The 242573-nt window shown below is 45.6% G+C and overlaps 10 protein-coding genes across 22 annotated transcripts; 5 read left to right on the top strand and 5 right to left on the bottom strand.

The window, feature by feature from the left end:
* Nucleotides 1-1358: 1358 nt before the first annotated feature.
* Nucleotides 1359-49740, bottom strand: LOC110537447 (atrophin-1). Of its 3 annotated transcripts, none has more exons than XM_036969205.1 (10): nucleotides 49328-49740; nucleotides 45083-45226; nucleotides 44158-44262; nucleotides 41800-41919; nucleotides 38899-41693; nucleotides 37538-37754; nucleotides 35962-37429; nucleotides 35629-35772; nucleotides 2251-2431; nucleotides 1359-2106 (listed from the first exon to the last, which is right to left on the bottom strand). In XM_036969205.1, exons 2-10 carry the CDS (start codon nucleotides 45107-45109, stop codon nucleotides 2073-2075), a joined length of 5091 nt encoding a protein of 1696 aa, XP_036825100.1. In that variant the 5' UTR covers nucleotides 45110-45226; nucleotides 49328-49740; the 3' UTR covers nucleotides 1359-2072. The 3 variants fall into 3 exon arrangements, with proteins under 3 accessions (XP_036825100.1, XP_036825098.1, XP_036825103.1); XM_036969203.1 differs by lacking the exon at nucleotides 49328-49740 and adding an exon at nucleotides 48714-49320; XM_036969208.1 differs by lacking the exons at nucleotides 1359-2106; nucleotides 49328-49740 and adding an exon at nucleotides 48714-49321 and having other exon boundaries at nucleotides 2300-2431; nucleotides 35629-35785.
* Nucleotides 49741-50285: 545 nt separating this feature from the next.
* Nucleotides 50286-67756, bottom strand: LOC110509600 (gamma-enolase). Its single transcript, XM_036969197.1, has 11 exons — nucleotides 67671-67756; nucleotides 65014-65099; nucleotides 64690-64785; nucleotides 64205-64263; nucleotides 64000-64069; nucleotides 63716-63849; nucleotides 60496-60718; nucleotides 58584-58781; nucleotides 51576-51777; nucleotides 50939-51106; nucleotides 50286-50814 (listed from the first exon to the last, which is right to left on the bottom strand). Exons 2-11 carry the CDS (start codon nucleotides 65096-65098, stop codon nucleotides 50745-50747), a joined length of 1305 nt encoding a protein of 434 aa, XP_036825092.1. The 5' UTR covers nucleotide 65099; nucleotides 67671-67756; the 3' UTR covers nucleotides 50286-50744.
* A 2139-nt stretch (nucleotides 67757-69895) lies between these two features.
* Nucleotides 69896-74702, bottom strand: LOC110509582 (myeloid leukemia factor 2). Of its 2 annotated transcripts, none has more exons than XM_021590558.2 (8): nucleotides 74018-74702; nucleotides 73509-73620; nucleotides 73137-73172; nucleotides 72939-72992; nucleotides 72571-72699; nucleotides 72277-72436; nucleotides 71838-72045; nucleotides 69896-71344 (listed from the first exon to the last, which is right to left on the bottom strand). In XM_021590558.2, the coding sequence occupies exons 1-8, from the start codon at nucleotides 74059-74061 to the stop codon at nucleotides 71332-71334; spliced, it is 756 nt and encodes a 251-aa protein (XP_021446233.1). In that variant the 5' UTR covers nucleotides 74062-74702; the 3' UTR covers nucleotides 69896-71331. The 2 variants fall into 2 exon arrangements, with proteins under 2 accessions (XP_021446233.1, XP_021446243.1); XM_021590568.2 differs by having other exon boundaries at nucleotides 70859-71344; nucleotides 71831-72045; nucleotides 74018-74665.
* A 2320-nt stretch (nucleotides 74703-77022) lies between these two features.
* LOC110509608 (cell division control protein 42 homolog) lies at nucleotides 77023-88811 on the top strand. 2 transcript variants are annotated; one of them, XM_021590602.2, is made up of 6 exons: nucleotides 77023-77121; nucleotides 85610-85714; nucleotides 85987-86059; nucleotides 86268-86377; nucleotides 87501-87698; nucleotides 87863-88811. In XM_021590602.2, the coding sequence occupies exons 2-6, from the start codon at nucleotides 85610-85612 to the stop codon at nucleotides 87950-87952; spliced, it is 576 nt and encodes a 191-aa protein (XP_021446277.1). In that variant the 5' UTR covers nucleotides 77023-77121; the 3' UTR covers nucleotides 87953-88811. The 2 variants fall into 2 exon arrangements, with proteins under 2 accessions (XP_021446277.1, XP_036825080.1); XM_036969185.1 differs by lacking the exon at nucleotides 77023-77121 and adding an exon at nucleotides 77204-77228.
* A 69-nt stretch (nucleotides 88812-88880) lies between these two features.
* Nucleotides 88881-97237, bottom strand: LOC110509543 (protein Wnt-4). The gene is made up of 9 exons (XM_021590471.2): nucleotides 96683-97237; nucleotides 96237-96471; nucleotides 94720-94873; nucleotides 92135-92219; nucleotides 91844-91975; nucleotides 91532-91674; nucleotides 91280-91420; nucleotides 90984-91146; nucleotides 88881-90858 (listed from the first exon to the last, which is right to left on the bottom strand). The coding sequence occupies exons 2-9, from the start codon at nucleotides 96323-96325 to the stop codon at nucleotides 90689-90691; spliced, it is 1077 nt and encodes a 358-aa protein (XP_021446146.1). The 5' UTR covers nucleotides 96326-96471; nucleotides 96683-97237; the 3' UTR covers nucleotides 88881-90688.
* Nucleotides 97238-104434: 7197 nt separating this feature from the next.
* LOC110509399 (chromodomain-helicase-DNA-binding protein 4) lies at nucleotides 104435-159366 on the top strand. 4 transcript variants are annotated; one of them, XM_036969174.1, is made up of 41 exons: nucleotides 104435-104628; nucleotides 104961-105152; nucleotides 105663-105784; nucleotides 106007-106291; nucleotides 106456-106574; nucleotides 106944-107043; nucleotides 107293-107497; nucleotides 107605-107726; nucleotides 107844-107970; nucleotides 108373-108542; nucleotides 108950-109198; nucleotides 109558-109761; nucleotides 126154-126365; nucleotides 128773-128904; nucleotides 129079-129178; nucleotides 129294-129485; nucleotides 129961-130161; nucleotides 130304-130441; nucleotides 135607-135728; nucleotides 135893-136066; nucleotides 136353-136494; nucleotides 136736-136867; nucleotides 136951-137068; nucleotides 137319-137443; nucleotides 137532-137624; nucleotides 137713-137854; nucleotides 138050-138225; nucleotides 145715-145889; nucleotides 146463-146549; nucleotides 149823-149914; nucleotides 150142-150275; nucleotides 150386-150530; nucleotides 150656-150812; nucleotides 151347-151450; nucleotides 151547-151793; nucleotides 151885-151941; nucleotides 152012-152185; nucleotides 152322-152430; nucleotides 153233-153365; nucleotides 153601-153796; nucleotides 158095-159366. In XM_036969174.1, the coding sequence occupies exons 2-41, from the start codon at nucleotides 105098-105100 to the stop codon at nucleotides 158295-158297; spliced, it is 5970 nt and encodes a 1989-aa protein (XP_036825069.1). In that variant the 5' UTR covers nucleotides 104435-104628; nucleotides 104961-105097; the 3' UTR covers nucleotides 158298-159366. The 4 variants fall into 4 exon arrangements, with proteins under 4 accessions (XP_036825069.1, XP_036825062.1, XP_036825064.1 ...); XM_036969167.1 differs by having other exon boundaries at nucleotides 104436-104628; nucleotides 145715-145901; XM_036969169.1 differs by having other exon boundaries at nucleotides 104437-104628; nucleotides 145712-145889.
* Nucleotides 159367-159906: 540 nt separating this feature from the next.
* On the top strand, nucleotides 159907-192020 carry LOC110509511 (tyrosine-protein phosphatase non-receptor type 6). 3 transcript variants are annotated; one of them, XM_036969153.1, is made up of 17 exons: nucleotides 165415-165530; nucleotides 165909-165988; nucleotides 166461-166491; nucleotides 167535-167657; nucleotides 169450-169644; nucleotides 170915-171104; nucleotides 176290-176406; nucleotides 176618-176743; nucleotides 185202-185298; nucleotides 185460-185539; nucleotides 185751-185897; nucleotides 186024-186155; nucleotides 186543-186697; nucleotides 187402-187469; nucleotides 187639-187781; nucleotides 188179-188243; nucleotides 191671-192020. In XM_036969153.1, exons 3-17 carry the CDS (start codon nucleotides 166484-166486, stop codon nucleotides 191771-191773), a joined length of 1749 nt encoding a protein of 582 aa, XP_036825048.1. In that variant the 5' UTR covers nucleotides 165415-165530; nucleotides 165909-165988; nucleotides 166461-166483; the 3' UTR covers nucleotides 191774-192020. The 3 variants fall into 3 exon arrangements, with proteins under 3 accessions (XP_021446100.1, XP_036825048.1, XP_021446094.1); XM_021590425.2 differs by lacking the exons at nucleotides 165415-165530; nucleotides 165909-165988 and adding an exon at nucleotides 159907-160286; XM_021590419.2 differs by lacking the exon at nucleotides 165415-165530 and having other exon boundaries at nucleotides 165925-166049.
* A 581-nt stretch (nucleotides 192021-192601) lies between these two features.
* LOC110509614 (retinol-binding protein 1) lies at nucleotides 192602-196291 on the top strand. 2 transcript variants are annotated; one of them, XM_036969159.1, is made up of 4 exons: nucleotides 192602-193066; nucleotides 193586-193770; nucleotides 194211-194341; nucleotides 195851-196291. In XM_036969159.1, the coding sequence occupies exons 1-4, from the start codon at nucleotides 192991-192993 to the stop codon at nucleotides 195855-195857; spliced, it is 399 nt and encodes a 132-aa protein (XP_036825054.1). In that variant the 5' UTR covers nucleotides 192602-192990; the 3' UTR covers nucleotides 195858-196291. The 2 variants fall into 2 exon arrangements, with proteins under 2 accessions (XP_036825054.1, XP_036825050.1); XM_036969155.1 differs by having other exon boundaries at nucleotides 192606-193066; nucleotides 194240-194341; nucleotides 195851-196272.
* On the bottom strand, nucleotides 196042-217126 carry tnfr (tumour necrosis factor receptor). 3 transcript variants are annotated; one of them, NM_001124378.1, is given in 8 exon segments: nucleotides 196989-197406; nucleotides 198217-198354; nucleotides 200678-200788; nucleotides 201064-201140; nucleotides 201311-201404; nucleotides 201839-201985; nucleotides 203344-203469; nucleotides 216492-216897. In NM_001124378.1, coding segments are annotated over 8 exon segments (957 nt in total). In that variant the 5' UTR covers nucleotides 216574-216897; the 3' UTR covers nucleotides 196989-197224.
* Nucleotides 217127-229907: 12781 nt separating this feature from the next.
* On the top strand, nucleotides 229908-235396 carry c1r (complement C1r). The gene is given in 13 exon segments (NM_001124380.1): nucleotides 229908-230086; nucleotides 230550-230763; nucleotides 230879-231062; nucleotides 231525-231665; nucleotides 231756-231961; nucleotides 232425-232572; nucleotides 232817-232935; nucleotides 233142-233220; nucleotides 233369-233503; nucleotides 233702-233776; nucleotides 233874-234079; nucleotides 234332-234549; nucleotides 234922-235396. Coding segments are annotated over 13 exon segments (2124 nt in total). The 5' UTR covers nucleotides 229908-230060; the 3' UTR covers nucleotides 235295-235396.
* Nucleotides 235397-242573: the final 7177 nt, after the last annotated feature.

The following is a 242573-nucleotide window of genomic DNA, read 5'->3' as shown; positions in this document are numbered from 1 at the left end:
GAGATCAAAGTAAAACAGTTTTATGTGAACAGTCAGACCGTAGCATGTTAACACACTGTCCAGCTGCATATGCAATTACCATGTAAATACTGGATGGTTTTAACTTCACTTGGTATAAAGAGGGAATCGTAAGTCACACCATCACATGTACTGTATGAAGAGGATGAAGTTGCCTCTGTGATTGAAACATTATTAAAACAAAGTATAGGAGCATGTAATCTAAACAGCAGAGGCATTTGTCACATTTAGCCTACAAAAAAATTCAGCCCTAAGCTTCTAACTGCATCGATAAATCATACGCTTCCAGCTCCTCCTATTAGTTACCTTCTTTCTTTTACAGTGGGGTCTGGAATGTTGGCTGTACAGGGATGGTGCTCACTGGTGCTACACAACTTTCATGTTTCACACTCATCCCATACATGTCTCCTATTAGCTACACTCGCCCAGAGAGAGAGAGGGAGGAAAGGGAAGGAGAGAGGGTGGGGGAGAGGAGAGGGGGAGAGTGTAGGAGAGATGAGAAGGAAGGAGACAGGGAGGGATAGACGAGAGGAGAGGGGAAGAGAGAGGGAGGGGAGATGGGAGAGAGGAGAGGGAAAGATGAGAGGAGAGAGATGAGGAGAGGAGAAGAGAGAGGGAGAAAGGGAAAGGTGGGGTGAGAGGGAAGGAGAGAGAGGAAGAGGGCAGGAGGAGAGAAGGAGGGAGGGAGAGAGGAAGGGAAAGATGAGAAGGGAGAGTGAAGGAGGGAGAGAAGAGGGAAGGAGAGAGAGAGGGAGGGAGGGAAAGGTGGGGTGAGGGAGAAGAGAGGAATTTGATATAAAGTAACAGTCAAAAGTTTGAACACACCTAGTCATTCAAGAGTTTTTATCTTTATTTTAAAAATATTTTCTACATTGTAGAAAAATAGTGAAGACATCAAAACTATGAAATAAAACATGAAATCATGTAGTAACCAAAAAAGTGTTAAACAAATCAAAATATATTTTAGATTTCTACAAAGTAGCCACCCTTTTCCTTGATGACTGCTTTGTACACTTGGCATTCTCTCAACCAGCTTAATCTGGAATGCTTTGCCTTAAAGGAGTTCACCACATATGCTGAGCACTTATTGGCTGCTGTTGGTTACTACATGATTCCATATGTGTTATTTCATAGTTTTGATGTCTTCACTATTATTCTACAATGTAGAAAATAGTACAAATAAAGAAAAACCCTTGAATGATTAGGTGAGTCCAAACTTTTGACTAGTACTGTATGTTTTATGTGTGTTTTATTTAAACACCAAGACAGAGATGCACGTGTTTGTGTAGAGAGAGAGAGGAGAGAACATACTGTACACAACCACGTCAGAGACCCACATATTTCCCCCCAAAAGTGATGTAGTTTATCTTCTGTCTTTTTCCTTCATTTGCATCTCGTTTCACAATAAAAAAAACTAAAGAAACCGCCATACCATGAAAATGTAATAAAATAACAATACAAATAATATGTATATAGAATTATACAATTATCAACAAACAGACATGAATAATAATAACAATACAACTAATCGTTAACATAATATGACACTTCTTAATCGCTGGTCTCATGCATACTCATACACCACCCGTTCGTTAGGAAAGAGAGGGCGATCTCTAAAAATACAACCAGGAGTTCAACCAGTTCAGAATAAGCGCCTAGCTACATGCAATGACATAAAAGAGAGCCTCATGTACACATTCTTCCTGGCATAAGGTCATTTACACCAGACTGTACTGCATTATATTGCTGCTCCCACCTAGTATACTGTACAGGGCACAATACAAAAGTGGAGTTGAAACACATACGCTGTGATGCGCCCAGAGTCTGGGGCTATGGTATAGTACAGACAACACAGACTGTGAGCAACGTTTTCACTCCTCTCATCCCTCTCTCCCTTTTGTCATCTGGTTTCCCAATCAGTTCATTTCTCCTCAGGTTCCTATGGTTTGATGCTTCCTTCAATGTTCTTAGTGCTTCTGTTTTGGTGTTTTCTTCTTCCTTTGCAGATATTTCTTTGTCTTCCGTGGGCTTGTTCCCCCTCTCTGTTTCCTCCCTTACAGGGTCTTGTCGCTTTCCTTCTTTAAGTGGCTGAGGAAGAGAGAAGATACTGTATGAGACAGGGTCAGGGATGATACACACACACACTCTCTCTCTCTCGCTCTCTCCCTCACCTCTACCAGACACAGTCTCCCCACACCCCACCCAGCTCCCCTGGTCCCATTAGTAGGCTACCTGTAGTACTCGTCCTGGGTGAGGGAGTGATGGTGGTGGTGGTGGATCCACTGCTGTTCCAGGGCCAGTCTCTGGATCTGCAGCTCTGCGCTCTGGGCCTGCTGCATGGCCTGGAGCTGGTGGGCCGCTGACATGGAACCTGTCAGAGAGGAGGGCTGGGGCAGCTCACGGAACGGAGCTCCTGGAGGGGGAAAGAAAAGGGAAGAGGAAAGGGAGAAGAGCAGAGCCAGGTGAGAAGAGGAGACAGGTAAGAGGAGGTGTGGAGAAGAGGAGACAGGTGAGAGGAGGAGTGGAGAAGAGAGAGACAGGTGAGAGGAGGAGTGGAAAAGGGAGAGAGACAAGTGAGAGGAGTGGAGAAGGGGAGAGACAGGTGAGAGGAGGATTGGAGAAGGAGGTAGACAGGTGAGAGGAGGAGTGGAGAAGGAGATTGACAGGTGAGAAGAGGAGTGGAGAAGACAAGAGACAGGTGAGAGGAGGAGTGGAGAAGGAGGTAGACAGGTGAGAGGAGGAGTGGAGAAGGAGATTGACAAGTGAGAAGAGGAGTGGAGAAGACAAGAGACAGGTGAGAGGAGGAGTGGAGAAGGAGATAGACAAGTGAGAGGAGGAGTGGAGAAGAGAGAGACAGGTGAGAGGAGGAGTGGAGAAGGGAGAGATAGGTGAGGGGAGGAGTGGAGAAGGGAGAGACAGATGAGAGAAGGAGTGGAGAAGAGAGATACAGGTGAGAGGAGGAGTGGAGAAGGAGGTAGACAAGTGAGAGGAGGAGTGGAGAAGAGAGAGACATGTGAGAGGAAGAGTGGAGAAAGGGAGAGACAGGTGAGAGGAGGAGTGTAGTAGAGAAAGACAGGTGAGAGGAGGAGTGGAGGAGAGACAGGTGAGAGGAGGAGTGGAGAAGGGAGAGACAGGTAAGAGGAAGAGTGAAGAAGGGGATAGACAGGTGAGAGGAGGAGTGGAGAAGGAGATAGACAAGTGAGAGGAGAAGGGAGAGACAGGTGAGGGGAGGAGTGGAGAAGGAGATAGACAAGTGAGAAGAGGAGTGGAGAAGGAGATAGACAAGTGAGAAGAGGAGTGGAAAAGAGAAGAGACAGGTGAGAGGAGGAGTGGAGAAGACAAGAGACAGGTGAGAGGAGTGGAGAAGGAGGTAGACAGGTGAGAGGAGGAGTGGAGAAGGAGATTGACAGGTGAGAAGAGGAGTGGAGAAGACAAGAGACAGGTGAGAGGAGTGGAGAAGGAGGTAGACAGGTGAGAGGAGGAGTGGAGAAGGAGATTGACAGGTGAGAAGAGGAGTGGAGAAGACAAGAGACAGGTGAGAGGAGGAGTGGAGAAGACAAGAGACAGGTGAGAGGAGTGGAGAAGGAGGTAGACAGGTGAGAGGAGGAGTGGAGAAGGAGATTGACAGGTGAGAAGAGGAGTGGAGAAGACAAGAGACAGGTGAGAGGAGGAGTGGAGAAGACAAGAGACAGGTGAGAGGAGGAGTGGAGAAGGAGGTAGACAGGTGAGAGGAGGAGTGGAGAAGGAGACTGACAGGTGAGAAGAGGAGTGAAGACAAGAGACAGGTGAGAGGAGGAGTGGAGAAGGAGGTAGACAGGTGAGAGGAGGAGTGGAGAAGGAGATTGACAAGTGAGAAGTGGAGTGGAGAAGACAAGAGACAGGTGAGAGGAGGAGTGGAGAAGGAGATAGACAAGTGAGAGGAGGAGTGGAGAAGAGAGAGACAGGTGAGAGGAGGAGTGGAGAAGGGAGAGATAGGTGAGGGGAGGAGTGGAGAAGGGAGAGACAGATGAGAGGAGGAGTGGAGAAGAGAGAGACAGGTGAGAGGAGGAGTGGTGAAGGAGGTAGACAAGTGAGAGGAGGAGTGGAGAAGAGAGAGACATGTGAGAGGAAGAGTGGAGAAAGGGAGAGACAGGTGAGGGGAGGAGTGTAGTAGAGAAAGACAGGTGAGAGGAGGAGTGGAGGAGAGACAGGTGAGAGGAGGAGTGGAGAAGGGAGAGGCAAGTGAGAGGAGTTGAGAAGGGGAGAGACAGGTGAGAGGAGGAGTGGAGAATAGAGAGACAGGTAAGAGGAAGAGTGGAGAAGGAGATAGAAAAGTGAGAGGAGGAGTGGAGAAGGGAGAGACAGGTGAGTTGAGGAGTGGAGAAGGAGATAGACAAGTGAGAAGAGGAGTGGAGAAGGAGATAGACAAGTGAGAAGAGGAGTGAAAAAGAGAAGAGACAGGTGAGAGGAGGAGTGGAGAAGACAAGAGACAGGTGAGAGGAGTGGAGAAGGAGGTAGACAGGTGAGAGGAGGAGTGGAGAAGGAGATTGACAGGTGAGAAGAGGAGTGGAGAAGACAAGAGACAGGTGAGAGGAGTGGAGAAGGAGGTAGACAGGTGAGAGGAGGAGTGGAGAAGGAGATTGACAGGTGAGAAGAGGAGTGGAGAAGACAAGAGACAGGTGAGAGGAGGAGTGGAGAAGACAAGAGACAGGTGAGAGGAGTGGAGAAGGAGGTAGACGGGTGAGAGGAGGAGTGGAGAAGGAGATTGACAGGTGAGAAGAGGAGTGGAGAAAGGGAGAGACAGGTGAGAGGAGGAGTGTAGTAGAGAAAGACAGGTGAGAGGAGGAGTGGAGGAGAGACAGGTGAGAGGAGGAGTGGAGAAGGGGAGAGACAGGTAAGAGGAAGAGTGAAGAAGGGGATGGACAGGTGAGAGGAGGAGTGGAGAAGGAGATAGACAAGTGAGAGGAGAAGGGAGAGACAGGAGAGGGGAGGAGTGGAGAAGGAGATAGACAAGTGAGAAGAGGAGTGGAAAAGAGAAGAGACAGGTGAGAGGAGGAGTGGAGAAGACAAGAGACAGGTGAGAGGAGTGGAGAAGGAGGTAGACAGGTGAGAGGAGGAGTGGAGCAGGAGATTGACAGGTGAGAAGAGGAGTGGAGAAGACAAGAGACAGGTGAGAGGAGGAGTGGAGAAGACAAGAGACAGGTGAGAGGAGTGGAGAAGGAGGTAGACAGGTGAGAGGAGGAGTGGAGAAGGAGATTGACAGGTGAGAAGAGGAGTGGAGAAGACAAGAGACAGGTGAGAGGAGGAGTGGAGAAGACAAGAGACAGGTGAGAGGAGGAGTGGAGAAGGAGGTAGACAGGTGAGAGGAGGAGTGGAGAAGGAGATTGACAGGTGAGAAGAGGAGTGGAGAAGACAAGAGACAGGTGAGAGGAGGAGTGGAGAAGGAGGTAGACAGGTGAGATGAGGAATGGAGAAGGAGATTGACAAGTGAGAAGTGGAGTGGAGAAGACAAGAGACAGGTGAGAGGAGGAGTGGAGAAGAGAGAGACAGGTGAGAGGAGGAGTGGAGAAGGAGGTAGACAAGTGAGAGGAGGAGTGGAGAAGAGAGAGACATGTGAGAGGAAGAGTGGAGAAAGGGAGAGACAGGTGAGGGGAGGAGTGTAGTAGAGAAAGACAGGTGAGAGGAGGAGTGGAGGAGAGACAGGTGAGAGGAGGAGTGGAGAAGGGAGAGGCAAGTGAGAGGAGTTGAGAAGGGGAGAGACAGGTGAGAGGAGGAGTGGAGAATAGAGAGACAGGTAAGAGGAAGAGTGGAGAAGGAGATAGAAAAGTGAGAGGAGGAGTGGAGAAGGGAGAGACAGGTGAGTTGAGGAGTGGAGAAGGAGATAGACAAGTGAGAGGAGTGGAGAAGGGAGAGACACGAGAGGGGAGGAGTGGAGAAGGGAGAGGCAGGTGAGAGGAGGAGTGGAGAAGAGAGAGACAGGTGAGGGGAGGAGTGTAGTAGAGAAAGACAGGTGAGAGGAGGAGTGGAGGAGAGACAGGTGAGAGGAGGAGTGGAGAAGGGAGAGGCAAGTGAGAGGAGTTGAGAAGGGGAGAGACAGGTGAGAGGAGGAGTGGAGAATAGAGAGACAGGTAAGAGGAAGAGTGGAGAAGGAGATAGAAAAGTGAGAGGAGGAGTGGAGAAGGGAGAGACAGGTGAGTTGAGGAGTGGAGAAGGAGATAGACAAGTGAGAAGAGGAGTGGAAAAGAGAAGAGACAGGTGAGAGGAGGAGTGGAGAAGACAAGAGACAGGTGAGAGGAGTGGAGAAGGAGGTAGACAGGTGAGAGGAGGAGTGGAGAAGGAGATTGACAGGTGAGAAGAGGAGTGGAGAAGACAAGAGACAGGTGAGAGGAGTGGAGAAGGAGGTAGACAGGTGAGAGGAGGAGTGGAGAAGGAGATAGACAAGTGAGAAGAGGAGTGGAAAAGAGAAGAGACAGGTGAGAGGAGGAGTGGAGAAGACAAGAGACAGGTGAGAGGAGTGGAGAAGGAGGTAGACAGGTGAGAGGAGGAGTGGAGAAGGAGATTGACAGGTGAGAAGAGGAGTGGAGAAGACAAGAGACAGGTGAGAGGAGTGGAGAAGGAGGTAGACAGGTGAGAGGAGGAGTGGAGAAGGAGATTGACAGGTGAGAAGAGGAGTGGAGAAGACAAGAGACAGGTGAGAGGAGGAGTGGAGAAGACAAGAGACAGGTGAGAGGAGTGGAGAAGGAGGTAGACGGGTGAGAGGAGGAGTGGAGAAGGAGATTGACAGGTGAGAAGAGGAGTGGAGAAAGGGAGAGACAGGTGAGAGGAGGAGTGTAGTAGAGAAAGACAGGTGAGAGGAGGAGTGGAGGAGAGACAGGTGAGAGGAGGAGTGGAGAAGGGGAGAGACAGGTAAGAGGAAGAGTGAAGAAGGGGATGGACAGGTGAGAGGAGGAGTGGAGAAGGAGATAGACAAGTGAGAGGAGAAGGGAGAGACAGGAGAGGGGAGGAGTGGAGAAGGAGATAGACAAGTGAGAAGAGGAGTGGAGAAGGAGATAGACAAGTGAGAGGAGGAGTGGAGCAGGAGATTGACAGGTGAGAAGAGGAGTGGAGAAGACAAGAGACAGGTGAGAGGAGGAGTGGAGAAGGAGGTAGACAGGTGAGAGGAGGAGTGGAGAAGGAGATTGACAGGTGAGAAGAGGAGTGGAGAAGACAAGAGACAGGTGAGAGGAGGAGTGGAGAAGACAAGAGACAGGTGAGAGGAGGAGTGGAGAAGGAGGTAGACAGGTGAGAGGAGGAGTGGAGAAGGAGATTGACAGGTGAGAAGAGGAGTGGAGAAGACAAGAGACAGGTGAGAGGAGGAGTGGAGAAGGAGGTAGACAGGTGAGAGGAGGAGTGGAGAAGGAGATTGACAAGTGAGAAGTGGAGTGGAGAAGACAAGAGACAGGTGAGAGGAGGAGTGGAGAAGGAGATAGACAAGTGAGAGGAGGAGTGGAGAAGAGAGAGACAGGTGAGAGGAGGAGTGGAGAAGGAGGTAGACAAGTGAGAGGAGGAGTGGAGAAGAGAGAGACATGTGAGAGGAAGAGTGGAGAAAGGGAGAGACAGGTGAGGGGAGGAGTGTAGTAGAGAAAGACAGGTGAGAGGAGGAGTGGAGGAGAGACAGGTGAGAGGAGGAGTGGAGAAGGGAGAGGCAAGTGAGAGGAGTTGAGAAGGGGAGAGACAGGTGAGAGGAGGAGTGGAGAATAGAGAGACAGGTAAGAGGAAGAGTGGAGAAGGAGATAGAAAAGTGAGAGGAGGAGTGGAGAAGGGAGAGACAGGTGAGTTGAGGAGTGGAGAAGGAGATAGACAAGTGAGAGGAGGAGTGGAGAAGGGAGAGACACGTGAGGGGAGGAGTGGAGAAGGGAGAGGCAGGTGAGAGGAGGAGTGGAGAAGAGAGAGACAGGTGAGAGGAGGAGTGGAGAAGAGAGAGACAGGTGAGAGGAGTGGAGAACGGAAGAGACAGGTGAGAGAAGGAGTGGAGAAAAGGAGACAGGTGAGAGAAGGAGTGGAGGAGAGACAGGTGAGAGGAGGAGTGGAGAAGGGGAGAGAGGTGAGAGGAGGAGTGGAGAATAGAGAGACAGGTAAGAGGAAGAGTGGAGAAGGAGAGACAAGTGAGAGGAGGAGTGGAGAAGGGAGAGACAGGTGAGAGGAGGAGTGGAGAAGGAGATAGACAAGTGAGAGGAGGTGGAGAAGGGAGAGACAGGTGATGGGAGGAGTGGAGAAGGAGATAGACAGGTGAGAGGAGGAGTGGAGAAGGAGATAGACAAGTGAGAGGAGGAGTGGAGAAGGGAGAGAGGTGAGGGGAGGAGTGGAGAAGGGAGAGACAGGTGAGAGGAGAAGTGGAGAAGAGAGAGACAGGTGAGAGGAGGAGTGGAGAAGAGAGAGACAGGTGAGAGGAGGAGTGGAGAACAGAGAGACAGGTAAGAGGAAGAGTGGAGAAGGAGATAGACAAGTGAGAGGAGGAGTGGAGAAGGGAGAGACAGGTGATGGGAGGAGTGGAGAAGGAGATAGACAGGTGAGAGGAGGAGTGGAGAAGGAGATAGACAAGTGAGAGGAGGAGTGGAGAAGGGAGAGAGGTGAGGGGAGGAGTGGAGAAGGGAGAGACAGGTGAGAGGAGAAGTGGAGAAAAGAGAGACAGGTGAGAGGAGGAGTGGAGAAGGAGGTAGACAGGTGAGAGGAGGAGTGGAGAAGGACATTGACAGGTGAGAAGAGGAGTGGAGAAGGGAGAGACAGGTGAGGGGAGGAGTGGAGAAGGGAGAGATAGGTGAGGGGATGAGTGGAGAAGAGAGAGACATGTGAGAGGAAGAGTGGAGAAAGGGAGAGACAGGTGAGAGGAGGAGTGTAGTAGAGAGAGACAGGTAAGAGGAAGAGTGGAGGAGATAGACAAGTGAGAGGAGTAGAGAACGGAAGAGACAGGTGAGAGAAGGAGTGGAGAAGAGGAGACAGGTGAGAGGAGGAGTGGAGGAGAGACAGGTGAGAGGAGGAGTGGAGAAGGGAGAAGCAAGTGAGAGGAGTTGAGAAGGGAGAGACAGGTGAGAGGAGGAGTGGAGAAGGAGATAGACAAGTGAGAGGAGGAGTGGAGAAGGGAGAGACGTGAGGGGAGGAGTGGAGAAGGAGATAGACAAGTGAGAGGAGGAGTGGAGAAGGAGATAGACAGGTGAGAAGAGGAGTGTAGAAGAGAGACACAGGTAAGAGGAAGAGTGGAGAAGAGCGAGACAGGTGAGAGGAGGAGTGGGGAAGAGGAGAGAGGTGAGAGGAGTGAAGAAGAGAGAGACAGTTAAGAGGAAGAGTGGAGAAAGGAGAGACAGGTGAGGGGAGGAGTGGAGCAGGAGAGAGACAGGTAAGAGGAGGAGTGGAGAAGGGAGAGACAGGTGAGAGGAGGAGTGGAGAAGGAGGTAACCAAGTGAGAGGAGGAGTGGAGAAGAGAGAGACAGGTAAGAGGAAGAGTGGAGGAGATAGACAAGTGAGAGGAGTGTAGAATGGAAGAGACAGGTGAGAGAAGGAGTGGAGAAGAGGAGACATGTAAGAGGAGGAGTGGAGGAGAGACAGGTGAGAGGAGGAGTGGAGAAGGGAGAGGAAAGTGAGAGGAGTTGAGAAGAGGAGAGACAGGTGAGAGGAGGAGTGGAGAATAGAGAGACAGGTAAGAGGAAGAGTGGAGAAGGAGATAGACAAGTGAGAGGAGGAGTGGAGAAGGAGATAGACAAGTGAGAGGAGGAGTGGAGAAGGAGATAGACAAGTGAGAGGAGGAGTGGAGAAGGGAGAGACAGGTGAGGGGAGGAGTGGAGAAGGAGATAGATAAGTGAGAGGAGGAGTGGAGAAGGAGATAGACAAGTGAGAGGAGGAGTGGAGAAGGAGATAGACAAGTGAGAGGAGGAGTGGAGAAGGAGATAGACAAGTGAGAGGAGGAGTGGAGAAGGGAGAGACGTGAGGGGAGGAGTGGAGAAGGAGATAGACAAGTGAGAGGAGGAGTGGAGAAGGAGATAGACAGGTGAGAAGAGGAGTGTAGAAGAGAGACACAGGTAAGAGGAAGAGTGGAGAAGAGCGAGACAGGTGAGAGGAGGAGTGGGGAAGAGGAGAGAGGTGAGAGGAGTGAAGAAGAGAGAGACAGTTAAGAGGAAGAGTGGAGAAAGGAGAGACAGGTGAGGGGAGGAGTGGAGCAGGAGAGAGACAGGTAAGAGGAGGAGTGGAGAAGGGAGAGACAGGTGAGAGGAGGAGTGGAGAAGGAGGTAACCAAGTGAGAGGAGGAGTGGAGAAGAGAGAGACAGGTAAGAGGAAGAGTGGAGGAGATAGACAAGTGAGAGGAGTGTAGAATGGAAGAGACAGGTGAGAGAAGGAGTGGAGAAGAGGAGACATGTAAGAGGAGGAGTGGAGGAGAGACAGGTGAGAGGAGGAGTGGAGAAGGGAGAGGAAAGTGAGAGGAGTTGAGAAGAGGAGAGACAGGTGAGAGGAGGAGTGGAGAATAGAGAGACAGGTAAGAGGAAGAGTGGAGAAGGAGATAGACAAGTGAGAGGAGGAGTGGAGAAGGAGATAGACAAGTGAGAGGAGGAGTGGAGAAGGAGATAGACAAGTGAGAGGAGGAGTGGAGAAGGGAGAGACAGGTGAGGGGAGGAGTGGAGAAGGAGATAGATAAGTGAGAGGAGGAGTGGAGAAGGAGATAGACAAGTGAGAGGAGGAGTGGAGAAGGAGATAGACAAGTGAGAGGAGGAGTGGAGAAGGAGATAGACAAGTGAGAGGAGGAGTGGACAAGGGAGAGACAGGTGAGGGGAGGAGTGGAGAAGGAGATAGACAGGTGAGAAGAGGAGTGGAGAAGGAGATAGACAAGTGAGAGGAGAAGTGGAGAAGGGAGAGACAGGTGAGGGGAGGAGTGGAGAAGGAGATAGACAGGTGAGAAGAGGAGTGTAGAAGAGAGACAGGTGAGAGGAGGAGTGGAGAAGGAGATAGACGGGTGAGAGGAGGAGTGGAGAAGGGAGAGACAGGTGAGAGGAGGAGTGGAGAAGGAGATAGACAGGTGAGAAGAGGAGTGGAGAAGGAGATAGACAGGTGAGAGGAGGAGTGGAGAAGACAAGAGACAGGTGAGAGGAGGAGTGGAGAAGGAGGTAGACAGGTGAGAGGAGGAGTGGAGAAGGAGATTGACAGGTGAGAGGAGGAGTGGAGAAGACAAGAGACAGGTGAGAGGAGGAGTGGAGAAGGAGGTAGACAGGTGAGAGGAGGAGTGGAGAAGGGAGAAATCGGTAAGAGGAGGAGTGGAGAAGGAGATTGACCGGTAGAGGAGGAGTGGAGAAGGAGATAGACAGGTGAGAGGAGGAGTGGAGAAGACAAGAGACAGGTGAGAGGAGGAGTGGAGAAGGAGGTAGACAGGTGAGAGGAGGAGTGGAGAAGGAGATTGACAGGTGAGAGGAGGAGTGGAGAAGACAAGAGACAGGTGAGAGGAGGAGTGGAGAAGGAGGTAGACAGGTGAGAGGAGGAGTGGAGAAGGAGATTGACAGGTGAGAGGAGGAGTGGAGAAGGAGATAGACAAGTGAGAAGAGGAGTGGAGAAGACAAGAGACAGGTGAGAGGAGGAGTGGAGAAGGAGATAGACAGGTGAGAGGAGGAGTGGAGAAGAGAGAGACAGGTGAGAGGAGGAGTGGAGAAGGAGATAGACAGGTGAGAGGAGGAGTGGAGAAGGAGGAAGACAGGTGAGAGGAGGAGTGGAGAAGGAGGTAGACAGGTGAGAGGAGGAGTGGAGAAGACAAGAGACAGGTGAGAGGAGGAGTAGAGAAGACAAGAGACAGGTGAGAGGAGGAGTGGAGAAGGAGGTAGACAGGTGAGAGGAGGAGTGGAGAAGTTGATTGACAGGTGAGAAGAGGAGTGGAGAAGACAAGAGACAGGTGAGAGGAGGAGTGGAGAAGGAGGTAGACAGGTGAGAGGAGGAGTGGAGAAGGAGATTGACAGGTGAGAGGAGGAGTGTAGAAGGAGATAGACAGGTGAGAGGAGGAGTGGAGAAGGGAGAGACAGATGAGAGGAGGAGTGGAGAAGAGAGAGACAGGTGAGAGGAGGAGTGGAGAAGGAGGTAGACAAGTGACAGGAGGAGTAGAGAAGAGAGAGACATGCGAGAGGAAGAGTGGAGAAAGGGAGAGACAGGTGAGAAGAGGAGTGGAGAAGGAGGTAGACAGGTGAGAGGTGGAGTGGAGAAAGAGGTAGACAAGTGAGAGGAGGAGTGGAGAAGGAGATAGACAAGTGAGAGGAGGAGTACAGAAGAGGAGACAGGTGAGAGGAAGAGTGGAGAAGAGAGAGACAGGTGAGAGGAGGAGTGGAGAAGGGAGAGGCAAGTGAGAGGAGGAGTGGAGAAGAGAGAGACATGTGAGAGGAGGAGTGGAGAAGAGAGAGACAGGTAAGAGGAAGAGTGGAGAAGGAGATAGACAGGTGAGAAGAGGAGGAGTGAAGACAAGAGACAGGTGAGAAGAGGAGTGGAGAAGGAGGTAGACAGGTGAGAGGAGGAGTGGAGAAGACAAGAGACAGGTGAGAGGAGGAGTGGAGAAGACAAGAGACAGGTGAGAGGAGGAGTGGAGAAGGAGGTAGACAGGTGAGAGGAGGAGTGGAGAAGGAGATTGACAGGTGAGAAGAGGAGTGGAGAAGACAAGAGACAGGTGAGAGGAGGAGTGGAGAAGGAGGTAGACAGGTGAGAGGAGGAGTGGAGAAGGAGATTGACAGGTGAGAGGAGGAGTGGAGAAGGAGATAGACAAGTGAGAAGAGGAGTGGAGAAGACAAGAGACAGGTGAGAGGAGGAGTGGAGAAGGAGATAAACAGGTGAGAGGAGGAGTGGAGAAGAGAGATAAAGGTGAGAGGAGGAGTGGAGAAGAGAGAGACAGGTGAGAGGAGGAGTGGAGGAGGAGGTAGACAATTGAGAGGAGGATTTGAGAAGGGAGAGACAGGTGAGAGGAGGAGTGGAGAAGGGAGAGATAGGTGAGGGGATGAGTGGAGAAGAGAGAGACATGTGAGAGGAAGAGTGGAGAAAGGGAGAGACAGGTGAGAGGAGGAGTGGAGAAGGGAGAGACAGATGAGAGGAGGAGTGGAGAAGAGAGAGACAGGTGAGAGGAGGAGTGGAGAAGGAGATAGACAAGTGAGAGGAGTGGAGAACGGAAGAGACAGATGAGAGAAGGAGTGGAGAAGAGGAGACATGTGAGAGGAGGAGTGGAGAAGAGAGAGACAGGTAAGAGGAAGAGTGGAGAAGGAGATAGACAGGTGAGAAGAGGAGGAGTGAAGACAAGAGACAGGTGAGAAGAGGAGGAGTGAAGACAAGAGACAGGTGAGAAGAGGAGTGGAGAAGGAGGTAGACAGGTGAGAGGAGGAGTGGAGAAGACAAGAGACAGGTGAGAGGAGGAGTGGAGAAGACAAGAGACAGGTGAGAGGAGGAGTGGAGAAGGAGGTAGACAGGTGAGAGGAGGAGTGGAGAAGGAGATTGACAGGTGAGAAGAGGAGTGGAGAAGACAAGAGACAGGTGAGAGGAGGAGTGGAGAAGGAGGTAGACAGGTGAGAGGAGGAGTGGAGAAGGAGATTGACAGGTGAGAGGAGGAGTGGAGAAGGAGATAGACAAGTGAGAAGAGGAGTGGAGAAGACAAGAGACAGGTGAGAGGAGGAGTGGAGAAGGAGATAGACAGGTGAGAGGAGGAGTGGAGAAGAGAGATACAGGTGAGAGGAGGAGTGGAGAAAAGAGAGACAGGTGAGAGGAGGAGTGGAGGAGGAGGTAGACAATTGAGAGGAGGATTTGAGAAGGGAGAGACAGGTGAGGGGAGGAGTGGAGAAGGGAGAGATAGGTGAGGGGATGAGTGGAGAAGAGAGAGACATGTGAGAGGAAGAGTGGAGAAGGGGAGAGACAGGTGAAAGGAGGAGTGGAGAAGGGAGAGACAGATGAGAGGAGGAGTGGAGAAGAGAGAGACAGGTGAGAGGAGTAGAGAAGGAGATAGACAGGTGAGAAGAGGAGGAGTGAAGACAAGAGACAGGTGAGAAGAGGAGGAGTGAAGACAAGAGACAGGTGAGAAGAGGAGTGGAGAAGGAGGTAGACAGGTGAGAGGAGGAGTGGAGAAGACAAGAGACAGGTGAGAGGAGGAGTGGAGAAGACAAGAGACAGGTGAGAGGAGGAGTGGAGAAGGAGGTAGACAGGTGAGAGGAGGAGTGGAGAAGGAGATTGACAGGTGAGAAGAGGAGTGGAGAAGACAAGAGACAGGTGAGAGGAGGAGTGGAGAAGGAGGTAGACAGGTGAGAGGAGGAGTGGAGAAGGAGATTGACAGGTGAGAGGAGGAGTGGAGAAGGAGATAGACAAGTGAGAAGAGGAGTGGAGAAGACAAGAGACAGGTGAGAGGAGGAGTGGAGAAGGAGATAGACAGGTGAGAGGAGGAGTGGAGAAGAGAGATACAGGTGAGAGGAGGAGTGGAGAAGAGAGAGACAGGTGAGAAGAGGAGGAGTGAAGACAAGAGACAGGTGAGAAGAGGAGGAGTGAAGACAAGAGACAGGTGAGAAGAGGAGTGGAGAAGGAGGTAGACAGGTGAGAGGAGGAGTGGAGAAGACAAGAGACAGGTGAGAGGAGGAGTGGAGAAGACAAGAGACAGGTGAGAGGAGGAGTGGAGAAGGAGGTAGACAGGTGAGAGGAGGAGTGGAGAAGGAGATTGACAGGTGAGAAGAGGAGTGGAGAAGACAAGAGACAGGTGAGAGGAGGAGTGGAGAAGGAGGTAGACAGGTGAGAGGAGGAGTGGAGAAGGAGATTGACAGGTGAGAGGAGGAGTGGAGAAGGAGATAGACAAGTGAGAAGAGGAGTGGAGAAGACAAGAGACATGTGAGAGGAAGAGTGGAGAAAGGGAGAGACAGGTGAGAGGAGGAGTGTAGTAGAGAGAGACAGGTAAGAGGAAGAGTGGAGAAGGAGATAGACAAGTGAGAGGAGTGGAGAACGGAAGAGACAGATGAGAGAAGGAGTGGAGAAGAGGAGACAGGTGAGAGGAGGAGTGGAGAAGAGAGAGACAGGTAAGAGGAAGAGTGGAGAAGGAGATAGACAGGTGAGAAGAGGAGTGGAGAAGGGAGAGGCAAGTGAGAGGAGTTGAGAAGGGGAGAGACAGGTGAGAGGAGGAGTGGAGAAGAGGAGACAGGTGAGAGGAGGAGTGGAGAAGGAGATTGACAGGTGAGAGGAGGAGTGGAGAAGGAGATAGACAAGTGAGAAGAGGAGTGGAGAAGACAAGAGACAGGTGAGAGGAGGAGTGTAGAAGGAGATAGACAGGTGAGAGGAGGAGTGGAGAAGGGAGAGACAGATGAGAGGAGGAGTGGAGAAGAGAGAGACAGGTGAGAGGAGGAGTGGAGAAGGAGGTAGACAAGTGACAGGAGGAGTAGAGAAGAGAGAGACAGGTAAGAGGAAGAGTGGAGAAGGAGATAGACAGGTGAGAAGAGGAGGAGTGAAGACAAGAGACAGGTGAGAAGAGGAGTGGAGAAGGAGGTAGACAAGTTAGAGGAGGAGTGGAGAAGACAAGAGACAGGTGAGAGGAGGAGTGGAGAAGACAAGAGACAGGTGAGAGGAGGAGTGGAGAAGGAGGTAGACAGGTGAGAGGAGGAGTGGAGAAGGAGATTGACAGGTGAGAAGAGGAGTGGAGAAGACAAGAGACAGGTGAGAGGAGGAGTGGAGAAGGAGGTAGACAGGTGAGAGGAGGAGTGGAGAAGGAGATTGACAGGTGAGAGGAGGAGTGGAGAAGGAGATAGACAAGTGAGAAGAGGAGTGGAGAAGACAAGAGACAGGTGAGAGGAGGAGTGGAGAAGGAGATAGACAGGTGAGAGGAGGAGTGGAGAAGAGAGATAAAGGTGAGAGGAGGAGTGGAGAAGAGAGAGACAGGTGAGAGGAGGAGTGGAGGAGGAGGTAGACAATTGAGAGGAGGATTTGAGAAGGGAGAGACAGGTGAGGGGAGGAGTGGAGAAGGGAGAGATAGGTGAGGGGATGAGTGGAGAAGAGAGAGACATGTGAGAGGAAGAGTGGAGAAAGGGAGAGACAGGTGAGAGGAGGAGTGGAGAAGGGAGAGACAGATGAGAGGAGGAGTGGAGAAGAGAGAGACAGGTGAGAGGAGGAGTGGAGAAGGAGATAGACAAGTGAGAGGAGTGGAGAACGGAAGAGACAGATGAGAGAAGGAGTGGAGAAGAGGAGACATGTGAGAGGAGGAGTGGAGAAGGAGATTGACAGGTGAGAGGAGGAGTGGAGAAGGAGATAGACAAGTGAGAAGAGGAGTGGAGAAGACAAGAGACAGGTGAGAGGAGGAGTGTAGAAGGAGATAGACAGGTGAGAGGAGGAGTGGAGAAGGGAGAGACAGATGAGAGGAGGAGTGGAGAAGAGAGAGACAGGTGAGAGGAGGAGTGGAGAAGGAGGTAGACAAGTGACAGGAGGAGTAGAGAAGAGAGAGACAGGTAAGAGGAAGAGTGGAGAAGGAGATAGACAGGTGAGAAGAGGAGGAGTGAAGACAAGAGACAGGTGAGAAGAGGAGTGGAGAAGGAGGTAGACAGGTGAGAGGAGGAGTGGAGAAGACAAGAGACAGGTGAGAGGAGGAGTGGAGAAGACAAGAGACAGGTGAGAGGAGGAGTGGAGAAGGAGGTAGACAGGTGAGAGGAGGAGTGGAGAAGGAGATTGACAGGTGAGAAGAGGAGTGGAGAAGACAAGAGACAGGTGAGAGGAGGAGTGGAGAAGGAGGTAGACAGGTGAGAGGAGGAGTGGAGAAGGAGATTGACAGGTGAGAGGAGGAGTGGAGAAGGAGATAGACAAGTGAGAAGAGGAGTGGAGAAGACAAGAGACAGGTGAGAGGAGGAGTGGAGAAGGAGATAGACAGGTGAGAGGAGGAGTGGAGAAGAGAGATAAAGGTGAGAGGAGGAGTGGAGAAGAGAGAGACAGGTGAGAGGAGGAGTGGAGGAGGAGGTAGACAATTGAGAGGAGGATTTGAGAAGGGAGAGACAGGTGAGGGGAGGAGTGGAGAAGGGAGAGATAGGTGAGGGGATGAGTGGAGAAGAGAGAGACATGTGAGAGGAAGAGTGGAGAAAGGGAGAGACAGGTGAGAGGAGGAGTGGAGAAGGGAGAGACAGATGAGAGGAGGAGTGGAGAAGAGAGAGACAGGTGAGAGGAGGAGTGGAGAAGGAGATAGACAAGTGAGAGGAGTGGAGAACGGAAGAGACAGATGAGAGAAGGAGTGGAGAAGAGGAGACATGTGAGAGGAGGAGTGGAGAAGAGAGAGACAGGTAAGAGGAAGAGTGGAGAAGGAGATAGACAGGTGAGAAGAGGAGGAGTGAAGACAAGAGACAGGTGAGAAGAGGAGGAGTGAAGACAAGAGACAGGTGAGAAGAGGAGTGGAGAAGGAGGTAGACAGGTGAGAGGAGGAGTGGAGAAGACAAGAGACAGGTGAGAGGAGGAGTGGAGAAGACAAGAGACAGGTGAGAGGAGGAGTGGAGAAGGAGGTAGACAGGTGAGAGGAGGAGTGGAGAAGGAGATTGACAGGTGAGAAGAGGAGTGGAGAAGACAAGAGACAGGTGAGAGGAGGAGTGGAGAAGGAGGTAGACAGGTGAGAGGAGGAGTGGAGAAGGAGATTGACAGGTGAGAGGAGGAGTGGAGAAGGAGATAGACAAGTGAGAAGAGGAATGGAGAAGACAAGAGACAGGTGAGAGGAGGAGTGGAGAAGGAGATAGACAGGTGAGAGGAGGAGTGGAGAAGAGAGATACAGGTGAGAGGAGGAGTGGAGAAGAGAGAGACAGGTGAGAGGAGGAGTGGAGGAGGAGGTAGACAATTGAGAGGAGGATTTGAGAAGGGAGAGACAGGTGAGGGGAGGAGTGGAGAAGGGAGAGATAGGTGAGGGGATGAGTGGAGAAGAGAGAGACATGTGAGAGGAAGAGTGGGGAAAGGGAGAGACAGGTGAGAGGAGGAGTGGAGAAGGGAGAGACAGATGAGAGGAGGAGTGGAGAAGAGAGAGACAGGTGAGAGGAGGAGTGGAGAAGGAGGTAGACAAGTGAGAGGAGGAGTAGAGAAGAGAGAGACATGTGAGAGGAAGAGTGGAGAAAGGGAGAGACAGGTGAGAGGAGGAGTGTAGTAGAGAGAGACAGGTAAGAGGAAGAGTGGAGAAGGAGATAGACAAGTGAGAGGAGTGGAGAACGGAAGAGACAGATGAGAGAAGGAGTGGAGAAGAGGAGACAGGTGAGAGGAGGAGTGGAGAAGAGAGAGACAGGTAAGAGGAAGAGTGGAGAAGGAGATAGACAGGTGAGAAGAGGAGTGGAGAAGGGAGAGGCAAGTGAGAGGAGTTGAGAAGGGGAGAGACAGGTGAGAGGAGGAGTGGAGAAGAGGAGACAGGTGAGAGGAGGAGTGGAGAAGGAGATTGACAGGTGAGAGGAGGAGTGGAGAAGGAGATAGACAAGTGAGAAGAGGAGTGGAGAAGACAAGAGACAGGTGAGAGGAGGAGTGTAGAAGGAGATAGACAGGTGAGAGGAGGAGTGGAGAAGGGAGAGACAGATGAGAGGAGGAGTGGAGAAGAGAGAGACAGGTGAGAGGAGGAGTGGAGAAGGAGGTAGACAAGTGACAGGAGGAGTAGAGAAGAGAGAGACAGGTGAGAGGAGGAGTGGAGAAGGAGATTGACAGGTGAGAAGAGGAGTGGAGAAGACAAGAGACAGGTGAGAGGAGGAGTGGAGAAGGAGGTAGACAGGTGAGAGGAGGAGTGTAGAAGGAGATTGACAGGTGAGAGGAGGAGTGGAGAAGGAGATAGACAAGTGAGAAGAGGAGTGGAGAAGACAAGAGACAGGTGAGAGGAGGAGTGGAGAAGGAGATAGACAGGTGAGAGGAGGAGTGGAGAAGAGAGATACAGGTGAGAGGAGGAGTGGAGAAGAGAGAGACAGGTGAGAGGAGGAGTGGAGGAGGAGGTAGACAATTGAGAGGAGGATTTGAGAAGGGAGAGACAGGTGAGGGGAGGAGTGGAGAAGGGAGAGATAGGTGAGGGGATGAGTGGAGAAGAGAGAGACATGTGAGAGGAAGAGTGGGGAAAGGGAGAGACAGGTGAGAGGAGGAGTGGAGAAGGGAGAGACAGATGAGAGGAGGAGTGGAGAAGAGAGAGACAGGTGAGAGGAGGAGTGGAGAAGGAGGTAGACAAGTGAGAGGAGGAGTAGAGAAGAGAGAGACATGTGAGAGGAAGAGTGGAGAAAGGGAGAGACAGGTGAGAGGAGGAGTGTAGTAGAGAGAGACAGGTAAGAGGAAGAGTGGAGAAGGAGATAGACAAGTGAGAGGAGTGGAGAACGGAAGAGACAGATGAGAGAAGGAGTGGAGAAGAGGAGACAGGTGAGAGGAGGAGTGGAGAAGAGAGAGACAGGTAAGAGGAAGAGTGGAGAAGGAGATAGACAGGTGAGAAGAGGAGTGGAGAAGGGAGAGGCAAGTGAGAGGAGTTGAGAAGGGGAGAGACAGGTGAGAGGAGGAGTGGAGAAGAGGAGACAGGTGAGAGGAGGAGTGGAGAAGGAGATTGACAGGTGAGAGGAGGAGTGGAGAAGGAGATAGACAAGTGAGAAGAGGAGTGGAGAAGACAAGAGACAGGTGAGAGGAGGAGTGTAGAAGGAGATAGACAGGTGAGAGGAGGAGTGGAGAAGGGAGAGACAGATGAGAGGAGGAGTGGAGAAGAGAGAGACAGGTGAGAGGAGGAGTGGAGAAGGAGGTAGACAAGTGACAGGAGGAGTAGAGAAGAGAGAGACAGGTAAGAGGAAGAGTGGAGAAGGAGATAGACAGGTGAGAAGAGGAGGAGTGAAGACAAGAGACAGGTGAGAAGAGGAGTGGAGAAGGAGGTAGACAGGTGAGAGGAGGAGTGGAGAAGACAAGAGACAGGTGAGAGGAGGAGTGGAGAAGACAAGAGACAGGTGAGAGGAGGAGTGGAGAAGGAGGTAGACAGGTGAGAGGAGGAGTGGAGAAGGAGATTGACAGGTGAGAAGAGGAGTGGAGAAGACAAGAGACAGGTGAGAGGAGGAGTGGAGAAGGAGGTAGACAGGTGAGAGGAGGAGTGGAGAAGGAGATTGACAGGTGAGAGGAGGAGTGGAGAAGGAGATAGACAAGTGAGAAGAGGAGTGGAGAAGACAAGAGACAGGTGAGAGGAGGAGTGGAGAAGGAGATAGACAGGTGAGAGGAGGAGTGGAGAAGAGAGATAAAGGTGAGAGGAGGAGTGGAGAAGAGAGAGACAGGTGAGAGGAGGAGTGGAGGAGGAGGTAGACAATTGAGAGGAGGATTTGAGAAGGGAGAGACAGGTGAGGGGAGGAGTGGAGAAGGGAGAGATAGGTGAGGGGATGAGTGGAGAAGAGAGAGACATGTGAGAGGAAGAGTGGAGAAAGGGAGAGACAGGTGAGAGGAGGAGTGGAGAAGGGAGAGACAGATGAGAGGAGGAGTGGAGAAGAGAGAGACAGGTGAGAGGAGGAGTGGAGAAGGAGATAGACAAGTGAGAGGAGTGGAGAACGGAAGAGACAGATGAGAGAAGGAGTGGAGAAGAGGAGACATGTGAGAGGAGGAGTGGAGAAGAGAGAGACAGGTAAGAGGAAGAGTGGAGAAGGAGATAGACAGGTGAGAAGAGGAGGAGTGAAGACAAGAGACAGGTGAGAAGAGGAGGAGTGAAGACAAGAGACAGGTGAGAAGAGGAGTGGAGAAGGAGGTAGACAGGTGAGAGGAGGAGTGGAGAAGACAAGAGACAGGTGAGAGGAGGAGTGGAGAAGACAAGAGACAGGTGAGAGGAGGAGTGGAGAAGGAGGTAGACAGGTGAGAGGAGGAGTGGAGAAGGAGATTGACAGGTGAGAAGAGGAGTGGAGAAGACAAGAGACAGGTGAGAGGAGGAGTGGAGAAGGAGGTAGACAGGTGAGAGGAGGAGTGGAGAAGGAGATTGACAGGTGAGAGGAGGAGTGGAGAAGGAGATAGACAAGTGAGAAGAGGAATGGAGAAGACAAGAGACAGGTGAGAGGAGGAGTGGAGAAGGAGATAGACAGGTGAGAGGAGGAGTGGAGAAGAGAGATACAGGTGAGAGGAGGAGTGGAGAAGAGAGAGACAGGTGAGAGGAGGAGTGGAGGAGGAGGTAGACAATTGAGAGGAGGATTTGAGAAGGGAGAGACAGGTGAGGGGAGGAGTGGAGAAGGGAGAGATAGGTGAGGGGATGAGTGGAGAAGAGAGAGACATGTGAGAGGAAGAGTGGGGAAAGGGAGAGACAGGTGAGAGGAGGAGTGGAGAAGGGAGAGACAGATGAGAGGAGGAGTGGAGAAGAGAGAGACAGGTGAGAGGAGGAGTGGAGAAGGAGGTAGACAAGTGAGAGGAGGAGTAGAGAAGAGAGAGACATGTGAGAGGAAGAGTGGAGAAAGGGAGAGACAGGTGAGAGGAGGAGTGTAGTAGAGAGAGACAGGTAAGAGGAAGAGTGGAGAAGGAGATAGACAAGTGAGAGGAGTGGAGAACGGAAGAGACAGATGAGAGAAGGAGTGGAGAAGAGGAGACAGGTGAGAGGAGGAGTGGAGAAGAGAGAGACAGGTAAGAGGAAGAGTGGAGAAGGAGATAGACAGGTGAGAAGAGGAGTGGAGAAGGGAGAGGCAAGTGAGAGGAGTTGAGAAGGGGAGAGACAGGTGAGAGGAGGAGTGGAGAAGAGGAGACAGGTGAGAGGAGGAGTGGAGAAGGAGATTGACAGGTGAGAGGAGGAGTGGAGAAGGAGATAGACAAGTGAGAAGAGGAGTGGAGAAGACAAGAGACAGGTGAGAGGAGGAGTGTAGAAGGAGATAGACAGGTGAGAGGAGGAGTGGAGAAGGGAGAGACAGATGAGAGGAGGAGTGGAGAAGAGAGAGACAGGTGAGAGGAGGAGTGGAGAAGGAGGTAGACAAGTGACAGGAGGAGTAGAGAAGAGAGAGACAGGTGAGAGGAGGAGTGGAGAAGGAGATTGACAGGTGAGAAGAGGAGTGGAGAAGACAAGAGACAGGTGAGAGGAGGAGTGGAGAAGGAGGTAGACAGGTGAGAGGAGGAGTGTAGAAGGAGATTGACAGGTGAGAGGAGGAGTGGAGAAGGAGATAGACAAGTGAGAAGAGGAGTGGAGAAGACAAGAGACAGGTGAGAGGAGGAGTGGAGAAGGAGATAGACAGGTGAGAGGAGGAGTGGAGAAGAGAGATACAGGTGAGAGGAGGAGTGGAGAAGAGAGAGACAGGTGAGAGGAGGAGTGGAGGAGGAGGTAGACAATTGAGAGGAGGATTTGAGAAGGGAGAGACAGGTGAGGGGAGGAGTGGAGAAGGGAGAGATAGGTGAGGGGATGAGTGGAGAAGAGAGAGACATGTGAGAGGAAGAGTGGGGAAAGGGAGAGACAGGTGAGAGGAGGAGTGGAGAAGGGAGAGACAGATGAGAGGAGGAGTGGAGAAGAGAGAGACAGGTGAGAGGAGGAGTGGAGAAGGAGGTAGACAAGTGAGAGGAGGAGTAGAGAAGAGAGAGACATGTGAGAGGAAGAGTGGAGAAAGGGAGAGACAGGTGAGAGGAGGAGTGTAGTAGAGAGAGACAGGTAAGAGGAAGAGTGGAGAAGGAGATAGACAAGTGAGAGGAGTGGAGAACGGAAGAGACAGATGAGAGAAGGAGTGGAGAAGAGGAGACAGGTGAGAGGAGGAGTGGAGAAGAGAGAGACAGGTAAGAGGAAGAGTGGAGAAGGAGATAGACAGGTGAGAAGAGGAGTGGAGAAGGGAGAGGCAAGTGAGAGGAGTTGAGAAGGGGAGAGACAGGTGAGAGGAGGAGTGGAGAAGAGGAGACAGGTGAGAGGAGGAGTGGAGAAGGAGATTGACAGGTGAGAGGAGGAGTGGAGAAGGAGATAGACAAGTGAGAAGAGGAGTGGAGAAGACAAGAGACAGGTGAGAGGAGGAGTGTAGAAGGAGATAGACAGGTGAGAGGAGGAGTGGAGAAGGGAGAGACAGATGAGAGGAGGAGTGGAGAAGAGAGAGACAGGTGAGAGGAGGAGTGGAGAAGGAGGTAGACAAGTGACAGGAGGAGTAGAGAAGAGAGAGACAGGTAAGAGGAAGAGTGGAGAAGGAGATAGACAGGTGAGAAGAGGAGGAGTGAAGACAAGAGACAGGTGAGAAGAGGAGTGGAGAAGGAGGTAGACAGGTTAGAGGAGGAGTGGAGAAGACAAGAGACAGGAGAGAGGAGGAGTGGAGAAGACAAGAGACAGGTGAGAGGAGGAGTGGAGAAGGAGGTAGACAGGTGAGAGGAGGAGTGGAGAAGGAGATTGACAGGTGAGAAGAGGAGTGGAGAAGACAAGAGACAGGTGAGAGGAGGAGTGGAGAAGGAGGTAGACAGGTGAGAGGAGGAGTGGAGAAGGAGATTGACAGGTGAGAGGAGGAGTGGAGAAGGAGATAGACAAGTGAGAAGAGGAGTGGAGAAGACAAGAGACAGGTGAGAGGAGGAGTGGAGAAGGAGATAGACAGGTGAGAGGAGGAGTGGAGAAGAGAGATAAAGGTGAGAGGAGGAGTGGAGAAGAGAGAGACAGGTGAGAGGAGGAGTGGAGGAGGAGGTAGACAATTGAGAGGAGGATTTGAGAAGGGAGAGACAGGTGAGGGGAGGAGTGGAGAAGGGAGAGATAGGTGAGGGGATGAGTGGAGAAGAGAGAGACATGTGAGAGGAAGAGTGGAGAAAGGGAGAGACAGGTGAGAGGAGGAGTGGAGAAGGGAGAGACAGATGAGAGGAGGAGTGGAGAAGAGAGAGACAGGTGAGAGGAGGAGTGGAGAAGGAGATAGACAAGTGAGAGGAGTGGAGAACGGAAGAGACAGATGAGAGAAGGAGTGGAGAAGAGGAGACATGTGAGAGGAGGAGTGGAGAAGGAGATTGACAGGTGAGAGGAGGAGTGGAGAAGGAGATAGACAAGTGAGAAGAGGAGTGGAGAAGACAAGAGACAGGTGAGAGGAGGAGTGTAGAAGGAGATAGACAGGTGAGAGGAGGAGTGGAGAAGGGAGAGACAGATGAGAGGAGGAGTGGAGAAGAGAGAGACAGGTGAGAGGAGGAGTGGAGAAGGAGGTAGACAAGTGACAGGAGGAGTAGAGAAGAGAGAGACAGGTAAGAGGAAGAGTGGAGAAGGAGATAGACAGGTGAGAAGAGGAGGAGTGAAGACAAGAGACAGGTGAGAAGAGGAGTGGAGAAGGAGGTAGACAGGTGAGAGGAGGAGTGGAGAAGACAAGAGACAGGTGAGAGGAGGAGTGGAGAAGACAAGAGACAGGTGAGAGGAGGAGTGGAGAAGGAGGTAGACAGGTGAGAGGAGGAGTGGAGAAGGAGATTGACAGGTGAGAAGAGGAGTGGAGAAGACAAGAGACAGGTGAGAGGAGGAGTGGAGAAGGAGGTAGACAGGTGAGAGGAGGAGTGGAGAAGGAGATTGACAGGTGAGAGGAGGAGTGGAGAAGGAGATAGACAAGTGAGAAGAGGAGTGGAGAAGACAAGAGACAGGTGAGAGGAGGAGTGGAGAAGGAGATAGACAGGTGAGAGGAGGAGTGGAGAAGAGAGATAAAGGTGAGAGGAGGAGTGGAGAAGAGAGAGACAGGTGAGAGGAGGAGTGGAGGAGGAGGTAGACAATTGAGAGGAGGATTTGAGAAGGGAGAGACAGGTGAGGGGAGGAGTGGAGAAGGGAGAGATAGGTGAGGGGATGAGTGGAGAAGAGAGAGACATGTGAGAGGAAGAGTGGAGAAAGGGAGAGACAGGTGAGAGGAGGAGTGGAGAAGGGAGAGACAGATGAGAGGAGGAGTGGAGAAGAGAGAGACAGGTGAGAGGAGGAGTGGAGAAGGAGATAGACAAGTGAGAGGAGTGGAGAACGGAAGAGACAGATGAGAGAAGGAGTGGAGAAGAGGAGACATGTGAGAGGAGGAGTGGAGAAGAGAGAGACAGGTAAGAGGAAGAGTGGAGAAGGAGATAGACAGGTGAGAAGAGGAGGAGTGAAGACAAGAGACAGGTGAGAAGAGGAGGAGTGAAGACAAGAGACAGGTGAGAAGAGGAGTGGAGAAGGAGGTAGACAGGTGAGAGGAGGAGTGGAGAAGACAAGAGACAGGTGAGAGGAGGAGTGGAGAAGACAAGAGACAGGTGAGAGGAGGAGTGGAGAAGGAGGTAGACAGGTGAGAGGAGGAGTGGAGAAGGAGATTGACAGGTGAGAAGAGGAGTGGAGAAGACAAGAGACAGGTGAGAGGAGGAGTGGAGAAGGAGGTAGACAGGTGAGAGGAGGAGTGGAGAAGGAGATTGACAGGTGAGAGGAGGAGTGGAGAAGGAGATAGACAAGTGAGAAGAGGAATGGAGAAGACAAGAGACAGGTGAGAGGAGGAGTGGAGAAGGAGATAGACAGGTGAGAGGAGGAGTGGAGAAGAGAGATACAGGTGAGAGGAGGAGTGGAGAAGAGAGAGACAGGTGAGAGGAGGAGTGGAGGAGGAGGTAGACAATTGAGAGGAGGATTTGAGAAGGGAGAGACAGGTGAGGGGAGGAGTGGAGAAGGGAGAGATAGGTGAGGGGATGAGTGGAGAAGAGAGAGACATGTGAGAGGAAGAGTGGGGAAAGGGAGAGACAGGTGAGAGGAGGAGTGGAGAAGGGAGAGACAGATGAGAGGAGGAGTGGAGAAGAGAGAGACAGGTGAGAGGAGGAGTGGAGAAGGAGGTAGACAAGTGAGAGGAGGAGTAGAGAAGAGAGAGACATGTGAGAGGAAGAGTGGAGAAAGGGAGAGACAGGTGAGAGGAGGAGTGTAGTAGAGAGAGACAGGTAAGAGGAAGAGTGGAGAAGGAGATAGACAAGTGAGAGGAGTGGAGAACGGAAGAGACAGATGAGAGAAGGAGTGGAGAAGAGGAGACAGGTGAGAGGAGGAGTGGAGAAGAGAGAGACAGGTAAGAGGAAGAGTGGAGAAGGAGATAGACAGGTGAGAGGAGGAGTGGAGAAGGAGATTGACAGGTGAGAAGAGGAGTGGAGAAGACAAGAGACAGGTGAGAGGAGGAGTGGAGAAGGAGGTAGACAGGTGAGAGGAGGAGTGGAGAAGGAGATTGACAGGTGAGAGGAGGAGTGGAGAAGGAGATAGACAAGTGAGAAGAGGAGTGGAGAAGACAAGAGACAGGTGAGAGGAGGAGTGGAGAAGGAGATAGACAGGTGAGAGGAGGAGTGGAGAAGAGAGATAAAGGTGAGAGGAGGAGTGGAGAAGAGAGAGACAGGTGAGAGGAGGAGTGGAGGAGGAGGTAGACAATTGAGAGGAGGATTTGAGAAGGGAGAGACAGGTGAGGGGAGGAGTGGAGAAGGGAGAGATAGGTGAGGGGATGAGTGGAGAAGAGAGAGACATGTGAGAGGAAGAGTGGAGAAAGGGAGAGACAGGTGAGAGGAGGAGTGGAGAAGGGAGAGACAGATGAGAGGAGGAGTGGAGAAGAGAGAGACAGGTGAGAGGAGGAGTGGAGAAGGAGATAGACAAGTGAGAGGAGTGGAGAACGGAAGAGACAGATGAGAGAAGGAGTGGAGAAGAGGAGACATGTGAGAGGAGGAGTGGAGAAGGAGATTGACAGGTGAGAGGAGGAGTGGAGAAGGAGATAGACAAGTGAGAAGAGGAGTGGAGAAGACAAGAGACAGGTGAGAGGAGGAGTGTAGAAGGAGATAGACAGGTGAGAGGAGGAGTGGAGAAGGGAGAGACAGATGAGAGGAGGAGTGGAGAAGAGAGAGACAGGTGAGAGGAGGAGTGGAGAAGGAGGTAGACAAGTGACAGGAGGAGTAGAGAAGAGAGAGACAGGTAAGAGGAAGAGTGGAGAAGGAGATAGACAGGTGAGAAGAGGAGGAGTGAAGACAAGAGACAGGTGAGAAGAGGAGTGGAGAAGGAGGTAGACAGGTGAGAGGAGGAGTGGAGAAGACAAGAGACAGGTGAGAGGAGGAGTGGAGAAGACAAGAGACAGGTGAGAGGAGGAGTGGAGAAGGAGGTAGACAGGTGAGAGGAGGAGTGGAGAAGGAGATTGACAGGTGAGAAGAGGAGTGGAGAAGACAAGAGACAGGTGAGAGGAGGAGTGGAGAAGGAGGTAGACAGGTGAGAGGAGGAGTGGAGAAGGAGATTGACAGGTGAGAGGAGGAGTGGAGAAGGAGATAGACAAGTGAGAAGAGGAGTGGAGAAGACAAGAGACAGGTGAGAGGAGGAGTGGAGAAGGAGATAGACAGGTGAGAGGAGGAGTGGAGAAGAGAGATAAAGGTGAGAGGAGGAGTGGAGAAGAGAGAGACAGGTGAGAGGAGGAGTGGAGGAGGAGGTAGACAATTGAGAGGAGGATTTGAGAAGGGAGAGACAGGTGAGGGGAGGAGTGGAGAAGGGAGAGATAGGTGAGGGGATGAGTGGAGAAGAGAGAGACATGTGAGAGGAAGAGTGGAGAAAGGGAGAGACAGGTGAGAGGAGGAGTGGAGAAGGGAGAGACAGATGAGAGGAGGAGTGGAGAAGAGAGAGACAGGTGAGAGGAGGAGTGGAGAAGGAGATAGACAAGTGAGAGGAGTGGAGAACGGAAGAGACAGATGAGAGAAGGAGTGGAGAAGAGGAGACATGTGAGAGGAGGAGTGGAGAAGAGAGAGACAGGTAAGAGGAAGAGTGGAGAAGGAGATAGACAGGTGAGAAGAGGAGGAGTGAAGACAAGAGACAGGTGAGAAGAGGAGGAGTGAAGACAAGAGACAGGTGAGAAGAGGAGTGGAGAAGGAGGTAGACAGGTGAGAGGAGGAGTGGAGAAGACAAGAGACAGGTGAGAGGAGGAGTGGAGAAGACAAGAGACAGGTGAGAGGAGGAGTGGAGAAGGAGGTAGACAGGTGAGAGGAGGAGTGGAGAAGGAGATTGACAGGTGAGAAGAGGAGTGGAGAAGACAAGAGACAGGTGAGAGGAGGAGTGGAGAAGGAGGTAGACAGGTGAGAGGAGGAGTGGAGAAGGAGATTGACAGGTGAGAGGAGGAGTGGAGAAGGAGATAGACAAGTGAGAAGAGGAATGGAGAAGACAAGAGACAGGTGAGAGGAGGAGTGGAGAAGGAGATAGACAGGTGAGAGGAGGAGTGGAGAAGAGAGATACAGGTGAGAGGAGGAGTGGAGAAGAGAGAGACAGGTGAGAGGAGGAGTGGAGGAGGAGGTAGACAATTGAGAGGAGGATTTGAGAAGGGAGAGACAGGTGAGGGGAGGAGTGGAGAAGGGAGAGATAGGTGAGGGGATGAGTGGAGAAGAGAGAGACATGTGAGAGGAAGAGTGGGGAAAGGGAGAGACAGGTGAGAGGAGGAGTGGAGAAGGGAGAGACAGATGAGAGGAGGAGTGGAGAAGAGAGAGACAGGTGAGAGGAGGAGTGGAGAAGGAGGTAGACAAGTGAGAGGAGGAGTAGAGAAGAGAGAGACATGTGAGAGGAAGAGTGGAGAAAGGGAGAGACAGGTGAGAGGAGGAGTGTAGTAGAGAGAGACAGGTAAGAGGAAGAGTGGAGAAGGAGATAGACAAGTGAGAGGAGTGGAGAACGGAAGAGACAGATGAGAGAAGGAGTGGAGAAGAGGAGACAGGTGAGAGGAGGAGTGGAGAAGAGAGAGACAGGTAAGAGGAAGAGTGGAGAAGGAGATAGACAGGTGAGAAGAGGAGTGGAGAAGGGAGAGGCAAGTGAGAGGAGTTGAGAAGGGGAGAGACAGGTGAGAGGAGGAGTGGAGAAGAGGAGACAGGTGAGAGGAGGAGTGGAGAAGGAGATTGACAGGTGAGAGGAGGAGTGGAGAAGGAGATAGACAAGTGAGAAGAGGAGTGGAGAAGACAAGAGACAGGTGAGAGGAGGAGTGTAGAAGGAGATAGACAGGTGAGAGGAGGAGTGGAGAAGGGAGAGACAGATGAGAGGAGGAGTGGAGAAGAGAGAGACAGGTGAGAGGAGGAGTGGAGAAGGAGGTAGACAAGTGACAGGAGGAGTAGAGAAGAGAGAGACAGGTGAGAGGAGGAGTGGAGAAGGAGATTGACAGGTGAGAAGAGGAGTGGAGAAGACAAGAGACAGGTGAGAGGAGGAGTGGAGAAGGAGGTAGACAGGTGAGAGGAGGAGTGTAGAAGGAGATTGACAGGTGAGAGGAGGAGTGGAGAAGGAGATAGACAAGTGAGAAGAGGAGTGGAGAAGACAAGAGACAGGTGAGAGGAGGAGTGGAGAAGGAGATAGACAGGTGAGAGGAGGAGTGGAGAAGAGAGATACAGGTGAGAGGAGGAGTGGAGAAGAGAGAGACAGGTGAGAGGAGGAGTGGAGGAGGAGGTAGACAATTGAGAGGAGGATTTGAGAAGGGAGAGACAGGTGAGGGGAGGAGTGGAGAAGGGAGAGATAGGTGAGGGGATGAGTGGAGAAGAGAGAGACATGTGAGAGGAAGAGTGGGGAAAGGGAGAGACAGGTGAGAGGAGGAGTGGAGAAGGGAGAGACAGATGAGAGGAGGAGTGGAGAAGAGAGAGACAGGTGAGAGGAGGAGTGGAGAAGGAGGTAGACAAGTGAGAGGAGGAGTAGAGAAGAGAGAGACATGTGAGAGGAAGAGTGGAGAAAGGGAGAGACAGGTGAGAGGAGGAGTGTAGTAGAGAGAGACAGGTAAGAGGAAGAGTGGAGAAGGAGATAGACAAGTGAGAGGAGTGGAGAACGGAAGAGACAGATGAGAGAAGGAGTGGAGAAGAGGAGACAGGTGAGAGGAGGAGTGGAGAAGAGAGAGACAGGTAAGAGGAAGAGTGGAGAAGGAGATAGACAGGTGAGAAGAGGAGTGGAGAAGGGAGAGGCAAGTGAGAGGAGTTGAGAAGGGGAGAGACAGGTGAGAGGAGGAGTGGAGAAGAGGAGACAGGTGAGAGGAGGAGTGGAGAAGGAGATTGACAGGTGAGAGGAGGAGTGGAGAAGGAGATAGACAAGTGAGAAGAGGAGTGGAGAAGACAAGAGACAGGTGAGAGGAGGAGTGTAGAAGGAGATAGACAGGTGAGAGGAGGAGTGGAGAAGGGAGAGACAGATGAGAGGAGGAGTGGAGAAGAGAGAGACAGGTGAGAGGAGGAGTGGAGAAGGAGGTAGACAAGTGACAGGAGGAGTAGAGAAGAGAGAGACAGGTAAGAGGAAGAGTGGAGAAGGAGATAGACAGGTGAGAAGAGGAGGAGTGAAGACAAGAGACAGGTGAGAAGAGGAGTGGAGAAGGAGGTAGACAGGTTAGAGGAGGAGTGGAGAAGACAAGAGACAGGAGAGAGGAGGAGTGGAGAAGACAAGAGACAGGTGAGAGGAGGAGTGGAGAAGGAGGTAGACAGGTGAGAGGAGGAGTGGAGAAGGAGATTGACAGGTGAGAAGAGGAGTGGAGAAGACAAGAGACAGGTGAGAGGAGGAGTGGAGAAGGAGGTAGACAGGTGAGAGGAGGAGTGGAGAAGGAGATTGACAGGTGAGAGGAGGAGTGGAGAAGGAGATAGACAAGTGAGAAGAGGAGTGGAGAAGACAAGAGACAGGTGAGAGGAGGAGTGGAGAAGGAGATAGACAGGTGAGAGGAGGAGTGGAGAAGAGAGATAAAGGTGAGAGGAGGAGTGGAGAAGAGAGAGACAGGTGAGAGGAGGAGTGGAGGAGGAGGTAGACAATTGAGAGGAGGATTTGAGAAGGGAGAGACAGGTGAGGGGAGGAGTGGAGAAGGGAGAGATAGGTGAGGGGATGAGTGGAGAAGAGAGAGACATGTGAGAGGAAGAGTGGAGAAAGGGAGAGACAGGTGAGAGGAGGAGTGGAGAAGGGAGAGACAGATGAGAGGAGGAGTGGAGAAGAGAGAGACAGGTGAGAGGAGGAGTGGAGAAGGAGATAGACAAGTGAGAGGAGTGGAGAACGGAAGAGACAGATGAGAGACGGAGTGGAGAAGAGGAGACATGTGAGAGGAGGAGTGGAGAAGGAGATTGACAGGTGAGAGGAGGAGTGGAGAAGGAGATAGACAAGTGAGAAGAGGAGTGGAGAAGACAAGAGACAGGTGAGAGGAGGAGTGTAGAAGGAGATAGACAGGTGAGAGGAGGAGTGGAGAAGGGAGAGACAGATGAGAGGAGGAGTGGAGAAGAGAGAGACAGGTGAGAGGAGGAGTGGAGAAGGAGGTAGACAAGTGACAGGAGGAGTAGAGAAGAGAGAGACAGGTAAGAGGAAGAGTGGAGAAGGAGATAGACAGGTGAGAAGAGGAGGAGTGAAGACAAGAGACAGGTGAGAAGAGGAGTGGAGAAGGAGGTGGACAGGTTAGAGGAGGAGTGGAGAAGACAAGAGACAGGTGAGAGGAGGAGTGGAGAAGACAAGAGACAGGTGAGAGGAGGAGTGGAGAAGGAGGTAGACAGGTGAGAGGAGGAGTGGAGAAGGAGATTGACAGGTGAGAAGAGGAGTGGAGAAGACAAGAGACAGGTGAGAGGAGGAGTGGAGAAGGAGGTAGACAGGTGAGAGGAGGAGTGGAGAAGGAGATTGACAGGTGAGAGGAGGAGTGGAGAAGGAGATAGACAAGTGAGAAGAGGAGTGGAGAAGACAAGAGACAGGTGAGAGGAGGAGAGGAGAAGGAGATAGACAGGTGAGAGGAGGAGTGGAGAAGAGAGATAAAGGTGAGAGGAGGAGTGGAGAAGAGAGAGACAGGTGAGAGGAGGAGTGGAGGAGGAGGTAGACAATTGAGAGGAGGATTTGAGAAGGGAGAGACAGGTGAGGGGAGGAGTGGAGAAGGGAGAGATAGGTGAGGGGATGAGTGGAGAAGAGAGAGACATGTGAGAGGAAGAGTGGAGAAAGGGAGAGACAGGTGAGAGGAGGAGTGGAGAAGGGAGAGACAGATGAGAGGAGGAGTGGAGAAGAGAGAGACAGGTGAGAGGAGGAGTGGAGAAGGAGATAGACAAGTGAGAGGAGTGGAGAACGGAAGAGACAGATGAGAGAAGGAGTGGAGAAGAGGAGACATGTGAGAGGAGGAGTGGAGAAGAGAGAGACAGGTAAGAGGAAGAGTGGAGAAGGAGATAGACAGGTGAGAAGAGGAGGAGTGATGACAAGAGACATGTGAGAAGAGGAGGAGTGAAGACAAGAGACAGGTGAGAAGAGGAGTGGAGAAGGAGGTAGACAGGTGAGAGGAGGAGTGGAGAAGACAAGAGACAGGTGAGAGGAGGAGTGGAGAAGACAAGAGACAGGTGAGAGGAGGAGTGGAGAAGGAGGTAGACAGGTGAGAGGAGGAGTGGAGAAGGAGATTGACAGGTGAGAAGAGGAGTGGAGAAGACAAGAGACAGGTGAGAGGAGGAGTGGAGAAGGAGGTAGACAGGTGAGAGGAGGAGTGGAGAAGGAGATTGACAGGTGAGAGGAGGAGTGGAGAAGGAGATAGACAAGTGAGAAGAGGAGTGGAGAAGACAAGAGACAGGTGAGAGGAGGAGTGGAGAAGGAGATAGACAGGTGAGAGGAGGAGTGGAGAAGAGAGATACAGGTGAGAGGAGGAGTGGAGAAGAGAGAGACAGGTGAGAGGAGGAGTGGAGGAGGAGGTAGACAATTGAGAGGAGGATTTGAGAAGGGAGAGACAGGTGAGGGGAGGAGTGGAGAAGGGAGAGATAGGTGAGGGGATGAGTGGAGAAGAGAGAGACATGTGAGAGGAGGAGTGGGGAAAGGGAGAGACAGGTGAGAGGAGGAGTGGAGAAGGGAGAGACAGATGAGAGGAGGAGTGGAGAAGAGAGAGACAGGTGAGAGGAGGAGTGGAGAAGGAGGTAGACAAGTGAGAGGAGGAGTAGAGAAGAGAGAGACATGTGAGAGGAAGAGTGGAGAAAGGGAGAGACAGGTGAGAGGAGGAGTGTAGTAGAGAGAGACAGGTAAGAGGAAGAGTGGAGAAGGAGATAGACAAGTGAGAGGAGTGGAGAACGGAAGAGACAGATGAGAGAAGGAGTGGAGAAGAGGAGACAGGTGAGAGGAGGAGTGGAGAAGAGAGAGACAGGTAAGAGGAAGAGTGGAGAAGGAGATTGACAGGTGAGAGGAGGAGTGGAGAAGGAGATAGACAAGTGAGAAGAGGAGTGGAGAAGACAAGAGACAGGTGAGAGGAGGAGTGTAGAAGGAGATAGACAGGTGAGAGGAGGAGTGGAGAAGGGAGAGACAGATGAGAGGAGGAGTGGAGAAGAGAGAGGCAAGTGAGAGGAGTTGAGAAGGGGAGAGACAGGTGAGAGGAGGAGTGGAGAAGAGGAGACAGGTGAGAGGAGGAGTGGAGAATAGAGAGACAGGTAAGAGGAAGAGTGGAGAAGGAGATTGACAGGTGAGAGGAGGAGTGGAGAAGGAGATAGACAAGTGAGAAGAGGAGTGGAGAAGACAAGAGACAGGTGAGAGGAGGAGTGTAGAAGGAGATAGACAGGTGAGAGGAGGAGTGGAGAAGGGAGAGACAGATGAGAGGAGGAGTGGAGAAGAGAGAGACAGGTGAGAGGAGGAGTGGAGAAGGAGGTAGACAAGTGACAGGAGGAGTAGAGAAGAGAGAGACATGTGAGAGGAAGAGTGGAGAAAGGGAGAGACAGGTGAGAAGAGGAGTGGAGAAGGAGGTAGACAGGTGAGAGGTGGAGTGGAGAAAGAGGTAGACAAGTGAGAGGAGGAGTGGAGAAGGAGATAGACAAGTGAGAGGAGGAGTAGAGAAGAGAGAGACATGTGAGAGGAAGAGTGGAGAAAGGGAGAGACAGGTGAGAGGAGGAGTGTAGTAGAGAGAGACAGGTAAGAGGAAGAGTGGAGAAGGAGATAGACAAGTGAGAGGAGTGGAGAACGGAAGAGACAGGTGAGAGAAGGAGTGGAGAAGAGGAGACAGGTGAGAGGAGGAGTGGAGGAGAGACAGGTGAGAGGAGGAGTGGAGAAGGGAGAGGCAAGTGAGAGCAGGAGTGGAGAAGAGAGAGACAGGTGAGAGGAGGAGTGGAGAAGGGAGAGGCAAGTGAGAGGAGGAGTGGAGAAGAGAGAGACATGTGAGAGGAGGAGTGAAGAAGAGAGAGACAGGTAAGAGGAAGAGTGGAGAAGGAGATAGACAGGTGAGAAGAGGAGGAGTGAAGACAAGAGACAGGTGAGAAGAGGAGTGGAGAAGGAGGTAGACAGGTGAGAGGAGGAGTGGAGAAGACAAGAGACAGGTGAGAGGAGGAGTGGAGAAGACAAGAGACAGGTGAGAGGAGGAGTGGAGAAGGAGGTAGACAGGTGAGAGGAGGAGTGGAGAAGGAGATTGACAGGTGAGAAGAGGAGTGGAGAAGACAAGAGACAGGTGAGAGGAGGAGTGGAGAAGGAGGTAGACAGGTGAGAGGAGGAGTGGAGAAGGAGATTGACAGGTGAGAGGAGGAGTGGAGAAGGAGATAGACAAGTGAGAAGAGGAGTGGAGAAGACAAGAGACAGGTGAGAGGAGGAGTGGAGAAGGAGATAGACAGGTGAGAGGAGGAGTGGAGAAGAGAGATACAGGTGAGAGGAGGAGTGGAGGAGGAGGTAGACAATTGAGAGGAGGATTTGAGAAGGGAGAGACAGGTGAGGGGAGGAGTGGAGAAGGAGATAGACAGGTGAGAGGAGGAGTGGAGAAGGGCAGAGAGAGGTGAGAGGAGGAGTGGAGAAGGAGATAGACAGGTGAGAGGAGGAGTGGAGAAGGGCAGAGAGAGGTGAGAGGAGGAGTGGAGAAGGAGATAGACAGGTGAGAGGAGGAGTGGAGAAGGAGATAGACAGGTGAGAGGAGGAGTGGAGAAGAGAGAGACAGGTGAGAGGAGGAGTGGAGAAGGAGAGAGACAGGTGAGAGGAGGAGTGGAGAAGGAGATAGACAGGTGAGAAGAGGAGTGTAGAAGAGAGACAGGTGAGAGGAGGAGTGGAGAAGGGAGAAATCGGTAAGAGGAGGAGTGGAGAAGGAGATTGACCGGTAGAGGAGGAGTGGAGAAGGAGATAGACAGGTGAGAGGAGGAGTGGAGAAGGAGATAGACAGGTGAGAGGAGGAGTGGAGAAGAGAGAGACAGGTGAGAGGAGGAGTGGAGAAGGAGAGAGACAGGTGAGAGGAGGAGTGGAGAAGGAGATAGACAGGTGAGAGGAGGAGTGGAGAAAAGGAGAGACAGGTGAGAGGAGGAGTGGAGAAGGAGATAGACAGGTGAGAGGAGGAGTAGAGAAGGGAGAGACAGGTGAGAGGAGGAGTGGAGAAGAGAGAGACAGGTGAGAGGAGGAGTGGAGAAGGAGAGCGACAGGTGAGAGGAGGAGTGGAGAAGGAGATAGACAGGTGAGAGGAGGAGTGGAGAAGGGAGAGACAGGTGAGAGGAGGAGTGGAGAAGGGATAGGCAGGTGAGAGGACGAGTGGAGAAGAGAGAGACAGGTGAGAGGAGGAGTGGAGAAGGATATAGACAGGTGAGAGGAGGAGTGGAGAAGGGAGAGACAGGTGAGAGGAGTGGAGAAGAGAGAGACAGGTGAGAGGAGGAGTGTAGAAGAGACAGACAGGTGAGAGGAGGAGTGTAGAAGAGATAGACAGGTGAGAGGAGGAGTGTAGAAGAGAGAGACAGGTGAGAGAAGGAGTGGAGAAGAGAGAGACAGGTGAGAGGAGGAGTGGAGAAGAGAGAGACAGGTGAGAGGAGGAGTGGAGAGACAGGTGAGGTAGATAGTGACAGAAAGATAGTTACAGTAGGTATCATATTCATGATAAAACACAGACAGACAGGCAGACAAACAGACTGAAAAAACAATGCTTTCCTCACCGAAGAGTTGTTGTCGTAGCACCTCGCTTTCAGTGAGGGGGTGTGCCAGGATGGGGGTGCCCAGCGCTGCCCCTGGGTAGGGCAGGCGGGCCAGGGGAGACCCCGACGCCAATGGGTCCATCAGGGGGTGCACCCCGCCCGCCGCTAGGGGCCAATGATGTAACAGGAAACACAAGGAGATATTTAATAAGAGTCACAGCATCAACAACCACGTTATCATCAACATCTGTATCAGACAGGAAGAGCTTTCTCAGGTCCAGCTCAAAAGAGCACTAAATAGTAGTGTGTAGATCATAGTACAAGATCACAACTGTGGTTAGCAGCAGTGGGTACCTGTGTCTTGCTGGTGCAGGTGCAGGTGGGAGTGGATGTGTGAGTGCTGGTGATGATGAGGCGTGACGTTCAACATCTGAAGACGCCCCGGAATCTCTCCTCCTGTTCCTCCTCCTCCACTTCCACCACTTCCTCCACTTCCATTGCTTCCCCCTCTTTCTCTTTCTCTCTCTCGCTCCCTCTCCCTCTCTCGTCCCCTCTCTCCACCGGCTGGCAGCCCCGCTCTGTCTCGCTCTCTTTCTCTCTCCCTCTCTCCACTCCTCTCTCTCTCAGATGTGGTGGGGGAGCGAGTGAGAGGGGGGTAGGTCTCGGGAGGGGCGGTCACCGGGGCCGGGGCAGGTGGGGGGTGAGATGGGGGGAGGGAGCTGGGAAAGGAGTGCGTTGCGGGGTGATGGAGGGATGAAACAGGGTTAGAGGAGGGTGGAGGAGGAGTGGGCAGAGGTGCAGCTACCGGGACTGGGGGTGGAGGGGCTGGTGCAGGTGCAGGGTGAGAGGGTAGCGAGGGAGGAAGCAGGGAGAAGGGGGGAGGGTTGGAGAGGGACTGAGGGGCGGGAGGAGGGTTAGGGAGGCGACTCACTGGGGCTAACGCTGGGTTCTGGAGGGGCGGTGGTGGGGGTGGAGGAGCCTGGGGAGGGGGGGTGCCATAAATGGCCACCTCACCTCCACCCCCTCCCCCCAGCAGTAGGGAGTGAGCATGTGCATGAGCGTGTGCGTGGGCATGCGAGTGGGAGTGGGCGAGGGCGAGAGCCGTAGGATCTCCCAAGGAGCCTGGCTGGTACACCCTGTCCTCACTCTTAAACTCAAACCCCGGCTTCATGCGCTCACGGTGGGCTGCCACTGCATGGGGAAACCCCATCCCCCCTAACCCTGCACCCCCCATCCCCCCATGTCCTCCTCCATGTCCCCCTGGCCCTCCCTCCATACTGCCCCCATAGAGGAAACCCAAGATGGCTGCCGCTGTGGCTGCATCAGCAGGCATGTGATGTGGGTGGGCCAGAGCATGGTTCTGGAACTGGGGGAGGAAGAAGGAGGGGTGGACATGGGGGTGGCCATGAGGGTGGCCATGATGGTGGACATGTGGGTGTTGGTGTTGGCGACTAGCCCCGAGGGGGGACATGGCGTGGGGCCGGGCGTACTCGCTCAGGGTCCGCAGTGCGGGGGTGTCAGGGCCCAGGTACGGCCCTCCTAACCCGATCCCCAGAGCCCCCTGTGGGCCAACCACCGTTGAACCCCCCATTGACTGCATGAGGAGGGAGTGTGGGATGTGTTGAGAGAGGGAGGGGTGGAGGTGGGAGTGGTGGAGGTGAGCGTGGGGGTGAGGGTGGGAGTGGTGCTGCTGGGGGTGAGGTTGAGGGTGAGACCCAGGGTTAGAAGAAGAGGAGTTAGGGTCGAGGAGGATGGAGGAGGAGGGGAAGAAGAGAGAGGATCCCTGGCGTTGTATATTTCCATTGTTATTGTCCTTCTGTTGCTGCAGGGAAAGAGGGAGCATTTAAAGAGACAAAATGGAGAAGGAAATTGAGCATTGTGTCCCTCTCCCTCGCTCATCGCCTCCCCCTCCCTGCCTCAATATACTCACTTGTAGATGCCTCTCCAGGTCCCGCTCCCTCTCTCTCTCCCTCTCTCGTTCCCGCTCTTTCTCCCTCAGGTCTCTGGCCCTCTGCTCCACCTCTCTCCGGGCTCTCTCGATCACCTCGTTCCTCTTCTTCCACAGTTTGGAGCCGTCCAGGGGGACAAAGAGAACGTCGCTGCGGGCGCAGGAGTTTCCACTGCCCCGATCTAGAACCCTGTGGAACCTACAACCACATCAGCAAAATATAACAAATTTATGCATCGGATTTTGTTCCCATATGATGATACTATCTTTATTATCTGGCAATGTCTTCTGTGATGGGTGGTGTTATCGTTGATATACTGTAGGACTATCTACAAAACATCTTCTGTGATGGGTGGTGTTATCGTTGATATACTGTAGGACTATCTACAAAACATCTTCTGTGACAGGTGTTGTTGTCTTTGATATACTGTAGGACTATCTACAAAACATCTTCTGTGACAGGTGTTGTTGTCTTTGATATACTGTAGGACTATCTACAAAACATCTTCTGTGACAGGTGTTGTTGTCTTTGATTATACTGTAGGACTATCTACAAAACATCTTCTGTGACAGGTGTTGTTGTCTTTGATATACTGTAGGACTATCTACAAAACATCTTCTGTGACAGGTGTTGTTGTCTTTGATTATACTGTAGGACTATCTACAAAACATCTTCTGTGATGGGTGTTGTTGTCTTTGATATACTGTAGGCCTGTCTACAAAACATCTTCTGTGATGGTGTTGTTGTCTTTGATTATACTGTAGGCCTGTCTACAAAACATCTTCTGTGATGGTGGTGTTGTCTTTGATTATACTGTAGGCCTGTCTACAAAACATCTTCTGTGATGGGTGTTGTTGTCTTTGATTATACTGTAGGCCTGTCTACAAAACATATTCTGTGACAGGTGTTGTTGTCGTTGATATACTGTAGGCCTATCTACAAAACATCTTCTGTGACAGGTGTTGTTGTCTTTGATTATACTGTAGGCCAGTCTACAAAACATCTTCTGTGATGGGTGGTGTTATCGTTGATATACTGTAGGCCAGTCTACAAAACATCTTCTGTGATGGTGTTGTTGTCTTTGATTATACTGTAGGCCAGTCTACAAAACATCTTCTGTGATGGGTGTTGTTGTCTTTGATTATACTGTAGGCCTGTCTACAAAACATCTTCTGTGACAGGAATACATTTCTCAGCCCCTTTATCTATAAATAATAGCTGACATATTATGATAAGTGCCAGTGACAAAACAGAGATAAAACCACATAAATCAGTTGTTAGAACTTGTTAGAGTGACATATGATGGAGCCCTTCTGTTGCTATGACGCCTGTCCCATCTCACCGTGCTGATTGGCTAGCGTGGATCGGAATGTCCACCGGCTTGGGCTCAGGGGAGGGGCTTCTCAAAACAGGAGGTGGGCTTTCACTCTCCTCCCTCTCCTCTATTGGTTCCTCCTTGATGACAGGTGGGGGAGGTGGACCTGTGGACGAATCAGAATGCCCATCTCTAGGAAGTGAGGCGCTACAGCCAGGGGCCGAAGTGCCATTGTTGTTGCCGGGGTTACTAAGAGGTGGGGGTCCTTTTGAGGCGTTTTGAGGTGAGAGGGACTGAGAGAGAGAGTTGGTATGGCTGCTGCCACTGCTACTGTTACTATTGCTGTTAGTCGGGACCAGGTTGTTCCCACTGTTCCCATTGGAGTGGTAGGGGCTGCTGAAGGGGGCGTGGCTGTTCAAAGTGCTGTGAAAAGGTGAGGGCCGACAGCCAGGTGACACACCTGAACCAGGAAGTGACATGTTGGCCCCGGAGGAGGAGCCTGGCGGGTAGGAAGGAAACCCTCCCATCTGATTGGTTGAGGGGCTTAGTAAAGGAGAGAGGGGTGTTGTAGGAGTCTGATTGGAGGAAGAATAATTTGCCGGACGAACGTGATTGGGTCCCAGGCCGGAGGGGGGTTGGGGCTGAGCGAGGGAGGTTTGGGGAGGGGGGAGAGGGGGAGGAGGTGGCGGAGGAGGGTAAGGAGCATTCGGAGGGTGTCCATGAGGAGTGGAGGAGGAAGAGGAGGGAGAAAGAGACGGGGGTTGGGGGGGACCGCCACGGTTTTGGTAGAGAGACGACTCTCGCTGGTTGGTGTCCCTCTCTCGGTCCCTGTCTCTGGGCTGCTGGGCTGGAAAGTGGGGGTGGGGCAAGTGGGGGATCTGAGGTCCACCTGGGTAGTCTCGGCCCAGGTTTGGAGTCATTCCGGGAGGACTGGGGTACTCACGGGCCGGGCCGGTGGAGGGTGGGCCACCAGGGGGATAGTCCTTGGCCCCAGGAGGGTACTCTCTGTGGAAGTGTTCTGGTCCAGGGGGGGGACTGTGCCTTGTCTGTCCCTGGTCCATCGATGGGGGGTAGTCTCGTTTGGAGGCGCTTTGAGGATGTGGGTGGGGGGGTAGGGTAGGGTGGCTGGGGTTGTTTTGGGGTGAGGAAGGGGGGTCGCGGTTTAGCATGGGGGCTGCAGGTAACCCACTGGTCGAGCTTGAGGGGTTTCCTAGGGGGAGGGGGTTATTATTGGGGTTACCATTGCCCCCCACCTCTCTCATCTGGCCTCCAAACTCGCCCCACCGCCCCCCCTCTTTGTCTCTCGGGTGCCCCCTTCCTCCCCCAGCACCGGTGGGTCCAAACTCTCTGTTCTGATTCTCATTACGTTTCTGTAAAGGAAACTCCCTTCCTCCTACATCCCTCTCTCCCTCCCTCTCCCTCTCTCTTTCTCTGAACACCCCCGGTCCAAATTCTCTTCCCCCAGGACCCATGGGGGGGTCTCTCACAGAGCCCTGAGGTCCCAGGCCTGGGTACTCCCGGTTCTGACCCACAAACTCCCTCCCTTGGACCCCATTAGGACCCCCCATCCCACCAGAAGTGCTGCTGTTACTACCACTACTAGCCGAGAAATCCCTACCTATCTCCCTCCCCCCATACTCCACCCTCACTCCCCCCCTCTCCCTCTCGCCGGCCGCCCCCCTCTCCCTTTCCCCTCCCCCAGAAGCGTACCTGGGGAGGTACTCCTTGTGGGGGTGGGGGAGGTAAGGGGGGTGGGAGGAGGACGAATGACGGGAGGAAGGGGGGTTGTAGACGGATGGCAGTTGCTGCTGCTGCACTGGGGGTTGGTGCTGCGGCTGGTGAGCGTGGTGGTTACCAGAGTAACGGGTGTAGCCCCAGCTCCCCTGGCAACCGGTTGCGGTGCCTCCCTGCCATCCGGTGGGGCTGTAGTGGTGGGGGTGGGGCGGGGGCTGGGAGGGGGGTAATGGGCTGGTTTGGGGTAACAGAGAGGGAGGAGCCGTCTTGTTGTCCATCAGTTTCTCACCTTTCTCCATTTTCTCTCTCTCTACCTTGACTTCTGAGGGCAGGTTCTGCCCCCCTAGTTCTAAGGGTTTCAGTGCTGGTGGAGGAGGAAGGGGTGGTGGAGGGGGGTGTGGAATGTTGGGGTTGCCGTGGGGATAGTCTCCCCCGGCGACAGTTGCCTTGGTCACGCACTGAGCTTTAGCTTTGGAGTTCATTCGATTGCCACTGTGCACAGTGTCAGCGCTGGCCGGTCCATACTCCATCTTGCTTACCAGCTTGGAGTCCTGTGAGAAATAGGACTTCCTGCAACTATTGCTGTCATTGGCTGAATCCCCTGCTCCGCGGAGAGAGGGAACAGGAGCAGAGGAAGATATGGAGGAGGATGGCAGCTTCAGAGAAGGGCTGTCCTCTATTCCTCCATCCTTCCTTTCTCCATCCCCGCAAGACTCATCCCCTCTCCCCTCTCTGGCTGCTCTCCTTTCCTCTCCTCCTGTCTTCCCCACTCCTCCCTCTTTCCTTTTCTCCCGTTCCCCCTCTCCTTGCTTTGGTGAGTCTGGACCATCAGAGTCAGAGTCTAAACTGGCTGGAGGCGAGGCAGAGAGACTCGGGGAGGAAGATCGATTGTCCTGGTCGATGTCCCGCCCACTGCTCAGACTATTGGCCAAGCTCCCTACAACTGAGCTCCTGCTGCCCTGGGATTGACCATCCTCGTTGTCACTGTCACGTGACTGTCTGGGAGCCGAGGGTGGGGGCGGTATAGTAGGTGGAGTACTGTCAGTTGAATGAGTTGAAGTCGGTGGGTTGGTGACAGAGGAAGAATCCTGATGACATAAGGTGAATATGAGGAAAGTATTTATTAATTAAATGTTGACATTAAAACATCCTAATTCCACCTAGTGGTGCAGTTCAACATCACATTACACTAACCTGGACTTTCTGCCTCTTTGGCGGAGGCACAAGTTCCTCCCCTTCACTCTCTGACGAATCATGGCCTTGCGATCTGTGATTGAAGCGACTGACAGCCAATTCCTCGCCAGCAGCTCTTTGCTAAGATACAGAATATGCATGCATATCATTTTTTTAAGTAAGAAAGACAAACTCAACGAGAGATGTCACTGCAGGTAAAGCAGTATAAAACACACCACTTTGGCACCACAATTGTATGTATAAGGCAACCATGGTGGTGATGACTCATACAGGCATACAGACACACGGCTTCATTAAGGCTTACATGTAGATCAATATCTAATGACTGACAGCCTCTTCTCTCACTCACACACACATGTACACACAGACACAGACACACAGACACACACACACTCTTGTACAGTCGTGGCCAAAAGTTTTGAGAATGACACAAATATTAATTTTCACAAAGTCTGCTGCCTCAGTTTGTATGATGGCAATTTGCATATACTCCAGAATGTTATGAAGAGTGATCAGACAAATAGCAATTAATTACAAAGTCCCTCTTTGCCATGCAAAAACATTTCCACTGCATTTCAGCCCTGCCACAAAAGGACCAGCAGACATCATGTCAGTGATTCTCTCGTTAACACAGGTGTGAGTATTGACAAGGCTGGAGATCACTCTGTCATGCTGATTGAGTTCGAATAACAGACTGGAAGCTTCAAAAGGAAGGTGGTGCTTGGAATCATTGTTCTTCCTCTTTCAACCATGGTTACCTGCAAGGAAACACATGCCGTCATCATTGCTTTGCACAAAAAGGGCTTCACAGGCAAGGATATTGCTGCCAGTAAGATTACACCTAAATCAACCATTTATCGGATCATCAAGAACTTCAAGGAGAGCAGTTCAATTGTTGTGAAGAAGGCTTCTCGGCACCCAAGAAAGTCCAGCAAGCGCCAGGACCGTCTCCTAAAGTTGATTCAGCTGCGGGATCGGGGCACCACCAGTACAGAGTTTGCTCAGGAATGGCATCAGGCAGGTGTGAGTGCATCTGCACGCACAGTGAGGCGAAGACTTTTGGAGGATGGCCTGGTGTCAAGAAGGGCAGCAAAGAAGCCACTTCTCTCCAGAAAAAAACAACAGGGACAGACTGATATTCTGCAAAAGGCACAGGGATTGGACTGCTGAGGACTGGGGGTACAGTTATTTTCTCTGATGAATCCCGTTTCCGATTGTTTGGGGCATCCGGAAAAAAGCTTGTCCGGAGAAGACGAGGTGAGAGCTACCATCAGTCCTGTGTCATGCCAACGGTAAAACATCTTGAGACCATTCATGTGTGGGGTTGCTTCTCAGCCAAGGGAGTGAGCTCACTCACAATTTTGCCTAAGAACGCAGCCATGAATAAGGAATGGTACCAACACATCCTCCGAGAGAAACTTCTCCCAACCATCCAGGAACAGTTTGGTGAAAAACAATGCCTTTTCCAGCATGATGGAGCACCTTGCCATAAGGCAAAAGTGATAACTAAGTGGCTCGGGGAATAAAACATCAATATTTTGGGTCCATGGCCAGGAAAATCCCCAGACCTTAATTCCATTGAGAACTTGTGGTCAATCCTCAAGAGGCGGGTGGACAAACAAAAATCCACAAATTCTGACAAACTCCAAGCATTGACTTTGCAAGAATGGGCTGCCATCAGTCAGGATGAGGCCCAGAAGTTAATTGACAGCATGCCAGGGCGGATTGCAGAGGTCTTGCAAAAGAAGGGTCAACACTGCAAATATTGACTCTTTGCATCAACTTGTAATGCAACTTGTAATTGTCAATAAATGCCTTTGACACTTATGAAATTTTTGTAATTATACTTCAGTATTCCATAGTAACATCAGACAAAAAAGATCTAAAGACACTAAGGCAGCAGACTTAATATGTGTGTCATTCTCAAAACTTTTGGCCAAGACTGTACAGCTAACCTTGTGGGGCCACACAATTCAGTCCCATTCAAAATCCTATTTTCCCTAAACCCTAGCCCTAACCCGTACTCTTACCCTAACCTTAACCCAAAAACCTAACCTTAACCCTAAACCTAACATTAGCTCCTAACCCTTAACGCAATTCTAACCCTAACAATAATTCCAACCTTAACCCTAAACCCCCTAGAAATAGCATTTGTCCCCAGTTGGTACCCACAAGAATAGTTAAACACGTCCACACACACACTTTACTATAGACAAATCTAGATGGAAAGACTACATGACAAACAAAGCCAAAAGGAGAAAGAGACTGCCATTACTAGAGACACAGAGGGACAACATTACAAGAGTTTCTTAGAGAGAACACGGGAAAGAACAGACATAAAACATGATAGGTTCTCACCGTCTGCCTGTCGTTTCGTTCTGCACGAGAAGGGCTGGGATGCGGGCGTCTACCCCTCCTCTCCTCGTTGCTTCCCCCCCGCCTCCGCCCACTGCGCATTGGCATCTGAACCGCCAGGGGTGGAAGGGGCAAGAAGAAGGAGGAGAAAAGGAGAGAGAAGGAACAAATGAAGAGAGAGAAGGGGAAATGGGTTATGAGGTAGGTAAAAGGGGGTAGAGGTGGGTAAAAGGGGGTAGAGGTGGGTAAAGGGGGGTAGAGGTGGGTAAAGGGGGGTTGAGGGGTGTAGAGGGAGGTAAATGGGGGTCGAGGGGGGTAGTGAGAGGTAAAGGGGTGTAGGTGGAGGTAAATGGGGGTCGGGGGGGGGTAGAGGGTGGTAAAGGGGTCAAAACAATAAGTAAAGAGAACAGTAGAGGACAAAACCAAGGAGTGAGAGAGGGGGAAAGGGGGAAAGAAAAAAGTGGGGGATAGAGGGGGCAGAAAGGAAGGGAGAGGGGATCAGGGAAGGGTAAGGTGGAACGAAGGATGATGAAATAGGGAGGGGGCAGGAATGAGGGAGAAAGGATAGAGCATCAGTGATGGGTGGGGGGGGGGGGGGGTAAGAGCATGAGGAGGGAAAGGAGAGAGAAGAGGAATTGGGAGGGTAGAAAACAGCAAGAACGACAAGGTGAGAAGAGAACAGAGAGAGAAATAATTATGACATCAATGTCCACAAAGAATATACACACAGAATACACACACAGAATATCTTAACTTCAAAAGTCTTATTCATCTTAAATGATGTAAAATATAACATCACAATCCATCTCCGTGCAATATAATACAACATATTAACAATAAACACATCTGCAATCTGACCCACACATGCACACTCAGCTACACAGGGGAACATGGTAGAGATGAAGGAAGCCATTGAAACAGTTCATACCGATTCTTTGTGAGTTCGAGTTTTCATCGTTACTCCTTTATGATGTCCATCCCTCCCCACAGGCCATAGCAGTGAATGAAGTGGTGTCCTTGTCTTTCTCTGTAGGACTGAAAATCACCTCACCACCATCTGAGCTTCTACAACCTGGAAAAAAACACCACAATGATGAATTGTCTACCTAACCAGGCCAGTCCCATTGAATTAGGTAGCATCAGAAAACCCCATACAAATCAAATACAGTGATACAACAACAATAAAACAACACGTTATTTTACAGGACACGTTACAGAGCACCATCAATCATAATAACAAATGCTGTACACATATCGAAGGATAAATATTGAACAATCAATATCGAACAATAACATTACAACTACAGTTATAGGCAATTCATTGCAATGGTGGACTGATTAACCTGGCATGGCTTTGAGTGCATATACAAGTCAAGGATCCTCAACACAACGATGCTACAGGAAAACTGATATCTGACTCATATCACACTTCAATACTGAATGGATGCATTGATGAGTAATACACCGCAGTTCAGTTCATTCAGAAGAATCACAGTTAAAGGAAAACTCCACCCGAAAACGATATTTTGGTATTTGTTTCATTAGTCCATTGTTTATATAGTCCCACAATTGATATAGTCCCATTTTGATTCATACCGCCAATTCAACAATGGACTACTGAAAAAAATACCAAAATATCGTTTTGGGTGGAGTTTTCCTTTAAGGACATGGAATCTGTTCACAGATGTATAGATACTGTTGTGTATGACAATAAACACATTTGGAAGAAAATAGTGTGCACAGATTATTCCCTTATGCTGATGAACATTGAATACTGCACAGCACCTTCCCAAAGCAATTGGATGCGTGTATGTGTTCTAGTCTTTATCAGCCTATCAGAACCCACTAAGGTGTTGTTTAAACCTGGGTCAGAAAGAGTTTAAGCTGTTATAGCCATCTCCAGGGCTATCCCAGAGCCACATTATCCCTTACCTACCCTACAGGAGCCCAGCCCAAAAGCAAACCTGCATGGGGTTAAAAAGAGCCCAGCCCCAAACCTGCATGGGGTTAAAAAGAGCCCAGACCCAGACCCAAACCTGCATGGGGTTAAAAAGAGCCCAGCCCCAAACCTGCATGGGGTTAAAAAGAGCCCAGCCCCAAACCTGCATGGGGTTAAAAAGAGCCCAGCCCCAAACCTGCATGGGGTTAAAAAGAGTCCAGCCCCAAACCTGCATGGGGTTAAAAAGAGCCCAGCCCCAAACCTGCATGGGGTTAAAAAGAGCCCAGCCCCAAACCTGCATGGAGTTAAAAAGAGCCCAGCCCCAGACCCAAACCTGCATGGGGTTACAAAGAGCCCAGACCCAGACCCAAACCTGCATGGGGTTAAAAAGAGCCCAGACCCAGACCCAAACCTGCATGGGGTTAAAAAGAGCCCAGCCCCAGACCCAAACCTGCATGGGGTTAAAAAGAGCCCAGCCCCAAACCTGCATGGGGTTAAAAAGAGCCCAGCCCCAGACCCAAACCTGCATGGGGTTAAAAAGAGCCCAGCCCCAGACCCAAACCTGCATGGGGTTAAAAAGAGCCCAGCCCCAGACCCAAACCTGCATGGGGTTAATAGTCTGATAATTCATTCATTCATAGATCTAGAGCTGGGAATTGCCAGGGACCTCACTATACAATATTATCATCATACTTAGGTGCCAATAAAATATGTATTGCGATTCTCACAATTCTATGTTTTGTGTATCGATACTGTGATTTTATTGCGATTTGATGTTCCAAAAATATTGCTCACCATATCTCTGCTGCAAAGAGACAACAGATCATGAGAAAGCGAGTTTTGATCAGTCATGGGAAAATAATATTGCAATATTGTCAAAACGATGCGATACGATATATCATCAAAAACAATATCCCAATATGTAACTGATCTTCCCCCCATCACTAATAGATACAGGTAATTGACCATGACATGCAACATATATGTCCAACTCATTCACCCCTTCATTCATTAGGGTAGTAGACTATGAAATATGACACGGGTTGTACAGGTCCAACTCATTCACCCATTCATTCATTAGGGTAGTAGACTATGAAATATGACACAGGTTGTACAGGTCCAACTCATTCACCCATTCACCCAGTCAAGCTCATGTATACTGAATGAGGATATAAATAGAACAGTGGCACAGTGGGTGAAATGAAGGGATATATTTAGCCAGGTAGTTAGCACTGACAATAGAGGTCCTTGTGTTCAACCCATCGAGCAGTAAACACACAGATTCAGTGTGTGGTGGCACCATTACTACATGTATGAATTATTAGTGCATACTGCATATGTTGACTTATTCATACACTCACACACTTTATACAAACAGTTACAGCTGTTAGTTACAGATTCACACACAGACACACACATTGAATAGTAGTGAATAGTCACTATGAATTCAACATCAGGGGAGTGTGTGTCACCAACTGGCTTTGAACCTGGACTAAGCTCCACAAGACTGTGTTATCCTGCTGAGCTAAAGCCTAGGCATTAGCCTGGAGAGCTAACACAAGTCCACGTCTCAGACTAGGCTACTGGTCAGTCGTCAAGCTATCTTGGTTCACAGAACCCCCTCCTTTACATGTCCAATGTGCATGGCGCTATAGTGACTTTTCCCATAGACATGTTGTCTACTATATTGCAGTAGTTAAAGAATTCACAATTCCACACAGTCAATGATGAGCCATCACTTGTGCTATGAAATCAATATGTGGGGAGTGTAGGCCTATGGGCCCAATGTAAAGCAGAGGAGGGAGGCTATGGATCCCAATGACACATAGATACTGTATACAGTCAGTGTATATCTTAGTCACAGGTGGCTGGCTGCTACTATTCATGGTTTAATTTGCTGGTCCCTGGCTGTGGTCCATCAACACTAAAAGCAAACACAGCATTTACCATAGCTTATAATAATCAAACAATGTATAGCAATGGTCAAACAGACACACACATATGTGCACATTAACTGTTTCTCGCTCTCACACACATGAATGCATTAAAATGAAATATGTGAAGCATCGCAGCATGTCTTTAGCCCGTGTAAGTATGCAGTTTACACAGCTCACAACACCGACAAGCAGGCACCGAGAAGCAGGCACCGCAACGGTTCTCTTTCTCCTTTCTTCTCCCGCTACTGTTATTGATACCCATGCAGATGCGACCGGCTCTGCTATCCTGTACAGCAAGCGAGCTACATCGGAATAGACTAGACCGATGATGTAGACGCTATGTGTAATAGCACATATTGGCTAACACTGATAATGCAGAATAGAATGGGTCCTGTGTCTGTCTATCTATGCCTGTTGTGTTTCTCCCATAGCGTACTGTTTTTTTTCATGTCTTGAAAAAATCATTCGGAATAGAATGGCGAATGCCATTCTTCACCGAGACGCCTTTTCTCGTTGGAATGTGAGTGCGTCTGTTGTGCGTTGTAACCTAACACACATTTTACCCGGGCATGAATTACACATAACGCATGATCGTTAACGCACAAAGAAAGGGGAGGGAAGACACAAACGTGGCCAACAAGAATAGCAAAAATATATAAGCATCCATTTTCCCTTCTCCTTACCTATGATATCCAGCGATGCGTGTCCCCTTTCACTCTCCCTTTCTTTAACCGTCTCTCTCGGTTTATACTGTACGTTGACATGCACACATAGGGGCAGCACGCGCACCTATAAACAGAGGCTGCTGGATCATATTGCAACGGTTCCGCAAATAATGCAGAATGTTCTCTCTCCTTCCCAAATCGTTGCAGGAAAAAACAGGGTGCCGCTGAAGACTGTACGAATTGATGCGTACGTTTGCCTCTTCCCCACCCCCTTCTCCCCCTTCTCTTTCTCCCCCTTCCTCCGTCAAGACGACTTGCACTTTTTGCTGTCGGTACAGTCACACAGTCTACTGAGGGCGAGCAAGGGATGCACTTCGAGGAAGAGAGAAAGAGAGGGCGAGGAGGGCGTGATTTGCATATTCTTAAGGAATGGGGGAGCGAGAAGAAAGGGAGGCAGGGAGAAGGAAGAGGCGCAGAGGGCCAACACTCAGAAGAGGGGAGGGAAGGAGAGAAGTCCCTTTTTCAGCTTTATCTTCCCCCACTCCTATGTAGGATCACTGTGCATTAGCCCACTATAAGCTAATTTGCATGGATCCTTTATACACACAATAACTCAGCTTACAGAATCGTACCTTTTCTCCCTTTGTTCTAAAACTTCTCCCCGTCATTGTATTGATAGGCAAATGGCTACAGCATGCAGCCCAACGTGTAGTCAAAGAGCATCGAACTGAATAATGCCATTATAGCCTAGATAATAGTGCATTCTCAAAGTTTCCGTGTCCATTCTATTCATGCCTAGAACGGAGTTCTTCTTTGAGTGTATAAACCTTTCCCCTAAAACCTAGGCCGAGACCTACCCCGTTTCTTCTCCTTCCACCTCTCTCTCCCTCTCCCGGTCTACCTCTCTCTTTTACTCTGCACAGAGTCGGGGGAGCAAGCTACAGTGTGATCAGTCAAGCGGTTCTGCAAACCACCTCCCTACTCTCTCCTTTCGTTTTTTCTTCCCCCTTTACACAGCCCCCTATCCCGTCCCCTATTGTGTAGTAACCATAGTAACCATGTGAAGGAGAGACCTACTGCGCTTGCGCGCCTTTTACCTTCACGTGAAAAGGCCACGTCTCGCGCTCCCTCTGCTGCTACATTTAGAACATGCAATGGATATACCTGCAACAATTTATATAACAGTGTAGGTACAGTTGATACATTGTTAATACGATGCAGCTTGTGACTGCATTACACGTGTCAGCCACGCCAGGGGCTTATTTAGGAGGATGCAATTTTACAGAGCTTTCAGATATTGAACAAAATGATATATTTAATTAAGAATGGGTAAATGTGGCAGCCCAATGCATTTCTACCTGCAAAGTTCTTAACGTTCCATCCCATTGAATGTGCCCCATGTGAAAGTAGTGACATAGAGAAGATACAGTAGCCAATATAGCCAGTCTAAAGTAGAGCTTTCATTTTAATTATTAAAACATATATATATATATATATATATATATATATATATATATATATATATATATATATATATATATATATATATATGTATATATATATATCCCATACAAAACACAGACACAATTGTGGCTGATGTTTACATCATAAGTGTTCATATCTTTATTGATTGGAGGGTTTCTGTGGTAAGCTTTTACATGTAGGTGGTAACAGACAATTATGTGGCAGGCTTTTAAATGAAGTGGTAACTGAAAGGTTGCCTAACCTGGAAGGGTGGGAGGAAAGGGGAAGGGTTGGGCAATTGAGGAAATTGAGATGAGAAAACTGAGGTAAAGGGAAGGAGAAAAGAGAGGGATGGAAAATAACGTCTTATTCAGTCTGTCTGTCTCTCTGTCCTTACAAACATATGTCTGTCTGACCGATCTGTCTGAAGGATTCATTGTAGGTAGTTATGTATATCTGTCTGAAGGATTCATTGTAGGTAGTTGTGTATATCTGTCTGTGGACATCTGTCAGTCCATCTGTGCCCTGCAGTGATGTGATGTGTGTCTGTGATTCTGTGTCCGTGTCCGTCAGCCCAGAGGAGTCTTAGAGGGCGGCGGGGTTCCGGAAGTTGTGCCCTGCGAAGCGAGCCTGATCCCCTAACTCCTCCTCAATCCTAAGAGAGGATAAAGACAAAAAGAGAAAGAGAACGACAGAGAAGAATTCAGAGAGGAACAGACAGAGAGACAGTTATACAGAGTCATACAGCAACAACCACACACAGTGAGTAGGGTACCAACCTCATGAGTTGATTGTATTTGGCCAGCCGCTCTGATCGACAGGGAGCTCCAGTCTTGATTTGTCCAGTGCAGAGGCCCACCACCAGATCAGCAATGAAGGTGTCTTCTGTCTCACCTGAGCGGTGGCTCACCATCACCCCCCAGCCATTCTCCTGAGCCAGCTTACACCTGGAGGACAGACAGAGAGACATACACAGAGAGACAGACAGAGGAAGACATACACAGAGAGACAGACAGAGGAAGAGATACACAGACAGACAGACAGACAGACAGACAGACAGACAGACAGACAGACAGACAGACAGACAGACAGACAGACAGACAGACAGACAGACAGACAGACAGACAGACAGACAGACAGACAGACAGACAGACAGACAGACAGACAGACAGACAGACAGACAGACAGACAGACAGACAGACAGACAGACAGACAGACAGACAGACAGAGAGAGAGAGAGAGAGAGAGAGAGAGAGAGAGAGAGAGAGAGAGAGAGAGCCTGGTGGATGAGGTGAGTTCTCACCTATAGTGCACTACTTTTGTCCAGGGCCCATATAGCACTATATCAGGAAAAGGGTGCCATTTTGGACACACTCTAAAATACGAATCCGCTACACACTCCCCTCCCTGACTCACGCCTGGATGGCTTCGGTGACGGACCCGATCTGGTTGACTTTGAGCAGCAGGCAGTTGCAGGCCCTCTCCTCCAGGGCGCGCTCTATCCTCTTGGGGTTGGTGACGGTCAGGTCGTCCCCCACCACCTGGATACCCACGGAGGCTGTCATCTGGGACCAGGCCGGCCAGTCATCCTGGTCAAACGGATCCTCAATGGACACCACTGGAGGAGAGAGGGCCAGGAGGAATGTTAGTGAGTGTTTGTGTGTGCTGCAGCCATAATGGAGAATAAGGACAGGGGGAGAATGAGGGTAGGCTAAGGATGACCTGGGGCCATGCCTCGAGACACTGATCTAAGGACAGTTTTTCATTTAAACGCCTAATGGTTAATGTTACCATTTCTGAGCAGTAGATATTCCTACATCTGTCCCTAAAGGAAATATCTACCTAGAGTGAAGGAAATTACTATACCATGTTAAGGAGTGTGTGTGTGTGTGTGTATATGTGTGTGCCTACTCTAGCGTATTAAGGGGTGTGTGATGGGATTAGCTCAAGACCCACTCATGGCCCACGGTGGACGGGCCCAGAGGTACAGCGTGTCAGTCTTAATGGGGATTTCAGAGACAGAGAGAGACTTTGACTTTTGGCCTTTCTTTAATGAAACATTCTCATTTCATTAAAACCTCACCCCCCCCCCCCTTAAAATAAAACACCAAAATATATCATGTACTGCATAAACGTACCATACTCGCCTTGCCCTCTACCCCACGATACAAAACAACACATCACAATAACCAAACCCTCACCACTTCTACAACCGTATATCCAAAATATCTTCCCCGGCTATACAGACAGCCCCCCCCCCCAACACACCATATCTCCTGAAACATCTCCACACTTTTCATTATTTTATAGAATTCAAATTCCACCCTAAGGTGGGCAGAGACCATCATATTAAGAAATAGTAAAGGGTCTGTTATCTCCCCACCTTTGACCCTTTTCCTCCTTGTTAGCCAAATAGCCAAGTTTGCTTGAGCAAACAGAAATTTAAACAAAACACATTTGGCCTTTTCCTTATTTGAATACCTGTACCCCATTATATACATCCCAACATTATATACATCCCAACCCGACTCCAGGTTCAACCCGAGCTAACCAGCTGTTAGTGGCCAGGGCTCCATGTAGAACCCTTTACTGTAGGTCCCCTGACCTCTTTGGTACTGGGGGTTTGTAGAGCCCCCTCCATCTAAAACCCACCATACTCTCCTCCCCACGTACCCCCTGCCACTGATGTGCCTTCACTCCTGTTAGGCTCCTAATGTTCCTTACCTTAATGAAGAGGTTGTAGCATCCTTTACCTCCCACCCCCTCAAACTCCACAAGGCTCAGAGTGTTCAAATCTAACAAGTCCTCCAGACCCCCTTTCCATTCCCCAGTCCACAGTCTCTGCCGTCACCTGCAGTGGTGGAAACATGGGTGGCCACTCCCCCTTTGGCTGCTCAAACACCCCCCCTTACCGGCTCAGACAGTGCCTCCTGGACCTCCTCCAGGAATCAGCCTAAGAGACATTATTCCTGTTTGTTGTACCAAGGCTTCTGCGGTTTTTCACCCCTCCTCTCCCAGCAGTCTCAGGTCACCCAGCCTTTGTAAACCCGCTGCCATCAGTTGCCTCTGCAGGGTGGCCGACTGTACCGATCTCAAAGGGATGGCTGGGTTGTGGAAGATAGGCTCCTCCCACAGCCCAGGCTCCCCACCCCCTTCTTGTGTGGGCCTTAGCAGCTTCCGGCCCTCAGCACTGCAGAGTAAATATCTGAGAGACCTGCTGTACTCAGCCCCTCCAGCTTCATGAGGAACAGCTACCGGTCCAACCCTAATCCGCCATCTCTCCTCAGCAACGTGCATGCTGGTTCCCTCCAGCCAACATCAGTATGGTACAGCAGTCTCTGCACCGCCTATAGTCGGAAGGCAGCCACCCTGCTCTCCAGTTCTACCAGGCTCTGTCCTCCTTGGTGGACAGTCATGTACAACACTGCCGCCCTCATCCAGTGATGGCCCGACCAGAAAAAGTCGACCAGCTTGCGAGGACAGCCAGTTTATGCCACAGGGAAGATGCCACCAGGTTGTTGATTATCAGCACCATCCCTATGACACTTGGGACAGGAGCCACCTCCCCCTGGCCAGTCTTGACATCACTGCCTGTGACAGCCCCTCCCAGTTCTTCCTGGCCTGGGTACACCCCCAACATTTTAAGCCCTTCACAACCCCACTGCAAACCCCCTGGAAGCAGAGGAGGGGCCACATCCCCCCATGGCCCACATAACAGAGCTTTGCTCTTGCCCCAGTTTACCTTAGCTGACAAAGCACCCTTGTACACCTTCAGACTAGTCTCTAGTGCCTGCATATCCTGACCATCAAAGAAACGTAATCTGCATACCCTGACACTGCTATGCCTGTCTCCACACCCATGTCTGTCCAGCACACTCCCTGCAGTCTCCTGCGTAGCAGGCCCAAAAAAGGCTCACTGGCTAGTGTATATAACTGCCCCGATAGAGTGCATCCTTGTCTAATGCCTCGTCTCACTCAGACTGTCCTACTGAGCCCCCCTCCCACCTTGACCATACATGATGCCCCAGCATACAACATCTTCACAAAGGTCAAAAACCTTTCCCCAAACATCACATTAAACAGATACTCATGGTCCACTCTATCAAAAGCCTTCTCTTGATGTAAAGAGACCCGTCCAAAGTTCACATTAGAACCTCTTGACAAGTCTTGTCCCTAATTAAGACAACACAATACACAATATGTTTGGTCCTTAAGTACTATCGAGTCCAGGTGGGACTTCAGTCTGTTAGAGAGGACCTTGGCAAATATCTTGAAGTCCGCACAGAGAAATGCCACAGGACTCCAGTTCTTATGTTCACACAAGTCCCCTTTTTTGGGATGGAGAGTCAGAGCCGCCTGACGACAGCTCATCGGCAACTCTCCTACCCCAACGCATTCACGCAACACGCAAAATAAGTCCAGTCCAATTATTCCCCAGAATTTTTTATAAAACTCCACTGGGAGTCCATCGACCCCCTGTGCATGACCGGGGTACACCTGGGTTACAGCCTCTGCCAGTTCATGGGACAACAGAGGAATGTCCATTTCATCCCTCTGTGCCAGAGAGAGCTTAGGGAGTTCTGCGAACAAGACCTGAGCACACATAGGATCACACATTTCTGCCCTATACAACTCAGTATTTAACTCCACAGTCCGCTTCCGCATCTCCCACACCACAGAGGTCACCTGCCCATCAGACAGCCATAGACAATGTATACTCTTGGCTTCACCGCTCTGTCTTTCCAAACCAAAGAAGGAGGAGCTGGGAGCATCCATCTCCTTGAGCATGGAGAATCTAGCTCTTACAAGTGCTCTCTTTGCTTTAACCTTGAAAAAACGGCCCAGGTCCCTACGTAATTCAGCTAAATTAGCCTGGAGGCCTACATTGCCTTGCCCCACCATCTCTACCTCCATCTCACTAATACTACGCTCGAGTTCCCCCAGTACTCTCCTAGCCTCTGAGGATGAGAGACCTGTATACTGTTGACAGAAAAGAAAAGCAGAATTTGGACTTTCCCCACATCCCACAATTGACTCAGAGACTCATATTTCTCTCTTTGCTGCCCCCACCTTTCCCAAAAAATCTTGAAACCTGAGCAAAAAGTGGCATCTTGAAAGAGCTTTACATTAAACTTCCTATAGGATGCCTGCTGAGGCCCTGGTGAAATAGACAGCCGAGCCATGGTTATGTGGTGATTCGAATATCCCACCGGGAGAATGGTAGCATCCAACTGTCACGCCCTGACCGTAGAGAGCTTTTTATGTCTCTATTTTGGTTTGGTCAGGGTGTGATTTGGGTGGGCATTCTATGTCCTTTTTCTATGTTTTGTATTTCTTTGTTTTGGCCGGGTATGGTTCTCAATCAGGGACAGCTGTCTATCGTTGTCTCTGATTGGGAACCATACCAGCTTTTTCCCACATGGGTTTTGTGGGTAGTTATTTTATGTTTTGTGTTTCTGCACCTGACAGGTTTCAGTTCTGCACTGTTTCGGTTTTCATTCATTCTCTTTGTTAATTTTGTTATTTAGTGTTCAGTTCACATAAAAGTATGAACACCTGCCACGCTGCACCTTGGTCCTCTCCTTTCATCAGCCGTGACACCAACAGCCTATTGCTCTGATTCCTAGACATGTAAAATCGATCAAGTTGGGCTGCATTCACCCTAGCCCCAAAAACCTTCACCCATGTATACTGCCTTGTGTTGGGATGTTTAGTTCTCCAAACATCCACTAAGTCGAACTGATCAATGATGTCCCTTAACACTCCCACTGACACTGAATGAGGCTCTTCTCCATTTCTGTCTTTCGTAAAAATCCATTGTATAGTTCCAGTCCCCGCCGACCACCAGCATCTCCTCAGGCGCTACCCGTGAGAGTTCCTGTCTAAGACACCCAAATAGTTAGTCTGTGTTAGTCACATACACATTTATGAAGACAAAACCCATGTTGTTAATTTCTGCTTTTACAACAAGCAGCCTACCCCTACACACCTCCCTTGAGGAGCAAATTTTTACAGAAAGACCCGGTACAGAAAGGACTGGCACCACTGCACTAAAATGTGTCCCATGGCTCAACACATTTGCCCCTTTCCACCAGAGCCCCAATCGACTTCATTCACCACATCACTATGCATCTCCTGCAGAAACAACACCTGTACTGTTTTTTTGTTTTACATATTCAGCCAACACACTCCTCTTTCCCGCATTTCTGGCACCATTTATATTAAGCGAGCCTACCCAAAGAGTCTCCATAAAAAATTGGAGAAAAGCCAGCAAAAACAAAGAGACCAATAGAGCCCCAGTGCCAGAAAAAAACTATACATCTAAACAGTGTCTGAAGGTAGACCCTTACGCACGGTTGTGATCCACTTCCTCAACCTAAACCGTTTCCTGGGTGAGAGGACACCATGCCCCTCAGTTTTCATAGCATGTTGTACTGATCTTACAAGTTTTCTCGGATCAGAAAATAAAAGCCTCAAGATTAACTTTTTTCCCCTTGGTCTCATTCAGGAACCTTGTCAGTTCCCTCAACGTGTACTTTGACCCCTCTGCTTGACTGGCTGTCAGCTCGGAAACCATTGAAGTGGATTCTGAAAAAAACGGATCCTCATCATCCTCTTCCTCAGACTCACTTTCCTCCTCATCTTCATCTCCCATCCTGACCACCTGCCCTTCCTCTCTGGTCAGGGCCTCCGCCCCAGCACCAGGCAAAGGTTCCTTGGTGCCTTATACCCTCCCACCTTATTTCTTGTCCCCTTTAACCGCTTGACACCCTCCTCCTCCCACCCTAGTCTCTTACACTTCCCCACTATACTCTCCTCATCCACTAGTATAACCTGACTAGACCCAGCCTCATCTACACCACCATCTCTAGCCTGACTAGGCCCAGCCTCATCTACACCACCCTCCATAGTATGACTAGGCCCAGCCTCATCTACCACACCATCTCTAGCCTGACTAGGCCCAGCCTCAGCTACCCCACCATCTCTAGCTTGACTAGGCCCAGCCTCATCTACACCACCCTCCATAGTATGACTAGGCCCAGCCTCATCTACCACACCATCTCTAGCCTGACTAGGTCCAGCCTCAGCTACCCCACCATCTCTAGCCTGACTAGTCCCAGCCTCATCTACACCACCATCCATAGCATGACTAGGCCCAGCCTCTGCTGTCTGTGTCTCATTGCCCCCTGCACGTTGAACTCGATTTCCCCCACTGGCGCTTGTACCTTGTCTATGGCCTTTATGTGGGCACGCAAAGCTCTTATGCCCCAAATCCACACACTCAAAACACCATAGACTATCTGTGCTGGCAAACCCTGCGAAGAGCCATGCCTCACTTTAAAATGCACATTTAGCTGTTGCTCATTGTTAGTCAGAAACAGGAACACTTTCCTCCGTAACGAAACAACGTGCTTAACGGCATCTGCCTGAAAACCTGCTGACAGTACACGAAAACCGCTAGCAAACCTACCAAAACGACTCAGCTCTTTCCTGATTTGATCATCCATAATAAACAGAGGCAAATTTGCAACTACCACCCTTGTCGAAGGGATAGAAAGAGGCGAAATTGGCACCAACACACCCCGTACAAATATTCCACTAGCAATTAGCCTACCAACCTAATTTGCTCTTTTCATGAACAAAATCACAGCTTTGTTCATTCTGGAAGCAGAATGTATAAATTCAGCTCCTACCTGTTCACCGACTGCAAACAGATCCTCCTCCACCTTAACTCCATTCTCAGGAACACACCTGAATCCATGCCGTATCGACAGCATCTCCTCTGCGCTAGGATGAGAAGCCATTGCGCACACCACACCTTCCAAACCCCAGGAAACTAACTCTGTCCTCTTCCACCCTAACTTTGCAAAAACCTGTGGATACCGCTAAAACAAAGAGTGCATTAATAACCATCCCCCATATAAAATAAAAATTGAAAGAAAAGACCAAGGACAGAATCAAGAAAGTAAGTTAGGACAGAGCCCTCCACACAAAACACTCAAACTCCAAAAAACTTCCAGCATGCACTGCAAGAGAGAGAGAAAGAAAGAGAGCAAGAGAGAGAGAAAGAAAGAAAGAAAGAGAGAGAGAGCTTGGATGGCCTCCCCTCATTTCCTGACACCAGTTAAGGAGGTTTTAATTATGCGCTACAGTGCACATTTGGCAAGGTGGGAGCTGCACTGATGTACCCTGTCCCCCATCACTGGTGCTTATCCATGTTGCTATGGCTGTGTGTGTGTGTGTGTGTGTGTGTGTGTGTGAGAGAGAGAGAAAGAGAGCTTCAGTACAAGACATCAGGGTTAATTGTCGGGAGGGGAGTAGCCTAATCAATCATATCATGGAACAATTAACCATGTTAGGGTGACAGGTACACACACACACACACACACACACACACACACACACACACACATACACACACACCTGGGTAGTCATTGACGAAGCCCTGGTACATGTCGCAGAGCTCTTGGGCGCTGATGTGGCGGTCTGCGTTGGGCGGAGACTTGAAGTCCAGGTCGTACTTGCCCTCTTTGTAGAACTCAGAGGCTGCCACGTCCATCCCGATCACCACCTTGTCTGTGAAACCTGCCTTCTCAATGGCTGTCTTGATCAGCTCCAGGGCTGCACAGGATAGAGGGACAGGACAGAGGGACAGGACAGAGGGACAGGACAGAGGGACAGGGCAAAGGGACAGGACAGAGGGACAGAACAGAGGGACAGGACACAGGGACACAACACATGGACAGGGGGACATGACACAGGGACAGGACACAGGGACACGACAGAGAGACAGGACAAAGGGACATGACACAGGGAAAGGGGGACAGGACACAGGGACACGACACAGGGACAAGACAGAGATAGGACAGAGAGACAGGGAAAGGGAGTGTGACAAGAAAGGTGAGCAGGGCGAGGGGGTTGCTATTAAACAGTGAGTGATAAATCCAATGCAGGGGTATTGTGCTTGTCTTGCTCTGACTCTGAAAGACAATGTGCTGTGTTAATTTATGAGCCCAGTTCAAAAACAACCACGGACTTCAACCCCTTCTGTATTTACAGTAATATTGGGAATCTTGCCTACGGTGCATTCAGAAACTATTCATACCCCTTGACTTATTCCACATTTTGTTATATTACAGCCTGAATTCAAAATGGATTAAATAGATTTTTGTTCACACCCATCTACACACAATACCCCCAAAATGAAAACATGTTTATAGACATTTTTGCAAATGTATTGAGTCAATACATGTTAGAATCATCTTTGGCAGCAATTACAGCTGTGAGTCTTTCTGGGTAAGTCTCTAAGAGCTTTGCACACCTGGATTGTACAATATTTGCACTTTATTCTTTTAAGCTATTCAAGCTCCATCGGGTTGGTTGTTGATCATTGCTAGACAGCCATTTTCAAGTCTTGCCATAGATTTTCAATCCGATTAAGTCAAAAACCAATGTTGTCTTGGTAAGCAACTCCAGTATATATTTGGCCTTGTGTTTAAGGTTATTGTCCTGCTGGAAGGTACATTTGTCCCCCAGTGTCTGGTGGAAAAGCAGACTGAACCAGGGTTTCCTCTAGGATTTTGCCTGTGCTTAGCTCTATTTAGTTTATTTTTTATATAATTAACTCCCTAGTCCTTGCCAACGACAATCATACCCATAACCTGATGCAGCCACCACCAAGCTTGAAAATATGAAGTGATACTCAGTGATGTGTTGTGTTGGATTTGCCCCAAACATAATGCTTTGTATTCAAGTTAATTTCTTTGCCATATTTTTTGCAGTTTTACTTTAGTGCCTTATTGTAAAAAGGATTCATGCTTTGGAATATTTGTATTTTGTACAGGTTTCCTTCTTTTCACTCTGTCATTTAGATTAGTATTTTGGAGTAACTACAATGTTGTTGATCAATCCTCAGTTTTCTCCTATCACAGCCATTAAACTCTGTAACTGTTTTAAAGTTTCCTTCCTCTCCGGCTACTTACTTAGGAAGGATGCCCTTATCTTTTTAGTGACTGGGCGTATTGATACACCATACAAAGTGTAATTAATAACTTCACAATGCTCAAAGGGATATTCAATGTCTGCTTTTTATATTTTTACCCATCTAGCAGTAAGTGCCCTTCTTTGCGATGCATTGGAAAACGTGTAGGCCAGGCTGTAACAGAATAAAATGTGGAAAAAGTCAAGGAGTGTGAATACTTTCTGAAGGCAATGTAAACCAATTGGAAGACTGTTTCCTTCACATCTGAAAACACAGAAAGCTGAGGGTCTACAGAAGTTGTTTCCGGACCATGCAGTAATGTCTTTGATATGTCTTTCCTCCTGTCTCTCTCACCTTCAGTGTTCTCCAGTATGTTTGGGGCGAACCCCCCCTCGTCCCCCACGTTGGTGGCGTTCTGGCCATACTTCTCCTTGATCACTTCCCTCAGCGTCTGGTACAGCTCTGCCCCCACACGCACAGCATCCTTGAAAGACTCCGCCCCTACAGGAAGTACCATGAACTCCTGCATGGCCAGCTTGTTGCCCGCGTGAGAGCCCCCGTTGATAACGTTAAAGGCCTGAGGGAAAGATGGACCAGGGGAGGAGAGGAGAGGGAGACATACATCAGTATTTGTCAATATACAGTATTTATTCATTCATTTATCTAGTTGTTCCTTCATTCCTTTATCCAGCTGTTCCTTCATTCCTTTATCTAGTTGTTCCTTCATTCCTTTATCCAGCTGTTCCTTCATTTCTTTATCCAGCTGTTCCTTCATTCCTTTATCTAGTGTTTCCTTCATTCCTTTATCCAGTTGTTCCTTCATTCCTTTATCCAGTTGTTCCTTCATTCATTTGTCCTGTAGTGCCTTCATTCCTTTATCCAGTTGTTCCTTCATTCCTTTGTCCAGTTGTTCCTTCATTCCTTTATCTAGTTGTTCCTTCATTCCTTTATCCAGTTGTTCCTTCATTCCTTTATCTAGTAGTTCCTTCATTCCTTTATCCAGTTGTTCCTTCATTCCTTTGTCCAGTTGTTCCTTCATTCCTTTATCTAGTTGTTCCTTCATTCCTTTATCCAGTTGTTCCTTCATTCCTTCATTCCTTCATTCCTACGTGGTCATGATTATTTATTCAAACTGAACACTGAAACAAAATAACAAAGTGGAACAAAACGAAACAGTTCTGTCTGGTGCAAACACAAAACAGAAAACAACTACCCACAAAAAATAGGTGGGAAAAAGCTACCTAAGTATGGTTCCCAATCAGAGACAACGATAGTCAGCTGTCCCTGATTGACAACCATACCCGACCAAAACAAGGAAATACAAAACATGGAAACAAGAACATAGAATGCCCTCCCCAAATCACACCCTGACCAAACCAAAATAGAGACATAAAAAGCTCTCTACGGTCAGGGCCTAACAAGTAGTTCCTTCATTCCTTCATCCAGTTGTTCCTTCATTCCTTTACCTAGTTGTTCCTTCATTCCTTTTTCCAGTAGTTCCTTCATTCCTTTATCTAGTTGTTCCTTCATTCCTTTATCTAGTTGTTCCTTCATTCCTTTTTCCAGTAGTTCCTTCATTCCTTTATCCAGTTGTTCCTTCATTCCTTTATCTAGTTGTTCCTTCATTCCTTTATCTAGTTGTTCCTTCATTCCTTTATCTAGTTGTTCCTTCATTCCTTTATCTAGTTGTTCCTTCATTCCTTTATCTAGTTGTTCCTTCATTCCTTTATCTAGTTGTTCCTTCATTCCTTTGTCTAGTTGTTCCTTCATTCCTTTGTCCAATTGTTCCTTCATTCCTTTATCTAGTTGTTCCTTCATTCCTTTATCTAGTTGTTCCTTCATTCCTTTTTCCAGTTGTTCCTTCATTCCTTTATCTAGTTGTTCCTTCATTCCTTTATCTAGTTGTTCCTTCATTCCTTTTTCCAGTTGTTCCTTCATTCCTTTATCCAGTTGTTCCTTCATTCCTTTATCTAGTTGTTCCTTCATTCCTTTTTCCAGTAGTTCCTTCATTCCTTTATCTAGTTGTTCCTTCATTCCTTTATCTAGTTGTTCCTTCATTCCTTTTTCCAGTAGTTCCTTCATTCCTTTATCTAGTTGTTCCTTCATTCCTTTATCCAGTTGTTCCTTCATTCATTTGTCCTGTAGTTCCTTCATTCCTTTATCCAGTTGTTCCTTCATTCCTTTATCTAGTTGTTCCTTCATTCCTTTATCCAGTTGTTCCTTCATTCCTTTATCTAGTTGTTCCTTCATTCCTTTATCTAGTTGTTCCTTCATTCCTTTTTCCAGTAGTTCCTTCATTCCTTTATCTAGTTGTTCCTTCATTCCTTTATCTAGTTGTTCCTTCATTCCTTTTTCCAGTAGTTCCTTCATTCCTTTATCTAGTTGTTCCTTCATTCCTTTATCTAGTTGTTCCTTCATTCCTTTATCTAGTTGTTCCTTCATTCCTTTTTCCAGTAGTTCCTTCATTCCTTTATCTAGTTGTTCCTTCATTCCTTTATCTAGTTGTTCCTTCATTCCTTTTTCCAGTAGTTCCTTCATTCCTTTATCTAGTTGTTCCTTCATTCCTTTATCCAGTTGTTCCTTCATTCATTTGTCCTGTAGTTCCTTCATTCCTTTATCCAGTTGTTCCTTCATTCCTTTATCCAGTTGTTCCTTCATTCCTTTATCTAGTTGTTCCTTCATTCCTTTATCCAGTTGTTCCTTCATTCCTTCATTCCTTCATTCCTACGTGGTCATGATTATTTATTCAAACTGAACACTGAAACAAAATAACAAAGTGGAACAAAACGAAACAGTTCTGTCTGGTGCAAACACAAAACAGAAAACAACTACCCACAAAACATAGGTGGGAAAAAGCTACCTAAGTATGGTTCCCAATCAGAGACAACGATAGTCAGCTGTCCCTGATTGACAACCATACCCGACCAAAACAAAGAAATACTAAACATAGAAACAAGAACATAGAATGCCCTCCCCAAATCACACCCTGACCAAACCAAAATAGAGACATAAAAAGCTCTCTACGGTCAGGGCCTAACAAGTAGTTCCTTCATTCCTTTATCCAGTTGTTCCTTCATTCCTTTACCTAGTTGTTCCTTCATTCCTTTTTCCAGTAGTTCCTTCATTCCTTTATCCAGTTGTTCCTTCATTCCTTTATCTAGTTGTTCCTTCATTCCTTTTTCCAGTAGTTCCTTCATTCCTTTATCTAGTTGTTCCTTCATTCCTTTATCCAGTTGTTCCTTCATTCCTTTATCCAGTTGTTCCTTCATTCCTTTTTCCAGTTGTTCCTTCATTCCTTTATCTAGTTGTTCCTTCATTTCTTTATCTAGTTGTTCCTTCATTCCTTTATCCAGTTGTTCCTTCATTCCTTTATCTAGTTGTTCCTTCATTCCTTTTTCCAGTAGTTCCTTCATTCCTTTATTTATTGATTGATTGATTCGTTCATTCAATGACAGCGATAACTGTCCGAAGCCTTCATCTTATCTTTTTTACAGAGTAGGTTATGGTTTTTGGTCAAATGTATTCTATGACAGTCAACTGAATACAGGTGAAAATGTAACGGTAATGAACTCACAGGAACTGGAAGCACTAGCTCTGTGTTTCCTGCCAGGTCAGCAATGTGACGGTACAGGGGGACACCTTTCTCTGCAGCACCAGCTTTGCATATGGCCAAGGACACACCCAGAATAGCATTGGCCCCAAACTGAGCTGAAGGGAGCAGAATGAATAGGTATGAATTAAGGGAAAGATCAAATTGAAAAAGCACTGGTTAGAATAAAATGTTCAGACGCCAGCTATTGAGACCAGGACTAGTCCAAGCTGGTGTCCCATATGTGATTCATACAGGTTGTTACTTACACTTTTTTTCAGTGCCGTCCATCTCTATCATCATCTTGTCCAGTTTCTCCTGTTCTACCACACTGACCCCCTGCAACACAGCACATCTTAGAGAGACTGATGAGACATCTTTCTCTCTTTCTCTCAGTTACAAATATGCCCAAATAAACACACTGCAACACAGGACATAACACACACACATACACACGCTCTTCACCGTACTCACTGACTGGATGAGGGCAGGACCGATGGTGTCATTGATGTGACCAACAGCCTTGAGCACACCTAGGAGAAGGAGGGATGTAGCGAAGGATGAGAAGAAACAGGATGAAGAAGAGGTGGTGGAGGAGGAGGAGGATACAGAGACAGGACATAAGAATGAAGAAAAGGACACAGAAAAGTAGTTCATTCTGCACTTCACTTAGTGTAGTCATCTTAATTTTCCTCCTCACAGTGCTACCATAAGTCAATATGGCTTACTGCTGATACCTTCTCTAGTACCCATCCATCTCCTAGCCCATTTCTCTATCCCCCTTCACTTCCCCTCACACACACACACACGCACGCACACACACACACACACGCACGCACGCACGCACACACACACACACACACACACACACACACACACACACACACACACACACACACACACACACACACACACACACACACACACACACACACACACACACCTTTCTCGGCAATCACCTTTGCCCTTGTAGCGGCTTTTGTCTCCGTCTCTCAGCTCCAGGGCTTCATAGATGCCAGTAGACGCTCCGCTAGGCACAGCTGCCCTGAAGACACCTGGAAAGAGGAGGGAGAGATTTGAGGGAATGGAGGGGTGAGGGAATGAGGGAAGGGGGGGGGGAGGGAGGGGAAGACAGATGGGGGAGGGAATGGAAGAGTTGAGAAAACGAGGGAATGGAGGGGTGAAGGATAGAGGGGAAAGGAAGATACCCATTAACCAGTTGATAATGGAATATCTCAAATAATCACACCATGTAGTGATGATGAAAAATACCAGTCTCTCACCTTTGTCTGTGTGCAGGTCCACTTCCACTGTGGGGTTCCCCCTGGAGTCCAGGATCTCCCTGGCAACAATGATCACTATCGACATCCTGTGGGGAACACACACACACACACACATACACACAGACGTGCACAGTCAAATATAATGCAGACACAATTCATTCTCACCTCTAACAGGCACACAAACAAATGTACACACACACACACACACGTACACACACATACAGTGGGGAGAACAAGTATTTGATACACTGCCGATTTTGCAGGTTTTCCAACTTAAAAGCATGTAGAGGTCTGTAATTTTTTATCATAGGTACACTTCAACTGTGAGAGATGGAATCTAAAACAAAAATCCAGAAAATCACAATGTATGATTTTTAAGTAATTAATTTGCATTTTATTGCAAGACATAAGTATTTGATCACCTACCAACCAGTAAGAATTCCGGCTCTCACCTGTTAGTTTTTCTTTAAGAATCCCTCCTATTCTCCACCTGTATTAACTGCACCTGTTTGAACTCGTTACCTGTATAAAAGACACCTGTCCACACACTCAATCAAACAGACTCCAACCTCTCCGCAATGGCCAAGACCAGAGAGCTGTGTAAGGACATCAGGGATAAAATTGTAGACCTGCACAAGGCTGGGATGGGCTACAGGACATTAGGCAAGCAGCTTGGTGAGAAGGCAACAACTGTTGGCGCAATTATTAGAAAATGGAAGAAGTTGAAGATGACGGTCAATCACCCTCGGTCTGGGGCTCCATGCAAGATCTCACCTCGTGGGGCATCAATAATCATGAGGAAGGTGAGAGATAAGCCCAGAACTACACGGCAGGACCTGGTCAATGACCTGAAGAGAGCTGGGACCTCAGTCTCAAAGAAAACCATTAGTAACACACTACGCCATCATGGATTAAAATCCTGCAGCGCATGCAAGGTCCCCCTGCTCAAGCCAGTGCATGTCCAGGCCCGTCTGAAGTTTGCCAATGACCATCTGGATGATCCAGATGAGGAATGGGAGAAGGTCATGTGGTCTGATGAGACAAAAATAGAGCTTTTTGGTCTAAACTCCACTCGCCGTGTTTTGAGGAAGAAGAAGGATGAGTACAACCCCAAGAACACCATCCCAACCATGAAGCATGGAGGTGGAAACATCATTCTTTGGGGATGCTTTTCTGCAAAGGGGACAGGACCGTATTGAGGGGAGGATGGATGGGGCCATTTATCGCGAGATCTTGGCCAACAACCTCCTTCCCTCAGTAAGAGCATTGAAGATGGGTCGTGGCTGGGTCTTCCAGCATGACAACGACCCAAAACACAAAGCCAGGGCAACTAAGGAGTGGCTCCGTAAGAAGCATCTCAAGGTCCTGGAGTGGCCTAGCCAGTCTCCAGACCTGAACCCAATAGAAAATCTTTGGAGGGAGCTGAAAGTCTGTATTGCCCAGCGACAGCCCCGAAACCTGAAGGATCTGGAGAAGGTCTGTATGGAGGAGTGGGCCAAAATCCCTGCTGCAGTGTGTGCAAACCTGGTCAAGAACTACAGGAAACGTATGATCTCTGTAATTGCAAACAAAGGTTTCTGTACCAAATTTTAAGTTCTGCTTTTCTGATGTATCAAATACTTATGTCATGCAATAAAATACAAATTAATTACTTAAAAATCATACAATGTCATTTTCTGGATTTTTGTTTTAGATTCCGTCTCTCACAGTTGAAGTGTACCTATGATAAAAATGACAGACCTCTACATGCTTTGTAAGTAGGAAAACCTGCAAAATCGGCAGTGTATCAAATACTTGTTCTCCCCACTGTATACACACACGCAAAGCACCTTTCATCCTCTCTTCTAGCACATACAGTACATGCACCAACCCTCCTTCTAACACAGCCATGTTCTAACACAGCCATGTTCTAACACAGCCATGTTCTAACACAGCCATGTTCTAACTCAGCCACGTTCTAACACAGCCACGTTCTAACACAGCCACGTTCTAACACAGCCACGTTCTAACACAGCCATGTTCTAACACAGCAGAGGGATTTCTGCATTATCAAAACAAGCTTTAGAAGATGGGGGAGAAAGATGAGAGGAGCAAGGGAACGGTGGTAGAGATTCTATAATTTTTAAATCCCCCTTTGGCCAGAAATGATGAATATTCTGAGATGGGGTGAGTGATATTCACAGAGTGAGAGATAGAAATGACCTCTTAAATGTCTTTGCCGGAGACATAAACAGAAAATATAGAGACTAACACAGGCAGACTTCTACTCACTCTCTCTCTCACACACACACACACACACATAGCACACTGACGCATAGTCAGGAAGTAAATGCTGTGAAGCAGATGCACTCTAAGCACATACAGCAACACACACCATACCGCAATTGACAGGCCAACCATCAAACACATTCAACACCGAACCATGGACTAGTAGGACACACGTTCAATGCGCTGTCATTCCTTGACACATACACACCGTCAGTGAGTTCAGACACATGAGCTGATGCAATGGTATCTGTGCTGTGAGGTCAAGGACTAATCAGAGGATATGAGCCGGTGGAGGGATGAAATGGTGAGAGCAGAAAGCAGAGAGAGAGGAGAGGAGACTTAGAAGGGTGAGAGGAAGGAAGGAATAGATGTATATTGTTTTCCATTACCTGCAGTGTGTGTGAAGCCTGGTAGGGAAAGTGAGAGAATGTGAGCAAATGAGAGAGAGGGAGAGTGAGAGAGGGGCACAGGGAGGAGGTAGAAAATGGGAGGGGGTGAGAACGTGCGACAGACGGGGGAGGGGGAACGAGCAAGTTATTGGAAGATGCAGAGGAAAGGGGAGGGAGCGAGACTGGGTCAAGGAGACAAAAAGAGGAGAGGAGAGAAGGATTCAGCATAGCAGCAGTAGGCACCGAAAAAGAGGGGTTGTGTGTGTTCGGTTTTTGGCTTGAGCCCAGAGAAATGTCACAAAATAGAATAGGAGAGAACACAACATGGAATACAAAACACAATCCCCCACAACCCCCCTGTCCCATCCCATGATGACACAGTCAACATACTGCACCACAGCAACAGAGCTACAGCCCTAGGCACTGACGCTCAGTATATTGGCAATCACAAAAATTACACATTCATTTATGCATACATTTGTTGGAACAATATTTCCACAGATGTCATAAGTACTAGTCAGTAGTGATGTAAGCCCTGATAAGCTCACATACACAGAGAACAGGAAGAAACAGACGGCAGGGTTGGCAGGAGTGTATGCTGGGACATACTGTGGGATGCATGGGCTTAGCTTGCTGTGTGTATCTGCTAGCTAGAACATACTGGTTGATGCATTCACTTTGTTAGCATTAGCATTCATCTTCTAAGACATACTGCAGGCTGCAAAAATCTGTTAGTATGGCTATCAGCTTTGTATAGATACTACGTGGATTGGCCTTGTATAGACTGTTGTGACCAAACTGTAGGTTGTATTTGGCTTAGCCTTTGCATGCACAGTATAGGAGGGGAGACATTGAACTCCCTGTAGTTCAGGTTAGATGGCCATATGGAATAGATACAGTGCCTTGCAAAAGTATTCATACCCCTTGGATTTCTGCACATTTTATTGTGCTACAAAGTGGCATTAAACTGGATTTAATTGTCCTTTTTTGTCAACAATCTACACAAAATACTCTGTAATGTCAAAGTGGAATAATAAAAAAATAAAAAAATAGAAGATTGATAGAAATTCAATAATATAGTTGTTGCATAAGTATTCATAAGTATTCAGCTCCCTGAGTCGAGACACATTTGGCAGTTTTTACCTTTTTTTTTAATAGCTTTTCACACCTGGATTGTGCAATATGTAATTTCATAATTCTTCAAGCTCTGTCAAGATGTTGGGGGTCATGGCTAGACAGCAATTTTCAAGTCTTGCCATACATTTTCAAGCAGATTTAAGTCAAAACTGTTACTTGGCCTCTCAGAAACATTCACTGTCTTATTGGTAATCAACTCCAGTGTAATGTACTCCAGTGATTTGGCCTGTAGGTTATTGTCCTGCTGAAAGGTGAATTCCTCTCCCAGTGTCTGTTGGAAAGCAGACTGAACCAGGTTTTCCTTTTGCCTGTGATTAGCTCCATCCTGTTTCTTTTTATCCTGAAAAACTCCCCAGTATGTGCAGATGTCAAGCATACCCATACCTTGATGCAGCCACCACCATGCATGAAAATAAGGAGGCAGTTACTCAGTGAAGTGTTATGTTGGATTTGTCCGAAACATAAGACTTTGCATTTAGGCCAAAAAGTGTATTACTTTAGTGCCTTGTTGCATACAAGATGGATGTTTTGGAATATTTGCAATTCTCTTTTCACTTAGAGACATTATTGTGGAGTCACTACAATGTTGTTGAACCATCTTAAGTTTTCTCCCATCACATCCATTGTAACTGCTTTAAAATCACCAATGGCCTCATGGTTACATCAGTGAGCAGTTTAATTCCTGTCCTGCACCTCAGTTCAGAAGGATGTCTATCTTGATGTGTCTGGGTGGTTTAATACATAATCCAAAGCATAATTATTAACTTGACCACGCTTAAAGAGATATTCAATGTCTGATTTGTTATTGTTATCCATCAACCAATCATTACCCTTCTTTGAGGCTTTCAAAAAGATCCCTGGTCTTTGTAGTTGAATCTGTGCTTGTTATTCAATATTTGATTGAGGGAACTTACAGATATTGTATGCACGGGGGACAGAAGAAGGGTATGTCATTAAAAAATGTCAACCCATAGTATTTCATAGACAGTGAGTTCATGTAAATTATTATGTGATTTATTAAGCAACATTTTACTCCTGAACTAATTTAGGCTTGCATAAACAAATAGGCTGAATACTTACGCAATGGACATATTTTAGTTATCACATTTTTATTCATCTTTAAAAAAAAAATGAATTTCTCTCCACTTTGACATTACAGAGTATTTTGAGTAGATTAACAAAAAAAGACAATTAAATTAATCAATTCTAATTATAATTTGTAACAATGTGAAGCAATCCAAAAGCTCTGAATGATTTTGCAAGGCACTGTATGTGAATGAAGGCCAGGGCCAACTAACTAGTGATGGGTAGCATTTAACAGAATACAGAGATGAAAGATAGAGAACGATAGAGAATTAAGCACACAAGGCAGCTATAAAATACAGATGGAACCTCAGAGATGAAGGTGACAATTATGGAAGAGAGAGGGGGGAAGAGACAAATCCAGGGGGAATGTGCCACAGAATGGGCAGAGGGCAGGGAGGATTTTGATTGGCTTCTTCTCTGGTGTGTTCCATCTGGATGTCATATGACCATCTGCAGCTATTCTGACACTAGATAGTGAGAGCACGAGTTTACACACACGAGAGTGTGTGTAGGGATGCGAATGTTTATTTGTGAGGGAGTATGTATGAAGGGATGACTGTGCCATAGGACACACTATTTACCGTGGCATTTATAATAGAAACAAAGTGTTGGGATGGAAAGACATGCTGAATATTGAACAGATTCAACAGCAAAAATAAAATACAACCAAGTAACATTTTCACATGCACCAGGGTTGGGATCAATTCCACTTCAATTGTGCCTATTTGGGAATTAAACTTAAATTCCAATTCTCATGGCTTTTCAACAATGAAAATTGTTGGAATGTCAGTTTACTTCCCTACATGGAAATGGGATGTCAGACAAGTGACTGTATTAAGACAGAAAAACACCAGCAAACTCCATTTCTCCTGTACCAGTAATGGCAGTCCTCATCAGGTCAAAACCTGTTCTAAAAACATAACCCATCCACTCACTATTCCATGACAAACAACAACACAGTGTGCAATTATCTAACAATATTTAATGTTCGTTTTCATTAATTATTTTAATTAGTCAACAGTATACAATTCAATTCACAGACACACTAGTGTCTACACAAACATATATGGACTGTACAGCACATGTGTAGTATGTAGTGTGGCAATTTATATATATTTATATAGTGAGGTGGGAAATTAACGCATGTAAAGTTGGAGGGTGGCTCTATATACAACTTGAATGTGTGTAATCATGTGTGTACATGTGTCCGCACGTGTGTATGTGAACGGTAACAGCAGATAGGTTGAACCATAATTGCGGGTATTGAGTGTGTTGGGTTCTGATGTGTGTGTGTGTGTGTTAAATGTATAGTTTATATATAGACAGTCCCATCATATCAAACATCTTGACGGTCAGTCGTGACCCTCTTCTCCCTTCTTCATTCACAGCATCAGGCAGGTCCCCTCGGTATCCTCTCCTCCATCCTTCTGCTCACCTTTCACCCTTGACCCCTGGCAGGAGAGAACACATGACATCAGTGGGTGATGTGGAGCTCGACTGTCATAGTGGCTTCTTGTCTCCTCTCCTAAACTGATCTGAAAACACTGGTTATGTCAAAAGCAATATGGAGGATTCTTACTGGGACTGAGCTTTTGCATGTCCACTTGTTTAATGTCAGAGCAGATGGAGGAGTGGTGTAACGTAAACCACTGTAGACTATTGAGTATTGAGATACACCCATTGAGCCCAGACAAGCTAACAACTGGGACAGGCCCAGGTCCAGACTCATCTCATCTGTTCCCTGGACCTTATTGACTCACCTAATGGATTTGAAAGGACTGGATCGGGATTGGCGTAAGCAAAGACCCTATATCAGGGTTGATGCCTATCCACTACTTTCAGATCAACAAAGGGTACAGGAATTGATTTGGAACTGTGCTGTCCACAGTACACACACTTTTACAAACACAGACATACACAGGTCATGCTCCTCCTACCTCTCACCAGTCGTAGCGGGGGCGAGTTGCGGGTGGGAGGTGTCTGGGAGACTCATGGCGAGGGGCGGGCGGAGACGAGGAGCTGGGTGGGGCGGCGAGGGCCAGCTGTTGGCCCCCTGCCCTCCTGTCCCGTCCGTAGTCTATCCCCCGTGCGTTTGGGGGAGGGTACCTTCCGGCTGTGCTCCTCCACTCCTCATCGAAGGCAGTAGCCTCACCTGAGAGAGGGACAGGGGGGGGGGGGGGGGTCAGAAACCTGGCCAGACGTACCTCTAACCAGGCAAGTCTAGGAATGGAAACAAACAGTTGCAAATACAGCCATTAAGCATTCATGTGCTTTTTTTACTCAAGGCAAATGGTTTATTATTACTTGAGGGTTAGAAACATGGGTATGGTCATACTGATTCTGGAGAACCGTAGTGAGTAGCACATGTAGCCCCGTGACTTACTCTCCTCCAGGTTGATGTAGTCCTGCCGTTCTTCGCGGTCACCCGTGTGGCGGTTTCGGGAGCGTTCCATCACGTGACCGCGGTCCCAGATGTGGTGGCCAATGGCCAGGCGCTCCAAGCCGCTCTCGCTGTCACGCATCGATTGGCGCGTCTCACGAATCTGAGGGGAGGAGGTAGTGTTCAGCAGGGAGCTGGTAGTAGAGGCCAGTAGCTCTGGAGGACTGGCATTGTAAAACCCTACTGAAAAAATGTACATGCAACCACAGTAGTAAATGTCATTTGGCCTGCTCTTACCCCCCCAGGTGCAGTCCTCAGTTCGCTGGTCTGCTGGTAGACTTTAGGGGCTCCCATGTCTGAGGAGGAGTAGGAGATGACTGTGGAGGAAGAGAACGTCTGACAGTTTGGCGAACCAGACATTCTGTCCTAAAGGGAAAGAAGATAACACATCTTGTCCAGCTGGATTATGTTTAAGTTTCAACCACTGAACTCATGTTGGGTCTTTGCTTTAGACAGAGTTGTTGCTGGGTCACAAAACGTTAACTCTAAAATGTGTTTTTTTCTGGACGCAGAGAATCTCCATTGAGGGTGTTTTTTTTTACTCAGGAACATGTTTGATCTGGATCTGGGAAAGCAGGTGAGGGAATATCTCTGGAAATACTCACCATGTTCTCCATCATTCCTCCCATCATCCCAAACATGTCCATGAAGCCTCCCCCCTAGGGAAGGAACACATGAGGAAGTCAGTTATCTGATTCTGAAATTGAGAATTAGTTTTGAATGTATTGGAACAGGGCCTTGGGTGCTTTTCTGTGCTCTAAGAGGCAGAGATAACATCTTAACACGCAGGGACAAGGACTCACCATTCCCATCATTCCAAACGGCTGCAGGGCTCCAGCCTGAAAAGCAGTAGGAGGTTATTTAACAGCAGACAACAAATATGCAGTAACAATGCAGTATGGCATGAAGTACTATAAAATTAGAGTCTACACTACATATAATCAAAGGGGAAATAGCTATGGTGGGTTGTGCTGTATACATACCAGGGTTGGGTCGATTCCATTTTAATTAGTCGATGCAAAAGTTATCCCATTCAAATTCTAATGTTTACTCATTGAAGAGAATTTGAATTGTACTGTACTTCCTAAATTTGAAGTGGAATTGAACCCAACATCACACACTTACTAGAGATACTCAGAGTAGTCTCTCTCTCTCACACACACACATACACACACCTGAAGGTGGGGTGCACGGGGAGGCTGAATCTGAGGGCTGAGGGGGAAAGGTTCATAGCCAAACGACCCAAACAGACTCCTCATCTGTTGCCTCTGGGCTGCAAATGGATCCCTTCAAAACAGAAATTATTTATCTCACTGAGGATACAGACCATGAAAAAAAAACACAGCAGTGAATAAGGAAAGGGATTGCTGACATTATGAAAACTTAGGTGAGAAATCTACCTGTTTCCAGGAGTACTCTTGACCATGGTTACTCATCATGGAATGAGGATATAAGGGGGGGGGGGGGGGGGGGGGGGGGGGGGAATAAGCTAGCGATAACTATATCATGGCTTGGATGGATCATGGTCCACTCACTATGTGGTGTATGTAGTTAACTAATACACATGGTGGCAGGAGATTAGGCCTTTAAATATCAGAACAAACGACGACTGGGTTGATGCATGCAAGTGGGTATAAAAGCAAGACATGCAGTTCGCTTGGATAAAAGGCAATACGATACTCACATCATGTAAGGGTTGTCATCCACGTCATTTAAATATCGAAACATGGTGTTTTGGTTAGCTAATTAAGCTAGCTGGGGCTAGCTAAAAACGTAGTTTCTTGGGGCCTCAGTACAAAAAATAATGTAAGAGGACAGGAAGTTTACGACCTCTCATTCAGGTATTTCGACACTTCTAGTACAGCGTACCGACGGACAATAGTGAGAAATGTGCAGCAGTATTGTTAGCAAGCTAGCTATCCTTGCTAGCCACCTAGCATCCGTGTAAGGAAACTAGCCTGAAAACTAGCTTGCAAACCAACGTAGGAAATTAGCCTCTTAAAGCAGACGTATTTGCAGAAGCAAGTCTTATATGGTTCACGCCTAAGTACAACTTAAAACATTGACTAGGGTTTTCCTAGCAAGATAGCTAACTAGCTATTTTTCCACTGTTGATTGCACATGAAAACGGAAGTCAAGCTGACAAAGGAAGCCAAAACGTCAGGAATCCAAAGGAAGAAAGATGTTGATGTCTCCACAATTTTCCAACAACCTGACACCTACAAACGCCTATATTTTGTGCAAAACAAGCACCTATCCGTTCAGAAGCCGTGGTGCTAAATGTCACCGAATAAAAAACAAATGACCCTGCAAAACGCCTGTAGCCCGCAAGCTAGAATTAAGCGAAATGTCAATAAAAAAAAGGGGGGGGGGGGGGGCAACATCCGGAAATGACGCAGGCTTGTCGTCAATGCAAAAGGACCAACATGCCTTACCCTTGCTAATGTATAATATCTGTCAACCAATGTCACTTCTTTGGTATCTATTTACATTAAACATGTAATTTTTCTATTGAATGTCACTAAAAAGAGCTGGTGAGAGGGTGTCATTATGTCACTGGGTGACATCAATTATATAGAGCTTAAAATCATAATCAACTATCTTTTTTTCTAAAGATTTGCCTTAAAATGACTGTAAAAACAGAACATTTTAAAACAAGCCTCAGAAACAACTTTAGGAATCAAAATATTGCCAGAAGTTACAGAAATGTGAGAACACTGCTCTCTACAGGCCTTGCTTTTGAGGATCAAACTGCTGTTGCATGCATGCATGCTCAAAAGTTGTGCCAACTGTCAAATATGTTTTTGAAGTTAAGTTTTAATGTCACATGCACAAGCATAGTGAAATGCCTTCTTGCAGCACCAAACCCAACAATGCACTGATCAATATCAAAGTAGCACTAAAGATTACACAAGCTAGAACAAAAACGCATGAGAAATAAAAATAAGAACACAAGGTAATAAGCTATATACATGGTCAGTTCCAATACCATATTTACAATGTGCAGGGATACTGGAGTGATAGAGGTAGACACAGTGCATTCGGAAAGTATTCAGACCCCTTGACTTTTTTCCACATGTTGTTACATTACAGCCTTGTTCTAATATGGATTTAAAAAATCGGAATAATAATTCTTCACTAGTCTTCTAGTCCCTGCTGCTGAAAAACATCCCCACAGCATGATGCTGCCACCAGCATGCGTCACCACAGGGATGGTGCCAGGTTTCCTCCAGACGTGACGCTTGGCATTCAGGCCACAGAGTTCAATCTTGGTTTCATCAGACCAGAGCATCTTGTTTCTCATGGTCTGAGAGTTCTTTTGGGTGCCTTTTGGCAAACTCCAAGCAGGCCATCATGTGCCTTTTACAAAGGATTGGCTTCCGTCTAGCAACACAACCATACAGGCCTTTGTGGAGTGCTGCAGAGATGGTTGTCCTTCTAGAAGGTTCTCCCATCTCCAAAGAGGAATTCTGGAGCTCTGTCAGAGTGACCATCGGGTTCTTGGTCACCTCCCTGACCAAGGCCCTTATCCCCCGATTGCTCTGTTTTGCGGATTGATTGATGAGGAACATGTTTTAATTATCAATTTTAGAATAAGGCTGTAACGTAACATAATGGGCAAAAAGTGAAGGGGTCTGAATACTTTCCAAATGCACTGTATGTATAGGGGTAAGGTGAATAGGTATCAAGACTGTCTAAAGTCCGTATAAATGTGTGTGCATGTTATGTGTGTGTTGGAGTGTCAGTTAGTGTGTATAATACTGTGACTGTGCATAGAGACAGTGCAAAACATTATTTTTTTTTAAATACAAGGTTCAACTCAGATAGTCCATGCAGCCATTCTGTTAGCTATTTAGCAGTCTTATGGCTTGGAGATAGAAGCTGTTCAGGAACCTGTTGGTGTCAGACGTGATGCACTGGTACCACTTGCTGTGCGGAAGCAGAGAGAGAGGTCTATGGCTTACGTGGCTCGAGTCTAACGATTTCCCGGGCCTTCCTTTCACACCAGCTGATATAGAGGTCCTGTATAGCAAGGAGCTCGGACCCAGTGATGTACTAGGCTGTCCGTACCACCCTCTGTAGCGCCATGCGATCGAGGGTGGTGCTGTTGCCATACCAAGCGGGGATGCAGCCAGTCAAGATGCTCTCAATGGTGCTGCTGTAGTGTTTTTTTGTGGTTTTAGATGGTGTGCATTTCCACTGTACTCCTATCCTCACGTGGTTCAGTTTTCACTCCAGTCCATTCCACCCTTTCGATTGTCACGTTTATGAAGTTGATTTATTTGTTGTTGATATTATGTTTGCAAGTCATCTCATACACACTACTGGCTAGATGCCAGCTTACCACCAGGTCACTCAATCCTGCACCTTAGAGGCTTATGTACATAGACATATGTTTAGAATATTGTTCTACTCATTTCATATGTATATATTGTATTGTACTGTATTTTAGTCAATGTCACTCCGACATTGTTCGTCCTAGTATTTATATAATTCCATTAATTTACCTTTAGATGTGTGTATTGTTGTGAATTGTTAGATACTACTTCACTGTTGGAGCTAGGAACATAAGCATTTCGCTATACCCGCAAAAACATCTGCTAAATATGTATGCGATCATACAATTAGATTGAATTGTATTTATTACTCTATTGTGTCGGTAGATGGCAGCACTGTCACAAGGACCGGGGGGGGGGGGGGGGGGGGAGAGAATCCTCGCTCGCAGCTGCGCAGAAGTGGTCTAGTCAAACCCGGATGTAACCAACGCCTAATTGCCGGAGAAAAACGGTGAGTACTTTTCTGAAAACGGGCATAATGAAATTGTTTTAGTTGAATAAATGTGAACACAGTTGTAGTATAGATTCGTCCATCGTTATACATTAGTGCCTACTCACGTAAGAAACGTTGAATTGTCGTTAACGACCATAAGCGACTTTTTAGGAAATTAGCAATCACAGGCTAACCGAGGGGCAATGCTTGCCAGCCAACCCGCATTGTCATAACTTTGAAAAGTTTCATGATATGCGGGCAGTCTCGAATGTTTTGGACTGTACAAAATAACCAACTATCGGCAATGTTTTGTGACAATCTAACTTTACCCATAATTATTTGGCTAGCCGTATGCTTCATGTCAGTGTCTCCCGAAAGCCGGTAGCTAACGTTTGGTATGAAAGTATTGCTACATGTTTGCCTGACACTTCATACAGTGTAGAGCAAATTCTAAGGTTTAACTTTCACATTCATTTTTAGACTGAGACTTTAATGGCTAGCTACAGATTGTTACACAATATAATGTGTGAAACCAAATATTGTTGGTATCCATTACTGGGAGTTACAGGTTACTGTATGCTGTAACGTTAGCGCAGATAATTTGACCAACCTTAATGATATAATCTTTACAAACTTCGTTGTCAATTCGGTCTAGCATGTATATTTTAAAATGACTGTGTCCAGTTGCAGATGCGTTTGAATTTAAAAAATGCTCAGTTATTAAAATAATGTGTATGTATGGCGCCATTTTAGTGTTGCCAAATTAAGGTTGGTCGAAAACTCTCTGTGCTACGCCAAACAGTACCCAACCTGTAACTCCCAGTAATGGATCCCCAAAATCTATGGTTAAATCACATTATCTGGTGTAACAATCTGTAGCTATGCAATGGCATGCTTGCTGTCCTTGCATTTTTCTGGGAAATATGAGTGTATTTAGACAAGCAGGTCCACCTTTTCCTCTACTAATTGGTCGTTTGACCAATCACATCAAATCAAATGTATTTATATAGCCCATTGTACATCAGCTGATATCTCAAAGTGCTGTACAGAAGTGGAGATTATAACAGAACATGGCCGAGATGTTCAAATGTTCAAAAATGACGGCATGGTCAAATAATAATAATAATCACAGGCAGAACTTCTTCATAGCTGATCTGATTGGTCAAAATATCAGAATTAGTCAACCAGTCTAAGCGCAGCCTATGTCCGGTGCCCCCCAGTCCAGTTCACTTGCTGTCTGCCAAATTTAGTTAAGCCATAACTGTAGAGCTGATTGTTTATTCATAAGCGATGCCATTTCCTTTCACATATTTAGGTATAGACTAGCTGCTTTTAGCAACGCTAGTATTTACACACTAGCGTTGCTGGGAATTAGCTTTCAAAAAACCTGACTGGTCCGCCAGAAGATAAATACAATTCATTTAATTTTACTCTGTCGATTGTCTGTAGGCTTGGTCCTTATGCAGGGGGTGAATTTGTGAGAGAAAAAATACATCTATTGGAACGTTTAATTAACCAGCATTTCCAAATGTGGGTCTGTTACAGACCCGTGCAGTTCCTCAGCGAGGTCAGTTCCTCCCTGCTTACATGTCAAAATAAAAATCCCCAACAGGATCTTGCTTTTTTTGTGTGCATGTATGTCACACGTGCAGGACTTTTATTTTGACATGAAGTAAGCGCAGACGATGAAGTAAGTGCAGAGGAAGTGGGTCTACAACAGACCCACTTTTGGAAAGTATGTTTAATTTGTTCAATTAGATGTTTTTTCTCAATTTCCCCCAGTATAAGGTTTACCCTTAAGGACAATCGGCAGGGTAAGTTTAAATATAATTTTATTTAACCTCTGGCTTCCAGCGGACTATCAATCAAATGTATTTATAAAGCCCTTTTTACATCAGCCGATGTCACAAAGTGCTGTACAGAAACCCAGCCTAAAACCCCAAACAGCAAGCAATGCAAATGTAGAAGTACGGTGGCTCAGAAAAACTCCCTAGAAAGGCCAGAACTTTGGAAGAAACCTAGAGGAACCAGGCTCTGAGAGGTGGCCAGTCTTCTTCTGGCTGTGCCAGGTGGAGATTATAACAGAACATGGCCAAGATGTTAATAGATGACCAGCAGGGTCAGATAATAATAATAATCACAATGGTTGTAGAGGGTGCAACAGGTCAGCACCTCAGGAGTAAATGTCAGTTGGCTTTTCATAGCAGAGCATTCAGAGTTCGAGACAGCAGGTGCGGTAGAGAGAGTCCGGGACAAGGTAGCATGTCCAGTGAACAGGTCAGGGTTCCATAGCCATAGGCAGAACAGTTGAAACTGGAGCAGCAGAATGACCAGGTGAACTGGGGACAGCAAGGAGTCAAAAGGCCAGGTAGTCCTGGGGCATGGTCCTAGGGCTCAGGTCCTCTGAGAAGAGAGAATTAGAGCGAGCATATTTAAATTCACACAGTACACCAGATAAGACATGAGAAATACTCCAGATATAACCCTGACACAAACTTATTGCAGCATAAATACTGGAGACTGAGACAGGTGGGGTTGGGAGACACTGTGACCCTGTCAGATGATACCACTGGACAGGGCCAAACAGGCAGGATATAACCTCACCCGATTTGCCAAGGCACAGCCCCCACATCACTAGAGAGATATCTTCAACCACCAACCTACTACCCTGAGACAAGGCTGAGTATAGCCCACGAACCCGAGGAGGGCGCCAACCCGGACAGGAAGATCACGTCAATGACTCAACCCACTCAAGTGACGCACCCCTCCTAGGGACGGCATGGAAGAGCACCAGTAAGCCAGTGACTCAGCCCCTGTAATACGGTTAGAGGCAGAAAATCCCAGTGGAGACAGGGGAACCGGCCAGGCAAGGGAAGTTCGTCGCTCCAGTGCCTTACCTGGGCTAGACTACACTCAATCATAGGACCTACTGAAGAGATCAGTCTTAAAGTCAATAAAGACTTAAAGGTCGAGACCGAGTCTGCATCTCTCACATTCCATAAAAATGGAGCTCTATAGGAGAAAGCCTTGCCTCCAGCTGTTTGCTTAGAAATTCTAGGGACAGTAAGGAGGCCTGCATCTTGTGACTGTAGCGTATGTGTAGGTATGTTCGGCAGGACCAAATCGGAAAGATGGGTAGGAGCAAGCCAACATGTAATGCTTTGTAGGTTAGCAGTAAAATCTTGAAATCAGCCCTTTCCTTAACAGGAAGCCAGTGTAGAGAGGCTAGCACTGGAGTAATATGATAAAATGGTTTGGTTCTAATGAAGATTCTAGCAGCCGTGTTTAGCACTAAGTTTATTTAGTGCTTTATCCGGGTGGTTGGAAAGTTGAGCATTGCAGTAGTCTAATCCAGAAGTGACAAAAGCATGGATACATTTTTCTGCATCATTTTTTGACAAAGTTTCTGATTTTTGCAATGTTACGAAGATGGAAGAAAGTTGTCCTTTTAAATATTCTTTATGTTCGTCAAAAGATAGATCAGGGTCCAGAGTAACGCCGAGGTCCTTCACGGTTTTATTTGAGATGACTGTAGAACCATCAAGATGAATTGTCAGATCCAAAAGAAGATCTCTATCTTTCTTTGGACCTAGAACTAGCATCTCTGTTTTGTCTGAGTTTAAAAGTAAAACATTTGCCGCCATCCACTTCCTTGTCTGAAACACAGGCTTCCAGTGAGGGCAATTTTGGGGCTTCACAATGTTTTATCGAAATGTACAGCTGTGTATCGTCTGCATAGCAATGAAAGTTAACATTATGTTTCCGAATGACATTACCACGTGGCCACGCACGCCTCCAACTCAATCATCAAGTTTGCGGACGACACAACAGTGGTAGGCTTGATTACCAACAACGATGAGACGGCCTACAGGGAGGAGGTGAGGGCCTTCGGAGTGTGGTGTCAGGAAAACAACCTCACACTCAACGTCAACAAAACTAAGGAGATGATTGTGGACTTCAGGAAACAGCAGAGGGAACACCCCCCTATCCACATCGATGGAACAGTAGTGGAGAGGGTAGCAAGTTTTAAGTTCCTCGGCATACACATCACAGACAAACTGAATTGGTCCACTCACACAGACAGCATCGTGAAGAAGGCGCAGCAGCGCCTCTTCAACCTCAGGAGGCTGAAGAAATTCGGCTTGTCACCAAAAGCACTCACAAACTTCTACAGATGCACAATCGAGAGCATCCTGGCGGGCTGTATCACCGCCTGGTATGGCAACTGCACCGCCCTCAACCGTAAGGCTCTCCAGAGGGTAGTGAGGTCTGCACAACGCATCACCGGGGGCAAACTACCTGCCCTCCAGGACACCTACACCACCCGATGTCACAGGAAGGCCATAAAGATCATCAAGGACATCAACCACCCGAGCCACTGCCTGTTCACCCCGCTATCATCCAGAAGGCGAGGTCAGTACAGGTGCATCAAAGCTGGGACCGAGAGACTGAAAAACAGCTTCTATCTCAAGGCCATCAGACTGTTAAACAGCCACCACTAACACTGAGTGGCTGCTGCCAACACACTGACACTGACTCAACTCCAGCCACTTTAATAATGGGAATTGATGGGAAATGATGTAAATATATCACTAGCCACTTTAAACAATGCTACCTTATATAAATGTTACTTACCCTACATTATTCATCTCATATGCATACGTATATACTGTACTCTATATCATCGACGGTATCCTTATGTAATACATGTATCACTAGCCACTTTATACTATACTATGCCACTTTGTTTACATACTCATCTCATTTGTACATACTGTACCCGATACCATCTACTGTATCTTGCCTATGCTGCTCTGTACCATCACTCATTCATATATCCTTATGTACATATTCTTTATCCCCTTACACTGTGTACAAGACAGTAGTTTTGGAATTGTTAGTTAGATTACTTGTTATTACTGCATTGTCGGAACTAGAAGCACAAGCATTTCGCTACACTCGCATTAACATCTGCTAACCATGTGTATGTGACAAATAAAATTAGATTTGATTTGATTTGATTACCAAGAGGTAATATATATATATATATATATATATATACAGTGCCTTGCGAAAGTATTCGGCCCCCTTGAACTTTGCGACCTTTTGCCACATTTCAGGCTTCAAACATAAAGATATAAAACTGTATTTTTTTGTGAAGAATCAACAACAAGTGGGACACAATCATGAAGTGGAACGACATTTATTGGATATTTCAAACTTTTTTAACAAATCAAAAGCTGAAAAATTGGGCGTGCAAAATTATTCAGCCCCCTTAAGTTAATACTTTGTAGTGCCACCTTTTTCTGTGATTACAGCTGTAAAGTCGCTTGGGGTGTGTCTCTATCAGTTTTGCACATCGAGAGACTGACATTTTTTCCCATTCCTCCTTGCAAAACAGCTCGAGCTCAGTGAGGTTGGATGGAGAGCATTTGTGAACAGCAGTTTCCAGTTCTTTCCACAGATTCTCGATTGGATTCAGGTCTGGACTTTGACTTGGCCATTCTAACACCTGGATATGTTTATTTTTGAACCATTCCATTGTAGATTTTGCTTTATGTTTTGGATCATTGTCTTGTTGGAAGACAAATCTCCGTCCCAGTCTCAGGTCTTTTGCAGACTCCATCAGGTTTTCTTCCAGAATGGTCCTGTATTTGGCTCCATCCATCTTCCCATCAATTTTAACCATCTTCCCTGTCCCTGCTGAAGAAAAGCAGGCCCAAACCATGATGCTGCCACCACCATGTTTGACAGTGGGGATGGTGTGTTCAGGGTGATGAGCTGTGTTGCTTTTACGCCAAACATAACGTTTTGAATTGTTGCCAAAAAGTTCAATTTTGGTTTCATCTGACCAGAACACCTTCTTCCACATGTTTGGTGTGTCTCCCAGGTGGCTTGTGGCAAACTTTAAACAACACTTTTTATGGATATCTTTAAGAAATGGCTTTCTTCTTGCCACTCTTCCATAAAGGCCAGATTTGTGCAATATACACAACTGATTGTTGTCCTATGGACAGAGTCTCCCACCTCAGCTGTAGATCTCTGCAGTTCATCCAGAGTGATCATGGGCCTCTTGGCTGCATCTCTGATCAGTCTTCTCCTTGTATGAGCTGAAAGTTGAGGGACGGCCAGGTCTTGGTAGATTTGCAGTGGTCTGATACTCCTTCCATTTCAATATTATCGCTTGCACAGTGCTCCTTGGGATGTTTAATCTTTTTGTATCCAAATCCGGCTTTAAACTTCTTCACAACAGTATGCGGACCTGCCTGGTGTGTTCTTGTTCTTCATGATGCTCTTTGCGCTTTTAACGGACCTCTGAGACTATCACAGTGCAGGTGCATTTATACGGAGACTTGATTACACACAGGTGGATTGTATTTATCATCATTAGTCATTTAGGTCAACATTGGATCATTCAGAGATCCTCACTGAACTTCTGGAGAGAGTTTGCTGCACTGAAAGTAAAGGGGCTGAATAATTTTGCATGCCCAATTTTTCAGTTTTTAATTTGTTAAAAAAGTTTGAAATATCCAATAAATGTCACAGTTTTATATCTTTATGTTTGAAGCCTGAAATGTGGCAAAAGGTCGCAAAGTTCAAGGGGGCCGAATACTTTCGCAATGCACTGTATATATATATATATATATATATATATATATGTATGTATATGGTCTCAATGGGGATAGCTGAGCTTACTACACTGACTATGCTAGTGGCAGGCTCCACTAAGCTGGCAGGGTGGCTAGCTGCCTGGCCTGCACCCTCTCTCATTGTGGAGTTAGAGCCCTGTCTATGTTCATAGATCAGATGAGAGCACCCCTCCAGCTAGGATGGAGTCCATCACTCCTCAGCAGGCCAAGCTTGGTCCGGTTTGTGGGTGAGTCCCAGAAAGAGGTCCAAATATCTACAAATTCTATATTTTGGGAGGGGCAGAAAACGGTTTCAACCAGCGATTGAGTTGTGAGACTCTGCTGTAGAGCTCATCACTCCCCCTGACTGGGTGGGGGGCAGAGCCAATTACTCGATGCTGACATCTTTCTAGCTGATTTAAACGCTTAAGCTATGTTGCGCTTGGTGATCTCTGACTGTTTCATCCTAACATCGTTGGTGCCGACGTGGATAGCAATATCCCTATACGCCACTCGCCAGTTTTAGCCTTAGCCAGCACCATTTTCAGATTAGCCTTAGCATCAGTAGCCTGCCCCCTGGTAAACAGTGTATGATCACTGGATTATTAGTTTTAAATCTAATACTACGGTAATGGAATCGCCAATGACTAGGGTGTTCAATTTGTCAGAGCTAATGGTGGGAGGCTTCGGCGTCTCAGACCCCGTAACGGGAGGAGTAGAGACCAGAGAAGGCTCGGCCTCTGACCCGTTGCTTAATGGGGAAAACCGGTTGAAAGTTTCTGTCGGCTGAATGAGCGACACCGGTTGAGCATTCCTACAGCATTTCCTTTCAGAAGCCTTGAGAAAGTTGTCCGGTTGAGGGGACCGTGCGAGGGGATTTATACTACTCACGTTATCTATACTTATTGGTGGTACAGACAATGTTTCATCCTTTACTTAGCTTCGGCTGGTGGAGGTCCTGTAGAACCATGTCCAGATAAAGCGTCCGGGGTGAAAAAGTTGAAAGAAAAAACGAGGTAAAAATATAAGACGGTAATTAAAAAGTAAAAGCCATAAAGTTGGCAGGTAGCAAAGAAACATTAAAAACAAACCGCACGTAAACAAGTCTACAAGTTGTGACCGGAAACTAGCATTTTTTTGCAAGATAATTCCTAGCATCACTAGTGTGGAAATACTAGCGTTCCTAAAAGCAGCTAGATATAGACTACCCGTTTCTAATGTGTTTATCTACTTATTCAGCAGAAGTAACGATTTGAAATTAAAATCTTAAATCAGGCAAAAGGCAACAAATAGTCATGACTACATCATGTCGCTTCCCTTTCCCTGCCATGTCTTTGCTATGCAAGTATGCGGAAGTTAACGTTGTCTAGCAGTAACTGGAAATAACTTTTTGTTACATAACACCAAGTTTGTCACAGAGACACACTTTTTTGGGTAGTCCAGGCATATTTTGATTTGCCTGGACCCCTGTCTGTTTACCTGTCTGTCTCTACCTCCTTCCGTTGGCTATTCAAAGTTCCGCCCCCCATAAAGGATCCATTAGTGACAATCAACATGTTTCAAATGCGGTCAAGCATCATTTGTGGTTTGATGATCAGTAGATGCCCATGTTTTGAGCATTAGCCGAACACACCATGAACATCACCTGTCTGTACATCAATAGGCTGCAGGCAAGGCAGACAGTCTTATTGCAAATCACGTTGCTGTTGTCATCTCCACTCTGTCTGGTTGTGTTGTTTTTAGTTTCCCAGTTACTGTTATTGTATGGAGTTACAAGCAAGGTCTCAATTATATCTTTCATAAGATATTAACTCTACTATGTTATGACTGGTGTATGTGTGTCCTGTCTATCTGTGTCTGTCTCTCTCGCCGAGTAGATGCAGACAATAAAGTGTGTAGTGGTGGGGGACGGAGCTGTAGGAAAGACCTGTCTACTTATCTCCTACACAACCAACAAGTTCCCCTCAGAATACGTGCCTACGGTAAGAGGTGGGCAGGGGAGGGTGTAAGTAGGGGCAAACAAGTCACACCCTAAACACTGTGGAGGTCAGTGGGGTGATGTCCAGAGAGCTGAGTGGGAGGGTAGAATGGGCTTTAACACCATAACCAGCCTGCCAGTTGGGTTAATGTTTGATTTGAACCTTTTATTTAACATTTAGCTTATTGATTTACATTTGCTTCATGAAATAATTAAAGATGAGTAACATCCCTTGAACTTTTTAATCTAATTATTTTGTGTGTCTCATGTGTGCAGGTGTTTGATAATTATGCAGTGACGGTGATGATCGGAGGGGAACCCTACACACTTGGGCTTTTTGACACAGCAGGTAATCTGTCTTTGTCTGTCAATTTATGCTTTTATGTCTGTACCTCCTTCTGTTAAGCAGTCACTGTGCTACAACTCAATCCTAGTCTGCTTTTGTTCATTCTTGAGAACATATGATGTCTTGTAAATGCAACTCAACCAGTTGAATCGTTCAATATCACATTAGTTTCATTGTCACAGCGTTCTCTTCCTCTGATTGGTCGTCTCAGGTCAGGAGGATTACGATAGGCTGCGACCTCTCAGCTACCCGCAGACGGATGTCTTCCTCGTCTGTTTCTCCTGCGTCTCACCCTCATCCTTTGAGAATGTCCGAGAGAAGGTCGGTGTTGGTCTCTGAGTCGCCACACCTCAACTTTTTACCTTGTATTATTACCCATAGAGAAACTTCTAGATTATGGATCTGAACCCTTTCCTTAGCCACTTCACCTTCTGTTATGGTAGATTATCTCCCAAAGCCCATTGGAAGGCTATGTGAAGTCATCCTCATATTGCTTACACCAGGAATGGGCAACTTTGATGGGGCCGCAGTGGCACACGGGTCTGTGTACCCACATCCATTCCAACACATGCATTCAGAGCCAGCCATAGCCTTTCGGGGGTCCTAAGTTGTCTTGCGAGCAAAGCATTGAAGTTTTAGTTAATTTCCTGAAATTCTACACATTTTGCCATGGAGTGTAGATAAAATGTTGTAGTTTTAAATTAAGTTTGCTTCAATTCTATACATTTTGCCATGGGGCAGAGAGAAGAACGTGTAGTTTTACAGCAAATGTTCTTAAATTCTACACACTTTGCTATAGTGTGGAGAGAAATGTTTGCAGTTTTTAATATGATATCTGAGTGAGCGTGACAATTTAATGGGGGCCTCCCGGTCGGTAATTCGACCATGATTACTACAGATGGCTAGTCTAATTTACCATTCTAAATGTACCAATCTTAGCTAATTCAGTGGCTGTCAGTGACTAACATAACACAATAAACTTCTGATTCACAACCATATTTCAATATTGCAAATTGTATTCTACTATTGTAACTCTCAACAGTAAGTTGAGACCCTGAATGAGTTCCTAAAAAAATATATATAAATTTTTTTTAAACTAATGTTGGGAAATTGATCCGCGGCCCTCCAGTTGCCCATTCCTGGCTTACATCTATCTCTGTTGATATCTACAAACAGAATGGCTAGGGGCTAGCTCAGGGTAAAAAAAAAAAAGAAAGAGCATGCACATGTCTTTTCCTACTAGCACTCACTTTGTTGAAAAATGTATTTACTACGACTGAGGTGTGTGGTTGTCTCACCTTGCTATTTTAAGATGAATCTAACTGTAACTCCGTCTGGATAAGAGCATCTGCTGAATGACTAACATGTAAAAATGATTTTGAATTGAGCATATGAACTGATTCTGTACACACTCTGACCTCTGTGTATCCTTTGACCCCTGTAGTGGGTTCCAGAGATCTCCCATCACTGTCCTCGTACACCCTTCCTGTTGGTGGGCACCCAGGTGGATCTGAGGGACGACAGCAACACTGTGGAGAAGCTGGCCAAGAACAAACAGCGGCCCCTGTCCCCTGAGAGCGGAGACAAGCTGGCCCGGGACCTCCGGGCCGTCAAATATGTGGAGTGCTCCGCCCTCACGCAGGTAAGGGGCCAAGGATAATGTTACATGGTTATAGGGGAAAAGAGCTGATAAGGACCCATGGTGGCTGAAACAGTGCTGTACTTCACAAAATAGGTTAGAATACATTTATAAACCATGAAAAGTCAATGCAATCTCTCCCTCTCTCCTCTCTCTCTCTCTCTCAGAGGGGGCTGAAGAACGTGTTTGACGAGGCCATCCTGGCAGCTTTGGAACCTCCTGAGACTAAACCCAAGAAACGCTGTGTCCTGTTATAAAGGGAGAAGGAGTGGTAGAGGGGCAGGGTTAAGAATAGGCGAGTTGGTTACAAATAAGAGAAGCAGATCAACAGCTTGAAAAAGGACAAAAAAGAGTGAAAAGGAAGGCGATGAAATGGCATCGAGACTCCAATACATTCATGCACTGTGCCTTCTTAATATGTATTGAAAAATGGAGAGGAGAGCGATTTGGTCTTTCAAGTAAAGAATACAAGTGGGGAAGGAATCAACAGAACTTTCATCTAGTCTCCTTCTCCAGATACACTTTAGACATTTGAAGTGTTTACCCTAACATTACTTCTGTGGGGCGGGCTCTCCTACCTGCCCGTCATGTTGCCTTTGTGCCTAGCTTAAATGAAATAAATACCTTGGGGAAACACTTAATTGACATTTTCTTTAGTTGCTACTTTGAGGAGGGAGGGGGAGAACACAAGATTAGTTTCCACTCCCGACCAGGCTAGCATGCTAGAATGGTCACTTTTTCTTTTGGGACACACCAAGTGCATTTTCGCCTCAGATTTTACTGCCTTCTGAAGGCAACACAGAACTGAATATATATTATTTTTTATCTCTTTTTGTGTAATGTATGATGTATTAATTTTATAATTTTCTTTTGGGAAATTCTTAGCGTATATTATATTCTTTTGGGAGTAATTCAAAACGTCTTTTTTTTTTTTGCTTGACTACCAACTTGATTGTGATTGGTTGATAGTATAACACATTAAGCTGTACTATTTTGAATAGCTGAACTTAATCTTGATAATAACAATGATGGTGAGATTATAACCGTTTCCTAGTCAACTTCTGGATGTTTGTAATTGCAGAATGTTTGTAATAAAATAGTTGAACTGACACAGTTGGTCATTGAGTTAGTGTGTAATTCTTAATGTTTCACGTGATGGTTTACAGCACACATCATAGAAGAAACTGTAGTCAAAACAAGTTTATTTAACCAAGTCGACTGCAGAACACGAGCAACATGCATCACAATTGTTTTATTAGTGTTGGACTAAAGCAACATGGATGCAGACGGACTGGGGGGAGAGGACAGGTATTCTCACTGGTAGAATCTGAGGGGTAGGAAAACGGGCCACAGGATGATTGATGTACAAATAAATAAAAGACAGAATAGTGGCAAAAGACTCATGAATGTATAAAGACTGCAACTACCTACTACAGTGAAATCAAGAATCATAAATACAGTAAATGTATAAAGTTTGCAACTACCTACTATACTGAAATCAAATGCATTTAAGAAAAGGGCTGTAATAATTTCCCTGTTAGTTGAGGTTAATTTCGGCTTTAAACGCTTTGTCAGTTTAATTGTGTGTGTGTGTGTGCTCGCTGTAGGCTGTGTGCCATTATGATCTAGACAATCACCTACACAGTGTAGGACGCTGACTTGCAATGCTGCATTATAGTTCCTTTTAGGTTGAAAGAGTACATCATGAGTGTAATATGTTCAATGGGAGTGTGAATAGTGCTCTATGCAGGGAGTTTCCTTTCTCCATGCTTGTTAGTATATCTCTCTACTTTCTGGCGTTAGAGGTAATGGGCGAGGTCATTCCACCCTTTCTGCCTTCCCTTGCAGAGGTTTCTGTCATACGTAGGTCCTCACTCTCATAATGCACTAGCTTATACTATCCACACGGTTCTTGCCAGAGTCTTAAAGTGTATGTCAGGTCAGTTTTGTAGAACATGTCATCAAAGTGTTGTTCTACCACGTCTGGACAATGTTCTACAGCAGCGGTTCCCAACCTTTTCCCCCAGGGCCCCACTTTTCTCATTTGAAAAATGTAACTTTGTTTAATTTCAGGGACCTAGGATTTTAGGTAGGCTATTTAATGATTATAATAATAAAGCATAAGGAAAATAAAGTCTTGAACCGATTTCCCACAATGTTATTCCACTACCAAATATGTTTTATTAAAATGCATATCAACCTCAATTTAATTATACATATTATATTTTACAGAATGTGAATAGATCAATAGAGAGCGACAGAGTCACATTGTATAAGATTACTTCCCAAGCAAAGTCCAATTTCTTTGACTCCTTGACTTTAGGTTGTAGCTCAGATTCTGAATGTCATGGAGACAAACCAAAGATATTCCTATATTCGCATCTCCCTCGGGCATTTTACCGTTTGTTTCTAGCCTAAAGCTTCACAGATGGATGCGTTGTTTTAGATAGGTATAAACAATAAAAAAATATATAACCCTCAAGTCAAGGAAGATCCTGCCCCCCCCCCCCCCCCCCCCTCCCCCAAAGAAATGTTGGCGCATCCTAGGTTGGGAACCCTGGTTCTAGAGTGTCTGGTCCACAGGAGGTTGGTGGCACCTTAACTGGGGAAGACGGGCTCGTGGTAATGGCAGGAGCGGAATTAGTGGAATAGTATCAAACACATGCCATTCCATTTACTTTGTTCCAGCCGTTATTATGAGCCGTCCTCCCCTCAGCAGCCTCCACTTGTCTGGTCGTTGTAGTAGTGTTCCAGAATGTCTGGGTAGTGTTGTGTTCTAGAGTGTCTGGGTACTGTTGTGTTCTAGAGTGTCTGGACAGTGTTGTGTCTTGGTAGTGTTCTGGAGTGTCTGGGTTGTGTTCTAGAGTGTCTGGACAGTGTTGTGGTCTGGGTAGTGTTCTGGAGTGTCTGGGCTGTGTCCTAGAGTGTCTGCACAGGTGTAAGGTTCTTGCGTGTCTGCTCAGTATTCTGGGTTCTGCATAGACAGACTGGGTTCACTCTCGGCAGGTGTGGATCATCACTGTGTTCTTGCACTGCTGGCAGCGGACCGAGCAGCACCAGGAGAACTTACAGGAGCAGCGCTGCACCACCTCGGCCCGGCCTGCCCGGTACCCTGGCCCACAACACACCAGCTCACAGCCATCTGGGGCCAGCCGGGAGGTGCCTGGGAGGGGAGGATGTAGACGAGGTAGAGGAAAGGAAATAAGGATGTGAACATACAAAACAGCCTGATCACCTAATAAAACGTAAATGCTTTATCCCAGTGCTGCTGATGTGACTGAATCTCACCGTTACAGCGTCGGCCGGCTGTCCCGGGGATCCCATTGTCGGGGTCGAGACGGCAGAAGTCTGGAGAGACAGCGAGGTACACCAGGTCCCTGGCGGCAGGAGGTTTGACCTGGGGGTCCCGGGGCAGCAGGGCTGTCCTGGAGCCGATACGGGACAGACGCACCTGGGTGAGTGGGGGTATTTGTTGAATGTTAGAGATTTTGAAAAGACTGGAAGCAGTAAAAAACACTAATTTCCAATGGTTTGTCACCTATTAAATGAATAATGAAGATGATATCCCAAATATATGGCTGTACCTCTGTGGCTCCATCAAAGCGTTCCTTCAGCACGGCGCCGACGCGCCGAAATGGGGGCATGACTTTCCAGCAGGTCCTCAGCTCACAGGATCCCGAGACACCATGACACTTACACTCCACCTGCATGTTATGGAGGATAGCCTGGGGATGGAGGAATGTAAAAGAACAATCAGGAAGTCAAAGGAAACAAGGAAAAAAAGATGATAGAAGTGAAGATTGAAGATGTCATCAGAGTGCCCCACCGCCACCAACCTTCCGTCCAGCCTCGTTGTTATGGACATTCATGAGGGGTCGCCCTGCCGACATCCCCTTGGCACGCTCCGTCTCATCCACGAAGGTCTGGGAGAAGGCCACACCATATGACAGGTTATCACTGCACCCAGACCACTGGAAACCTGCAGGACAGACAGAAAGATGTTGACAGCATCTGCACATTTTCCAATTATGTATTTCAAGACAATAGAGACAAAGTTTAACTGACAGACAGAAAGAGAGACAGACCTATAGACTGATGTCTAGACACAAGCGTAGAGAGAGGATCAGAGGTCCACACCGCAGACTCACCCTCGGGACTGACCCCTCTGACCTTCCTGTCGCAGCCACACCGCTCTAGCTCCCCCCGGCTGCAGCCTCGCGTCACTGCAACTGCCACCGCCGCCGAGGACAGGGCGTGCACAAAGGCTGCCTCACGGGTGCCTGGTTTATAGAAGAGTTCAAGAGAGCAATTGAGTCATTTACCATGTCATCACATGTCCTTCTGATTTCAGCCATGTGGAATCAACGGTTACCAGCATGTTAATGACTGTGGTACAACCAGATTTCCAGTGGTAACTAGAGAGGCCCTGCTGTCCTCACCTTGGCTCATGACTCTACCGAACACGTTGACTCCACGTGGGGTGGTGGAGCAGTTCCAACGGCGATTACGAAACTGGTGCTGGCACTGATCCGACCAACAGCCAAGCCAATGGGACCAAGGGTTCGGGGTTCATATAGACAGGCAGATAGACATTTTACATAGGTGCTGAGGAGAGTGAACTTTGGTCAAACTGGTGCTGGCACTGATCCGACCAACAGCCAAGCCAATGGGACCATGGGTTCGGGGTTGATATACAGTGCCTTGCGAAAGTATTCGGCCCCCTTGAACTTTGCGACCTTTTGCCACATTTCAGGCTTCAAACATAAAGATATAAAACTGTATTTTTTTGTGAAGAATCAACAACAAGTGGGACACAATCATGAAGTGGAACGACATTTATTGGATATTTCAAACCTTTTTAACAAATCAAAAACTAAAAAATTGGGCGTGCAAAATTATTCAGCCCCTTTACTTTCAGTGCAGCAAACTCTCTCCAGAAGTTCAGTGAGGATCTCTGAATGATCCAATGTTGACCTAAATGACTAATGATGATAAATACAATCCACCTGTGTGTAATCAAGTCTCCGTATAAATGCACCTGCACTGTGATAGTCTCAGAGGTCCGTTAAAAGCGCAGAGAGCATCATGAAGAACAAGGAACACACCAGGCAGGTCCGAGATACTGTTGTGAAGAAGTTTAAAGCCGGATTTGGATACAAAAAGATTTCCCAAGCTTTAAACATCCCAAGGAGCACTGTGCAAGCGATAATATTGAAATGGAAGGAGTATCAGACCACTGCAAATCTACCAAGGCCTAACCGTCCCTCTAAACTTTCAGCTCATACAAGGAGAAGACTGATCAGAGATGCAGCCAAGAGGCCCATGATCACTCTGGATGAACTGCAGAGATCTACAGCTGAGGTGGGAGACTCTGTCCATAGGACAACAATCAGTCGTATATTGCACAAATCTGGCCTTTATGGAAGAGTGGCAAGAAGAAAGCCATTTCTTAAAGATATCCATAAAAAGTGTCGTTTAAAGTTTGCCACAAGCCACCTGGGAGACACACCAAACATGTGGAAGAAGGTGCTCTGGTCAGATGAAACCAAAATTGAACTTTTTGGCAACAATGCAAAACGTTATGTTTGGCGTAAAAGCAACACAGCTGAACACACCATCCCCACTGTCAAACATGGTAGTGGCAGCATCATGGTTTGGGCCTGCTTTTCTTCAGCAGGGACAGGGAAGATGGTTAAAATTGATGGGAAGATGGATGGAGCCAAATACAAGACCATTCTGGAAGAAAACCTGATGGAGTCTGCAAAATACCTGAGACTGGGACGGAGATTTGTCTTCCAACAAGACAATGATCCAAAACATAAAGCAAAATCTACAATGGAATGGTTCAAAAATAAACATATCCAGGTGTTAGAATGGCCAAGTGGAATGGAAAGAACTGAAAACTGCTGAACTGAAACCCTGCTGTTCACAAATGCTCTCCATCCAACCTCACTGAGCTCGAGCTGTTTTGCAAGGAGGAATGGGAAAAAATGTCAGTCTCTCGATGTGCAAAACTGATAGAGACATACCCCAAGCGACTTACAGCTGTAATCGCAGCAAAAGGTGGCGCTACAAAGTATTAACTTAAGGGGGCTGAATAATTTCACGCCCAATTTTTCAGTTTTTGATTTGTTAAAAAAGTTTGAAATATCCAATAAATGTCGTTCCACTTCATGATTGTGTCCCACTTGTTGTTGATTCTTCACAAAAAAATACAGTTTTCTATCTTTATGTTTGAAGCCTGAAATGTGGCAAAAGGTCGCAAAGTTCAAGGGGGCCGAATACTTTCGCAAGGCACTGTAGACAGGCAGATAGACATTTTACATAGGTGCTGAGGAGAGTGAACTTTGGTCAAACTGGTGTAATAGTTTAATACTTTACTGAGTACAGATGAGGGGATGTTAATGATGCTGGTTAAAGAGGAAGAAGAAGATGATCATAATAATAATAAATACAAATGATGAGGATGATTGAGGAGGTTAATGATGACACTCCTCCACACTGATTGATATGGATATCGGTTGAAGAAGATGATTTTGGTGATGATGATGATGTTGAAGATGACTGTAACAACAGCGCTGATGATGATGTTGAAGATGACTGTAACAACAGCGCTGATGATGATGTTGAAGATGACTGTAACAACAGCGCTGATGATGCTGATTGAAGATGACTGTAACAACAGCGCTGATGATGATGTTGAAGATGACTGTAACAACAGCGCTGATGATGATGTTGAAGATGACTGTAACAACAGCGCTGATGATGATGTTGAAGATGACTGTAACAACAGCGCTGATGATGATGTTGAAGATGACTGTAACAACAGCGCTGATGATGATGTTGAAGATGACTGTAACAACAGCGCTGATGATGATGTTGAAGATGACTGTAACAACAGCGCTGATGATGCTGATTGAAGATGATCTTGAGAAAGTCAATGGTTGATCTTAAATAAACTCTTCCACATGGACTTCACTACTTTTGTAACACATCCGATGTCAGTTCTGCCCCAGGCTCATACCTCCTCTATGACCATCTCGGCTGCCTTGCGCACAGACTCCATGACCTCTCCCCGCGCCCTGCACACCCCCACCTGCCCCACGGACAGTCCCCTCAGCCGCCCACAGGGGGCAGCACCCGACACGGGCCGCGAGCGCGGCATCCTCGCCAGGGAGCTGAGGGAGAGAAAGAGAGGGAGAGGGGACGATGCAGGAGAGAGAGGGGAGGGGCAGAGGGGGAGATAGAGGAAGAGAAAATGGGGAGATGGGGATTGAGGGAGAGCGAGGGTGTAAATGGCAAGAAGGGGTGAGATTAAGGATAGAGGGAGAGGAAGAGAAGGGGCGAAAGAGCCAATGATGGGTGAAAGAGAAGAGAACACAGGGGACAGGGTTTCAGAGAGCGAAAGAGAAGGACAGAGAAAGACCAGCAGACAAAAGGGACAGAGAAGACACAGTGAAGGGAGGGAGGACAAGAGAAAGACCAGCAGACAAAAGGGACAGAGAAGACACAGTGAAGGGGGGGAGAGAGAGGACAAGAGAAAGACCAGTAGACAAAAGAGACAAAGAAGACACAGTGAAGGGAGGGAGAGAGAGGACAAGAGAAAGACCAGTAGACAAAAGGGACAGAGAAGACACAGTGAAGGGAGGGAGAGAGAGGACAAGAGAAAGACCAGTAGACAAAAGGGACAGAGAAGACACAGTGAAGGGAGAGAGGACAAGAGAAAGACCAGTAGACCAAAGGGACAGAGAAGACACAGTGAAGGGAGAGAGGACAAGAGAAAGAACAGTAGACAAAAGGGACAGAGAAGACACAGTGAAGGGAGGGATAAAGAGAGAGAGGACAAGAGAAAGACCAGTAGACCAAAGGGACAGAGAAGACAGTGAAGGGAGAGAGGACAAGAGAAAGACCAGTAGACCAAAGGGACAGAGAAGACACAGTGAAGGGAGGGAGAAAGAGAGAGAGGACAAGAGAAAGACCAGTAGACCAAAGGGACAGAGAAGACACAGTGAAGGGAGAGAGAGAGAGGACAAGAGAAAGAACAGTAGACAAAAGGGACAGAGAAGACACAGTGAAGGGAGGAAGAGAGAGGACAAGAGAAAGACCAGTAGACCAAAGGGACAGAGAAGACACAGTGAAGGGAGGGAGAGAGAGGACAAGAGAAAGACCAGTAGACCAAAGGGACAGAGAAGACAGTGAAGGGAGAGAGAGAGAGGACAAGAGAAAGAACAGTAGACAAAAGGGACAGAGAATACACAGTGAAGGGAGGGAGAAAGAGAGAGACCAGTAGACCAAAGGGACAGAGAAGACACAGTGAAGGGAGGGAGAAAGAGAGAGACCAGTAGACCAAAGGGACAGAGAAGACACAGTGAAGGGAGGGAGAAAGAGAGAGAGGACAAGAGAGAAAAGGTCAGCAAGGGTGAGACAAAGGGAGAAAGGGGAGCGACAGAAAGAGATTTAGAGGCACGTCACCATCTTTTAAAAGTTATAGCATGACAAACAAACTCTCTCTTTCTCTCCCTCCCAGAACGCCAGACTTACAGCCAGTTGGTTGCCATGGTCGGGTGGGTTGTCCATAGCAACAGCAGGAGGAGTTGTGCCGTGAGATTGACAGCGGAGACAGTTGGCATCAGACTGTCTGTCTGTCCGTCTCCGTGGGTCAGTGAGTGTCCTTGGGCAGCAGTCTGCCTTTTTCCACGGTTAAGCCTCGTTGTCCGTCAGTGTGTCAGTTAGTTCTATCTTTCTGGTTCCGAGCTTGGGGATGATCCCCTCATATCTGCAGATAGGAGAAGGTCGACCTGGTTAGTTAAGTAATGTGTTCTGTCGGAGAAGCTCATCTCTCCCTCTTACAACTTATTCACAACCATCAGGTCTGTGATCAAGACTGTAGATGAGGGTGCTATTTCATTTTCTTTGAAAAATGCTATGTATAATACATAACAAGTTCTCTGGATGAGTACAGCTTAGTAATAAACGTGGGTTCTTACCAGTTCATGTCCAGCACTGTCCAGTAGTTTTTCTCTTTGGAAATGTGTCTGACCAGATTGAAAATCAAATCCAATTTCTCAGTGAACGGTATCAATGTTATAGATGAACAATTTCCACCTCTGTGATAGCAGAAACATGCCTATAGGAAGGTATTGTCATGTAAAGTTACCCAGGTACACGTCTAAAACAACTACATTAGAAAATAAAAAAGGTCATATCCAAATAGTGTGGTTCTTGACCAAATAAAATTACTTTTTAGAATGATTTGGCAGATAGTGATCAAAATTGACACTTTTTGTTTGTCTGATTCCCCTCTATCTCTCTCTCTCTCTCTCTAGAAAATGTTTGAGAGAGAGAAAGAGACTAATATTATAACACAAAGAACAAAAGTGAGGGAAACTCAACATCCAAAAAAGCCCCTAAGATTTCGATAGGTAAATATGTAAAAAAGCATTTTTCCTCTCTGCTGTTTGTCCCTTGGTTGCTTCCCCTCTTAAGAAAACGAATGTGTGTCCAGTCCCGTAAAAGACCGAAACAAAGTGAGAATGGTGAGATGGCAGTGATGGGTTATAAAGGAGGGAGGGAGGTAGAAGAGATGTAGGGTGGCAGTCAGAGGGAGGGGACACTTTGTAATTGTTACACTGCAGTACATTAACACTGATGAATGGCATGGGTTCCATTGTGCATGTTAAGCACAAGACATAATATAATATGTGACCCTGGAGAGAGGGAGAGCTAAACAGAATTATGCTGAATGGTTCATTTAGAGCGTGCGTGTGTGTGTGTGTGTTTGTTTGTTTGTTTGTTTGTTTCACCAGTTTCCAAGAACATTAAAAGCACCTGTCAGAATATGTCTCTGTTCATTCAGGGGTCCTAGCTACAGGTTCTCACTGATGCTACATTGTGTGTTTGACTGAAACGTGCAGTGGTTACTGTGGCCTGTAAGAAATACCCAGCATAAGATGAAGGACCCTGGGACTAAACACCTCCCTCTGCAACTAGATCTTTGACTTCCTGACAGGCTGCCCCCAGGTGGTAATGGTAGGTAACAACACATCCACCACGCTGATCCTCAACACTGGGGCTCCTCAGGGGTGCGTGCTCAGTCCCCTCCTGTACTCCCTGTTCACTCATGACTGCACGGCCAGGCCCGACTCCAGCACCATGTTCATTAAGTTTGCTGATGACACAACAGTGGTAGGCCTGATCACCGACAACGATGAGACAGCCTATATGTAGGAGGTCAGAGACCTGATCGTGTGGAGCAAGGACAACAACCTCTCCCTCAACGTGATCAAGACAAAGGTTTGTGGACTACAGGAAAAGGAGGACCGAGCACGTCCCCATTGTCATTGACGGGGCTGTAGTGGAGCTGGTTGAGAGCTTCAACTTGGTGTCCACATCACCAACAAGCTAACACGGTACACAAAGAGAGTTGTGAAGAGGGCACGATAAAACCTATTCCCCTTCAGGAAACTGAAAAGATTTTACAGCTGCACCATCGAGAGCATCCTGACGGGTTGCATCACTACCTTGTTTTGCAACTGGTCGGCTTCCGACCGCAAGGCACTACAGACGGTAGTGTGTACGGCCCAGTACATCACCGGGGCCAAGCTTCCTGCCATCCAGGACCTCTATACCAAGTGATGTCAGAGGAAGACCCTAAAAATTGTCAAAGACTCCATCTACCCTAGTCATAGACTGTTCTCTCTGCTACCACAAGGCAAGCAGTACTGGAGCGCCAAGTCTAGGTCCAAGAGACTTATAAACAGCTTCTACTCCCATGCCATAAGACTCCTCAACAGCTAATCAAATGGCTACCCAGACTATTTGCATTGCCCCCCCCCCCCCCCCCCCCCCCCCGCATGCATAGCAACTTTAATAACTCTACCTACATGTTCAAAATGACCTCAATTACCTCGACACCGGTGCCCCCGCACATTGACACATTGACTCTGTACTGGTACCTGTATAGAGCCCCGCTATTGTTATTTACTGCTGCTCTTTAATTATTTGTTATTTTTATCTCGTACTTTTTGGGGGTATTTTCTTAAAACTGCATTGTTGGTTAAGGGCTTTAAGTAAGCATTTCACTGTAAGGTTCTACCTGTAGTATTCGGCGCATGTGACAAATAAAATGTGATTTGATATAGAGATGACTACACCCACCCCTCGTCCAGGAATTGCGACACTATGGTTTTTTGTGTATATATGTACGTGAGAAAGTGTCTTACCTAATGTTTAATCTTCCCAAACTTTGTTGCTCTTTTTACGAGTTCCCCACACCCCTCCTCTATCTCCCCCGTACTTGCCCTCTCCTTCGGTCTTTCGCTGCCTCTCTATATCGTCTTAGAAGAAGGGGTGACATTTAGACAAGGGGTATAAAACACACTGGCAACAAATATTGGAACTGAGGCAAATAAATCACGAAAGTGGAGGGGAGGGAGGGAGGGATGGAGTGAGGGATGAAGAGAAACTACTGGGGTGTTAAACTGAGGTGAAGGGGTAAAGGGAAAGTGGGCCGAAAGGAACATTCAGGGATGTAGGGTAGAAGGAAAGTCTGATATTAGAGTTCAAGGAGGGGGGTTGGTGCTCCCTTATGGTCCTGTACAGCACTCTCTCTGTGTGTGTGTGTGTGTGCGTGCGTGCGTGCGTGCTAATGGGGTATGTTCCGGCCCAGAGTTGGAACACCTGAGTTAACTAATTTATTACTTGTGTTAGATCTCCAATAGTTGATTTAGGTGTTTTAGTGCTAGGTATGAACAAAAACCTGCACACTTTGGCTGTCCAGGGATGGGATTGGTGACCTATGCCCATTTACTTATAGGCCTATTTAATTAGTGTAATAGTGCTGAACAATTTTTGGTTAACTCGTTGAAAGAGGTGTATGAGGCCCTTGTTGCCCTGCTGACCCCTGCCCTACGACCTCTAATGATATCACTATCTGATGGCATACCATAGTCTACCTGAACCCAGTGACACGAGGTCCTCTCCAAACAAACAAATAAATAACCTAATTCTAGGTTGGCTCCACCTCCTCAAACCTCTCTCTCTCTCCATTTGAACAGTCCCTCTCTCTGTTTCCCTCCCGCCTCCTACCTCCTCAAACCTCTCTCTCTCTCCGTTTGAACAGTCCCTCTCTCTGTTTCCCTCCCCCCTCCCCCCTCCCACCTCCCCAAACCTCTCTCTCTCTCTGTTTGAACAGTCCCTCTCTCTGTTCCCCTCCCCCCTCCCACCTCCCCAAACCTCTCTCTCTCTCTCCGTTTGAACAGTCCCTCTCTCTGTTTCCCTCCCCCTCCCCCCCTCCCCCCTCCCACCTCCCCAAACCTCTCTCTCTCTCTCCGTTTGAACAGTCCCTCTCTCTGTTTCCCTCCTCCCCCCTTTTTTAAACTCTACTCCATGTCGTATTCCTCCTTTGTGTCCGTCCATTTCTCTCAGTGACGTCTTTTTCTGTATCCCCCAGCAATGCCATGGCGATGGGCTCGCCACTGTCACGTCCGGCGCCTCCGTTGTGCTCATCCCTCCGTCCCTTCACCCCTCTCTCGTAAATAACATCCCTCTTTTTGAACTGTCTTTCCTCCTGTTGGAGCCCTTTTTATCATACTAGATGGCCTCACTTACACTCTGATTGTCTATAGTCACGTTGCAGGTGTGAACTAGCTACCTCAACACCTGTGCCTATTTAGTAGTTTGTGTAACTTCTTAAGAGGTTTCCTAACATCCAGGTGGGTGGTGGTGGTGCAGTCAGAGGTGTTATGCACGGCGCACCTCAAAGGGCCAACTGTGGCCAAATTCAAAATCTTTGAATTAATTCTGTGTATAAAAAACTATATCTTGGATACTTTTATCTTACAAAGAAATACAACTGATGGGGCTTGAGTACACATTGGTGGTGGATATTGCCGTGAGTTCCAGTGCTTTGAGCATTGAAAAAGTGCTATATAAATTCAGCCCTATAGCATTATGATGTAGCTAGTATAACAGGTAGGGCTGCGCTGCCACTCCATCCAGATATCTGTACTGTATTGTTATCTCATAGTGTGCTGATTATTACTGGATGGCCAGCTGACCTCATTCCCCCATGGTCGCCCTTGGTAACCATCAACTCTATTGCAAAGCCTTCTCTTAGGTTATTATGGGATGGAAATTTGATCTCTCTCTCTCTCTCTCTCTCTCTATCTCCCTCCCTCCCTCCCTCCTGTTTTCTCAGCCTGAGTATGAACAAAGCAGTCATATCTGACTTAGACGTTACCATTTACTGTAAAGGCACACCCACCGGAAAGAGAGGTTTCTTCTGAAGCTAGCGTGTTTCTATGTATGAGAGGTGGTGAAGGGAGCTGAGAATATTATGGGATGGATGTGTTAGAGGGGTGAGCAGCAGATGTGTGGAGGTGGGGGCAGTGTGTGGGGCTCTGAATATTATGGGATTGATGCGTTATTAGGCAGTGTGTGTGTGTGTGGGGGGGTGGCGGTGGCTGTGAAAGGAAGGGAGGGGATTGTGAGCATTATGGGTTAGAGAGGTTGTCAGGCAGGGGCCTGAGACAGGGAAGCTAGGGGGAGTGTGTGGGTTGAGTGGGTATAGGGGGATAAGAGTGGAATGTGTGTGTGTGTGTGGGTTGAGCGGGTATAGGGGGATAAGAGTGGAATGTGTGTGTGCGTGCGTGTGCATGCGTGTGTTTGTGTGTAGGGTGCTGTGAATACTATGGGATTCAGGTGTTATGAAATGGAAGGGGGGGTGTATGGGTTTGGGGGGGTAACGGAGCATCCAATCGCAGACAACAGAAAATGGTCTGACATTGGGGCTTGGGGTCATGGCGAGGGGAAATGTTATGAGGTGTGCAGTCAGAAAGGCAGAGAGAGTAATGGCTCACTACACCTGGGCTGGACACACTGGCAGACAGGTGTAGAGAGACGTTGCGTTCCCTCCAGGTTTGGTGTGGCAACTCCTTTTGAACAATAACAGTCATACCTGGAAGACTTTACAGCTCAACAATAAAAACAATCTGAATTTCAATTGACCATTACCCCAGTAGAAACATAACTAATTAAACCCCACCCAGGCAGAGATCATTCTGGTGTAGGGCCTCTTGCATCCAGGGCACAGTCAGTGCACTTGACCTGTAGAGGGAGTAGGATCCCAAGCTATTTAGTACGGCACCAGAAGACATATCTACTGGACAGGTTCTACGTTTTTAAGGATCTGCCTGCATGCCTGCCTTGCTCACCCGCCCGCCCCTTTTTGTCAGGATTCCTGTGTGTGTCGTGGGTGTATTTAACCTTCAACAATTGAATTTTCTTCGTCTGTTTATTTCTTCTGGGGAAAAAAGCAGGATATAAACTTTACAGTGGTGCAAAAGCTTGGTTGATATGCCCATAATGTACTACTGATAAATCAATATCAGCGATACAGTAACAAAGTCACAAAATGAATGGTGTTTGGTTTCAGGAACACTGGGCTATGAAGAATTTACTTGCAGAGACCTGAAGGGGATGGTGAGAGAGGGAGGTAAGAAATTCACGCACACACGCACGCACACACACACACCAACATGATACCATTCTATTGTCTGCCATCTAGAAAATGCCACCCCATAAGGACAGAGTCCAACCATTCAGAGTGATGCATGACAGTCCATCCATGTAAACACAATGCATCCATCACACATATCCCAGATAACTTGAAACTTATCACTGATTCAGTCCTAACACATTAGGGTATAAATCAATCTATCAAATCTAATTGATAGAGCTCTTTTTTACATCTGCAGTTGTCACAAGGTGTTTTAAATGTTTCTGTCTACAGGGCTCCCGAGTGGCGCAGCGGTATAAGGCACTGCATCTCAGTGCTAGAGGTGTCACTACAGACCCTGGTTTGATTCCAGGCTGTATCACAACAGGCCATGATTGAGTGATGCATGACAGTCCACAGTCCATCCATGTAAACACAATGCATCCATCACACATATACCAGATGACTTGATTCTTATCACTGATTCAGTCCTAACACATTAGGGTATAAATCAATCGATCACTTTTTTACATCTGCAGTTGTCACAAGATGCCACAAGGTGCCACCACATAAGGGTTACTACAGACCCTGGTTCAATTCCAGGCTGTATCACAACAGGCCATGATTGGGAGTCCCATAGGGCTGCGCACAATTGCCCAGGGTCGCCCGGGTTAGGATATGGCTGGGTTAGGCCATCTTTGTAAATAAGAATTTGTTCTTAACTGGCTTGCCTATCATCTGTGCATAGTCACTTTAATAACTCTACCTTCATGTACATATTACCTCAACTAACCAGTGCCCCCGCACATTGTCGCTGTACCGGTACCCCCTGTATATAGTCTCGCTATTGTTATTTTACTGCTGCTCTTTAATTACTTGTTACTTTTATTTCTTATTCTTATCCGTATTTTTTTTAAACTGCAATGTTGGTTAGGGGCTCATAAGTAAGCATTTCATTCTAAGGTCTACACCTATCGTATTCGGCGCATGTGACTAATAAAATTTTATTTTATTTGATAGTTAAATAAATGTTAAATAAAATATAAAATAAAAACATGTCAATGCGGTCAGGTAGTGTGTTTGCAAACACGGCATCAAAATATTAACATTCCTGGTCATGCAATTTATTGACCATCTGTTGCCCAATTCAAGACTGAATGCATCTGTATATACTTTCGATCTGTGGTTTCCAACCTGTTTCAGCTACTGTAGCACCAGCTGAATTTTGCTCTGCCTGGAGTACCCCTGAAGTACCCCCTCATGTGCATTTTTCCAGTAGGCCTATGATCTGATGAGTCTTCTTAAGTACCCCCTGTGGATAGGCCAGGTACCCCCAGGAGTCCTAGTACCCCTGGTTGGGAACCACTGCTTTAGATGCTTTTCTATATGGTTGAATTCTCTGGGGCGGTCAATGCAATGTTGACCCTGTTTCACATTCTAGTTTTCTCTACCCTGTCCACAGCACTGTATGCTGTGAGGGCTATGGGGACAATGGACCCCAACTGTACTGTGCCATCCCATAAGTTGTTCTGTTGAGTCCAGAGACAGATGCCTAACATGTGACACAGCAGTCCATCATTGACACAAGCAGTACATGTTTCTGGTATCCCTGTGGGTCCCAAACAATCACATGTGTGTGGCAAACCTGTTGTGTTGATGTGTGTATTTAAGACTAAGCCATGTGTACCATGTACTTCAGTACAGTTGGCCTAGAGTTATTCCCATGCAAGTGTTATAAAGCAGTCTTATACTGTGAGTGCAGTCTGTAAGTAAGTACGCACAGTGGTAGCCTAGCCTACGTGTGGGCTTCCATAGGTCTTCTGGGTGCAGTGGAAGACATGCCAGGTGGACAGTCTGTGAATATTATGGTCTGTCACCAATGGCCTAGAGTTTCCCTGGAGACCATGTGACTGGTATTTTTTCTCCTGTCTTTTTAGGAGTTGTGTTTATTATGGGATGTTGGTGGCTGGAATATTATGGTCTGTCAGAGAGAGGGCGGGGGGAGGAGTGTATCCATGACAACGGAGTTTCTAAGGGGCTGGGATGAAGAGTGTGTGTTCAGTAGAAATGTATGTGCATGAGCATATGTGTGTGTGTGTGTGTGTGAGAGAGGGGGGAGGTGCGTGCAAGCTGAGTATTATGGTCTGTCTGTTGCGAGGTAACTATGCAGAGTTGTGTGAGTCCGAGGGAGGGAGGGAGGGAGGATTATTCTGGGATGTCTGCCCCCTTTGTGTGTTTGTGAGGATGTTAGCTAAGCTCTGCTAGCCACTGAGGCTGGGGGAGAGAAGGGGGACGGAGAGTGTGCAACCTGTTTTGCAGGGTCATTAACGACATATTTTACTGGATATTGTTGCTCATTAATTTATATTAAAGACTAATACCATTGCTGAGAGACAATTATTACACGAAGGAAACCCATCTCTAACAGGGACTACAGTAAGTTTCTCACAAGTCTTAGGGGTTTCACTTGAACCCTGACTGTAACTGTAAGTTTGCCTAAATTGAGTTTGTATCGCGGAGTGGGGCAGTATTGCAGAGAGTACTATAATGCACCTTTCTATTCAATACACGATGATTGACGGGTGTCCATTGCTACAGCTTCCTGTGCGGTTGGACAGAGGCATGCCAATTGAAAACAAATGTTTTTCGATGTAATAAGATAGTTAACATGTCACACCGTGACCTGTCACTGTAATAAATATTTATTATTATTCGAAAAATACCAATTGGATTGCTAATTCAAGCAAAGGTTTTTTTTCTTTTTACAGCGACCCTCCCCTCCCCAGGACACCCCCGTTCCATTCTCCACCACCCACACGTCATTTGCCCTCCTCCCTCACCAGATCGGACAGGGTTCGGTGGAGGGATTAGCTCGCTTTTAATTTAAATTCATTATTATTGAAATATGTCGGGAAGCGAGGACGAGAGGGAAGACTTGGAACCTACGGCACTTGCACATGGTAAGACAGCAATATTTTTTTTCAGAACAGGCTTGCAGGTTGGTAACGTTAGTTAACGTTACATTAGCTAGTTAGCTAGCTGATTTACTAGCTACTCTAGTCTGGTTACTAGTAGTGACAATTTACATTAGGCAGCCCAGTTCGCTAGCTAGTCTAATGTTTTGCTTCTACGCTAGCTGGCAAACTTGATAGCACGTTAGCTAGCTACCAATAGAGAGTGCGTAAATATTTACACTGTCAATGCATGCGTGTTGTTGTTAGAAGTTGCGTCCACGACCATTTGCTGGCAAAGTCACAGGAGTCATGCCTCTTGTTTGGTACTGAACTGGCAACAGACGTGCAGTGCGTTCTTTATATCACAATTGATCCAAAACACTGTCAATAAAGCTTGTCTGCAGTTGACAGTTTTAGAATTTTATACAAATCACTCAAATATATTTTTATGAATATAATTATCTCAATCAATTATGCATTTTATTCAATCAATTCCTGTACCCTTTCCATCGGCAGACGAGGAGGAACCAGAAGAGGCTGTGTCTGACGTCGAGGTCCCTGCCAAGTCAAAGAAGAAGAAGAAAGCCAAGAAGAGCCTTGAGAGCAGGATCAGCAAGAGACCAAGACCTGTCAGAGAGGTAGGGTGGGCATGATCCTTCCTTACATGAAGTATCCTAGTCACTGATATCAGGGATTTCTCCAAGGAATTTGGGAGGGAAGAATGCATTTTGAAGTATAATAATAACAATACAGATAGCGCCTAGCCTTTGACCCTTTTGACCTGTCCTTAGTATACATTTTCAGCATTTGTGAGATTTTTTTCTTCATATTTGCATCTATGTTGACTTGTTTCCTCTCAGGAGGTGCCAGTCAGCTCACCAGAACCCTTCATAGCAGTAGAGCAAGCAGCGAGGGAGGAGGAAGAGGGAGGAGGAGGTAGAGCCAGGTCAGAAAGCGAGGGAAGTGATTACGCCCCGAGGGGGAAGAAGAAGAAGCGCTCCAGCTCCTCCAAAGACAAGAAGAAGGGAGGAGGGACGAGTGGAGAGAAGGAGAAAGGAGGAGGAGGCTCATCCAGCTCCAAGAGCAAACGCAAAGAACCAGAACTAGAGAAAGATGAGGATGAAGATGATGATGAAGATAGCCAGGTGAGGATGAAGGCTAAGAGGTGGGCAGTGCGGGTGGGGTGAACAAGGGAGATGTTGGAGCTGTTCTCTGTTTGGATTTGAAGCAGCCCCTGCAATCCACTTAATGACGCTGTTGGCTCAGTGACCCTGAATGTAATGATATCCTCACTTCGCCCCCTCTCCAGGAGCCCAAGAGCTCGACTCAGCTGCTGGAGGACTGGGGCATGAAAGACATCGACCACGTCTTCACTCAGAAGGACTACACCACCATCACCAACTACAAGGCCTTCAGCCAGTTTGTCAGGTTAACACACCTCTCTCACATCTCATGTTTTCTACTTTCTCCTTCTGTTTCCACTGTAGCACATTTCCGTACCACTTCACTTGAATAGCGCAGCTTTTGTGGATCGGGGGAGAAAGTTACTTCATATCTGTGTGTGACTGAGCTAGCTACGACCAGTCTGAAACTGCCCCTACTTCTACCCCAACTTAAACTAACATAGCAGACGTAAAAAGACGCTTGAATGGAGTCCCCACATCTGTTTTTCAGAGCAAATGGAAGTTATGTTGAAAATACTGTATCCCTGAAAACCGCAAACATCCACTTTCTGCCGCCCCCCTGTAGAGTGCCCCAAACTTAACCTCTGCCTCTCCTTTGCCCTCACTTCATCAGACCCCTCATCGCAGCCAAGAACCCCAAGATCGCTGTGTCCAGGATGATGACTCTGATGATGGCCAAGTGGAGGGAGTTCAGCACCAACAACCCTCTGAAGGTAACACAACCCAATACAAGGCATTGCTATAACATGACATTACATTGCTATAACATGACATTACATTGCTATTACATGACATTACATTGCTATTACATGACATTACATTGCTATTACAATACATTACATTGCTAATACAATACATTACATTGCTAATACAATACATTACAAACGTATTTTGACTATGATTGCATGTTCTTTATAGGTAACAGTCCTGATTTCCATCCTGCCTTGTCTAACCCTCTGTAGGGCTGTGCCAGTGCCAACGCAGCCCTGGCAGCTGCCAACGTGGCTGCGGCCGTGGAAAGCATGGTGGTGGCAGGGACAGAGGCAGGAGGGGATACAGGGGCGGGGGGTAGTGCTGCTAAAGACTCCCCTCCAGCTACACCCGCTTCCGTACCTGTAGCTGTACCCGCACCCCCACTCCGCAAGGCCAAGACCAAAGAGGGCAAAGGTGAGGAATAAGTTAAAGGAATCCTGATGGAGGGAGCATGTATAAAATTAATTGTTGGGGATTTGTTGTAGAATAAGGGAATAATTGAACTCCATCTCCCTCTGCAGGCCCCAATGCTCGCAGGAGGTCCAAACCCAACCCTAAGGCTGCCCCCAAGCCCAAAGCCAAGAAGGTGGCTCCGCTCAAGATCAAACTGGGAGGCTTCAACAGCAAGAGGAAGAGATCCTCGGTAAGAAAACTAACTTGTCTGAGAATCAACTGATATGCAGTAAGCCTTGCCATACTTCTGTCCCACAGTTATATCATTGTATCTTTGTCTCTGTTTCTCTCCCTGTGTTGTTGTCAGAGTGAGGAGGATGAGCTTGACGTGGAGAGTGACTTTGACGACGGGACCTTTGAAGTGTCGGACGGCTCCAACAGCCACAGCAGCCGCTCCAAGAAGAAGGCCAAGACCGCCAAGAAGAAGAAGAAAGGTTGGCATGGAAACGCAACTGTCATCTCTTGACCTTTCATTCTATGCAATGGAGGTGTCTACATGCTATAGCTTTGGCTATAGCTTGTAGACTAGTGGTCAGTCACATACCTTAGATCAGGAGAGCTATAAGGGGTGCAGGCTTTTGTTCCAGTCCAGCACTAACACACTTGATTCAACTAATTGTGTTGCTGATGATCGTGTGATTAGAGGAATCAGATGTAGTTGCTCTGGGCTGAAACCAAGGACCTGGCTCTCAGCCAATCCTCTGAGAATATTAGATGTTTTTAACAGGACTATCATCATGTACAATCCCCCTCCCTCCTAACTCCTCCTCTTCCCCCCTAACTCCTCCCCTTCCATCCTAACTCCTCCCCCCTAACTCCTCCTCTTCCCATCCCAGTTGAGGAGGATGGTGACGGCTATGAGACAGACCACCAGGACTACTGTGAGGTGTGCCAGCAGGGAGGGGAGATCATCCTGTGTGACACCTGTCCCAGGGCCTACCACATGGTCTGTCTGGACCCCGACATGGAGAAGGCCCCTGAGGGCAAGTGGAGCTGCCCCCACTGTGTAAGTACACAATGTACCCAGTCTGAAGTTGGCCCATAGTCCAACCCATGGTTAGGTAGAGTTTACACCATATTGCTTGTATACACTGTATGTATTTTCTCTTTAATGACTAAAGATTGGTGTGATATCCTATTTTTGATGTTGAACTTTTTCTGTCCTGGTCCTTCTCTCTTTCACTCCTCCTATCTTTCTCTCTCCATCCCCTTGTCCTCATCACCCCACTCTCGCTTCCCCCTCATCATTCCGCTCCCCTCTTCCCATTTCCTCTCAACACCCCCCCCCCCACCTACTCCCTCTCCCTCCTCACTCCCCTTCCTGCACTCTCACTATCCCCTCCACCACACCTCTCCCACATTCTCCCCCCCTCTCCTCCCACTCTCTTTTTGTTTCTCCCTCCCTCCCTGCAGGAGAAAGAGGGGATCCAGTGGGAGGCCAGAGAGGAGCTGTCTGAGGGAGAGGGGGAGGACGAGGAGGTGGGGAGGGATGAGGGATGGGTAGAGGAGGAGGATGACCATCACATAGAGTTCTGCAGGGTGTGTAAGGATGGAGGAGAGCTGCTGTGCTGTGACACCTGTACCTCCTCCTACCACATCCACTGTCTCAACCCCCCCCTCCCCGAGATACCCAACGGGGAATGGATCTGCCCACGCTGCATGGTGAGCCCTGCCACCCTGTGTATGTCTGTGAGAGAGAGAGAGAGAGAGAGAGAGATTCTCAACTTATGGGTGTTGGATGTACATGATTATTAAAGAGAACATGTTCTGTTTTACATGTGTGGGTGGCTACACCTACATCATATGGAATTCTTGATTTGAGTTGAGTCAGCTATACAGCTGTAACTCTCAATTTCCGATCTTTCCTCATATATGCTGGCATTGTTTTTTAAATTTATAATGATGGAAGATGGCAGATATAAATGCAATTTGTAGTGTTGACATGATTGACAAAGAAGGTATTTTCTACACAAGATATTTCTTTGTAAATGTATATCTGATTGTTCCTGAATTTCCCTCAGTGCCCAGGCATGAAGGGTAAAGTCCAGAAGGTTCTGACCTGGAAGTGGGGTGAACCTCCACCCCCTACACCTGTGCCCCGCCCCCTGGACCTCCCAGCTGAGGCTCCGGACCCTGTCCCATTGGCCGGCCGACCAGAGAGGCAGTTCTTTGTCAAGTGGTGCAACATGTCTTACTGGCACTGTTCCTGGGTTCAAGAGCTACAGGTAACACGCACAACCAGCAATATGCCACTGTAATATGCAGGCTTAATTAGGGCTGTGGCAGCCATGACATTTTGTCAGACCGTTATTGTCATGCAAAAGACTGCCGGTCTCATGGTAATTGATCGTTCATTAACATAAACACGTTGGGGGACAGAATGCGGTCGGACCATCACATAATTGCCATATATATTACTCTTACAGAATTTCCATGTGGGCAAGGATATTGGAAATTTAATCAGTCTACTGGATGATAACTTGTTTTTATCTTGGACAGAAGAATTTATAACTAGGTACAGCAGATGCCAATATCTTATGGGACAATTTTAAATGTGCCTTTAGAGGTCATGCAATTCAGTACTCATCTACACTGCTCCAAAAAATAAAAGGAACACTTAAACAACACAATGTAACTCCAAGTCAATCACACTTCTGTGAAATCAAACTGTCCACTTAGGGAGCAACACTGATTGACAATACATTTCACATGCTGTTGTGCAAATGGAATAGACAACAGGTGGAAATTATAGGCAATTAACAAGACACCCCCAATACAGGAGTGGTTCTGCAGGTGGTGACCACAGACCACTTCTCAGTTCCTATGCTTCCTGGCTGATGTTTTGGTCACTTTTGAATGCTGGCGGTGCTTTCACTCTAGTGGTAGCATGAGATGGAGTCTACAACCCACACAAGTGGCTCAGGTAGTGCAGCTCACTCAGGATGGAACATCAATGCGAGCTGTGGCAAGAAGGTTTGCTGTGTCTGTCAGCGTAGTGTCCAGAGCATGGAGGCGCTACCAGGAGACAGGCCAGTACATCAGGAGACGGGGAGGAGGCCGTAGGAGGGCAACAACCCAGCAGCAGGACCGCTACCTCCGCCTTTGTGCAAGGAGGAGCAGGAGGAGCACTGCCAGAGCCCTGCAAAATGACCTCCAGCAGGCCACAAATGTGCATGTGTCTGCTCAAACGGTCAGAAACAGACTCCATGAGGGTGGTATGAGGGCCCGACGTCCACAGGTGGGGGTTGTGCTTACAGCCCAACACCGTGCAGGACGTTTGGCATTTGCCAGAGAACACCAAGATTGGCAAATTCGCCACTGGCGCCCTGTGCTCTTCACAGATAAAAGCAGGTTCACACTGAGCACATGTGACAGACGTGACAGAGTCTGGAGACGCCGTGGAGAACGTTCTGCTGCCTGCAACATCCTCCAGCATGACCGGTTTGGCGGTGGGTCAGTCATGGTGTGGGGTGGCATTTCTTTGGGGGGCCGCACAGCCCTCCATGTGCTCGCCAGAGATAGCCTGACTGCCATTAGGTACCGAGATGAGATCCTCAGACCCCCTGTGAGACCATATGCTGGTGCGGTTGGCCCTGGGTTCCTCCTAATGCAAGACAATGCTAGACCTCATGTGGCTGGAGTGTGTCAGCAGTTCCTACAAGAGGAAGGCATTGATGCTATGGACTGGCCCGCCCGTTCCCCAGACCTGAATCCAATTGAGCACATCTGGGACATCATGTCTCGCCCCATCCACCATCGCCACAGACTGTCCAGGAGTTGGCGGATGCTTTAGTCCAGGTCTGGGAGGAGATCCCTCAGGAGACCATCCACCACCTCATCAGGAGCATGCCCAGGCGTTGTACGGAGGTCATACAGGCACGTGGAGGCCACACACCCTACTGAGCCTCATTTTGACTTGTTTTAAGGACATTACATCAAAGTTGGCCTGTTGTGTGGTTTTCACTTTAATTTTGAGTGTGACTCCAAATCCAGACCTCCATGGGTTGATAAATTTGATTTCCATTGATAATTTTTGTGTGATTTTGTTGTCAGCACATTCAACTATGTAAAGAAAAAAGTATTTAATAAGAATATTTCATTCATTCAGATCTAGGATGTGTTATTTTAGTGTTCCCTTTATTTGTTTGAGCAGTGTATTGAAAAATAAAGCGAACTGGATGGAATATGGGGAAAAATTCACCAAATTATTTTTAAAAATGTTTTGAAATTTGTTACAAATTGAGTCACTCATGATGTACCAAACAATATTTTGAAAGAGGAACTGAAGTACTTTAAGAATGTGTTCGTTTCAGTCTCCTCCATCTCCACTAATCGAAGCTAATTGTATAGATTTTTTCCCCCAATTAATAATGTAAAATTAACATCTGAACAGAAAAATTCATGTGAAGGCCAAATTACAGAGGAGGAACTTCTTGATGTAATTAAAGCTTTGAAAGGCTGGTCATGTCTCATATCTACACCATTATCCCAGAAACCCTAGACCCACTCCAATTTGCATACCGCCCTAACAGATCCAGAGATGATGCAATCTCTATTGCACTTCACACTGCCCTTTCCCACCTGGACAAAAGGAACACCTAGTAAGAAAGCTAATCATTGACTACAGCTCAGCGTTCAACACCATAGTACCCTCAAAGCTCATCACTAAGATAAGGATCCTGGGACTAAACACCTCACTCTGCAACTGGATCCTGGACTTCCTGACGGGCGGCCCCCAGGTGGTGAGGTTAGGTAGCAACTGGAGGTCGACCGATTCATCGGAATGGCCGATTAATTTGGGTCGATTTCAAGTTTTCATAACAATCTGAAATCGATATTTATTATTTTTGGCCGCCGATTTTTTTTAAATTGAATCTTTATTTAACTAGGCAAGTCAGGTAAGAATACATTCTTATTTTCAATGACGTCCTAGGAACGGTGGATTAACTGCCTTGTTCAGGGGCATTTTGACCCTGTCAGCTCTGGGATTCAATCTTGCAACCTTACGGTTAACTAGTCCAATGCTATAACCACCTGCCTCTCATTGCACTCCATGAGGAGCCTGCCTGTTAAGCGAATGCAGTAGAAGCCAAGGTAAGTTGCTAGCTAGCATTAAACTTATCTTATAAAAAACTATCTATCATAATCACTAGTTAACTACACATGGTTGAGGATATTACTAGTTTATCTAGCGTGTCCTGCGTTGCATATAATCGATGCAACGCTGGGGGATGATTTAACAAAAGCGCATTTGCGAAAAAAGCACAATCGTTGCACAACTGTACCTAACCATAAACACCAATGCCTTTCTTAAAATCAATACACAGAAGTATATATTTTTAGACCTGCATATTTAGCTAAAATAAATCCAGGTTAGCAGGCAATATTAACCAGGTGAAATTGTGTCACTTCTCTTGTGTTCATTGCACGCAGAGTCAGGGTATATGCAACAGTTTGGGCAGCCTGGCTCATTGCCAACTAATTTGCCTGAATTTGACGTAATTATGACATAACATTGAAGGTTGTACAATGTAATAAGAATATTTAGACTTAGGGATGCCACCTGTTAGATAAAATACCGAACGGTTCCGTATTTCACTGAAATAATAAACGTTTTGTTTTCAAATGATAGTTTCCGGATTTGACCATATTAATGACCAAAGGCTCGTATTTCTGTGTGTTATGTTATAATTAAGTCTATGATTTGATAGAGCAGTCTGACTGAGCGATGGTAGACAGCAGCAGGCTCGTAAGCATTCATTCAAACAGCACTTTCGTGCGTTTTGCCAGCAGCTCTTCGCAAGCACAGCGCTGTTTATGACTTCAAGTCTATCAGCCTAATGGCTGGTGTAACCGATGTGAAATGGCTAACTAGTTAGCAGGGTGCGCGCTAATAGCGTTTCAAACGTCACTCGCTCTGACACTTAGAGTACTTTCTCCCCTTGCTCCGCTTTTGTGGAGCGATGGGTAACGCTGCTTCGAGTGTGGCTGTTGTCGATGTGTTCCTGGTTCGAGCCCAGGTAGGGGCGAGGAGAGGGACGGAAGCTATACTGTTACACTGGCAATATAAAGTGCCTATAAGAACATCCAATAGTCAAAGGTATATGAAATACAAATGGTATAGAGAGAAATAGTCCTATAAATACTATATTAACTACAACCTAAAACCTCTTACCTTGGAATATTGAAGTCTCATGTTAAAAGTAACCACCAGCTTTCATATGTTCTCATGTTCTGAGCAAGGAACTTAAACGTTAGCTTTAACATGGCACATATTGCACTTTTACTTTCTTCTCCAACACTTTGTTTTTGCGTTATTTAAACCAAATGTAACGTTTCATTATTTATTTGAGGCTAAATGGATTTTTATTGATGTATTACATTAAGTTAAAATAAGTGTTCATTCGGTATTGTCATTATTACAAATACATTTAAAAAAATGGACCGCATGGCAAGCGGTGCCGGAGTGCCAAGTCTAGGACAAAAAGGCTTCTCAACAGTTTTTTACCCACAATCCATAAGACTCCTGAACAGGTAATCAAATGGCTACACGGACTATTTGCATTGTGTGCCCTCCCAACCCCTCTTTTACACTGCTGCTACTTTCTGTTTATTATATATGCATAGTCACTTTGACTATACATTCATGTACAAACTACCTCAGTTGGCCCCGACCAACCAGTGCCCCAGCACATTGCCTAACCGGGCTATCTGCATTGTGTCCCGCCACCCACCACCCGCCAACCCCTCTTTTACGCTACTGCTACTCTCTGTTTATCATATATGCATAGTCACTTTAACCATATTTACATGTGCATACTACCTCAATCAGCCCGACTAACCGATGCCTGTATATAGCCTCGCTACTGTTATAGCCTCGCTACTGTATATAGCCTCGCTACTGTTTTTTTTCATTGTCTTTTACTTTTGTTTTTATTTCTTTACTTACCTATGGTTCACCTAATACCTTTTTTGTACTGATGGTTAGAGCCGGTAAGTAAGCATTTCACTGTAATGTCTGTAATGTCTACCTGTTGTATTTGGCGCACGTGACAAATAAACTTTGATTTGATTTAAGTCCGGGAAAACTCCAGGGCTGGATGGCATACCAGTGGAAGTATACCAAACTTTTTTATATCCTCAGAGGACCGTTATTAGCATGTTTTAACCACTCATATATAAACGGTAGATTATCAGACATGCAACAAGAAGGTCTGATTTCATTATTACCGAAACATGATCCAAGTGGTGTGTATATATAAAGATCCAGTCCGTTTAAAGAAAATGGAGCCTCTTACACTCCAGTGTTGTGATACAACATTTCTAGCTACAGTTGAAGTTGGAAGTTTACATACGCTTTAGCCAAATACATTTAAACTCAGTTTTTCACAATTTCTGACATTTTAATCCTAGTAAAAATTCCCTGTCTTAGGTCAGTTAGGATCACCACTTTATTTTAAGAATGTGAAATGTCAGAATAATAGTAGAGAGAATGATTTATTTCAGCTTTTATTTCTTTCATCACATTCGCAGTGGGTCAGAAGTGTACATACACTCAGTTAGTATTTGGTAGCATTGTCTTTAAATTGTTTAACTTGAATCAAATGTTTTGGGTAGCCTTCCACAAGCTTCCCACAATAAGTTGGGTGAATTTTGGCCCATTCCTCCTGACAGAGCTAGTGTAACTGAGTCAGGCTTGTAGGCCTCCTTGCTCACACACACTTTTTCAGTTCTGCCCACAAATGTTCTATAGGATTGAGGTCAGGGCTTTGTGATGGCCACTCCAATACCTTGACTTTGAATGTCCTTAAGCCATTTTGCCACAACTTTGGAAGTATGCGTGTTGTCATTGTCCATTTGGAAGACCATTTGCGACCAAGCTTTAACTTCCTGACTGTTGTCTTGAGATGTCGCTTCAATATATCCACATAATTTCCCATCCTCATGATGCTATCTATTTTGTGAAGTGCACCAGTCCCTCCTGCAGCAACGCCCCCCACAACATGATGCTGCCACCCCCGTGCTTCACGGTTGGGATGGTGTTCTTCGGCTTGCACAGCCAAAGGAGGGAGACGAGAAGCGAGGTGGACACAGGCGCTCCCAAAGAAGGTTATCCAGACGGATGGCCATTGAGACGCCAGCGCCCAAGGATATGTTGTCATCCCGACATGCCAACTCCATCTGAACCTCCTCGCGCAGTCCACTGCGGAATAGAGTACGGAGCGCCAGCTCATTACATCTACTGGAGGCTGCCACATTCTGAAAGGTGAGGGCATATTCCGCAGTGGTCTGGGCACCCTGCTGGATTTGGAACAGTTGCTCACCTCCCTCTCTGCCCTCTGGAGATTGGTCAAAGACCGCCCTGAACAGAGCCATGAACCTCTCATAGTAACCTAGCTCCTCCTCTCCTCTCTCCCAGAGGGCCGTAGCCCACTCCAGAGCCCTTGCGGTCAGCAGGGAAGTAACCGAGAGCAACCTTGGACCTCTCGATGATGGGGGATCCCGTCTGATAGGCAAAATAGAGGGAGCACTGGAGTAGGAAGCCACTGCATTTCGATAAAGTTCCGTCATACTTCTCCGGAAGGGATAGTCGGGCATTGCTGACCTGGGTGGACGGCTGGGTAGGCTGGGGGACTGGCTCACTGTGATGATCCGTGGTAGGAGGCCCTTTGATAGGGGTATGGAGAACCTCGCTGGCGATGTCGAGGCAGTGTAGAATGTGGAGGATCTCCCTCATGGTCGTATCCAGGTACGCCAGTTGGTCGTGGTGTTGGTGGATTAGATGACCCTGTTCATTGACCATCTGGATGAAGGTTTTATCTTCTGCTGCGTCCGTATTGTGAGGTGGTATTCTGTAACGTGTATGCCGGGAGTCAGGAAACAGGTGCAGAAGGTGAGTTTAATAATCAAATTTTATTGGTCACATACACATGGTTAGCAGATGTTAATGCGAGTGTAGTGAAATGCTTGTGCTTCTAGTTCCGGCAGTGCAGTAATAATATGCAGTAATAAGTAATGTAACAATTCCCCAACTGCCTAATTCACACATCTAAAGGGATGGAATAAGAATATGCACATTTAAATATATGGATGAGCGATGGCTGAGGGGCATAGGAGATATGCAATAGATGGTATAAGGTACACTATATACAAATGAGATGAGTAATGTAAGATATGTTAACATTATTAAAGTGGCATTTATTAAAGTGGCCAGTGATTTGAGTCTGTAGGCAGCAGCCTCTCTGAGTTAGTGATCGCTGTTTAGCAGTCTGATGGCCTTGAGATAGAAGCTGTTTTTCAGTCGCTCGGTCCCAGTTTTGATGCACCTGTACTAACCTCGCCTTCTGGATGGTAGCGGGGTGAACAGGCTCGGGTGGTTGTTGTCCTTGATGATCTTTTTGGCCTTCCTGTCACACCCTGACCATAGTTTACTTTGTATATTTCTATGTTGTGGTTGGTCAGGGTGTGATCTGAGTGGGCATTCTATGTTACATGTCTAGTTTGTCTAGTTCTATGTTCGGTCTGATATGGTTCTCAATCAGAGGCAGGTGTTCGTCATTGTCTCTGATTGGGAACCATATTTAGGTAGCCTGGGTTTCACTGTGTGTTTGTGGGTGATTGTTCCTGTCCTTAGTGTTAGTTTGCACCAGTTTAGGCTGTTTCGGTTTTCATTACGTTTATTATTTTGCACTGTTTGTATTTAGATTCGTGTTGCTATAGTCACAATAAACATGGATCGTAATCTACATGCCGCATTTTGGTCCGACTCTCCTTCTCATCAAGAAAACCGTTACAGAATCACCCACCACAAAGGGACCAAGCAGCGTGTCAACAGGCAGGAACAGCCCAAAGTGGAGTACAGTATGGACTATACTTCTTGGGAGGAGATAGACAGGTGGGCGGTCGACCCAGGGAGAGTGCCGGAGCCCGCCTGGGATTCGATGGAGCAGTGCGCGGAGGGATATAGGAGAATGGAGTTTGCGAAGCAAGCAAGGCGGCGCGGACGGAGGCCCCATAGTCAGCCCCAAAAATGTCTTGGGGGGGGGGCTCAGGGAGAGTGTGGCAGAGTCAGGAGCCAGACCTGAGCCAACTCTCCCTGTTTATCGTGAGGAGCCAAGGAGGAGACCAGAACCAGAGCCGGTGTTGGAGGTGAGCGAAACAGAGACTGTGAAGGAGTTAATGGGGAAATTGGAGGAGAGAGAAATGAGGGAGTTGCTGTGTTGGTGTTTTAAACATGGAATTCGCCCGACGGAGCGTGTCGGGGATTTGATGGCACCTGGGTCAGCGCTCCATACTCGTCCTGAGGTGCGTGTTAGTCGGCTGGTGAAGATGGTGCCAGTCTCACGTACCAGGCCTCCTGTGCACCTCCCTAGCCTTGCACGTCCTGTGCCAGCACCGCTCTCAAGATCTCCAGTACGCCTTCACGGTCTAACCCATCCTGTGCCACCTCCACACCCCAGCCCTCCGGTAGCAGCTCCCCGCACCAGGCTTCCTGTGCGTGTCCTCGGCCCAGTACCACCAGTGCCAGCACCACGCATCAGGCCTACAGTGCGCCTCGCCTGTCCAGCGCTGTCGGAGCCCTCCTCCTCTACAGCGCTGCCGGAGTCTCCCGCCTGTTCAGAACTGCCAGTTAGCATAGAGCTGCCAGTTAGCATAGGAGCTGCCAGTCTGCAAGGAGCTGCCAGTCTGCAAGGAGCTGCCAGTCTGCAAGGAGCTGCCAGTCTGCAAGGAGCTGCCAGTCTGCAAGGAGCCGCCAAAGCTGCCAGTCTGCAAGGAGCCGCCAGAGCTGCCAGTCTGCAAGGAGCCGCCAGAGCTGCCAGTCTGCAAGGAGCCGCCAGAGCTGCCAGTCTGCAAGGAGCCGCCAGAGCTGCCAGTTAGCATGGAGCAGCCAGGGCCGCCAGTTAGCATGGAGCAGCCAGGGCCGCCAGTCAGCATGGAGCAGCCAGAGCAGCCAGTCAGCATGGAGCAGCCAGAGCTGCCAGTCAGCATGGAGCAGCCAGTCAGCATGGAGCAGCCAGAGCTGCCAGTCAGCATGGAGCAGCCAGTCAGCATGGAGCAGCCAGGGCCGCCAGTCAGCATGGAGCAGCCAGTCAGCATGGAGCAGCCAGTCAGCATGGAGCAGCCAGAGCAGCCAGTCAGCATGGAGCAGCCAGAGCTGCCAGTCAGCATGGAGCAGCCAGTCAGCATGGAGCAGCCAGAGCTGCCAGTCAGCATGGAGCAGCCAGTCAGCATGGAGCAGCCAGAGCTGCCAGTCATCATGGAGCAGCCAGTCAGCATGGAGCAGCCAGAGCTGCCAGTCGACCAGACTCTTCCAGATCTGCCAGTCGACCAGACTCTTCCAGAGCTGCCAGTCGACCAGACTCTTCCAGAGCTGCCAGTCGACCAGACTCTTCCAGAGCTGCCAGTCGACCAGACTCTTCCAGATCTGCCAGTCGACCAGACTCTTCCAGATCTGCCAGTCGACCAGACTCTTCCAGATCTGCCAGTCGACCAGACTCTTCCAGATCTGCCAGTCGACCAGACTCTTCCAGATCTGCCAGTCGACCAGACTCTTCCAGATCTGCCAGTCGACCAGACTCTTCCAGATCTGCCAGTCGACCAGACTCTTCCAGATCTGCCAGTCGACCAGACTTTTCTAGATCTGCCAGTCGACCAGACTCTTCTAGATCTGCCAGTCGACCAGACTCTTCTAGATCTGCCAGTCGACCAGACTCTTCCAGATCTGCCAGTCGACCAGACTCTTCCAGATCTGCCAGTCGACCAGACTCTTCCAGATCTGCCAGTCGACCAGACTCTTCCAGATCTGCCAGTCGACCAGACTCTTCCAGATCTGCCAGTCGACCAGACTCTTCCAGATCTGCCAGTCGACCAGACTCTTCCAGATCTGCCAGTCGACCAGACTCTTCCAGATTCTCCAGTCAGCCAGGATCTGCTAGATCCTACTACCTGCCTGGGCTTCCTCTCAGTGCTGAGCTTCCTCTCAGTGCTGAGCGTCCTCTCAGTGCTGAGCTACCCATCAGTCCCGAGCTACCTCTGTCCCGAGCTGTCCCTCTGTCCCGAGCGGTCATTAAGGAGGGTAACCTATCTAGGGACGCTAAGGAGGTGGACTAAAACGATTATGGAGTGGGGTCCACGTCCAGCGCCAGAGCCGCCACCGCGGACAGATGCCCACCCAGACCCTCCCCTATAGGTTCAGGTTTTGCGGCCGGAGTCCGCACCTTGTGGGGGGGGTACTGTCACACCCTGACCATAGTTTACTTTGTATATTTCTATGTTGTGGTTGGTCAGGGTGTGATCTGAGTGGGCATTCTATGTTACATGTCTAGTTTGTCTAGTTCTATGTTCGGCCTGATATGGTTCTCAATCAGAGGCAGGTGTTCGTCATTGTCTCTGATTGGGAACCATATTTAGGTAGCCTGGGTTTCACTGTGTGTTTGTGGGTGATTGTTCCTGTCCTTAGTGTTAGTTTGCACCAGTTTAGGCTGTTTCGGTTTTCATTACGTTTATTATTTTGCACTGTTTGTATTTAGATTTGTGTTGCTATAGTCACAATAAACATGGATCGTAATCTACATGCCGCATTTTGGTCCGACTCTCCTTCTCATCAAGAAAACCGTTACACTTCCTGTGATGTAGGTGTCTTGAAGGGCAGGTAGTTTGCCCCCGGTGTTGCGTTGTGCATACCGCACCACCCTCTGGAGAGCCTTGCTGTACCAGGCGGTGATACAGCTCGACAGGATTCTCTCGATTGTGCATCTGTAAAAGTTTGTGAAGGTTTTAGGTGACAAACCAAATTTCTTCAGCCTCCTGAGGTTGAAGAGGCGCTGTTGCGCCTTCTTCACCACACTGTGTGGGTGGACCATTTCAGTTTGTCTGTGATGTGTATGCCAAGGAACTTAAAACTTTCCACCTTCTCCACTACTGTCCCTTCGATGTGGATAGGGGGGTGCTCCCTCTGCTGTTTCCTGAAGTCCACGATCATCTTCTTTGTTTTGTTGACATTGAGTGAGAGGTTGTTTTCCTGACACCAAACTCCGAGTGCCATTACCATCTCCCTGTAAGCTGTCTCGTCCTTACTAACTCACCGCGTCAGTGTATAGATAGATCAATGTTATTCTCTGAGGCTGCCCGGATCATTTCCCAGTCCGCGTGATCAAAACAATCTTGAAGCGTGGATTCCGATTGGTCAGACCAGCGTTGAATGGTTCTAGTCACGGGTACATCCTGTTTGAGTTTCTGCCTTTAAGACGGTTGGAGCAAGATGGAGTCCTGATTGCCGAAGGGAGGGCCTTGTATGCATTGCGGAAGTTAGAGTAGCAGTGATCGAGTGTATTGTCCGCACGAGTGCTGCAATCAATATGCTGATAGAATTTAGGTAGCATTGTTCTCAAATTTGCTTTGTTAAAACCCAGAGTCACAATAAATGCAGCCTCCAAGATATATGTTTTCCAGTTGACATAGAGCCCAATGAAGTTCCTTGAGGGCCGTCGCATTGTCTGCTTGAGGGGGTATTATACACAGCTGTGATGAAAACTGACGAGAATTCTCTTGGGAGATAATATGGCCAGCATTTGATTGTAAGGAATTCTAGGTCAGGTGAGCAGAAGGACTTGAGTTCCTGTATGTTGTTATGATTACACCATGAGTTGTTAATCATGAAGCATACAGTCGTGGCCAATAGTTTTGAGAATGACACATATTAATTTCCACAAAGTTTGCTGCTTCAGTGTCTTTAGATATTTTTGTCAGATGTTAATATGGAATACTGAAGTATAGTTATAAGCATTTCATAAGTGTCAAAGGCTTTTATTGACAATTACATGAAGTTGATGCAAAGAGTCAATATTTGCAGTGTTGACCCTTTTTCAAGACCTCTGCAATCTGCCCTGGCATGCTGTCAATTAACTTCTGGGCCACATCCTGACTGATTCAGCCCATTCTTGCGTAATCAATGCTTGGAGTTTGTCAGAATTTGTGGGTTTTTGTTTGTCCACCCGCCACTTGAGGATTGACCACAAGTTCTCAATGGGATTAAGGTCTGGGGAGTTTCCTGGCCATGGACCCAAAATATCAACGTTTTGTTCCCCGAGCCACTTAGTTATCACTTTTGCCTTATGGCAAGGTGCTCCATCATGCTGGAAAAGGCATTGTTTGTCACCAAACTGTTCCTGGATGGTTGGGAGAAGTTTCTCTCGGAGGATGTGTTGGTACCATTCTTTATTCATGGCTGTGGTGTTAGGCAATATTGTGAGTGAGCCCACTCCCTTGGCTGAGAAGCAACCCCACACATGAATGGTCTCAAGATGCTTTACTGTTGGCATGACACAGGACTGATGGTAGCTCTCACCTTGCCTTCTCCGGACAAGATGCCCCAAACAATCGGAAAGGGGATTCATCAGAGAAAATCACTTTACCCCAGTCCTCAGCAGTCCAATCCCTGTAACTTTTGCAGAATATCAGTCTGTCCCTGATGTTTTTCCTGGAGAGAAGTAGCTTCTTTGCTGCCCTTCTTGACACCAGGCCATCCTCCAAAAGTCTTGCACTCACACCTGCCTGCTGCCATTCCTGAGCAAGCTCTCTACTGGTGGTGCCCCGGTCCCGCAGCTGAATCAACTTTAGGAGAAGGTCCTGGCGCTTGCTGGACTTTCTTGGGCGCCCTGAAGCCTTCTTCACAACAATTGTACTGCTCTCCTTGAAGTTATTGATGATCCGATAAATGGTTGATTTAGGTGCAATCTTACACGGAACCCAAACCGGCTGCGCGCTTGCGCTATCGTGCATACATATATTTTGTCCCTCTACACAAAACGCGATCACGACACGCAGTTTAAAATATCAAAACAAACTCTGAACCAATGACATTAATTTGGGGACAGGTCGGAGAGCATTAAACATGTATGGCATTTTAGCTAGTTAGCTTGCACTTGCTAGCTCATTTGGCCTATTTAGCTAGCTTGCTGTTGCTAGCTAATTTGTCCTGGGGTATAAACATTGAGTTGTTATTTTACCTGAAATGCACAAGGACCTCTACTCTGACAATTAATCCACACATAAAACAGCCAACCGAATAGTTTCTAGTCATCTCTCCTCCTTCCAGGCTTTTTCATCTTTGAACTTATTTTGTGATCCATCTAAACTTTCATAGTATTACCACGACAACCGGCAACAAAGTTCGTCTTTCAATCACCCACGTGGGTATAACCAATGAGGAGATGGCACGTACCTGCTTCTATAAACCAATGAGGAGATGGGAGAGGCATGACTTATAGCGCGATCTGTGTCAGAAATAGGAATGACTTCTTTTTTTAGCCCTTGGCATTGCAGATGCATGTTGGCGCGCGTATTGTGGGTGCAAAAATTGAATAACATGAATTTCTACATTTTATTTTGCGGCGCACGCGACGTGACCGGTCTGGTCAGCATGTTACTGGCAGCAATAGCCCTTTTTGTGCAAAGCTATGATGACGGCACATGTTTCCTTGCAGGTAACCATGGTTGAAAGAGGAAGAACAATGATTCCAAGCACCACCCTCCTTTTGAAGCTTCCAGTCTGTTATTCGAACTCAATCAGCACTACAGCCTTGTCAACACTCACACCTGTGTTAACGAGAGAATCACTGACATGATGTCAGCTGGTCCTTTTGTGGCAGGGCGGAAATGCAGTGGAACTGTTTTTTGGGGATTCAGTTCATTTGCATGGCAAAGAGGGACTTTGCAATTAATTGCAATTCATCTGATCACTCTTCATAACATTCTGGAGTGTATGCAAATTGCCATCATACAAACTCAGGCAGCAGACTTTGTGAAAATTTATATTTGTGTCATTCTCAAAACTTTTGGCCACGACTGTACACCCCGCCCTTCTTCTTCCCAGAGAGGTGTTTATCTCTGTCAGTGCGATGCATGAAGATGCCCGGTGGCTGAACCGACTCCGACAACGTATCCCAAGAGAGCCATGTTTCCGTGAAACAGAGGATGTTACAGTCTTTGATGTCTCTCTGGAAGGCAATTTTGTCTACCTTGTTGTCAAGAGACTGGACATTGGTGAGTAGTATACTCGGAAGCGGTGGGCGGTGTCCACGCCTACAGAGCCTGACCAGGAGGCCGGTCCCTATGCCTCTTCTGCGGCGACATTGTTTTGGGTCGGCTGCTGGGATTAGATCCACTGTCCCGGGTGGTGAACAAAGGATCTGCTTCGGGAAAGTCGTAGTCCTGGTCGTAATGCTGGTAAGTTGACGTCGCTCTTAAATCCAATAGTTCTTCCTGGCTGTATGCAATAATACTTTAGATTTTCTGGGCTAACAATGTAAGAAATAATACAGAAAATAACTAAATACTGCATAGTTTCCTAGGACTCGAAGCAAGGCGACCATCTCTGTCAGCGCCATCTTCATGAAACAATACAAAATAACAAACATGAGAAGCATTCTGAACACGAGAGATAACAATACCACCTAATGACTGATGACAACTGAGGGTGAAATAAAGGGGGTGTAATCAAGGAGAAAATTATGACCAGGTGTGTGCAATGATGGGGAACAAGTGTGCGTAATATAATAGCCAGTTCCGGTGGTTAGTAGACCGGTGACGTTGAACGCTGGAGGGAGCAGGAGTAGGTGTGACAATATGCTTAAGTCCCGTGCCATTATTTTATTTTACTTGATTTTATAGTAAGAATAATATAATTGATAATAGCTGAATAAAATAGAAAGGATATTTTTCCCATTGCAGAGCATATGAAGTGGCTATGTTGAGCGTAAAAGTGATCACTTGAAACAGGTCCTATATGCTAGCTTTAATAGTTATTTGGCAACTTTAGTTGTGAGTGATACAAAACATAGAATGTCTTAGAAATCAGGCTGCTTCGGTTTTATAGCGGAACATGTGCTTAATATGAGCAGCTGAGAAAGAAATATAAGAACACTTATTTCACTCAACGCGGCAGGTAGCCTACTGGTTAGAGTGTTGGGTCAGTAACCGAAAGGTTGCTGGATCGAATCCCCGAGCTGACAAGGTAAAAATCTGTCATTCTGCCCCTGAACAAGGCAGTTAACCCACTGTTCCCCGGTAGGCGGTCATTGTGAATATGAATTTGTTCTTAACTGACTTGCCTAGTTAAATAAAGGTTAAATAAAACATTAAAAAATAATAATAATACAGTCCACACTCAAAGGCAATTACTCAAATTTATTAGGCTAGACTCATTATGTACCAAAGACATCTTAAATCAGTTTTGTTTTATGTTTAATATGCGGTAGTAAATGTATTTACAATCATCATTTTAATTAATTTTTTTTTTCAGCTTGGGGTAATAAGCCTATGCATAAACTCAAATATGCGTTTGGTTGTTTTTAATTAGTCATCGCCTGAGAAAGCGCTGTCCATTTTGTTATGTTAGGCTTTGAAACAACATCCACAACAACCATGTTTTATACTATTTCAACCTGCTTCACATTGATCATCACAGTGAGGTGAGTTTTAAAAGTATGGTAGGCCTTCTGTTTTGATGATGTGTTTGATGTGATTTTCTATTGCATTTGCATGTCAGAGTGGTTAGAGGGACAATAGAGCCCTGAGTACCAGGCCATTAGGACCTGATGGAGGGACAATAGAGCCCTGAGTACCAGGCCATTAGGACCTGATGGAGGGACAGTAGAGCCCTGAGTACCAGGCCATTAGGACCTGATGGAGGGACAGTAGAGCCCTGAGTACCAGGCCATTAGGACCTGATGGAGGGACAATAGAGCCCTGAGTACCAGGCCATTAGGACCTGATGGAGGGACAATAGAGCCCTGAGTACCAGGCCATTAGGACCTGATGGAGGGACAGTAGAGCCCTGAGTACCAGGCCATTAGGACCTGATGGAGGGACAGTAGAGCCCTGAGTACCAGGCCATTAGGACCTGATGGAGGGACAATAGAGCCCTGAGTACCAGACCATTAGGACCTCATGGAGGGACAGTAGAGCCCTGAGTACCAGGCCATTAGGACCTGATGGAGGGACAATAGAGCCCTGAGTACCAGGCCATTAGGACCTGATGGAGGGACAGTAGAGCCCTGAGTACCAGGCCATTAGGACCTGATGGAGGGACAGTAGAGCCCTGAGTACCAGGCCATTAGGACCTGATGGAGGGACAGTAGAGCCCTGAGTACCAGGCCATTAGGACCTGATGGAGGGACAATAGAGCCCTGAGTACCAGACCATTAGGACCTCATGGAGGGACAATAAATCCCTGAGTACCAGGCCATTAGCACCTGATGGAGGGACAATAGAGCCCCGAGTACCAGACCATTAGTGACCTGATGGAGGGACAATGGAGCCCTGAGTACTAGGCCATTAGGACCTGATGGAGGGACAATAGAGCCCTGAGTACCAAGCCATTAGGAGCTGATGGTAGTTAGTAACTTGGGTACTACCAAAGCATGTCCAGAGTGCATAAAAGGAGTACTGTAACTCAACGGTCTCGTGGAATTTTACTGCCGTCATGACTGCTGGTGTGGCGGTAATACGGTCACTGCAACAGCCCTAGGCTCAATGTCTTCATCCTTATGTACTAAATAGAGAGTAGACTCATCTTTTTACCCTCTTCACTCTTTTCCCTCCCTCCCTCCCCCCAGTTGGAGCTGAACTGCCAGGTGATGTTCCGTAACTACCAGAGGAAGACAGACATGGACGAGCCCCCGCTGGTGGACTTCGGAGGGGAGGGGGACGATGACAAGAGCACTAAGAGGAAGAACAAGGACCCCCTGTATGTTCACATGGAGGAGGAGTTCTACCGTTACGGAGTCAAGATGGAGTGGCTCATGATCCACCGCATCCTCAACCACAGGTAGCGCACACACAGGCACCTGGGATAAATCAAATAAAATAAAATGTATTTATATAGCCCTTCGTACATCAGCCGATATCTCAAAGTGCTGTACAGAAACCCAGCCTAAAACCCCAAACAGCAAGCAATGCAGGTGTAGAAGCACGGTGGCTAGGAAAAACTCCCTAGAAAGGCCAAAACCTAGGAAGAAACCTAGAGAGGAACCAGGCTATGTGGGGTGGCCAGTCCTCTTCTGGCTGTGCCGGGTGGAGATTATAACAGAACATGGCCAAGATGTTCAAATGTTCATAAATGACCAGCATGGTCGAATAATAATAAGGCAGAACAGTTGAAACTGGAGCAGCAGCACGGCCAGGTGGACTGGGGACAGCAAGGAGTCATCATGTCAGGTAGTCCTGGGGCATGGTCCTAGGGCTCAGGTACTCCGAGAGAGAGAAAGAAAGAGAGAAGGAGAGAATTAGAGAATGCACACTTAGATTCACACAGGACACCGAATAGGACAGGAGAAGTACTCCAGATATAACAAACTGACCCTAGCCCCCGACACATAAACTACTGCAGCATAAATACTGGAGGCTGAGACAGGAGGGGTCAGGAGACACTGTGGCCCCATCCGAGGACACCCCCGGACAGGGCCAAACAGGAAGGATATAACCCCACCCACTTTGCCAAAGCACAGCCCCCACACCACTAGAGGGATATCTTCAACCACCAACTTACCATCCTGAGACAAGGCTGAGTATAGCCCACAAAGATCTCCGCCATGGCACAACCCAAGGGGGGGCGCCAACCCAGACAGGACGACCACATCAGTGAATCAACCCACTCAGGTGACGCACCCCTTCCAGGGATGGCATGAGAGAGCCCCAGTAAGCCAGTGACTCAGCCCCTGTAATAGGGCTAGAGGCAGAGAATCCTAGTGGAAAGAGGGTAACCGGCCAGACAGAGACAGCAAGGGCGGTTCGTTGCTCCAGAGCCTTTCCGTTCACCTTCCCACTCCTGGGCCAGACTACACTCAATCATATGACCCACTGAAGAGATAAGTCTTCAGTAAAGACTTAAAGGTTGAGAGCGAGTTTGCGTCTCTGACATGGGTAGGCAGACCGTTCCATAAAAATGGAGCTCTATACGAGAAAGCCCTGCCTCCAGCTGTTTGCTTAGAAATTCTAGGGACAATTAGGAGGCCTGCGTCTTGAGACCATAGCGTACGTGTAGGTATGTACGGCAGGACCAAATCAGAGAGATAGGTAGGAGCAAGCCCATGTAATGCTTTGTAGGTTAGCAGTAAAACCTTGAAATCAGCCCTTGCTTTGACAGGAAGCCAGTGTAGAGAGGCTAGCACTGGAGTAATATGATCACATTTTTTGGTTCCAGTCAGGATTCTAGCAGCCGTATTTAGCACTAACTGAAGTTTATTTAGTGCTTTATCCAGGTAGCCGGAAAGTAGAGCATTGCAGTAGACACACGCTAACACACACACTCACACACCTGGGATACACACGCTAACATGCACACCTGGGATACACACGCTAACACTCACACACCTGGGATACACACGCTAACACACACACGCCTGGGATACACACGCTAACACACACACGCCTGGGATACACACGCTAACACACACACGCCTGGGATACACACGCTAACACACACACACCTGGGATACACACGCTAACACACACACCTGGGATACACACGCTAACACACACACACCTGGGATACACACAATAACACACACACACACCTGGGATACACACGCTAACACACACACGCACACACCTGGGATACACACGCTAACATGCACACCTGGGATACACACGCTAACACACACACAAGCCTGGGATACACACGCTAACACACACACAAGCCTGGGATACACACGCTAACACACACACAAGCCTGGGATACACAAGCTAACACACACACAAGCCTGGGATACACAAGCTAACACACACACAAGCCTGGGATACACAAGCTAACACACACACAAGCCTGGGATACACACGCTAACACACACACAAGCCTGGGATACACACGCTAACACACACACCTGGGATACACACGCTAACACACACACACCTGGGATACACACGCTAACACACACACACACCTGGGATACACACGCTAACACACACACACCTGGGATACACACGATAACACACACACCTGGGATACACACGCTAACACACACACACACACACCTGGGATACACACGCTAACACACACACACACACACACACACACACACACACACAGGCGTGTCAAAGTCAGTTCTGTAAAGGAAAAGGCTGTTTATTTGTTGTAAAAATGGCAATAATTTGTTTAACACCTCTGTACCCTATTTGTATCAATACAGATGTAAACCATAATATCATCATTCTCCTTCCCCTCCTCCTCTCTCCAGTGTGGATAAGAGGAACAACGTGCACTACCTGATCAAGTGGAGGGATCTGGCCTACGACCAGGCCTCCTGGGAGAGTGAGGAGATGGACATCCCAGAGTACGACCAATACAAGCAGACCTACTGGAACCACAGGTGCACACACACACACACACACACACACAAACATGCACATACTCACCCTTGCATGCACACAAAACTCTGACAACTCTGCCTATAGCAACCTAGAGTAACCTGAAGCAATAATCTAATCCTTTTCATGTCTTTCATATTTCTCTACCTTCCCCCTCTTCCATCTCTCTCTCTCAGAGAGTTGATGTTGGGAGATGAGGGCAGGCCTGGTAAGAAGCTGAAGAAGATAGCTAAAGTGAAGAAGAGTGAGAAACCCCCTGCTAACCCTGTGGTGGATGTAAGTACGGGTACTTCCTTGTTCCTTTTCATGTGAATCGTCCAAATCTCCAATTCACATTGATTCATGATTCTGTGATGTAATTGAAGATGTTTATCTTCCACTTCCCCTCCAGCCCACCATCAAGTTTGACCATCAGCCAGACTACCTGGACACTACAGGGGGAACGCTGCACCCCTACCAGCTGGAGGGTCTCAACTGGCTGCGTTTCTCCTGGGCTCAGGCCACTGACACTATACTGGCTGATGAGATGGGTCTAGGCAAGACTGTCCAGACCGCTGTCTTCCTCTACTCACTCTACAAAGAGGTGTGTTGGTAGGGTCTGTATTGGGGTCTGTGTGTGCTGGATAGGCAAAAGGATGTGGTCATCTGATTCCACAGCGATGTGTTTCAGAGTGTGTGTGTGTGTGAAAGAGATATCTTGTGTGTATGTAAGTTTGTGTCTCTCGTCCAGTCTGCCTTCCCTTGTCAATAATTTCAGTGGGGGTACTGCCAAACCCTGGACAAACAATAAAACCGCCCATTAAAGGGATCTAGTCCAAAAAGAGTGACTCTGTCCTAAAGGCAGGCTGGGACAAATGCAAGCAAAGTCCACCTAGTCTTATCAGAAGGCTAGGTTGAGTTATTACCCTACTGCTAAATACCTAGCGACGTGAATGATCAGTCCAATGTTAGGGGATAAGGGCAGAGCATCTAAATCAGACTTAGGCACTTCTCTTTTCTGATTCACCTGAAGTGTTTTACTCACTCACCTATTAACCCCTGATCTTCCACCTCTCCAGGGTCATTCAAAGGGCCCGTTCCTGGTGAGCGCCCCCCTGTCCACCATCATTAACTGGGAGAGAGAGTTTGAGTTGTGGGCCCCGGACATGTACGTGGTTACCTACGTAGGAGACAAGGACAGCAGAGCCGTCATCAGAGAAAACGAGTTCTCCTTCGAGGGTAATGCCATCCGGGGGGGCAAGAAGGCCTCTAAGATGAAGGTGAGAGACGAGTGGGATGGGAGGATGGGGAGACTGATAATGTGCGGTCATGTTTGTTGTTGTTGTTGATTTTTTTCTCATTGTATCTTTATTGTTACCTCCTAATCCTCTGCCCCCTCCCTCTCGCTCTGTCCCCCTGCAGAAAGACTCATCGGTGAAGTTCCATGTCCTGCTGACGTCCTATGAGCTGATCACTATAGACCAGGCTGTGCTGGGCTCCATAGACTGGGCCTGTCTGGTGGTGGATGAGGCACACAGGCTGAAGAACAACCAGTCAAAGGTCAGACACACACCAGTACAATAACCATTATAGTCATAACCAGTATCATAACCATTATAGTCTTAACCAGTACCATAACCATTATAGTCATAACCATTAGTCATAACCATTATAGTCATAACCAGTACCATAACCATTATAGTCATAACCAGTACCATGACCATTATAGTCTTAACCAGTACCATAACCATTATAGTCATAACCATTAGTCATAACCATTATAGTCATAACCAGTACAATAACCATTATAGTCATAACCAGTACAATAACCATTATAGTCTTAACCAGTACCATAACCATTATAGTCATAACCATTAGTCATAACCATTATAGTCATAACCAGTACCATAACCATTATAGTCATAACCAGTACCATAACCATTATAGCCATAACCAGTACCATAACCATTATAGTCATAACCAGTACCATAACCACTATAGTCATAACCATTATAGTCTTAACCAGTACCATAACCATTATAGTCATAACCAGTACAATAACCATTATAGTCATAACCATTATAGTCATAACCAGTACCATAACCGTTATAGTCATAACCATTAGTCATAACCATTATAGTCATAACCAGTACCATAACCATTATAGTCATAACCAGTACCATAACCATTATAGTCATAACCAGTACAATAAGCATTATAGTCATAACCAGTACAATAACCATTATAGTCTTAACCAGTACCATAACCATTATAGTCATAACCAGTACAATAACCATTATAGTCATAACCATTATAGTCATAACCAGTACCATAACCGTTATAGTCATAACCATTAGTCATAACCATTATAGTCATAACCAGTACCATAACCATTATAGTCATAACCAGTGCCATAACCATTATAGTCATAACCAGTACCATAACCATTATAGTCATAACCAGTACCATAACCGTTATAGTCATAACCATTAGTCATAACCATTATAGTCATAACCAGTACTATAACCATTATAGTCATAACCAGTACCATAACCATTATAGTCTTAACCAGTACAATAACCATTATAGTCATAACCAGTACAATAACCATTATAGTCATAACCAGTACCATAACCGTTATAGTCATAACCATTAGTCATAACCATTATAGTCATAACCAGTACCATAACCATTATAGTCATAACCAGTACAATAACCATTATAGTCATAACCAGTACAATAACCATTATAGTCATAACCAGTACCATAACCGTTATAGTCATAACCATTAGTCATAACCATTATAGTCATAACCATTAGTCATAACCATTATAGTCATAACCAGTACAATAACCATTCTAGTCATAACCAGTACAATAACCATTATAGTCTTAACCAGTACCATAACCGTTATAGTCATAACCATTAGTCATAACCATTATAGTCATAACCAGTACCATAACCATTATAGTCATAACCAGTACCATAACCATTATAGCCATAACCAGTACCATAACCGTTATAGTCATAACCATTAGTCATAACCATTATAGTCATAACCAGTACCATAACCATTATAGTCATAACCAGTACCATAACCATTATAGTCTTAACCAGTACCATAACCATTAGAGACATAACCAGTACCATGACCATTATAGTCATAACCATTAGTCATAACCATTATAGTCATAACCAGTACCATAACCATTATAGTCATAACCAGTACCATAACCATTATAGTCTTAACCAGTACCATAACCATTAGACACATAACCAGTACCATGACCATTATAGTCATAACCAGTACCATAACCATTAGACACATAACCAGTACCATGACCATTATAGTCATAACCAGTACCATAACCATTAGAGACATAACCAGTACCATAACCATTATAGTCATAATCAGTACCATAACCATTATAGTCTTAACCAGTACCATAACCATTATAGACATAACCAGTACCATAACCATTATAGACATAACCAGTACCATAACCATTATAGTCATAACCAGTACCATAACCATTATATTCATAACCAGTACCATAACCATTATAGTCATAACCAGTACCATAACTATTATAGTCATAACCAGTACCATAACCATTATAGCCATAACCAGTACCATAACCATTATAGCCATAAACATTATAGTCATAGCCATTATAGTCATAACCAGTACCATAACCATTATAGTCATAACCAGTACCATAACCATTATAGCCATAACCATTATAGTCATAACCAGTACCATAACCATTATAGCCATAGCCAGTACCATAACCATTATAGTCATAACCAGTACCATAACCATTATAGCCATAACCAGTACCATAACCATTATAGTCATAACCAGTACCATAACCATTATAGCCATAACCAGTACCATAACCATTATAGCCATAAACATTATAGTCATAGCCATTATAGTCATAACCAGTACCATAACCATTATAGTCATAACCAGTACCATAACCATTATAGTCATAACCAGTACCATAACCATTATAGCCATAGCCATTATAGTCATAACCAGTACCATAACCATTATAGCCATAACCTGTACCATAACCATTATAGTCATAACCAGTACCATAACCATTATAGTCATAACCAGTACCATAAACATTAGAGACATAACCAGTACCATAACCATTATAGTCATAACCAGTACCATAACCATTATAGTCATAACCAGTACCATAACCATTATAGTCATAACCAGTACCATAAACATTAGAGACATAACCAGTACCATAACCATTATAGTCATAACCAGTACCATAACCATTATAGTCATAACCATTAGAGTCATAACCAGTACCATAACCATTAGAGACATAACCAGTACCATAACCATTATAGTCATAACCATTAGAGACATAACCAGTACCATAACCATTAGAGACATAACCAGTACCATAACCATTATAGTCATAACCAGTACCATAACCATTAGAGACATAACCATTATAGTCATAACCATTAGAGACATAACCAGTACCATAACCATTAGAGACATAACCAGTACCATAACCATTAGAGACATAACCAGTACCATAACCATTAGAGACATAACCAGTACCATAACCATTAGAGACATAACCAGTACCATAACCATTAGAGACTTAACCAGTACCTTAACCATTATAGTCATAACCAGTACCATAACCATTATAGTCATAACCAGTACCATAACCATTATAGTCATAACCAGCTTGTCCCAAAGTGTTGTCTTGACTATGTGCTTAGGGTTGTTGTCATGTTGTAAGGTGAACCTTTGCCCCACTCTGAGGTCCTGAGTGCTCTGAAGCAGGTTTTCATCAAGGATCTCTCTGCACTTTGCTCCGTTCATCTTTCCCTCCATCCTGAATAGTGTCCCAGTCCCTGCCGCTGATAAACGGGATGGTGCCAGGTTTCCTCCAGACGTGGCTCTTGGCATTCAGTCCAAAGAGTTCAATAATGGTTTCATCAAACCAGAGCATCTTGTTTCTCATGGTCTGAGAGTCTTTAGGTGGCTTTTTGGCAAACTTCAAGTGGGCTGTCATGTGCTTTTTACTGAGGAGTGGCTTCCGTCTGGCCACTACCGTGAAGGCCTGATTGGTGGAGTGCTGCAGATATTATTGTCCTTCTGAAAGGTTCTGCCATCTCCACAGAGGAACTCTGGAGCTCTGTCAGAGTGACCACCTGGTTCTTGGTCACCTCCCTGATCAAGGCCCTTCTCCCCTGACTGCTCAGTTTTTCCGGGCAGCCAGCTCTAGGAAGAGTCTTAGTGGTTCCAAACTTCTTACATTTAAGAATGATGGAGGCCGCTGTGTTCTTGGGGACCTTCAATGATGCAGACGTTTTTTGGTACCCTTCCCCAGATCTGTACCTTGACACAATCCTGTCTTGGAGCTCTACGGACAATTCCTTCGACCTCACGGCTTGGTTTTTGTTCTGACATGCACTGTCAACTGTGGGACTTTATATAGGCAGGTGTGTGCCTTTCCAAATCATGTCCAATCAATTGAATTTACCACAGGTGGACTCCAATCAAGTTGTAGAAACATCTCAAGAATGATCAATGGAAACAGGATACACCTGAGCTCAATTTTGAGACTCATAGCAAAGGGTCTGAATACATATGTAAATAAGGTATTTCTGTTTTTATTTTTAATGTGTAAACCTTTCTAAAAACTTGTTTTCACTTTGTCATTATCGGGTATTGTGTGTAGATTAGTGAGATAAAAAAAATAATTTAATACATTTTAGAATAAGGCTGTAATGTAACAAAATGTGGAAAAAGTCAAGGGCTCTGTTAACTTTTCGAATGCACTGTAACCAGTACCATAACCATTAGAGACATAACCAGTACCATAACCATTATAGTCATAACCAGTACCATAACCATTATAGTCATAACCAGTACCATAACCATTATAGTCATAACCAGTACCATAACCATTATAGTCATAACCAGTACCATAAACATTAGAGACATAACCAGTACCATAACCATTATAGTCATAACCAGTACCATAACTATTATAGTCATAACCATTAGAGACATAACCAGTACCATAACCATTATAGTCATAACCAGTACCATAACCATTAGAGACATAACCAGTACCATAACCATTATAGTCATAACCATTAGAGACATAACCAGTACCATAACCATTAGAGACATAACCATAAGAGACATAACCATAACCATTAGAGACATAACCAGTACCATAACCATTAGAGACATAACCAGTACCATAACCATTAGAGACATAACCAGTACCATAACCATTAGAGACATAACCAGTACCATAACCATTAGAGACATAACCAGTACCATAACCATTAGAGACATAACCAGTACCATAACCATTAGAGACTTAACCAGTACCTTAACCATTATAGTCATAACTAGTACCATAACCATTATAGTCATAACCAGTACCATAACCATTATAGTCATAACCAGTACCATAACCATTAAAGTCATAACCAGTACCATAAACATTATAGTCATAACCAGTACCATAACCATTATTTTTCTAACCAGTACCATAAACATTATAATATGACATATCCTTGCATACTAAATACAGCGTTTATTAGTATAGTTATGGTTATGGTTATGGTTATGGTTATAACCTGTCAAAGATGAGAGATCACCCTGTTTTGTGAAGAAGACAGCGGAAGCATAAAACGCTGTCTCTATCTCTCTCTCTGTGTAGTTCTTTAGGATTCTGAATAACTACCCTCTCCAGCACAAGCTGCTGCTGACTGGTACACCTCTACAGAACAACCTGGAGGAACTCTTCCACCTGCTCAACTTCCTCACCCCAGTGAGATTCAAGTCAGTATGCCTACACTACTGTGGGTGTGGGTGTGTGTGTGTGTGAGTGAGTGCTGCTATTGTTTAGTGTTTTGTAGTCCTGATGTTTCCTTTTGAACAAATCCAGTAACCAAAACAATAACAAAAGTCCCCCCCCCCCTCTTCTCTCCCTCTCTGCTCTGCAGTAACCTAGAGGGATTCCTGGAAGAGTTTGCTGACATCGCCAAAGAAGACCAGATCAAGAAGTTGCATGACATGCTGGGACCACACATGCTCAGGAGACTGAAGGCCGACGTCTTCAAACACATGCCCACCAAAACAGAGCTCATCCTACGAGTGGAGCTCAGCCCCATGCAGAAGTAAGTGATGAGGAGGACGAGGGGAGGGTGGGGAGGATGGTACTAGCAATCAAATCAAATTCGCCACATACACAGTTTACAGCAGGTCTAAAAGGTGCAGCGAAATGCTTACTTGCTATCTCCCTCAACAATACAGTACAATCAGTGCTAGCACATGCTAATGAGTGGAGAAGAAGTATAGAAAATAAGTAAATAGAGGATTGAATATCAGTAGTGTAGTGTTGCAGAAGTCTCATGTTGGCTTCTATTTCTTGTTTTCTGGTATTAATTTAATTGTGTGATGCAGGAAGTACTACAAGTTCATCTTGACACGTAACTTTGACGCCCTGAACACCCGCGGAGGAGGAAACCAAGTGTCCCTGCTCAACGTGGTCATGGACCTCAAGAAGTGTTGCAACCACCCCTACCTCTTTCCCGGAGCCGCAATGGTACGATCTCAACCCATTCTCTGAGACATGGGCCATACCATTGATTCGGTGCTTGAAGGATGGCATGTGTTTGTATACGAGTAAATGTTGTCTTGAATGTATATGATTTTGTTGGTTATATTTCCAGAACTAAACCTAATGTACTAAACAGAATGTGTTAAGATGCTTTGATCTGGATGCAGTCTGCTTGATGATGAGCTTTAATTAATGAATTGACAGATGTTTGATTGATTTCCTGCAGGAGGCGCCAAAGATTCCAAACGGAATGTACGAGGGCAGTGCCCTCACAAGGGCTTCTGGGAAACTGACTCTGCTGCAAAAGATGATGGTTAAACTCAAGGAGGGAGGACATAGAGTGCTCGTCTTCTCTCAGGTACACACACACACACACACACACACACACACACACACACACACACACACACACACACACTAACTGTCTCTGTCTCCTGGTAGATGACTAAGATGTTGGACCTGCTGGAGGACTTCCTGGAGAACGAGGGTTATAAGTACGAGAGGATTGATGGAGGTGTAACGGGGGGCATGAGACAAGAGGCCATCGACCGCTTCAACGGTGAGACACACACACATGGGTTCATGGATACACTAACAACAGCACAATTGGAACAGTAACTTTAACTGGGAAAAAATATTAAATGGAAGTATCTATTTGTCTTTTGTCCCCTCCCTCCCTCTTTCTCTCCCTTCTCCTCTCTCTCTCCCTTCTCCTCTCCCTCTCTCTCTCCCTTCTCCTCTCCCTCTCTCTCTCCCTTCTCCTCTCTCTCTCTCTCTCTCCCTTCTCCTCTCTCTCTCTCTCTCCTCAGCTCCTGGCGCCCCTCAGTTTGCCTTCCTGCTCTCTACCAGAGCGGGAGGTTTGGGCATCAATCTGGCAACCGCCGATACTGTCGTCATCTACGACTCCGACTGGAACCCCCACAACGACATCCAGGTACACACACACACACACACACACACACACACTTGACGCACGCCTCCTGCTCATCTCTCCTCTTCCAATCTCTTCCCCTCTCTCTCAGGCATTCAGCAGAGCTCACAGGATTGGTCAGAATAAGAAGGTTATGATCTATCGCTTCGTTACCAAGGCGTCTGTGGAAGAGCGGATCACTCAGGTAAACCCAATATACCAAGGCCTACCAGACTCATACAGAGTGGTAGGTAAAAGACAGACACTAATTCTCCTCTCATCCTCTCCTGCAGGTGGCTAAGAAGAAGATGATGTTGACCCACCTGGTGGTACGTCCTGGGCTGGGCAGTAAGACAGGTTCCATGTCTAAACAGGAGCTGGATGACATCCTCAAGTTTGGAACAGAGGAGCTGTTCAAGGACGAGCTGGGAGAGGGTGAGTCATTAACTACTAACCATAACCAGGTCAGTCCACTCCAAACAGGTAGTCATTCCCGTTGTCGGGGGCCGTAATGCCCGCTGGTTTTCCTTCAAACTAACAACCTGGAAACTAGGTGTGTGGCCTCTCCAGTCTTTCTTACACACTCTTTCATTGTATGCCACTCTCTTTCCTTGTCCCTTTCCGTCTCAGGGGACAACAAGGAGGATGACAGCCAGGTCATCCATTATGATGACAAGGCCATAGACAGACTGCTGGACAGGAACCAGGAGTCAGAGTCCACTGAGGACACAGAGATCCAGAGCATGAACGAGTACCTCAGCTCCTTCAAAGTGGCCCAATACGTCGTCAAGGACGAGGAGGAGGAGGTGTGTGTGTGAGAGAGATACTATGGAAGGTGATGAACAGGAGAGATGACCCATAATTCTTAGTCTGTGTTATTACACTTGTATGTGTTTGTATGCAAGTTCTTCAAACATTGCTAACCTGTGTATGTGTGTGTTTATTTGTATACGTGTTATTCCATCATTGCTCACGTGTGTGTGCGTTAGTATACGAGTTCTTCCATCATTGCTCACCTGTGTTTGTATTTGTGTGTGCGTTAGTATACGAGTTCTTCCGTCATTGCTAATCCGTGTGTGCGTTAGTACACAAATTCTTCTATCATTGCTCACCTGTGTGTGTTAGTTAGTACACCAGTTCTTCATCATTGCTAACTTGTGTGTGTTAGTTAGAACACAAGTTCTTCATCATTGCTAACCTGTGTGTGTGTGTGTGTTAGGTAGTATACGAGTTCTTCCATCATTGCTAACCTGTGTGTGTGTGTTAGGTAGTATACGTGTTCTTCCATCATTGCTAACCTGTGTGTGTGTGTTAGGTAGTATACGGGTTCTTCCATCATTGCTAACCTGTGTGTGTTAGTTAGTATACAAGTTCTTCCATCATTGCTAACCTGTGTGTGTTAGTTAGTATACGAGTTCTTCCCATCATTGCTAACCTGTGTGTGTGTGTTAGGTAGTATACGAGTTCTTCCATCATTGCTAACCTGTGTGTGTGTGTTAGGTAGTATACGTGTTCTTCCATCATTGCTAACCTGTGTGTGTTAGGTAGTATAGGGGTTCTTCCATCATTGCTAACCTGTGTGTGTTAGTTAGCAATGATGGAAGAACTTGTATACTAACTTGTGTGTGTTAGTTAATATACGAGTTCTTCCATCATTGCTAACCTGTGTGTGTGTGTTAGTTAGTATACGAGTTCTTCCCATCATTGCTAACCTGTGTGTGTGTGTTAGTTAGTATACAAGTTCTTCCATCATTGCTAACCTGTGTGTGTTAGTTAGTATATGAGTTCTTCCATCATTGCTAACCTGTGTGTGTGTTAGTATACAAGTTTTTTCCACAATTGCTAACCTGTGTGTGTGTGTGTGTTAGGTAGTATACAAGTTCTTCTATCATTGCTAACCTGTGTGTGTTAGTTAGTATACAAGTTCTTCCATCATTGCTAACCTGTGTGTGTGTTAGTATACAAGTTCTTCCATCATTGCTAACTTGTGTGTGTTAGTTAATATACGAGTTCTTCCATCAATGCTAACCTGTGTGTGTGTGTGTTAGGTAGTATACGAGTTCTTCCATCATTGCTAACCTGTGTGTGTGTGTTAGGTAGTATACGTGTTCTTCCATCATTGCTAACCTGTGTGTGTGTGTTAGGTAGTCAAATCAAATTTTATTTGTCACATACACATGGTTAGCAGATGTTAATGCGAGTGTAGCGAAATGCTTGTGCTTCTAGTTCCGACAATGCAGTAATAACCAACAAGTAATCTAACTAACAATTCCAAAACTACTGTCTTGTACACAGTGTAAGGGGATAAAGAATATGTACATAAGGATATATGAATGAGTGATGGTACAGAGCAGCATAGGCAAGATACAGTAGATGGTATCGAGTACAGTATATACATATGAGATGAGTATGTAAACAAAGTGGCATAGTTAAAGTGGCTAGTGATACATGTATTACATAAGGATACAGAGTACAGTATATACGTATGCATATGAGATGAATAATGTAGGGTAAGTAACATTATATAAGGTAGCATTGTTTAAAGTGGCTAGTGATATATTTACATCATTTCCCATCAATTCCCATTATTAAAGTGGCTGGAGTTGAGTCAGTGTCAGTGTGTTGGCAGCAGCCACTCAATGTTAGTGGTGGCTGTTTAACAGTCTGATGGCCTTGAGATAGAAGCTGTTTTTCAGTCTCTCGGTCCCAGCTTTGATGCACCTGTACTGACCTCGCCTTCTGGATGATAGCGGGGTGAACAGGCAGTGGCTCGGGTGGTTGATGTCCTTGATGATCTTTATGGCCTTCCTGTGACATCGGGTGGTGTAGGTGTCCTGGAGGGCAGGTAGTTTGCCCCCGGTGATGCGTTGTGCAGACCTCACCACCCTCTGGAGAGCCTTACGGTTGAGGGCGGAGCAGTTGCCGTACCAGGCGGTGATACAGCCCGCCAGGATGCTCTCGATTGTGCATCTGTAGAAGTTTGTGAGTGCTTTTGGTGACAAGCCGAATTTCTTCAGCCTCCTGAGGTTGAAGAGGCGCTGCTGCGCCTTCTTCACAATGCTGTCTGTGTGTGTGGACCAATTCAGTTTGTCTGTGATGTGTATGCCGAGGAACTTAAAACTTGCTACCCTCTCCACTACTGTTCCATCGATGTGGATAGGGGGGTGTTCCCTCTGCTGTTTCCTGAAGTCCACAATCATCTCCTTAGTTTTGTTGACGTTGAGTGTGAGGTTATTTTCCTGACACCACACTCCGAGGGCCCTCACCTCCTCCCTGTAGGCCGTCTCGTCGTTGTTGGTAATCAAGCCTACCACTGTCGTGTCGTCCGCAAACTTGATGATTGAGTTGGAGGCGTGCGTGGCCACGCAGTCGTGGGTGAACAGGGAGTACAGGAGAGGGCTCAGAACGCACCCTTGTGGGGCCCCAGTGTTGAGGATCAGCGGGGAGGAGATGTTGTTGCCTACCCTCACCACCTGGGGGCGGCCCGTCAGGAAGTCCAGTACCCAGTTGCACAGGGCGGGGTCGAGACCCAGGGTCTCGAGCTTGATGACGAGCTTGGAGGGTACTATGGTGTTGAATGCCGAGCTGTAGTCAATGAACAGCATTCTCACATAGGTATTCCTCTTGTCCAGATGGGTTAGGGCGGTGTGCAGTGTGGTTGAGATTGCATCGTCTGTGGACCTATTTGGGCGGTAAGCAAATTGGAGTGGGTCTAGGGTGTCAGGTAGGGTGGAGGTGATATGGTCCTTGACTAGTCTCTCAAAGCACTTCATGATGACGGAAGTGAGTGCTACGGGGCGGTAGTCGTTTAGCTCAGTTACCTTAGCTTTCTTGGGAACAGGAACAATGGTGGCCCTCTTGAAGCATGTGGGAACAGCAGACTGGTATAGGGATTGATTGAATATGTCCGTAAACACACCGGCCAGCTGGTCTGCGCATGCTCTGAGGGCGCGGCTGGGGATGCCGTCTGGGCCTGCAGCCTTGCGAGGGTTAACACGTTTAAATGTCTTACTCACCTCGGCTGCAGTGAAGGAGAGACCGCATGTTTTCGTTGCAGGCCGTGTCAGTTGCTCTGTATTGTCCTCAAAGCGGGCAAAAAAGTTATTTAGTCTGCCTGGGAGCAGGACATCCTGGTCCGTGACTGGGCTGGATTTCTTCCTGTAGTCCGTGATTGAATGTAGACCCTGCCACATGCCTCTTGTGTCTGAGCCGTTGAATTGAGATTCTACTTTGTCTCTGTACTGACGCTTAGCTTGTTTGATAGCCTTGCGGAGGGAATAGCTGCACTGTTTGTATTCGGTCATGTTACCAGACACCTTGCCCTGATTAAAAGCAGTGGTTCGCGCTTTCAGTTTCACGCGAATGCTGCCATCAATCCACGGTTTCTGGTTAGGGAATGTTTTAATCGTTGCTATGGGAACGACATCTTCAACGCACGTTCTAATGAACTCACACACCGAATCAGCGTATTCGTCAATGTTGTTGTCTGACGCAATACGAAACATGTCCCAGTCCGCGTGGTGGAAGCAGTCTTGGAGTGTGGAGTCAGCTTGGTCGGACCAGCGTTGGACAGGCCTCAGCGTGGGAGCCTCTTGTTTTAATTTCTGTCTGTAGGCAGGGATCAACAAAATGGAGTCGTGGTCAGCTTTTCCGAAAGGGGGGCGGGGCAGGGCCTTATATGCGTCGCGGAAGTTAGAGTAACAATGATCCAAGGTCTTTCCACCCCTGGTTGCGCAATCGATATGCTGATAAAATTTAGGGAGTCTTGTTTTCAGATTAGCCTTGTTAAAATCCCCAGCTACAATGAATGCAGCCTCCGGATGAATGGTTTCCAGTTTGCAAAGAGTTAAATAAAGTTTGTTCAGTGCCATCGATGTGTCTGCTTGGGGGGGGATATATACGGCTGTGATTATAATCGAAGAGAATTCTCTTGGTAGATAATGCGGTCTACATTTGATTGTGAGGAATTCTAAATCAGGTGAACAGAAGGATTTGAGTTCCTGTATGTTTCTTTCATCACACCATGTCGCGTTAGTCATAAGGCATACGCCCCCGCCCCTCTTCTTACCAGAAAGTTGTTTGTTTCTGTCTGCGCGATGCGTGGAGAAACCCGTTGGCTGCACCGCTTCGGATAGAGTCTCTCCAGTGAGCCACGTTTCCGTGAAGCAAAGAACGTTACAGTCTCTGATGTCCCTCTGGAATGCTACCCTTGCTCGGATTTCATCAACCTTGTTGTCAAGAGACTGGACATTGGCAAGAAGAATGCTAGGGAGTGGTGCACGGTGTGCCCGTCTCCGGAGTCTTCCATCATTGCTAACCTGTGTGTGTGTTAGGTAGTATATGAGTTCTTCCATCATTGCAAACCTCTGTGTGTTAGTTTATATATGAGTTATTCCATCATTGCAAACCTGTGTGTGTTAGTATATGAGTTATTCCATTATTGCTAACCTGTGTGTGTGTTAGGTAGGATACGGGTTCTTCTATCATTGCTAACCTGTATGTTAGTTCGTTTATGAGTTCTTCCATCATTGCTAACCTGTGTGTGTGTGTGTGTGTGTGTGTTAGTTAGTATACGAGTCCTTCCATCATTGCTAACCTGTGTGTATGTTAGTATACGAGTTCTTCCATCATTGCTAACCTGTGTGTGTTAGTTAGTTTACAAGTTCTTCCATCATTGCTAACCTGTGTGTGTTAGTTAGTATATGAGTTTTTCCATCATTGCTAACCTGTGTGTGTGTTAGTTAGTATACGAGTTCTTCCATCATTGCTAACCTGTGTTAGTTAGTATATGAGTTCTTCCATCATTGCTAACCTGTGTGTGTGTTAGGTAGTATACGAGTTCTTCCATCATTGCTAACCTGTGTGTGTGTTAGGTAGTATACAAGTTCTTCCATCATTGCTAACCTGTGTGTGTGTTAGTTAGTATACGAGTTCTTCCATCATTGCTAACCTGTGTGTGTGTGTTAGTTAGTATATGAGTTCTTCCATCATTGCTAACCTGTGTTAGTTAGTATATGAGTTCTTCCATCATTGCTAACCTGTGTGTGTGTTAGGTAGTATACGGGTTCTTCTATCATTGCTAACCTGTATGTTAGTTCGTTTATGAGTTCTTCCATCATTGCTAACCTGTGTGTGTGTGTGTGTGTGTGTGTGTGTGTGTGTGTGTTAGTATACGAGTCCTTCCATCATTGCTAACCTGTGTGTATGTTAGTATACGAGTTCTTCCATCATTGCTAACCTGTGTGTGTTAGTTAGTTTACAAGTTCTTCCATCATTGCTAACCTGTGTGTGTTAGTTAGTATATGAGTTCTTCCATCATTGCTAACCTGTGTGTGTGTTAGTTAGTATACGAGTTCTTCCATCATTGCTAACCTGTGTGGGTATGTTAGTATACAAGTTCTTCCATCATTGCTAACCTGTGTGTGTGTTAGTTAGTATACGAGTTCTTCCATCATTGCTAACCTGTGTGTGTTAGTTAGTATATGAGTTATTCCATTATTGCTAACCTGTGTGTGTGTTAGGTAGTATATGAGTTCTTCCATCATTGCAAACCTCTGTGTGTTAGTTAGTATATGAGTTCTTCCATCATTGCTAACCTGTGTGTTTGTGTGTGTGTGTTAGGTAGTATACGGGTTCTTCCATCATTGCAAACCTGTGTGTGTTAGTTAGTATATGAGTTATTCCATTATTGCTAACCTGTGTGTGTTAGTTAGTATATGAGTTATTCCATTATTGCTAACCTGTTTGTGTTAGTTAGTATATGAGTTCTTCCATCATTGCTAACCTGTGTGTGTGTTAGTATACGAGTTCTTCCATCATTGCTAACCTGTGTGTGTGTGTTAGGTAGTATACGGGTTCTTTTATCATTGCTAACCTGTGTGTTAGTTTGTTTATGAGTTCTTCCATCATTGCTAACCTGTGTGTGTGTGTGTGTGTGTGTGTGTGTGTGTGTGTGTTAGTTAGTATACGAGTTCTTCCATCATTGCTAACCTGTGTGTGTTAGTTAGTATACAAGTTCTTCCATCATTGCTAACCTGTGTGTGGGTATGTTAGTATACGAGTTCTTCCATCATTGCTAACCTGTGTGTGTTAGTTAGTATACAAGTTCTTCCATCATTGCTAACCTGTGTGTGTGTTAGTTAGTATACAAGTTCTTCCATCATTGCTAACCTGTGTGTGTTAGTTAGTATACGAGTTCTTCCATCATTGCTAACCTGTGTGTGTGTGTTAGTATACGAGTTCTTCCATCATTGCTAACCTATGTGTGTGTGTGTGTGTGTGTTAGGTAGTATACGGGTTCTTCCATCATTGCTAACCTGTGTGTGTTAGTTAGTATATGAGTTCTTCCATCATTGCTAACCTGTGTGTGTTAGTTAGTATACGGGTTCTTCCATCATTGCTAACCTGTGTGTTAGTTCATTTATGAGTTCTTCCATCATTGCTAACCTGTGTGTGTGTTAGTATACGAGTTCTTCCATCATTGCTAAGCTGTGTGTGTGTTAGTGTACGAGTTCTTCCATCATTGCTAACCTGTGTGTGTTAGTTAGTATACGGGTTCTTCCATCATTGCTAACCTGTGTGTGTTAGTTAGTATACGAGTTCTTCCATCATTGCTAAGCTGTGTGTGTGTTAGTGTACGAGTTCTTCCATCATTGCTAACCTGTGTGTTAGTTCATTTGAGTTCTTCCATCATTGCTAACCTGTGTGTTAGTTAGTATATGAGTTCTTCCATCATTGCTAACCTGTGTGTGTTAGTTAGTATACGAGTTCTTCCATCATTGCTAACCTGTGTGTGTGTTAGTTAGTATACGACTTCTTCCATCATTGCTAACCTGTGTGGGTGAGTTAGTATACAAGTTCTTCCATCATTTTTAACCTGTATGGGTATGTTAGTATATGAGTTCTTCCATCATTTTTAACCTGTATGGGTATGTTAGTATACAAGTTCTTCCATCATTGCTAACCTGTGTGTGTGTGTGTGTGTGTGTGTGTGTGTGTGTGTGTGTGTGTGTGTGTGTGTGTGTTAGTATACGAGTTCTTCCATCTAGGCTAAGCTGTGTGGGTGTGTTAGTATACGAGTTCTTCCATCATTGCTAACCTGTGTGTGTGTGTGTGTGTGTGTGTGTGTGTGTGTGTGTGTGTGTGTGTGTGTGTGTGTGTGTGTGTGTGTGTGTGTGTGTGTGTGTGTGTGTGTGTGTGTTAGTATACGAGTTCTTCCATCTAGGCTAAGCTGTGTGGGTGTGTTAGTATACGAGTTCTTCCATCATTGCTAACCTGTGTGTGTGTGTCCAGGAGGAGGAGGTGCAGCGTGAGGTGATTAAACAGGAGGAGTCAGTAGACCCAGACTACTGGGAGAAACTGCTGAGACACCACTATGAGCAGCAGCAGGAGGACCTGGCCCGTAACCTGGGAAAGGGAAAGAGGACCCGCAAGCCTGTGAACTACAACGACGGCTCTCAGGAGGAACGAGGTAGTAGACGGGGTACAGAACAGCGCTGCACAATGCAACCTTTTTTACCTACTCTGTGTGTGTGGATGTGGACGTGTGTTTATGTGTGTGGTAGGTAGGGTGTGTGGGATTGTGTATCTTTCATGTTATGTTGGAGCATGTGAGTGTGTGTTTGTGTTTGTACTAAATATTTGTCCATGTCCCATCTCTGTCCTCTGTTTTTTGAGGTGTTTCTAGTAGTATTCTAGGATTAAGCATGGGCATGATGTTTCCTTCCTACTGTCTCAGTACTCTCTCCTATCTGTCTCTAACAAGATTAGGGTCAATTCCAATTCAGGAAGGGAATTGAAATTCAATTAATGTTTGAAAAATGCCCATTGACAAGAAAGTTACCCCAACCTTGTTAATGACTTTGGTATTGACTAGTTTAGTTTTCTTGTGAAGTTGGTTGAAGTGAATTTCTGTCTATGTGATTGTATCTGTTCTTCACTCTCTCTTCCTTCTCCCCTGAAAACAGAGCGGTCTGTGTCCTAAAACTCTCTGATTGGCTAATCCTGTCTCTTCCCCTCCCCTCTCTCTCCATTCTATATGCAGATTGGCAGGAGGATCAGTCTGACAACAACTCAGATTACTCTGTGGCCTCAGAGGAGGGAGATGAGGACTTTGATGAGCGATCAGAAGGTAGCAAACACTTTTGTCATGAATTCATATTGGTTACAGTGCATTCGGAAAGTATTCAGACCCATTTACTTTTTCCACATTTTGTTACGTTACAGCCTTATTCTAAAATCAAAAAATGTCCCTCGTCAAAACACACAATACCCCATAATGACAAAGCAAAACAGGTTTTCAGACATTTTTTGCACATTGATAAAAAAATGTGTTTTAATTACATTTACATAAATATTCAACCCTTTGCTCAGTACTTTGTTGAAGCCCCTTTGGCAGTCATTACAGCCTTGAGTCTAATTGGGTATGACGCTCCAAGTTTGGCACACCTGTATGAGGGGAGAAACTCCCCATTCTTCTCTGCAGATTCTCTCAAGCTCTGTCAGGTTGGATGGGGAGCGTGACTTGTTTATGACTTGTTTATTGTGTTATTGGCTTGTTTATTGTTTACTCCATGTGTAACTCTGTGTTGTTTGTCGGTGTCACACTACTTTGCTTTATCTTGGCCAGGTCGCAGTTGTAAATGAGAACTTGTTCTCAACTAGCCTACCTGGTTAAATAAAGGTGGAATAAATCAAATCAAACATTTTCAAAGAGAAGAATGAGAGAAATGCTCCAAATACAGGTGTACCAAGCTTGTAGCGTCATACCCAAGAAGGCTCAAGGCTGTAATCACTGCCAAAGGGGCTTCGACAAAGTACTGAGTAAAGGGTTGAATAATTATGTAAATGGGATATTTCAATTTTTTATTTTTAATACATTTGCAAAAATTTCTCCAAACCTGTTTTTGCTTTGTCATTATGGCATATTGTGTGTACATTGATGCGGGGGAATAAACTCATCTGTTTTAGAACCAGGCTGAAATGTAACAAAATATTTAAAAAGTGAAGGGGTCTGAATACTTTCCGAATGCACTGTATGAGTCTGTGTATGTGCAAATAAATGAATCTCTGTATGTCCCAGTTCGAATTAGTGTTTGCTTGTGTGTTTTCCTGCAAAGGACAGAAAGTGAAAATGTGTGCATTTGTGTGTGAGAATGAGCGCGAGAGAGAGCAACTGATTCTGTCAGCCAGTTGTAACAGGTGCCAATTAAACAATAATAATATGAAACTATTCCACACATCAAGAGTAAGTAAGCAGAAGCACAAACCCAATACTTAATGGCCAACGGCAGTTAGAAAGGGCGGTAAGCCCCAACTACTGATACAGGGTTGGATATTTGTTCATCCCCCTAATGGACAGTACACTCACAAAAGAGCCGAAGGAATAGAGACATTTGAAATGTAATATTATGGCTACATACTGTGTTGTAACGATGTGCAAATAGTTAAAGTTAGCTAACTTTCGCTAATATCAGGGATGTATTCACTAGGAACAAAACGTGTAAGGACCTACCTGATTTTTTTCCAATGTCATTTTTGTTTTGCACTTCATTGCAAACCGTTTACCGTTTGCAACTGTTTTAGACTGTTTTCTGAGGTGTGAACTAATGATACAGACAGTTTCCTCCTTGAGACTGTTTTCTGAGGTGTGAACTAATGATACACACAGTTTCCTCCTTGAGACTGTTTTCTGAGGTGTGAACTAATGATACACACAGTTTCCTCCTTGAGACTGTTTTCTGAGGTGTGAACTAATGATACAGACAGTTTCCTCCTTGAGACTGTTTTCTGAGGTGTGAACTAATGATACACACAGTTTCCTCCTTGAGACTGTTTTCTGAGGTGTGAACTAATGATACACACAGTTTCCTCCTTGAGACTGTTTTCTGAGGTGTGAACTAATGATACACACAGTTTCCTCCTTGAGACTGTTTTCTGAGGTGTGAACTAATGATACACACAGTTTCCTCCTTGAGACTGTTTTCTGAGGTGTGAACTAATGATACACACAGTTTCCTCCTTGAGACTGTTTTCTGAGGTGTGAACTAATGATACACACAGTTTCCTCCTTGAGACTGTTTTCTGAGGTGTGAACTAATGATACAGACAGTTTCCTCCTTGAGACTGTTTTCTGAGGTGTGAACTAATGATACACACAGTTTCCTCCTTGAGACTGTTTTCTGAGGTGTGAACTAATGATACACACAGTTTCCTCCTTGAGACTGTTTTCTGAGGTGTGAACTAATGATACAGACAGTTTCCTCCTTGAGACTGTTTTCTGAGGTGTGAACTAATGATACAGACAGTTTCCTCCTTGAGACTGTTTTCTGAGGTGTGAACTAATGATACACACAGTTTCCTCCTTGAGACTGTTTTCTGAGGTGTGAACTAATGATACACACAGTTTCCTCCTTGAGACTGTTTTCTGAGGTGTGAACTAATGATACACACAGTTTCCTCCTTGAGACTGTTTTCTGAGGTGTGAACTAATGATACACACAGTTTCCTCCTTGAGACTGTTTTCTGAGGTGTGAACTAATGATATACACAGTTTCCTCCTTGAGACTGTTTTCTGAGGTGTGAACTAATGATACACACAGTTTCCTCCTTGAGACTGTTTTCTGAGGTGTGAACTAATGATACACACAGTTTCCTCCTTGAGACTGTTTTCTGAGGTGTGAACTAATGATACACACAGTTTCCTCCTTGAGACTGTTTTCTGAGGTGTGAACTAATGATACACACAGTTTCCTCCTTGAGACTGTTTTCTGAGGTGTGAACTAATGATACACACAGTTTCCTCCTTGAGACTGTTTTCTGAGGTGTGAACTAATGATACAGACAGTTTCCTCCTTGAGACTGTTTTCTGTGTGAACTAATGATACACACAGTTTCCTCCTTGAGACTGTTTTCTGAGGTGTGAACTAATGATACACACAGTTTCCTCCTTGAGACTGTTTTCTGAGGTGTGAACTAATGATACAGACAGTTTCCTCCTTGAGACTGTTTTCTGAGGTGTGAACTAATGATACAGACAGTTTCCTCCTTGAGACTGTTTTCTGAGGTGTGAACTAATGATGCAGCAACAATGAATCAATGTATGTCTTTTTGAATCTCTTATCATGTCATATTCTATGGTACACTATTTCAAATAGGTCTGTCTGCAACTTTTATCTGCAATTGGTTGTAAAAATTGCAAAGGCTTGCTAAAACAACATCCGGTAGAGGGGTAGAATAGCACGCAATTCCATGCTGTTTTGAGGGGTCATTCAATCAAAATCTCATATAGTGATGTAGGGAGTTTACCCCAACTCTTTTGCCGGATGAATTGTGTGTGTATTTTCTGAGTGTAGTGTGTGTGTGAGACTAACATGACATGGCCTGTGTTTCTCCCTCCAACCAGCCAACTCCCGCAGGCCAAGCCGCAAGGGGCTGAGGAATGAAAGGGACAAACCGCTGCCACCCCTGTTGGCCAGAGTGGGAGGCAACATTGAGGTCAGACTGATAGAAGTTGCAGTCTCTCTCATCGTCTGTCACTCTCAAAATAAAAATCGACATTGTTCTCTTCATATCTTCCTCTACAAGCAGTCTTTTCTTTCACCATGTCTACTTCTGCCTGCATTTTCCTCTCTCTTTACCACTTGTCTTTTGTCTCTTTCAGTGTGTATGTTGCTCTAACCCCCCCCCCCCCCCCCCCTCTCTCTCTCTCTCTTTTTTTTTAGGTGTTGGGCTTCAATGCGCGCCAGAGGAAGGCATTCCTGAATGCAGTGATGCGCTATGGGATGCCTCCTCAGGATGCCTTCACCACCCAGTGGCTGGTCAGAGACCTCAGGGGGAAGTCTGAGAAAGAGTTCAAGTGAGTGTGTGTTAATGTCTATAGTCTATCTATTTGTGCGTGTGTGTGCAGTCTTTATGTGTATGTGTGTTCCCAGGGGTCCTTATAACAGTATTCTCTCTCCCTCTCAGGGCATATGTCTCCCTCTTCATGCGTCATCTCTGTGAGCCGGGGGCTGACGGAGCGGAGACCTTCGCTGACGGGGTTCCACGGGAGGGGTTGTCACGACAACACGTCCTTACTCGCATCGGCGTGATGTCATTGATCAGGAAGAAAGTAAGCAATGTCGTTTGTTTACAACATTTGGTATTTTTTCTGATCAGTCATTGGTGTTATCAGTTGATCATTTGTTGTTTTGTTTTCATTTAATTGGTGTATGTATTGATTGTATTGATGTCCAGGTGCAGGAGTTTGAGCATGTGAACGGCCAGTGGTCCATGCCCTGGATGATGGAGCTGGAGGAGAACAGGAGGCTGGCAGCCATCGCTGCTGGAGAGGATGTCAAAACACCATCTACTGGAACCCCCGCTGACACACAGCCCAACACCCCTGCCCCAGGTACACACACACACACACACACACACACGCACGCGCACACAGCCCAACATCCCCGCCCCAGGTACACACACACACACACACACACACAGCCCAACACCCCCACCCCAGGTACACACACACACACACACACACACAGCCCAACATCCCCGCCCCAGGTACACACACACACACACACACACACAGCCCAACACCCCTGCCCCAGACACACACACACACACACAGCCCAACACACCCCCGCCCCAGGTACACACACACACACAGCCCAACAGCCCTGCCCCAGGTACACACACACACACACACACACACACACACACACACACAGCCCAACACCCCTGCCCCAGACACACACACACACACACAGCCCAACACACCCCCGCCCCAGGTACACACACACACACAGCCCAACAGCCCTGCCCCAGGTACACACACACACACACACACACACACAGCCCAACATCCCCGCCCCAGGTACACACAAACACAGTAAGATGAAAATATACTCAATCATTCTCACGCTCTCTTTGTCGCTAACAGAGGACCTCACTAAGTCTGAAGACACTGGCAAGGAGACGGAGGTAAATAAGGAGGGAGAGGAAGAAAAGGACGGCAGGGTGCACAGCAAGTCAGAAGACCCAGAGGTGAACATTATTTATTACATTATACTGCACCCTCTGCCCAGATTGTGATGTCATCCCATCACTACCCTAATCCTCACCCCTTTTTCCTCCTCACAGATTATTGAAATCCCAGACGAGATGGAAAAACGCTCTGAAAGGAAAGAGGCAGAGGGAGAGTCCTCCACCACAGAGAACGACAAAGAAAAGAACAAAGACACAGAAGAGAAGGACGATAAAGAGACTGAAGAGAAGGAAACCAAGGAAACCCAAAAGGAGACGGCAGACAAGGAGAACAATTCCCCCACTGAGGTCAAAGGTGAAGGGTCAGAGGCCACAGCAGTGTCACAGGAGGCCAAGCCTAAAGGTCAGTCGGGAAAGTCAGGGTGACACTGATATTGTATTAAGGTCATGTCTCCTGTGGTTGTGATCCCTGACCTGTGTTCTCTCTGTTATAGTGGAGGAGAGCAAAGAGGAGAAGATGGACCCCAGTCCTCTTGCAGAGGACAAGAAAGGTAGGTTCTTCTGTTCCACACACACACAAACAAACATATGGTGCTAACCCAGTATTCTTCCTCCCTTCAGAGCAAAAAGAGGAGAAAGATGGTTTGAAGACCGAGGAGTCTGGCAAGCTGCAGAATGGAGAGAACAGTAAAGAAGGAGTGGCAGCAGCAGGGATGGCGGTGAATGTGAGTGAGGAGAAGAAGAAGGCTACCAAGCAGAGGTTCATGTTCAACATCGCAGACGGAGGATTCACAGGTACACACACAGATCTAAGATCAGCTAACCCTCCCCAACTCCCTAACCTTATCTAGTAACCATTGGGGGGCAGGGGGATGCAAACTGTCCTTTGTTCATTTTCAGTCTCTCTTAACATCTCTCTCTCTCTCTCCAGAGCTCCACTCTCTGTGGCAGAACGAGGAGAGGGCGGCGACCGTCACCAAGAAGACATTTGAGATCTGGCATCGTCGCCATGACTACTGGCTGCTGGCCGGCATCATACAGTATCCTTTCACTCTGTACCAACGTCACTGTACCAACGTCACTCTGTACCAACGTCACTCTGTACCAACGTCACCCTGTACCAACGTCACTCTGTACCAACGTCACTCTGTACCAACGTCACTCTGTACCAACGTCACTCTGTACCAACGTCACTCTGTACCAACGTCACTCTGTACCAACATCACTCTGTACCAACGTCACTCTGTACCAACGTCACACTGTACCAACGTCTCTCTGTACCAAGGTCTCTCTGTACCAAGGTCTCTCTGTACCAAGGTCTCTCTGTACCAATGTCTCTCTGTACCAATGTCTCTCTGTACCAATGTCTCTCTGTACCAAGGTCTCTCTGTACCAAGGTCTCTCTGTACCAAGGTCTCTCTGTACCAAGGTCTCTCTGTACCAAGGTCTCTCTGTACCAAGGTCTCTCTGTACCAAGGTCTCTCTGTACCAAGGTCACTCTGTACCAACGTTACTTTGTACCAACGTCACTCTGTACCAACGTCTCTCTCTACCAATGTCACTCTGTACCAAGGTCTCTCTCTACCAATGTCACTCTGTACCAACGTCTCTCTGTACCAATTTCACCCTGTACCAACTTCACCCTGTACCAACATCACTCTGCTAATCAAAGTCTGGAGGACTAGGTTATTAGTTGGATCAGGTATGTTAGTGCAGGGCTGGAACTAAAACTTATAGGACCAGGGTTGGAGACCACTGCACTAGTCAGCAGGATGTCAGAGGTTTGGTGGGAGGACTGTGAATCATTATGATGTCATGACCTTTGACCGTGGCGCCTCTCAGACACGGTTACGCTCGCTGGCAGGACGTGCAGAGCGACGTGAAGTATGCTATCCTCAACGAGCCCTTCAAGGGGGAGATGAGTCGAGGAAACTTCCTGGAGATCAAGAACAAGTTCTTGGCCAGAAGGTTTAAGGTGCGCTGAGCTGGCGGGATGTTTCTGGCTGCTTCTGTCTATTGGAACACACTCTCTCAGTGTTCTGTTGAGCCATCCCTCTCTCCCACTTTCTTTCTGTTAATCACTCTGTTTACCTCTTCCCTCTCTCCTCCTGTCATATCCCTTCCTTCTCTCTCTTTGCCTCTCTCCTCCTCATATCCCTCTCATCTCTGTACCCCCCCCCCCCCCCCCCCCCCCCTCTCTCGGTCTCTAGTTGTTGGAGCAGGCGTTGGTGATTGAGGAGCAGCTTCGCAGGGCAGCCTACCTGAACATGTCTGAGGACCCGGCCCACCCCTCCATGGCCCTCAACACCCGCTTCAGTGAGGTGGAGTGTCTGGCTGAGTCCCACCAACACCTCAGCAAGGAGTCCATGTCAGGGAACAAGCCTGCTAACGCAGTACTGCACAAAGGTAGTGTTGTGTCTTTACTATGGATTAAGTGATATTTGACATGCTATTGTATCAAATCAATTTTCTGTCATTAATATTACCTGATTAAACTAATCATAGAAATGTAATTAACTAGGAAGTCGGGGCACCACAGTAGAATGTTTATAGAGCTGTTGTCTTCCGAGTAAACTCTTAAAGATGTGGTAATCTTTTATAGCAATAGCAGTCAATTATTAATCGTAACCTTATTCAGTCACATCTGAACATCGTAAAATTATTTGTTATCTTCACGAACCCTGTCTAACAAGTTGAATCAGCAATACAAAATTTGGTTTCATTATTTATTTACTAAAAATCACACAGAATTCCATATACACAGGATGGATCATACATTGATGACTAATTATGTCCTAAAAGAAAACTTCCCTATAGTGGATAAAACCGATATGATGGCTGGTTACACAAAGGGGGTTGGGTTTGAATGAAAGCCCAGGAAGACTGAGGAACAAAAGGATTGGGTCTCTATCGGACCTTATGAAGCTATGCTATCATAAATACAGAATCTTATGCATTCAAATGGTTGTTCAACCATTTGCAACCAGAGCTTACGCTGAGGTTGGCTTAGTCAGCCGTGAATTGGGTCACTGGAGCTCTTATAGAAATGTAGAAAAGGGGTTGGTTCATAATTTCCAACCAATGTCTATTCACGTGGGCGTGGCCACTGATTGAGCATATTTTACTTATGAAAAGATTCTCTCATTTTAAAAACTAAAATTAAATTAAATCTTTTGACAAATAGTTTCATAACATTTAAATTGCACAACAATTCCATGTGAATCTAGAATGTGTAGATTTTCCAAGACACAGTTTATGTCATCCTATCATCAGCAATAATGTCTCAGACCACAACTGATCTGACATCATATTCTTTAAGTACCAACGGATACTTTCAACTGGTTGGATTACCAAAATATGTTCCTTTCCCAACCTTTTGATGTTACCATACTCTCTCTATGTTAACCTCTCTGGGATATTCGGGACGGTAGCGTCCCACCTCACCAACAGCCAGTGAAAGTGCAGGGCGCCAAATTCAAAACAACAAAAATCTCATAATTAAAATTCCTCAAGCATACAAGTATTTTACACCATTTTAAAGATAAAATTCTCGTTAATTCAGCCAAAATGTCTGATTTCAAAAAGGCTTTACAGCGAAAGCACCACAAACAATTATGTTAGGTCACCACCAAGTCACAGAAAAACACAATTTTTCCAGCCAAAGAGAGGAGTCACATAAAGCAGAAATATAGATACAATGAATCACTAACCTTTGATGATCTTCATCAGATGACACTCATAGGACTTCATGTTACACTATACATGTATGTTTTGTTCGATAAAGTGCATATTTATATCCACAAATCTCATTTTACATTGGCGTGTTATGTTCAGTAGTTCCAAAACATGCAGTGATTTTACAGAGAGCCACATCAATTTACAGAAATACTCATCATAAATGTTGATGAAAATACAAGTGTTATACATGGAATTAGAGATTTACTTCTCCTTAATGCAATCGCTGTGTCAGATTTCAAAAAAACTTTACGGAAAAAGCATACCATGCAATAATCTGAGTACGGCGCTCAGAGACCAAAACAGCCAAAGAGATTTCCGCCATGTTGTGGAGTCAACATTAGTCAGAAATAGCATCTTAAATATTCACTTACCTTTGATGATCTTCATCAGAATGCACTCCCAGGAATCTCAGTTCCACAATAAATGTTTGATTTGTTCGATAAAGTTGATAATTTATGTCCAAATACCTCCTTGTGTTAGGGCGTTTGGTAAACAAATCCAAACGCGCGTCCAGCCGAAAGGTCGGATGAAAAGTCCAAAAGGTTATATTACAGGTCGTAGAAACATGTCAAAAGAGGTATAGAATCAATCTTTAGGATGTTTTTATCAAAAATCTTGAATAATGTTCCAACCGGAGAATTCCTTTCTCTGTAGAAAAGCAATGGAACGCAAGCTAACATTCACATGACCGCACGTCACGAGCTCGTGGCAATCTGCCAGACACCTGGCTCAATCCTCTCATTTGTCCCCCGTTCAAAGTAGAAGCATCAAACAAGGTTCTAAAGACTGTTGACATCTAGTGGAAGCCTTTGGAAGTGCAAAATGACCCCACAGACACTGGATATTGGAAAGGCAATGAGTTGAAAAACTACAAACCTCAGATTTCCCACTTCCTGGTTGGATTTTTCTCAGGTTTTCACCTGCCAAATGAGTTCTGTTATACTCACAGACATCATTCAAACAGTTTTAGAAACTTCAGTGTTTTCTACCCAAATATACTAATTACAGTGGGGCATAAAAGTATTTAGTCAGCCACCAATTGTGCAAGTTCTCCCACTTAAAAAGATGAGAGGCCTGTAATTTGCATCATAGGTACACTTCAACTATGACAGACAAAATGAGAAAAAAATCCAGAAAATCACATTGTAGGATTTTTTATGAATTTATTTGCAAATTATGGTGGAAAATAAGTATTTGGTCAATAACAAACAAGCAAGATTTCTGGCTCTCACAGACCTGTAACTTCTTCTTTAAGAGGCTCCTCTGTCCTCCACTCGTTACCTGTATTAATGGCACCTGTTTGAACTTGTTATCAGTATAAAAGACACCTGTCCACAACCTCAAACAGTCACACTCCAAACTCCACTATGGCCAAGACCAAAGAGCTGTCAAAGGACACCAGAAACAAAATTGTAGACCTGCACCAGGCTGGGAAGACTGAATCTGCAATAGGTAAGCAGCAATCAACTGTGGGAGCAATTATTAGGAAATGGAAGACATACAAGACCACTGATAATCTCCCTCGATCTGGGGCTCCACGCAAGATCTCACCCTGTGGGGTCAAAATGATCACAAGAATGGTGAGCTAAAATCCCAGAACCACACGGGGGGACCTAGTGAATGACCTGCAGAGAGCTGAGACCAAAGTAACAAAGCCTACCATCAGTAACGCACTACGCCGCCAGGGACTCAAATCCTGCAGTGCCAGTGTCCCCCTGCTTAAGCCAGTACATGTCCAGGCCCGTCTGAAGTTTGCTAGAGAGCATTTGGATGATCCAGAAGAAGATTGGGAGAATGTCATATGGTCAGATGAAATCAAAATAGAACTTTTTGGTAAAAACTTAACTCGTCGTGTTTTTAGGACAAAGAATGCTGATTTGCATCCAAAGAACACCATACCTACTGTGAAGCATGGGGGTGGAAACATCATGCTTTGGGGCTGTTTTTCTGCAAATGGACCAGGATGCCTGATCCGTGTAAAGAAAAGAATGAATGGGGCCATGTATCGTGAGATTTTGAGTGAAAACCTCCTTCCATCAGCAAGGGCATTGAAGATGAAACGTGGCTGGGTCTTTTAGCATGACAATGATCCCAAACACACCGCCCGGGCAACGAAGGAGTGGCTTCGTAAGAAGCATTTCAAGGTCCTGGAGTGGCCTAGCCAGTCTCCAGATCTCAACCCCATAGAAAATCTTTGGAGGGAGTTGAAAGTCCTTGTTTCCCAGCAACAGCCCCAAAACATCACTGCTCTAGAGGAGTTCTGCATGGAGGAATGGGCCAAAATACCAGCAACAGTGTGTGAAAACCTTGTGAAGACTTACAGAAAACGTTTAACCTCTGTCATTGCCAACAAAGGGTATATAACAAAGTATTGAGATAAACTTTTGTTATTGACAAATACTTATTTTCCACCATCATTTGCCAATAAATTAATTAAAAATCCTACAATGTGATTTTCTGGATTTTTTTTTCTCATTCTGTCTGTCATAGTTGAAGTGTACCTATGATGAAAATTACAGGCCTCGTCTTTTTAACTGGGAAAACTTGCACAATTGGTGGCTGACTAAATACTTTTTTGCCCCACTGTATATGCTCATTCTAGCTTTTATGGCTGAGTAGCAGGAAGTTTACTCTGGGCACCTTATTTATCCAAGCTACTCAATACTGCCCCCCAGTCACCAAGAAGTTAACTAAGGGCTTTCCAAGTGTCCATTCTGTTTAGTAGAGAGAGAAAAGGGGGAAAGGTATTTATGGGGGTCATAAACCTCACCAACAGGGCAACGTCATGACAGTAGGCTACACACAAACACAGACTCGCTCTCTTTCTTTCTCATTGTCTCTTTTCTGTCTCTGCTGTTCTTACCCACTTCCATCATCTATTTTTCTTATTTCTCTCCCTCTCGTCATTGTTTCCTAAACTCTGTCAGTTGGACTTTGGTGGTGGTAACTCTGTCTCTCTCCTTCAGTTCTCAAACAGCTTGAGGAGCTTCTGAGTGACATGAAGGCCGACGTCACCCGTCTCCCGGCAACCATCGCCCGTATACCACCCGTCGCCGTGAGGCTGCAGATGTCGGAGAGGAACATCCTCAGCCGATTGGCCAGCCGCGGGTCCGAGGTCACCGGCCAGAGCCAATCACAGACCACGCAGCAGATGCAGGTGCCACGCTGACCAATTCCGCCAGTCCTCCCTAAGGCGTTCTCCCACCCGTGTTTTGGAATTGGAGAGTGACCCTTATCTCACCCCGCTCTGCACCTTTCTTGTCCCCAAACCAAATCTCACACTCTGGACAGTAGAGTAAGGTCTCTACCCACCAACACATCTTCTCTGGACACAGCAGACTAAAAATGTTCTGCTTCCTCTTCACCCAAAGACACCTGTAGGAACACAGTCTCTGTTCTCCACTGGGAACACCTTATCTACAGTATCTACCTAATGAACTGCAGCACAGTCTCTGTGTCTGTCTGTTATGTGTCTAACTTTCACACAGAGGTTGTTTTCACTGTATCTTTCCCCAAGCCTGTCTCTAAAATAGACAGCAGTGTACCTGGCTCTGTCCCATAGAATTAGAATGGGTAAAATGGACTTTTCCACTTCAAGTAAAGGTTCTATAATATGTGGACTCGTTGTTCTATGGGTGTGCAGAATTAAATTTGATATGCAACATGTACAATTCAATTCGGTAAATATGAAATCATGTGGAATTTAGAACTATGTCTGTTCTGCCCATTCCATTTCTGGGTGTGTACCTCTTCTGAGTGTATGTGTGTGTGTCTGTGTGTGTAGGTGGGTACACTGCTCTATACTTCCCACAGAGAGACTGTTAGTAACTATCAACTGATGAGGATGCTTTAGTAGAATAATATTGGTTCTGTTTTACACTCCTGCCCCTCCCCCTCTTCACTGCTCCCTTCACCTGTAAACTCAGGTGGTCCATAACACTAGCCTGTTATTGGCTCTCCCCGCTCCTCAGCCATGCCCCGTCCCGCAGCTCTCCATTCCTGAGCGATTGTGTCACAAATGTTCCCGGAGGCCTCGCCCCCTTTTTGCCCAAATAAGGATATGCAATAGCTCCACTAGTGTCGACACGGGGCTGCATTGAGAATGATGGCAATCTCTAAATTAATTAAATGTCTTAGTCTAATGTTTTGTTCTTTTACATTTTGGAATATTATTATGGTTGTTTTTATCGTTACAGTTTCTTCTGAGAACTCCAATAAAAAGGGTAACAGTTTGTGAAGCTTGTTTCTTTGCCCTTTATTATGTGAGGGCATTATTACCTGGGCACATTGCATTGTATTATAATCTGGGTGGGGTCGAGCCCTGAATGCTGACAGCCGTGGTATACCACGGGTATGACAAAACGTGTATTTTTACTGCACTAATTACATTGGTAACCAGTTTATAATAGTAATGAGGCACCTCAGGGGTTTGTGATATATGGCCAATATACCACGGCTAAGGGTTGTGTCCAGGCACTCCACGTTTCGTAGTGGTTAAGGACAGCCCTTAGCCATGGTATATTGGCCATATACCACACCTCGGGCCTTATTGCTTAAATGACCAATGGTACGCGTCATAATTTGACCTACAAGGTCTGTGGAAGGGCATCATCTGATTTAACTGTATCTATAAAGTAATAAAACCATAGAACACAGGTACAAGAAGAGGAGGGAGTGTGGGTGTAAATGTATGATGGGAAAGGTGAATGCTAATTTCCTTTTGCAGGAGAGGGAAGGAGAACAAGAAGAAGAGGGAGACAGGAACAGACTTGTTTTCCCAGACAGAGAGAGGTGCAATTAAGAAAGTTGGGGGAAATTACAGGGCAGGAGAAAATACTGCGTTGTAATAGAGCCTGCTGATAACTTAACAGGACAGAGACCGGGACGGAGGGATAGAGAGAAGGCAGTCAGAGGAATTGTAGAGAGGGGGAACAACAGGGAGAGACGGGGAGGAAATGAGTGAGAAAGAAGAGGTAGATAGAGGGACAGAAGAGAGAAGCAGCTGGAACAGTGTAGTATACGCTAGTTAACTGGACACAGTGGACAGACCACACTGCACTAACCTCTAGCTCATCTTCGTTCTGTTGTAAAGACTGGATCTATGAGACTGAACTGCTGTCTAGAACACCTGAGCAAAAGTCCATTCAATGTCTTGTGGGTAAGTACTATCTATAGACACAGTTAGCATGTGAAGCTCACAGGTGTGAAAGGGGAAGAGAGCCCAATTCAAACTGCTGCAGGCGTTTTGTTTCACTAACCAGTATGTTTGTGTGTCTGCAATTCCTGGTGTTAACCATTGTTCTAACACCTGCAGTACAAACGTCTGTTAGTCTGTGCGCGTGTGTGCGCGTGTGTGCTCGCTCGCATGCTTGTGTATGTACACTAGCCTTCTGTAATGTATGTATTTAAAGATATTTAAAATCATACATGGGAGAACTAATTATGTTCTCATTGGCTGATCATTCTGAGTGTACACCTTCCTATTTTTGAGTTGCACCCGCTTTTGCCCTCAGAAAAGCCTCAATTGGACTCTAGAAGTTGTCGAAAGCATTCTACAGGGATGTTGGCCCATGTTGACCTCCCACAGTTGTATCAAGTTGGATGGATTTGCTTTTGGGTGGTGGACCATTTTTGATACACACTGTTGAACGTGAAAAACCCAGCAGCGTTGCAGTTCTTGACACAAACCGGTGCGCCTGACACCTACTACCATACCGAGGTCAAAGGCACTTCAATCTTTTGTCTTGTCATTCACCCTCTGAATGGCACACATACAGAGTCCATTCATTTGTCTCAAGGATTAAAACCCCTTCATTAACCTGTCTCATTCCCTTCATCTAAACTGATTCAAGTGGGTTTAACAGGTGACATCAATAAGGGATCCTAGCTTCACCTGGCTTCACCTGGTCAGTCTATGTCACAGAAAGCTTTTTATACTCCGTGTATTTACATACATTTAAATCTTACTGTTAGATGTCCAGGCAAGAGAAATAGGATTTGCAAGCCAAAGTGATCGCCCTGGAAGATTCTTGTTTTGACAATAGTTACTGTCAGACAGGGCTCTTACCTTGGTGTCATTTATTAGTATATATTTCAAACCCATCCCCTACCAGGCTGCTGAGGGGAGGACGGCTCATAATAATGACTGGAACGGATGTGTTGTAAACCATGTGTTTGATGTTGTTGATACCATTCCACCGATTCTGCTCCAGCCATTACCACGAGCCCATCCTCCCCAATTATGGTGCCACCAACCTCCTATGTCCCCCACCCCTCCCTTCAGAGGACAAAAGCAACCCTGTTTTTACACACTTTTTCCCTAGATATGTTTCTACGTACATGCCAGTTTTCCCACACATACACACAAATACAGTTCAATATACACTGAGTGTACAACACATTAGGAACTCCTTCCATGATATAGACTGACCAGGTGAATCCAGGTGAAAGCTATAATTGCTTATTAATGTCCACTTCAATCAGTGTAGATGACGGGTAGAAGACTGGTTAAAGAAGGATTTTCGAGCCTTTAGATAATTGAGACATGGATTGTGCATGTGTGCCATTCAGAGGGTCAATGGGCATGGCATAATATTTAAGTCCCTTTGAATGGGGTATGGTAGTAGGTGCCAGGTGCACCGGTTTGTGTCAAGAACTGCATGCTACTGCGGTTTTCACGCTCAACAGTTTCCTGTGTGTATCAAGAATTGTCCACCACCCAAAGGACATCCAGCCAACTTCCAGACATCCAGCCAACTGTGGGAAGCGTTGGAATCAACATGAGCCAGCATTCCTATGGAAAGTGTTGTCCTGTAGGGCTGGGAATTGCCAGGGTCCTCACGATTTGATATTATCATAATACTTAGGTGTCGGTATGATTAGTATTGCGGTTCTTACGATTCTATATGTATTGCGATTCGATTTTCCAAACATATTGCTCACCAAATGTCTGCTGTGGAGGGGACAAGAGAGAGCCATGAGAAGTTTTGATCAGTCATGGAAATAAATGTGCTTAAAACACATTGGCTCCTTATTTAAAAAGAAGATGGAGAACAAGATATGAGTTTTGGTGCATGTACAGCCTACTATAGCAAAAATAGTATTGCAATATTGTCAAAACGATACGATATATCGTCAAAAGTAATATCCCAATATGTAACTGTATCAATGTTTTCCTCCGTTGCTATGAGTCAGTGTGAGAGTGGGTTCTTTCATTGAAGGCAAATCATCATCACTTGGACTTTGGGTGTGAGAAATACACACGTGTGTATATGTGTTAGTCAGTGTGTGAGAGTGTGTACATACCCTGCAGGAGTGACCGGATCAAGAGATGTCTTCACTTGGTATGTGTGTGTTAGTCAGTGTGTGTGAATCTTTGTGGAAAGTGGTCATCACTTTTGGGTGTTAGAAATGATACACAACAGCAACATGACTGAACAGGGAAAAGCCATTCTCACCATCAGCTCTCAGCTCTGTACAGTGGGGCAAAAAAGTATTTAGTCAGCCACCAATTGTGCAAGTTCTCCCACTTAAAAATATGAGAGAGACCTGTAATTTTCATCATAGGTACACTTCAACTATGACAGACAGAATTAGAAAAAAAATCCAGAAAATCACATTGTAGGATTTTTAATGAATTTATTTGCAAAATATGGTGGAAAATAAGTATTTGGTCACCTACAAACAAGCAAGATTTCTGGCTCTCACAGACCTGTAACTTCTTCTTTAAGAGGCTCCTCTGTCCTCCACTCGTTACCTGTATTAATGGCACCTGTTTGAACTTGTTATCAGTATAAAAGACACCTGTCCACAACCTCAAACAGTCACACTCCAAACTCCACTATGGCCAAGACCAAAGAGAGCTGTCAAAGGACACCAGAAACAAAATTGTAGACCTGCACCAGGCTGGGAAGACTGAATCTGCAATAGGTAAGCAGCTTGGTTTTAAGAAATCAACTGTGGGAGCAATTATTAGGAAATGGAAGACATACAAGACCACTGATAATCTCCCTCGATCTGGGGCTCCACGCAAGATCTCACCCCGTGGGGTCAAAATGATCACAAGAACGGTGAGCAAAAATCCCAGAACCACACGGGGGGACCTAGTGAATGACCTGCAGAGAGCTGAGACCAAAGTAACAAAGCCTACCATCAGTAACGCACTACGCCGCCAGGGACTCAAATCCTGCAGTGCCAGGCGTGTCCCCCTGCTTAAGCCAGTACATGTCCAGGCCCGTCTGAAGTTTGCTAGAGAGCATTTGGATGATCCAGAAGAAGATTGGGAGAATGTCATATGGTCAGATGAAATCAAAATAGAACTTTTTGGTAAAAACTCAACTAGTCGTGTTTGGAGGACAAAGAATGCTGAGTTGCATCCAAAGAACACCATACCTACTGTGAAGCATGGGGGTGGAAACATCATGCTTTGGGGCTGTTTTTCTGCAAAGGGACCAGGACGACTGATCCATGTAAAGGATGAATGAATGGGGCCTTGGCATATCGTGAGATTTTGAGTGAAAACCTCCTTCCATCAGCAAGGGCATTGAAGATGAAACGTGGCTGGGTCTTTCAGCATGACAATGATCCCAAACACACCGCCCGGGCAACGAAGGAGTGGCTTCGTAAGAAGCATTTCAAGGTCCTGGAGTGGCCTAGCCAGTCTCCAGATCTCAACCCCATAGAAAATCTTTGGGGGGAGTTGAAAGTCCGTGTTGCCCAGCAACAGCCCCAAAACATCACTGCTCTAGAGGAGATCTGCACGGAGGAATGGGCCAAAATACCAGCAACAGTGTGTGAAAACCTTGTGAAGACTTACAGAAAACGTTTGACCTCTGTTTTTCTGTTCTGTTTTTCTCTGCATTTTTTGCAATTCGTTCCAGTCACAGGCAGCAGAGAACTGGAACAAAAGGTGGCCAAATGAGGTGTTGGCTTTAGGGATGATCAGTGAGATACACCTGTTGGAGCGCGTGCTACGGGTGGGTGTTGCCATCGTGACCAGTGAGCTGAGATAAGGCGGAGCTTTACCTAGCATGGTCTTGTAGATGACCTGGAGCCAGTGGGTCTGGCGACGAATATGTAGCGAGGGCCAGCCAACTAGAGCATACAGGTCGCAGTGGTGGGTGGTATAAGGTGCTTTAGTAACAAAACGGATGGCACTGTGATAAACTGCATCCAGTTTGCTGAGTAGAGTATTGGAAGCTATTTTGTAGATGACATCGCCGAAGTCGAGGATCGGTAGGATAGTCAGTTTTACTAGGGTAAGTTTGGCGGCGTAAGTGAAGGAGGCTTTGTTGCGGAATAGAAAGCCGACTCTAGATTTGATTTTAGATTGGAAATGTTTGATGAGACTGGAAGGAGAGTTTACAGTCTAGCCAGACACCTAGGTACTTATAGATGTCATTGCCAACAAAGGGTATATAACAAAGTATTGGGATAAACTTTTGGTATTGACCAAATACTTATTTTCCACTATAATTTGCTAATAAATTCATTAAAAATCCTACAATGTGATTTTCTGGATTTTTTTTCTAATTTTGTCTGTCATAGTTGAAGTGTACCTATGATGAAAATTACAGGCCTCTCTCATCTTTTTAAGTGGGAGAACTTGCACAATTGGTGGCTGACTAAATACTTTTTTGCCCCACTGTAACAAAAAGGCATTCAGACATATGTGGCACACAAGATACATGGTGCTCTCGGCCCCAGCCACTACAGATCAGGAGCTTTAAACGGCACCTCTCACCTACTCTCTGCTGCTTTGCATGTTGGTTGTATTGAAATTTGTAACACTAACTTCAACAGGCAGTCACGCTGTAACATCAAGCTGTTAACTTATACAGCCCTGCTTTGTTGCTATGTGTCTTTCGTAGCCACAACAGCTGGCTGTTGCATTATGGGAAGAGTAGTTTCAGTTTCAAGCTCTACAGACTTCTGTGGACAATACTTTAGTATACATGTAGCCCACCTCTTCTTGTAGCATGCTCACATGTCTTGTATTGCTGCTCACATGAACAGTGTTGTGTAGTTGCTATCCTGACTGTAGTTATGTGTGTATGTTACTTATTGTTAGTTTGTGAGTTTGTTGTCATGACCTCACATTTGTAAATGGATTGAGAGCGACACACGGGGAGGGGAGGTCGCACTCTGAAAATAAGGAAGTGTAATGCGAGCATGACCTTTGTGTGTCAAACACAAATGGAACACAAAAGGTTAGACACACACACACGTGCACATACACAGCTGAAAGAAGAGAACAGACACTCAGACAGAAGAGGGGGGGAGTGGAGGACAGGTGGGTTAGAAGGAAAGAGAGAGAGAATGAGAAGAACAGAGAAAAATGTATGATTAGTTTAACCAGTATATACTGGAGGGGCTAGTTTGTTTTTCATTCCTGATAGTGATGGTGAGCAGATGTGCAGTTCCTTAGTTTACCTTTTAAAGGTGCTCTCTCTCTCTCTCTCTCTCTCTCTCGCTCTCGTTCATTATCTCATTGAGGAACAGTGTTTGGTATGACATATTCAGAGTAATCTCACTGGACTGTGTCTGTTTGCAAAACATTAGTGGTGCTTTGATCATTCTGAGGGGATAGAGAAGAGAGAGATAGAGATGTGACATTAGATTGAGGCAAGGAGAGACAAAGAATTATAGTTTAATTTTAAAGATGAAATCTAAGCTTTTTTATTGCGTTGACATTTATAAAGTATCTCTTTCTGTAAGAGATTCCGGCCTGTCAGCTTTTTTTGTTCCTGTCTGTCTCTTGCTTTCACTGTTTTGTGAAAAGAGCCACAAAAAGGAAGGAAGGAGCGAGAGAGTGTCACAGAACGACAGAGAGAAAAAGAAAAAAGAAGGGAGGGACGGAGGGTAAGACATACACGAGCCTGTCAGCAAGAGTGTCGCTTGTTTTCAGAAGGAGCTGAGAACAGTAAGATTGTTTACTTATATACCTAAAGTGAGATATATCAAGAGAGGGTAAGGGAGGAAAGAGGGTTTGATGAACAGATTAGTGTGGGAGTAAAAGAGGAAGAGAAGACAGGTTGTTTAGAGGGGTGGTCTTTGCGTATGTGATGTTGAATGAGAGAAATTAAGAAATACAGTAAACTAATGTGTGGAGGAGGGCAGTTAGAGAGAGAGAGAGAGGAATGATAATGGAAGTAAACCATGATTTTTAGAAGTACATTTGTAGTTAATAACTGGCTAGATTTGCAGATTTAGAAAGGGCATGAAGATGTGTCAATTATGTACAGTATTTGTTACATTACCATGTATCATCATTTGCTAGCCTTGAGGTTGTACCTGTACGTGTACCCTCACTATCCCGTCTCCTTCTCTTTAGGCCCAGAAGAAGTGAAGGTGAAAATGGTTCGGTGAGTTGATCTCCTCCCTCTCAAGACTCTTACACCCAGTTGCTCAACCCTGGTCTGGATCTGCCTTTACCTAACGCGTGATGTCAACTTCTCTCTTTCTTTTACTTGTTCTCTCTGTTTCTTTACCATCAGTACTTTGTTCTTTAGTCTTTTCTGCTGTCTTGTGTGTTTGTAGTTCACGCGTAACGTTTTGTTTTCAAACTCTGTAGGAATTCCCAGTTATTTTGCAGTAGTTTTTCACATTCTTGAAATGTTGCCCAATTCTGATTGATTCTACCTTTGCATCCTACTCTTAGTCTATCAATAGCTGGACCATGCCGTGTGTAGCTACAACTACACTGGAACTTGGCAACAGATATCAAAGTGATGGTCCACTTGTTAGTGAGAGATTGTCGAAAGAAAGATAATAGATTGTAAATTTACAATCATAAATCATTCCCTTTAGTTTAGAAAGCGTTATCAGTCCTACCTCTCAGATGTGTGATACAATCGTCAGCAGCATGTTGTTCTGTAGAATAGGCTAGTATAGTATCCATTGAATGAAAAGTTGGTGCTTTGTGGTGAGGTGGGTTTGTGGTCTGTTTGTCATCTCTTAGGCCTTAGTCAGGCTTTACCATTCAAATGTTTTGCTAGTTCTTTGCCTTGAAGCAATATTGTATACTTGTATACTAGCGTATACTTAAAAAAGGTTTCAATAATGCTGTGTAGACTTCTCTCTACCTAGTACTGTGTTAATCTATGAGCTGGTAATGGTACCTAGTACTGTGTTAATCTATGAGCTGGTAATGGAATGCAGGGTTTTGAAATGGGATTTACATACATATTGTGATTTAACTCATCTTTATTACCACGTCTCATATAATTTCCCATCGAGGGAAGAAACGGAGTATCAAGGAGATGATGTGGCTCAGTGGACAGGTGCGGCAGGGCCAGACGATAACCATTTGTGTGTGCATGTGCTTATGTGCGTGGCCCGATCTGTGTGTGTGTGGTTTGTATATACTGTATGTATATGTGTGTAATGTGTCTCTCTGTGTATCCAGCTGGTTCCACAGGGATATCTCTGGCTTGGATGCTGAGTCTGTTTTGAAGAGCCGGGGCGTCCATGGCAGCTTCCTGGCCCGACCCAGCAGGAAGAACCAGGGAGACTTCTCTCTCTCTGTCAGGTAGGAATACACCCCATCTCTTTCTTTGTCCTTCTCTCTCTCTTTCTCTGTCAGCTAGGATATCCTCTCTCTCTCTCTCTCTCTCCATCAGCTAGGACATCCCCCATCTCTTTCTCCTCCTCTCTCTCCATCAGGTGGAGATACACTCCATCTCTTTCTCTCCTTCTTTCTCTCTCCTTCTCTCCTTCGCTCAACCTACGGAAAGTATTCAAATCCCTTGACTTTTTCTACATTTTGTTGTGTTACAAAGTGGGATTAAAATGTGTTTAATTGTAATTTTTTGCCAACGATCTACACAAAATAATCTGGAATATCAAAGTGGAAGAAATGTTTTGTAAAAATATGATTAATGTTAAGTATTCAACCCCCTGAGTCAAATTCATAATTACAGCTGTGAGTCTTTCTGGGTAAGTCTCTAAGAGAGCCACTCAGGAACACTCACTGTCTTTTTGGTAAGCAACTTTAGTGTAGATTTGGTCTCGTATTTTAGGTTTTTGAAAGCTGGTTTTTCCCAGTGTCTGGTAGAAAGCAGACACAACCAGGCATTCCTCTAGGATTTTGCATGTGCTTAGCGCCATTCCATTTTTTTTTTATCCTGAAAAACTCCCCAGTCCTTAATGATTACAAGCATACCCATAACATGATGCAGCCCCCACTATGCTTGAAAATATGGACAGTAGTACTCAGTAATGTATTGTATTGGATTTGCCCCAAACATTACACTACATTTTCAGCACAAAACGTCAATTGCTTATCCACATTTTTTGCAGTATTACTTTATTTAGTGCCTTGTTGCAAAAAAAAAATGTTCTGTACAGGCTTCCTTGTTTTCACTCTGTCAATTAGTTTAGTACTGTGGAGTAACTACAATGTTGTTGATCCATCCTCCGTTTTCTCCTATCACAACCATTAAACTCTATAACTGTTTTAAAGTCACCATTGGCCTCATGGTGAAATCCCTAAGTGGTTTCCTTCCTCTCTGGCAACTGAGTTAGGAAGGACACATGTATCTTTGTTGTGACTGGGTGTATTGATACACCGTCCAAAGTGTAATTAATAACATCATGCTCAAAGGGATATCCAGTGTCTGCTTTTTTATTTTACCCATCTACCAATACGTGCCCTTCTTTGTGAGCCATTGAAAAACCTCCCTGGTCTTTGTGGTTGAATCTGTGTTTTAAATTCACTGCTCGACTGAGGGACCTTATAGACAAAGTCCATGCAACTTATTATGTGACTTGGTAAGCACATTTTACTCCTGAACTTATTAAGGCTTGCCATAACAAAGGGGTTGAATACTTATTGACTCAAGACATTTCAGCGATTTATCTGTAATTCATTTGTCAAACATTTGAAAAACATAATTCCACTTTGACTTTATGGGGCACTGTGTGTATTCCAGTGACCAACAAAATCTACATTTTATCAATTTGAATTTCAGGATCTAACAACAAATTGTGGAAAAAGTCAAGGGGTGTGAATACTTTCTGAAGGCACTGTATGTTAACCTACAGCATTTCACTACACCTGCAATAACATCTGCTAGATGTGTATGTGACCAATAACATTTGATTTGAAAATGTGATTTTATTAAATTTGATTTATAGTATATCCTCTCTCCTCACTCATCCTTTCCTCTCTCCTTTTCTTGCCCTCTGTCAGGTACAGATACACTGCATCTCTCTTTTGCTACTTTAAAAAATAAATTTGACTTAAAGCTAGTTTAGGTGGAATTGTCTACTGTCACTGACTGGCCCATGAATGTCCCCTTTCCCCTGATCTTTGACCCCAGGGTGGGTGAGCTGGTGACCCACATCCGTATCCAAAACACAGGGGACTTCTACGACCTGTATGGAGGGGAGAAGTTTGCCACGCTGTCCGAGCTGGTGGAGTACTACACTGCAGAGAATGGGATCCTGCAGGACAAAGACGGCACCATCATCGAGCTCAAATACCCCTTCAACTGCTCTGACCCCACCACCGAGAGGTCAGTGCACTCTAACCTTTACCCTTTACCTCTAACCCTTAATTCCACCAGAGTCAGTCAGTCAAGTCCGTGTACTCTTGCCTCAAATCTCTAACCCTTAACTCTGCTTTCACTGTTCTGCTGAATTTCGTTGCATGTTTATCAAACGGAAGAAGATCATATAAAATACTCCTGAGACATCCAGCCATTTTGTAATTAATACTTTCTTAATCTAAACGCTTTATGTTGAGGATCATAAAGCTTTCAGAAGGAAAGGTAATTCTATGGCCTTTACTTTGAAGCGTGTGTGTGTGTGCGTGCGTGCGTGCGTGTGTGTGTAAATCCCTCATGTTCTACCCTCACTGCCCCTCCTTTCTCCACTCTATTTTCTCTCTCTGTCAGTTTGACTTCCCTTTCTTGCTGCGGTTGGAAACTTTAGATTTTGACACATTTGAAAACAGTGACCAGACCCTCAATACCTTCCTCTCTCCTAACCTCCATCTTGCTCTATTTCAGTCTTTCTGATCTCTTTCTCGATACCCATATCACAGGTACTGCTGTGATGGTGTGCTTTATAGTCTAATTTTAATGCAGAGGTGTCATTCTATGATGTTTATGCCTCTGTAACTGTCTCACTCATCATTATTCACAATCCATTCATGATTATCCGTAATCATGGTAGCATCCAAATTAATTTAGAAGTATTTAGAAACATACATTATTTACCATTCATTTTCATTGGGCACAAAATAATCTGAAACACAGCCAAAACAAACTGAACATGCATCCAACAAGTCAGTAGAGTCACCAAGCTTGATGTAGTGGGGGGGGGGGGGGGGGTGATATGGGGTTTGGAAGAAAAGGGGGGTAGTTTGTGTGGGGCTCAGGCTATAAATATCATGCTGTCTTGAGCCACGAAATCTTGTCATCAGAATTTTCCGACCGCAAAGCAGGAAGTTCAGATGTAGAAATCGAGAACTACCCCTAAATTTAAACAGCAGGCAGCACTCAGAGAGACGATCCCCATACTAACAAGTGTAAACTCTCCCAGACACACAGACGCATGCACGCAAACACACACTCACACACACTATACTCTCAGGACAGAAATACCTTTCATAAACCATATAAAGTGCATCTGTACAGGCCGTAAATACACATTAGTTACCAAAATGTCCTCAAACATTCATTAAAGTCCTCTACCAAGTCTTCTTCCATTCTCCTCCATGTAGGGCATAGTGATGTTTCCATTAGAGCTTCATTGACCCCTTCTCTGTCATACACCATACAGGTGGTATCACGGACACCTGTCAGGCCCCAACGCAGAGAAGTTGCTATGGGAACGGGACGAGCCGGGCACCTTCCTGGTGCGGGAGTCTCTGTCCAAACCTGGAGACTTTGTTCTGTCTGTTCTGACTGAGGAGAAGAGCAAGGCATCCAGCGGAGGGAGGAGGGTCTCACACATCAAGATCATGTGCCAGGTGTGTGTGTGTGTGTGTGTGTGTGTGTGTGTGTGTGTGTGTGTGTGTGTGTGTGTGTGTGCGAGCATGTGAGTGTTCGTGTGTTTTTCTCTCTCTAACACACATTCACTCACATTCACTATTGCAATTCACATTGCAATCTTTGCTATAATATTTCCCATATCTGAGTACATCTTGTTATGAAACCAGACCAATTTTCAGTTTCCCCAAAATGTTCATTCTTATGCAACGAATGACCTTCCTGCTTCCAACATCTAGGAGAAAACCTGACAAACATCAAACACACCACCACTACTGTCTCAGGACGGAAACAGTTATGCAAAGTCCAGTCATATGAACATGTAGGTTTGAGTTTGATAGATATCACTGTCTTGGTTACAAAAGTATGCCAAGCGGTTATGTTTTAATTAGTTAGTTATGTATTTAATTTGGACCCTTAGGTGACGTGTGAAAATGCGTATACGATTCCAATAAAATACAGTGCCTTGCGAAAGTATTCGGCCCCCTTGAACTTTGCGACCTTTTGCCACATTTCAGGCTTCAAACATAAAGATATAAAACTGTATTTATTTGTGAAGAATCAACAACAAGTGGGACACAATCATGAAGTGGAAGGACATTTATTGGATATTTCAAACTTTTTTAACAAATCAAAAACTGAAAAATTGGGCGTGCAAAATTATTCAGCCCCCTTAAGTTAATACTTTGTAGCGCCACCTTTTGCTGCGATTACAGCTGTAAGTCGCTTGGGGTATGTCTCTATCAGTTTTGCACATCGAGAGACTGACATTTTTTCCCATTCCTCCTTGCAAAACAGCTCGAGCTCAGTGAGGTTGGATGGAGAGCATTTGTGAACAGCAGTTTTCAGTTCTTTCCACAGATTCTCGATTGGATTCAGGTCTGGACTTTGACTTGGCCATTCTAACACCTGGATATGTTTATTTTTGAACCATTCCATTGTAGATTTTGCTTCATGTTTTGGATCATTGTCTTGTGGGAAGACAAATCTCCGTCCCAGTCTCAGGTCTTTTGCAGACTCCATCAGGTTTTCTTCCAGAATGGTCCTGTATTTGGCTCCATCCATCTTCCCATCAATTTTAACCATCTTCCCTGTCCCTGCTGAAGAAAAGCAGGCCCAAACCATGATGCTGCCACCACCATGTTTGACAGTGGGGATGGTGTGTTCAGCTGTGTTGCTTTTACGCCAAACATAACGTTTTGCATTGTTGCCAAAAAGTTCAATTTTGGTTTCATCTGACCAGAGCATCTTCTTCCACATGTTTGGTGTGTCTCCCAGGTGGCTTGTGGCAAACTTTAAACAACACTTTTTATGGATATCTTTAAGAAATGGCTTTCTTCTTGCCACTCTTCCATAAAGGCCAGATTTGTGCAATATACGACTGATTGTTGTCCTATGGACAGAGTCTCCCACCTCAGCTGTAGATCTCTGCAGTTCATCCAGAGTGATCATGGGCCTCTTGGCTGCATCTCTGATCAGTCTTCTCCTTGTATGAGCTGAAAGTTTAGAGGGACGGCCAGGTCTTGGTAGATTTGCAGTGGTCTGATACTCCTTCCATTTCAATATTATCGCTTGCACAGTGCTCCTTGGGATGTTTAAAGCTTGGGAAATCTTTTTGTATCCAAATCCGGCTTTAAACTTCTTCACAACAGTATCTCGCACCTGCCTGGTGTGTTCCTTGTTCTTCATGATGCTCTCTGCGCTTTTAACGGACCTCTGAGGCTATCACAGTGCAGGTGCATTTATATGGAGACTTGATTACACACAGGTGGATTGTATTTATCATCATTAGTCATTTAGGTCAACATTGGATCATGCAGAGATCCTCACTGAACTTCTGGAGAGAGTTTTCTGCACTGAAAGTAAAGGGGCTGAATAATTTTGCACGCCCAATTTTTCAGTTTTTGATTTGTTAAAAAAGTTTGAAATATCCAATAAATGTCGTTCCACTTCATGATTGTGTCCCACTCGTTGTTGATTCTTCACAAAAAAAATACAGTTTTATATCTTTATGTTTGAAGCCTGAAATGTGGCAAAAGGTCGCAAAGTTCAAGGGGGCCGAATACTTTCGCAAGGCACTGTACATGAGAATTGGTATTCACAATTAAGTACTTTATATTCATGTGTGTACAGTAACTACCACTAGAAATAAAAATAGCATAGTTATTTCCGAGTGCAGAGCTAGACTGTAACTAACTGCATTCATCCCCAAACCTGCTTTTCGTAGATTCAACATTATTAGCAGCACCATCATGGTTAGGTTATTTTTAGCTGTGGTAATACAGTGCAGACATGAGGCGGATTTGAATGAGAGGCATTGTAGGGCTGGAGTCTAAAGTTTTCAGGGTCAGAAGATTATCACACAGGTCATTGAGTCCTGGCACAGGCCCTACCAGGAGCAAGCATCAGGTGCATTTCTTAATAGCTAACCGGAAGTACATTAAAGATATTTTCTGGTACTACACCGGCTCCGACGCTCGTCGGATGTGGCAGGGCTTGCAAACTATTACAGACTACAAAGGGAAGCACAGCCGCGAGCTGCCCAGTGACACGAGCCTACCAGACGAGCTAAATCATTTATATGCTCGCTTCGAGGCAAGCAACACTGAGGCATGCATGAGAGCATCAGCTGTTCCTGACGACTGTGTGATCACGCTCTCCGTAGCCGATGTGAGTAAGACCTTTAAACAGGTCAACATACACAAGGCTGCGGGGCCAGACGGATTACCAGGACGTGTGCTTCGGGCATGTGCTGACCAACTGGCAGGTGTCTTCACTGACATTTTCAACATGTCCCTGAGTCTGTAATACCAACATGCTTCAAGCAGACCACCATAGTCCCTGTGCCCAAGAACACAAATGCAACCTGCCTAAATGACTACAGACCCGTAGCACTCACGTCCGTAGCCATGAAGTGCTTTGAAAGGCTGGTAATGGCTCACATCAACACCATTATCCCAGAAACCCTAGACCCACTACAATTTGCATACCACCCAAACAGAGCCACAGATGATGCAATCTCTATTGTACTCCACACTGCCCTTTCCCACCTGTGACTAAACACCTCCCTCTGCAACTGGATCCTGGACTTCCTGACAGGCTGACCCCAGGTGGTGAGGGTAGGTAGCAACACATCTGCCACGCTGATCCTCAACACTGGAGCTCCCCAGGGGTGCATGCTCAGTCCCCTCCTGTACTCCCTGTTCACCCACGATTGCATGGCCAGGCACGACTCCAACACCATCATTAAGTTTGCTGACGACAACAACAGTGGTAGGCCTGATCACCGACAATGACGAGACAGCCTTTAGGGAGGAAGTCAGAGACCTGGCTGGGTGGTGCAGGAATAACAACCTATCCCTCAACGTAACAAGACTAAGGAGATGATTGTGGACTACAGGAAAAGGAGCACCGAGCACGTCCCCATTCTCATCGACGGGGCTGTAGTGGAGCAGGTTGAGAGCTTCAAATTCCTTGGTGTCCACATCAACAACAAACTAGATTGGTCCATACACACCAAGACAGTCGTGAAGAGGGCACGACAAAGCCTATTCCCCCTCAGGAAACTAAAAAGATTTGGCATGGGTCCTGAGATTCTCAAAAGGTTCTACAGCTGCAACATCGAGAGCATCCTGACCGGTTGTATCACTGCCTGGTACAGCAATTGCTCTGCCTCCGACTGCAAGGCACTTCAGAGGGTAGTGCGTACGGCCCGGTACATCACTGGGGCTAAGCTGCCTGCCATCCAGGACCTCTACACCAGGCGGTGTCAAAGGAAGGCCCTAAAAATGGTCAAAGACCACAGCCACCCCAGTCATAGTCTGTTCTCTCTACTACCGCATGGCAAGCGGTACCGGAGTGCCAAGTCTAGGACAAAAAGGCTTCTCAACAGTTTTTACCCCCAAGCCATAAGACTCCTAAACAGGTGCTGCTGCTACTCTCTGTTTATCTAATATGCATAGTCACTTGAACTATACATTCATGCACATACTACCTAAATGGCCCAACCAACCAGTGCTCCCGCACATTGGCTAACCGGACTATCTGCATTGTGTCCCTCCACCCGGCCAACCCCTCTTTATACGCTTTTGCTACTCTCTGTTCATCATATATGCATAGTCACTTTAACAATACCTACATGTACATACTACCTCAATAAGCCTGACTAACAGGTGTCTGTATATAGCCTTACTACTCTTTTTTCAAATGTATTTTTACTGTTGTTTTATTTCTTTACTTACCGACACACACACACACATACCTTTTTTCCCCCCGCACCATTGATTAGAGCCTGTAAGTAAGCATTTCACTGTAAGGTCTACACTTGTTGTATTCGGCGCACGTGACAAATAAACTTTGATTTGATTTGATTTTGTTTACTTTTGAACCAGTGGTCCCTGAAAATTGCATACTATGTCACAGATGGGCAGATATGTTCACCTCGCTCTCCCCCTTTCTGATTCTCTCTATTTTTACATATTTTTGATATTGAATGCTATCAGATCTTCAACCAAGACCTAATATTAGATTAAGAAAACCTGAGTTTACAAATTAGAAAACAAATTGATGCTCATTTTATTTATTTAATTAACATAGTTATGCAACACCCTTACACTCAATAACTGGTTGTGCCACCTTTAGCTGCAATGACTGCAACCAAATGCTACCTGTAGTTGTTGATCAGTCTCTCACATCGCTGTGGAGGCATTTTGGCCCACTCTTGCATGCAGAACTACTTCAACTCAACAACATTTGTGTGTTTTCAAGGATGAACTGCTCGTTTCAAGTCCTGCCACAACATCCAAATTGAGATTTAGTCTGGACTTTGACTCGGACATTCCAAAACTTCAAATTTGTTGATTTTTAGTCATTTTCATGACTTGATTGTTTGTATTCAATCATTGTCTTGCTGCATGACCCAGCTGCGCTTCAGCTCACAGATGGATGGCCTGACATTCTCCAGTAGAATTCTCTGATACAGAGCAGAATTCATGGTTCCTTCTACTAAGGCAAGTCGTCCAGGTCCTGAGTCAGCAAAGTATCCCCAAACCATCACACTGCCACCACCATGCTTGACCGTTGGTATAGGGTTCTTACTGTGGAATGCAGTGTTTGGTTTTCGCCAGGTATAATGGGACTCATGTCGTCATATATTTATATAAATAGAATGACCGGTACACGGTGGGAGGCACAGAGATGTTTGACACCCTGGCTGACCTGATGGAGCACTACAAACGCAAAGGCATCGAGGAGATGTCTGGAACCTGGGTGCACCTCAAACAGGTAAAGACTTACAGGACTTACAGTTGTAACCCCATACAGGTTACAAGAGTCACCATGAGTGTTGCAGTAAAGTTACAACCTTACACAGGTCGGATATACTGTATCTTATAATGGGTTCACCTGAATGACAAGTTAGAGCCATATCCGAACAAATCTTGACTTATTCTCCTCTCCTTCTCTTTCCTGTCCACTCCATCCTTCTCTCCTTCAGCCCTACTTCTCCACCAGAGTGAATGCAGCAGACATTGACAGCAGAGTGAGGCTGCTGGACCAGATGGCCGAGAGAGAGAACGAGGGAGACAAGAAGAGCAAAGCAGGATTCTGGGAGGAGTTTGATGTAAGTCGATGTTTTTGATGGAAGGAAGATGTGATGTTTTGAACAACCCTTCTTAACCTCTTCCTCTCTATACTCAACCTGGTCTCAGAGCATTTCATATTATTATGTATGTAAATTCGAGACACTCCATTTAGTATGATATGTTAAGTTTCTTATTGTATGTATTAATGTGTGGATAGGGGCCTCCCTGTTGGCGCAGTGGTTAAGGGCGCTGTACTGCAGCACCAGCTGCGCCACCAGAGACTCTGGCGCCCGGGAGGTCCGTGGGCCTAGCGTCATCCGGGTTAGGGAGGGTTTGGCCGGTAGGGAAATCCTTGTCTCATCGCGCACCAGCGACTCCTGTGGCGGGCCGGACGCAGTGCGTGCTAACCAAGGTTGCCAGGTGCACAGTGTTTCCTCCGACACATTGGTGTGGCTGGCTTCCGGGTAGGATGCGCGGCTTGGTTGGGTTGTGTATCGGAGGACGCATGACTTTCAACCTTCGTCTCACCCGAGCCGTATGGGAGTTGTAGCGATGAGACAAGATAGTAGCTACTAAAACAATTGGATACCACAAAATTGGGGAGAAAAAGGGGTAAAAAAAATCTATAATTAATTTGTGGATGACCAGTAAACCCATTTTATATGATATGTTATGAATTACAATTCTTATATGTTACAAATTTGCAAAACGTACTACATGTTACGAATTTTTTAAAAGTATGATATGTTATGAATTCTAGCAAGGTGGCTAGCGTTAACTACTTGGCAAATTTTTAGCTAGTCTAGGGTTAGGGTTAAGTTTAGGGTTAAGATTAGGAGTTAGGTTGAAGGGTTGAGGTTAGTGCTAGGGGAAGGGTTAGCTAACATGCTAAGTAGTTGCAAAGTAGCTAAAAAGTAGTAAGTATTTGAAAAGTAGCTAAAATGCTAAAGTTGTCCATGATTAGATTCAAACTAGCAGCCTTGGGTTGCTAAATGTTCACGTTATACACCCACGCATCCACCCCGAACAACCACCCTACTTTTGTTTTGCTTTAACAATCTATCTTATGTTACCAAACCAAACGTAACATATACTAATTTGATTGTCTCGGATTTAGATTTACTATGTTATGTCTAGTCTATGAGACCAGGATGCTACTGTAGGTTTTCTGAGGCCTAATTTCTTACATGCTGACCACACCAGCTTTGCAAAATAAATGTACACATACACGTTGTTCAATCATTGCATCGAAACTGCTCGCTCGTGTGAACGAGCATCTGCGTAGCCAGGCGCTAAAATAGAACTTGGCAATATTTGTGACGCTTAACGAGCTGCAAATCCAATCTCTCCCATCTCCTCATTGGTTTTTAGGAGCATATACCCATCTAGGTGATTGAAAGATTAACTGAGGTCCACACTCCAGTCCAGTTGGTAGTGGTAATGCACTTCAAAGTTGGTTAGCACCCGCCATATAAAGTCCAAAGAAGAAGCCTGAAGGAGGAGAGATTACTAGAAACTAACTCAGTTTACCCTTTTATCTGTGGAATAATTGTAAGAGTAGAGGACCTTGTGCATTTCAGGTAAAATAACAATTGAATGTTTATATCCCAGGACAAATTAGCCAGCAACAGCAAGATAGCTAGCTAAATTGCCATGAATGTTTAATGCTTTCAGAGTTCGTTTTGATATTTCAACCTGCGTCCTCTGATCTCGTCTGGTGTGGATGGACAAAATCAACATGCGCGCCGGGTGTAGTCAGCATGAAACTGTGTCTGTGTTTGATGCTTTAGTTGGTCATATAAGCTGTGTATGTAATGTGCCTTTGCTCTTGTGCAACATGGTGAAACATGTTCCGTTAGACAAGTCAAAGTGAGAGTGTTGCAAGGAAAAACTAGAATCAAATGGTTAAAGGTCTCACTACTACAGCCATAGGAAACATTTTTACTACCACCATGTGGTAGCATGTGGTACTGCTATTAGAGGCCTCTGTCTCAATTGTCTAATCTCAGAAACCCACAACAAAACCTTGCATAATTGTGTTAGATGCTAAATAGTCTGGCCACGAGAGATTAGAAATGGTCTAACACTAATTCCAAACTGCTTTAACAGCACATTAAAAATAACTTTTCAAATGGTAAAAAAAATATGAGTAACGATTGCACATTATCTGTATGTTTATAAAGAATACATAACACATAATAAACATGCCATATTTATAGAGCATTCATGAATGTATTCACAGTAATACAGTATGTCAGTACTCCACAAATACTGGGAATGGGGATTTGCATGTCTTTAAACATTAACTCATTCTCCTGAAGGTATTCCTGAAAAGATTTTGAGTTGTCACAGCTGGGTTGAGTGAATCTATGTTTGGGATTTTTACAGTCAATCCCTTCCCTCAAGACTGTGAGGTTAGGCCAGGGATTAGGTTACTCTGGTCCTGGAGTACACATGCAGGCTTTTGTTCTAGCCCAGTGAAATAGTAAACACTGGATGTATGTGTAATCCCAATCCTTTAGACCAATTAGAGTTCACCTGAGCTGACACAGGCTAAAAGACAGGATGAGAGGGGCTGATGATGCTGATTAGGAACCTCACTGAAACTCCCCTCATATCCAGGGGACTGGATTAGCACTAGCAGCAGCTTCCACCAGGGGTCAGGGGTCAGGACAGGTTATAAGGCAATACAGGTTGTACACACAAGTTGTACACACAATACCCCATAATGACATAGCAAAACACATTTTTTGTGTGCAAATGTATATAAAAAAAAAACTTATATCACATTTACATAAGTATTCAGACCCTTTACTCAGTACTTTGTTGAAGTAACTTTGGCAGCAATTACAGCCTCGAGTCTTCTTGTATGACGCTACAAGCTTGGTACACCTGTAATTGGGGAGTTTATCCTATTCTTCTCTGCAGATCCTCTCAAGCATAGCTATTTTCATGTCTCACTAGAGATGTTCGATTGGGTTCAAGTCCAGGCTCTGGCTGGGCCACTCAAGGCCATTCAGAGACTTGTCCTGAAGCCACTCATGCGTTGTCTTGGCTGTGTGCTTAGGGTCATTGTGCTGTTGGAAGGTGAACCATCGCCCCAGTCTGAGGTCCTGAGCACTCTGGAGCAGGTTTTCATCAAGAATTTCTCTGTACTTTGCTCCGTTGATTTTTCCCTCAATCCTGACTAATCTCCCAGTCCCTGCCGCTGAAAAACATCCCCACAGCATGATGCTGCCACCACTATGCTTCACCGTAGGGATGGTGCAAGGTTTCCTCCAGATGTGACGCTTGGCATTCAGGCCTAAAGTTCAATCTTGGTTTCATCAGACCAGAAAATCTTGTTTCTCATGGTCTGAGAGTCTTTAGGTGCCTTTTGGCAAACTCCAAGCGGGCTATCATTTGCCTTTTACTGAGGACTGTCTGGCCACTCTACCATGAAGGCCTGATTGGTGGAGTGCTGCAGAGATGGTTGTCCTTCTGGAAGGTTCTCCCATCTCCACAGAGGAACTCTGGATCTCTGTCAGAGTGACCATCGGGTTCTTGGTCACCTCCCTGACCAAGGCCCTTCACCCCCAATTGCTCAGTTTTGCCGGGCAGCCAGCTCTAGGAAGAATCTTGGTGATTCAAACTTCTTCTATTTAAGAATGATAGAGGGCACTCTGTTCTTGGGGACCTTCAATGCTGCAGAAATGTTTTGGTACCCTTCCCCTGATCTGTGCCTGGGACACAAATCCTGTCTTGGAGCTCTATGGACAATTCCTTCAACCTCATGGCTTGGTTTTTGCTCTGACATGCACTGTCAACTGTGGGACCTTATATAGACAGGTGTGTGCCTTTCCAAATCATGTCCAATCAATTGAATTTACCGCAGTTGGACTCCAAGTTGTAGAAACATCTCAAGAATGATAATTGGAAACAGGATGCACCTGAGCTCAATTTTTGAGTCTCATAGCAAAGATTCTGGATACATATGTAAATATGGTATTTCTGTTTATTATTTGTGATAAATTTGCTTTGTCTTTATGGGGTATTGTGTGTAGATTGATGAGTATTTTCTATCTATTTAATCAATTTCAGAATAAGGCTGTAACGTAACAAAATGTGGAAAAAGTCAAGGGGTCTGAATACTTTCCGAATGTACTGTATTTATTCCGGGAAAGGGGAGTGGTTTTGGGCGTTAAATCACTGTAAATCTCGGTATACGGGTTCCAGCCATTCAACCATACTATAGATACAGTGATTACCGTCAAAGATACTGTGGGCTAACTTGGATGTGAGTGAGATAGTGACCTATCTGGTGAGGGTATAAACTTAAAACTTAAAACGTTAACTAAAAAGTATAATTTCTGGCTAAGAAAATCAAGATTTCTTGGTACTAGTACCTCTTGGTATAGTAGTTATCCCTAGGGCATCAAGAATTAAACCTCTCATAATCAGATAGTCAGGATCACACCCAAGCTCCTATCATGTAGTCAGGATCACACCCAAGCTCCATATCCTGTAGTCAGGATCACACCCAAGCTCCTATCCAGTAGTCAGGATCACACCCAAGCTCCTATCCTGTAGTCAGGATCACACCCAAGCTCCATATCCTGTAGTCAGGATCACACCCAAGCTCCTATCCAGTAGTCAGGATCACACCCAAGCTCCTATCCTGTAGTCAGGATCACACCCAAGCTCCTATCCTGTAGTCAGGATCACACCCAAGCTCCATATCCTGTAGTCAGGATCACACCCAAGCTCCTATCCAGTAGTCAGGATCACACCCAAGCTCCTATCCTGCAGTCAGGATCACACCCAAGCTCCTATCCTGTAGTCAGGATCACACCCAAGCTCCTATCCTGCAGTCAGGATCACACCCAAGCTCCTATCCTGTAGTCAGGATCACACCCAAGCTCCTATCCTGCAGTCAGGATCACACCCAAGCTCCTATCCTGTAGTCAGGATCACACCCAAGCTCCTATCCTGTAGTCAGGATCACACCCAAGCTTCTATCCTGTAGTCAGAATCACATCCAAGCTCCCATCATGTAGTCAATATCACACCCAAGCTCCCATAATGTAGTCAGGATCACACCCAAGCTCCCATCATGTAGTCAGGATTACTCTCAAACTCCCATCATGTAGTCAGGATTACTCTCAAACTCCCACCATGTAGTCAGGATTACTCTCAAACTCCCATCATGTAGTCAGGATCACACCCAAGCTCCCATCATGTAGTCATCACTCTCACTTTGATTACCTGAAGTGGCTCAAGGTAAAAACATCTGAAGTCACCCAAATCAAGATAGGGTTTATCAACTAAACTGTATAGCCTTGTCCCCACGTACTCTTCCTTTCGCTGCCTTTCCTTCCAGTTCTCTGCTGCTAATGGCTGGGACAAATTACAAAAATCGCTAAAGTTGGAGACTTATATCTCCCTCACTGACTTTAAGCATCAGCTATCTGAGCAGCTTACCAATTGCTGCAGCTGTACATAGCCCATCTGTAAATAGCCCACCCAACTACCTACCTCATCCCCATATTGTTTTTATTTACTTTTTTGCTCTTTTGCACGCCAGTATTTCTACTTGCACATCATCATCTGCTCGTCTATCACTTCAGTGTTAATTTGCTAAATTGTAATTACTTCGCCACTATGGCCTATTTATTGCCTTACCTCCTTTGCACACACGGTATATAGATTTTTCTATTGTGTGATTGACTGTACTTTTGTTTGTCCTATCTGTAACTCTGTGTTGTTTTTTGTTGCACTGCTTTGTGTTATCTTGGCCAGGTTGCAGTTGTAAATGAGAACGTGTTCTCAACTGTCCTACCTGGTTAAATAAAGGTTAAATAAAAAATAAATAAAAACACCCTCTAGTACTCCACCAGAGGGAGCTCTACCGACTTTATTCCCTGTAGATTCAAGAGCTCAATGGGGAAAAACTCTTTCCTCTAGTCAAATGGTTCCCATACTGTGGGGTCGAAATGGGGGGTGCGGGGGTCCCCCCGGAAAAAAAACATTATTATATATACATATTTTTTTAATTAACTCAGTCCTGTTTCAAACTTCCTCTTGAAAGTTGTAATAGTAGAATGCACAAGGTGCAATTTCGAAATTGGGTAGTGCGTCATCAGTTCCTCTTGTCGTGTCAGTCATTGCAGACCTTAGAGAGCTATTTATAACTTGTCAGAAATGTCCAAAGAGTGGTTTGAACAGTTTGTGTCATGAACAGTGCTTGTGCCCATAGAAATAGACATGGTGTGCACGTGGGACCCGAGATGTTCCCCAATGCTGGAAGGGGGGCCCAGAGTGAAAAAGTTTGGGAACCCCTGCTTTAGTCTGTGGCAGTACTGTGGAACAAATTAAACATTTGTTAATATGGGGGCGGCAGGGTAGCCTAGTGGTTAGAGTGTTGGACTAGTAATCTGAAGGTTGCAAGATCAAATCCCCGAAATGACAAGGTAAAAATCTGTCATTCTGCCCCTGGACAAGGCAGTTAACCCACTGTTCCTAGGCAGTCATTGAAAATAAGAATTTGTTCTTAACTGACTTGCCTAGTTAAATAAAGGTTTAAAAAAAACATGGCTGTTTGAGGGTATTTTTATTTTCAAGAAGTGACCCGTTTAAAGGCCCCTCTATACTGTTGGTTAAGTAATTGAATGCTTGTTGATGTTTTTAAAATTGTATTGAGCTTACAATGACTGTCTTTCAAATCAAATCAAATCAAATCAAATTTTATTTGTCACATACACATGGTTAGCAGATGTTAATGCGAGTGTAGCGAAATGCTTGTGCTTCTAGTTCCAACAATGCAGTAATAACAAGTAATCTAACTAACAATTCCAAAACTACTGTCTTGTACACAGTGTAAGGGGATAAAGAATATGTACAAAAGGATATATGAATGAGTGATGGTACAGAGCAGCATAGGCAAGATACAGTAGATGGTATTGAGTACAGTATGTACAAATGAGATGAGTATGTAAACAAAGTGGCATAGTATAAAGTGGCTAGTGATACATGTATTACATAAGGATACCGTCGATGATATAGAGTACAGTATATACGTATGCATATGAGATGAATAATGTAGGGTAAGTAACATTTATATAAGGTAGCATTGTTTAAAGTGGCTAGTGATATATTTACATAATTTCCCATCAATTCCCATTATTAAAGTGGCTGGAGTTGAGTCAGTGTCAGTGTGTTGGCAGCAGCCACTCAGTGTTAGTGGTGGCTGTTTAACAGTCTGATGGCCTTGAGATAGAAGCTGTTTTTCAGTCTCTCGGTCCCAGCTTTGATGCACCTGTACTGACCTCGCCTTCTGGATGATAGCGGGGTGAACAGGCAGTGGCTCGGGTGGTTGATGTCCTTGATGATCTTTATGGCCTTCCTGTGACATCGGGTGGTGTAGGTGTCCTGGAGGGCAGGTAGTTTGCCCCCGGTGATGCGTTGTGCGGACCTCACTACCCTCTGGAGAGCCTTACGGTTGAGGGCGGTGCAGTTGCCATACCAGGCGGTGATACAGCCCGCCAGGATGCTCTCGATTGTGCATCTGTAGAAGTTTGTGAGTGCTTTTGGTGACAAGCCGAATTTCTTCAGCCTCCTGAGGTTGAAGAGGCGCTGCTGCGCCTTCTTCACGATGCTGTCTGTGTGAGTGGACCAATTCAGTTTGTCTGTGATGTGTATGCCGAGGAACTTAAAACTTGCTACCCTCTCCACTACTGTTCCATCTATGTGGATAGGGGGGTGTTCCCTCTGCTGTTTCCTGAAGTCCACAATCATCTCCTTAGTTTTGTTGACGTTGAGTGTGAGGTTATTTTCCTGACACCACACTCCGAGGGCCCTCACCTCCTCCCTGTAGGCCGTCTCGTCGTTGTTGGTAATCAAGCCTACCACTGTTGTGTCGTCCGCAAACTTAATGATTGAGTTGGAGGCGTGCGTGGCCACGCAGTCGTGGGTGAACAGGGAGTACAGGAGAGGGCTCAGAACGCACCCTTGTGGGGCCCCAGTGTTGAGGATCAGCGGGGAGGAGATGTTGTTGCCTACCCTCACCACCTGGGGGCGGCCCGTCAGGAAGTCCAGTACCCAGTTGCACAGGGCGGGGTCGAGACCCAGGGTCTCGAGCTTGATGACGAGCTTGGAGGGTACTATGGTGTTGAATGCCGAGCTGTAGTCGATGAACAGCATTCTCACATAGGTATTCCTCTTGTCCAGATGGGTTAGGGCAGTGTGCAGTGTGGTTGAGATTGCATCGTCTGTGGACCTATTTGGGCGGTAAGCAAATTGGAGTGGGTCTAGGGTGTCAGGTAGGGTGGAGGTGATATGGTCCTTGACTAGTCTCTCAAAGCACTTCATGATGACGGATGTGAGTGCTACGGGGCGGTAGTCGTTTAGCTCAGTTACCTTAGCTTTCTTGGGAACAGGAACAATGGTGGCCCTCTTGAAGCATGTGGGAACAGCAGACTGGTATAGACTGGTATTTCTCTCTCTCTCCTTCTCCCTCAGACCCTTCAAAAGCAGGAGACAAAGGTGAAGAAGAGCAGAGAAGAAGGGATGAGACCAGAAAACAAAAGCAAAAACCGATATAAGAACATCCTTCCCTGTAAGAGCATCTACTTCTAAAGTGCAGTGATGTAGCCTCTTATCTTTAATCTTTTATCTTCTTCACATTTTCTCTTCCATTTATATTCTCTCTGTCTGATACATCCCCTCATCTCTCTCTCTCATCCTTCCATCTCTACACTCATCCTATTCTCCTCCCAGTTGATGAGACCAGGGTCATTCTGTCATCTGGAGACCCCGATATCATTGGCTCAGATTACATCAATGGCAACTATGTGACAGTAAGCACATGTTATGTCACCTTGTATTCTCAACATCAAATGATAAACCTCTGTTATGAATCCATAACAAGTCTAAACATGAATATGTTTGAATTAATATGATAATATTAATCAATAGGATAATATGATCAAAGACTATGATTGCAATGGGCTTTGTCTCCATGTTGACAATATGTGACATATTTTACTAACTTTCTCCATCTCTTTGTAGAATAAGTTACAAGAGTCCGGTGACCCGAAGGTGTACATTGCCTGTCAGGGCTGCCTTGCAACAACTGTCAATGATTTCTGGCAGATGGTGTGGCAAGAGAGGACAAGGGTCATCGTCATGACAACCAGGGAGGTCGAGAAGGGACGGGTTAGTAACTTTTACTGAGAATTTGAAATCATTTTATTTTAGATTGTATGACTTTTAATATTATAACATAGTATAAACTACCCATCTCATTTTCCTCAAACCATTTCTCCATGTTTGTTTATGCAGAATAAATGCGTGCCATACTGGCCAGAAATGCAGGGTTCCAAAGAGGTGGGGCCGTATGTGGTCACTTGTGTCTCTGAGAGAGATGCCACTGACTACAAGATCAGGGTTATGGAGATCTCCCCTCTGGATCAGGTACCACCTGCTGGCTCCACCCATCATCACCTTTCTTACCACTGTCACCATTGTTACCACTGTCATCACTGTTACCTCTGTCATCACTGTTACCTCTGCCCTCACAGTCATCACTACCATCATTGTCATTACTGTTAACACTTTTACCTCTGTCATCTCTAATGCTGTCATCACTGTTATCGCTATCATCACTATCACCACTGTTATCTTCACTGTTACCATTGTCACCACTGCATCACTGTCATCACTGTTACCTCTGTTGTCACTGTTACCATTATCATCACTGTCACCTCGGTCATTACTTGCAGTCACAGAATAGCTGAGTTTACAGTATTACTCATGTTTCTCCTCTTTGTCTCGTTCCTCTCCCCTCCTCGTCTGTCCCAGTCGGATTCGGTCCGTACTATCTGGCACTACCAGTACCTGAGCTGGCCCGACCATGGAGTTCCCGAGGAGCCAGGAGGGGTGCTCAGCTTCCTCACTCAGGTCAACACAAAACAGGCCGAGTTCGCCAACGCCGGGCCAATGATCATCCACTGCAGGTATATTCAAGCTATCTTCCAGCTGTAAACTTGGTATATTCCAGCTGTGTTCAGGAAGATAAGTGTCAGTTCTATCCATTCTCCATTGTCTAGAATACATTATAAGAATTTCAGATTATGTTGTTTTTCCAGGATTAAGATTAGTTGTTAAGATTAGTTGTTAAGATTAGTTGCGGTACACAGCATTTTAAGTCAACTCACAGTTTATCCTATAGGAATTTTCCCCTTGTGATATCAAGACTAGAGAGGGTTCTTGTACTCTTGTACGTTGTTGGTCCCGTAACTATTTGTTATGTAAGCAGCCATAAGTACAGCGTAATAGCGTATAGAGTGTTTACAAGGCTGTTGCAGTACAGTTTAATGACAAAAGCTTCTTTACACTGAAAGACATCCATAAGGACAAAGTTCTTATCCAATCCACTGGTCTTTATAATATAACCAAACTGTCACAGTCACGTGTGTGTAAAGTGGTCATCCCCTGGCTGAGACCTCTGTTAGTGTGACAACATGACAAATCCCTCTCCGTTTGTCCATGATCACTTTACACCTCCGATCACAGAATTACTTAGATTATCAATACTGTTCTAGAAATTCTGTTTCAATACAGTTAATTCATTTCAGTGAATTGCATTGAGCCCAGTCATATTGTACTGTACTGACAGTTGTCCCTACAACCCCTCTGTTTGTGTTGTGTTTCTGTGCAGTGCTGGAATAGGCCGAACTGGCACCATTGTGGTGATCGACATGATCATCCAGACCATCGACACGAAAGGTGAGTCTCTTTCAGTACCAAAGTTCCTGCATTTCTTCAGATCTTCATGATATTATACTGCATCTTATTATGGCTCTTTTATCCCATGATCCTTGTAATGCCTGTCATCACTGTAGACTGACAACGTTTTTGTTGTGGATTGTGATTCTAACTTCCTGGTTGTCCATAGGTCTGGACTGTGACATAGACATCCAGAAGAGCATCCAGATGGTGAGAGACCAGCGGTCAGGCATGGTGCAGACTGAAGCCCAGTACAAGTTCATCTACCTGGCCGTCTCTGAGTACATAGAGGCCTCCAAGACCTACAACAAGGTGAGGGAGAGGGGGGGAGGTTGCAATAGAAGGGAGAGAGGAATATGGGTAATATGGAATCAAATATATATTGTTCTCCTCTCCCAAGTGCACTGGCTACAGTATATGTCTATTGACAAACTGTGTTGAAAAATAACAAGACAGCAGAGAGAGACTCAGATATCAGCTGACACAGAGGGATCTGTGTCAAGATATACTTTTCACTGTTTTTGTGCATGTTCTTCTGTTCTCCAGACAGATATCTTATCAGACACTGCTTTGTAAAATATGAACATTGACAAAATTGTTTACGGAAATTGCTAATGTTCTGGGAAATTGTTAATAAGACTATGCACATTGACTCACCTTATACCACCCATTATCTCTAACACTCGCTGTCCTCTTCTCCCCTTTCTAGGGAGCTGAGACAGAGTATGGAAATTTGCAGTTCAAACACCAGCCTGCCAGCCGCAAGGTCTCCAAGTGAGTTTGTACAGTGTGTGTCTGTGCACATGCCATTGGAGTCCTGTGCATATTCCCATCTCTCCTCAAAACCACATTGGGTTAAAGTTCTCTGGCGCAGGCTACACAGAGAGAGAGACACACACACATTCAGAGAGAGAGAGAGAGAGACGGAAAAGAGAGAGAGAGAGAGCGAGAGAGACGGAAGAGAGAGAGATGGAAGAGAGAGAGAGAGAGACGGAAGACAGAGAGAGAGACGGAAGAGAGAGAGCGAGAGGTTAGGTAGAGAGAGACAGAAGAGAGAGATGAGCGGATGTAGACATTCTCTGGGACCATTGTTTATCATCGTCGTCCCCCATGTCTCTCCTTCCTTCTGTTGTCCAATTTAGCTGATTGGGCACGTTTGTGTAACCTTTGGAGGCGATACATTTGACTAGGTAGCCCTACTGTACTCTCTCGCTCCGGAAAGAATGGACCAATTAGAAAAAACTAAACTGGACAACAAAGGAGAGGAGGAATCACTTGACCTGTTTGGAATGTCCGGACTGACCAAACTCTGTAAACTTCCACTCGATCAACCAGACCATTCAGGGTTCAAATTACACTCTGATTCCCAGGGATGCCCTGAAAACTGTTAAGACAATGTTAGCAGTGTTAACTGCTATGAGAATGTAGGGACACGGGTTCTTCTTGACCAGGAAACACTTTGGACCCTGGTTATACAGCTGGCTATAGGGATCACCCTGGTAATACAGCACAGTTCACCCTGGTTATACAGCTGGCTATAGGGATCACCCTAGTTATACAGCTGGCTATAGGGGTCACCCTGGTAATACAGCTGGCTATAGGGATCACCCTGGTAATACAGCTGACTATAGGGATCCCCCTGGTAATACAGCTGGCTATAGGGATCACCCTGGTAATACAGCTGGCTATAGGGATCACCCTGGTTATACAGCTGGTTATAGGGATCACCCTGGTAATACAGCACAGTTCAGCCTGGTTATACAGCTGGCTATAGGGATCACCCTGGTTATACAGCTGGCTATAGGGATCACCCTGGTTATACAGCACAGTGTTTGGTAAGGTCAGGGTGCTGTCAAGGTATTGTCAGGGTAGTGTTCGGTAGGGTCAGGGTGCTGTCAAGGTAGTGTTTGGTAGGGTCAGGGTACTGTCAGGGTCGTGTTTGGTAAGGTCAGGGTGCTGTCAGGCTACTGTCAGGGTAGTGTTTGGTACGGTCAGGGTACTGTCCGGGTACTGTTTGGTAGGGACAGGGTACTGTCAGGTTACTGTTTGGTAGGGTCAGGGTACTGTTTGGTACGGCCAGGGTACTGTCAGGGTAGTGTTTGGTACGGTCAGGGTACTGTCCGGGTACTGTTTGGTAGGGACAGGGTACTGTCAGGTTACTGTTTGGTAGGGTCAGGGTACTGTTTGGTAAGGTCAGGGTACTGCCAGGAAAGTGATTGGTACGGTCAGGGTACTGTCAGGGTAGTGTTAGGTAGGGTCAGGGTAGTGTTCGGTAAGGTCAGGGTACTGTCAGGTTACTGATTGGTAGGGTCAGGGTACTATCAGGGTAGTGTGTGGTACGGTCAGGGTACTATCAGGGTAGTATTTGGTAGGGCCAGGGTACTGTCAGGGTAGTGTTTGGTAGGGTCAGGGTAGTGTTTGGTAGGGTCAGGGTAGTGTTTGGTGGGGTCAGGGTACTGTCAGGGTAGTGTTTGGTAAGGTCAGGGTACTGTCAGGTTACTGTTTGGTAGGGTCCGGGTACTGTCAGGGCACTGTTTGGTAGGGTCAGGGTACTGTCAGGGTAGTGTTTGGTTGGGTCAGGGTACTGTTTGGTAGGGTCAGGGTACTGTCAGAATACTGTTTGGTAGGTTAAGGGTACTGTCAGGGTAGTGTTTGGTAGGGTCAGGGTACTGTCAGGGTAGTGTTTGGTTGGGTCAGGGTACTGTTTGGTAGGGTCAGGGTACTGCCAGGAAAGTGTTTGGTACAGTCAGGGTACTGTCAGATTAGTGTTGGGCATGGTCAGGATACTGTCAGGGTCGTGTTTGGTAAGGTCAGGGTGCTGTCAGTTTAGTGTTTGGTAGGGTCAGGGCACTGTCAGGGTAGTGTTTGGTAAGCTCAGGTACTGTCAGGTTACTGTTTGGTAGGGTCAGGGTGGTGTTTGGTAGGGTTGGGATAGGGTCAGGGTAGTGTTTGGTAGGGTTAGGATAGGGTCAGGGTAGTGTTTGGTAGGGTTAGGATAGGGTCAGGGTAGTGTTTGGTAGGGTCAGGGTAGTATTTGGTAGGGTTAGGATAGGGTCAGGGTAGTGTTTGGTAGGGTCAGGGTAGTATTTGGTAGGGTTAGGATAGGGTCAGGGTAGTGTTTGGTAGGGTCAGGGTACTGTCAGGGTAGTGTTTGGTAGGGTCAGGGTACTGTCAGGGCACTGTTTGGTAGGGTAATGGTAGTGTCAGGGTAGTGTTTGGTAGGGCCAGGGTAGTGTTTGGTAGGGTCAGGATAGTGTTTGGTAAGGTCAGGGTACTGTCAGGTTGCTGTTTGGTAGGGACAGGGTACTGTCAGGGTAGTGTTTGTACGGTCAGGGTACTATCGGGGTAGTGTTTGGTAGGGTAAGGGTACTGTCAGAGTAGTGTTTGGTAGGGCCAGGGTACTGCCAGGGTAGTGTTTGGTAGGGTCAGGGTAGTGTTTGGTAGGGTCAGGGTACTGCCAGGAAAGTGTTTGGTACAGTCAGGGTACTGTCAGGGTAGTGTTTGGTAGGGTCAGGGTAGTGTTTGGTAGGGTCAGGGTAGTGTTTGGTAGGGTCAGGGTAGTGTTTGGTAAGGTCAGGGTAGTGTTTGGTAGGGTCAGGGTAGTGTTTGATAGGGTCAGGGCACTGTTTGGTAGGGTCAGGGTACTGTCAGATTAGTGTTGGGCATGGTCAGGATACTGTCAGGGTCGTGTTTGGTAAGGTCAGGGTGCTGTCAGTGTAGTGTTTGGTAGGGTCAGAGCACTGTCAGGGTAGTGTTTGGTAAGGTCAGGGTACTGTCAGGTTACTGTTTGGTAGGGTTAGGATAGGGTCAGGGTAGTGTTTGGTAGGGTCAGGGTAGTATTTGGTAGGGTTAGGATAGGGTCAGGGTAGTGTTTGGTAGGGTCAGGGTTGTATTTGGTAGGGTTAGGATAGGGTCAGGGTAGTGTTTGGTAGGGTTAGGATATGGTCAGGGTAGTTTTTGGTAGGGTTAGGATATGGTCAGGGTAGTGTTTGGTAGGGTCAGGGTAGTATTTGGTAGGGTTAGGATAGGGTCAGGGTAGTGTTTGGTAGGGTTAGGGTAGTGTTTGGTAGGCTACTACTAACTGAAGATCTAAAGAGTGCTCCTTTTCTTACACACAAAGAAGCCTACATTTTTATCTCAGCTATTTGAAGCTGCAGGTTTCTAACATTATGTCCTCTCTCTTGTACTGTCTCTCTTTTAGAAACAAGGAACAGGAATTGTATGAAAACCTAGCCAAAGGAAAGAAAGATGTGAAGAAGCAGAAGTCAGAGGAGAAGAAGAGTGGCTCCGTGAGAAAAAGATAGAGGATGAGAGAGCTGTGTCCTGATGATTTAATATTGAATTTGATATCAACTTTTTATTTTAAAATATGTATTTGAGTGTTTTTTGATATCAAGCGATAAAGTTGATGTCTGTGATATAATGAAGATTATAAAGCAAAGTACTGATAGATTTGGGCCCTGGGCCGTGAACCATGGAACCATTCTGCACCCATGCAAATGGTAATGTATTGACATTTTTGCTGACAATAAAGGCTCAGAGTAATATGCATTCATTTCTTTCTTTATCACAATTGTATTGTATCCATGGGTGCAAAGCCTATAGAATATTCTACAATGAATATAATAAAATGCCATGACCACGGGATCTAGCACAGCGGGGACACACTGCCTTTCCAATGAAAGTTTTAGATAAGACATATCTCTATAATGAGCTATTATGTTAATAGACTAACATTGGCAACATCACTGGGCTCCCCCAGAGTCGCCGACGACCCGCAGTGACTGCTCCCAGTGAGAGGAAAACATTGAGCGAGATGAATGAACTTTCCCCCGCCTCCCTCTTCTCCGCATGTAGTACAGAACACAGTCTGCTCTCCAAACAGTGATAGTGAAGGAGAGCGAGGGAAACTTTGAAAACCTTTGTGTGTGTAATGTTTATTTCTGATAGCTTATTTCACTTTTGTTGAATGTTTTTCACGTTTTGGCAATGTTTCCCATGCAAATAAAGCAATTGTGAACAGAGAGAAGGCCGTTTAATTAAGGCGGAAAGGGCACAGACCTACCCAGTTCCCACTTTAGGAAGAGGATTAGTGGAATACAAACGGCTCGCATAAAGCTCCGTAAGGAAGAGTTTACACTTTCCGAAAGGAGGGGAGAGGGAGCGAATAGGGAACGAGTAGGGAACCTAAAACGTCAGCATCAATAATCGATACCCGGGAATTGAAGGAGTGAATAGAGCAGAGGACAGTCGTTGTGGATACTGCCGCTGCGCTAAAACATTCCAGCAGCTCAATCATTCCATTATCGCGTTGCAGTTTTGCGTAAAACCGCATACCTTCTGACTGACACTAGCAGATAGAGGGTTAGCTCACAGGTTGCATAAGTCTTATTATTATTGAACAATACGGGAGTAGTGGGAGCAGTGAAAATAACAGAGAAGGATAATATCTGTAGAGAAGAGGCAACACTAGGTTACAGTTTTCTTTGTTGAGTTCCTCTGCAAAACTAAAGGCTAAAAGATGTCTAAACCAAATTACACAGGAACCTTTCACATGGTGTCTCAAGATAACTTCGAGAACTACCTCGCAGCTTTGGGTAAGATTATATGAATCGTAATGTCTTTGTCTGTTACCATATATATTAGCTACAAATGCGTCATTGTTAAAAAGTGTCAAATTCTGTAGTTGTAATGTGTAAAATGACACGTGTTAAGAGCTTAATGTACCTCTGCAACTTGCCCCCTTTCATTTGAATTTAAAACGATTCATTCATTCTATTTTACTGAATTTAAAATATTTTTTTCCTTTGTTTGCCTACTGCTTTGAGATTAATTTGAGGGGTAGTGACTCATCGAAAGGCTTGCCGTCTCCATTCCCAGAGCCGAGTGATGGATCATCATGGCGCCTTAGCCTGTAAATGACCCTGAACACAGACAGGGGTGTGTGTGTGCCTCTGTCTGTGCGTGTGTGATATCTGGAAACATTAACAGGACATGTAAAAGGACAGACACAGCTGTAGGTCAGAGATGTTGCCTCAGATACACTACCTCATTACTAGAATGGCAAGGTGTTATGTTTGGTTGATTAATTCTCCCCCTCTCTCTCTCTCCGTCAGATATTAATTTTGCCCTGCGGAAGATAGTGTGTATGTTGAAGCCCACTAAACAGATAGTCCACGACCCGGCCACGGGCAGTATGAAGATCCGCACATTGACCACCTTTAAGGACTTTGATATGGATTTCAAACTGGGTCAGGTCTTCACCGAGGACCTGGGACCTGTGGATGGACGAGTCTGTCAGGTGTGTGTGTGTTCTTCATCATGTGCTGTTAGTAAAGACAGTGGCTAAATGTATTTATTTTATCTGGTGATGTTTTCCCTTATGTTTGTCTGTTTCATGGCTTGTTCAGATTTGTACAAATTCTCTCTAATTGGCTTTGAATACGTGTACTTGTCATACTACTTTGCTTTGTTTGGGTGAATAGACTTTTTGCCAGCTGTGTGTGTGTGTGTGTGTGTGTGTGTGTGTGTGTGTGTGTGTGTGTGTGTGTGTGTGTGTGTGTGTGTGTGTGTGTGTGTGTGTGTGTGTGTGTGTGTGTGTGTGTGTGTGTGTGTGTGGCTATGAGAGTGTACCACCTGTTGTTTTCCTGTCACAACCACCCCCGTTGCTTGTTTTCAGACCGGGCCAAACAGAGTGGTTCAAGGCAATGGTTGTGTGTGTGCTTTCATGTTTTTTTGCAGACCACTGTGTGTGTTAACCCTGTTTTTAGACCACAGTGGACTGGGAGGGTGATAAGCTGGTGTGTGTTCAGAGAGGAGAGAAGGAGGGAAGAGGATGGACACACTGGCTGGAGGGAGACAAGCTACACCTGGTGAGAATGGAGGGAGGGATGGATTAACAGAGAGGGATAAAGATTGGAAGGGAATTGGAATAGAGGTGAACACAAGGCCAGAGCAAGGGAGGAAAGCAGGAAACATTTGGGAGGAAAGAAGATGCTGGGATTGATATACCATTTTGAAAGTGGGGGATATGCAAATCAGATTTGGTAATGGAAGTTATTCGCTGCCTACGTTGTATGTGTGCACGTGTCCATGCGTGTGTTTGTGTGAGAACAAATTAGGTCCTTCTAAAAAAATAGGGGGTGTATGGCCCTCCAGCCTCCTTATTTGTTGCCTGTACATGGGAAAGAAATGTGTGGGGCCCAAAGGAGGAGAAAGAAACGGAGGAAAACACTGTTAAGAGTCTTCAGGGTGAAGGGTTGAACAGGAAGAATAAGGAAAGGTTATTGTTCGTTACCATTTTAATGAGCTAAATACAGACTTCAACAAGACTCTTCATAGTGAAGGGATTGGGAGGAGAATCACAAGCTTCTGTTTAGGCTTGTGCTTGAGATGGACTTTAGTTGGGCAATCTGTTTTTAGAAGCATTAGGGAGCTGTTGAACAAAACAATGCTGATTGTTTGAAATCGTAAACAGCATTTGCATGTAATCACAAGCAAAAACAGATTTCCCAGCTAAAGTCCATCTCAAGCACAAGCCTAAACAGAAGCTTGTGATTCTCCTCCCAATCCCTTCACTATGAAGAGTCTTGTTGAAGTCTGTATTTAGCTCATTAAAATGGTAACGAACAATAACCTTTCCTTATTCTTCCTGTTCCTGCCCATGCCTTCACCCTGAAGACTCTTTGCTTGTGATTACATGCAAATACTGATTACGATTACAAACAATCAGCATTGTTTTATTAAACAGCTTCTAATAGAAAACAATACGTCATTGATATTTTGTTCAATTCCGAAAGAGAAAATTGGAAATAAATGCCACTGGGGATCAGGCAGTAAACGGTGGATTTGGTGAGTAACGCAAGAAGAGGGGGAGGGAGGGAGGGAGGGGAGGGGGGGGGATTGAGAGCTGGGAAGTACATGTGTGGGGGGGTGGAGATAAGGAAGGAGAGAGAGAGGATTACGGAGTCCAGAGAGAAAAGAGCACAGCGTTTTTATTGTGACTGAGTCCATTAATGATCTTTTCCCACCCACGCACTCACTCTCTCACACACACTCCCACACTCACCCACCCACGCACTCACTCACTCACCCACCCACCCACACACTCACTCTCACACACACACTCACCCACCCACGCACTCACTCACTCACTCACTCACCCACCCACCTACGCACTCACTCACCCACCCACCCACCTACGCACAAACTCACCCACCCACGCACCCACCCACTCACGCACCCACGCACTCACCCACCCACCCATGCACGCACTCACTCACTCTCACACACACACACACTCCCACTCTCACACTCCCAAACCCCTCCCTCTTTTCTCTTTCTCCACCCTCTTCTCAACCTGTCCTTTTTTTGCCCTCTAGGAGATGAGAGTTGGAGATGTGGTCGCCAGGCAACTCTTCAAGAAGGCAGACTGAAACCACTGGGAAGGATCCCGTTCATCAACTCAATTTTCATGATTCTCATTAGAAAAGTCTAGGACTTGATATATAAGTGTCAAAGTTTTTTAAAATATGATCATCATTGTTTTAAAAACCATTACTTAATGGACAACTTTTAACATTTAAGATATTTTTAATTAGTGTGCTATTACACTGTGGGAAAGATTGTCAATGATCAGTTTTGAATGTTGTCATGGTACAGTGCAGGGTGAACTGTGTAAACATTCCCAATGTGTTTCCTCATATATCACTACGATAGTTCCCAATGCCATTGAATGTTCCCCTTTGTGTTGAATGTGGCTGTTCTGTGTCCAAATATACCACCTGATGCTCCACACTACAAATACAGATGTTGCCTCTTTATGGTACCCATGTTCTAACTCTTCCCTTCAATGTGTATTTATGTGTATGCTGTGATCGAACGTCAGTTCAGCGTTTTTCACTCCCATTGGTTTAGTTATTGGGGAAGGTGTGCTTACCCTTGGTCTGTGCCTAAAGGGCTGCGTTTACACAGGCAGCCCAATTCGGATCTTTTTGTTTTACTAATTGGTCTTTTGACCAATCCGATCAGCTCCGAAAAATATCTGTTATTTGTCAAAAGACCAATGGAAAAAAAATATCAGACTTGGCTGCCTGTGTGAAAGCAGTCCGCAACTGATTTCAGTTGGCCTGCATTTAGCTGTAAATGCTAGCTGATAACACTAGAGGGCAGGGTAAAGCAGTTTGAAGTATGGTAGCCGCTGCTACTCCTATCCTACAGGGGGCGACAAACACTTAATTAAGCAGTGTCCACTCGGGTGTTGTCTACATTTAGATTCTGCACTTTGCTAAAGCGTCAACTGTTTTGACAGAATTTTCAATGCTGTGGTTAAAACATCATTGAACAGATGCTGTGATGTCAAAATGAATATCTATCTATATACATCTACTTCAACAATCTCTTTTCCACCACAGTGATGTTCATATCAAGCTACTGATGACAACACGTTAGGGGAATTCCAGCTGCCCTGGGCTTTGAAAGTTCCTTAGAAAAATGTAAAATGGAGAAGCTATGACGACATTTGAACTCATTGATTACACTTTATTTAAGCCCTCCCCAACAGTTTTTTTCAATGACCTAAGAAACAAAGAATGTTCCTAGGATGTTCAGTATATTTGCATTGCAGAGATAAGACTTTACAAAAGGGATTGTATCCAGGAACCTTCAAGGAGGAATCTGCTCAGTTTTTTTTCCCATGTGGGTCTTGTTCATTGAAAAAAGTAATTAAAAAAGGAATATTTAGTTGAAAATCAGAATTAAGTCCCTGGCCACTCATCTTCCTGTGGCTCTGATAGGTAGCGGGAGGGTCTGATGTCATGTCCTCTCATTCCATTACTGTGATCCGATTGGCTGAATCGCTCTGATGTTGTCATTGTTATGGTGGTGCCATCGGCCTCAACTTCACAGTCTGACGTATAGCCGTTTACCTGAATAACAGCTGGGATACACAAGGGAAATAGTATGAGCACACAACAATAACCCTCCTCCAACCTCACGTAGTACAGCATTTATTATTCATGAAGCCTACACAGGCCCCATCTCATCATGTCCATAGAGGTAACAATACATCTGTATTTAATGATTTGATTTAGGCTCTTGCAAATGGAGAAATAGCTCATCCTGATTGTTGATTATACGGGCAGCCTCAGTTTAGATTACATCTGATCCATTCTAAGTGAGGAGAGACATCACATTATTGATCATTGGGAAGCTGCAGAACTACTATGAGTGATGGATATGGTGTAATATAGACGAATGAACAGGTTTATCAGATATAGCGACTCCACATGGAAACTATGTGTTTTTGGTGATGCGATTTGTCAGGAGATGATTTAAAGAGGTAGTTCATCAAAATGTCTAATTTAATTTATCTTATGGATGGATACCTTGCACTCGATTCAATCCATATTGTCGAAGTTCAGCACTATGGCGCTGAATTACGTGCTTGATATTGAAAGGTAATTTCCAATTGAGCTGACAGCGCTTAGGGGAACGTTGCCTTTAAAATTCAATCGCTCTATAAAGATGAACCTCAGCTATATGGATTGAATCGAGCCCTTAAACCATGGTACCCAGGGTCCCATCACTCATATTGTTCTGCACTCTATGATGCTAATGCTAACCTGTAGCTGAGCAAACAAACCCAACTTACTCTCTGGGTGTACTGAATACCTCCTTTCTTGTGCACTAGAGGAGGTACATTTGTAATTGTGGTGAACTATTCCAACTACCACTGAGGGACTTTCACCTGTGTTGATGAAGAGTGGCTCAGTGGCTTTCTGGTCCAGGCTCCAATGGCTGTTGCACTCGGTGGGGAACTTGAGCTCAGCTGGTGCGAAGGAAGGAGGTGCAGGCTCTACAGGAATACCAGGACTACTGGAGTTGGCTACAGACAGACAGGCAGACAGACATGAGATCACTGAGTAGCACTATCAACATTCATATACGAGTTGTATCTTATCTGACTTGTTATTGTGGGTAAGTCCAACCTCTACTGGTGAAGCATTGATAAATAGGACAGTCACCAAATGTGTCAACCGGTGACGCCACTGTACTTTACACAACACTTTCTTGCTATGAGTTAGCGGACTGTGAAATGTGTCATGTGGTTTTCCAATAACCGTGTCAAGCTCAACATAGAACAGGATGTGGTTTTGTCCCCAAGTCTCACAAACTCAAGAAGCTACAGTAGAAGCTTGTTTCATACCTACTATAGTTTCCTAACTGATAATGAGTAGATGTACATGGAATCTGGAGGCAGTTGTTCTTATTTCTACCTTCACAGGGTAGTCTAACTGGTTATTTATTATGTGGAACCTACATTTAGTTTGATTTGAATTAAATATATGATTGAAATGGCAATGTCAAATAACCTTCAGAAATATCATTTCAAACAACATTTTTCAAAAAGAGAATATGAGTTTAAGATCACAGATATGTGTGCCTACAATGTTCTCTCAATTTCCCATTTTATGCTCAGCCGTTTCTCAACAAACATCTGTTTGTTTGAGATATTAGGCTGAAACATAAATGTTATAACCAGAAGCCAATAGCAGGGGTGTCTAGTGTCCCCCCTTATATAAGCTCCTGTGACTTTTATCTGCACTTGGACTCATATTGGTTGATGTGCTGTGCTCTCAGCCCCTGATCGAGCATAAACAGGAGCGATGCATACGAGTTTCACTATAACTCATATTGTCTTTGATCTGATTAATCTCTAGAGGAAGTGGCGAGTTCCTACGTCTGACGGTGAAAAGCAATGACCTTGTTTCCCTTCATTCAATCCAAATTACGTCTAGCACCTTGACACCTAATACTTTTACAATGTGATGCATATTGTCACTGTGTAGGAGAGAAAAGACACACTAAGAGTTTTCACTGCCTCTACATCTGTCACCGGGTAAAATCTACTGTACATGATCTGAAATCTGCTGGCTGGGAAATCACACAGAGAAACAAAAAGAGCATTTACTTAATAATTGGTAGCCTTAACTATCAAATGGGGCTTTTTGAATGACTCCCAAAGAAACAAACAGGTTGTTGATAGGTTATAATGATGTATGTACAACAGTCCTCAGAGTGGAGTAGCATCCAGCTGAGGTGGACTTGATCAAACAAGTTGATTTCACCTGTTGACTCGCTCATGCAATCACACACCTGTCAGTAATGATCAGAACTGCCCTGATAGGCCCGTTCACACTTGTTGTTTGTATTTAAAGCCTGTCAAGCCATGGCTCAGTTTCTTTCCAGTTGTGTGTGTTAAGAGTAAGTTTGTTTCCTATTTCCTCATTTCAGATGTATTGGTTTAATAGGTTTATCCTTATCACCTTGTATGTTCTACAACCTGCTCATGATGTCTCGCCTTTGTTGCAGAACCCCACAAATCCAACTCCACCATGTCCAATCACAAGTCCTCAATAAATAGGGGAACTATGGCACTGTCTCTGTCATTTGCAAGTACTCATGGCACATCTATCCAACCAATGACCTATGTTCCTTAGCTTAGGTTAGGTTCCTTAGCTTATTTTTCCTGGTCCTTCAAGACGGATGATGTTTACCAGGTGCACTGCAGCAGATTTCCATCTACCACGGCAGAAAGTGTTTCATTCTCATGTGAAGGACTGTGTAGTGGGTCACTGTAGGGAGTGTCAGTGGTTGATCACCCATCAACAGGACCGGGCTCTAACAGCATGACTGTCTCCATTCATCACGTCTTCGGGCTACCAACATAAACAAGCACCATTGTGGGAAATGGCGGAGCGATGCTCCAGTGCTCTGGCAACACTACACCACCCCTTCCCCCAGCTACCCATATCTACTGAACCTGTAATGTCACCACTGTGGACCAGCCTTGACGCCCTGGGCCTTGGCTAATCCATGTCACAGGTTTTCAACCTGTGCTAATTCAAGGAGCCATCTCGCGCTTGCCTGAGGGCGCGGGGCCCGTCATGGGCGCAGGGCCCGTCATGGGGCATCCTACCCCATGCTCATCCTAGCGGCCAACCTGTGTCTGTCCAAGAGGTGGCCTACCACCCTATTTTTCAATATTATTAAAATGTTTCACTGTAAAGTCTTATTAAATACTTACAAATTGTTCTACAGTACAAAGAGTCCCTGGAATATGGTGGGAACTCTAGCCAATACTTACATCAAATCCACGACGAGTGCACACACACACTTTTGGGAATTGGTAGTGATGATATACGTACCTGGCATGTATGATTGACGCTTGGCCCTCCAATAGATGCAGATCAAGATTATGATGAGTGAGGTCACCACTAGTCCTGCCCACAGACTGGTAGGTAGTATCCAGTGACACCCTGAGATGGAGGCAGAGCGATAGAGGATCAATCAAACCAACCTAAAACCCAGACAATCTATATATGAGGCTCTATCTGAACCATTTCTGAGGGAGAACGCAATGTGCTCTAATCTTGCTTACAGTATTAGATGTACATTATGTCAAATCATTCAATGAAGAGAGAAAGAGGGGAGGTGGAAGAAATATTGGTAAAATGCTATATATATATATACCATCTAGTTTTCTATATATTCTATACTACTGTGCAATAAAAGGAGATCCTATTAGACCTACGAGATATGAAGGCACCACACACAGCATCGGTAGTCTCAGTCCCAGCACTTTTCACCTCCTTCCCGAGGTCCCCACACCTGAGAGAGGAAAGAAAGTGATTGTGAAACAGAGAAAGGAGTTTAACTCCACAGTTAACCCCGCTGTCCCACAATTGTATAAAAATGTCAAACGTTTCGTGCCAACCAAATGCACCCACTGAGTTGACTTTCGATAAAAATCAGAGCCACTTTGTGTGAAGGGTTCTGACCTGGTGTGTGATTGGCAGTGTGTGAAGGCATCGTTGAAGCTGTTATAGGTCCCAGGTTGGCACGGGGCACAGACTGTGTCATTCTGGGGGTTGGCTGGGGGGTTTAGGAACAAGTGCCAGACATGTCAGCTGCTCAAAGTAAAGTACATACATCCAGCAGATTATACAAGCACAGTAATAAGATGTTTTGTACTGACAAAGGCCCACAGTGGTTTAAACATTGACCCTGAGTGCATCTTATTAGACTACAGATAGATTTTTTTGTCAGGTGTCTTTTCAATACCAGCCTTAGTATCTCCAACTCATGATCAGCTCATCAGAGGCAATGGTCTGTCATTAGAACAGGGTATAGAGGTGAGGAGGCTGCTGAGTGGAGAACAGCCCTTAATAATGTCTGGAACGGAGCAAATGGAATGGCATCAAACCATCATTCCTCTCATTCCGCTGCAGCCATTATCACGAGCATGTCCTTCCCAATTAAGGTGCCACCAACATCCTGTGGTGTAGAGGTGAGAAGGCAGTTCTCACCTTGATTCACGACACCTGAACCCAGAGGGCACAGGGTCACAGGTAGGCAGTGTTCACATCCATCGTCTGTACAGTAGTAACCTGTCTTACACACACATTGCCTGTCACTACTGGCTTCACACTCCCTCAATACCTTCTGGTTACTGCCTGAGAGAGGGAGAGAGAGACGGAGAGAAGAGAAGGGAGAGAAAGAGTGGGAGAGAGGACGGTAGAGGGAGAGGGAGACGGAGAGAAGAGAAGGGAGAGAAAGAGTGGGATAGAGGATGGTAGAGGGAGAGGGAGACGGAGAGAAGAGAAGAGAAGGGAGAGAAAGAGTGAGAGAGAGGACGGTAGAGGGAGACGGAGAGAAGAGAAGAGAAGGGAGAGAATGAGTGTGAGAGAGGATGGTAGAGGGAGGGATGGATGGTAGAGGGAGAGAGGATGGTAGAAGGAGAGAGGATAGTAGAGGGAGGGGTGGATGGTAGAGGGAGGGATGGATGGTAGAGGGAGAGAGGATTGTAGAGGGAGGGGATGGAAAGATGAGGAGAGAGGTGGGATAGAGAGAGGGGATGGAAAGATGAGGAGAGAGGTGGGATAGAGAGAGGGGATGGAAAGATGAGGAGAGAGGTGGGATAGAGAGGGGATGGAAAGATGAGGAGAGAGGTGGGATAGAGAGAGGGGATGTAAAGATGAGGAGAGAGGTGGGATAGAGAGAGGGGGTGTAAAGATGAGGAGAGAGGTGGGATAGAGAGAGGGGATGGAAAGATGAGGAGAGAGGTGGGATAGAGAGAGGGGATGGAAAGATGAGGAGAGAGGTGGGATAGAGAGAGGGGATGGAAAGATGAGAGAGGTGGGATAGAGAGAGGGGATGGAAAGATGAGGAGAGAGGTGGGACAGAGAGAGGGGATGGAAAGATGAGGAGGGATAGAGAGAGGGGATGTAAAGATGAGGAGAGAGGTGGGATAGAGAGAGGGGATGTAAAGATGAGGAGAGAGGTGGGATAGAGAGAGGGGATGTAAAGATGAGGAGAGAGGTGGGATAGAGAGAGGGGATGGAAAGATGAGGAGAGAGGTGGGATAGAGAGAGGGGATGTAAAGATGAGGAGAGAGGTGGGATAGAGAGAGGGGATGGAAAGATGAGGAGAGAGGTGGGATAGAGAGAGGGGATGTAAAGATGAGGAGAGAGGTGGGATAGAGAGGGGATGTAAATATGAGGAGAGATGTGGGATAGAGAGAGGGGATGGACAGATAAGGAGAGAAGTGGGATAGAGAGAGGGGATGTAAAGATGAGGAAAGAGGTGGGATAGAGAGAGGGGATGTAAAGATGAGGAGAGAGGTGGGATAGAGAGAGGGGATGGAAAGAGAGGAGGGTCGGGGAGAGTGAGAGAGAGAGAGCGCGAGAGAGAGCAGGGGTGTGGAATGAGAGAGGATGAGTCGGATCAGAAAGGGATTATTTTAAGGAGACAGGGGAACAATGAGTGGAACTGTCAGAACAGGGAAGAGGGAGGGGGGGGGGGGGGGACTTACTGGAATAGCAGACCCTACAGGGTAGACATTGTTTCAAGAAGTTTAATTCAGCAGTGTAGTATTCATGTTGACAGGTTTCACACTCTGTTTTTGTAGACTTGCCACAGTCGGTGCGAACATACTGTCCTGGAGTGAGGTTGGGAATGAGAGAATGACAGAGAAATGTGATCATCCATACCCCCACATATAGGCCACCGTATTATACTGTCCATAGTAACATGTTCATCACAGGAGGTTGGTGTCATTTTAATTGGGGAGGATAGGGTTGTGGTAATGGCTGGAGCAGAATGAGTGCAATGGTATTATCAACATCAAACAAACGTTTTCCATGTGTTTGATGCCATTCCATTCGTGCCGCTCCAGACGTTATTATGAGCCGTCCTCCCCCCAGCAGCCTCCTGTGTGTTCATGTAGTTTTGTGGAGATAAAGGGACTGCTGTTTTCCCCTCTATACTGCATTTCATCATTTGATAATATGGTCATGTTGCAGACAAACAGTTAATACATATAATATGAGGTGCTTGTATAATGCTGGTCTTTTACACATCTTGCTCCAACAGCCACCTGAACAACAGAAACACACCAGTAGTGACAGACCTTTATGACAACAGAAACACACCAGTAGTCACAGACCTTTACGACAACAGAAACAAACCAGTAGTCACTGACCTTTATGACAACAGAAACACACCAGTAGTCACAGACCTTTACGACAACAGAAACACACCAGTAGTCACAGACCTTTACGACAACAGAAACACACCAGTAGTCACAGACCTTTATGACAACAGAAACACACCAGTAGTCACAGACCTTTACGACAACAGAAACACACCAGTAGTCACAGACCTTTACGACAACAGAAACACACCAGTAGTCACAGACCTTTACGACAACAGAAACACACCAGTAGTGACAGACCTTTATGACAACAGAAACACAACAGTAGTCACAGACCTTTATGACAACAGAAACACACCAGTAGTCACTGACCTTTATGACAACAGAAACACACCAGTAGTCACAGACCTTTATGACAACAGAAACACACCAGTAGTCCCTGACCTTTACGACAACAGAAACACACCAGTAGTCACAGACCTTTATGACAACAGAAACACACCAGTAGTCACAGACCTTTATGACAACAGAAACACACCAGTAGTCACAGACCTTTACGACAACAGAAACACACCAGTAGTCACTGACCTTTATGACAACAGAAATACACTAGTAGTCACAGACCTTAACGACAACAGAAACACACCAGTAGTCACAGACCTTAACGACAACAGAAACACACCAGTAGTCACAGACCTTTATGACAACAGAAACACACCAGTAGTCACTGACCTTTATGACAACAGAAACACACCAGTAGTCACAGACCTTTATGACAACAGAAATACACCAGTAGTCACAGACCTTTACGACAACAGAAACAGACCAGTAGTCACAGACCTTTACGACAACAGAAACACACCAGTAGTCACTGACCTTTATGACAACAGAAACACACCAGTAGTCACTGACCTTTACGACAACAGAAACACACCAGTAGTCACAGACCTTTATGACAACAGAAACACACCAGTAGTCACAGACCTTTATGACAACAGAAACACACCAGTAGTCACAGACCTTTATGACAACAGAAACACACTAGTAGTCACTGACCTTTACGACAACAGAAACACACCAGTAGTCACTGACCTTTATGACAACAGAAACACACCAGTAGTCACTGACCTTTATGACAACAGAAACACACCAGTAGTCACAGACCTTTATGACAACAGAAACACACCAGTAGTCACAGACCTTTACGACAACAGAAACACACCAGTAGTCACTGACCTTTATGACAACAGAAACACACCAGTAGTCACTGACCTTTACGACAACAGAAACACACCAGTAGTCACAGACCTTTATGACAACAGAAACACACCAGTAGTCACAGACCTTTATGACAACAGAAACACACCAGTAGTCACAGACCTTTATGACAACAGAAACACACCAGTAGTCACTGACCTTTATGACAACAGAAATACACCAGTAGTCACAGACCTTTATGACAACAGAAACACACCAGTAGTCACAGACCTTAACGACAACAGAAACACACCAGTAGTCACAGACCTTTACGACAACAGAAACACACCAGTAGTCACAGACCTTTATGACAACAGAAATACACCAGTAGTCACAGACCTTTATGACAACAGAAACACACCAGTAGTCACAGACCTTTACGACAACAGAAACACACCAGTAGTCACAGACCTTTACGACAACAGAAACACACCAGTAGTCACAGACCTTTATGACAACAGAAACACACCAGTAGTCACAGACCTTTATGACAACAGAAACACACCAGTAGTCACTGACCTTTACGACAACAGAAACACACCAGTAGTCACAGACCTTTATGACAACAGAAACACACCAGTAGTCACTGACCTTTATGACAACAGAAACACACCAGTAGTCACAGACCTTTATGACAACAGAAACACACCAGTAGTCACAGACCTTTACGACAACAGAAACACACCAGTAGTCACTGACCTTTATGACAACAGAAATACACCAGTAGTCACAGACCTTAACGACAACAGAAACACACCAGTAGTCACAGACCTTAACGACAACAGAAACACACCAGTAGTCACAGACCTTTATGACAACAGAAACACACCAGTAGTCACTGACCTTTAAGACAACAGAAACACACCAGTAGTCACAGACCTTTATGACAACAGAAATACACCAGTAGTCACTGACCTTTACGACAACAGAAACACACCAGTAGTCACAGACCTTTACGACAACAGAAACACACCAGTAGTCACTGACCTTTATGACAACAGAAACACACCAGTAGTCACTGACCTTTACGACAACAGAAACACACCAGTAGTCACAGACCTTTATGACAACAGAAACACACCAGTAGTCACAGACCTTTATGACAACAGAAACACACCAGTAGTCACAGACCTTTATGACAACAGAAACACACCAGTAGTCACTGACCTTTACGACAACAGAAACACACCAGTAGTCACAGACCTTTATGACAACAGAAACACACCAGTAGTCACTGACCTTTATGACAACAGAAACACACCAGTAGTCACAGACCTTTATGACAACAGAAACACACCAGTAGTGACAGACCTTTATGACAACAGAAACACACCAGTAGTCACTGACCTTTATGACAACAGAAACACACCAGTAGTCACAGACCTTTACGACAACAGAAACACACCAGTAGTCACTGACCTTTACAACAACAGAAACACACCAGTAGTCACTGACCTTTACGACAACAGAAACACACCAGTAGTCCCTGACCTTCATGACAACAGAAACACACCAGTAGTCACTGACCTTTATGACAACAGAAACACACCAGTAGTCACAGACCTTTACGACAACAGAAACACACCAGTAGTCACAGACCTTTATGACAACAGAAACACACCAGTAGTCACAGACCTTTATGACAACAGAAACACACCAGTAGTCACTGACCTTTATGACAACAGAAACACACCAGTAGTCACAGACCTTTACGACAACAGAAACACACCAGTAGTCACTGAGTTTATGACAACAGAAACACACCAGTAGTCACTGACCTTTATGACAACAGAAACACACCAGTAGTCACAGACCTTTACGACAACAGAAACACACCAGTAGTCACAGACCTTTACGACAACAGAAACACACCAGTAGTCACTGACCTTTATGACAACAGAAACACACCAGTAGTCACTGACCTTTACAACAACAGAAACACACCAGTAGTCACTGACCTTTATGACAACAGAAACACACCAGTAGTCACAGACCTTTATGACAACAGAAACACACCAGTAGTCACTGACCTTTACGACAACAGAAACACACCAGTAGTCACTGACCTTTATGACAACAGAAACACACCAGTAGTCACAGACCTTTACGACAACAGAAACACACCAGTAGTCACAGACCTTTATGACAACAGAAACACACCAGTAGTCACTGACCTTTACGACAACAGAAACACACCAGTAGTCACAGACCTTTATGACAACAGAAACACACCAGTAGTCACTGACCTTTATGACAACAGAAACACACCAGTAGTCACAGACCTTTATGACAACAGAAACACACCAGTAGTCACAGACCTTTACGACAACAGAAACACACCAGTAGTCACTGACCTTTATGACAACAGAAACACACCAGTAGTCACTGACCTTTACGACAACAGAAACACACCAGTAGTCACAGACCTTTATGACAACAGAAACACACCAGTAGTCACAGACCTTTACGACAACAGAAACACACCAGTAGTCACAGACCTTTATGACAACAGAAACACACCAGTAGTCACAGACCTTTACGACAACAGAAACACACCAGTAGTCACTGACCTTTATGACAACAGAAACACACCAGTAGTCACAGACCTTTATGACAACAGAAACACACCAGTAGTCACAGACCTTTACGACAACAGAAACACACCAGTAGTCACTGACCTTTATGACAACAGAAACACACCAGTAGTCACTGACCTTTACGACAACAGAAACACACCAGTAGTCACAGACCTTTATGACAACAGAAACACACCAGTAGTCACAGACCTTTACGACAACAGAAACACACCAGTAGTCACAGACCTTTACGACAACAGAAACACACCAGTAGTCACAGACCTTTATGACAACAGAAACACACCAGTAGTGACAGACCTTTATGACAACAGAAACACACCAGTAGTCACTGACCTTTATGACAACAGAAACACACCAGTAGTCACAGACCTTTATGACAACAGAAACACACCAGTAGTCACAGACCTTTATGACAACAGAAACACACCAGTAGTCACAGACCTTTATGACAACAGAAACACACCAGTAGTCACTGACCTTTATGACAACAGAAATACACCAGTAGTCACAGACCTTTATGACAACAGAAACACACCAGTAGTCACAGACCTTAACGACAACAGAAACACACCAGTAGTCACAGACCTTTACGACAACAGAAACACACCAGTAGTCACAGACCTTTATGACAACAGAAATACACCAGTAGTCACAGACCTTTATGACAACAGAAACACACCAGTAGTCACAGACCTTTACGACAACAGAAACACACCAGTAGTCGCAAACCTTTACGACAACAGAAACACACCAGTAGTCACAGACCTTTATGACAACAGAAACACACCAGTAGTCACAGACCTTTATGACAACAGAAACACACCAGTAGTCACTGACCTTTACGACAACAGAAACACACCAGTAGTCACAGACCTTTATGACAACAGAAACACACCAGTAGTCACTGACCTTTATGACAACAGAAACACACCAGTAGTCACAGACCTTTATGACAACAGAAACACACCAGTAGTCACAGACCTTTACGACAACAGAAACACACCAGTAGTCACTGACCTTTATGACAACAGAAATACACCAGTAGTCACAGACCTTAACGACAACAGAAACACACCAGTAGTCACAGACCTTAACGACAACAGAAACACACCAGTAGTCACAGACCTTTATGACAACAGAAACACACCAGTAGTCACTGACCTTTATGACAACAGAAACACACCAGTAGTCACAGACCTTTATGACAACAGAAATACACCAGTAGTCACTGACCTTTACGACAACAGAAACACACCAGTAGTCACAGACCTTTACGACAACAGAAACACACCAGTAGTCACTGACCTTTATGACAACAGAAACACACCAGTAGTCACTGACCTTTACGACAACAGAAACACACCAGTAGTCACAGACCTTTATGACAACAGAAACACACCAGTAGTCACAGACCTTTATGACAACAGAAACACACCAGTAGTCACAGACCTTTATGACAACAGAAACACACCAGTAGTCACTGACCTTTACAACAACAGAAACACACCAGTAGTCACAGACCTTTATGACAACAGAAACACACCAGTAGTCACTGACCTTTATGACAACAGAAACACACCAGTAGTCACAGACCTTTATGACAACAGAAACACACCAGTAGTCACAGACCTTTACGACAACAGAAACACACCAGTAGTCACTGACCTTTATGACAACAGAAACACACCAGTAGTCACTGACCTTTACGACAACAGAAACACACCAGTAGTCACAGACCTTTATGACAACAGAAACACACCAGTAGTCACAGACCTTTACGACAACAGAAACACACCAGTAGTCACAGACCTTTATGACAACAGAAACACACCAGTAGTCACTGACCTTTATGACAACAGAAACACACCAGTAGTCACAGACCTTTACGACAACAGAAACACACCAGTAGTCACTGACCTTTACGACAACAGAAACACACCAGTAGTCAGACCTTTATGACAACAGAAACACACCAGTAGTCACAGACCTTTACGACAACAGAAACACACCAGTAGTCACAGACCTTTATGACAACAGAAACACACCAGTAGTCACTGACCTTTATGACAACAGAAACACACCAGTAGTCACTGACCTTTACGACAACAGAAACACACCAGTAGTCACAGACCTTTATGACAACAGAAACACACCAGTAGTCACAGACCTTTACGACAACAGAAACACACCAGTAGTCACAGACCTTTACGACAACAGAAACACACCAGTAGTCACAGACCTTTATGACAACAGAAACACACCAGTAGTGACAGACCTTTATGACAACAGAAACACACCAGTAGTCACTGACCTTTATGACAACAGAAATACACCAGTAGTCACTGACCTTTACGACAACAGAAACACACCAGTAGTCACAGACCTTTACGACAACAGAAACACACCAGTAGTCACTGACCTTTATGACAACAGAAACACACCAGTAGTCACTGACCTTTACGACAACAGAAACACACCAGTAGTCACAGACCTTTATGACAACAGAAACACACCAGTAGTCACAGACCTTTATGACAACAGAAACACACCAGTAGTCACAGACCTTTATGACAACAGAAACACACCAGTAGTCACTGACCTTTACGACAACAGAAACACACCAGTAGTCACAGACCTTTATGACAACAGAAACACACCAGTAGTCACTGACCTTTACGACAACAGAAACACACCAGTAGTCACTGACCTTTATGACAACAGAAACACACCAGTAGTCACTGACCTTTACGACAACAGAAACACACCAGTAGTCACAGACCTTTATGACAACAGAAACACACCAGTAGTCACAGACCTTTATGACAACAGAAACACACCAGTAGTCACAGACCTTTATGACAACAGAAACACACCAGTAGTCACTGACCTTTACGACAACAGAAACACACCAGTAGTCACAGACCTTTATGACAACAGAAACACACCAGTAGTCACTGACCTTTATGACAACAGAAACACACCAGTAGTCACAGACCTTTATGACAACAGAAACACACCAGTAGTCACAGACCTTTACGACAACAGAAACACACCAGTAGTCACTGACCTTTATGACAACAGAAACACACCAGTAGTCACTGACCTTTACGACAACAGAAACACACCAGTAGTCAGACCTTTATGACAACAGAAACACACCAGTAGTCACAGACCTTTACGACAACAGAAACACACCAGTAGTCACAGACCTTTATGACAACAGAAACACACCAGTAGTCACTGACCTTTATGACAACAGAAACACACCAGTAGTCACAGACCTTTACGACAACAGAAACACACCAGTAGTCACTGACCTTTATGACAACAGAAACACACCAGTAGTCACTGACCTTTACGACAACAGAAACACACCAGTAGTCACAGACCTTTATGACAACAGAAACACACCAGTAGTCACAGACCTTTACGACAACAGAAACACACCAGTAGTCACAGACCTTTACGACAACAGAAACACACCAGTAGTCACAGACCTTTATGACAACAGAAACACACCAGTAGTGACAGACCTTTATGACAACAGAAACACACCAGTAGTCACTGACCTTTATGACAACAGAAACACACCAGTAGTCACAGACCTTTACGACAACAGAAACACACCAGTAGTCACAGACCTTTACGACAACAGAAACACACCAGTAGTCACAGACCTTTACGACAACAGAAACACACCAGTAGTCACAGACCTTTATGACAACAGAAACACACCAGTAGTGACAGACCTTTATGACAACAGAAACACACCAGTAGTCACTGACCTTTATGACAACAGAAACACACCAGTAGTCACAGACCTTTACGACAACAGAAACACACCAGTAGTCACAGACCTTTACGACAACAGAAACACACCAGTAGTCACTGACCTTTACGACAACAGAAACACACCAGTAGTCCCTGACCTTCATGACAACAGAAACACACCAGTAGTCACTGAACTTTATGACAACAGAAACACACCAGTAATCACTGACCTTTATGACAACAGAAACACACCAGTAGTCACAGACCTTTACGACAACAGAAACACACCAGTAGTCACTGAGTTTATGACAACAGAAACACACCAGTAGTCACTGACCTTTATGACAACAGAAACACACCAGTAGTCACAGACCTTTACGACAACAGAAACACACCAGTAGTCACAGACCTTTACGACAACAGAAACACACCATTAGTCACTGACCTTTATGACAACAGAAACACACCAGTAGTCACTGACCTTTACAACAACAGAAACACACCAGTAGTCACTGACCTTTATGACAACAGAAACACACCAGTAGTCACAGACCTTTATGACAACAGAAACACACCAGTAGTCACTGACCTTTACGACAACAGAAACACACCAGTAGTCACTGACCTTTATGACAACAGAAACACACCAGTAGTCACAGACCTTTATGACAACAGAAACACACCAGTAGTCACAGACCTTTATGACAACAGAAACACACCAGTAGTCACTGACCTTTACGACAACAGAAACACACCAGTAGTCACAGACCTTTATGACAACAGAAACACACCAGTAGTCACTGACCTTTATGACAACAGAAACACACCAGTAGTCACAGACCTTTATGACAACAGAAACACACCAGTAGTCACAGACCTTTACGACAACAGAAACACACCAGTAGTCACTGACCTTTATGACAACAGAAACACACCAGTAGTCACTGACCTTTACGACAACAGAAACACACCAGTAGTCACAGACCTTTATGACAACAGAAACACACCAGTAGTCACAGACCTTTACGACAACAGAAACACACCAGTAGTCACAGACCTTTATGACAACAGAAACACACCAGTAGTCACAGACCTTTATGACAACAGAAACACACCAGTAGTCACAGACCTTTACGACAACAGAAACACACCAGTAGTCACTGACCTTTATGACAACAGAAACACACCAGTAGTCACTGACCTTTACGACAACAGAAACACACCAGTAGTCACAGACCTTTATGACAACAGAAACACACCAGTAGTCACAGACCTTTACGACAACAGAAACACACCAGTAGTCACAGACCTTTACGACAACAGAAACACACCAGTAGTCACAGACCTTTATGACAACAGAAACACACCAGTAGTGACTGACCTTTATGACAACAGAAACACACCAGTAGTCACTGACCTTTATGACAACAGAAACACACCAGTTGTCACAGACCTTTACGACAACAGAAACACACCAGTAGTCACTGACCTTTACAACAACAGAAACACACCAGTAGTCACTGACCTTTACGACAACAGAAACACACCAGTAGTCCCTGACCTTCATGACAACAGAAACACACCAGTAGTCACTGAACTTTATGACAACAGAAACACACCAGTAGTCACTGACCTTTATGACAACAGAAACACACCAGTAGTCACAGACCTTTACGACAACAGAAACACACCAGTAGTCACTGAGTTTATGACAACAGAAACACACCAGTAGTCACTGACCTTTATGACAACAGAAACACACCAGTAGTCACAGACCTTTACGACAACAGAAACACACCAGTAGTCACAGACCTTTACGACAACAGAAACACACCAGTAGTCACTGACCTTTATGACAACAGAAACACACCAGTAGTCACTGACCTTTACAACAACAGAAACACACCAGTAGTCACTGACCTTTATGACAACAGAAACACACCAGTAGTCACAGACCTTTATGACAACAGAAACACACCAGTAGTCACTGACCTTTACGACAACAGAAACACACCAGTAGTCACTGACCTTTATGACAACAGAAACACACCAGTAGTCACAGACCTTTATGACAACAGAAACACACCAGTAGTCACAGACCTTTATGACAACAGAAACACACCAGTAGTCACAGACCTTTACGACAACAGAAACACACCAGTAGTCACTGACCTTTATGACAACAGAAACACACCAGTAGTCACTGACCTTTACGACAACAGAAACACACCAGTAGTCACTGAGTTTATGACAACAGAAACACACCAGTAGTCACTGACCTTTATGACAACAGAAACACACCAGTAGTCATAGACCTTTACGACAACAGAAACACACCAGTAGTCACTGAGTTTATGACAACAGAAACACACCAGTAGTCACTGACCTTTATGACAACAGAAACACACCAGTAGTCACAGACCTTTACGACAACAGAAACACACCAGTAGTCACAGACCTTTACGACAACAGAAACACACCAGTAGTCACTGACCTTTATGACAACAGAAACACACCAGTAGTCACTGACCTTTACAACAACAGAAACACACCAGTAGTCACTGACCTTTATGACAAAAGAAACACACCAGTAGTCACAGACCTTTATGACAACAGAAACACACCAGTAGTCACTGACCTTTACGACAACAGAAACACACCAGTAGTCACTGACCTTTATGACAACAGAAACACACCAGTAGTCACAGACCTTTATGACAACAGAAACACACCAGTAGTCACAGACCTTTACGACAACAGAAACACACCAGTAGTCACTGACCTTTATGACAACAGAAACACACCAGTAGTCACTGACCTTTACGACAACAGAAACACACCAGTAGTCACAGACCTTTATGACAACAGAAACACACCAGTAGTCACAGACCTTTACGACAACAGAAACACACCAGTAGTCACAGACCTTTACGACAACAGAAACACACCAGTAGTCACAGACCTTTATGACAACAGAAACACACCAGTAGTGACAGACCTTTATGACAACAGAAACACACCAGTAGTCACTGACCTTTATGACAACAGAAACAAACCAATAGTCACAGACCTTTACGACAACAGAAACACACCAGTAGTCACTGACCTTTACAACAACAGAAACACACCAGTAGTCACTGACCTTTACGACAACAGAAACACACCAGTAGTCACTGACCTTTACGACAACAGAAACACACCAGTAGTCCCTGACCTTCATGACAACAGAAACACACCAGTAGTCACTGACCTTTATGACAACAGAAACACACCAGTAGTCACAGACCTTTACGACAACAGAAACACACCAGTAGTCACTGAGTTTATGACAACAGAAACACACCAGTAGTCACTGACCTTTATGACAACAGAAACACACCAGTAGTCACAGACCTTTACGACAACAGAAACACACCAGTAGTCACAGACCTTTACGACAACAGAAACACACCAGTAGTCACTGACCTTTATGACAACAGAAACACACCAGTAGTCACTGACCTTTACAACAACAGAAACACACCAGTAGTCACTGACCTTTATGACAACAGAAACACACCAGTAGTCACAGACCTTTATGACAACAGAAACACACCAGTAGTCACTGACCTTTACGACAACAGAAACACACCAGTAGTCACAGACCTTTATGACAACAGAAACACACCAGTAGTCACAGACCTTTACGACAACAGAAACACACCAGTAGTCACAGACCTTTATGACAACAGAAACACACCAGTAGTCAGACCTTTATGACAACAGAAACACACCAGTAGTCACAGACCTTTACGACAACAGAAACACACCAGTAGTCACTGACCTTTATGACAACAGAAACACACCAGTAGTCACTGACCTTTACGACAACAGAAACACACCAGTAGTCACAGACCTTTATGACAACAGAAACACACCAGTAGTCACAGACCTTTACGACAACAGAAACACACCAGTAGTCACAGACCTTTACGACAACAGAAACACACCAGTAGTCACAGACCTTTATGACAACAGAAACACACCAGTAGTGACAGACCTTTATGACAACAGAAACACACCAGTAGTCACTGACCTTTATGACAACAGAAACACACCAGTAGTCACAGACCTTTACGACAACAGAAACACACCAGTAGTCACTGACCTTTACAACAACAGAAACACACCAGTAGTCACTGACCTTTACGACAACAGAAACACACCAGTAGTCCCTGACCTTTATGACAACAGAAACACACCAGTAGTCACTGACCTTTATGACAACAGAAACACACCAGTAGTCACTGACCTTTATGACAACAGAAACACACCAGTAGTCACAGACCTTTACGACAACAGAAACACACCAGTAGTCACTGAGTTTATGACAACAGAAACACACCAGTAGTCACTGACCTTTATGACAACAGAAACACACCAGTAGTCACAGACCTTTACGACAACAGAAACACACCAGTAGTCACAGACCTTTACGACAACAGAAACACACCAGTAGTCACTGACCTTTATGACAACAGAAACACACCAGTAGTCACTGACCTTTACAACAACAGAAACACACCAGTAGTCACTGACCTTTATGACAACAGAAACACACCAGTAGTCACAGACCTTTATGACAACAGAAACACACCAGTAGTCACTGACCTTTACGACAACAGAAACACACCAGTAGTCACTGACCTTTATGACAACAGAAACACACCAGTAGTCACTGACCTTTATGACAACAGAAACACACCAGTAGTCACAGACCTTTATGACAACAGAAACACACCAGTAGTCACTGACCTTTATGACAACAGAAACACACCAGTAGTGACAGACCTTTATGACAACAGAAACACACCAGTAGTCACTGACCTTTACGACAACAGAAACACACCAGTAGTCACTGACCTTTACGACAACGCTCACAGCACCTTTTCACCCCAGAAGCATCATGAAGGTATTCCTCAGTTTTGCATTCCAATTCAGCCATCTCTTGTCCATTTGATGATAGTATCTTTGTTAAAATGTTGACTCTATCATAAAGTTTGTGTTTTTCAGTAATTCTTCTCTGTAAAATCGTTACTATTCAAGTAAAACATTCTTCTTCACCATTCATGTTGTTGATCCACTGGTCTCAGTTGAATGTATATCCTTTCACACTCCGCCTCTCTGTCTCTAGCTCTCTCTCCTTCTTCTCTATCACTATTTCTGACTTTGACTTCTTTCTTCCGCTGAAGTATCACTCACTCTTTGTCTTCTCCTCCGCTGTGTCCTCCGTCCTCTCAGTGAGAATATAGAGCTGCTTCCTCTCCTCTCTCACCCACCTCTTTCCCCCTCGCTTATCCTCCAGAACGGAAAGCCCCGATGCCCCTCATCTGCCCTGTGCGTCTCTCTCTCTCCTCCCTTTCCTTCCTGCCCTCCCTCTCTGGCACGAGGTGCACTGTTCTGGGCCGTGTAAACTAGCTGCAGAGAGGAGGATTCTAGAGGCTGCTTTTGGCACTGTCTCCAGATCAGTATGTCCAGATGTGGCACACAATACACACCAACACAATAAGATACTTCCCCTGACCACTCCACCCCTTCCCGTCACTCGCTCTCCCTTTATTGCTTTACTGAACCTTTGTTCTGATAGTGTTGTAATGCCGCTAATATGGAGCTGTTGAGAGATGTGTTTCGATGATGAGATGAGTAGATTAAGACAGAAATATATACCTTTGACTCTCTCTCTCTCTTCCTTCCTTCTCTCTCTCTCTCTCTCTCTCTCTCTCTCTCTCTCTCTCTCTCTCTTTCTCTCTTTCTCTGTCAATTCAATTCAATGGTTTCTTTGGGCATGGGAAACATGTTTACATTGCCAAAGCAAGTGGAAAAGATAACAAACAAAAGTGAAATAAACAATCAGAAATGAACAGTAAAGTTATCTCTCTCTCTGAACATGGAATAGACGTTGAGTTGACGTCTGTGCCCAGTGGAAAAGACAGAGAGTTTGTTTATTTGCTGAGGCAGAAGTGATCCCTTCCTAACCATGCTAGCTAGGTGTGATTATGATTTTTCATCATCTCTTATCAAACAGAATAGAAATAGAAATAGAACATGTAAGTTCCCCTTGCATTTACACAACACTGTGTGATATTAAAAGGCAGAAAACAAGCAACACATTTTAAGACGGCCTTATGCAACGATCGTGATTTACAGTTTCCTTCTTGGGATATGGGGTGTAATTGTCTTCTTCCTCAATGGATGTGATTATGTGAAATTAACCCAGCATTTGTTAAGGATCCTCCCCTTTAAAAGAAAATGAGCCTAAATTGACATACTCAAATCTAACTGCCTGTAGCTCAGGACCTGAAGCAAGGATATGCATATTCTTGATACCATTTGAAAGGAAACATGTTGAAGTTTGTGGAAATGTTAAATGAATGTAGGAGAATATAACACATTAGAGCTGGTAAAAGATAATACGAAGAAAAAAACCAACCATTTTTTGGTATATTTATTTGTACCATCATCTTTGAAATGCAAGAGAAATACCATAATGTATTATTCCAGCCCAGGCACAATTTAGATTTTGGCCACTAGATGGCAGCAGTGTATGTATGAAGTTTAAGACTGTATGTGTATGTGTAAAGTTTATTTCTGTTCAAAATGTTGTATCAAGACTGCCCAAATGTGCCTAATTGGTTTATTAATAAGTTTTCAAGTTCATAATTGTGCACTCTCCTCAAACAATAGTAAGGTATTATTTCACTGTAATAGCTCATGTAAATTGGAGTTAGTGCAGTTAGATTAACAAGAATTTAAGCTTTCTGCCAATATCAGATAAGTCTATGTCCTGGGAAATGTTCTTGTTACTTACAACCTCATGCTAATCGCATTAGCCTACGTTAGCTCAACAGTCCCGTGGGGGACCTACCTATCCTAGCCTGGAGACTCCATCCACCCCAAGAGCATTGACATGGCACAGAGGGGCAGAAGGAACAAACAGAGGCTGGGGGAGAGGACGAAGACAGAAAGAGAGAGGGGGGGGGGAGAAAAGAGAAAGCTAGAGTGAGAGAAAGGGGGGCGGGGCAAAAAGTGGGAGAGATAGAGAGAGAAAGGTGGGACACAAGATTAATAGAGAGAACGAGAGAGAAGGAAAGTATGAAGAGAAAGAGAGAGTCAATAATATAAACAAATAGACAGAGAAACAGTCAGACAAACAGAAATAACAAGCGTGAGATGCATGAGAACATCAAATCAAATCAAATTTATTTATATAGCCCTTCTTACATCAGCTGATATACGTCAGCTATATCAAAGTGCTGTACAGAAACCCAGCCTAAAACACAAAACAGCAAGCAATGCAGTTGCAGAAGCACGGTGGCTAGGAAAAACTCCCTAGGAAGGCCAGAACCTAGGAAGAAACCTAGAGAGGAACAAGGCTATGAGGGGTGGCCAGTCCTCTTCTGGCTGTGCCGGGTGGAGATTATAACAGAACATGGCCAAGATGTTCAAACGTTCATAGATGACCAGCAGGGTCAAATAATAATAATCACAGTGGTTGTAGAGGGTGCAACAGGTCAGCATCTCAGGAGTAAATGTCAGTTGGCTTTTCATAGCAGAGCATTCAGAGTTAGAGACAGCAGGTGCGGTAGAGTGAGAGAGTCGAAAACAGCAGGTCCGGGACAAGGTAGCATATCCAGTAAACAGGTCAGAGTTCCATAGCCACAGGCTGAACAGTTGAAACTGGAGCAGCACAACCAGGTGGACTGAGGATAGCAAGGAGTCATCAAGCCAGGTAGTCCTGAGGCATGGTCCCAGGACTCGGGTCCTCCGGAAGGGGAGGGAGAGGGAGAGAGAGATAATTAGAAAGAGCATACTTAAAATGCATACAGGACACCGGATAAGACAGGAGAAGTACTCCAGATATAACAAACTGACCCTAGCCCCCGACACATAAACTATTGCAGCATAAATACTTGAGGCTGAGGCAAGAAGGGTGGGGTGACACTGTGGCCCCGTCCGACGATACCACTGGACAGGGCCAAACAGGCAGGATATAACCCCCACCCACTTTGCAAAAGCACGGCCCCCACACCACTAGAGGGATATCTTCAACCACCAACTAACTACGCTGAGACAAGGCTGAGTATAGCCCACGAAGATCTCCCCCACGGCACAAACCTGAGGTGGGGGCGGAAAACCCGGACAGGAAGATCACGTCAGTGACTCAACCCACTCAAGTGACGCACCCCTCCTAGGGATGGGATGGAAGAGCGCCAGTAAGCCAGTGACTCAGCATCCCTTAATAGGGTTAGAGGCACAGAATCCCGGTGGAGAGAGGGGAACCGGCCAGACAGAGACAGCAAGGGCGGTTCGTTGCTCCAGTGATTTCCGTTCACCTTCACACTCCTGGGCCAGACTACACTCAATCATAGGACCTACTGAAGAGATCAGTCTTCAATAAAGACTTAAAGGTTGAGACTGAGTCTGCGTTTCTCACGTGGATAGAGACCATTCCATAAAAATGGAGCTCTATAGGAGAAAGCCCTCCAGTTGTTTGCTTAAAAATTCTAGGGACAGAAAGGAGGCCTGCATCTTGTGACCATAGCATACGTGTAGGTACTAACTGAAGTTTATTTAGTGCTTTATCCGGGTACCCGGAAAGTAGAGCATTGCAGTAGTCTAATCTAGAAGTCACAAAAGCATGGATTAACTTTTCTGCATCGTTTTCGAACAGAAAGTCTCAGATTTTTGCAACGTTACGAAAATGGAAAAAAGCTGTCCTTGAAATAGTCTTGATATGTTCGTCAAAAGAGAGATCACGATCTAGAGTAACGCCGAGGTCCTTCACAGTTTGATTTGAGACGAATGTACAACCATCAAGATTAATTGTCAGATGCAACAGAAGATCTCTCTCAACACAGTAGAAGCCTCATTCAAATTTGTATAGACGGTTGTGGAAGCCCTAGGAAGTGAATCTTCATTCATATCCCAATGGGATTTCAATAGGGAATGGGTTGAAAATATACCAACCTCAGATTTCTCACTTCCTGGTTGGATTTCTTCTCAGGTTTTTGCCTGCCATATGAGTTCTGTTATACTCACAGACATCATTCAAACAGTTTTAGATACTTCAGAGTGTTTTCTATCCAATACTACTAATGCTATGCATATATTAGCAACTGAGACTGAGAAGCAGGCCGTTTACTCTGGGCACCTTTCATCCAAGCTACTCAATAGTGCCCCTGTAGCCATAAGAAGTTATTAATGCGAGTGTAGCGAAATGCTTGTGCTTCTAGTTACGACAATGTAATAATATCTAACAAGTAATCTAACAAATTCACAACAACTACCTTATATACACAAATGTAAAGGATTGAATGGGAATATGTACATATAAATATATGGATGAGCGATGGCCGTGGCGAAGTAATTACAATTTAGCAATTAACAGTGATAGATGTGTAGATGAGGATGTGCAAGTGGAAATACTGGTGTGCAAAAGAGCAGAAAAACAAAAACAAATATGGGATGAGGTTGGTTGGATGGGCTATTTACAGATGGGCTGTGTACAGCTGCAGTGATCGGTAAACTGCTCTGACAGCTGATGCTTAAAGTTAGTGAGGGAGATGTAAGTCTCCAACTTCAGTGATTTTTGCAATTCGTTCCAGTCATTGGCAGCAGAGAACTGGAAAGAAAGGCGGCCAAAGAGGTGTTTGCTTTGGGGAAGACCAGTGAAAATTACCTGCTGGAGAGCGTGCTACGGGTGGGTGTTGCCATGGTGACCAGTGAGCTGAGATAAGGCGGAGCTTTACCTAGCAAAAACGTATAGATGACCTGGAGCCTGTGGGTTTGGCGACAAATATAATTTGTAAATGACATAATGTAGGATATGTAAACATTATTAAAGTGCCGTCATTGAAAGTGACTAGTGATACCTTTATTAAGTCAATTTATTAAAGTGGCCAGAGATTTGAGACTGTATGTTTGCAGCAGCCTCTCTATGTTAGTGGTGGCTGTTTAACAGTCTGATGGCCTTGAGATAGAAGCTGTTTTTCAGCCTCTCGGTCCCAGCTTTGATGCACCTGTACTGACCCCGCCTTCTGGATGATAGCGGGGTGAACAGGCAGTGGTTCGGGTGGTTGAAAGCGGTGGTTCGCGCTTTTAGTTTTGCGCAAATGCTGCCATCAATCCAAGGTTTCTGGTTAGGAAAGGTTTTAATAGTCACAGTGGGTACGACATTTCTAATGAACTTGCTAATAAACTTGCTCACCGAGTCAGTGTATACATCAATATTATTGTCTGAAGCTGTCCGGAACATATCCCAGTCCACCTGACCAATCTTGATGCGTGGAATCCGATTGGTCAGACCAGCATTGGATAGACCTGAGCACGGGCGTTTCCTGTTTCTGACTATAGGCTGGGAGCAACAAAATGTAGTCATGGTCAGATTTGCCAAAGGCAGGGCAGGAGAGAGCTTTGTATGCGTAGTAATTATCCAGAATGCAACCAGCTCGTGTCACGCATTCGATATACTGATAGAATTTAGGAAGTCTTGTTCTCAGGTTAGCTTTGTTAAAATCCCCAGCTACAATAAATGCAGCCTCAGGATGTATGTTTTCCAGTTTACATAGAGTCCAGTGAAGTTCTTTCAGTGCCGACGAGGTATCTGCTTGGTTGGATATACACGGCTGTGACTATAATCTAAGAGAATTCTCTTGGAAGATAATGCAGTCGGCATTTGATTGTAAGGAATTCTATGTCAGGTGAACAAAAGGACTTGAGTTCCTGTGTATTGCTGTGATTAGTCGTTAATCTGAGTTGTTAATCGTCGTTAATCATAAGGCATACTTTTTTTAACCAGAGAGATGTTTGTTTCTGTCGGCGCGATGCATGAAGAAACCGGGTGGCTGTACCGACTCTGACAACATATCCCGAGTGAGCCATGTTTCAGTGAAACAAAGAATGGTACAATCTCTGATGTCTCTCCGGAAGGCAACTCGTGCCCTAATTTCGTCCACCTTGATATCTAGAGATTGGACATTGGCGAGTAATATGCTTGGAAGCGGTGGATGGTGTGCTCGCCTTCTGAGTCTGACCAGTAGGCCGCTCCGTCTGCCTCTCCTTCAGCGACCACGTTGTTTTGGGTCGGCCTCTGGGATAAGATCCCATGTCCAGGGTGGAGGTCTGAACAAAGGATCCGCTTCGGGAAAGTCGTATCCCTGGTCACAATGATGGTAAGTTGACATCGCTTTTATATCCTATCGTTCTTCCCGGCTGTATGTAATAACACTTTAGATTTTCTGGGCTAACAATGTAAGAAATAATACATAAAAAACAAACAACTGCATAGTTTCCTAGGACTCGAAGCAAGATGACCATCTCTGTCCAAGGTTCAAACACACCAAGACAGTCGTGAAGAGGGCATAACAAAGCCTCTTTTCAGTCCCCCTCAGGAGACTGAAAAGATTTGGCATGGGTCCTCAGATCCTCAGAAAGTTCTACAGCTGCACCATCGAGAGCACCTGGTATGGCAACTGCTCGGGCTCCAACCACAAGGCACTATAGAGGGTACATCACTGGGGCCAAGCTTCCTGCCATCCAGGACCTCTATACCAGGAGGTGTCAGAGGAAGGCCCTAAAAATGGTCAAAAACTCCAGCCACCCTAGTCATAGACTGACTCTCTACTACCGCACGGCAAGCAAACCCACAACCTTCTGTCAAGTAGCCTGCATCGACTGCCACAAAACCGAGCTGAAGTGGTAAAATCGAGAGAGAGAGAGAGAGGGAGAGAGAGAAAGAGAGAGACATTTATGCTGCTGCTCTTGCTTTCACGAGAGTGGTACGTGTTCTTGGCCAATCTAAAGTCTTTAAAGTGCCAATGGGCTACAGTCATATAGCCTCCGTGTGGGGCAATAGTTAGGAAATATCTAATCAATGGAAAGTGGAATTAAAATGACAGAATTAAAAGTTAAACGAGAAGGATAGGCTACAACGACCAAGAGTAAACAGGCGGGCTGCTACTTAATATTCTGAAAGGAGTAGTTGTTATTTGCCCTGCAGCCTCAATTAGCCTAGCTAGCTAACGTTAGCTGGCTTAACTAGCTTCTCCCGGGTTGATGCAGTCAAGACAGGTACTACGTAATCATATTTGATGATAAATATCCTAGCTATGGCAGCAGTTAGTCTACTATAGAGCGAGTCAGCTAGGTTGGTTGCTGTCTCTAGTCTCTCACTCCCTGCTCACAGTGTCACTCGTTCACAGTACGGCCCCTCCCCCGCCTGGTAGAGTGGCACCTCTCTCTCTCCTCTTGCACTTTATCAGCTCCGGTTAATAAAGTACATGAAAAAATAATGGGACCCGGTCTGGATCAGACCAAGTCTATACAAAAAGGGTCTAGTTGTCCTCAGGTCCGTTCGGAACGGGTCTTTCTATTTAAAACAGTTATTTATGCATATCGGGTCTGGGTGGGAAAGCCCCGGGTTCATTTCAGAACAGGTACAGCTTTTTGGACTTGTGAAGACCTCTAATATCAACCACAGACCCAGATGAGCAGCCAAGTCAGAAAGATGACCCATGCTGCTATTTTTATTAACACAATCGCCTCACCTTATCTTCATCCCTGGTATTTCCATTCAGCACATGTGCTGCAGTCATGATCCAGTGGTCCCCGATAACTATCCCTCCTCCTCTACCATTTACTATCAGCAACACCTGCCAGGGGAAGCATCCAGCTGGTGCTGGCTTTCCCCCAACAATCCTTACAATCCCTGGGAGGTTCACTGTAAGAAGTCCACACACTAGGGACAAAAAGGGACACAAGAGGTACACATAGACAGCTACACTCACAATAACTGCTAACCATGTGTATGTGACCAATAACAGTTGATTTGATTTGACAGTGACAGTTGACTAAGGAACACTCACATCCATTCATTCATGTTGTAAAACACATGCACATTCACACTTAGAAACACAAATTGTCTTCTTGCTGTATCTCATTTCAAAATGTTCTCCTTTCCCTTTAAGGAGGGTACATATTTATTATGAGATACCTGGGATACATTGGAGAATCATATAGTTGTTCTGATCATCTTTCCACTTTGTGTTCAATGAGCATGTGAAACTAGCTATTTTTTATTTTACCTTTATTTTACTAGGCAAGTCAGTTAAGAACAAATTCTTATTGTCAATGACAGCCTAGGAACAGTGGGTTAACTGCCTTGTTCAGGGGCAGAAGGACAGATTTGTACCTTGTCAGCTCGGGGATTCGATCTTGCAACCTTTCGGTTACCAATCCAACGCTCTGACCACTAGGCTCCGCTGTACACTGAAAGAGTGTCATTAGAATGTTGTAATTGCTGTGAAATATATTTTCAATTGCAAAAAAATAGAGTTAACAGCTGTTTGAAGCTGGTTGGCCAAAACCAAACGTAAAAGGCTCAAGAGTGATTCTCCGCCAGGGAGGTACAATGATTACCTGCAGTATTCAGTGCTTGTTTTCTCATTTCAACTGAAATTGAGCAAAGTGTAGACTTTTAGCAATCAAAGGAGATGAATGTGGATGACAGGAAAAGGAGGACCGAGCACGCCCCTGTTCTCATCGACGGGGCTGTAGTGGAGCAAGTTGAGAGGTTGAACATTTTATTGGTCACATACACATGGGTCGGCCTCTAGGATAAAACAGATGTTAATGCGAGTGTAGCGAAATGCTTGTGCTTCTAGTTACGACAATGCAGTAATATCTAACAAGTAATCTAAGAGTGAGAGTGAGAGTGAGAGTGAGTGAGAGTGAGAGTGAGAGTAAGAGTGATTCTCCGCCAGGGAGGTACAATGATTCTCTACAGTATTCAGCTTGTTTTCTCATTTAAATTGAAATTGAGCGAAGTGTAGACTTTCAGCAAACAGGGAATTACAGCGTGATTTCCAATAAATAACAAAGCCACAAAGTCAGAACATCTTTCTCATTTTGATGACAGATGCCGCTCTGTTGGGAGAACTCAATAGGCGGATATCACAGCCAATAACAACTCTGGTGGGTAAGTAATAATGTAAAACACCATCATTCCACTATTACTGCACATATATTATGTACATTTTCTAAAATTACAATGCAAAAATTATTAAATAAATCCTATGTCTAGCACCTATATGTTTCTTTACATAGATATCTTTAAAAAAAATAAGGAAACTATTTACATTCACTTTTTTACTATGTAACGCTAATGCTTAAAATAACCATAAAACATCTTCTCATGGACTAAAGGTCAGATTCACTCAACATTTGATCTTTGCACTCATCACAATAGTCCCTAACAACTTTGAGAAAATAACAGTGATGCATTCAAAGATGGCCACACTGTACCAGTAGATGCGTATTAGCACATTCGCTAATATGCTAAAATATGCTAAAAAAATACTTTAAAATCATGAATGATAGGATCAAATGACACTACATTTGGAATGTATGCCCATGGTATACACCTTAAGTTAGCTAAGGGATAGTCAAAAGTTATTGACTAATTATTGAGTTATTGACACACATTTTACATGTCAATTTAAACCACTGTAAAACCCAATCCAGAGAGGCCTATCAACTTGAAACTTGTCAACGCTATCATGGACATCCCTACACTCTTAGAAAAAGGCATTCCAAAATGGTTCTTCGGTTGTCCCCATAGGATAACCCTTTATGGTTCCAGGTATAATCCTTTTTGGTTCCAGGTAGGACTCTTTTGTGTTCCATGTAGAACCCTCTGTGGAAAGGGTTCTACCTGGAACCAAAAATGATTCTTCAAAAGGGTTCTCCTATGGGGACAGATGAAGAGCACTTTTAGGTTCTAGATAACACCTTTTTTTCCTGAGAGTGTAAGATGAACCACACTGAATTTGGTATTGATTTCTCCAAAAACAAAGAAACTATTAGGGGAAGGGAAAGGGAGATACCTAGTCAGTTGTTCAACTGAATGCATTCAACTGTCTTCGCATTTAACAACTCATTCTTTGCATATGTAACGTTAATGCTAAAATGCTGCATTCATCATCTTCGTTAATGCTGCATTCATCTTCTTCTCATGAACAATACATCAGATTAGCTCCAGATTTTCAATTTAGACTCATTACATCAATCTTTAATGATTTTGAGAAAAAATTGTTGCTGCATACAAATATGGCGCAGTGTACCTATAGATGCACGTTAGCACACATGCTAATGCTAAAAATACTCTACAAATCCTCTTCTCATGAACCATAAATCAGATTGACTCAAGATATGGTAATACGACTCATTGAATTAGCATCTAATCATTTGAGAAAGATAACCAACTTACTTGCGTCATTCTCAACTGGCCTACCTGGATAAATAAAGGTGAAAAAAACACAAAAAAAACCCTGTGGTATTGAGAGATAAATATGGTATCGCTTTTACTGATTGCACATAAAGGAAGATAGTTCCTATATGATTGGGTGCTTGCTTTGTTATCCAACTGATCTTGTGTCCTTTCTATCATCCCGTGAACCCCGTTCATTGCTGCTTGCAGCTATATTTAATATTGAAATGTAATAAAAAGATGGGACTCAGAGGGTTCATTATGGACTTCACATTGTTAAAAATATATGATCGTAAAAAGTCTCACCATTAACTCTTTTAGAGAGAGTGTAGTACAGCTCATTGCAGTGGTACTAAATGACTGAGAGATGCTGGTTCTGAGAGCTAGATATGAACGTCACCCCTCCATTCAGCAACAGTTCGGGTTCCCCACAGTCAATTACTGCAGAGGAGAGAGAAAGAAACATCATCACCATCATCATCATCATCATCATCATCATCTTTACCCTAGAGAGGGATGGTGTGGTATCTTGAAATATGGAGCTGTATGAGCAAGTTATAAAGTAGTAGTCATTATCATCTTTGCCGTTGTTATCACAATTGTTGTCATTAACATGAGCATGCTCATCCTCATCATCATCAGAAGCAACAGCAGATTCCACATTATTATTATTATACAATAACACAGTCAAAGCACTCGCACAAAACATTAAAACACACAAACACATCTATAATAGTTACATTTTAGAATGTTTTAGAATCTTCCTCCTCTATGGTATTTTTGATCCAGTCTACGTAGTTTGCCACACGCGTGTAGACCCCATATTTTTTCAAGGCCGTCCACAGTCAATCCCCCAACTGACGATCCCTGCTAGATATTCGTAGTTTACTGTTTTAGTTGACCTATGCTTACCCAATCTGACCTATCAGGTATTTATCGTCCTTTGCTGGCAGACACAGTGGCATGATATGAGCGTGATTGGATGTTTTAGATGGATCAGGGCGATGTCATGGTCATAGTTTACATTGTTGTATTCAGGGTGAATATGGAGAGAGGTGGCCTCAAGGGGTGGAGACTGGATGAGGTTTTTCACATTGTTGTCTCCAACACCTTTGGACAGGGAAAATGAGTCACACTTAAGATATACACTTAATCAGCAGTCAGACAGTCCTTTTTCCATGGTATCGTATAACCCCTGCCCAGTCATTGAAAGCGATAGATTAGGGCCTAATGAATTTATTTCAATGGACTGATTTCCTTCATTTTCTTATATTTAATGTTAAGGGACAGTATTCTGTAGGTGAGAATGAAATACAATTCCATTATGTGTGTGCTGAAGGCACCTGAAGAGTTAAAGGTGCAATATGCAGGAATTGCTCTGTCATTTCCTGGTTGCAAAAATTCTAGTAGTTCGCCTAATCTCAGTTTATGTGACAAAACAAGCACTGTACCATCTAAACCGATGTGAAATATCTTTTCAATAACCACAAATACACACTTTTACACTCATCATATGCTCCTGCTACTGTCTTGTAAACTACCAATACTGTCTGGAAAAATGTTAATAGGAGTGTTGTTCTACCAATTGGGTGCCATTTTGAGTGCTTAACTTTAAGAAAAATATTGAAGAAAAAAAATGACTTTGAACATTCTGTCATAATCCTTAAGAGTCATTTGATGCTCTCCACCAAAATATGTCTGTTTAAACTAGAGATATCAGTTTATTTCTATGGGCTGCGTCTCAATCCATCACATCCGCCTAGGACGAATGGCCTTCCACATCTGAGCTGGAAAGTGTCAGAGCTACAGCGCTGTTTGTCAGAACAGGAGACATCTCAAAAATCGGTTTTCTCACGAAAACTTCCCTGCCTTCCTCTTTATCTCTAGGGTTTGGTGTAGGAGTCATGAACATCTCCAATAAGCTCCAATATGTCCAGCTTCCTGTGGTGGATCAGGAAACGTGCAGAGCTGCTGTTGCCCTGAACGATAGCGGACACAACTGGGGACTTGTTCTGTGCCGGGTTACCTGAGGGGGTCAAGTCTAAATGTACAGTGGACAACGGAGGGGTGTACGTCCTGAAGGAGGCTGAACATTTTTGGTCAGCGGGGATCATTAGCTGGGCAAAAGGATGTGTATGACCTGGCCAATATGGGGTAAATACCCATGTGGCTAACTACATCTGCTTGATCAAGAAGACCATGAAGGAGAAACTGGACCAATATAAGTTGTAGTGGCGATCAATGACATCTGTTCTCTCAGCATCTCACTTTTTGTGTCCATTAAACATGGAACCTCTATTTATTTTACACACTTCCAAATTAATCTCACAAGATATGACTAATGTTGCATTTACGCACTGTAGTCTTAGAAAAGAAAAGCTTTTTCGAGGCTCCGATGCAACAAATGCACTAAATACCAACGTTTCCACAGCTAAGCTGCCTTCATCAGGGTCTCATCTATCTAACATACATGTAGGCTGTCATATCCCATAACTACACATGACCAGGGATGTAGTTTAAAAAAGGTAGATCACCTGAATGCTATAGTGGATAGTGTTGTGTACAGTGTGTTCTTAGCAGCACTACAGTACATCCCTGCATCATGTGACCTGAACTGACATACCCAGACCAGCATGGAGTTTGTCCCTATGTGTAAACAAAACAATCTATTCAAACAGAATTTACAGGAAGAGCACTGAACACACTTTCCTCCCACTCTCTCTCTCTCCTCCCTCCCCTTTTCTGCCCCTTCCTCCCCCTCTACCCCCTTTCCCCCGCGCCCCATCCCCCCGCCAACCTCTGGTAGATATGCATTCTGTCTTTTATAGGTTTCAATTTCGACATTAACGTAAAAAAAGGTTTTACCTTTAAGAACTGGTTAATTGTTGTCTTTTAACTCCACCACCACTACTCCCCTGTCTCTCGGGCCCTTTCACTCTCTCCCTCCCTCTCTCTCGTCCCCCCTTCTCATTCGTCTAGTTCAGCCAAGTCAAACAGAGCAGGTTTTAACATTTAGACTTTTAGACTCGTAGTCTAGCATAATACCTCACCATAGGTCTCTATTGGGACACACAGACTGCAGGGAATTCAAGTCTAATACATGTGAGCAATAGCCACACAACAGTAAAACAATAACAACAGAAACATTTGTAGCCAGGACCTTCAACATGGACTGGATCCATCCGTTCATCTGGTGAGTTTGTTTGGTTACACTGTACTTGAACCCATTGGCTATAGCTAAGTGAACGTAAACAACAACTGCTTAAGTGAGTGTGTAAAGTCAGTTGTCATAATCAGACCAGCTGCCGTGAAGGTGTATGTCGTTTAGTCCATTACTAGTACATTGTGTCATGTGACTAGCACGTTTGAGAAAGAGTTCAAATGAAGTATAACCTATTTGTTTACATTACGCAGCACACCAGTGGTTTTAACCTTTATTGAGTCTTCATCTTGAAGGATGATGAGAACATATGATTCCTACAGCATCATTAGGTTATGTTTTCTTCTGCTTCCTGGTCCCAGATCAGAAAATAGCTCTCTATCTGATCAGTCATCATACAGACATGTTTCAAGGGGCTGTATTTACCTCGTTGTGACATACAACTCCTCCTATACCTCCCATCTCAGCCCTCTCTCCCTGTGTTGGTCTGCTCCAGGCTGCTGTGTGTGTCTGTGTGTGAGTGTTGGCGGTTGGCTCGGTCCCTGCCAGCCCTACATGGGGTAGTCCAGTCCCCCCAGTTCCCCCAGCCGTACCCAGCTGCCCTGTCACAACAGTGGGACCTCAGTGTACCTGAGGGCTACCAGCTCCAGCTCAGCTTCACTCACCTGGACATCGAGCCGTCAGCCGACTGCTACTACGACTCCCTCACGGTCAGTGGACTTCAAAAGAACACTTTGACACCTTATTATAAAACGTAGGATGTATTAAATGTTTCTTACCGATATTGGAATATGTCCAATAACCTTCTTCACTCCGTCATTCCAGGTTTTATATGACAAGAAGGTCCTTGCAAAGTTCTGTGGTCAGGAGAATTCTGCTGATGGACATCACCCAGGCAACCGGCCACTCTTGTCTCCAGGCAACAGGCTCACCCTGGTCCTTCAGACAGACGACACGAACCCTGAGCCACACCAGCACCTCGGCTTCTCTGCCCATTATCAGGCCAAAGGTAGCAACCCCACTAGAGGATTAGATGCCCTGCTCACAACATTAATACATAATCCAAGACAACCGTACAACACTGTTAAACCACAAACCCCAGGAAAGTCTCAGGGAAGGTGACATCACGGTGTGATGCTAAGCTACACCCTCCACCAATCTCCTTCTCTTCACCATCTCTCTCTCCATCCCTCCACCTCTCTTCTCCACCCCTCCACCTCTCTTCTCCATCCCTCTCTCCTTCCCTCCACCTCTCTTCTCCATCCCTCTCTCCTTCCCTCCACCTCTCTTCTCCATCTCTCTCTCCTTCCCTCCACCTCTCTCTCCATCCCTCCACCTCTCTTCTCTATCCCTCTCTCCTTCCCTCCACCTCTCTTCTCCATCCCTCTCTCCTTCCCTCCACCTCTCTTCTCCATCTCTCTCTCCTTCCCTCCATCTCTCTTCTCCATCCCTCTCTCCATCCCTCTCCCAGACATAGATGAGTGTTCAGCTCCAGACCCTGAGGATAGTTCTGGTCCACTCTGCTCCCAGATCTGCCACAACACCCTGGGCTCTTACATGTGCTCCTGTCGCCATGGCTACGAGCTCCGCCCTGACCAGCGCACCTGTGTCTGTGAGTACATCTACTCTCTATCTGTGTGCGTGTGTGCGTGTGTGTGTATTGTAGTCCTACACATCTTGTGGACATCTCTCTCTCCCCCAGTGTCCTGTGGTGGGGGTATATTTGATGAACCAGAGGGGACTCTGTCCAGCCCAGGCTACCCTGACCCATCACCCCACGGCCTGGCCTGTCAGTATGTCATCTCTGTGGAGCCTGGGTTCATCGTCACCCTCAACTTCACTGACAGCTTCCACATAGAGCACATAGGCACCCAGAATGGACCCAGCTGCCTCTACCACTGGCTACAGGTAACACTGTACAACGCCCTGACCACTGGTTACAGGTAACACTATACAATGCCCTGACCACTGGTTACAGGTAACAATATACAATGCCCTGACCACTGGTTACAGGTAACAATATACAATTCCCTGACCACTGGTTACAGGTAACACTATACAATGCCCTGACCACTGGTTACAGGTAACATTGTACAATGACCTGACCACTGGTTACAGGTAACACCATAAAATGCCCTGACCACTGGTTACAGGTAACACTGTACAATGCCCTGACCACTGGTTACATGTTTTTAATGTCCTCAGCACTGCATAGAGTACATTAATGTTAAGTATTGAGTATTGCATGTGTACATTAATTAAGTATTGCATGTGTGTGTTTGTTCATGTGTGTGTTCATGCATGTGTGTGTGTTCAGGACAGCATGCTTTTGTTTGTTTACAGTGTTTTATCTCTCCTCTGCCTCGCCCAGGTGTCCATCCCCGACAAGGAACCCCAGAAGCTGTGTGGAGTGAAGAGTCCTGGACTAATGCCCACTAACTCTTACACTGTCCAGCTAGACTACCACACTGACTGGGCTGGTCTGAGCCAGGGCTGGAGCCTGCACTACACTACTCAGAGTGAGAGAGGGAGGAAGAAATGCATAGAGAGGGAGAACAGAGGTAGAGGGAAATAATGAAAGAGGAGAGGGAGAAAGACAGAGCAAGGGAGAGTATGAAGGAAGGGCAGATGCAAACTGGTGAAGGGCAGAACAGGTGAGAAGGTAAAACCTCCTGGAAGTAAAGCAGAGAATGCAGGTCAAAGTTGAAGCCTAACTAAAAAGGCCCTGGTCTGAAATCCTGATATGTGTGTTGTTGTTCATAGGGGTGCAGTGTGCTTCACCCAGTTCTATCACCAATGGAAGAGTCACCCCAAACTTTCCCCAGTACTATTACAGAGACTACATCCAAGTCCGCTGTGACCCTGGCTACAAACTAATGATGGTGAGATTAAACAATCCCTTTTTACCCTGCCTCTTATCATTCTCTTACCTCATACTTCCTTCCTTCTCTTTCTCTTGTTTATATTCAGTCTTTTTATTTTCTACAAGGACTCTTTTCCCGGAAATATCCTCTGTGAAGTATCTCTCTCTTTCTCTCTCTCTCTCTCTCTCTCTCTCTCTCTCTCTCTCGCTCCCTTTCTCTCTCAGGATGGCAGAGAGATCAAGAGCTATGCCTCCATGTGTCAAAAGAATGGACAGTGGCACCTCTCCCTCCCTGAGTGCCACAGTGAGTTACAACCATAGAAATGGATTCTATTTCTATGATCACAACCTAATACATTCCCATGAGTCAAGTTCCATATTAAACACAGATGTATTTTTGTCTCTCTGTCTCTCTGTCTCTCTCTCTCTCTCTCTCCCTTTCTCCTGTGCAGTAATTGACTGTGGGGAACCTGAAAAATTGCTGAATGGAGGCGTAAGGTTCATATCTGGCTCTCAGAACCAGCACCTCTCCGTCATTCAGTACTACTGCAATGAACCATTCTACTCACTCCTTGGAGGAGCAACTGGTGAGATGTTTTAACTATCCTTCATCAGTCACACACATTTGCTCACTAAACAATAATGTGTTTTTATTTAATTTGTGTTCTGTCTGTCTGTCTGCCTGCCTGCCTGCCTGCCTTGTGTTGACAACCACTGTCTGTCTGTCTGTCTGTCTGTCTGTCTGTCTGTCTGTCTGTCTGTCTGTCTGTCTGTCTGTCCTTCAGTGAGCTACACTTGTGCAGCAGATAGAACATGGAGAGACAACCTTGACACCCCTGTCATTCCCTCATGTATCCCAGGTAACTCCTTATGTATCATTTTCTTTACCATATCCATCAAATACCATCCTGTATGTATTTGTCTGACCCTCGACACTACTTTACCCCCCACCCCCAGTCTGTGGTCAGCCCACAATGTCCATCTCAGGCTTTCAGAGGATCATGGGGGGAGACAAAGCCCCAGACAAAACCATCCCCTGGCAGGTGATGCTCAGTGTGGACGGAGGCAGAGGAGGGGCCATGGTGATCGGGGACCGCTGGATCATGACTGCAGCTCATAACCTGGTGCAGCAGGACAAACTTGTGCTAAAGGAGAAAGTTCGGGTAGGTAGATTGTGACACACCCATCAATCAATTCATTGGACACTGTAGAACAAAAGTATTTCCTGCTTATGTTTTTAAAGGTATAGTCCACTTAAATATCTGGAGTAACAACAGGCAAAGAGAAGTCTTCAGTACTTTGGTAAAGCTACCACAAGCTAATGTTCAAATTACGTGTGTAGAAGTCCTTCAGTGATGTCAGATTTGAAGAAGTTGAATATCTATACTGAAGTTGAATTATGTTTTGTTTTCAAGGTTTTTGTGGGAGACAATGATGCAGAAAAACTTGCAAAGCTCACCCCTCTTGGTGTCACCTCCCTCCACCCCCACCCTGAATACAAAAACACAGACAGTGCAAACTACAATCATGACATCGCCCTGATAAAACTCCAACAACCACTCACATTCCAGGCTGCCATCATGCCATTGTGTCTGCCACCAGAGAACGCTACTTACAACATTGGCCAGATTGGGTGAGAGCCAGACTTGTCCTGTTCTTTATTAAACATGAGAAAGCTGAAGAACAATATTAACATTCATATTATTAAAGACATCAATAAGAACACAAAGAGGAAGTGTATTTTGAAGGGATAGATAGACCCACATTTCATAATGTGTCCATTCTTATCATGGAAGTAGTCAATGCGCAAAGACTGCAACCTACACATTTCATGACTTCTTTTTCACATCCTTAAATTCAATTGTAAAATCTAAAGTATCCTAACTGCACAACTAGTCCTTAGCAGTCCACAGTACATCAATGTTCTTTGGTAAGCTAACGAATGTAAGGCAATAGTTTTCTGAGTAACTCCTTGACCTCTTTCCTGACCTCTATCCCTTATCAGTATGGTGTCAGGCTTTGGCATCAAAGAAGATGATACCATTGCCAACGATCTCAGGTACATACTCCTACCAGTAGTGAAAGAGGATGAGTGCCAAGACTCTGTCAACCGAGCAAAAGCAGCAACTTCAACAAAGAAGATCCCTGTTCTGACAGTCAACATGTTCTGTGCCGGAGTACCTGAGGGGGGCAAGGACTCCTGTATGGGGGACAGTGGAGGGGCATACGTCTTGAGGGATAGTATTACTAAACGGTTTTGGGCTGCAGGTATTGTCAGTTGGGGTGTGGGTTGTGGGCAGACTGGTAGATATGGAGTGTACACCCGTGTGGCTAAATACATTAGCTGGATCAACAAAACCATGGAGGACAATAAGTAAAATATATAGGCAAAGACAACGAGGGAAAAAGAACAGAAATACAAAAGTATTTTCAATTCAAGTCCTGATTTATGAATCCAAATAAAGCCCAAATGTTTAATCTCTGCTTTTCTCATGTGCATTTGTGTGAGTGTGTGTGTGTGTGCGTGCCTGTAAGTGTGTTTGTGTGTGAGATGAAAGGTAGAACGAAAGAAAAAGAGCTTCGACTTGGGTTGACTCTTTTGTGCTTATGTACCAGAGTATGTGAGTGAAGCAGAGCTGGAGCGGAGCGTGCCCAATTTGACAGAGGCATGGAGCGAGATTCCCAAAAGCTGAAGCGTTGGTAGCACTCACTTCACCAGCTCAGGGCATGTCCGCCCCCGCATGCATTTGTAGTCTACTTGTGTGCTGCTATTTATAGCCCCTTGCTTCAGCTATTGTCTAAATATTTTAATAAAGATACTGATAAAACACACGTGCTAAATCAAGGTGACTTACAAAGATGTAGACCAAGAGCAAGAGAGGGAGTGTGGTGATGTAATGATCACAACAAAGAAGAGAGGGAGTGTGGAGATGTAATGACCACAACAAAGAAGAGAGGAGATGTAATGACCACAACAAAGAAGAGAGGGAGTGTGGTGATGTAATGACCACATCAAAGAAGAGAGGGAGTGTGGTGATGTAATGACCACAACAAAGAAGAGAGGGAGTGTGGAGATGTAATGACCACAACAAAGAAGAGAGGGAGTGTGGAGATGTAATGACCACAACAAAGAAGAGAGGAAGTGTGGAGATGTAATGATCACAACAAAGAAGAGAGGGAGTGTGGTGATGTAATGACCACAACAAAGAAGAGAGGGAGTGTGGTGATGTAATGTCCACAACAAAGAAGAGAGGGAGTGTGGTGATGTAATGACCACAACAAAGAAGAGAGGAGATGTAATGACCACATCAAAGAAGAGAGGGAGTGTGGTGATGTAATGATCACAACAAAGAAGAGAGGGAGTGTGGTGATGTAATGACCACAACAAAGAAGAGAGGGAGTGTGGTGATGTAATGACCACAACAAAGAAGAGAGGGAGTGTGGTGATGTAATGGCCACATCAAAGAAGAGAGGGAGTGTGGTGATGTAATGACCACAACAAAGAAGAGAGGGAGTGTAGTGATGTAATGATCACAACAAAGAAGAGAGGGAGTGTGGTGATGTAATGATCACAACAAAGAAGAGAGGAAGTGTGGTGATGTAATGATCACAACAAAGAAGAGAGGGAGTGTAGTGATGTAATGGCCACAACAAAGAAGAGAGGGAGTGTGGTGATGTAATTATCACAACAAAGAAGAGAGGAAGTGTGGTGATGTAATGATCACAACAAATAAGAGAGGGAGTGTGGTGATGTAATGATCACAACAAAGAAGAGAGGGAGTGTGGTGATGTAATGACCACAACAAAGAAGAGAGGGAGTGTGGAGATGTAATGACCACAACAAAGAAGAGAGGGAGTGTGGAGATGTAATGACCACAACAAAGAAGAGAGGGAGTGTGGTGATGTAATGACCACAACAAAGAAGAGAGGGAGTGTGGAGATGTAATGACCACAACAAAGAAGAGAGGGAGTGTGGAGATGTAATGACCACAACAAAGAAGAGAGGGAGTGTGGTGATGTAATGACCACAACAAAGAAGAGAGGGAGTGTGGTGATGTAATGATCACAACAAAGAAGAGAGGGAGTGTGGTGATGTAATGTCCACAACAAAGAAGAGAGGGAGTGTGGAGATGTAATGATCACAACAAAGAAGAGAGGGAGTGTGGTGATGTAATGATCACAACGAAGAAGAGAGGGAGTGTGGTGATGTAATGATCACAACAAAGAAGAGAGGGAGTGTGGAGATGTAATGACCACAACAAAGAAGAGAGGAGATGTAATGACCACATCAAAGAAGAGAGGGAGTGTGGTGATGTAATGACCACAACAAAGAAGAGAGGGAGTGTGGTGATGTAATGATCACAACAAAGAAGAGAGGGAGTGTGGTGATGTAATGATCACAACAAAGAAGAGAGGGAGTGTGGAGATGTAATGATCACAACAAAGAAGAGAGGGAGTGTGGTGATGTAATGATCACAACAAAGAAGAGAGGGAGTGTGGTGATGTAATGACCACAACAAAGAAGAGAGGGAGTGTGGAGATGTAATGATCACAACAAAGAAGAGAGGGAGTGTAGTGATGTAATGACCACAACAAAGAAGAGAGGGAGTGTGGTGATGTAATGACCACAACAAAGAAGAGAGGGAGTGTGGTGATGTAATTATCACAACAAAGAAGAGAGGGAGTGTGGTGATGTAATGGCCACAACAAAGAAGAGAGGGAGTGTGGTGATGTAATGGCCACAACAAAGAAGAGAGGGAGTGTGGTGATGTAATGACCACAACAAAGAAGAGAGGGAGTGTGGTGATGTAATGATCACAACAAAGAAGAGAGGAGATGTAATGACCACAACAAAGAAGAGAGGGAGTGTGGTGATGTAATGATCACAACAAAGAAGAGAGGGAGTGTGGTGATGTAATGATCACAACAAAGAAGAGAGGGAGTGTGGTGATGTAATGATCACAACAAAGAAGAGAGGGAGTGTGGTGATGTAATGACCACAACAAAGAAGAGAGGGAGTGTGGTGATGTAATTATCACAACAAAGAAGAGAGGGAGTGTGGAGATGTAATGACCACAACAAAGAAGAGAGGAAGTGTGGTGATGTAATTATCACAACAAAGAAGAGAGGGAGTGTGGTGATGTAATGACCACAACAAAGAAGAGAGGGAGTGTGGTGATGTAATGTCCACAACAAAGAAGAGAGGGAGTGTGGTGATGTAATTATCACAACAAAGAAGAGAGGGAGTGTGGTGATGTAATGTCCACAACAAAGAAGAGAGGGAGTGTGGTGATGTAATGATCACAACAAAGAAGAGAGGGAGTGTGGTGATGTAATGACCACAACAAAGAAGAGAGGGAGTGTGGTGATGTAATGTCCACAACAAAGAAGAGAGGGAGTGTGGTGATGTAATTATCACAACAAAGAAGAGAGGGAGTGTGGTGATGTAATGTCCACAACAAAGAAGAGAGGGAGTGTGGTGATGTAATGACCACAACAAAGAAGAGAGGGAGTGTGGTGATGTAATGACCACAACAAAGAAGAGAGGAGATGTAATGACCACATCAAAGAAGAGAGGGAGTGTGGTGATGTAATGACCACAACAAAGAAGAGAGGAGATGTAATGACCACATCAAAGAAGAGAGGGAGTGTGGTGATGTAATGATCACAACAAAGAAGAGAGGGAGTGTGGTGATGTAATGATCACAACAAAGAAGAGAGGGAGTGTGGTGATGTAATGACCACAACAAAGAAGAGAGGGAGTGTGGTGATGTAATGATCACAACAAAGAAGAGAGGGAGTGTGGTGATGTAATTATCACAACAAAGAAGAGAGGGAGTGTGGAGATGTAATGTCCACAACAAAGAAGAGAGGGAGTGTAGTGATGTAATGATCACAACAAAGAAGAGAGGGAGTGTGGTGATGTAATGATCACAACAAAGAAGAGAGGGAGTGTGGTGATGTAATGACCACAACTAAAGAATCATTGTGGAATCTGAAAAGATACATATCCCAAAAGCATGATGCTATACTTACTATGAACACTATCCATCCCTTTCTATCCACCACTTTCTATCCACCCCTTTCTATCCACCCCTTTCTATCCACCCCTTTCTATCCACCCCTTTCTATCCACCACTTTCTATCTATCCCTTTCTATCCACCACTTTCTATCCACCCCTTTCTATCCATCCCTTTCTATCTATCCACCACTTTCTATCCACCCCTTTCTATCCATCCCTGTCTATCCACCCCTTTCTATCCTCCACTTTCTATCCATCCCTGTCTATCCACCCCTTTCTATCCACCACTTTCTATCCACCCCTTTCTATCCACCCCTTTCTATCCACCCCTTTCTATCCACCCCTTTCTATCCACCACTTTCTATCTATCCCTTTCTATCCATCACTTTCTATCCACCCCTTTCTATTCATCCCTTTCTATCCACCCCTTTCTATCTATCCACCACTTTCTATCCACCCCTTTCTATCCATCCCTGTCTATCCACCCCTTTCTATCTATCCAACACTTTCTATCTATCCACCCCTTTCTATCAACCACTTTCTATCCATCCCTGTCTATCCACCCCTTTCTATCTATCCACCACTTTCTATCTATCCACCCCTTTCTATCCATCCCTTTCTATCCACCACTTTCTATTCATCCCTTTCTATACACCCATTTCTATCTACCACTTTCTATCAGCACCTTCTATCATCAATTTCTATCCACCACTTTCTATCAGCACTTTCTATCAGCACTTTCTATCCACCCCTTTCTATCAGCACTTTCTATCCACCCCTTTCTATCAGCACCTTCTATCATCAATTTATTTCCACCACTTTCTATCAGCACTTTCTATCCACCCCTTTCTATCAGCACTTTCTATCCACCCCTTTCTATCAGCACTTTCTATCCACCCCTTTCGATCAGCAGTTTCTATCCACCCCTGTCTATCCATCCTTTTTCTATCCATCCCTTTCTATCAGCACTTTTTATGCACCCTTTTCTATCCACCCCTTTCTATCCATCCCTTTTCTATCCACCCCTTTCTATCAGCAGTTTCTATCCACCCCTTTCTATCCATCCCTTTTCTATCCACCCCTTTCTATCAGCAGTTTCTATCCTCCCCTTTCTATCCATCCCTTTTCTATCCACCAATTTCTATCAGCACTTTCTATCCACCCCTTTCTATCCACCACTTTCTATCCACCCCTATGTATCCATCCCTTTCTATCCACCACTTTCTATCCACCCCTATGTATCCATCCCTTTCTATCCACCCCTTTCTATCCACCCCTTTCTATCCACCACTTTCTGTCCACCACTTTCTATCCACCCCTATGTATCCATCCCTTTCTATCCACCCCTTTCTATCCACCACTTTCTATCCACCCCTATGTATCCATCCCTTTCTATCCACCCCTTTCTATCCACCCCTTTCTATCCACCACTTTCTGTCCACCCCTATGTATCCATCCCTTTCTATCCACCCCTTTCTATCCACCCCTTTCTATCCACCACCTTTCTATCCACCCCTTTCTATCCATACCATTCTATCCACCACTTTCTATCCATACAATTCTATCTACCCCTATGTATCCATCCCTTTCTATTTACCACTTTCTTTCCAGCACTTTCTATCCAGCTGTCACGTTCTGACCTTAGTTCCTTTTTTATGTCTTTGTGTTAGGTTGGTCAGGGCGTGAGTTGGGGTGGGTAGTCTATGTTATTTTTTCTATGTTATATTTCTATGTGTTTGGCCTAGTATGGTTCTCAATCAGAGGCAGGTGTCGTTCGTTGTTCGTTGTAATTGAGAATCATACTTAGGTAGCCTGTTTTGGTTCTGTTTTTGTGTCTGCACCTGTTTCGGTTGTTCTCTGTGTTTTGTTGTTCAGTTCCATTATTAGATGTATGAACATGGTCCTCTTGGTCCTCTTCTCCTTCTCCAGATGAGAATCGTTACAGAAACACCCTCCAACCAAGGACCAAGCAGCATGGTATCGAGCAGCAGCGTTCTCTGGACTCATGGACATGGGACCCTGGGCACAGGCTGGGGAATATCGCTGCCCCAAGGAAGAACTGGGGCAGCGAGAGCTGAGCGGCGGCGATATGAAGAGATAGCACGGCAGCGCGACAGGCACGAGAGGCAGCCCCCAATTTTTTTGGGGGGGGGGGGCACACAGCGGAGTCAGGTGGGAGACCTGAGCCCACTCCTCGTGCTTACCGGATTGGATGCGCCCTGTGTTAAGAAGCAGTGCAGCTTGGTTGGGTTGTGTATCGGAGGACGCATGACTTTCAACCTTCGTCTCACCCGAGCCCGTACGGAAGTTGTAGCGATGAGACAAGATAGTAGCTACTAACAATTGGATACCACGAAATTGGGGAGAAAAAGGGGTTAAAATTCAACACAAAAAAAATAAGCTTCCTCTTGATCGGACAGCTTGATGAAAACCAGTCAATATTCAGGTCCCCAAGAAAGTAGACATCTCTGTTTACATCACATACACTATTTAGATACTGACTGTCAGCACTTGGTGGCCTATAACAACACCCCAAAAGAAAAGGCTTTAGATGTGCCAAGTGAACCTGCAACCACAACACTTCAATAACACTTGACATGAGATCTTCTAAGCATTACAGGTATATGGCCCTGAATATATACAGCAACTCCTCCCCCATAAGCATTTATGTCCCTTCTATAAATGTTATATCCTTGTTTTTATCAGGAATCAAGGTAAGACCCAGATGCAGACTGTCGAAGTAACACTGTTTATTGTAGCAAACAGGGGCAGGCAAAGACAGGTCAAGGCAGGCAGGGGTCAAAAATCCGGGGTAAGGCAAAGGTACAGGACGGCAGGCAGGCTCAGGGTTAGGCAGAGAGGTCAGGTGGGCGGGTGCAGGGTCAGGACAGGCAAAGGTCAAAACCGGGAGGACTAGCAAAAAGAGGCTGGGAAACGATAGGAGCTGACAGGAAAACTGCTGGTAAGCTTGAACGAACAAGACAAACTGGCAAAAACAGACAGAGAACACAGGTATAAATACACAGGGGATAATAAGGAAGATGGGAGACACCTGAAGGGGGGTGGAGACAAGCACCGGTGAAAAAGGTCAGGGCGTGACAGTATTGCTACTGATGTATCATCAAATGAATTATCTAAGTGAGTCTCAGAAATGTCTAATATATGAATGTTATCTGATGTTAGCAAATTATTGATTTCATTAACCTTATTTCTAAGGCTACATATATTAATATGGGCTATTTTCAGCCTTTTCCTGGGAAGCTTATCAGAGACAGACATAATATTGAAAATATGAATACATTCAGCAGTCCGTTAATCCATTGGTGTGCTGCGAGGTTTAGGCTACGTACCCATAGGCTTGGCTCTCTCATCCCTTCCAGGCTTCTGGGAGGGAGGGTGGACAATGTGCCTGTCATAGCGGATGTACGCAATGTCCGCACACGTTCTTGCAGCTTTCATGGCTGGGATCAGTTCTTTCCTCTTCTGGCGCACAGCTTCAGGATAGTCCTCGTTGAGGAAGATATACGTTCCTCTCAAGTTCTTGGCTCTTTCCAGAACAGCTACCTTGTCCTTGAACCTCAGGAGCTTGACCACTATCTATCCCAACTGTTCTCTCCTCCTTAACCTCCCCTTC

The sequence above is a fragment of the Oncorhynchus mykiss genome, chromosome 3 (assembly GCF_013265735.2).
Source record: "Oncorhynchus mykiss isolate Arlee chromosome 3, USDA_OmykA_1.1, whole genome shotgun sequence".
Lineage (NCBI taxonomy): Eukaryota > Metazoa > Chordata > Actinopteri > Salmoniformes > Salmonidae > Oncorhynchus > Oncorhynchus mykiss.
The sequence above is the reverse complement of the archived record's forward strand: the minus strand, read 5'-3'. Positions and strand labels throughout refer to the sequence as shown.

Bases quoted from the DNA above. Each gene is read 5' to 3' on its own strand.
- LOC110537447 (XM_036969205.1), bottom strand. From the start codon at position 45,109: ATGAAAACTCGAACTCACAAAGAATCG. The intron at 41,694-41,799 runs GTTAGTGTAATG...TTATGTCATCAG, and splicing joins CAAAGAGGCAGAAAGTCCAG to GATTCTTCCTCTGTCACCAA. The intron at 37,755-38,898 runs GTGAGATGGGAC...ATGTGGTTGTAG, and splicing joins CACGCTAGCCAATCAGCACG to GTTCCACAGGGTTCTAGATC.
- LOC110509608 (XM_021590602.2), top strand. From the start codon at position 85,610: ATGCAGACAATAAAGTGTGTAGTGGTGGGGGACGGAGCTGTAGGAAAG. The intron at 85,715-85,986 runs GTAAGAGGTGGG...TCATGTGTGCAG, and splicing joins CCTCAGAATACGTGCCTACG to GTGTTTGATAATTATGCAGT. The intron at 87,699-87,862 runs GTAAGGGGCCAA...TCTCTCTCTCAG, and splicing joins AGTGCTCCGCCCTCACGCAG to AGGGGGCTGAAGAACGTGTT.
- LOC110509399 (XM_036969162.1), top strand. From the start codon at position 105,098: ATGTCGGGAAGCGAGGACGAGAGGGAAGACTTGGAACCTACGGCACTT. The intron at 146,550-149,822 runs GTAGCAAACACT...CCCTCCAACCAG, and splicing joins CTTTGATGAGCGATCAGAAG to CCAACTCCCGCAGGCCAAGC. The intron at 151,451-151,546 runs GTGAACATTATT...TCCTCCTCACAG, and splicing joins GCAAGTCAGAAGACCCAGAG to ATTATTGAAATCCCAGACGA.
- LOC110509543 (XM_021590471.2), bottom strand. From the start codon at position 96,325: ATGCCAACTGTCTCCGCTGTCAATCTCACGGCACAACTCCTCCTGCTG. The intron at 91,147-91,279 runs GTACAGCCATAT...CCACTCACCCAG, and splicing joins GCTTTGATGGAGCCACAGAG to GTGCGTCTGTCCCGTATCGG. The intron at 90,859-90,983 runs GTGAGATTCAGT...CTCCCCTCCCAG, and splicing joins AGCCGGCCGACGCTGTAACG to GCACCTCCCGGCTGGCCCCA.
- LOC110509614 (XM_036969155.1), top strand. From the start codon at position 192,991: ATGTCTAAACCAAATTACACAGGAACCTTTCACATGGTGTCTCAAGAT. The intron at 193,067-193,585 runs GTAAGATTATAT...TCTCTCCGTCAG, and splicing joins GAACTACCTCGCAGCTTTGG to ATATTAATTTTGCCCTGCGG. The intron at 194,342-195,850 runs GTGAGAATGGAG...TTTGCCCTCTAG, and splicing joins AGGGAGACAAGCTACACCTG to GAGATGAGAGTTGGAGATGT.
- tnfr (XM_036963089.1), bottom strand. From the start codon at position 216,573: ATGGCTGAATTGGAATGCAAAACTGAGGAATACCTTCATGATGCTTCT. The intron at 200,789-201,063 runs GTAGGTCTAATA...CCTCCATCTCAG, and splicing joins GTGTGGTGCCTTCATATCTC to GGTGTCACTGGATACTACCT. The intron at 197,407-198,216 runs GTGAAAGTCCCT...TGTGTATCCCAG, and splicing joins GCCACTCTTCATCAACACAG to CTGTTATTCAGGTAAACGGC.
- LOC110509600 (XM_036969197.1), bottom strand. From the start codon at position 65,098: ATGTCGATAGTGATCATTGTTGCCAGGGAGATCCTGGACTCCAGGGGG. The intron at 64,264-64,689 runs GTGATTGCCGAG...TCCTTCTCCTAG, and splicing joins AAGCCGCTACAAGGGCAAAG to GTGTGCTCAAGGCTGTTGGT. The intron at 63,850-63,999 runs GTAAGTAACAAC...TGCTCCCTTCAG, and splicing joins GGACGGCACTGAAAAAAAGT to CTCAGTTTGGGGCCAATGCT.
- LOC110509511 (XM_021590425.2), top strand. The intron at 169,645-170,914 runs GTCAGTGCACTC...TACACCATACAG, and splicing joins TCTGACCCCACCACCGAGAG to GTGGTATCACGGACACCTGT. The intron at 186,156-186,542 runs GTACCACCTGCT...CGTCTGTCCCAG, and splicing joins AGATCTCCCCTCTGGATCAG to TCGGATTCGGTCCGTACTAT.
- LOC110509582 (XM_021590558.2), bottom strand. From the start codon at position 74,061: ATGTTTCGATATTTAAATGACGTGGATGACAACCCTTACATGAT. The intron at 72,437-72,570 runs GTAAGAGCAGGC...TCCTCCCCTCAG, and splicing joins TGAGGACTGCACCTGGGGGG to ATTCGTGAGACGCGCCAATC. The intron at 72,046-72,276 runs GTAAGTCACGGG...TCCCTCTCTCAG, and splicing joins CTACATCAACCTGGAGGAGA to GTGAGGCTACTGCCTTCGAT.